Below are 237860 nucleotides of genomic sequence, written 5' to 3'. Positions count from 1 at the left end.
CAATCCCTGGTCAGGGAACTAGATCCCACATGCATGCTGCAACTAAGAGTTCACATGCCACAACTAAGGAGCCCAAGCACTGCAACTAACACCCAGTGCAACCAAATAAATAAATATTTTAAAAAAGAAGAAGAAAAGAATGGGTACAATTCTGATTTAAAAAAAAACAGAGGGGCTTCCCTGGTGGCGCAGTGGTTGAGAGTCCACCTGCCGATGCAGGGGACACGGGTTCGTGCCCCGGTCCGGGAAGATCCCACATGCTGCGGAGCGGCTAGGCCCGTGAGCCATGGCCGCTGAGCCTGCGCGTCCGGAGTCTGTGCTCCGCAGCGGGAGAGGTCACAACAGTGAGAGGCCCGCGTACAAAAAAAAAAAAAAAAAACAGAAATGTCACAGCAATGTCACAAGATGATTAATTTCAGCCTTTTTGTTCTTCCCCTTTTAAAAAAACTCCTAACTCAGGGGCCAAGGTGGAGTGGATTGGAGGCTGGTCTCTCACTCCCTTGCTTGGTGCCCTGCAATAAACGTTGTGCTTTCATTCAACACAACCTGGTGTCAGTAGATTGGCTTTGTTGCATGTAGGGTGAGCTGACCCAAGTTCAGTTTGGTAACAGTAGGTGCTCAAAATTTTTCCCCGGGTATTCCCCTCCACACTTTGCTGCAGATGTAGGTGTCTCTCCACACCATCGCCGTCATTCACTGCTGTGATGTTTCTCAGGGAATTTCAGGGCCCTTCTCTGGACCACACCTCCCTTGATGAGCTGATACAGATCCCTCAGTCCCTGTGAATGTGACCTCATTTGGACAAAGGGTCTTTGCAGAAGTAATTAAGTTAAAGATCTTGAAATGAGACTGTTCTGGATTTACACTGGGCCCTAAATACAGTAAGTCCCCTACATATGAACCTTCAAGTTGCAAACTTTCAAAGATGCGAACATACATTCCATCAACGTGGGGCGTGAGTGAAACTGCAGCTTGCCCTCCGTCTCCTATTGTTGAGGATCCTTCAGCTCTACCATCTCCCACCTCCTCTCCCATCACCAGTCAGTCACTCTTCTTGCCTGTTCACTCGATGCCAGCCCCTGTATGCCAGCTGTGGTACTGTACTACTGTCCTTTTCAAGGGACTGTACTGTAAGATTTTAAATGTTTTCTTTATTTTTTTGTGTTTGTTTGTTTTGTATGTATTATTTGTGTGAAAAGTATTATAAACCTATTACAGTACAGTACTATATAGCCGATTGTGTTAGTTGGTACCCATGAAGTACCATGAAGGCCATGGGAAATCAGAGGCAGAGACTGAAGTGATGCAGCCACAAGCCAAGGAACACCTGGGGCCACCAGAAGCTGGAAGAGGCAAGGAAGCCTCCTCCCCTAGAGCCTTTGGAGGGAGCACGGCCCTGCCAACCTATGATTTCAAAGTTCTGGCTTCCAGAACTGTGACAGAATAAGTTTCTGTTGTTTTAAACTACCCAGTTTGTGGCAATTTACTATGGCAGCCACAGGAAACTAACATAATGATACTGGGACTTGGTCCCAGAAAGCTCTGGTCTGACAGGGCACAGAGCCAGACTCAGACCCTCCAGCCTTGTGTGGTCAGGATGAGGCCAGAGGGAGGCCCCTCAGCCTGAGGGAACCCGGGCAGAGAACAAGGAAGTCTTACTGGAAGATGGGGCATCAAACTGGGGTTTAAGAGGTAAATAGGAGTTTGCCAGTGGGGGCCATTCTTTCTAAGTAAGCTTGCCCAGACCTATCTGAGCTCAACGCCAGCTGAAGCTGAGACATTATTGGCCAATTACCCATAATACCAATAGTTATTAGTTCTTGGGAGTGTAGCTCCAATCCAACTTCATCTACTCAGTGCTGCCCTATAAGAGGGTAATACTGAGAAACAGGCTGCACTGAGAAACAGGTTTGGAGAGATTAGTAATGCTTCCCAAATCTGCTTGGCATCTCAAGGACTAAGCCATGATTTGAACCCAGGCTGCCTGTGGACCCCCATCGATGACACAGGCAACATGTTGGCCTGGAGGGACGTTCACAGCTACAGGACAGCAGTTCTCCTTGTCCGTTGAACTCAAGAGATTTTTTAAAAACCTGCTTTTTCACCTCTTCTGAATCTCGTGTCATGACTGTGTTTGCCTCACATAATGAGAAACCAACAACTGGGTTTGGGTTGTTTCTTGTGTGTCGCGTGTGTCTGATGAGGGTGCCTATGGCCAACAGAAGGAAGTGAGAAAAAATTCTAGGAGGTTGGGAGCTAAGCCAAGTGGAGGGAAAAGCCTGACCCCCGGCCTCTGTGCTCTGTTTACCTCTGCCGTGGCGTGGCCTCTGGGGCTCGTGGAAGCTGCCAGTGAGGAATGCAGGGTCCCGGCCGACTGAGCTCATTGCTGGCTGGCTGCCTGCGGCCTGCCCCACTGTTCCTCCCAGCTTGGCCATGGGACTGGCCATGAGGTCATCGGCTAACAATGCTGTGAAGGGGAGCCAGATCGGCCTGGCTGCCAGCATTCCAGAATTTGGTGAAGTGGAAACCACCATGGAGCTAATGTCATCCTTTCCTGTTTCCTGTCCCTAGGGACCACCCACGGGCTGTGTCCCCTTGTGAAGTTCCAGGAATAAAGGGAACTAATTACTGGTCCTGCTCGTAAAGTGACAGACACCCACTCATGAGTCAGCAGCTCCACTCCTGGACATGCACGGTGGAATACTATACAGCAAGGAAAAAGAACAAGGCACACAATAGGTGAAGAACACAGCCATTCACAGCCATGGTGTTGAGTGGAAGTCACCAGACAGAAAAGAGAATGCACTGGCTGGTTCTGTTTACATCAAGTTAGGAAACAGGCAAACTCATCCATGGTAACAGAGGTGGGCACAGCTGTTATCTGAAGGTAGGGAGAGTGATGGAGCTGGGAATGTTCTGGAACCTCATTTCGGGAGGTGGTTATGTGAAATGTCATCGAACTCAACACCTAAGATTAGGCCTTTTTGCTTTCTGTAAGTCATATCTTGATAAAAATTTAAAAATAAAAAGGCAGGGCTTCCCTGGTGGCACAGTGGTTGAGAGTCCGCCTGCCGATGCCGGGGACACGGGTTCGTGCCCCGGTCCGGGAAGATCCCACATGCCGTGGAGCGGCTGGGCCCGTGAGCCATGGCCGCTGGGCCTGCGCATCCAGAGCCTGTGCTCCGCAACGGGAGGGGCCGCAGCAGTGAGAGGCCCGCGTACCGCAAAAAAAAAAAAATAATAAAATAAAATAAAATAATAAATAAAAAGGCAGAGGGCTGTAGAAAACATTTTTGTGATGCCTCAAAAAGTTACACATAGAATGATCATATGATCCAGCAGTTCCCTTTCTGGGTACAACCTCACAAGAATTGAAAACAGGTCCTCAAATCTTCATGTATGTGTTCGAGAAAACACTACTCACAATAGTTGAAAAGGTGGAAACAACCCAATGACCATCAACGGATGAATGGATGAATGAAGTGTGGTGTCTTCATATGCTGGAATACTATTCAGTCATAAAAAAGAGAAAAGCACTGATACACACGCCAACATAGATGAGCCCTGAAAACATTCTGAGTGAAAGAAGCCAGATCTAAAAGGCCACATGCTGCACGATTCCGTTTATATATGTGATATTGTGACTTATAATAAGAAATATACATTTGGTCTTCCACCCCATTTCTGGCATAGAGCTCCTAAAACCCTTGAGATTTCCTGTGAAGAGAGAGATAAAGGTGTCTTTCGTTATGTTATAGAGGTGACTTTTGAAAAACAACTCAAGGATAGAGGCTGGTTGCTAGGAGCACAAACCATGCAATTAGAGGGTTGGAACATTCAGCCCCAACCTCCCCATACCCCCCAATGCCGGGGATGGAATAGGAGTTGGAGCTAGAGTTCAATCACCAATGGCCAGTGACTTAATCAACTGTGTCTATGTAATGAAGCTTCCATAAAACCCCAAAGGATGGGCTTTGGAGAGCTTCTGGGTTGATGAACATGCAGAGGTGCTGGGAGGGTGGTGCGCTGGAAGAGGACATGGAAAATCCATGCCCTTTTCACATACCTTGCCCTATGCATCTCTTCCATCTGGCTGTTGATCCGTTTCCTTTATTTTTTTTAATATAAATTTATTTATTTATTTATTTTTGGTTGCGTTGGGTCTTCGTTGCTGCACACGGGCTTTCTCTAGTTGCGGCGAGCGGGGGCTGCTCTTTGTTGTGGTTCACGGACTTTGCATTGCGGTGGCTTCTCTTGTTGCGGAGCATGGACTCTAGGTGCGTGGGCTTCAGTAGCTGTGGCACGCGGGCTCAGCAGTTGTGGCTCGTGGGCTCTAGAGTGCAGGCTCAGTAGTTGCGGCACAGGGCTTAGTTGCTCCACGGCATGTGGGATCCTCCCGGACCAGGGGTCGAACCATGTCCCCTGCCGTGGCCGGCGGATTCTCAACCGCTGCGCCACCAGGGAAGTCCCTCCCTTTCCTTTAATATCCTTTGTAATAAACCTGTAATCTAGTGAGTGAATGGATTTCCTGAGTTCTCTCACTGGCTCTAGCAAATTAATCAAACCCAAGGAAGGGATTATGGAAACCCCTGATTTACAGCCATTGGTCAAAAGTACAGGTGACCACCTGGACTTGTGACTGGCATCTAAAGAGGGGTGGTGGAGGGCAGTCTTGTGGTACTGAGCCCTTAAGCCGTGGGGTCTGATGCTATCTCTGGGCAGACAGTGTCATAACTGAGTTGAATTATAGGACACCCAGCTGGTGTCAGAGAATTGTTCATGTGGGGAAAGAATGTTTAATATGAAATGTCCAGAACAGGCAAATCCATAGAGATAGAAGGCAGATTAGTGGCTGCCAGGGGCTGGGGGAGGGGGGGTGGGGAGTGACTGCTAATGGGGACGGGGTCTCCTTTTGGGGTGATGAAAATATTCTGGAACTAGACACAGGTGGTGGTTTCACAACACTGTGAATGTACTAAATGCCACTCAATTGCTCACTTTATTTATTTATTTTTAAATTTTATTTATTTATTTATTTTGGCTGCATTGGGTCTTCGTTGCTGCGCGCGGGCTTTCTGTAGTTGCGGCGAGCGGGGGCTGCTCTTCGTTGCGGTGCGCGGGCTTCTCATTGCGGTGGCTTCTCTTGTTGCGGAGCATGGGCTCTAGGCGCGCGGGCTTCAGTAGTTGTGGCGCATGGGCTTAGTTGTTCCGTGGCATGTGGGATCTTCCTGGACCAGGGCTCGAACCCATGTTCCCTGCATTGGCAGGCAGATTCTTAACCACTGCGCCACCAGGGAAGTCCTGTTCACTTTAAAAGTTGAATTTTCTGTGAATTTCCTGGGGAGGCTCATACCTGGGAGGCATGAGAAGCTGTCCCATGACAGCTTTCCAGGAGAGGTAAGGAGGTGAGTGGTGATGGCTTCCGAGAAACTCCCCCCAGGCCTCCAAACTCTGGGTTCCCAGGGCACCCAGGCATTCTGACAAGACTCAGATGAGGTCTGCGTGGCCTGTGTGGACACGTGCAAGATCCTATGGTGAGATCGTCCCCTACAACTCTACCCACTGTACTTGCCCCTCAAAGTCTTTGTTTCCTTATCCCTAGAAAGGAAATGAGTCCCATGGAAAGAAGAGGACTGGTCCAGCCTCCCAACCAGCTGCAGTCAGTTGGACATGATGGTGACGTGAGCAGAGAGACGTCTCTACTAAGCACCTGCTGAATGCCCGGGGCATCACATCGAGAGCCTCAGCCCTCCACCCCCATAGCTGGGCGATAATCCCACTGACAGAAGCTGAGGCTGAGACCCAGTGGAGCCAGAGGCTTGGTGGGACTCACACAGCTGGAGGTGGGGAAGGCCTGGACTCCATTTCTCCAGTAGGAGCCTTGCTGTGTGACACCCCTCCTTGTATCTGTTGCCTGCACACACCCCGTCACACTTTACACACCCCCACGATCTGCCTTGCACAGTGGCCCATCCTGAGGCCAGGAAGCTGGGAGTAGGCACAGGGATGGATGCCTGGGGCCAGGAGTCCTGAGCAGTAGGGCAAGGGCGGGGTACCCTAGGAGAAAGGATGTTCCTGGGGCACCCTCTACCCCTCTATCCTCTGGTGGCTGGACTTGATACCAGCCTTCACTGCCCCAGGCCCCAGCACCCCAATTCTCTGCCACCTCTTCTTCAGGCCCAGCCAAAGGATGGGGGCCCAGAGTAGCTTCATCCCTGCCCAAGCCTTCAAGAAGCCCCCAGTCTGGGGCAGACAGAGACAAGCAAGCACACACACTCCCAGCGCTGTGGGGTCAGGGCTGGGCTGGAGGAAGGCATGGGGTTGGAAGCACCCTGCTGAGCCTGGAAAGGAAATGTCAGAGAAGGGTTCCTGGAGGAGGGGCTTTCTGAGTAGGGTTTTGAGGAATGGATAGGAGTTCCCCAGCTGAAGATGAGTAACTGCAAAAACACCCAGTTTATCAAGCACCTGCTATGTGCCTGGTCTGTCCTTTACACCTCATTTGACCTTCTCTCCAGTGAAAGTCTCAATCCTTCCTTATTTTCCAGATGAAGAAATAGAGGTGTGATGGAGAGGAATGGTTTGCCCCAGGTTGCACTTTCTGGACGTTTTATTTTTCCTCTGCTTCCTTTGTTTTTCACTATCTTCAGCCTTTGACCCTAAGCAAAGAGGGGAGAGCAGGAATCTCATCAGGGAAGAAAGCCACCTCATCCCTTAAGCTCCTGTTGTGGAGTTTAGCACATAGTAATAAATCTTTTTTGAGAAAATTATTCTTCCCTCCAGTCCACCAAGCTGGGATGATGTCCCCATTTCACAGAAGAGGATACTGAGGCTCAGAGAGGCTCCTGAGGGGGATTTCCCAGCATACCGAGGAGCTCCTACCCATCAGGAAGCACTGCCCCCCGAAAAGCAGCCGAAGACCCCGCCCAGTTGTGGTCCCTGGAGTGTTTACTCTGCACCCACGGTGGGCGGGACCAGGCAGGCGGGGGCGGACAAAGTCCGGGGACTATAAAGGCTAGTCCAGCAGCGTCCGGTCAGTCCCAGCTTAGAGCTTAACTAACACAGCCATGCCAGGGCAGAGACCGACACCACCACACTGCTCTCCGATGCTGCTGATGCTGTTCATGTTCTCCTGGCTGCCGTCGCGAGGCGCCCTATCTCTGGCCCAGGAGCACCTCCCCACTTTCCCGGGACCCTCAAACGTGCACTCCAGTCCTGATGTCTCCAGATTCCGGGAGTTGCGGAAACGCTACGAAGATTTGCTGACCCGGCTTCGAGCGAACCAGACCCGGGAAGACTCGAACCCGGACCTCATTCCCCTTCCTCAAGTCCTGGTAGTCACTCCAAAGCGTGAGTAAAATCTCGGAGACCCCACCCTGGGCAGCTCCCATCATTTAACCAGTGGTTCTTAGACATAGAGGCCTAGACCTGCCGCCGAGCCTCAGTTTTCCCATCCGTGAACCCGGCAAGAAAGTCACCCCTCGAGGCTGATGGGGGAACTAAAGGCTGGGTTTGCATCAGGACCAGGCGAGGCTTAGCCAACCTGAGATGTTACAACACCTCCCCGGGTGGCAGATGGGGAAACTAAGGCCAGAGAATCCAGAGACTCTACTGAAGACTCAAAGAGTCCGGAGAACCCAGAGACAAGGTTGGGCGAGGGCACGTGGTCCCTGCTCTTGGATGTGAGGAAAGGGTTGGAGGGGGATTTCCAGTGGGAAGGATCCAGGGGTCCGGCGGAAGGGCGGGACGGGGAAAGGGACAGAGAGGTGCACAGAGATGCGCAGAACCTGCTTGGGCTGGTTCCGAATCTGATGCAATCGCGCGCCAAGGCACTGCTAAAGTTGCATGTGACTGGTGCCTTAGGGAGGGAGTGGAGTATTTTCACGCCCTCCACCGAGCCTCCAGCGGATGGAGGGGGTGCAAGGAGATGTGGGCTGCGCTAGGAACTGGGAGTTGAGGGGAGGATGTCAGGCCAGAAGGAAGAGCTCTTATCCCACCCTAATCCCACTTGTGCTGTGGGACTCCAGGAAAACTTCCCTCTCTCTGAGCCTAGTGACTGGGTGGTGAGCCCTCAAACCTCAGTCTCCCCAGTCTCCCCAACATCTGTACCAGCCTGGAGGTCTGAGAATCCTGGGGAGCCAGACACCCTTCATTTCTCAGATATGGAGGCAACCAGAGAGTTGAAAACACAGTAGCTCGTTAACTAAGCACCTACTATGTGTCAGACACAGTGGTGACCAAGCAGACAGAAATCCCCGCTGAGATTCTGGTGGGGGAGGCAAATAATAGACAACCAAATAAAATAGGTCGGTGCCAATTTTAGGCAGGCTGGAGTGGTATGTAACCAGCCATGCTGAGATTCAGGGGAGGAGTGTGGCCGGTAGAGGAAGTAGCTTGTGCAAAGGCCGTGAGGTAAGATCTAGCTTGGGGTGTTGGAGGAAATGGGCACACACACACACCACCACCACCCCGCGCCCGGCACACAGTAAGCCCGTGAATGACTGGTTTCCCTCTCTCCCATAGTGCGACTTGGACCAGGCGGCCACCTGCACCTGCGCATCCCCCGGGTCGACTTAACTGAGGGGCTCCCGGCAGCCTCCCGCCTGCATAGGGCCCTTCTCCGGCTGTCCCCGAAGGCGCGGAGCTCGTGGGACGTGACGCGGCCACTACAGCGTCAGCTCAGCCTCGGAAGCTCCCGGGCTCCCGCAATACGCCTGCGACCGTTGTGGCGACCGGACCAGTTGCTGGAGGCATTGTCTTCTGCACAGCCCCAGCTTGAGCTGCACTGGCCGACAAGCGCCACCAGGAGGCGACGCCACGCGCATGCTCGCACCCGGGACGGTTGCCCGCTAGGGGAGGGGCGCTGCTGTCGCCTGCAGAGCCTGCGCGCGTCGCTCGAGGACCTGGGCTGGGCTGACTGGGTGTTGGCGCCGCGCGAGCTGGACGTGCGCATGTGCACCGGCGCGTGCCCGAGCCACTTCCGATCGGCTAACACGCACGCGCAGATGCAAGCGCGCCTGCATGGCCTGAACCCTGATGCTGCGCCTGCCCCATGCTGCGTGCCAGCCAGCTACGATCCGGTGGTGCTCATGCACCAAGACAGCGACGGCCGCGTGTCACTCACGCCCTTCGACGACCTCGTGGCCAAGGACTGCCACTGCGTGTGAGCAGCCCTGGTCCTTCACTTATGGCACAAATGCAATGGAAATGACTTCAGTTGTCCTTGTCTGTCTAATGGGCTCGTGGAACCTGAAATACCCGATTCCTAACCATTGCTCTCTGCTCCCTCCTGGCCCAAACCTATGTATTTATGTTTGTATTTATTATTAATTTATTGGGGTGATCCGCCTCGGGACTGGAGGACTGGGGAGGCGTGGTCTGACAGGGTGTGCGTTTATGGAAAACTCTGGTAATAAAAATGAAGCTGTCTGACCTGACCCCTGTGGTGTCCAGGATGGAGCTGGTGACCTTGGGAAGAGCCCACCCCCGCTGGCCTCAGTTCCCTCAGGGGAGCTGATATGAGATGATTGGAACAGTCCGGGGAATGGGTGGCAGGACGTTCTTGGGGATGCCAAGAGATTGGACGGTGGTCACGATGCCAATGGTCCTCAAGCGCAGCCGGGGACATCCCTCTCTCTGTTTCTGTGCTTCTCTACCTCCCTATTCCTCTGCTTTTGTTTCTGAGACCCTTTTGGGTCTCAGCCTCCCTCCATCTCTTCTGATCTCTCAGTACTCCTGTTTCCGTAATTATCTGGCCCTGTCTCTATCACCATCCTGCTCTCTCTCCCTCCATGGGGGTCACCTTTCCAAACACAGGCAGTCCAGAGTCACGTGCATTGTGTGTGAATCTGCCCCCGACCTGGAAGAGTCGCATTACCTCTCCTGTTTGTGGCACCTCCCTTCATGTTAATCATGCCTTTATCCTTTCATATAAAAAGAGCAGGGAGAGGGACTTCCCTGGTGGCACAGTGGTTAAGAATCCACCTGCTAAAGCAGGGGACATGGGTTCGAGCCCTGGTCCGGGAAGATCCCACGTGCCATGGAGCAACTAAGCCCGTGTGCCACAACTACTGAAGCCCGCATGCCTAGAGCCCATGCTCTGCAACAAAGGAATCCACTGCAATGAGAAGCCTGAGCACCGCAATGAAGAGTAGCCCCCGCTCGCCACAACTAGAGAAAAGCCCGTGCACAGCAATGAAGACCCAATGCAGCCAAAAATAAATTAATTAACTAACTAATTTTTAAAAAAGAGCAGGGAGAAGTAAGTTGTGAAGAACGTTTTCATGCACACCACATCTCCCAGGTTATAGCTTTTCCTACTTAGGATCTTAGAATTGCTGAGCTGTACCAAGCCCAGCCCCTTCCCACACCCACTTGCCTGTTCACCCTGAGGAACTGTCATAGGAGTCTGGAGGACAGAGCACCCAGCTTCAGCAGTGAGTGAGATGTGTCCCCTGCGAACCCCACCATCCAGAGGCAGATCTGAATGACTGCAGGTGCCCCGAATGTATTCAGTGAGTACCCACTTTGTGCCAGGCCATGGCTGGGCACTGAGGACACGAAGGAGCACCGTAGGCAAAATTCTACCACTCCGTTCAAGCTCAGCTGAGTGCAGGGACAAATGAGTATAAGATAAATCATAAGTGGCTGATTGTAGTAAGAATCGTGCAAAGAGGTCAACCCAGGCAATGCATTAGTGAGCAGAGGAAGACAGATTTTTGGCAGCAGGAGTGGGGGCTCGAGTAGTGTCCAGGGCAGGGATGCAGGGGTGCAAGGAAGCTGAAGACCCCCATAGGTTGCCTCTCCCACCCTGGGTCACTCCCAGGTGTTGGGGAAGCCAAGGGAACCTCAAAATTAAACTCAGTGTCAGGATCACCCAAAGGTAGCAGCTGCTATACTGAGTCTCTCCCCAAACATCAACTGTTGCCTTTGCCGGACACTGCTGCCCATGTGCCTCTTCACACCTCCAGGCGGGTCCCCCTGCCCAGTGTGCCTTGTCCTTTCTACTTCTCGAACACCTATGCATCCTTCAAAACACACTTCAGATTCCCCTCTTACGTACAGCCCTTTTTAAACTCCTTCATTCATCTCCCTCTGGGGACCGTCGTTCCATCTCTCCTTCTGGCCCAGGCTTGACCTCCCAGGACTGGGGGTGTCTGTGTCCAGCTCTGTCTCCCCTAGTTTGGGGGCTTGGCAGGAGTCGGGCTGGGAGCAGCTGACAGGAAACCCAGCTGAGGCATGAGCTTGAACAAACTCTTGAAATACACTGAGCTCTGGGAGTGATGAACTCTGCCTGAGGAGGAACCAGGGAAGGGTTCTCAGAGTGGCATTGGCATTGCACCTGGGCCTTGAAGGATGAGTTAAGGTATCTCAGCATATTAGAGCTAAAACAGCCTTAGAGGCCAATTTTAATCACCTTGTTTTACAGATGGGGGAACTGAAGCCCAGAGGGTTAATGGCAGAGTCAGGAAGTGGACCCATGCCTCCTGATGCCCAGACCAGAGTTCTGCATCTGTATTTAGATGCTTAAGAGTGAGAAAACGTGGAAGGGGATGGCAATCTGGGCAAAAGGAAAGGCATGGGTAAATGACATGAGAAAATGAAAGCTTCAGGAGGGAGGTGAGCTTGATGGAGAGGAGGCCCAGACCAGAAGGGCAGAGGAATGGGAGAGGGCAGTGGGTTGGGCAGGGCTGGGTCACGCAGGTCTCAACCACCAGGCTGAGAATCTGGGGGCAGTGGGGAGCCATAGAGTGTGCGTGAGCGGGGGAGGGGCGCAGTCCCATTCATGAGTTATAAGGATCCCTTTGAGGCTAGTGTGGGCTGCCCTGGGGGGCCAAGTCTGGATACCAGGCACCTGAGAAGGGGGCCTGAGAGTGACCGAGGGGAGAGACTGGAGGTTGGGAGCAATTTGGGAGTCCCAGACCTCTCGTCTTGGAAGCCCAGCAGCCTCATCTGTCCCGCAGAATTTATTGGGCAATACTTGCACACCAACGGGAGGGTGACGACAGAGTTCACACGTTGACCCTCCCATCTCTGTGTTGGGGTCTCTCCTCCACTTCTAGCAGCCGAGTGGCCTGAGGAGCAGAGTGGTCTAGGCAGGGGGCCGCAGAGCCTCCCTGGGGCCTCAAGGATGATCCTTCCCTGGCCCCATTCCTCAGATGGGAAGACTGAGGCCAGGGAAGATCCAGGGTGCCCCAAGTCACCTGGAAGGGGGTAGGCTGGAGTTTGAGATGTTGAAGGCTCAGCGCCCAGAGATCACATACTCTTCTTCATCCGATGGGGCCTGGCCCAGCGACTGCAAGTTGCAGTAGACAGGCTGGGAATCATGGTGGCGGCTCTCATAGTTCATGTAGAAGTCGTTGTCCTCTGAAGGGTGAGGCCTGTAGGGACAGACAGATGGGAGGGCAGGTAGGATTCAGGGAGCGGGCACATCAGCTTTGAGAGGCAACGTAGTTCAGGGCGATTGAGTCCACTCCTAATTATTACATATGAGAAAAGCGAGTCATGGGGCAGTGTTCTCCCAGCCTGGCCCAACTTTCTGTGAGGAAAGCAAGTAAGGGGCAGTGATTCAGGGAAGATTCTGTGGATTCAGCGTTGTAACGCTGTGGTCCAAGGACCTTGAGTCATTGTAGGGTTTTTTTCTTCCTTAAAGTTGAGATGGTTGCCCATTTTTTTACATTAAATTCTAGATTTTGTTTTCCTCTTGAAAAACTGGAAGCTCTAGTCACACCAGCCACATGAACACAAGTAGCTGGAGCTGAACCAGTGCCCCTTCAGATGGGAAATGTTTTCACCAGGTCCCCAGAAGCAGCTGAATTTGTGGTCTTGATACAAAAATAAATCTCTGAGCCTCAGTTTCCCCCTCCACAAAATGGATCAGGGAGGAGGTAGCTTCTTAGGAATGTCTTGCTATGGTGGGCAAGACACCCAGAGAAGAACTTTCCTGCCTCCAGAACATCCTAACACCCCCACCCCCGCTCCTCTTGTTAAAAAGGCCACTTTGGGTAAATGGTGTCTATCAGTCATTTGTACTTTAGTATAATTTACTCCAAATACATAAATGGTTGTATGGGGATGGAACTCAGGGTTTGTTTCTTGCTTCTGCTTCTGACCTTGGGCATGTCATTCCCCTGCCTTCCAGAACCTCCATTTCTTTCTTTCTTTCTTTCTTTCTTTTTCTTTTTTCAGCCACACCGCACGACTCGTAGGACCTTAGTTCCCCGACCAGGGATTGAACCCGCACCCTCACCAGTGAAAGCACAGCGTCCTAACCACTGAACCACCAGGGAATTTCCAGAACCTCCATCTCTGCAACTTTAGAATGTAGGTTGGGATTGACACATCCAATTCTTAATAGTGTTTTTAGAGGAGACTGGTCCTGAGGTCTTGGTGACAGCGAGGCAGAGGCAAGCATCAGAACACAAGCTGCCTTAGGGAGTGTGGTGCCTTCAACTCCTTACCTCAGCCCACTTCTGCATTTGAGCTCTATTTGCATCTGCTTTGCATATTCTCTTATTTCTCACCAATAGTCTCTCACAGGCCTCCCCACCTTTTGGATTCTGCGGCCGCAAAACCCAGCCACGACCCTCTTCCCTTCCTGCTTGGATCCTCCCAGCCCCCTCCAACTTCAGCCCTGATGTCTTGCCTTCTCAAAACACATCCACAGCAGATTCTCTGTTCTCTCCCACTGCCAGGCTTTTGCCCTTCCTTGTGCCTGCCCCCCTGAAATCCCCTCCACTCCCTCATCCAACCTGGAAAAGTTGAACCCATCTATCTAAGCCCAGGCAACTTTGGAGGCAGGACTTTGTGGGGTAGAGAGAGACACAGATGGCTCTCTTAGCATCTCCTGTGTGTCAGAAGGAGACCGGAGTGCTGTCCCATTTTACAGAGACCGAAACAGAAGTTCAGAGACGGCCCTGGGTCACACGACATCTGAGCCCAGGCCGCTGACTGCTACCGCAGAACCCCGACTCTGCCTTGAACACCTGCCTCCTCTCTCCCAATCCTTGGCAGCCAGAAGCTGGGTTTGCAGGTCATGAGAGGAACACTTGTCTCCTACACAAGAACTCAATTCTTATCCCAACTCCATGAGGCGGAGGGCTGTTATTGTCCCCATTTTATCGGTGAAGAAACGGTGACCCAGAGAGGTGGAAATGACTTGCCCAAGATCACACAGCCTGTAAGAGGCAGAGCTGGGAATTGAACCCTGGCCATCTGGCTCCAGAGTCTTGCAAGCAGATGTGTGTGGGTCACTCACCTGTGTTCAGCCCACTGGTGCCTGGCAGCTGGTTGGCCCACAAACATGTTCTCATAGTCAGAAGTGGAAGATCCAGGCAGGGTGGCTGCTGGGAGCTTAGGGCTGAGGCCCCGGCTACTATACCGTGGCTGCTGGCCCGAACCAGACCTGGGACCATTCTGAGCAGCCCACGTTTTGCTCATGCCCCCGCTACTGCCTACCCGACGTCTACAGAGTCTCCACGCCAGCACTGGGCCAGCAATGGCAAGCATGAGGAGCAGGATTCCACTGGCCACCAGAGCTCCTGTGGTTATCATGGTCAGGGGAAGGCCACAGCGCACTTCCAAGAAGGCAGAGACGTTGCGCCAGGCACCGGTGGACACATCCAGGCACAGCAGAGGCTGTGGGCCAGAGCAGTTGTCCCGCCGGACCTCGTGCCAGGGTGATAGGCCACAGCTGCAGTCAGCCCTCAGGTCAAGGTCACAGTGTTCGGCCAGTGCCCTGTCCACGAGGTCCAGGGGGTTGTTGGTCACATCCAGGACCTGCAGCTTTCCCAGGTGAGCAAAAAAAAGCGGTGGGAGCTTTCGAAGGCCATTCCCAGACAGGTCGAGATGAAGCACACTGCTGGCCTGCAGAGACTGGTTCTGAGGCAGCAGGCTCAGGTTTCGGCCACTGAAGTTCAGGCATTTGTCCGTGAACTCCCGGGTCCAGTCCACGTCCCCCGAGGACACGTGGCACGACAATTCCTGGCTGCCTGGATGGAGCAGTAACAGCAGCGGCAACGACAGCACCCACACCGGGGCGCCCCCCATGCAAGCAACCTAAGCGGAGACACCGGAATCCAAGCCCCAACCTCAGTCTAGGGTCACCCTCCCCCTCGCCACCTGTGTTTGTTATATACATTTTTAATAGCCGAGAGCAGCTCAGGCCACTTCTGAAGTGTTCAAACTTAGCCCTTCCGCTGGTGGCTCCTCTTTGATTGGCTCTGGCCCCCTGCCTCAGTCTCCCCTTCCGGGGAATGGGTACCTAACCGGGATGCCTCAGGGGCATGGAAGGCGAGGAGGAGACCTGACCCAGACAATCCCTTCCTCTTCTCTCAGATCAGCCCCTTTGGGCTAAGTTGCCCAATTTCCCCCAACATTTCAGGAGCCCTCTCTGGCGAAGTCGGGACTACATGCAAATGAGCCGTTGCCCCGGAAACGACCCCGCCCCTCTGCCTTTCTTTTCCGAACTGCAGGCTGTTGGGAGTCTTGGGCTGGCGGTGGGGGTGGGCGTGGGGGTGCTGCTGACGGGGTCCCACCAGCTGTGGTTTGCACAGACCCAGGTTCTAGTGCCTCCGTCCTACCTTTCTGGTCCCCCTGCCACGCCTTGGCCTCGGTCGTGCTAGAAGTCTCCGGTGCCGAGGGGCTGCGTCGTGGCTCACCTGGACGCGGGGGTCAGAGGGTCTGACCCTCCGCGGATCCGGATCCACTGCGGTGCCTGGCGCTTCTCAGGCTCTGTACCCAGCGACTCAGGGGAAGAGGAACTGGTGTCGGCTGAAGTGCAGAGGGGAAGAATGAAGAAGATACAGAGACCCGCCCCCACCCCCTCCCCGCTGAAAGGCCTCAAGGACCAGGATGCTTACGGGAAGGGCAGGGGCAGCCTGCTTCCTTCTTGCTGGAACCCAATGACTACATGTACCCCAGTAACACCCCAACTAACTGCTACCTCATCAGCTCACTTCCTGGTCTCAGTTCAGTTGAATCCCAACCCATGCATTCATTTATTCGTTCAACAAACATCATCCATGCTGACCCCCCAAGAGACTTCAGTCCTGTCCAGTTGCTTCAGGAGCAACCAGTGTCGGAAAAAGACAGAACCGGACACAGGCACCCCAAGTCTGATGGAGTCAGGCCAAGGCCAGAGTGAGGGACAGGGTACTGGAAGTTTTCCTGGAGAGGAGACATTAGAATTGGGGTTTCAACACATGAGTAGGAGTTTGCCAAGGATTCCTTGGCAAACGGCCTTTGACTTTCCAAGCTCCTAGCCTCTCCCACAAGATCAGAGCTCTCCTCATGTACAAATCATGCCTCCATGCTGCAGGGGGGATGTGAGGAGGGCTCCCTGGGGGAGGGGATGTTGAGTCTGGGGCTTGGAGGATGAGTTGCAGTGGAAGGCAGAAATGAATGCACTGCAGATTCCAGGCAGAAGGCACAGCAGGAGTAAAGGTCCTGCAGCTTGAGAAAGCATGGCCGGCTGGGACAGCGTGGTTAGGAGTGGCTGGAAGGGACTGACTAAATGGAGGAACTGGTGACATGGGCAGGTTGGGGAGGCAGCACAGGCCTCCAAAGCCAGGCGGAGGAGTGGGGCTTTATTCCCAGGGCCAAGCAGGTATGTGAGCAGGGGAGGGGCACTGTGTCGAAAGATTCTTCTGGAGTGGGTCTGGGGTCTGGAGGTGGCAAACCTTTTGAGGAGCCTGGAGTCCCAGAGGGAGAGGGGGAGCTGAGTCAGACCTGAGGGATAGTGACACAAGAGAGATTGAGGAGGGAATGGGTACAGGTAGGCTGGCAGAGAGTCTCAACCTCACTGGGGTCCGGGCTTCAGGCAGACCAGGTTCAAATCCTTTCCAGCCCCTGACTCACTGCTTGACCTTAACTGTTCTGTACCTCAGTTTCCACATCTGTAAAATGATACCTCAGTTTCCACATCTGTAAAATGGTACCTCAGTTTCCACATCTGTAAAATGGGATAAATGTCAAGAGTCTTTCCTGGACTCTGGGAGGCTGGAGTCTACTCCCCCACGCTTTCCCCTCTCCTCAGACTCTGCCCCTTTTCCATCTCCAAACTCAGACGAATGGTCAAAGGTCTTGAACTGAGACTTTGGGGAAGGGCTACAACTTGTTCTTCAACAACCCAAAGATACTCACTCCTAGTAAAACACAGCAGATCACAGCAACTCTGAGATACTGTTTGATTCCATCTATCAGATGGGCAAAAATTCAAAAGTGTGATGACACCCTGTGCTGGCCAGGCTGTGGGGAAACAGGCAACCCCACACATTGCTGGGGGAGCATCTGTAGTGCAGCCCGATGTAAGGCATCCTGTCACAGGAATGATGAAGGCACATGCCCACTGATCCAGCATCCCACTCCTGGGACTCCTGAATATTTTCATGTTTACAACATGACAGGGGCAGGAACTGATGAGTGGATAAACTAAATGTGGTCCATCCATACAGTGAACATTATTTGGCCATAAAAAGGAAGGAAGCTCTGATACACACTACACGCGGATGAACCTCAAAAACATTACGCTGAGTGAACAAAGCCAGACACAAAAGACTACATAGTGTATGATTTCATTAATAAAGTGTCCAGAACAGGCAAATCCACAGAGACAGGTAGTAGATTAGTGATTGTCAGGGGCTGGGGAGTGGGATACGGTGAGTGACTGCTAATGGGGGCGGGGTTTCCTTTTGAGGTAATAACAATGTTCTGGAACTAAATAGGGATGATGGTTGCACACACTGTGAATGTATTAAAAATCACTGAATTGTTCACTTTAAAGTGGCTAACGTGGTACATTTTTTGTTAAGTGTACTTTGCACAATTTAAAAAAAAAGTCACCTGAAACTTACAAGATATCATAAATCAACTATACTTGAATAAAAAAAATTTTTTTAAGGCAAAAAGATGACAGAGCTACAGGATGATTCATTGCAGCATTGCTTGTTTTATGAAAACAAAAATTGGAAACCACCTAAGGGATTGGTTAGATCAATAACAGCTCATCTATCCTGGGAGGTGCTACAGAGTCATGAAAATGAAATTATAGATCTCTATGAAACAATAAGGAAAGACTCATTCATTTCCTCCACAAACAATTATTAAGCTCCTACTGTGTGCCAGGCACTGGTCTAGGAGCTGCAGATACAGCCATGAACAAAACAGACAAACTCCCAATCCCCGTGGAGTTCTTGTAGTAGTCGGGGAGGCTGGAAACATGCGGAATCTGTCAAGAAAATATGGAACTTCCCTGGTGACGCAGTGGTTAAGAACCCGCCTGCCAATGCAGGGGACACAGGTTCGAGCCCTGGTCCGCGAAGATCCCACATGCCACGGAGCAACTAAGCCCACGCACCACAACTACTGAGCCTGTGCTCAAGAGCCCGCAAGCCGCAACTACTGAGCCCGCATGCCACAGCTACTGAAGCCTGTGCACCTAGAGCCCCTGCTCTGCAACAAGAGAAGCCACCGCAGTGAGAAGCCCATGCGCCGTAATGAAGAGTAGCCCCCTCTCGCCACAACTAGAGAAAGCCCGCGCACGGCAACAAAGACCCAGCGCAGCCAAAAATTAATTAATTAATTAATTAAAAAATATGTAACAGGTGGCAGAGAAAGTAAAGTTGGGAAGCAAGCAGGGAGGGTGGCAACTTTTTAATGGGATGATCAAGGGAGGGTTTATTGCGAAGGATAAGGGGGCTTATTGAGTAAGGAGGTGGGGGAAGGGCATGCAGGGAGTAGAACAGCCTGTGTAAAGGCCCTGGGGCGAGAGTGGGCCTGGGTGAGAGCAGATGTCTTCAAATGAATATGTTAACTGGGGTGGGGGGGGAAAGCAGCTTCCTACAGAAACTTTTTTTTAAAATCTATTTATTTTTGACTGAGCTGGGTCTTCATTGCTGCGTACTGGCTTTCTCAAGTTGCAGTGAGTGGGGGCTACTTCTCACTGCGGTGTGCAGACTTCTCTTGTTGCAGAGCACTGGCTCTAGGTGCACGGGCTTCAGTAGTTGTGGCACACGGACTTACTTGCTCCGTGGTATGTGGGATCTTCCCGGACCAGGGCTCGAACCCATGTCCCCTGCGTTGGCAGGTGGATTCTTAACCACTGCGCCACCAGAGAAGCCCCCCTATAGAAACTTTTGATGAAACAGGAAAAACAAATACCCTGGGGTTACCTCTTAGTGGCAGATGGATGGGAGGGAGAAGCTCCCCATGTATGTTTTTATCTTTTTTCCTTTAGAATCCTATCATGTCATGTGAATACAAATCAGTCAACACGTTCAATCCAAACATTGAAATCAGCCAACAAGCACACACAAGAAATCAGGCTTTTAGGATGAGAGGGACAGAGGGGCGCCAGCTGGCGGGCCTGGGTGTGGGTGGATTCCAACACTGAGGCCTCTTAGAATAGGAGGAAATGAGGAAATGAAGTGAAGGAAATGAGGAACTAAAGGGCCAGACACTCAGGCTTGGGGTGGACTATGTGGGCGTGGGACAGGCCGGCTTGGGGCCTGAGACAGTGGGTTCTGGAGGTGGGTCTGGGGGAGCCTGGGGCCTGGGTCTTCCTGCTCTAGCCCTGGCAGGCCATGGCTAGGCTGTGGGAAGAGGGGCTACACTGGCCCTCAACCTGGCTGAGAGGAACCAGAAACTTCCAGAGGGCTCACCTTCATACTCCCCCTCCTGCCCATATGAGTCCCAGGCAGGGCCAACCTGTCAGCACAGAGACCTCTGTAGAGCCTCAGAGACACCTACAGACCTTCAGAAACCACAGAGAAACCCAGAAAAATGCAGACATCCCCAAGACCCCAGAGATACCTAGAAGAAATTCAGAGACCACTCCCAAAGACAAAGACAGAGATGCGGGGCGTACCCTGGGGTAACCCAGCCTCAGGGCCACCAACTTGTGGTCCCACAGTTTTGCCACATTTGCCCAACACCCTCCGATCCCCAGTACACACCCTGTGCTGAGTGAGGCCTCGGTGTGTCCCCAGGAGCCCCTCGTCTGGGGAGCTGGAGAGGGGCCAAGGGTTTCCCCTCCCCACATCCACCTCCAGTTCCGTCCCGAGGCTCTCACACTTATCTGGAATCAACCCCTCTCCACCTCCGAGCTTCCCCAGGGTGAGGTCTCTAAACCTCTGGCCTCAGACCCTTCCTGCCATCTCCATTCTCCCTGTGACAGCCTTTGAACTACCGACACCCCCATCCCCTGCCTCTGGTCTGGCTACTCTTAGAATCCAGTCTCACCCCAGGGAGGGTCTAGGGCAGGTTGCTAGGCAGCCCAGGCCACAGTAGAAGCCCTTTACAGGGCCTGGGGATCTTGAAGCCTCTGAGGAGCTCTGGAGCTGGCTGGTCAGGACCACAGGCAGTTATGATGCCCAAGGGCTGGGCTAAGGTGGCCAAGCAACTTAGGGGCAAACCTGGAACGTGAGCAGACTCCAGCAACTGCAGACCTCCATGCGTTAATTCAGCAAACAGTGCCCTGAGCCACTTCATTGCTGTGTGACCTGGGGCCAGTACCTTAAACTCTCTGTTCCTCCACGTCTTCCTTTGTAATTTTAAAAATAAATTTATTTATTTATGTATTTATTTTTGGCTGCGATTGGTCTTTGTTGCTGCACACGGGTTTTCTCTAGTTGTGGCGAGCAGGGGCTACTCTTCCTTGCGGTGCGTGTGCTTCTCATTGTGGTGGCTCCTCTTGTTGCCGAGCATGGGCTCTAGGTGCCCAGGCTTCAGTAATTGTGGTCCGCAGGCTCCATAGTTGTGGCTCGCAGACTCTAGAGCGCAAGCTCAGCAGTTGTGGCGCACGGGCTTAGTTGCTCCGCGGCATGTGGGATCTTCCTGGACCAGGGCTCAAACCTGTGTCCCCTGCATTGGCAGATGGATTCGTAACCACTGTGCCACCAGGGAAGGCCCAATTTTTTTTTTAAGTTTTTTTTTTTTTTGATGTGGACAATTTTTAAAGTCTTTATTGAATGTGTTACAATATTGCTTCTGTCTTCTGTTTTGGTTTTTTGGCTGGGAGGCATGTGGGATCTTGGCTCTCCCACCAGGGATCAAACCCTCACCCCCTGCATTGGAAGACGAAGTCTTAACCACTGGACCACCAGGGACGTCCCTCTGCTTCCTCCTTTGTAAAATGAGGACAGTGAAAACCACCGTGCAAGGTGGCCGTGAAGGGCTGGGAGACGGACGTGAATGTTAGCATGTGCCTGGTACCAGGCCGTGTGTGACTAATACACAGCTGAGTGTCCTAAGGGTGGGGGAGGTGTAAATGGTCCATCATGCACAAAAATCGAATGCAGAAGGTAAAGCTTGATTTTTAATGTAATGGAAAGACCTTACTTGAGGTCACATGGCTTCGTTGGTTACAGTAACATTTTAGAAGCCAAAGAATGCCTTTAGGAGAGGGGTGGGCAAACAAAATGTGGCACCAGGGCAGCTGCGGTCAGCAAGCACCCTCCACCTGCCAGACCGGCATTTCTTTGCTGAGGCTGCTCTGGTCACAGGATGCCACATTGTTGGCCCACACGGCTCTCCTGGGAGCTGCCCTGACCACAGACGGAAGGAGAGTTGATTAGAAACGCCTCGGCTTCCTCCTCCCTCCTCCCTTGGGTAGGACGTCTCAGAGGCACTTGCTCTTGGCGGGCTTCTTGAGGGCCCGCTGGGAACCCAGCCTTGTGGAGTCTGCTCGTTGGCGCCCCCTGCAGGTCCCCGTCTCTCTTCTCACCCGGACCAGGGCTTCCTCCCAAATAATTACTGTCTTGAATTCCGATCTCCGGTCAACTTCCAGGGGGCCCCAAATTAAGATAGGTGGAGGAATATAAAGAAACATTATAAGCCGTCAGATTTTTAAAACATTTTAAGTAATTATAACTAGCGGCAGCCAAGCACTGGCTATTAAGCGATGTCATCTTCACTATAGCTTCTTGAGGTAGGAACTGTCATTACCCCCCCCATTTCACAGACGGGGAAACTGAGCCACAGTGTGTTTGAGTAGCTTGCCCAAGGCTCTACAGCAACCGAGGGTGAGCCCTCAAACCGTGTGGTTAACCATTAGGCTACACTGTGCTCAGACAAGATTCATTTGTCTGCATCTACGTAGAAGCGTGTGCAGAGCCATCGCGCGGCACACGATGACAATCTGCCGCTCCTGGATGCCCAGGTTTAGACTTGACTTCATGGTAGTGGCTGCCTGGGGGTGGCGGGGCTAAGAAGGTTATTTAGCTTATTTGCTAGGTTTTATTTAATTTATTTTTTACTTTTGGTAAGATTTCCTTCCTTCCAGAAATATTTACTGAGCACCTACCAGATGCAGCAAAACTCTCACCCTTAGAAAGGTGAATTGGGGGAGGGGTGGGAGGTTGGGAGAGATCCGATGAACCGTAAATTAGCAAATTTAAAGGAGGTTAGGAAATAATAGGGCTGGGGAGAGGAAAAGTTAAAAAGAATTTGGGGGATTTGGAGAGAAAGACAGGGCGGTTTGCAGTTTTGAAGAGGGTTCGTCAAAGAAAACCTCTCGAGGGGGAAAAAAAAAAGAAAACAGACAAAAAAGGAAAAAAACATGTGCAGGTAAGAGCTCAAAATGAGAACACTTTGGGGGGGATGGGAGAACTGGGTGATTTTTTCTGTATTTTTCTTCTTTTTTGCCATGAAATAATTCAGTACATAAATATGTAAATATACATTTGGAAGTCTACTTGGGGGCATGGGCAAGGTCAACAGAGGTGTACCAGATTCCAAGCCTGAAACTCGGGGTCTCAAGAGCCACTCCAAAGGCGCGCTAAGGCGGGGCCCGCTGGGACCCTCCGGAGTTGTACTTGCGAATCTCTGCTGCCCTCGAGTGGCCAGACTCGGGATTGCAGGTTCTGGTGGCTTTGGCAGAGGCAGAGAATTGGTCCCTCCCACTTCTCTGACTCCCAAACTCCATCCCGACCAACACGGGGAGGATGGGGGGAGTTCAAGACGGTCTGTGTCGCTCTCAGGCTGAGACCCCCTGAAGGAGGGTACTGGAGGCCTCAGACCCCAGAACAGAGGGGACATTGGTAATTTTTAACTCATTCGGTCGGCAACAGGTATTTATTAAGCGCCTGTGTGCCAAGACTTGTGCGTGCTAGGGACACAGCACTGAACAAAATGATAGAATTCCCTGCCCTCACAGAACTCATGGGTTACTGGGGACATTGGCAATCAACGTGCAAAAATAAGATTTGCGGGAAAACCCAACAGGGCAATGTGATCCAGATGGTTGGAGGGCCTCTCTGAGGCCTGAAGGACAAAGAGAGGCGGGCTATGGGGAAGGGCTGGGGAAGGGTGTCCAAGGCCGGGAGGACAGCCTGTGCAGAGGCTTTGGGGTGGGAATGAGCTGGGTGCAGACGACAGGATCATGGACAAAACTGACCAGTTTCTGGTCCTTGGTGAGCATCCACTCCCCAGTGCTGTTATTCAGCAGAGGAAGCCCCCCCACCCAAAGGGAAGAAAACACCCCTCCCCCTGTACCGCCCGGGGATCTTAGGACTTCAGGTTGCCATGGAAAATCCACCACAGGAAGAGAGGCGGAGCTCCAGAGAGAGGCGGTGAGGGAGGGGCGTTGCCAGGGCACCCCAAAGTGGGACCCGGTGCCTCCACTCCCTAATGTGCGTCCCCGGGCGAGTGGCTCCCCGGCTTTGAGCCTCAGATTCATCTGCAGAACTTTCTCTGTAGCTGCGATAGGTTTCTCCCTCCCCCATTTCTCCCTTCCCTGCTCTTGAGGTTTCCACAAAATGCCTCCAATCTCCCAGAGTATCCCAGACCCAGACAGGGAGCTGGGGGCACTCCGGTGAGTGGGGTGCTGCCTCTGGGTCGCCCATGTATCTCCCTTCATGCTTCTCTGGGCCTCAGTTTCCCCATTCTGTAACATGGGGAGAAAAAAGTGCTGCCTCTCTCAGGAGGCTGCTGGGAGGATTTTAAGGGATGATCAGAGCTGGGCGTACCAATTCCAACGGATCAGTTTGACTCTGGAAAGTGCAGGGCGGAGGGGCGGAGTCTTGATTTGTGAGCTGTGGAGCCATGGAAGGTGCTGGAAGCCTGGCAGTGTACTGGCTCAGGCTGAGCTTCACGGAGGATGAACGGGGGAGTGAGCTGTGGGTTCGACTGAGGCTCCTCCACTCAGTCCTCCTGTGTCCCTTCTCTCGCCTGAGTTCCTCAAGACCCTGAGAGCCTGGGGGCTGAGGTTCAAGGCCACACAGCCCCAGGGTTCAAACCCAGGTCCAGATCTTCCAAGCGGGGAGTTCTGCCTCCAGGTGATCGGCCTTGGGGTATAACCCCCATTTCGCAAACCCGAGACTACGAGGGTTTGCTGGCTGTCCAAAGAGTCCAGCCTGTCTTAACGACCCTCCGCCCTGTGTCCCTTCACAACCTCCTCCCCCACTACTCGCTCCTCCCACCAGGTCTAGGCTGGAACCCGCAGCCCAGCCTGCGCCGGTGCTCACCAGCTGCTGTGGCTTCTTCCCTCCCGGTGTTGTTTGGGTTTTAATTTTTCTGTTGCAGTTAGAAAATTACCCATAATTACAGCTTCTGAAAGGAAACGTCTCACGGCGCAGACCCTGCTCCCAGCTGTGGCCGCCTCCCACGCACGGCTGAGGAGGGGCTGCAGGGGTCTCCAGCCTGGAATCTGGCCCCTCCCCGAATCCCTCCCTTCCCCCGTCCCCCCCTCCCCATTAACGGGGCTGCTTCCACCTCCTGTGGAGAGGAAAAACCATCATCGGGAAAAACCAAACTAGCCTTCCCAACGACTCAAGCAACATATTCATGGACCCCTACCGCTGTGTCTGCAGGGAGAGCAGATCCAGAGGGAGGCGGAGGCTGCCAACAGATGACTTAGGCATTATTTTATCACAACAGTGACAAGTCCAACCAAGGCTAGTGCAGAACCAGTAATCTGGAGGAGATGGCCACGGAAGGCAAGGAGTTGGGGGAGGGAGAGATGGAGGAGGAGGAGAAGAAGGGGAGGAGGAGGGAGGAGAAGGGAAAAGAGGGAGAGGAGGAGAAAGAGAAGGGCGAGTGGGGGAGAAGAAGGAATAATGCGGCCAAAAGTCGAAGGAGGCCAGAACAGGCCAGGCCAAGAGCCAGAGAAAAGAGCGCTCCAGGAGGCAGGAACGGCCAGTGCAAAGGCCGAGAGGTGGGTCTGAAGAATGGAAGGGTTGGAAGGGAGTGAGGGGAGGGGTGGCTCCTCCTGCAGGCAATCCCCCTACCCTACAAGCAGAGCCGACTTCGGACTCTCCCAGGCACCGACCCCGACGTTAAGGAGCTGGGGTTTGGGGGCGTCGGTGGTCCCAAGAGTCAGAGACCCAGCTCAGGGCTGCAGTCCCCGGCAGCCACACGGGGGCGACCGGGAGCCGGCAAAGGAGCCGCAGGTCTGGGGCCCAGCCTTAACCCTTAGCGCTCCTTGCTTACCGTCCCCCGCCCCCACACCGGCTCCTAAATCAATTCCCGGGCCTGTCAGGTCCTCCAGGGCCTCTTACCGGGTCAACCTCCCTGCCTCCTCCACGCCATCCCGATCTACCTGGCAGCCCCAAGGAGCTTCTTAAAATCCTGACGTAGATCCCGCCCCTCGCGGCTACACACCTTCCTGTGGCTCCCTATTCCTTTTAAAACAAAGCCCAACCCGTCCCCACCAGGAATGGCCCGACCCGTTTCTTCCTTTCCCCCCGCCCTCCTCGCTCTGCTTCCAACACTTTAACCGTGTGCCCACCTCAGGACCATTGCACTTGCCGTTACTACAATCTGAACATTCTTCTTCCAGATCTTTCGGATCCACCCCCTCCCCTTATTAAATATATATATATATGTTTTTGCAAGGCGTGCGTTCTGGTTGGTTGTGCACGCGGCTCAGCTCCCCGGACGCCGCATGGGGGCTAGAGCTTGCTCTTCTCCGACTTTTCCGCCGGCGCCGAGGCAGTGTTTTGGAGATCCGTGCCTGTTGCCATGAGAACCGCGCTAGTCTCTCCCGCCGGCCGCGCTTCCCCCTCCGCAGCTAGCCCCGCCACGGGCGCCTCCGCCTCCCAGCCTCCCTCCCTCCGCCTTCCGCCCCTGCGGTCGCCCCGTCCTCTTCACCGGGGTCCCCTCCCTCTGCCCATCACGTGGAACTCCCTGAAATTATCCTACTGTTCGCCAGCTTTTGACTGTCCGCCTTTCCCATCAGACCCTCTGCTCCACAAGCAGTAGCAACGTGTCCCGACTGGGTCCACAGAGCCCGGCACACAGAAGGCACTCAATAAATATTTGTCGGGAGGATGAAGACTCACATCGACTCAAGGAACCGGAGCTCAGAGAGGGCCATGGACCCGCCCAGGGCACACAGAATTCTGGGGAGCAACAGAGCATTAGGAGATAAATGGGGGCGCCTGGGTGGTGGTGGGAGCGTCCGTGGGAATCACAGCTGTCACCAATACACTGTGTGGCTTGGGTGAGTCACACCCTCTCTGTGCCTGGCCGGGAGTAGTTGTTGGAGAGCGGTGATGGGAACGGGTATTACGATGAGGGTGTCCTTGACGCCCACGTTCACCGGTAGCCCCCGGGTCATTGGGCAGTCCCCATCTCGACGTCCGACTGAAGCTGGCCTGCCGCGCCCCCATTAGTGCTCAGCGCGGGCCCCTCCTCCGCGCCGGCCCGGGGCCCGGGAGGTCCGCGGGAGAGGAAGTTGGGGGAGGGGACGACCTGCTGGACAGGAAGTGGGAAGGGTTGGCGTGTCCCCCCCCTCCCCCCCGGCCGTGGCCCCTCGGGATGGAGGCGGGGCTGGGGCCGGCCTGGCCCTTCCCTTCCTCTTCGCCTGTCTGGAACAGCAGCGGTTCAAGACTTCCCGCCCGGCAGAAGACCTGGGTGGGGAGGAGGCCGTTGGAGGCATAATGGGGGGTCTGCCGGCAGCGGGAGGGGCGCTCCGATCATCACATAACACACGACACAGGAAATGTGAGCGCACAGCCACACCACACACGTCCCAGGGTGCCAGCAATCCACCCATTCGGGGACGCACACACACTAGTGCACAAAACCTGACGCAGCGTCACTCGGCCCCGCACGGCCGCCGCGGACACATAACCACTGTCGCAGAGCCAGGGATAGTTGCCCAGACAGCGACTGGGTGCCTGCCACCCCCCCCACGCACAACGACGCACACGTGCACTCACACAGGAACCGCGTGTTTACACACACACTTGTGGTCGTAAAAAGAAAGAAAAACAAAAAAACCTATGGCAAACGTTCACAGAAGCATCTAGACCTAGAGTCACAACTGGACCGCCTCCCGCCACCTAGCCCACGCACGTCCGGCGCACACTGCCCACAGGTACCTTGGCACACAGGCCTCCGCGCCCACCCGACACCCCTGCCCTGCGGGTGTCCTTGCCTCGGTGTCGGCCTCCACCTCTGCACACCTCCTGGGGGGAGAAGAAGGGCCCTAGGAGGGAGAATGGGGTGCCCACTGCCTGCACCCCTGACTCCTGCAAAGGTGCTATTAAAGTTGGAATATTTACAGCTGGCAGCACAGGCTGAGAGGCGGAGCCAGCGGGAATGACCCAGTCAGTCAAGTCACGCAGCACCTACAATTGACACGGAAGTGTGACTGTGGGGCAGTGCAGGGTAGCTCCCAGGGTGTGGCCTGGGTACCCCAGGAGCTTCTTGTCTGTGTGGTGTCTTTGTGCTGCATGTATCTGTGTTGTGTGACTGTGTGTTGCGTGTGACTGAGCCATCTGTGGTTCGGTGAGACCCCAGGTCCCTGTGTGGAGCCCTCGGGAGGCTGCGACGGTGTGCCCCAGGGTGACAGCAAGTAGCTGCGTGGGCTCTTTCCACAGCTGTTGGAAGCTATGGCATAGCGGTGCCGATGCTTGTCTCTGTGCGGCTGTGTGCGTGTGTGAACGTCGAGTGTGTTTCAACGTTCTGTAACAGCCACTATTTGAGCTGTGTATACCTACGTGTGTGACAGTGTATCCCTGGGCAGACTGTGTGTGTGGCGGTTCCCACCCGTGCTGGGCGTGGGTAGCTCTGCGGGACGATACACCCAGTATAACTGCCTGTAGCTTTACGGGGCTATCAGTAGTTGTTCCAGTAGCTATAGAGACTTACGTGTGCAGTCCTGTGTCGGAGAATGTAGCCGCAACTAAGTGTGTGGCTGTGTTCTTGGGTGTACAATTTGGGTGTATCTGGAAAGTGTGTGTGTAGCCGTGATCAGCTGTGTCCCGCTGTGTGTCCCCGGGTGGCTGTCCCCAGTCGCACCGAGTATGTGTATCCCCGCGCCCCCTCCCCCCGCGGCGGGCACTGCGCGTGCGCGCCCGGCCCACGGTCCCGGCGGCGGGACCCACCCGCGCTCACGCCATCGCCCCTTTAAGAGCGGCGCCCGCGGGCGACGGGGAGGCGGCGGGCGGGGGCGCGCGCGGCGGGAGGAGGGGGCGCGCGCTTCCCGGAACAGCCCGCGCTGAGGGAAGAGAGGAAGAAAATAAAACCCGCGGCCGGAGCCAAAGCTGGAGCTGCCGCCGCCGCCGTCTCAGCCGTCTGGAGCTCCCCCGCGCGGACGATGCCCGCGATGCCCGCGCGGGGCTCGGGGCGGTGAGGCCCGGGGCGCGGGGTAGCTATGGCGACCGGGAGCGCGGCCCGCGGCGCCGCCTGACAGGTGTGGGGCCCCGGCGGCGGCGGCGGCGGCACGGAGCAGCATGTACGCCAAGGGGGGCAAGGGCTCGGCCGTGCCCTCCGACAGCCAGGCACGAGAGAAGTGAGTCGGTGGTCCGGGACCGTGGAAGACGGGGGCGGGGCTCGGTGGCCGCGCCGCTTCCGTGGCTCTAACGCCGGCGGGCACCGCGTGGGGCACGTGGGTGCGGGGCAGGAGCGAGATTTAAGGGGCGCGCGAGACCGGAGGGGCTGGAGGGTCGCAAGCTACTGGGGAGCTCGCTAGACCCAAGGGGCGTGAGGGGCTTAAGGGGTCGCGAGATTTGAGGGGACGCGCGAGATTCGAGAGGTCGTGAGAGTAGAAGGGACCCCGGAGACCCGAGGGGGGTGAGATTGCGGGGGCGCGCGAGATTCGAGCGGGACTAGAGGGTCGCGAGACCTTCCCGACGGTTAAGCCTTGGGTGTGGGAGGTTGCGAACGCGTGTGCGCGCGGAGTCGCCATTCGTGCCGCTTCCCCCATCCTCTGGGGAAGTTTCCCGGACAGGCGAGACTGGCCGCTCTGGGCGCCTCCCCCCTCCCCCGCTGCTTACCGAAAGCTTGAGAGACGCGAGAAGGGCTTGAGGGGCGCCGGCCCCACCCCTGAAAGGCCACCTGTCCAGCCGGGCCTGGGGCAGCTGGGTGGGGCCCTTGGGGAAGCCGCAGGATCACAGTCCTGGGGCCCCCACTTGTTCTGGGCATGGCGCTGGGCCGTGGGTAGCAGATGGTCTTAGGCTGGTAGAGGGGCAGGTTCCTAACTCCCAGACTCTGCAGTGAGGGGCGGAGGGCGCTCAGAGCTTCTTGGGGTGGGGAGGAAGCTGAGCTGTTGTGCTTGTCTCCTGGCCCTGCCACTTACCTGCCCTGTGGCTTTGGGTGAGGGAGCACTCCCTCTTAGGCTTATTTTCCTATCCTGAGAAATGCAGACATAATAACAGTGCTGTCTCTTAGGTTTGGGGAGTGTTTGAAAGGTGCTAGGACGTGTGACTGTCTCACAGCAAGGGCACCCAACAGTTTGCGATATTGTTAAAATGCCAGGGAAAAGAGAAGGCTTCTGATGTCTGATGGCCAATGGCTGATTTGCAGGATCCTAGAAGTCAAGCCACCTAGGGCGGGAAACCAGCTGCTGGAGCAGTTAGGAGGCTGAGTTATTGGGGAGAGGTCCCATGATGACTCTCTTTGAGGGCCAGAGCGGGAGTGAGGACTTGAATGTCTGGGCAGTGAAAAGGAGCCCTGAATATGGGCTGTCTCCTGTCTTTTCTTCCTGGACTGACACTGGGGCACCACCTCTCCCCCCAACCCAAGGATGAGTGTCCATTCTCTACCCAGCCTCGGGGTCATTTTGGAGAAGAGATTCTTCTGGCCAGGAGATGCTAGACAGATGATTGCCCTTCCAGACCTCTCTTGTCTGCACAGTTATGAGGTTGGGGTCCATTTCCAAGCACCATTAAGCAGGAAGACTTTTTGAAACTGGCACCTGGCTCCTGCCCAGGTTGGAAGCAGGGGGGTGTAGCCACCCCACTCCTGGGGATCTTGGCACATCTCCAGCCATCCTTGTACCCTGGCTTCTGGGCTCTGGGGGCTACCACTCCCCCAGTGGGAATCGTTCACTTGTTCAGACATGTGCTGGGCTGGGTCTTGGGGTGTAGTGGTTGGGAAGCCAGGCCCTGGCCCTGAAGAAGCCCACATCCTAGCTAGGAGGCAAGTGAGTTACTCAGCAAGCCGATGGAAGGATCTGGAGCTATGCTCTGAGAAAAGCAAAATGGGAAAGTGGGCGGTAGTGAACTGTGAGGAGGTGAGTCAGGTGTGCAGAGACCTGGAGGAAGAGCCGATGGCTGAGGGCACAGCAAGTGCAAAGGCCCTAGGGCAAGGCCAGGCCAAAGAGCTGGGGCTGGTGCCCAGGGTGGGGATGTGCTGTGTGGGCCAGAGAGGCTTGTGTTCCAAAGTGCACTCCAGCTCCTTTGTGGAGTGGGGCTTACTGGGGGTCGCGTGAGGGTAGAGGGCCAGGAGACCTGGGGGAGGCAGGCACAGTTATCTGGGAGAGAGCTAATGGTGGCAGCTTAGGGGGTGGCTGTGGAGATAAGCGAAGGGAGGGAATAGGTTTGAGCTGGGGTCATGGTGTTTGGAGTGCGCTTCAATCCCACTGGACAGTCCAGGGGAGATTTTGACTCTTTGAACCGGGCCTCGGCTCTTGGCTAGGGGTAGAAGAGGGGGTTATCTGACCTCTTGGCCAGAGCCATCCTGCACTCATCCATTTCTTGTCGAGAGGGTCCTGTAGCAGTGTTGGCTTGGAGACGAGGTTCTGCCGCTAAAGAAAGTTTGGAAAACACCAGATGGTGGCATCCACTTCACTGACGGGGATGCCAGGCCCTGGAGAGGAAGGACCCTGCTGAAGACTCAGGTTCTGGGGCACAGGAGAGCTCTCAGATGCTTGGGGCTGATACACTAGAGAGGCAGACTGGTTGCTCTGAGCCTCAGTTTCCCCTCTGAAACACGGACAGCCGGCCTTGCAGGATTCTCACGAGGACTGGGGGAGAGGCTGCAGATAGAGCACCCCTCACAGGCATTCACCAATCATGCCACTTCCTGTCTCTGGGCCTTGGTTTCCTCCTCCGTGAAATGGGGTGAAGGGGGTTCCACTGCTCGACTCTCCAGGACTGTTTTTTCCTCCCTGATCTCACCCTCCTGACTCCTCCTGCCCTTCCTCTTTTCCCTTCTTGGGCCCCTGTCCTGAGCCCCCTCTGGCTCCCCATCTCAGCACTAGGTCTGGGCTAGCCTGTCCCAGAAATGGACTTAGTGCCTGCTTGGTGCACAGATGGTGGGTCCCTGCTCTTGGGGGCTCACAGCAAACCGTGGTGACTGCTGGGTCCAGGGAATACAAGGAAGGGATGGCAGGGTGGGCAAGAGGGAGGCTGGGGTCTGAGTGGGCTGCCTGCAGGAAGACACAGCCTCTCCTTGTGTGAGTGATGAACACTCCAACCTACAGGGAAACCCCGAGATCACTTCCTACCCAGAACTAACTAGCGCTTGCATTCGGTCACTGGTTTCAGGTCTCTTTAAATAAGATGAAGGTGACAGGGACAGTTGAAGGCCCCTGTGTCCCCTTTGCATCCGTTCCCCCTTCCAGCCCCAGAGGCTGTGCTGTCCTAAGTTGAGGGGAGAGATCTAAATGTTTGCATCGTGTGTGTACATCCTTGAACACTTTAAGTGCTGCCACGTGGGTTTAGAATAGTTCCGTAAGTGATGGTCACTGTCAGTGTCACTGGGTGTCTTGTGTTTTTCTCCCAGGATTAGTTTTGTTTTTGTTTTTTTTTAAGATTTATTTAGTACTTATTTATTTTTGACTGCGTCGGGTCTTAGTTGTGGCACACGGGATCTTCGTTGAGGCATGCAGATTATTTTGTTGCGGCACGCGGGCTTCTCTTTAGTTGTGGCAGCGGGTTTTCTCTCTGTAATTGTGGCGCGTGGGCTCCAGGGCGTGTGGGCTCTGTAGGTTGCAGCACGCGGGCTCTCGTTGAGGCGCGTGAGCTCAGTAGTTGTGGCACACATGCCTAGTTGCCCAGCAGCATGTGGGATCTTAGTTCCCTGACCAAGGACGGAACCCGCGTCCCCTGCATTGGAAGGCGTATTCTCTATCACTGGACCACCAGGGAAGTCCCCAGGGTTAGTTCTGATATGGGCACATCACCTCAGGTAGTTTGTTCATTATCCCAAAAGGCAAGGGACTCACCATGTGTCTGTCCCATCCCTAGCTGGGCTTCCAGGTGCCCATGCCCGTGGGCATCCTTGTTGGAGGGGGGTGCATGGGTAAGAGGTTCTTGAGAAAGGAGCCCCCGAACTGAGTCCTGGAGGCTGAGCAGAGCCCGTGGACACAGGGGAGCTTTCTGGGAAGGTCTTGAGGCAGTATCTGGGGGACAAATGCTGGGATGGAATTTGTTAGTGGGGGCGGTTACTTGGACTGCTGGGTAGGAGAAAGGCTGTAAGGGGCAAATGTGGAGGCTGCCAGGAGGCCAGTGAGGAGGGTGGCCACCACCCTGGCTCTTAAGAGCTGAAGGCCTGGCCATGAGGGTAGCAGAGGGGAGGGAGGAAATGTGTAGGCTGGAGAGTCCCTTAGGGGCATCGGTGGGACCTGGTGATGGATTAGATGGGGGTGAGGGGGTGACACAAGGCCTTGAGTAGAGAGGGCTTCTCCCAGCCCCCAGCAGTATGTGCCTCCAGGGGCTTTAAAGGGGAGGGGGAGCCTGGCAGGGAGCACCTCTTACCTTAATTCTTGGTTATTATGGTAATTCTTGATGATGAAGGTAGTACTGCTGCGTTTTAGTCCGGGAGGCTCCAGTACCCCATTCTGTCACCACTTCCCTGTGCAGCTGCAGCTTCTCCCCATGAGCACTCCAGGTCCGGGCACCCTGTATCCTCCAGGTCACCGTTTCTTCTGGAGGGAGGGCCCCCGGTGCACCCCACACTCCCTCCCATCTCCTGCCCTCTTGCGTCGGGAGCCCCTCTGATGGGTGGGCTCTTCATTCTGCAGGTCATTTGCTGACCAGGGCTGGGGTGGGGCCAGGATTTGGATCCAGAGCCCAGGCCCTTTCCCACAACCCATCTCAGGGCCTAGACAGCGACCTGCAAGCCATAAGCCCTCCCTGAGTGGCGGGCCCTGGAGGTCCCGAAGCAACCTGACCAGATGTCCAGGCTTCAAAAGTTATCACTGAAAACAAACAAAGAAAGCTGCTCACAGTTCTCTGAGACTTGATAAAAATTAAAGTACCAGCATATAAGAGAAATCAAGCAAAACTGAAAACCTTCTCTGGCTTCTCTTTGCTCTTGGGATAAAACCCCAAATTCTTAACATCAGAATAGTAAGTAAGTGCTGAAATTCATAAGTGCCTACTGGACATCCCGGGAGCGAGGGGGCTCAGGGTTGGTTGGTTCATTCATTGGGGTGGCTGGGGGCCCAGGATGCCCAGCGCTGTGTAAGCTCAGGAGTGAGACGAGGTCCCCGCCCTCCCAAAGCTACATCCAGTGGGGGCTGCAGGCAGTAAGCAGAAGGCCTTGTGTCAAATGGAGATAAATATGATGGGGGGCAGGTGGAGAATGGAGCAGGGCTGCCGTTAGAAGTGATAGGGAAGCCTCTGCCCCGTGACTTTGGAGCCATGAGGGTCTCTAGCAGAAGTGTCTCAGGCAGGGAAATGGCCTGTGCAAAGGCCCTGGGGTGGAGAGGTAGAGAGTGGCCAACGTGTGTGGGAGGCACTGAAGGGTCTGAGTGAGGAGTGCTGGTGGGGAGGGGAGGAAGCAGCCCCTAGAGGGGCCCTGTTGAGATCCAGGTAAGTGATAGTGGTGGCCTGGACCAAGTGTGTGCTGAGGAAGGCAGGGAGAAGGCTCAGAATCAGGAGCGAGAGTGCTTTTTCCTTAAGTTTTTCCCCTAAATTCAATAAATGTAGTGATCTCTGGGGGACAGCTAGGTGGATCTTCACACTTGCGCCACACCTATGTGAGTCAGGACCACCCGGGTCAGGGAACAGGAGGGGAAGGAGAGGAAGAAGCTGGGGTGGGGCTGGGCCTTTAAGATGTCAAGTGGACGGCAGACCCTGAGTTCACAGGGGAGGCCAGGCTGGAGGAACCCTGTGGGCAGCTGCACCACGTCAGTCATCAACATCAAAGCAGGAGGGGAGGCCACCCAGGGAGAAGGGAGGAGAGCTGGGGCAGGGCCGGAGGAGGGAGGAGAGCGGGCAGTGGTGGGCTCCGGGACCTGCATCCTGGGTCCGATGCCACCCCTGGCCAGTGGAGGGTGAGAGGTGATGGAGAGGGACCCGATGGGCTGGCAGCATAGAGCCCTTGGTGGCCTTAGTGGGAGCCAACATGTTCTTCAGGAGGCTCCCTGAACCCTGAGGAGAGGCTTCTGCTCTTGGTGGGGGTGGGGCCAGACTGCAGCCCCCCATGTGCTCCCCTGCCCTGCTGCACTTCTCTTCTGGGCAGCCTACTTGGATCCCCCCACTCTGTCTTGCTCCCTGTCTCTGGGTACCTCATTCCCTGCACCGTTCGTTCCCCAAGGTGGCAGGGGGCCAGCTGGATCTCTTCAAACCTCTCTATTTGCCTGGAGGGTCGGTTGGTGAGCAGGCTGGGGCTGCTCAGGTCTCCTCCGGCCCGGTTGACTTTTCATGTTCATTTCTTCACTGATGGACTCAGGCCTGGTAGATGCAGTCCACTCGTGAAGGCTCAGGAAACCTCTAGAAAGGGAGGGGGGGTCCCAGGAGTGAGTTGGACAGGTGAGCCTGGAGGCTGGGGGGTGAGGAAGACCACTGGGCTGGAGAAGGGTGGATGCTGCCAGGGTGCGATGTTGGAACCTGGGGGCGCCCGGGCTGGAGGCGCTGCTGAGAGGGGTGTGATGATGAGGCAGGAACCTTGGCCAGTCTTGGGGGAGACCCATGCTCAGAACTATGTGAGCCCCACAAATCCTACCCCTCTGTGACCTGTTTCTGTCCCTCCGGTGGCTGTCACAGCTCGCGTGGTGTAATGTGAGCTGTGGACATACCTTGCCCTGGTTCAGCTGCCCACCCAGACTCCCTAATGTCCCCCCTCGTACTTCTGTAGCACACACTACCTTCCACCCCACCAGATGACTTACCTCCTCCTTTGTATTTTTGCTCCTCCGTCTCTCCCCGTGAGCAGGTAGCCTCCAGGGAGACAGGGGTCTGTTGTGTTCACTGCTCAAGGAGGTGAATGTTTGTTGAATGAATGACTGAAAGGACGGATGGATGGATGAAGGAAGGAAAAGAGGGTCCAGGGCAAGGGCAGAAGGCGTGGGGTGGGGCCTGGGACAGAAGGGCTAGAACTGCCTTGGTGAGGTCTGAGCTGGAACTGGGGGCGGGGGTGCTCTGCAGAGGGGGCTGGGCTGTGAGGATTGAGCAGCCTGGCTGGGAAGGGTGAGAGAAAGCAGGAGCATGAGCCAAAGCAAGGTTATTTCAGGATGGGGCCGTCAGCCAGGGGAGGGAGGCCAGCTGAGCGGGAGGCGTCTGGAAGGGCCTACAGCTTTCACCGAGCAGCCTCAGGCTGGCCCCTGGGGAGACCCCGGTCTTAGATCCAGACTCCCCTCGGTCCACCTGGGGCCTGGCTGGGTAGTAGGAAGACCCTGGAGGTGCCCGGAGGGGCCGGTACTGGTAGAGTGGGGGCTGGGGAATGGGTGGCCCTAGCGGGTGGGGAATTGTCCCTCTGCTGGCGGGTGTGGAAGACAGATTGGGGTGTGGTGGAGGCCAATGGATGGTGTTGCTGGTTGGAGCGTGGCCTGTGCTCTTGGGGTGGGCAGTGGCCGATTGGTGTGTGCAGGGGTACTGGGCACTGTGGGCATTTGGACAGGGCGGTGCCGTGGCAGCTGAGTGGCACTGCTGGCCCTACCTCCCGTTTCCCCAGACTCCCCCTTGGGGGACTGGTGTGGATGTGTCATAGCCACCACTGGCGGATGGGAACTGATCCTGAGGGAAAGGATGGGGTCTAGGGAAACCTGGAGGAGGAAGACCTCAGGTCAGAGAGCCCCTTTTCTTCCTTGGCAGGTGAGGCTGGGAGTGAGTTAGGCCCTGGGCCCTGGCCACATGGCCCGGGGTGCCTGCCGGGAGACCCCACCCAGAGCACAAACTAGAGTGAAGCCCAGGAGCCATTTCTCCAAGGAGAGGAACTCCCTGGGGCCAAGGCTGCTATAAGGTCTCAGCATTGGCAGGATGGGGCCAGGACTTGGTCCATCAGGGGGGTGTTGAACTGAGAATTTGGCCTGGAGGTGGGGGGCTGGGGACTGCTAGGAGTGCTGCCTAGCGGAGGGGCCTGCAGGCTGTGTGTTGATGGATGTGTAGGAGTTGGCCAGGCTGAGCAACTGGTGAGGAGGCCATCTCTTCTCAGGGGTGGGGGAGGTGGGGCGAGGGGGAGACCAGCAGAGGGAAGTGAGTGAGGCTGGCAGTAGGTGGTAGGTACAATGAGGGGCTCACTGTGGGCCCCTGCCCCTCTCCACCTTCCCACCAGAGGGCAGGTGCCGCACCTTAAAACCCCTCCCAGGGACCCTCGGGGCAGAGCTTTGGGTCTGCCTGGACCTCCTGAGAGCCTGAGCCGGCCCCCACCCCTCCCGCCTGCAGGTTGGCGCTGTACGTGTATGAGTACCTGCTGCACGTTGGTGCCCAGAAGTCAGCCCAGACCTTTCTGTCCGAGGTAAGCTGGCCTGGCCAGGCAGGGCCCCACAGCCAGCCCCTTCCTTGGCACCCACATCCTGGGGTCCTCCCTAACCCATTTTTATCAGGTCTCCATGGTGGGGTTGGGTTGTGCCCTGGGAACTGAGGGCTGCGGAGCGGCAGGGCTGGCATCCTGGTATCTGCCCATCCATCTGAGGATCTGCCTCCCGCTCCTCTGTTCCTGTCCTCACCAAGCTGTCCCCCTCCTGGCTCCCTTGCTCTGATCTGCTGGTTTCCTGACCCGGTGTTTCCTGGGCCCCGGGCTTGGGTTGGGGCTGCCTCTTGGGAGGGGAAGGGGTCAGACAGGGCCAGGCCGTTAGCCCTCACCTTCCTTCCCTCTCCCCTGCAGATCCGATGGGAGAAGAACATTACGCTGGGGGAGCCCCCGGGCTTCCTGCATTCCTGGTGGTGGTGCGCGCAAGGCTGGTGTGGGTGGGACATGGGGGGGGCTGGGGGGGGCGCGTGGGGAAACCATCGTCCCCCCCTGCCGCCCACAGCGTGTTCTGGGACTTGTACTGTGCAGCGCCCGACCGCAGAGAGGCGTGCGAGCACTCGAGTGAAGCCAAGGCCTTCCAGGACTACGTGAGTCCCCGCCCCAGGGGCTGGGACCAGGGCTCACGGGTGTGGGCAGGGTCCTGTGGCCTTGGGGGGCTGCATGGCCGGAAGCTGGCTCAGGTGGGCTAGTGGGCCAGGCTGTGGGGTTTGACCTGAGATCATGGCTTCTGTGGGGTCCCTCTGCCCCCCACTGCACCCAACTCCTGACGGTCCCCATGAGCCCCACACCCTCCCAAGGCCAGCTCCTCCTTTGCTCCCCATCACGTGAACCCTATGTGGAACCAGGTAGACAGTACCACAGCTCCTGCCTCCCTAGCTCCGTGTATGCAGGGCCGGACGGGTGGCCACCACTGCTTGTCCCCTCCCACCCCAGCCTTTCCAAGCCTTCTGGGGTGGGGGCCCAGGCAGGGGTGCTGGGGGACGGCTAACTGCCTGTGCACCCTGGAGCAGGAGAGGCCGAGCACTTGGCAGATCTCCCAACCTTGCTCTGCGACTGGGGCTGCTGACTTCACGTCTTTGGCCTCAGTTTCATACAAGTTGAGTGGGAGTCAGAGGCCTGTCCCGAGAGGTGGGTGGGTAACGTGAGGGGGCGGGCGGCACCTTGTTGTCATGGGGAGATGGCAGCCCCCTGCCTTTAACTTCTTCACCCTGGCCCGTGGGGATTGGCCACCTGGCCCCTGAGAGAGGTTCCCCCTGCCCTCCCCCCTCCCTTGCAACCACTCTTCCTGCAGTGGGCGCCTTCACATCCTGAGCCCTGTGCTCTGCTGCGCCCTCTGCTCTGCTGTGCCCCTCAGGGCCTGGCTGTTCCCCACCCTCTGCGGTTAGTCTGGGTCCCACACCACGCACGGCCTCGCCAACAGAGAGGCCCCCCTGTGGAGGCGTGCAGGCCTCTGCAGGGCCAGGGTGCAGCCCGAGAAGGCTGGGGTTCACCATATCCCTGAAGACGCCCCATGCACGCTGTATGCGCATTTATGGGAGCCGAGGTCGCTGCTGTTCACCCCCATCAGGTCCCACTATTCATGTTGTGGTCCCGCCAGAACTGGGGTAACAGAAGTGTGTGTAGCTGTGTGCGTGCGTGACTCCGCGTGGGCCCAGCTCTCTCTCCCCAATGTAGTCCCCAGCTCCTCCCTTTGCCTCTCCTGGGCCCCTTGAGCTCTGTTTCCCCTCCCGGGCTGCGCAGCCCTTCCCTCTCCGCGCCTGCCTTCGTCCCCGCCCCGAGCCTGGCGCCTCCGGGGAGGGGAGAGCGCGGTCTCCCAGCGGAATGAGCGCGCTTCCTGGGGCGCGCTGCTGGTTACCATGGCAGCAGGGCGCGTCAAGGGAGGGGGGTGGCGCCCCGTCCCTGGGGTGACAGGGTCCCTGTGTCAGCAGACTGAAGCCAGCTACACGTTCTGCCCCACCTCCGCACTTACTGGGGGTGGGGTGAAGGGGCGTCCTGCCGCCTCTCCCTCGCAGTCGGGGCTCCCTCCTCCCGCCCTCCGCCCCCTGAGGGGGCTCAGTCAGAGCCTCCCGGCTGGGGGCCAACCTCGGCGTCTCCAGGAAACGCGAGCGCGCCCAGCCTGTTGTTATGGCAACGCAGGCCAGGCTGGCGCCTCTGGGGGTGGTTGATTGACTTGGGGGGTCCAGCTCAGGTCACCCGACCGGGAGGGTGGGCCCTACCCCCCACCCCCCAACCCTGGATTAACCCTTCAAGGCCTAGAGTTGGGGAGCCCCATCTTCTCCCCGCCCCCACACCTCACGGTCTGGAGCGGCAGCCACCCGCACCACCACCCTCCCCAACCAGGAAATGCTCTGGCGCCTGCTGCGGCTCAAAAGGGGGGCTGCGCTCCTGCCCTCCGTAAGGGTTGGGGAGGGGTGGACAGACCCAGGGCTCAGAGCTGTTTCCCTCCAGCCACTGAGGCCGGCGCCAGCGAGAGTAGCTGCTCTAAGCCATCGTGTTGTGTTTGTGGGAGAGGGTGAGGTGGAGGGCAGGGGTGACCCAGCATTTTGGAGAGGGGCTGAGAGCTTCGTCCCCCTCCACCCCCGGGGTCACTTGGGTTTTCAAAGATTTGTGCTGGGCCCTGCGAGTGCTCGCACTGGTACCCTCCCAACTTGGGCCTGGGTAGAAATCCATTAGAGGCTGACCTTGAGAAGGAGCAAGAAGGGGGCAGGTGTCAGTCCACAAAGGGAAGGGTGTGACTCCAGGGGCCCTGCTCCGACCCAGACGAGGGGCCCCTTTCCCCACTTCTGTAGGGCAGGATGCACTGTGTGACCATGGGCTAAGTGCTTAACTCTTCGGAACCCAAGTGGCTGCAGTTCCACAAATTCCTGAGTGCCCCTGTGTGCTGGCTTGTGCCAGCTGCAGGGACAGCAGTGACCCAGACAGATCAGCCTCTTCCTTTTGGGGCCTGGAGGCGGAGGGGGGAAGATGATGCAGCCACAAGAGTCAAGGGGCCTTAAGAGAAGTGCTCTCTACTCAATGCCTGCAGTGTCTTCCCCCTTCCCTATCCTTTTGATGTGTCTCCTCTGCCCTAAAGACTAGGCCTCTATCTCCCCCTTTCCCCCTGCTCTGTGGGCCCCAAAGGCAGACAAGCCTGGGACTTGGAACCGACCAGAGGAAGTGGCCTGTCAGCCTGTCCCCCTGCCAACTCTGGGCCTGCCACCAGCATCTCCACCCTTGGCAGACATGGGAACTCCCCTCTCAGGCACCCGGTCTTCTCCCCTCCTCCATCTGAAGAGAGGTTGGGGGCCTGGAGACCCCACTGCAGAGTTCTGCTCTTCCTTCCCCTCCTTCCTGGAGGAGGAGGAGGGGCAGTGGTCTGTACAGTAGCTCCAAGGAGGAGCCCTCTGGGAGGGAGGTTCATCTTGAAGCTGTCTATTGATTTTTTTGTCTGTTGATTTGAGGTGTCTTGGGGGCCCAGCTAAGCTGCATTGCCAGGCAGGAGGAATCAGGGCTGGTTGGCTTGGGCTGGGAGTGGGGGACTGTGCCCCCACCCATCTGAAGTTAGATTCAGACCAAAAGAACAAGCCTGTGCTAGAAGGATGCGGCACGCACTGGAGTCCTGGGTGGATGGCATTTTCAGACCCCCGGAATCCTCAGGGTGGGGACATAGGGGGCTGAGGTCCCTGATCACCTGGGCTGTGGGCTCAGCCAGGCTGGGCCCTGATCACCTCCAGGGTCACGGGTTCAGCAAGGAGGCAGAGCCCTTGCCGAGGGCCACCCAGCACATCTGGTTGCTAAGCCAGGGTGGGGACAGGGGCCGCAGCTCTTCCCTCACCTAGAGCCGCCTCCCCCCTCCCCCCTCCCCCTCCCCCTCCCCTCCCCCCTCCACTGCCCCCCCCCCCCCCCCCCCCCGCAAATCCTCCCGTGCCTGAGTAGTTGGATGGCTTGGGTTCCTTGTTCCGTGGGGCTAGCTGCTTGAGGAGAGAAGGAAACACTTGGACAGGAAGTGACCTGACTTGGCTCTTGCCATCTCCCCCACCCCTGCAGAGCGCTGCAGCGGCCCCCAGCCCGGTGATGGGGAGCATGGCTCCCAATGATGCAATGGCATCAGGCCCCATGGCACCCGGCTTCTTCCAGGTATAGCCGGGGCTGGGGCTCCCTGTCTCCTGACCCTGGGTGGGCTTGTGTGGGAGGGTGACAGGCAGGGGCAATGATGGGGTGGGTATGCCCCTGCGGGCCTCGATAGTGCTGGTGAGGGAGGGGCCATCTGGCCTGGGCCCCGCTGCGGGAGGGGGCGGGGTCTCTGCACTAGGCCTGCGCCTGTGTGTGTCGGGGCGCCTGGGGCCGCACAGCTTGGCTCGCTGAACCACGGGACCTGCCCATGACCTCCCACTTTGGGGCCACCCCACCCCCGCCACGTCCCGCAGATGGGGCTAGTTGGCCCACTCCTGCCTCCACGGTGTCCCCTCCCCTCCCTGGCCAGGCTCAGCAGAGCCACAGGAAACCGTGGAACTTCGGGTGACCTCGCTCCTCCCAACCCACCTGGTTCTGTCCTCCTAGGGCCCCCCCCCGGCTCCCAGCCTCCCCCCGACAACCCCAACGCCCCCATGATGGGGCCTCAGGTTCCGGTAAGGACCTGTGGTGCCCCGCCCCCTCGAGCACGCACACCCCTCCCCCTGGCTCTTGGGCCCGTCCCACTGCGCTCTCACGGCCCCGGCGCGGCTGGCTGAGGTCTGCCGGCTGGTCTTGGAGGAGGGGGAGTATCCAGGCTGGGGGCCCGGGTGCGGCCGGAAGCGGGTAGCTTTGGGGGCTGAGTAGGTGGGGGGAGGTGCTGATCCCCGGCCCACCTCTTCCAGCCCTTCATGTCACCGCGGTTCCCAGGGGGCCCTCGGCCCACCCTGCGGATGCCGAGTCAGGTGAGAGAGGGATGAGGGGAGGGGGGTCAGGAATTGGGCCGGGGTGGGGGCACCCACACTCAGTGCTGCCACTCCCCCTCCGCAGCCTCCCGTGGGCCTACCCGGTTCCCAGCCCCTCCTCCCTGGCGCCATGGACCCTTCCCCACGTGCTCAGGGTGAGTAGGGAAGCTCCCGCTGCTGTCCCCCGCCTCCCGTCAGGATCCCAGAGCCAGTTCCCCGCCGCCCACCGTGCAGGAATACCCCCAACCCCCAGCACAGCGCCTGTCCACACCGGGGAACGGCCGCGGCCTGAGCCCTCTTCCTTCTGCCCCCAGGTCATTCGAGCATGGGCCCGATGCAGAGGGTGACGCCTCCACGGGGCATGACCAGCGTTGGGCCCCAGGTAAGGGCTGGGCCCAGGCGACAGGGCAGCTTCAGGGGCTGCCCTCTCTCGGCTTGCCCTCTCACGGCCCCTTTACCTTCACAGAGCTACGGAAGTGGCATGCGGCCCCCACCCAACTCTCTTGCTGGCCCGGGTTTGCCCACCATGAACATGTAAGGCCCTCAGGAACCCCCGAGAGTGTGCCCATGCGGGTCACCACCCAGCTTCATGGGCTGGGTATGCTGGGGCAGACCCCGAAGCCGCACAACAGTCCCGATACTGTTTACGCCACTGCTGGGTGGGGAAACTCAGGCTCAAAGACCAGTGAGTGATGGATGGGGTTGGGATTTGACGGCCGGCCTGGCATCTGTGCTTGGTTACTTCTCGGCCAACATCTGCTGCTCTGAGGGCACGTGGGGCAGGCTGGGGGTGTCAGGGAGCGTGTGCTGGGGGCTGTGTACCGCCTGGCTTAGACCCAGGGTCCACCACTGTCTGTTCTAGGGGACCCGGAGTGCGTGGCCCATGGGCCAGCCCCAGTGGCAACTCGGTGAGTGTCGGGATGGCGTTGGTGTGTGTGGGGGGGGGATTAGGAGTGTGCGAGTTGGTAGAGTGGGCGGACTGCTCACAGCTGCCCATCTCCCCAGATCCCCTACTCCTCTTCCTCCCCTGGCAGCTACACGGTGAGTGATGCCGAAGCTGGGACACCCGACCTGGGGGCAGCGGTTGTGGGGTGGCAGTTGGAGGGCTTTTCTCACCTTCTGTGTCTCCCTCTGTGTGCAGGGACCCCCAGGAGGAGGTGGGCCCCCTGGAACACCCATCATGCCCAGCCCTGGAGGTACTACAGCCTGGGCGGGGCATAGGGAGGGGTGTGTTTGGGTGAGGCCCTCTCACACCCCACCCCCTCACGTGCTGCCTCAGACTCCACCAACTCCAGTGAGAACATGTACACCATCATGAACCCCATCGGGCCAGGCGCCGGCAGGGCTAATGTGAGCTGGGGCTTGCGGGGGTCGGGGTGGGGGCGGAGAGGTGGTGGCCCGAGGCCCAAGCTGCTCCTCTGCCTGCAGTTCCCGCTTGGCCCTGGTCCGGAGGCCCCCATGGCCGCCATGAGTGCGATGGAGCCTCACCATGTAAACGGATCCCTGGGTGAGTGGGCGGAGTCCCGGGACACACAGACACCCACACACACGCCCCCACCCAGCTGCTTCGCGAGCCTCGTGCGCCCCCTGGCGGCCCCCTTCAGCCCCTCCGCCTCTGTGCTTAGCCGGCGTTGGGGGCGCGCCCCGAGCTTCTCTGGGCTCAGTGACTGGGGCTGGCAGCGCTGCGGGGAGGGTCCAGTAACTAAACCGGGGGGACGCCCGGCCGCCGGCACTGACCCACCACCCCAGATCTGGGCCCTCGGCCCGGGACCCCCGGCGGTGCCCCAGTGGGCTGGGCCGAGGGAGGGGGCGCGGCCGCCGGGGAAGTTCGGGAAGGGGTCGGTGGAGCCGGCTTGGCGCGTCTGAGCCGTGTCACCGCCGTCTGTCGGTCCACAGGCTCGGGCGATCTGGACGGGTTGCCGAAGGTGAGGGGGCCGCGCTCCTGCGGGGGGCGGGGGGCGGGGCTGCGGGGTCGGCCCGCGTGGAGAGGCCTAGTCCTGGTTGGGCCGCGCGGCGGTCGGGGCCTGGCCCGCGGGGCGGGGTGTTCCGCTCTGACCGCGGCCGCCCCCAGAGCTCCCCCGGCGCCGTGGCCGGCCTGAGCAACACCCCGGGCACCCCGCGGGACGACGGCGAGATGGCGGCCGCCGGGACCTTCCTGCACCCGTTCCCGAGCGAAAGCGTAAGCGACTGCGTCGACTCCCCCCCCGCGGCGGCGTCGGGCCGGAGGGGCCTGGCGGGCAGACCCCGGCGGGGCGGCCGGGGGGCCAGAGCAAGACCGTGACCGCGGCGGGCCAGGTGGGGGGGCGGCCGCGGCATCCTTCCCTTCCTCCCGCCTTCCCCTCCCCAGGCCCGCCCTATCGCCCCGCCCCGCCCACATCCCACCCCAACCCTGGGACCCGCGGCCCAGGGCGGCCTCCCCACGCATCAACACCTGGTCCCTTTCCATCCCACGTCCACCCCGCCCTGTTCCCCCTTCCCCCCGGGGGCGGGTCCCAGCCTAGGCCGGAACTGAGCCGGCCCCCGCGCGCCACCCCCTCGTCTTTCCGCAGTACTCCCCCGGGATGACCATGAGCGTGTGATGGGGCCGCAGCCCCTTGCCCACTGCCGACCTCGGCTTCTGCCCAGCGCCCCTGCCCGGGGCCAAGGTCCAGGGGCTCGGGTGGTCTGCAGGGTGAGGGTCTGAGGTCACACCGCGGGCAACTGGACTCCCGGTCAAGGCTTGGATGGCTGGGAGGCCCCGCGCGAAGGACTCATTCATTTTATAAAAAAACGCAAGGACCTCAGAGACGTTCTTTCCTGTATGGGCCCTTCCCGCCATTTGTTTTGTCCAGGGGGCTCCTTGGGGGATTTCCTTTCCCCTGGAGCGCAGGGGTGGGCCCCAACAATAAACATAACTCGATTTTGGTTTTTGGCATCTGTTCTCGGGTTTCTTTGCTTTGGCTTATAGCCACAGCCTGCTTAGCCTAACCTTCAAGGGTTGTGGTTAGGCAGAGCCCCCCTCCCCCCCGGGGGTTCTGGAAAGCCCCTGAGAGTTGGGACAGCAGAGTTTGGAAGGGTAGGTAGAAGTCCAGCTGGTGGAAAAGGGAGATGTGGCTGGTATTGGGGGCCGTTAGGGTTAGGTCGCAGGCACCAAGAATCCACAGGTGTCGCTCATAGTGGCACTGGCTTTATTGTCTGTCTGAAGGGAGCCTGGAAGGGTCGCCTGCTGAGGAGCAATGGGGGCAGGAGCTACAGGGGAGCTGTATGGCCATGGCCTTAGGTGGTGGGCATCCGGGGTGCCTCAGCCTGTGAGTGCCCATAGGCGTCACCAGTACAGCCATTGGGGGCAGTTGGCGCTGATCCTTTCTTGCAAGGCACGGGGCAGGCGGTGGCCACATGCCCAACTTGCTTGAGGCCAGGGCGCTCCATCTTGTGCTCCAGAAGCATGTGGTTCTGCGGCGGGAGCCCCACGCAGGCCCTGAGAGATGGTCACGGCTCAGCGGGGCCAGATCCCAAGACTGCCCTGCAGTCCCTAGGCTCTGTGCACAGCCCCGCCAGTGGACATCTGGGCCATAGGTGGGGATCCCCAAGGTCGGGGCACACCTGAGGATATTCTCGATGCAGCTGCGCTGGCGGAAGAGCGCGTTGACCACTGGGCTGCCCGGTGGTGCAAGCGGTGCCTTGAACAGGAAGCCAAGCAGCGACAGCACCGGGTGGAAGCTCTGCGGCTCCGGGTCGATGTCGGTGCAGAAGCTCACACGCTGGCACAGTTCAGTCAGCAGGGCCAGGTCCAGCATGATGGGCGCGGCCAGGAGTGAGTCCTGTGGGGCCAGCGGGTCAGGAGGTGGGCCGGGCTGGTGGGCAGCCCCACTCCTGCCCCCTCTTGCCCCACACCTCGCACGTGTTGTGCAGCACCAGCGTGTTGGTACCGCCCAGCATCAGCTCCGATGTGTACTCATCCAGGGCACGCTTGCTGTCACCCACGTATGGCACGTACTTGATGACCACCTGGGGGGCGGCACGAGGTCACACGGGTCCCTGCCCTTCTCTGTGGGGAGCACCGCCCCATCCCACCCCACCACACCCCCGCCCCTTGCCGTGTCTGCGCCCCACGCACGCAGTGGTCGGGCTCTTCGCCCGGCGAGTAGAGCACTGGGTTGCTGTGCACCATGTCGTCTACCACGCTGCTCTTCGACACCTCCTTGGAGCGGAACTGTGGCGGCGCCGACAGGTTCTGCCCGTCGTTGTTGCCCAGGTGGTTGTAGCTCACGATGGACATGGTCTGCGGGGGCAAGGAGACCCGTGGCAGCTGCAGGCCCCGCAGCACACAAGCCCACCCCTCGGGGTCCACGCCCCCCCATACTGAGCTGAGCAGCCCCCCAGGCCCACACACCTTGAGGCCAGAGCCAATAAGGAAGTCCACGAGCACGGACTTGACCTTGGTCTGCCCCGACTTGAAGTCGTCTCCACCCACAAAGACACGGCGCTGCCATGCAAGCTCGAGGGCACCAGGCACCAGCGTGTTCTGTGGGGACCCATTGAGGAAGGCGCAGCCCTCCAAGATGCTGGCCACGGCAAAGAGGGTGGAGGGCGACACTTCCAGGCCCAGCTGCGGGCAGAAGCGAGCAGTCAGCACAGAGAAGTCCTTGGGGGCTGGCCCCGAGCCTACCCCACCCCTTGGGCGCGCCCACCTGGATGGTGCGCAGCAGGTTCTCAGCGGTGTCATTGAGGCCCGGGACCACTTCGCAGAAGCGCTCCGTGTTCGCTGTCCACAGCACGATGACTTTGTCCAGCCCGGCGCTGGACCGGAAGTCGCGGATGTCCCTACGGATCTGCTCCAGCTGGGGGAGGGGGGGGATGGAGGGGCAGGAGGTTGTACAGGCTCCCCCGACCTCTGGAGGCCTGGGCCACTCAGTTCCCCAAGTGCAAAGTGGGACCTGGACCCTCGGGATGGAAGCATGGGGACAAAAGAGGGGTAACAGGTGGTGGGGAGGGAGGACAAGTGGCAGGGGTAATGGACGCGGGGTGGGGCTGCACCTGCTGCGCGCGCGTGCCCGGGATTACGTTGTCGGCGCGCGCGCTCTGGTTAGCTGCGATGAACTCGGGGATGTAGACGGAGGGCCGCGGGCGCAGGGCCTCCATGTGCGGCCACAGTTGCTCCTGCAGCCCCCAATCCAGTACCTGCGCGCGCCGCATCGCCTCCGCCAGGTTCAGCGACGATATGTCCCAGCCTGGGGGGGACCCTCAAGCTCGGCCCGGCCCCAATCCTGGGCCCCTCTAGGCCTCGCCTCCCACACCACCCCCGACCCAGGGCCCCGCCCACCGTCGAACACGATGTCGTCGGGTGCCACCATGGGCAGCAGCGAGCTGAAGGGCACGAACACCTCCTGGCCCTCGGCGTCCAGACCCAGGCTAACAGTGCCCGCCTGCGTCAGCGAGCCGTAGTAGTTGGCCTCCTGGGTTGGGGGGGTGGGCAGAGGGGGCTGAGTGAAGGGTGGGCGTGGCGTGGGCCACGAGCTGGCCAGGACCCCTATCGGCACCCTCAAGCCCCGCCCTACTTTGGGGCACCTCCCCATGGCGCTCCAAGCCGGGGCGGAAGCCGCTCCGCTCCTGAGGTCCCACCCCGAAGCCCTCCCACACCTTAGGCTCCGCCCCCGCAAGACCCCTGAGGAGTTCCCCCCGCCCACCCGCGGAAGCCCCTCCCCGGAGTCAGCCCACAGCCAGAAACCCTGCCCACTGCGGGCCCACTCCTCCGTCGAGCCCCTCCCCCTCCGCATGGATTCCTGCGAAGCTTTCTCTCCGACCGAGCCTCGCCCGACCCCCCACCTTGCGGCCGGTGCGCGTGGGCCAGGACAGGCGCAGTCGGTTGGCCAGCACGGCAGCGGTCAGCGTGGAGCCGTTGTTCCCGCCCCAGCCGACGAGCATGACCCCGAGCCGGGGCACCTGCCGGGCGGTCCGGAAGGTGAAGCGCGTGGACGTGGGGTGCACCTGAGGGCGGGCAGCTCGGTGAGCCGCGGGGCCGCAGGCCCCTCCCGCCTCACTGCACGGCGGGAGTCGCAGAAGTTGGGCAGTTCCCGCTCCCTCCCGGCTCCCTGGTTCCCCCAGTCCCATGGCCCGCCCGGTCGGTCCCTCGCTTACCTTGAGGACGCCGCCCTCGCGGCTGACGCACGTCGTCCGGTACTCATACTGCGCCTCGATGGCCTCGGGGCTGTAGACCACGTCGGGGCTCTCGACCACGAACTCACTTGCGGCCTCCATCGCGACGAGCTGGGGGCACGGGGTTGCCAGGAGGTCAGAGGGGACCCGAGAACCGGCCGGGCCAAGCCGACTTCGGTCCCCGGGGAGCCTGCACCCCTCCTGGGGCGGCACTCACCGGCGCGGAGTCGGCTGGCACAGCAGGGGACAGCTAGGGCTCCGGACGCGCGAACTCCAGAGAAAAGAGCCGCGGCCCCACCCCCGCCCCGCCCCTCGCTCCGCCCGCGCAGGGGAGGAGGGGCGCTCGCGAGGGGGAGGGCGCGCACCGGCTGTGGGGCTTGGGTTCGAGGCCCTTTTGCCCGGAGCTTCCGCGGCTATCTGGTCCCCGGCCCGGCAATCACGTGGGCCGCAGCCACCCCCCACCCCCATCTCCCGCCGCCCCGGCCCTAGCTCGGCGCGCGTGATTAACTTAGGGCCCGCGGCCGCTTATTCCCATTTTACAAAAGAGGACTTTAAGGCTGTAAGTGAGCGCCAGGCCCCAACCACAAGGCAGGAGGTGGGGCTAGGCTAGGAAGCTCATTCTTTGCGTGAGGGGGACCAGGGGGCGCGTCTCTGGAGAAACTGAGGCACGGGACACTGAGGCAGAAGACTAAGTCAGGATTCGAATTTCAACGCGAGACGCTCCTCCAGCCCAGGCTGCCTCCTCCTCCCACTTCCTGAGCAGCAGCACCCACCAGGCACTCCACCCCCACAGGGCTCGCATGGAGCGGGGGTGGCTGCGAGTCCTCGAGTTCTCGGTGTCCTCACCTATAGCAGGAGGGCTTGATAGGGCCGGGCTGGAGTGGGGGCAGGGGGAGAGACTGTTCTGTGGGGAAGGGAGGGAAGCGGATGGGCAGGGCAGAGGTGGCCAGCTGGGAGGAGCTAGGCCTGCAAAGCACTGAGCCCCTCTAAGCGCCCAGTGATAAAGGAGCGTGGGAACTCGGCAGGCGGGCGGGGGCGGCTCACCCAGGAACTTTCCAAAACAAGCGGCCTCCTCCGGCTGGAAAGTTTCCACCACTGGAGCTGGCCCAAAAGGTGGATCGTTGGGAACGTTTGCAGGAAACTTGGTCAGAGCCTGGCCTTGGGGAGTGGGGGCTCGAAGACTCTGGTCCAGGCTTTGCCCTCAAGGGGCCCCAGTGTAGGGGATTCAGAAGTGGACTTGGGGCACTCCCAGCCAGAGGGACCTAAGAGGCAGGGGTGGGCAGGGCAGACTGCTTGGAGGAGGTGGCTGCTGGAAGGGGTCTTGAGATAACCAGACATCTCCTATCAACGATTTGAAGAGCAGCTGCCCGGACAAAAACCTGGGGGACTGGTTTCAGGGGCAGATGAAACGGGGCTGGGTGTGAGGGAGAGGGAGGCAGTCTGGGGACCAGGGCAGACCCTCAGGGCTGGGGACAGAGAAGTCTTTATAATAAATATTTGGCTTTTGTCCCCAGTTCCTGGCTGGAGATTGAGTTCAGTCACCAATGGCCAGGGGCTTCCCTGGTGGTCCAGTGGTTAGGACTCCGCCCTTCCACTGCAGGGGACGAGGGTTAGATCCCTGGTCGCGGAACTAAAATCCCGCGTGCTGTGTGGTGCGGCCAAAAATTAGAAAAAAAAATCACCGACGGCCAGCGATTTACTCAATCATGCCTATGTAATGGAACCTCTGTAAAAAGAACCCCTAAACAACAGGATTCGGGGGAACACATGGAGGTGCTGGGAGGGTGGCCCACCTGGAGGAGTCATGGCAGCCCTGCACCATTCCCCACACCCTGCTCTTGGCTTCTCCTCCATTCGGCTGTTGAAGTGTTTTCCTCAGCACTGTGAGCCATTCTAGCAACTCACCAAACCTCTGAGGGGGCGGGAGGGAACCCCTGATTTATAGCGGGTTGGTCAGAAGTCTGGGTGGCCAGGGACTTGTGGCAGGTGTCTGAAGTGGGGGCCTGAGCCCCTTCACCTGTGGGGTCTGATGCCAGACCTGATAATGGAACTGTTGGACCTCCAGTTGGTGTCGGAGAATCTACGGGAGGCTGTGCCTTCAGGCTGTGTGTGATGTCACAGGAATGGGTACAGAAAGGTCCCCAAAGACCCAGCCCTGGGAAACCCCAGCACTCACAGGACAACCTGTGGGAGGTGCTGGCAGGAGGGTGGTGGGGGCAGAGTGGACCCGGGCAGGATCCCTGGAGGGTCAGTGTTGGGGCAGCTGGGAGGGACGTGGCTGCTTTGATTCCAAGCCGTCAGTTGGTGCTGTAAGGCCATTGTGGGGACCGCCTGGGTGTGTGACACGGGCTGAGTGTGCTGCCTGGCGGTGAGCAGTGAGCGACTGGAGACCCCCGATCCCACCAGACCGCAGGCTTCCGAGGGCAAGGGCAGAGCTGTTGAGGTCACTGCTGGGTGCCAGCGCCCAGATGGAGCCCGGTGCACAGGAGGGGCCACAGGATCTGGGTGCAGGATGTTCTTGTCTGGCAAGTGGCAGGGGCCGGTGGGTGACCCCAAGCCCCTTGGCCACAGTGCAGGTCGTGAGGGTGGGAAGACCCTGCTGGGCCCCTGAGGGACTGGACTCAGGTGCCGTCGGCTCGGGAAAGGATGGTCAGGGAACCGCCTGCGGCCATGGTGCCACGGGGCAGCGTGGGGGCCGTGGGGGAGGCGGGTAGGCAACGCAAGGCTGAGGCGCGGGAGGCCGAAGGAGGCAGGTGTCGGCCCTGGGCCCGGGGCTGTGGCGGCAGGGACATTGTTACCCCTTAGAACAGCACGGACAGGCCGCCTGGGGAGCAGGGTACATTCTGCCCCACAGGGCCTGCCTGACCTCCCCTCCCGCGCCCCTCAGATTCCTGGGCCGCCTCAGAACTCAGGCCAAGGCCACTGGCCAGCAGGGCCACCAGAGAGGCTAAGGCCCACAGTCCCTGACCCCTGGACCCCTTTAATCCTGGTCTTATTCTTTGTTTTTCCTTCCTAAAATAAACATTCGCCCCCACTGTGTCCTTGGAGGGTAGAACCTGCCCCCTGCCTTCTCCTCACCTAGAACAAGGGGCAAGGATGGCCATCCGGCTGGTGTCCTGAGCCAGTGGGGCTCCACTGGGCCTTGGTGTCCGTGTCCCCATGGGGGGGAGGCAAGGGGACCCCCCCACCCCAGCGTGTGGCCCGGGAGGAATAATCAAGCAGTGCCGTTACTCATTGCCGTTTCATCAGTCAGTCACAGCTTGTTACCCCAAATAAGGGCACTCCCTTTGCCCCATGTGGCCCCCCTACTGGGGGCTTTGGCCCTGTGGGAGCCCCGGGGACCCCCTGCTTGGCCCAGCCCACCCTGCACACTCCACGGGGGCACTGCCCTTCTCATACACCGGCCATGGCTCCCCGCTGCTTCCACCTCCCATCTCTTGACATTTCTCACCCATGACCAGGCTGTCTGGCCTCCTGCTCTGGCACCTACCTGCAGGGCCCTCCACCTCAGCTCAGCCCTCCACCTGCCCGCCTCATTCCTGGGCAGTGGCTCTGGCAGTACTAGCCTGTGCCCTGCCCATCACCATGCCTCCTCACCCCAGCCCACCCCAACACAGAACCAGCCGCCTGCCCCCAGGGAATGACACATACACTTCCAGCTTGGGCCGACAGGTTCAGTTCAGTGAAATTTATTATAGGTTGAAAAAAATCAGCATTCACCTGTTTAGTGTACAAAAAGGACACTAGTTCTTTTAAGAAAATATTAGGAAACTAAAGATGCAGATGCCTTTCAATTGTAACATTTTGGCAAAAGTGAAAAGTTCTTGTAAACACCAACTCCATGGCTCAAAAGTTTTTCTCCACAGTACAATATTAAAAGGAAAAAAAAAAAAAAACAGTATCAATAAGTTAGACCATATTTAATCAGCTAGAACTTTTGTCCATCAACCCCCAAAGCACAAAACTTTTCTTAGCTTCATGATTCCTTAAAAGGAGAAAATAAACAACAACAATAAAAAACAATGAGGAGGAGGAAATTGAACTGAGAGTCCCTTGAACTGGATCCCAGGGCAGAGGGCCGCTCGGCCCTCCGGGGTGGGGCCTCCTGGAGTGCTCCCATTTCACCTGAGTCTGCACGTCCAGGCTGAGCACAAGATGGCTCTCGGGGGAACCTGGGGTCCCAGGGTCTGCTCAGCCCTTCCCCCTCTCCATCCCAAATGAGAAACAAAACAACAGCTGTTGAAACAGAAAGGATCAGCATCCTCGGCACTCCAGGGGTCCCACAGAGACTCTGGGGCGGGGTGGGCACAATGCAGGCGTGCCTGCTCTTTGGGAAGCCATTAGGAGACACCGCCACAGCTCAGAAAACTAGACGTGTCTACGTGAGCATTTCCGCTCTCCCTTGCTACGGCTCCCGGCAGCACCTCCGCCCCCCGTGACCTCTGGGCTGTGGGCTGCAACCACCCCCATGACCTTCCCCAGTTGTGGCTTCGCTGAACACGGCTTTGAATTCATGTGAACGCTCGCTTTAGACCCCACCGCGCCCGGGGGTCCCTCACACACAAACACGCACGCCCCCTGACGCCCTGGGGGACATTAGACTAGGCACAGTGACTAAGCAGCAATTGGGGTGTCCTCGGACCAGCACCCCCAAAATGGGTGGATCCGGCGCCTTTTCCGAGCTCACTCTTCCCCCCGACCCCCCCGCCCCCGGCTCTATCGACCCCCCAGCCCCTCCCTGAGTGCAAACCCCGTGGCAGCTCTGCAAAGACGACCCCAGGACCCACAAGTGGGCTGAGGGGCGGGGCGAGATCAACAGCATGGAGACCACTTGGTCTCAACAGTGCGAAACGAAGAGCAGCAGCAAAGGGGAGAATTGAGAAGACAGTAAAATAAAATCCGACACTGCTGCCGCAGAGCGCGGGCTACAAGCACAGAAACTCCCAGTGACCCCTGACAGCTGAGGGCCTGGAATAGCAGGGCGGGCCTGGTGGCTCCCAGCAGCTGCTCCTGGACCAGCTGGAGTTTTCCAAATAGAGCTGCGGGGGTCGCATTGCCCTGCCCACCCTCTTAGAGCCAGGGAGAGGCTGTGTGTGAGGGAGACCAGCGTGGGAGAGGAACCCCTGCCCGCCCACCACGGGTTCTCTCCTGGGAGCCCTGGAGCTCGCAGAAACAACGCCGAACTTCCCGAGCATCTGTAATACTGTAGAAAGGACACAGGGCAGCGCCTAGACCCTGGGCGTCCAAGGAGGGGAGGCACAGGTTTAGAAAAAAGATGCTTTCTCTTTCGTATAAAAATAGACTCAAGTCTCATAAGCAGTAGCTAAAAGTGGCTGTCTTTGTATAAAACTAGAAAAGGCAGGCAGGCAGGCCGGCCTTGGAGTCTTTCACTGATAGGAAGCTGAAGCCCCTGGGGGGCGGGGGGGGGGCTGGCGAGGAGGTGGGCTTCTTGGGGAGCCCATCTGGGTGGGGAGGCTGCTCAGGAGGTGTGTGGGGCCCCGGGGGAGGTGGACACCCCACCTGGGTCTGTGTGACCTGTGGGCGCCAGGGCTGCAGGGACTCCCCTGAAAGCCGGCGTTCCTGGCTCAGATGAATGCGTCTTCCTCACGTTTATTTTTCCAAATAAATCTCTTGTTTCCTCATCTTCAGCTCCCCCTCGCCCCCAGCTCCCCCACCATCCAGAACGGTCAGCCCGGTGAGGTGAGCTGGCCTGGCTGGCTGGGTGGGGCCTCCTGCCCTGTGGCCTTGAGCTAAGGCCAGGCCTGCAGCTGCCGCTGGTCGTACTCAGCGATGAGCCTCTTGATGTGGGCCAGCTTGCTGTGCAGGTACTCGCAGCGGTGCTTCTCCTGGCTGTAGTTGGTGTTGGTCTGTAAGAGAGCGGCCGGGCTGACACTCGCCCACACGGCCAAGGCTGAGAGCCCAACCCGAACTCGAGCTGCCCCGCTTGGCTGCCCCAGGTTCCCACTCGCCCTGCTTGCGGCCTGAACTCTCCATGCCGTGACGGGGACCCCTGCTCTGCCCCTCGGCTCCACCCTGGGAAACCGTCACAGCCAGGGTGAGAGGCTGAGGCAAGATAGGTCATGAAGCTTCCACGCTGGGCTGGGGCCTGGCTGGCAGGGAGCCGCCCTGGCACATGTGGCCCTCAGGAACGTGAGCTGCTGTTGTGGAACCACATCGCAGGAGACTCTCAGGGAGCCCAAGGCTGGGAGGCGGAAAGGACCTGGGGCTGTGCCCATCAAACACTGGGAGAGCGGGGGTGGGGGCTGCACCCAAGCTCATACGACAGGCTCAGCTCCTCAGCTGTGACCAGGGGCGGGGGCTACTCCGAGGGCCTGAGACCAGCCCAGTGAGGCCCTTCCTCCCTCCCTCCTCTCCCAGACTTTGGCGCCACTCATCTTGAAACAGCTTCTGACCCCACCCCACCTACCCCAACAAAGGGATGGAGACTCACCTTCTTGATTTTTCGATATTCCTGTAAAATCTGCCCACGAGTAGTCTGGAGGAAAAACAAAAGAGAAAGCGAACAATGCATTACCTGCAGGACACCCCAACTGAATGTCCCCTTCTCCCTGATAACCTGCGACCTGCAAGGTCACCGCATGCTGGGGGACAGTGGCCTCAGCATGGCGTGATGGCGTGAGGAAGCACAGAGGAGGGGCAGGGGGCAGGCTGGGGGATGAGCAGGGCAGGAGGTGGGGGAGGAAGCTGGGCCAGGGGAGCGAGGGGCAGGCGCCCAGCCTCAGGGACAAGCATGAGGCCACGCGGTAGGAGGGGCGGGCTGGTCAGAGCCTCTGGAGGAGGCAAAGAGCAGATGGGACGGCCCCCTTCCCTCGCACCCAGCTGGCCTGTGCACCGCTCAAGGCCAAGCGCAGAGGCCCCCTGACCACCTGGGGAGTGTCCCTGTGGGGCCTGCAGGGAGGAGGGAGGACAGAGATGCCCTGGGGATTTTCTGTCCTACACCCTCAGAGGCCCCATTTCTCTGCCCCAATCACGAGCCATCTCCTCTGGAAACCCAAGTGGCCTCCACCAGGGGTGATGGACCCCAACACCACGATTAATCAGGGCTGGCCCTGCAGTCAGGTAACCAGCGCTGAAAGGTGGCACAAGGGGGAGGGCTGGCGTCCCAGGGCTGGTGACCAAGCCCCCTGCAGTGAGCTCCCATATGGGATGGCTTGGGGAACCCAGGTGCCCTTGGCCAGAGGAAGAGGGTTGGGGCGGGGGAACCCCAAGGACCCTCTATCCCCTCCCACCCCCCACTGTGTCTGTGACAGCTCTGATGGGCCGTGGGGTGTGGCCTGGCCAGCCCCTCCTGGCTGGGGGACTGAGAATTCTCGTGTGACGTGGGTAGCGGGCTGCAGAGGGGACCCCAGGCGCTCTCAGAGGTGGGGACACAGGCACCCCAGCCCGCTGCTCCCCGCTGTCTCCACTGCTCGGAACACCGCCCCCGCCCCCGTGGGTCGTCTCCCACCTGCGGAGTCGGTCACAACCGGCCCCACTGCTGAGGACGCTGAGCTCCAGGGACAGGCCTAAACCACTTGGGGAGTGGGAAGGAGGGGCGAGCAGGGCCCTCGGCCCAGAACATGCCCGAGGATGCCAGCTCCGGACAGAGCCGTTGGACGTGCGTGGGCAGGGCTCTACCTCGTACTCCTCGGAGCCCTGGGAGAGCTGCCGGAGCTGGGCATCGAGCTGCGTGAAGCGCCGTGTGATCTGCTCGATGCGGGCGTGCAGGTCTCGGTACTCGCTATACTCAGCATTGAAGTCGTTTTTGTAGCTCTGGCGCTGCTCCGAGGAGGAGATAGTGGCGTATTTTCTGGAGAGACCAGAGAGAGGGGCAGGAGGGGCTCAGGGGGCGGCAGGAGAGAGCCTGGAAGTGCCCACAGCCTTGCGGCCGGCCCCACCCAGGAAGCAGCCCTGACCTCGCGCAGACTGGGCCAGGAATTCACACACATGGCCTGGGGTCAGCTCTGCCTCTGCTAACGTGCAGGGCAGGGGCCGGGAGGGGAGAGGCACAGCCGGCAAGGGAAGTACTCACAGCAAGTAGTCGGGAGTCTCCGAGGTCGACGTGGGAACACTTGAGCTGCTGCAGGTCCCATTTAAACCTACAAAGAGCAAACGCATAACTCCTGAGTCCACAGCTCGTGTGTCCACGGTGAGATCCTCAGAAGGTTGATGCCTTGTTGTCTGAAGGCCCTGGAGGGGACGCTGCGTGCAGAGGATTGCTGAGGCCACGTAGCGGGAGCCAGGACCGGCAAAGGAGGCATGAGCACTGGGCAAGTGCTGTCTGGCTACCTCGGGGGTCCAGCTGCAGCCAGGAGTGCCCTCAGCCCGTGGGAGAAGTGGCGAGGCAGCATGGTGTGTGTCCCCAAAGCACAGCCGTGCAGAGATGGCATCGTGGGTACGTTTTCAGCAAGCACCCCAAAGGATGGATTCATTGCAGGGCAAAGCCTGGGCAACTCGTCCAGAGCCTCTGCCGCCTCCGCTGACCTCGTGTAAAAGAGCACTAAGCTGAAAACCGGTGACCCCTGGATAATCGAGTCCCAGGGGTATCCCGGGCTCCAGCCCTACAGGACAAAGACAGACGGCCACCAGGGACAGCCCTGGCTCCTGTCCACACCTCTCCCCGTGGATGGAGCTGCAGGCTCTGCAGGCGCCGGTCCCGGGTCTGAGCCACCCCCTCTCCCCATCCTCCCGTTCCTCACACCAGAGATGGGACTTCAGGATCAGAGGGGCAGCCCCGGAACAGGGCTGGGCTGGTGGCTTGCGAGGCCAGGGACTGTGACACAAGACTGTCCACAGGGCTCGAGGCCTGCCCGGGCTGCAGTCGACCAAAGCTACAGTCCGGTCCTCTTCCCCTGGGAAACTGTTCCAGCTGGCCTCCCCCTCCCCACAACTGAGAAGCAATTTGATCGCTTTGAAGCACATCCTCAGTGCTTATTTCTGTGCCTCTCTCAGAGGAAAGCAGCCCCCCCAGTGGATCAGCAGTTTGCTGAGCCCTCCTGTGGTTTTATACTCCAGCGCGAGGTGCAATTCCCACCAATGGATGGAGCCCACCCCCACCTGGTGTCACCTTTGAAGAGGCTGTGGCCTCCCCAGAATGCAGCCCAACAGGCACATACATGAGGGTTTAGTCTACACTCCCACCACCCACACCCCACACACGACAGGCCTCCTGGGGTGTTCCGCCTTGAGGCTTAGGGTCAGGCTGACCTGGCACCCAAGACACTGTTGGGGTCCAGCCTGTGGCAAACCTTTGTGGTCCCCACTCCTGCTCCGGCACTGGCTGCGTGAGGCTGTCGCTTGGCTGCCCCTGCACCAGCCGAGCTGGTTCCCACACCCATGTGTCCCCTCTACTAGCTTCTCCTGTGCCTCCCCAGGGCAGGGGGTGCAGGGACATGTCTGCGAGTTCACCCTGCAGGACCCAGGTCTGGGTGCCAATGAGAGAGGGTGCCCCCAATTCCACACAGGGGTCAGTGGGCCTGAGCTTGGCCTGGCTGAGCCCAAGCCCTCCACCCAGCACGCCAGCCTGCCCAGGAAGGCACCCTCTGGCCACAGGAGGGATCCACAGCCTGAGCAAGAGTCGGGGGCAGGCACGAGGGTGGGCGTAGGACCCAGGAGTGGGCCTACGACATAGGGGGATGAAGATGGCCAGAGGGGGGCCTCAAGAGTGGGGGCCACAGGGAGGCTGAGCTGAGCCACCTGCCTGACAGGTGGAGGCCGCCACACCTGTCAGGGTCAGAGGCGATCACAGGGCAGGGCTGGGACTGTGTCAGGCAGGGCCAGACTAGGGGGACAGTGTCACGCAGAAGGGTGGGTTAAACAGATGCCCATCCCTCTGCTCCACAGGACATAAGGGCGAGGAAGCTTCCTCAGGGGCTGACCTGGAGCGCTCCAGCGAGGCTGGGGGAGCATTCAGAGAACAACGCTATTGTTAACAGTGGGTGGGTAGCTCCTGCCTGCACATGCCCCCAACCCAGGAAGGAGTCACAACACATGTTACAGCAGGGGGGGTGTGTGGTGTGGTGTGGTGTGGTGTGGTGTGGTGTGGTGTGTGTGTGTGTGTGTGTGTGTGTGTGTGTGTGTGTGTTGGGAGCTTGGGGACAACATGTTACAGCAGGGGTGTGTGTGGTGTGTGTGTGGTGTGTGTTGTGTGTGTTGGGAGCTTGGGGGGGGCTTTGCACCCACCTATTACCACTATCATTTGAGCCGCCTGAGAGACGGCTTACGGTGGATCACTTGGCGCCAGACCCGGCTTCTGGTGCCTCAGTTACCCTTTTCCTTTTCCTTGGGGCCTCTACTCCCTGCGTTGCCTGACCCCAAATGTCACTTTCTTACCTCGGCTTGGGGAGGAGCTGCCTGGAGCTGACGCACACCGGGCAGGACCCAAAGCCATCTGAGCCCTGCGTGTGGGCCGGCCTGGGCAGCATCTTCCTGGCCCCATCTGATGCCCGGCCCCACAGTGCTCCTGCCCAGGGCCCTGCCAGAAGCACACGGCATCCGCTTCTGCCATCAGGGGCAGAATGCGCTGCCCGGCTGCTCAGCAGTTTGCTGAGTGATGTCTCTGTGACCCTGTGTGATGTCTCCTCCCGTGAGCCTGTCTCCCTGAGGAGGAGCCGGATCAGATGGCGTGTGCTCAGGAAACCGGGTCGCCTTCTCCCCTGCGGCCCACCCACAGGTGCTAGGAAGCCTAGCGTGCAACAGGGTTGAGGAATACCAGGGGACTTGACGGAACTGCGAAGTCCGACTTCACCGGACCAACCCTGCTCTTCCAGGACCTGCCCTCCAGCCACAGAGGGAGGGGCTGGCAAGCCCGTGAAGGATAGGTGAGGACAAATTTAAAAGCCTTAAGGAGAAGTGGCTCCACCCCATCCAGGAATGCCCCCTGCTGGGAACCCTCCTGAGGAAATCGTCAGAAAGCTGCAGCAGGTGACGAGGCCCCGTGGCTGCGCCTGTTGCCAGGACATGCTAATAAGGTTAAATTACATGAAAGGAAATTCACAATGGAGTCCGTATTGCTAAGAGAGCGCTCTAAAAATGGAACCAAGAGGCCATTAAGGAAGTGTGACTTGTGCACGTCTCAGCCTAGATGGAATCTGACCTTCTGACCCGATGAAGTCATCTGCCAGAAACTTGTGACAGCCTATCTACTCATCAGACCCCCTACCCTAAAAACACTCGTGACACTGTCTACTTTACTGGACCCCTAACCTAAAACAAATATTTTCTGACTTGCGTCAGAGCTACACCATCCTCACCAGGCAAGCGTGGCTTTTGTCTTTATAAGCCCGACTCTTTCTCCTCCTCAGAACACTCTTTCGCGCTCACCTGAATCTATGTCTCCCGAACTGTAATTTTTAAGACCTCAAATACACGATTTTCTTATTTGCAGCCTCCTGAATTATTCTTGGGGTTGACAGTAGCCACAAGGGGTGCTCGGCTCAGGTGCCTAGGGCTATAACTGGAGGCGGGGTGGCTCTGGGGGACATGACCCCAGCCCCACCGCCATCCTAGCCCATCCATGCGCCTCCGCAGTGCCTCGGGCCTGAGAAAGTTTCCCTGCTCAGCACATGGCCCTGGGCAGCCTTGCACCCGTCATCCTGCTGAGGGTCTCTCCACTGCCAGCTTCCCCACAGGCTGCAACTGCAAGACCGTGTTCTGGCTCTTACCTTCTGTTGTTCTATGGACAGTCTCCCACCTCCTTCTGGGCCCACCTCCCAAACCCTTTCTCCACAGGCTGAAATGTTCGCCTAGCAGGCCACACCAGGTCCCTGGTGATCCAGGGGCTGCCCACCTCCCTCTCCACCAGGCCCTGCCCCCCACTGCCTTCCCTGAGCCCCAGTCCCGCCCCGTTCTCTCTCTGTGTCTGGGGCCTCCCCGCAGCCAGAGCTGGGCCCTGGAACTGTTGCTCTCCCTGTGTGATGTCTCCTCCCGTGAGCCTCAGCTCCATCAGGCTCCAAGCCCCTGGTCCCCAGAGCTGGCCTGGCACACACAGGACTGCAAGAGGCTCTCAGCATAACAATGCCAGGGCAGTCACAGACGAGCTGGTGCGAGGACACAGGAGGCAAAGAGGCCTCATGTGCAGGCTGAGCCGAAGTGGGGGCTCGTGGGCAGCCCTCTCGGCACTCTGTGGAGTGAGGGTGGTGGGCATGGGGCCGGTGCTCAGGCTCCTGGCGACACCCTCCTGCAGAGCCCCTGCCCCTAGGCCTGCCTCTTGGCACCTACCCGGGGCGACTGGTGGGGCTCCAAGGGGGCCCGACATCTGGTCTGGCGGCCGGGGCCGGTGCCTGTCCTCAGCCGCCCTCTCCTTGTCTTTGTGCTTCTTGGATTTCTTCTTGGACTTGCCGTGCAAGGAGGCGCCGTGGGGCCTGCTGGGCTGGGCACAGTCCGTCAGCAGGGGCAGGCTGAGGCACTCAGTAGGTGCCGGGGCGGCCACTTCCCCACGCTCGCAATCCCGGCCGCTGTGGCCCAGGTCGTTGCTGACGTCGGCCAGGGGGTCGTGGGCCCGTGGTGGCTCCAGCCGCAGGGGCAGGTGGGCGTCTGTACCAGCCAGTGGGCCCGGGGTGGGAAGCAGGGCCTCACGGCCGTGGGGCACACTCAGTTTCCCGTTGACTGCAGGCTGACCTCTCTGAGCGAAGTGCGATATCCTGGGTTTCTTGTTGGCCAGAGGGTCGATGAAATCAGGAGGCTGTGGCCGTTTCTGGGAAGGAAAGGAGACAATTTCAGAGGGGAGTCTGTGCCTAGAGTTACTGGGGAGAGGCTGGGCACCGCAGGCCCGGAGGAAACCCAGTGCCCACACGTGAGGCCCACGTTGACCACATGGGGGCGCGCGAACACTAGCGAGGCCCAGGATGCCCAGGGTCTCAGCTCTCAGCTGGGCCCAGAGGCCACCAGAGCGGAGGAAGGGCGCTGGGTCATTAGTGGACCTGGTTGCAGACCAGAAGGGCCACCTCTGGGAACTGGTCTAAAACACCACTGTGCTCAGCATCTTCCCTGGACGATGGGAAGAGTGACAGAGCCAAATCTGAGTGACACAGGGCAGCCCCACAGGACAGGACCAACACCTCCAGGCCCCTGACTACTTGGATCCCCATGGCAACCCTGTGACATGGTGCAGGCTTCATCCCCATTTCACAGACAAGAACACTGAGGCCTGTGAGGCAAGGCCAGACCCCAGGAATGGAGCCAGGATCAGACCAGGTGGCCCAGGACCAGGGAAGCAGCGGTAGGGAGAAAGAAGGCAGATGGGCAACCCGGGATCAGAGGGAAGCAGTGGGGACGCAAGTGAAATGAGGCCCTCTGTTCTCCACAACGGCCCTACAGCCACGGGGAGGCTGTAAGGGTCATGGGCCTAGGCTGGGTGCCTCCAGGGCAGAGGAGGAAGAGGGAGAAGAGGGGCTGGCCTCTCCCAAGCAGGGATGGAGACGTGGGACTCATAAGTCAGAGCATGCAGGTGGGTGGGGAGAGCTTTCACCAAACAGCTCAAGCAACGGTGAGGCGGGTATTGCTGAAGATCAAGCCCCCAACAGCAAGGCCCCCCCAAATGCCCTTCCCAACTACTGACTAACATGGCCGTGGCCACTGCTCATAGGACCCCACTGCGCCCTGGCTGGTTTTCCAACAGCCCTAGGAGGCAGGAGCTCCCACCACACACAGAAAGCAGGAGGCTCAGTGTGGTTCAGCAGCCTGCCCTCCCTCGGCCACATACCCACAGGTAAACCAAGGAACCATAACCAAGTCCCAGGCCCAGGACACCCAACCCCCAGCCAGCTGTTCACTCATTCAAGAAAGCTTGCCAGCCCTGAGCCGAAAGCCCAACAGGCTCCGTGGGAACCAAGGCCAGGTCAGGCCCACTGGCTCTGGTGAGACCCACCCTCCCTCCCCACCACGCTCCTACCTGAGGGGGTGAGGCTGAGCTCCCATGCTCGCCCGGAGGACTGTTGGCCGCAAGGTCCCCAGGGAGGCCGCCTGAGCTCTGTGGCTGGCACAACTTCCTGCAAAGGAGAAGCAGGGTGGGTTGGAGGGATCCTCAGCAGTGCCCTGTGGGGCGCACACACGCCCACCTGTCCCTGCACTGACACCACGCTGTCCCATTCACGCCCAGGGATTTGGGGAGGGCCTGACTCCAGAGCAGAGCCAGAGCAGGGCCGAGTGTGATGGGTACACCAGGGCCCGGCAGGCAGAGAGCAGCCTGAGCACATTCCACCCTGGGTTTATCCACAGCTGCCCTGTGGCCAAGGTCACAGCCTCACTGCCAGGAGGACTGTCCCGTTGGGTGTTCTGCGCCCAGAGAAGGGTCAGATGACCTCCCACTCATCTAGACTCCCATTACCATGGAGACCAAGGACCCATATAAAACTGACCAGACACTCAAGATCCATGCTGTGTCCCCAGGGGAGCTGCTGTCACTGGGGTGCTGGTCCTCACTTTTAAAAACAACTGTCATCCTAATAAACAACACTCACTGCAGAAACAGAGAACACAGAAGAGGACTGAGATGCCCTGGTCTGTGGTGGGAGGGCCTTCCAGATTCAGCGCCCATCGTCCTGGGAGCCCAGGCACAGCACCTCCAGGGATGGCAGGGGTGGCCACCAGTCCGGCGGGACGCGAGCACAACAATGTAGCCAAGGAAGAGAGAAGAAACACCCCAATGCCTGACACACAAATGGAGGCCCCCGACAGTCACCCCGGCTCGGCGGGGGGGGAGGGGGCTCTCCGCTTAGCCTCCTGCACTCCCGGAGACTGTGCGCTTCATGGGAGCCCAGGCAGCTGGCCAGGTGTTGGGAGTGGTGCCGAGGGCCCTCCACGCCCTGCAGGGAAGCTGAGCTGAGGTCCAGGGCCATGTCTGCGCTGCTCTAACCAGTGACAAGCAGAGCCCAGCCCCTGACCAACAGCCACACTCTAGACAACTGCTGCTGTCCCCTCCACGGTGGCCTGAAATGCAAGCAGAGCCACAGGAAAAGGGCCCGAAACATGCAGGCACTTGGGGCAACACAATCCATGAGGCTGAGGGCAACTCTGCTGCTCCAGCCACGTGGAAGCAACCAGAGCTTTCGGTTAAAGACAGAGAACCAGGTATTTACATCCACTCTCTTTCAAGCCCCCACTAAAAAGGCATAAAAGAGAAAGGGAAGAAGAGAGCAATGAGGGGGCTTCCCTGGTGGCGCCGTGGTTAAGAATCCCGCCTGCTAATGCAGGGGACACGGGTTCCAGCCCTGGTCCGGGAGGATCCCACATGCCGCAGAGCAACTAGGCCCGTGCGCCACAGCTACTGAGCCCACGTGTCACAACTACTGAAGCCCACATGCCTAGAGCCCATGCTCTGCAACAAGAGAAGCCACCGCAGTGAGAAGCCTGCGCACCGCAACGAAGAGTAGCCCCCGCTCGCCACAACTAAAGAAAGCCCACATGCAGCAACGAAGACCCAACGCAGCCAAAAATAAATAAAATACATTTATTTAAAAAAAGAGAGAGAGAGAAATGAGAGAAATGAGAGAAATGATATTCAATGCAGAAGTACAAGTGGTGACTGTCCTATAGGATCCAAGAAAACAGAGTCCCAGGCCACAGAACCCCACAGGCCCAGGATGGGTGCCTCAGGAACCTCAGCAGAGGGGCCCCTGCCAGGCTGTCCCCCCAGAGCCCTGCTCTGGGTCCCGGCCTGCTGTGGGGCAGCAGGGAAGGGAGCCCACAGCATGTTCAGGAGTGAAGGAGCCCAGGCCTTCTCCAGGATGCTCGGGCCACACAGGGTGGACAGAGACGTGGCCTCGGGAGAAGAGGAAACAGAGGGGCCTATGGGGGATTCAGAAACGCCTCAGCAGTGCTCCTGAGGAGGCTGCGTTGCCTATGGGAAAGTCCTGAAGAGGCTGCGCACCCGGGCTTCCAGGCAACAAATGTCAGACCCCAAAATAGACAGGAAAATGCATTTGAAAAGAAAGAGAGACTCTGTAAGGGGATGAAAACTTTAAATCCACGAGAAAAACACCATCCTTAATAGCCTTAGAAAGACACAGAACTTAAATACACATTTCTCCAAAGAAGACATACGAATGGCCAATAAGCACATGAAAAGATGCTCAACATCATTATTCATCCAGGGAAACACAAATCAAAACCATGATAAGATACCACTTCACACCTGCCAGGATGGCTAGAATCAAAAAAATGGAAAATAACAAGTGTTGGTGAGGATGTAGAAAAACTGGAACTGAGTACTGCTGGTGGGAATGTAAAATGCCGTGGCCACTGAGAAAAAGTTTGGCAGTTCTTCAGAAAGTTAAACACAGGATTACCATATGGCCCAGCAATTCCACTCCTCAGTGTATATTTGAGAGAACTGAAAATCGATGTCAGCTATATTCATGTCCTGGTACAGGAATGCTCATGGCAGCACTACTCGTAATCATGAAGAGGTAGAAACAATCCAAGTGTCCATGGACAGACAAATGAATAAACAAAATGCCCACACAATAGGATACTACCTGGCCATAAAAAAGAGTGAGGCTCTGACACGTGCTACAGTGTGGACGAAACTCGAAAACCTAATCCAAGTGAAAGAAGCCAGACACAAAAGGCTGGAGTACATAATCCCATTTGTATGGAACATCCAGAACAGGCACATCCACCAAGACAAGAGGCAGCTTAGTGAGGCTGGGAGAGGGGGAACGGGGAGTGGCTGTTAACGTGGGGTTTCATTTTGGGGTGACTGCTTTGGAACTAGAGAGAAGTGGGAGCTGCACCTTGGGAACTAGCAACAATGGCAAAAAAAGAGACAGAGGGAGAAGGTGAAGAAATCTTCCAAAAGTAGAAGAAATTAAAAGAAACAACAGGGAAGACAACGGTGAACGGTACAGCACAGCCCCCAGTGGCAGAATGAGAGGAAGGGCGAGGGAGGACAGTGAGGCCTCTCACAACCACGCCCAGGACGGGAAGAAGGACGAGGCAAGTTTTCAGACTGCAAGGGCTGGGGCGCCGGTCCCAGAGCACCCGCCAGGCCAACCTGTGACCATGCAGATGGATACAGGGCCAGGAAGGGAACCTCCGTGGCTTTCCGGGGGCCAGGTCTTCAACATAGAGGGAAAGTTCCTTCCAATCTGGAAGACTAGACTTCGCCAACTGCCAATCCAGTGTGACGGCCACCCAGGCGTGAAGATATGACAGATGGAGCTCCCAAAGCCCTCTCCTCTGAGAGATGCTCCAAGAGCTGTGTCCCTTCAACCCCAGGGCAGAATCACAGACCCAGGAACAGAAGGACCCGCAAGGGACAGGGGCAGCTCCCGGTGGAACCCCTGATCCCCTGATAGTGATAAAAGGCCACGGCACAACCACGGGGAGCTTGGGGTTGGACATGAAGGACACAGAACGCTGAGCAGAGAAAGTAACAACTCGGCCAAGCAGGTTACCAACTCCAGGGAAAGCATGATGCGTACGAGACGGACTGAGGCTCGGGTTGTCTAGGCTGTGCCCTGGGGGAGGTGAGGCCAGGACACGGGCAGGCCGGGGTGACTGATTTCAGGGCCAGGTGGAGTTGAGGCCTCATCCTGCACTGCGACGTCCACAGACTCCTCCTGGGACAGGCCAGGCCCAAGCAGCTACACACGTGGGGACTAAAAGCACAGGGGCAGCATCCAAGTCAACAGCCGAGATGCTGGGAGTGCACGTCTGTGCAGAGCAAAGCCACGGGGGCCCAGGCAGACCCTGGAAGCGTGAGCATGTTTCAGTCAGGTACGAGTTCAGAACAAGCTGTAGGAAAAGGAGGTGTTATAGCCCCTGGGGTGACACAAGTCCCCACACCCTGCCTGTAACAACAGAAACACCCCAAGATCCTGTTTTTTTCCTTCTTGCCGTGAGACCACAGCATCAAGACCTGCTATAACTGGGGCTTTCTTCAGGAAGGGAGCAACCTAAAGAAAAACAAGTTGTGCAGAGGGGCGCCTGGAGAAACCTTCTGTGTGGCTGCGGGCATCAGGGTTGTTGACCCTGCCCTCTGCGCGCCAATCAGTTCACGCTTCCAAGGGCAGTAGGAGCTGTCGGCTTCCCAAGAGGCTTCTGGTGGCGAGGCTGCTCTCCCAGCGGCCCACGCAGACGGAGAGAAGAGCATCCAGACAGCCCAGAGCGAAAACAAGGGAGGAAGCGTGAGCTTGGCATTATACTGAGCTCCAGAGTCCGCATCCCTAGGAACCTCCCACCTAACACCCCTCAAGATGCAGCCCAGGCGCTGTTTGCTACAAACCACACCCATTCACACACAGACAGGCTGCTTGCTCTCGGCCACAGCCCTTGCCGGGAGCTCTGGGAGGACAAGACGCTTGGGGTCTGAGATCAGCGAGGCACCCCGTGAGAGGCTCTGAAGGAAGGAAGAGTGGAAGCAGCCTCAAGGTGCCCCCCCCATGTGCCCCTGGACACCTCAAAGCACTAGGGTGGGTGTAAGTGACTATTTCAACCCTTTGCCAAAAAACGTGATAGATGTGAACACCTGTAGGAGGTGACTGCCTACCCAGGATGTGCTTTGCTGGGGCAACAGAGGACCCCCAGAGAGGGCAGTGGGGGCCGGGGGGGCACCTTCTGCTGAGACCGTCTCCTCTCAGCCTCCCTGAGCACCCAGAGACCTCCAGACAGCCAGAGCAGTGACCCCGGGACAGCAGGTGAGTGTCCCGCAGGGCCAAGGAGGAACTCAGGGTTCACCTAGACTGGCCCCGACTCAGCTCTGCTTTCCAGACGCAATTACTGCTTTAAACAGCTAAACTTAAAAAAAAAAAAAAATCAAAAAAACAAAAAAAACCCAAAACCCTTCATAAATAGCTCCAAGTCCCTGAGAAATCACTTAAGGACTAATTAGCATATCAGGCTGTTCTGAACAGCACTGCACTTCACAGCCCGGCTCCGGAGCCAGGCATCAATTGGGAAGGAAATCATTAATTGCTTGCCTCAGATGGGGGCCTACTTACCCACTTCTCCCTAGAGCTACCGTGGCCACTCCTGACTTTGGGTCCCAATTAACCAGAGAGGGGATGCATTTAATTAATGCTGCTTAATCTTGTCTGTGGGGAGTTTTGTTTTGCTTCTCTCTGCTTCTTGTCCTTGAGAGGCTCTTTTTAAGAAAGAGGGCCCGCAGCAGACGCCTGTGGGGATGTGCAGGTTTTGGAAGCAACCTTGACAGGAAGGGCAAGAGGGGGCAGAAGGAACGGTCTGGGGCCTTCTGTCCGGGCATTCTGGTGTTCAAGATGGTGACTCACACCCTCCACCCCACTCGGTAAGGGCTGGCCTTTACCCTACAGGAGGACACGGTGGGCCACCCAGGCAGTCTCCACAGACCCCTCCATCCTGCTTGCGGGCCCTGCAGCCTTTGGGGCCAGATGAGGCCCCCCCAGCATCCTTGGGATGAGATCTGCCCCAGGTCCAGGGGCTGGGAACTCGCTCAGGGATAGGGAGGCAGTTACCGGATGAGCATCCGCTTCAGCAACTTCTGGTCCCCCTCTGAGTAGCCGGGCCAGTCCTTCTGCACATCCTTGTACACACAGTCCTTCAGCGTGCACGTGCCATCCTTGGCATTCACGTTGGCTACCTGCAAGACAGAGCTGGTGTCACCTTGTGTGATGCCCGAGAGAGACAGATGTTCCTGAAAGCATCTGCGAGGGGGCAGGGAGAGGCGGAGACAGACGTGAAAGGGGAAAGAGGACAGCACACTCCCTCCCCGAGCCAACACCTCACCCCACAGCTCCCCTGCGTGCCAGCGCAGCAACCCTCGGGGTGCAGAAGGGTCAGGGCAGCAGGTCCATATATACACGTCTTACAGCTGCTGGAGGCTAGGTTGGCTCCAAAAAGGGGAGGCTGCCATCTATCCTCCCAAGACTCCATCACCAGCCCATCCCCCTGCTATGGACTGAACCATTTTTGTCCTCCCAAAGTCCACGTTAAATCTTAACCCCCTTAATCTAAGGTGATGCTATTCGGAGGTGGGGCCTTTGGGAGGTGATTAGGTCATGAGGGTGGAGCCCTCATGATGGGGTTAGTGTCTTTATATAAAGGAGAACCCAGAGAGCTCCTTCACCCCTTCCCCCCTGTGATGACAGTAAGAAGGCAGCTGTCTATAAACCAGGGCACATGCCCTCACCAGACACCCAATCTGCCAGCACCTTGATCTTGGACTTCCCAGACTCCAAAGCTGTGAGAAGTAAATGTCTGTGGTGTATAAGCCATCCAGTCTACGGTATCCTGTTACAGCAGCCCGATGGACTAACATACCCGCTCTCGGATTCAGACCTCCTGTGGCAGAGTCGGCCGAGACTGGGGTGCTGGGTGAGTGGTGCCTCCAGGGGCCATGCTGAGCCTACCTTCCCTGCAACCAGCCAGCCCTGCTGCTGCTGGTTAACAAAAGCTGAGCTTGTCTCCAAGACTCTTTGCGAAGATGGATTTAAAACGTTTGCCGTAAGATGTTTGACGGAATTCAGGCCCCTGACCTGAAGCGGGCACTTCCCTGAGTGTCTCGCTTGGGCACCATGGTCTCCAGAACACGCGTGTGTAGCCGTGTGGCTGGCGCGCTGTTTTTCGCTATCACTGAGACTACAAGTTCTCCACATCACAGCAGTTTTCACAAGGAGTATTTTTAATGGTTGAGTAATATTCCACCAAGTGGCTACACTGTGATGTACTCAAACGTTTCTCCTTTGTTGGATGCTGACTCCGTTTCCAGTTTCTCTGTAGCATAAACAGACGTCACTTGTGCAGGTTTTTCCATGCTGGTGATGGTTTTCTTCAGCCAGCTTCCCGGAAGTGGGATTAGTGGGTCAAAGGCTCTGAACATTTTTATGGTTCTTGATACGTTTTGCTAAAATGCTCTCCAGAAGAGCCACCCACCCGTCAACACTCCCACCAGGAAGATGGAACGCCTTAGATGTTTTCTGTTTTCACAGAAGGAATAGAGAAGGCGCCTTTGAGCAGTGTGGTTTTGTTAGTGCTGTTCATCAGAGTCCCTGGTCACTTGCGGGGGCTGGAAATGAGCATCCTGGGTAAGGCACAGCCCCCGACACCTTCCCATCCCCAAGCTGGCGGGGGTCCTCTTTCCCCCCACACCGCTGCGGAGAACAAGTTGGGTAGTAAACACAGAAGCACAAGGCAGCTGGGGCAGTTTAGGAGAAATCAGAGCGGGCGCGAGGAGGATGCTCTACCCCAAGACACTGGCTGGGCCACCCCCTAGGAGCTGCCAAACCCAAGTCCACTGGAGAAGCTGGAGCCCAGTACGGTGCCTCTCTGGTCCCAGGAAAGGACCAGGAGCAATGAGAATGTCACAGGGGTTAAAAATGGAGCAGTGCCCCAGGCAGACCTAAGTCAGAACCACCAGACCCCTCTCTCTCCAGAGAACTGAGCCTGGCATCCCTGCCGCATCTGAGGGCTGCTCAGTGGGTAAATCTCAGGTGTAATCAAGTGCTCGGTCAGCTAAGGGTCACATTCTGCATTGTGCTTTTTTATTCTGGGCACAAACAGAACAAGATTAGAGAGCGGGAGCAAGGGCATTTCTAAGAACGCTATACCAGGGGCTGAGGGCCTGGCTGGATGGCAATGCAAGCTACGGGCACAGCCAGGGGTGGGCGTGGCTGCCGCACTTGTCTCCAGTCTTGGCTCATGTCTGATGCCTCTGTCCAGCTCCCTTCAGCCCTGCTGCGGTCACCCCGTGCTGCAGGAGGCAGCTCTGTGTGGCCCCCAGCCCAGGGAAAGGGCCTCCCACATACTTCCCCCAATTTCCCAGGGGCAAGGCCAGCACACGACTTTCCAAGGAAACGAGCGCCCTGGGAATGTTGTTCCTGGTTCTAGAGCTTTCTGGGTGCTTTGGCAAGCCCCTTTGCCAAAGAAAACTTCTGGGCTCCAGAGCCATGCATCTATCTTCTAATAGGCCCCGAGCCAACTCCTAAGCTTGCAGGGAGAAACAGTGCTGCTCAGTCCTTGCCAGCATGACCTCCACGTGGGGGACAGCGGCTCAGGAGGCCAAATCTGCACAAAAGCACCCAGTGAGTGGACATGGGCGCTCCTGACAGTAACGTGAGTCTCTGGTGAGCACCTCAGCCCTCAGGACACAAGAGGATTCTCCTCGGGTGAAGGATGGGGGAGGCACCCTTCACCTGCTCTGTGGATGGGGCCCAGCCCCTGCCCAGGCCTGCATCTGCGCCTCGGAATGCAGGGGAATGTCACAGAGGCCTCTCTTCCCTCTTCACCCGTTCCCTTTGCCCTGAACTCTCGGGGGGTAATGGGTAACACAGGGACCCCAGCCAGAGCACGGGGGGATGAGAGCCATGCCGACATCCTCCCAACAAACGTGCTGTGTGGTCACAGCAGCCTTGGACTGCACTGGGGATGGGGAAGAGAAGTGCCCAGAGGCCTGCTGAAGAACTCGGTAAATCTGAAACTCATCCTCAGACATAGCTACTGATGGTCACGGCGTGTACTTTCTGCTATAGGAGGCACCATCCAAGTGCCCAGAGTATCTGAGGCAGGGCCACGTCTCCTCCTCAGGATGCTGGCGTGACTGCTGCTGGCTGTGCCATCCTCACAGCGCTCTGAGGTGGCCCATCCCCACTTCATGGCAAAGTGGTATCCACATGGCCCAGCTGATGTGGTGAAGCCGGAGTGAGCCACTCACCTTCTCAGGGGTCCTCAAGTTGCCTCCTCTAGGGTAGGGCCTCAGGAAGGTGCTGGGGCCACCGCCCTTGCTCCAAAGCCCCGGTTGCTTAACAGCAGGCTCCACCTGCTGGCACCACGCTCCTGCCCGCTTAGCTCTTGACCCCAAGAGAGGTGCTGTGGTCATGCCCCAGCCGCGGATGGAAGCCTGAGGGTCCAGACATGAAGCCCCTTGCCTGGAGCCACAACTGATGAGCAACAAGGAGGCCCTTGCTGTCTGACTGTGAAGCCCGAGCTCTTGCTAACTCATGCTTGCGGGTTCCTCAGACTTCGTTCAATTCTAAAAACCTTGTGCGACTGAAGTCTCGGATCCCCTGTGCTACGCGCACTGCCTGTGTGTCCGCGGCTGGTAAGGAGGAGGGCCCTGGACAGTGAGTGCCACATGCGCAGCCCAGGCCAGCCCAGGGCAAGCACGCACCTGCTGGAGGAGGCCGTCCAGCGCGTCCTTGTCCGCCTGGGCCAGGCCGTCCTTCTGCAGCCTCAGCAGCAGCTCGGCCTTCCGGTAGGGCCTCAGCGCCAGGAGGTGCAGCACCCGGTCACGGAAGGGCCGCTGAGACACCCCGCTGCCCCCGCTAACGCTGCCAGCGCTGGTCTTCTTGATGGCGCTTGCCAGGTTGATGGGGGTCGCCCGCTTCCGGGAGGGCACAGCATCCACTGCCCCTGGGGCCGGTTTCCGAAACTGAACCTTTTTGCCTGCAATAAGAGCCAGGCATTAGGGACTGGAAGGGGTGAGGGAGTGGCCACCGTGTCCCACTGCCTGGGGCCGACGCCAAGTTCCTGAGCGAGCTCGTGGGCACCCGTGGATGGCCGATGGCCGACAGCCCCAAGCTCTCACTAAGCCCAAGAGAAGGCAATTCAAGCCTCGTCCAGCCCCATCTGCTCAGTGGGGCCCTTGGGCGGCCGAGACTGCCACCTGCTGACCACAAACAGCTCAGTGGGCACTTGCAGGGCCCCACAGTCTCAGAAGCGGGAGCTACAGGAAAGAGAAGCGGGCTTAGAGCCTTAACTGACTCCATCATGGGCAGCCTACATCCTGGGGACCCAAAACACCTGACCCATATGGGGAGAGGGGGGCTGATGTTAACAAGGGAGCCCCATAACTGCCAGAGGCAGGAACCCAGAGACTGAACTCCACAGCACTATGCTGGTCCCACAAGATCCGTCATTCTTTTTTATGAAAAAGGAGAAGGAAAATAAAGGCGTCAGGGCCACTTGGGCAGCTGCTCTAGAGACCCCAGGGTGTGAGCAGCTCCCCAGCTGTGGCCCTGGCAAGTGCTCCTTGGGCAGACCTGGCTGTGCTTGGAGGCCTGGGGGCAGCAGGCCGATCCCCCACCCTCTTGCTGCAAACAGAGACGTACAAGGGGATCCTCCATGGAGCCTCCAGCACTGCTCTCGAGGGAGGGTGCTTCCACTCCTAAGTCATTAACTCCACCTTGGACGGCGCTCCCGCCACTGCAGGAACGAGGACTGCTGAGCAAAGTCAGCGCACACCTTGAATCCTTGGGCCAGAAACCTCTCCACAACGACTTCCTTTTGCATGTATCCCTCAAATCTGATTTGTCAAATAAACACAGGGAAGAAGTGCTTTTAGAATCCTCAGGGCCAGACTTCGTCCCCAGAGGACCCATCTGACGGGCCGACGTGGGGTGGGGGGAGAGGCCTGACACACCCAGGACGTGCACGTCGGTGGCTTAAGAGGCCAGGACACGAACGTTTCCACCAGGACGTAAACTACTGCAAAAACCTTCATTGTACCCGAAATGGCACCGTAACACGAATTTTGGACCAAGTTTTTGGCTGAAAGACCCACCCAAAATGTATTCAAATGTGTACAAATGTCCACATTTGCATCCTGAAGCAAAAGCAGGCTCTGAAGCCCTTTTAGATTCTGGCTGGCACCCCTTGGGCAGCTTACTGCCCAGGGCTCAGGCTCCCCGGTCACTTATAGCCACATCCACTGGGGCCCAGCGCTGACAGGCAGGACAGATTCCTGCACCGTCTGGGGTTTCATTCAGAGCCAACCCCACTGCCAAGCAAGGAAAATCGCATGCTCTTTGGAGCAATGTGAAACGCTCTTGCTTTTCCTTAAAGAAGAAAAAAACCCCAAAAGCCATCAAGTTCTCCCTTGCTGTAAGCCGTTTCACACCTCTCTCAGGGCTTTCTTGCCTGGCAACGCATTCCAATGACTCCTTAACTCCATCTGCATCCAGGAGGCGGGAAGACTACAGCAAGATGACGGGGCTTTCTAAATGGATAAATAGATAGTACTCTTCTCCCTATACTTTTAATGTTGTCAGTGTCTCGACTTCACTGAAATTGTTTCCAAGCAGATGCTGAGGGGCCAGAGCCTTCCCAGTGAACAGGGATCAATGCGTTTCCTTCCTGGTCTCCACCTTATGGCCCCTCGCTGGCCCCAACACAGCAGCAGGCCGCCCGCCACAGGGTGCATCTCGTCATCTGCACCTTGCCCCGGCCACGTCGGTCTTGGGAAGGAGACATCTGGGCAGGTGAGGGCAGGGGTGGCAGCTGGAGGACAGACCGAAGCTCTAGCTTCATGTAGGGTGAGTCTCCATGATGGGCAGAGGTCCCTGAGGCTACAGCCTGGGAGAGGAGCCCTGAGATTCAGAATGCCTGGAATTCTCGGGTCCCTTAGTCCATCTTGGGTTCAGAAGGCAGCAGATGCCACCCAGGAAGGACCTTCCGTCCTGACCCAACACTGACCCAGCTCATCCTACCTCTGTCAACCCGTCACTCCCGCTCCTGGTCTGGATGGGCCCTGAGTCTCTCCTGCTCCCCCGACAGCTGCCCAGCAGGTGCAAGGCCCCCACAGGTGGAGCCCCAGGCCCCTGATCCTCACCCAGGTAACGGCCTCCGGGCTTGATGACAATGGCGCCTCGACTCCGCGTCTCCTCCTCAGCCTGTGCCAGGCTCTGCCGCGCTTTCTGGTAGGAGTCGTCGGTGGCACACACTGTGATTTTGTCCTGGATGCTGCCCAGGCAGTCCAGGTGGACATCCCCATGGCTGCAAGACAAGGGACCAGAAGCTGGGATGAGCACCTGGGATGACCAGGAGAGATGGTCACCACTCCCATGTCCAAGAAATGGGGCTTGGTGCTGACTTGGGCAACAGGGTTTCTTCAAGGCACATCTTGACCCGAAAGAAACAAGGGAACCCAGGTCCCTGGGCCACAGGTGGCACGCCAGGACCTAGACCTGTGCCCTGAACACACTGTAAGGAGCCAGGGTAGCTCACTTGAGAAGGGGAAGAAGGGGCGCTGGGGCTGGAGGTGGTGGGTAAACATCTGCACAGCAGGCTGGGGCAGGGGACGCCACAGTGGAAGTCGGGGGAGGTGGGTCTGCCCACTGGGAGACCTGGGGCAGCCTGGGCAAGGCTCACCTGGAGACGTACTGCTGGATGCAGTCAAAGCTGCCCTGGGGGCTGTCACGGCCGATGTTGGAGAGGTAGAAGGAGAACGTCCGCGGCTCCGTGGGGCAGTCAGGCTGGGGGATGGAGATGTGCTGCGTGGAGAGGGGGGGACATCACCGGTAGGTCCACAGCACAGAGGGGACCACAGGATGGGCCAGCACAGGACCCAGGCCCATCCCTGAAGCATGCCCCTTACAGCGGGAATGTGCAACCACATTCCTTTGAAACGCACCTTTGTTTTCCCGACAGTGACAGGACCAGCGTGTCACCATGGACAGGCTGCTGGTGGGTCCTGGGTTCTCATGCAGTGGCAGGCGGGTGGGGTCCTGTGTCTGGTTTCTAAGCAGCAATGGCAACTCAGTCTGAGGAGCACAGAGCACTCAGCACACAACCAGAGGCAGGGACCCCACCCCAAGCTGGGCCATGACTCAGTTTCCCCACCAAACAGGGCTGATCTGGTTCAGGACAACCGTAAAGATGAGATGAGACAAGATGGGTGGGCGTCAGCAGCGGGCAGGGCATGCTGAGAGGTCGAGATACCCTGACCCGCACTCCTACTTAGCAACGCCCTCTCCACCTCCTCCAGGCCAAACACTGACTCCACCTGGGTGTCCGTGAGTAAGGCAGGCACGGGCCCCGAGGGGCTCACAGAGGGGCAGCACTTGCCCCCAATCAACCAGGACAGGGGATGCGTGTGCCGTGGTTTATGTAACCCCAACTTCAGAGAGCACCACTGTAGCCTAGCGAGGCAAAGCCACAGCCGCCAGAGGGAAGAGACAGACGACCTGGCTGACAGACAGACAGACAGCACTAGTCCTGGCCAAAGTGCAGGGCTCAGCATAGGCAGGACATCCAGAGGCCACTTTATTCCAGGCCGACCCTCTGGCCCCCTGCCCACACTGAGTGAAGGCCAGCAGCTGCTGAAAAACACAGACAGGAAAACCTGACATTCCGGCTGCCAGCTCCTGTGCAGGCAGTGGAAGGGCCTCCAGAACCCTGTCACCAGAGGTGACCAGCCTTAAAGTAATCCCTGGGCTTGAGCACAGGAGCTCATCACAGCTAGGCAGACACACAAGGTGGGGTCACAGGTGGTCAACAAGAAGGGGCAGCACTGGGGGTTAGGGGGCAGCAGGCCTCGTTCCTGGGCTGTCGCACCAGCCCAGCAGGCCAGGGCGAGCACGTCTCCTCTTTGGTTGTGTGAGGACGCTAACACGCCTCATCAGCACTGGACAGAATGCGGCTCAGGGCTGAATCCCCCCTGCCCTGTGCGCAGCTGTCACGTGTGACTGCAGGCAGCTCAGCCTGTCTGAGCCTTGTCCGTGAGAGCAAGGACACGGCAGCTTGGGCCACAGGGAGGGATGCGGCTCCCCTGCCCCAGCCCTCAGGGTGGTGTGTAGACCCATGAGGGAAGCTGGGAGGTCACACAACCCAGGGCTGGCTCAAAATGCTGCAGGAACCCCTCAATGCACAGCCAGTCCCTGCTCCAAAGAGAGGCCCCCGCCGTGCACATTGAGAGCCAAGGCGTCACAGAGTGGCTCCCAGGCACAGCCGCTCAGGGCAGGAAGAGCCTGGCCTGGGGGAGAGGGACAGTCTGCACCAGCCGTCCAAGGACTGCAAATGACCTTGGGCCAATGATCATCCCTGTCCCCCACATCCCCGCCCCAGGATGAATGCTGCCCAGGAGAAAGGCTGCCCCGTTGGCCCAGCTCCACCCAGCCACCCAGCTGGGGTCTGTCCAGCACTCTCTCCTGGCCCTCCAGCATTATCCTGTCAATGCAGTTCGGGGGCAGGGCCCCCCCCCCCAGGACACACACCCAGTGGCAGGTGAGGCCAAAGTCCATGGAGGAGACCAGCAGGGTGGCAATGCCAGGTCGGCCCTGGCCAGCCACGCAGGCCCTAATCTCAACACAGACACCTGTTTCTTTATGAGGGTCAAAAAGAGATGGAGCAGCTCACACTCAGCATCTATAAAAAATTCAAACCCAGACTGCCTGCTATCACTCACCTCGGGCAGGAAAACACACATGTATACACACACACACACACACACACACACACACACACACACACTCCAGTGCGTGTGCAGCATCTCGTCCAGCACTAGTAGCCACCCTGTGTTGTCTGCTCGTTCCTTTGCAGATGTGACTTTTGTTCACCATTATAGAAGTAACTGAAAACCCAGCACTCAGATGCTTCTGAGGGTCACTGTAGGAGATGCACCCGCAGCCAGGTACACACTGATGCAGTCGCCCAGAATGCGGCAGGAAGACTGTGCACCACAAAGTCAGAAAAATCAAAAGGCACTTCCGATGGAGCCTGAACCCCAACACGGGTGGCTCTTCCTCCATCCTGACCTTGATCCTCTCCCCTCGCCACATCCCGGCTCTGGCAGAGACCAGGCCTCCCCAGGTGGCATTTTTCCATCTCAGTCTGCTCAAAGGGCAGTGGCTGCCATGACTGCCACAGTCCCCATCAGGCTATCGCCCCTACAAGGAAAGGAGAGGGTACGTACAGCATGAGCTCTGATGCAACCGTGCTTCGCTCTGGGCAGGGGTGTGGTGGAACCTTCACTGTGATCCTTTTACCCTGTGAGAACCTTTTCCACATGGGTATGTATGGCCACTTCCAAAATCCTGGAGGCGGGGGCACAGCACAGAGCCCAGAGGAGGGTCTGTGCAGCTACTGGGGCTGCAGGACGGTGGGAAGGGGAGCTTGCTTGGAGCCTGGCACTGGAGGCTCTTGAAGCCCCAGGCCCTTCCCAGCTCTGTGGCACCACCCCCTATGGAATCCTCTGGTTAACAGGCTGTTTTGCTGCTGGTTAACGATGCTGGTTAATGGCTACCAGTCGCTGGAAACCAGCAGGGAAACCAGCCAGCTGGGCACGAATGGCTCAGGAATGCGCGGCTTTCTCTGTGACAGGGGAGAGCTCGACACATTTTCCGAAACTTGGGCCCCGCTTAGCAGTACGTGTGCCTTCTGGACCAGGTCTCAGCTGCCACGTGGCCCTCAGCTGGCCCGAGCATGGCAGGTTTGGGTGCATCTGATGTTAGCCCCAACTCCTGGTTATGGGGAGGCAGAGGGAGTTGTCATGTGTCTGTGTGCACAGACGAACAGATGGACCTGGAGCAACAAACAGCCTTGTCCCATCCCAAATGGTCCTGGGCACCTGAGGGACTGACATCCGCCTCTGAGGCCTAAGGTCCAAGAGGGGGTGTTGGTTCCACTGCGAGTAGGTCGAGTCCCTGCCAGAGCCCTTAAATCAACCCCCTTTGAAATCTGTCCCAAGTCAGGCTGGCAGCCCTCCCCCAGACCTGCGGGGCCTGGTCTGTCTGTGGTGCAGGTGGGAGCTTCGAGGAGACAAATCAGGTCCCGAGCTGGGTGGGGGATAAACGGTGGGGAGCACTTGGTATTCCAGTCAGGTAAGAACAAGACAAAACAGGCACACACAGGAACCAAACTGATGAGCCAGGCTCTCTCCAGCCAGAGGGGTTTTCAGAGAACGTTTGTTTTCATTATCTTTCTTTTCCAGGGAACCCTCAGAATAAAACATATTTTGGGTAAAGAGTTACTACTGCGCAGCTAAATACAACTCCTAAGAGTTGTAGTGGCCTCTTCCGCCCACTGGGAGGCTAGCTTCCTCAACCCCAGACCCAGGGCGCTTTCTAAGCACCTATTTCCTTCTGGAGAGCCGCTCCCACACACTGTGGGCCCTGGGAAGCGGGAGTGCACAACGCCCGCCCACCTGCCCGCCCCTTCCCGGGCTTTCCAAGTTATCCCCGTGACACAGCAACAAGCACCCCTGTGGCTCAATCTTGCGCACATCCCTAATGATTCCCGCAGAGTTGGCTCCTAGATCACAGAGACACCAGTCAAAGGCCCTTGACAAGTGCCACCAAACCTCATTCTGTAAACGGCCGTTTGGGTTCCTGCTGCAGCACATGCAAATGCCTTCAACAGCCCTGGATGCCAACCCTACTTCCCTTTCTTTCTTTTTTCATCAACTGAAGAGTGCTGGGCTGCAGCCGGCCAAGTGGGGTTTTCTTTTCCCCTCTGCAGCCTGACGCTTCACCAGCTGTCAGGGGCTGACAACTTAGAAGTGACCCCTGATGGCAGAGGGGCCCAGGTCAGCCAGCTCAGTGTCTGTGAGAGGGCAGAGAACACACATGTACACGGCAAATGAAACAAAGGTGAGCATTTTGCTCTGAAGACGATGCCCTAGATGATGGATGTGCTACAGGTGGGGCCAGGCTCTCCGGGGAACCTGGCAATGCCATACAGTTGCCCCAAGGAACCAGCCAACACCGGGGCCCAGCCGCACAGCACCCAGCCCTTGTGGCGCTCACAGCACAGGCGGGGAGGTGGCTGGACTGGATGTGACTCCCAACCCAGGAGCTGAGTGACACCGAGACCCTACGCCAGCTGTACTGCATTCACATCAGGTGGGGATTAGCACCAGGAACTGAGTGAGCGGGTTCTGGACTGCAGGGAGGACTCTGGTTCTCCTAAGGCCAAGTTAACCTGCATACAACCCTTGAGGTGGGTGGCCCATCTCCTGGGCAGGGAGGCCAAGGGACAGAGGGAGAAGATCTGGCCAAGGTCCCTGAGCTAAGGAGCAAATAGGGTCTCAATCTTCAGTCTGCCAGCTTCATGGGCCTCTGGGAAGTGGGCCCTGTCGGCCTACACGGGGTCCAGAACATCGAGTCAGCCCAAGCATCAGGAACGCTGAATGAGCCTGCCCAACTCCACCCGCCAGCCTCCTACTCTATTTCCAACCTCACAGGTGGAGTGTACGGAGCGACCAGGAGAAGTGGGAGCGGAGAGCGAGGCACCCTGCCTCCTCCCCTCCTCTGCTCTGGGTGACCATGCAGGTATGGCCTGGTCAGGACAGAGTCCGCCGTGTGCCTGGCACCAGGCCAGGCCTCTCACACCTGGCAGGGAGGAATGGTCACATTCCATCAATGCCCAGGAGGAGAAGGACAAGGTCCAGAGGTCATAAGGGGCAGACTTAGCACCTGATCCTTCACAGCAAGCTGGGAAAGCACCCCCCTTGTCACACAGCCCCCTCCAGCCCTCACATGGTCTCAGACAGGGAATAGCCTCTTAGTGGAGACTCATGGCCTGGCTTGCCCCGAGCTGCAGCGCAGGGCCTCCACACCCTCAGAACCTTCTAGGAACTCCATTACACATGAGAATGCCCAGAAGGAAGGAAATGTGGGCAAAGCATAAGTCTAAAACTAAGATGTTGGGACCCCTAACTTGAATGGATGTGGCTCTTAGGTTTTGCACAGGAATTTGGGCGACACGGGGTACAACCCAGGAGAACCTCACAGCGCTTCTATGAGCAGCCACGTGGTGCCTTGCTGACTAGAAAGCATCGCTCACTGGATAAATGAACACCAATCCGTGCACTGGCTTCCTCATCTTCCCACGGCTGCTGAGGGCACAGAGTGATCATGGGCCACAAGAGGGCGCCACTGGGCCAGTCTGGCAGCAAGCCCAGCATTGACCTCCAACCCCTGGGGAAATGTCTCAGGGAAGATAAAGTGGAGACTGCAAAAGGGTGACTGGCAGAAGACTGATGGGGCCAATGAAGGTGTGGAGAAAGCCCCAGAGGAGGCACGGGGAGGCGGGGGGGTGGTGGTGGTGGTGTCGGGGGGAGGGCCCTGGGGCCTTTAAGGGCCTCACCGACCTTGACTGGTCTTGGGGTGATGGTCAGTTCGTGTGTCCCCCTGGCCAGGCCACAGCCCCCAAAGACTCTATGAATGGTAATCTGGGTGTGCCGTGGAGGTACTCCGTAGATGCAGTGACATCCACGACCAGCGGACTTTAAGGAGATGACCCTCCATGCTCTGGGTGGGCCTCATCCAATCAGCTGAAGGCCTTAAGAAGGAAACTAAGGCCTCCCTGAGGAGGAAGAAGCTCACCTATGAACCCCAGTGCCAGCTCCTACCTGCCCCATGGAATTCAGACTCATCAGCCCCACTACCACATGAGTCAATGTCTTGCAATAAATCTCTTGGTATCAATGTATCTGCACATGCAGACACATATCTCCTCAAGGCTCCATCTCTCTGGAGCATGCTGGCTGGGGCAAAACCCACAGAACCCCTGGTTCTGTAAGAAGCCAGCAGGCTGTCAGGTGGAAACTGACTTAGACACATATGGCAACTCTTCAGATTAAAAAAAAAAAGACTTGCAATGAAGACTAGAAGAAAAACTAAAGTGTTCTAAAGCACCTTTGGTAGGTGGACGATATGGGGGTCCTAAGACCTGGGGTGTAAGGATTATAGACAACCCACCCTTTCTTCCATTCCCCAATTTTTCTGTAAGATGGTTATTTAGAATCAAATACCTTTCACGAAAAAATGGGAATGTTGAGTTTCTATAACCCCCCTGCCCAGTACCAAAAGCCAGACAAACACCCATGGTCCCAGGTCCACCAACAGAGACAAGCGTCCCACCCTGGGGGGGCACAGTTCCAGGCTTGCTTGGGCTCTGGGGCCATAGTTTTAAATCAGCACAGAGATCAAGTCAGAACAGGGGTTTGGCGGCTACAGGAAGGAAGTGGGAGAGACTGAAGAGCCACTGGACAGGAGAGCTGCCTTCAGGCCACAGATGGCCTGTTGGTGTGGCCCCAGCCACAGGACCAGCCTGGAGGCAACCAGAGGCAGACCTTGACTCAGCATAGGGCCCAGCCTGGCACAAAGGTGGATGGGGCCAAAACACTGCTCCCAGCCAGCTGCTGTGCCCAGCAAGCCCTAACAGGGCAGGGAGCACACCAGTTCCATAATTCTAAATATGATTAAGACCAAAAAAAGACTCACCCCCTGACTTCCTTGAAATCGGATCGAAGGTCTCAGTGAAACAGAGTCCTGCAAAAAAGCAAGATGGAAAAATGTCAATAAAGAATCTGGAAATCCAAAGACTCACTTCGCAGTCATACAAGGAGCCAGATAAGGACAGTGTTTTCAGGAGGGGTGAAATAAAACCCACACATGTTGAAAATTACAGGAAAGGTTACTGGAGCAGGGTTTTGAAGGATCAATAGGAGTTCCTCAGATGGCACAGGGGCCAGGGCTGAAGGTACACATGAGAGGCAAGAGTGAAGATACAGGCAATGGGCAGCCCCCTTTCACCATTCGCCCAAAACCAACAACAGCCCAGGTCATCCTGCCTCAGAAACACCCCACTGGAAAGGAATCGGGGTGGGTGAGCACCACCAGCCAGGAGGCAGGCCGATGAGGTGACGCCCTGCCCCCCAACACCCTGGCAGGACAGAGCCCAACGCCTGCCCAGCTCCCACGTCACAGCTTCAGAGCAGCTTGTCACTGCACTTGGAGTGGCGGAATTTCCAAATGTCACAAGAAAAAATACACCAAAAAACTCAAAATAATTTAAGCTTTAGCTATTCAGAGATCAGCCTTCTGGTGGAATTTTAGAAAGAACACGGATCCAGCTGGAGGGTCGCACCTCTTTTTCTCATCTATCTTGGGGCTCTCAGCACCCACCTTCTGTGTAGCAGACATCACCCGAGAGGGTGGTGCTGGTTTGTCACCACAACCCCTTCCCTCTACCCCCAAACCCACAGGGCCCAAATTGGCCTCTGTGCCCATTGTCCTCCCCAGTTCCTCCACAGGGTGCCAAAGTCTTGGGCTCTCCCACCTCCTTCAGAGCCCACCTCTCAGGTCTCCACCCTAGCGCCCCCTAGAGGGAGGGGAGGCTCTCCCACCTGGGCCCCCCCACGCCTCTCTCAGAGCGTCTGGAGTGGCTACCTGTCTGCTCCCCACTCAGAATGTCAGGCCCACCGCAAGCCCTGGGTGGGTAGAGGAGCTACATACACGTGGGGAGAACCAACCAATGGGCAGACTGGCATCTTGGTGCCCGTGACCCCGTCACCAACTGGGCCAAGGGCTATAGGCATGTGAGGGAGACAGGGCTCAGCCAGCTTGGACCCTGTGGGCCACACACTCACCCCACTTTGCTTACCAGGAGCCTCCCCTTTTGCCAAGGATCTCCAAGGACTCTGCCATTTGGAGCAGACCTGAGAGGTCACACGGAGCTCCAGCACTTACCTCCATGGGATCTGACCCCCCAGAAACCACCCCACACTTCTAAAGCACAACACTCCTCACCGCCAGGCTGGCAGATATGGGAGGTCCTCCAGCCCCTTGTGCTGCTCCAGCCCCTGCAGGCACAAGGGCCACCGTGCTGCTGAGACAAGGGCCAGGCTCCCTTCAAAGCAGGCTCAGAACCAGATGACCCGTCCCGCAAATCACAACCAGACCACTGCCTGGGCTGCTGTTCAGAGTACTAGAGGAGCAGCACCGGTGGGGGCCCCGCCTAGCTGGGCCCCTGCAGATGCAACATTTAAGTGGCCTCTGCTTGGAAATGGGTTAAAGACAGAGATCAAAAAGAAGACCTGCAGGTGGCCAATAAGCACGGCAGAAGCCCTTACTCATCAGTGAGGAAGAGACGGCGCAGGCACCTACTGGGCTAGCTAAAAGAAAAAAGACAACACCCCAGAACCCTCGTCCCTTACTGGTGGGAACATACAAGGTGCTGTAGAAAAGTCTGGCAGTTTCTTAAAAGGCTAAACACAGAGTTACCACATGACCCAGCAATTCCATTCCTAGGGATATACCCAAGAGAAATGAAAATATATGTCTGCACAAAAAACATACATAGCAGAATACTCTTACTATTCAAAAAATAGCCAACAACCCAAATGTCCATCAGTTGGTGGACAGAGAAACAACAGAATACTACCCAGAAATAAAAAGAAACGAACTCCTGATGGACACAACGTGGACAAACCTCAAAGCCACCAGCTAAGTGAGAGTAGCCCAACATATAACACCACACGATGGATGATTCCATCTATATAAAGTTCCAGAAAAGGCAAAACTAAAGATCAGTGAGTGCCTGGAAGTGGGGAGTGGCTGCAGAAGGGCTGGGGGGAACTTCTTGGGTAGAACATTAACACTCACTGACTATTCACCTAAAATGGGGAAGTTCTATGGATTACAAATGATGCCTCCATAATGCTGTGACCTGCCCTAGGGCATACAGAGGGTCTTTCTCTGAGGACTCGTGTGGGCTTTGAGGAACACCACCTGAACATGGGGAGAGACTCCCGTCTGTTAACCATTTTCATTGCAAGAGTGATGTAAAGTGGGTGGAAGGGAAACAGCAGAACACACAAGAACACAGCAAAGACAGCGTCAAGGTAAAGCCACCCTGTCGGTCGTCATTACGGAGCTCTCTACTGACATCACCTGATCATGAAAGCTAGGAAGTCAGGGTGTTCTTGACCAGGGAACAGCAAGTGCAAAGCCCGGAGCAGAGACGTGGGACACCATGGTAGTAAAGAGCATGCAGGACTTGGTTCTCATGCCCCCAGGTCTCTCGGTCCAGACCTCCATGCAAGACTCAGCTCGGGGCTAACCATAGCACCATGTGTGTCTGTCATCCACACACAGCAAAGCCTCTGTGTTCCAGGGGCTTGGGGGACAGAGGCCATGACGTCAGCAATGACGCGAGCCTGGATTTAGGTAGCGAAGGAGAGGAACTAAGAAGGGTGCACCTTCCCAGGAGAGACTCCATCAGGGCAGCCCCCCTGGTGCCTGGCTGACTCGATGGTGTGGTGGGCCATCCTCCCCCTGGATCACACGCTCCCTGTGGGCCATCTAGTGAAGCATTTAACTGGCCGAGTTGTCAAGCAAGTTATTTGGGAGACTCTTTTCTCACAAACTCATTCAATCCCCAAGGGCACTGAGAATAAGACTTTATACTGTAGAGCAGTTAGCCAAGAGGTCTAAAATCCCAAGCTTCCTCCACTATGCCAGGAGGGCTGGCTTCAAGCGTGTGTCCCCATGCCGCCTGACTTTCATCATAGAACCAGCGTCCGGGCCACATGGGTTCTTGTGGTGTCTCCTCCCTCCAGTAGGAGGATCAGGCCAGGTCCTTCTCATCAACAACAGAGCACTTCACTCATACCACCGTGCGCGCGTGCATATGCACACGCGCGCGCGCACACACACATGTAGGTGATGGGCCACCTGTCTATCGTTATTAGCAAAAAAGACACCAAGCCAAGACCTGTCTAAATTCCACCAGCCCCTGTGCCGGCAGAGGGGACAAGAGCCCCCATTTGGAAGACTCTGGAACAAAAAGAGGAGTCAATGACACTTGGTCAATGACTGAGGTGTATTCTTTTTTCTTCTTTTCCATATTTTTGGGTCACGCTCCACGGCTTATGGGATCTTAGTTCCCTGACCAAAGATGGAACCCGCACCCTCGGCAGTGAAAGCAGAGAGTCCTAATCACTGGACCACCAGGGACTTCCCCTGAGGTACGTTCGTTTGTTTGTTTTATAAATTTACTTATTTATTTTATTTATTTATTTTTGGCTGCGTTGGATCTTTGTTGCTGTGCGCGGGCTTTCTCTAGTTGCGGCAAGCGGGGGCTACTCTTCGTTGTGGTGCACGGGCTTCTCATTGCAGTGGCTTCTCTTGTTGCAGAGCATGGGCTCCAGGCATGCAGGCTTCAGTAGTGTGGCACGTGGGCTCAATAGCTGTAGCTCACGGGCTCTAGAGCACAGGATCAGTAGCTGTGGCGCACGGGCTTAGTTGCTCCGTGGCTGTCTGTTTACTGACTGACTGACTGGCTGCACCTTGCAGCTTGTGGGATCTTAGTTCCCTGACCAGGGATTGACCCCGGGCCCTCAGCAGTGAAAGCACAGAGTCCAAACCGTTGGACGGCCAGGGAAGTCCCTCCCCTGAGGTGTATTCTAATGGCACTCAGCCCATGCTGCCGAACAGCTGGCGACCAAGAGCAGTCAAAAGCACATCTGCTGGCACCAGAGGGCCCACCCTCAGTGATCTGGGTTAATGCAGCTGCCTAAGCTGGCTGTGGCTCTCGCCCATCAGTTTTCCTCTGTCCTGGGGGCAACAGCCTTGATCCTTTCTGCAGACCTTTCCACATGGGATGCCGGTAGGTAAGCTGCCTGCTCACCACTGTGTCCCCCGCATCCGGTTTCCAGGAGGAAACACAGGCACTGGCCAGGGCACCTCTCCAAGGGCTGCAGGAGTCTCTGATTTTGGAGTGTCCTGCACACTGGCATGTGACCATCCCACCTGTCACAGACTCCCAGCTTGGAGGCCCAATAACATTTTAATGAAGCACAACAAAATTAAAATTTTTACAAGAAGGTTTAAGAAAAGAGAATTTTCTAAAGCGTTCTAAAATGTACTTAAAAACTACTTGTGCGTCTTCAACATCCACCAAAGTGGCCTTTGGCACCTACTGTTTTGTTGTGGCGCAGGGGCTACTTGAAATGGAGATCTGTTTTAGATCAAAACAGATGTTCTTAAACAGAAGTTTTCAGGTGCTTACTGTGAAGCAAATACACTTTATTTGAATTACTCAAAGTGCATCCAGCCCTGTCACCTCCAAGAAACTATCGGAAGGAAGCTGGTCACGTGATACACTCATCGGCTCTCTCCCTTCCTTCTGAGTCAGGTTCAAAGTGGGGCAGGTAGTCTGAGGGTAACCCCAAGTGCCGTGGACCCCTCTGGAAACCCTGCCATATGGGTCACTCACAATGACAGAGGTGCCTCCCAGCACCTGGGGCCATGGCCCCACTTCCACCCTCTGCTGTTAAACAAGGCAGGACAGGACCATCTGGGCTAATTCCCGCTCCAACCAGCAAGCTGCAGTGGACGCCAATGGGGACCCTCACTTGGAGGTTGCTGGGTGTCCACTGGGTGCGCTCAGGACACAAGCCCCACCCATCAAAGGCCTGTGCCTGACTCCAGTGGGTGGCCACTGGGCTGGTGGGAGTAGGAGTGGCTGTGGTCTACCAGCAGCGCTGCACACTGTGCAGGTCTGATGCTGGCTGTTCCTGAAGGCTCCGGGGAAACCTGGGCAGAGCAGCCTCAAGGCCCCAGGCCGGCAACTTCCAACCTCCTGTAGGCAGGCCACACTGAAAGCCAAAGATCCAGGATCCCTGAGGAATAGCCCGCCTGCACTTCCCTTGTCTTAACAGCCTGGTGAAGGCTCGGGACCCAGAGCCATCCTGAGCAGGGGGGGGCACCACGGGACCAGGGCACATGGCACCCAGGAACACATCCTGCAGGCTAAGAGCTGAATTTAGGCTTGTTATTGCTAAACTCCACCACAAACCTCAAGCATCAGAGGAGGTCAAATGACTCGCCCAAACCCACACAGGGCCAGGATCCAACTCCACCTGCCACCTCCAAGGTTCTCTGTGCTGGGTGGTACACACATTTGCAGCCGCCCGTTCTCTGAGCCCTTCAGGGACTTGTAGGCTGACCCCAGGAGGACACAGCCACGTCTGCTGCAGTCACCTCCAACCTTTTGTCTGGGGATTTTGGTGATTAGGCCGGTGACTCATGCCCTGCACTCCACTTAGAGGGGGCAGGCCTTTCCACCACTGGAAGGCCATGGTGGGCCACCCGAGCCCAGGAAATATTCACTGGATGGATGGAGGGGTGAATGGACAGATAGCTGGCCCGTTGAATCTTCTCAGTTTCTTCACAAGCAGGCCCCCATGTCAGGGCCAGACAGACCACCTGGGACCAGACAAGCCATCCACTGGTGACAACTAGGGTGCTGGACAAAACACACAACAATGCTTTCAAAGTGAATGCAGGCAGCACTGGCCAGAGATGTGAAAGAAGGGAAACGGCCAAGGGAGCCTCTGAACTGCTCAGCTCACTGCCTCCAGGAACCTCTGGACCACGGGCCAAGGAGGCCGAAGGAACTGCATGTGCGGGCAGAGGCCCATGAAGGTAGGGACAGTGCAGAGGGACAGCTCCTGGCACCTGCAGGGGGCCTTGAGCTGCTGCCCAGGAAGGCTTCGGGTCTCTCCCTGGGCTGGGGCCCCAAGCCCAGGAATATGGGCCAGGAGACGCCATAGACAGCCAGCCCAGAGGAGTCCTCACTGCACCACTCAGCAGTGGAGCTAAACCAGCCCTCATTTAAGGGGTTCTCTTATTCCCCTTACTAAGAAATTTCAAAAACAAGCTTCCCCAAGATCAGCTGATCCACTGCTAACCAAACTGCCTGCCAGCAGCCAGCCGAACTGACACGCTTTAAGACAATAAAATCCAGCAGACAATCCCATGGAATCTACAACACACAGTATCCAAAACCCAAAACTCTCCAGACATGTGAAGCTGCAGAAAAATGTGAACCTTAACCCAGGAGAAAAATCAGTCAATGGAAACAGACCCAGAAAGGACAGAGAAGATGGAATTATCAGACAAGGGTTTCACTTTAGAGCAACTATTCTAAATTTAAAATGCTCAAGGGCTTAAAGGGAACCTTGAACTGGTGAGAAGAGGAATATGAAGTACCACAGGAGAGTCACATGGAACTTCTTGAGCTGAGAAATGCACTATCTTGATGAAATACTTACTGGGTGGGATTAACGTTAAACACTGTGGAAGAAAAGGTTAGTGAATCTGATGACAAAGTAATGTCAATTTACCCAAAATGAATCACACACAAAAAAATCTACAGGAAAATGAACAAAGCCCTGGTGAGTCCGGCTGCGTGTCTGAAGACTGTGGGAGGTGAGGAAGGCCAGCCCGTGGCCCTAGACGGTGGGAAATCCAGGCGTGGGAAGCATGAGGGGAGGAGTATTACCACGGGCGCCCAAGGCCAGTGTGTGTGAGTAGGAACACGGAAAAGCCGAAGTAGTGCCCGGACATGAGGAAGACGTCCAGATGTCTCACCGCGGCAATGAGCGCCGTGAGGCTGCGTGGGACGTTCTGGAACCTTGCCATGGAGTGCTGCGTAGATAGTGGTGCGGGGCCATGGCCCAGAAACGTATGTTAGGTGAAAACTGTTTTCCCACGCCGCTTGCACACTCCGACAAGAACTCTGTAGATATGCGTGTGTGCAAGCATATGGGAAAATAAAAATATTACCAAAAAAAAAGCCGTGGTGAACTGTGGGACAGTACTAAGAAGTCCATTATACATGTAACTGGAATCCCAAGGGCATGATATCCAAAGGAATAATGGTCTCAAACCCCCAAATGTGACAAATACTATAAATCCACTGACCTAAGAAGCTCCAGCAGAAAACAAGGAGCCACGTGGCAACACACCATAAGCAAACAAGTGCAGCGGGCTGACTGACGCACCACAAACGGAGACGCGCTCACGAGGCCATGTCAGAAACAAGCTCAGAGACCACAGAAGGACATCTTCAAAACACTGAGGAAAGAACACTGCCAACCCAGAATTCCATATACAGTGAAAAGAGAAGGTGACATAAAGACTTGTTCAGACAGAGGCTGACAGTCTGTTTGTAGCAGATCTGCATTACAAGGAAGGTTCTGGAAGTTCTTTAGGAGGAAGGGAGAGTGACATCAGATGGACATGCACATCTGCACAGAGGATGAAGACTGTCAGGTTACGGTGAACATTTATGAACATGAAAGACCTTTTTCTCATTATGTTTCTGTAAAAGATAATTGATAGTTGAAGGCATAAATAACAATAATGAAGTGCGGGATTTGGATGTGCAACACTAAATGGGTGGCAACCAGGGGCAAGGAGGAGGAGGGGGAGATGGGAGCAGACTGTCCCAGGGTCCTGACACCATCTGACCCACTGCAGGAGATTAACTGGGAGGGCGTGGTCTCCCGGTGCCAGAGCTGACCCGGACCTCCTGCACCTCAGCTCTGGGGACGTGGAGCAGGTGGACTCGCATATTTGCCGCTGGACATGCTGAACGTGCACCTCTGGCCTGGTCGGACCATTTACCCGTTCTTGCCCTCAAGGGGTACTTCCCGAGCCTCGAAGGTCCCAGGCCATGCCTCACAGAGTGGGACAGCTGGACACAGAGAGGACACCACATGGCCGTAACTGCACATGGAAGGAACAAGTAAGGGGCACAGTGCACATGGCGTAAGGAGATGAAGCGGAGATGCTAAGCTGGACTGCAGGCAGCAAGGGTGGCAGAGACAGCAGCCGTGGGTGAGAAGGCAAGGTTTTTGTTTTTTTGTTTTATTGATTGATTGATTGATTGGCTGTGTTGGGTCTTCGTTGCTGCGTGCGAGCTTCCTCTAGTTGCGGTAAGCGGGGGCTACCCTTCGTTGTGGTGCATGGGCTTCTCATTGTCGTGGCTTCTCTTGTTGCAGAACACGGGCTCTAGGCGCGAAGGCTTCAGTAGCTGTGGCATGTGGGCTCAGTAGTTGTGGCTTACGGGCCTTAGAGCTCAGGCTCAGTAGTTGTGGCACATGGGCTTAGTTGCTCCACCGCGTGTGGGATCTTCATGGACCAGGGCTCGAACCCGCGTCCCCTGCATTGGTAGGCCGATTCTTAACCACTGTGCCACCAGGGAAGCCCGAGAAGGCAAGGTTTGAGGGCAGCCGTGGTATGAGCGAGACAGGGGTCCCCCTGGGTTCGTGGGCCCTTTCAGAAAGTAGATGTGGTACCAACAGTGTCTTCTGAGCAAACAGGCAGAGGTGTCTTTATAGTAGGACCAGCGTCACCCTCCAGACCCACCCAGCCTGCCCTGGACCCCAGCAGCTAGGACGCCCCTGGTGGTGCATGGGCTGAATGTACAAACATGGTCTTTCCTTGAGTTCTGGCTGGCTGTTCCCTGCAGGGGCTGACAGCTCATAGGATCAGGGACGCACCGCTTGTTAGGGGTACCTGCCACCCTGTTACCTCCTCTACATTTTAGGGACCAAGAGGGACTGACAGACTAGCCCGGGCAATGCCCACTTCCCTGTCTCCTCAGCAGCTTTTGGGTCAGCCCTCAGACGGTGATTAACAAGCCACCAGGTAATGTAACTTCCCATGACACACCCCCCCAGGCACAACACCACCCATCTCCATGCCTGTCACACTTGGTACATGCACGGGCTACGCCTCAGGCTGGCAGCATTACACACGACACGCTTAGTCTCTTCAGACCCTCTGAGGGCTTGTGTCGCTCACATCACAGGCTCACAGGTCACGCCCTCCCCCGGGGCCAAGCTGCCCAGTGTGGCACCTCCTGAGCAGCAGGCACCGACCCCCACACCGGCCCTGTCAGCACCCCAAGTAGCAGAACACCATCCCCCATTAGCAGTGCAGCGAGGATGAAATCAGGAGCTGCTCGGGACAAGTGTCACTGCTAGTGCCATGCTTTGACTGAGAGCCCAGGGCTGAGATGGGAGGCCTGGCAGTGGTGGGCAGTGGGGAGGCCTCAACACAGCAGGGCAGGGGCGTCCGCGCCCTGAGGTCACTCAGCCCCCAGGCAGCTCCCCAGTGCGGGGGGCGCAACTTGGGTGAAGAAACCTGTTTAATAAAGATGTTGATGCATGTAAGAAAAAACAGGGTGGGCACAGGGCAGTTACGGTCAGGGGAACAGGCAGGCCCGTGGGAGAAGGTGTGACTCCTGGCCCGAAACTCCTCTTCCCTAAGATGGGGCGAGGGCGAGAAGGAAGCTTACGGCCGGGATCCTCTTCTCTCTCCCCATGGAGAAGAACACTTACGAGGGTGAAGCAACAGGAAGTGGCTTACGAAATCCACCTCCAGGTCTAGCAACCAGTTTGTAGGAAGTGCAGTGGGTAAGGCAACGAGTCACACTTGCAGTTCTCCACTGGGTGACTCTGCCCCAGGGGACACTGGCGACGCGCAGAGACATTTTAAGATGTCGTGACTTGGTTGTGGGGGGCTGCTCCTGGCATCTGATGGATGGAGGCCAGAGACTCTGCCCAACAGACTACGGTGTACAGGATGGTCCCACCACAGAGTAACCCAGCCCCAGATGTCAGTGAAGCCAAGGCCGAGAAGTCCTGAGCTAGCTGCTGCCACGTGGAAAGTAACGAGGACAGTGACTGCCAGGGCAGAACATGGGAAATTCCTTGGGACCGATGAACTGGTTTCTTCAACAGATGAATGGCTCGAGGGGAAGAATGGAGTGCTATAAATTACCACAGACTTAACACGAATGTCGCGTGTGGCTCTGTGTGGACCCTACTTGAACTAGCCTCAGTGAAGAGCCTGTGGAGAGCCAGCAAGGGTGCTCTCAGGGAGCTGCACGGAGGCGATGTCTAAAAAACACAAGTCTGTATCTGTTAACATTCAACACAGCGATTAAAATAGCCATGGATGAAATGAAAAGATACCTGGGATCGTTTTAAAGATGCTCTAGCAAACCAAACAAACCAAAACTGGGGAACTGAGGAGGGCACAGGGAAAAGCTGAGACAAGATGGGTAAAAGCTCAGAGGGTGAGACTGGCAGCCAGGGGGCGCTCGCCATTCTCATCTCTGTCCCACAGCCCACGCACACACCCATGTGGAAAGATTCAAAATAAAAAGTGGAACAAGATAGAAAGCCCAGAGGTAAACCCACGCACCTATCGTCACCTAATCTATGACAAAGGAGGCAAGGATATACAATGGAGAAAAGACAGTCTCTTCAACAAGTGGTGCTGGGAAAACTGGACAGCTACATGTAAAAGAATGAAATTAGAACACTCCCTAACACCATGCACAAAAATAAACTCCAAATGGATTAGAGACCTAAATGTAAGGCCAGAAACTATAAAGCTCTTAGAGGAAAACATAGGAAGAACACTCTTTGACATAAATCACAGCAAGATCTTTTTTGATCCACCTCCTAGAGTAATGGAAATAAAAACAAAAATAAACAAGTGGGACCTAATGAAACTTAAAAGCTTTTGCACAGCAAAGGAAACCATAAACAAGACCAAAAGACAACCCTCAGAATGGGAGAAAATATTTGCAAACGAATCAACGGACAAAGGATTAATCTCCAAAATATATAAACAGCTCATGCAGCTCAATATTAAAAAAACAAACAACTCAATCCAAAAATGGGCAGAAGTCCTAAATAGACATTTCTCCAAAGAAGACATACAGATGGCCAAGAAGCACATGAAAAGCTGCTCAACATTACTAATTATTAGAGAAATGCAAATCAAAACTGCGAGGTACCACCTCACACCAGTTAGAATGGGCTTCATCAGAAAATCTACAAACAACAAATGCTGGAGAGGGTGTGGAGAAAAGGGAACCCTCTTGCACTGTTGGTGGGAATGTAAACTGATACAGCCACTATGGAGAACAGTATGGAGGTTCCTTAAAAAACTAAAAATAGAATTACCATATGATCCAGCAATCCCACTACTGGGCATATACCCAGAGAAAACCACAATTCAAAAAGACACATGCACCCCGATGTTCACTGCAGCACTATTTACAATAGCTAGGTCATGGAAGCAACCTAAATGCCCATCGACAGACGAATGGATAAAGAAGATGTGGTACATATATACAATGGAATATTACTCAGCCATAAAAAGGAACGAAATTGGGTCATTTGTTGAGATGTGGATGGATCTGGAGACTATCATACAGGGTGAAGTAAGTCAGAAAGAGAAAAACAAATATCATATATTAACTCATATATGTGGAACCTAGAAAAATAGTACAGATGAACCGGTTTTCAGGGCAGAAATTGAGACACAGATGTAGAGAACAATTGTATGGACACCAAGGGGGGAAAGCCACAGCGGGGGTGTGTGTGTGTGTGTGATGAACTGGGCGATTGGGATTGACATGTATACACTGATGTGTATAAAACTGATGACTAATAAGAACCTGCTGTATAAAATAATTTTTAAAAATTTAAAAGTGCAGGACTTCCCTGGTGGCACAGTGGTTAGGAATCCGCCTGCCAATGCAGGGGACATGGGTTCAAGCCCTGGTCCAGGAAGATCCCACATGCTGCGGAGCAACTAAGCCCGTGAGCCACAACTACTGAGCCCGCATGCCACAACTACTGAAGCCCGTGAGCCTAGAGCCCGTGCTCTGCAACAAGAGAAGCCATCGCAATGAGAAGCCCGCGCACCGCATCAATGAGTAGCCCCCGCTCACCACAACTAGAGAAAGCCCGTGTGCAACAACGAAGACCCAACGCAGCCATAAATAAATAAATATATATATATTTTTAACATCTTTATTGGAGTATAATTGCTTTACAATGGTGTGTTAGTTTCTGCTTTATAACAAAGTGAATCAGTTATACATATACATATGTTCCCATATCTCTTCCCTCTTGCGTCTCCCTCCCTCCCACCCTCCCTATCCCACAATAATTTTTTTTTTAAGTGTACATGCACAAGACCCTCCACCCAAGGCACACTGAATGGACGGTGTGGGAGGGTGTGAGGCTGGTGAGCACAGAGCTGGTGTTTCACATGGGAGAAAGGGCTGGAGCCAGTGGAGGTGGAAGGACCATCAAGGACGGGGCAGATCTGGACACAGTCCCAGGATGCCCACCACTGGCTGAACGTGGGGAGCATCAGTACCCAACACTGCCCCGCTCGGTCCTGAAGTGCCCACGGGGGGCAGTGGAAACTGTGCCCAGGCAGCATGCTCCCTGTGGCCTGAAGCCCCCGTAACTCAGAGGTGCCTGTGGAAAGTGATGGGAGGGAAGGCTTCTGTTCCTCCTTAAAGAGTCTGTTTTTCTGATTCTACAAAGCACAAACATAGCCCTTGAGCTGATTCTGCAGAGCTGGGATCCAACCTCTCCTGAGCAGTGCGTGGCCAGCAAAGGGGGAGGTTAGGTCCTGAGAAAAGGCCTGTCAGCCAACCTCCTGGCAACTGTCCCCCAATTTCCAGTAAAGCAGAGACGATTGGGAAACGCCTTTCAGGAATCCTCCCTGCGACTTCCTGGCAGGTTCCGAGTGGGATGCTGAGACCACAGAGAGTTTAGACAGTGTCTGGGACCAAGAGGGGCCATTTGTGTGAACCACAGGCGGGTGGAAAGGCCTGGGATGCATCTCCAGATCAGTCCTGTGGGCGTGGCCAGCTCAGGGCCAAGCTGGGAAACCTGGGTGGACACACTGATAAGATTCTACCCTTACTTGATGAGGTCACAGCAGAGCAAGGGCATGGCAGGCCAGCACAGGGGCCCACAGCAGCTCCTCCCCTTGGCCGGGAGGATGGCACAACATTCATCATTATGTGAAGGGACATGTAAAGAAAGGCAAGAAAAGGGATTCCAAGTGGCCATAAGCCAGGTGTAAATCAGGACCCACATGGTGGCCAGCACAGCAAATATTTCTATCTAAAGTCACAGAAGTGCACAGAAAGTTTAGGGAAAAAATTTTAAGACATCCTGAGGATTAGAAAAACAAATGTAAATCACCTGCAACTGGCCCTGACACCTTCCCATGCATTTCTGTTTGCTCTTCTTGGGTCAGCAAATAAACATGGTCAGCACCAGACGGGCCACCTTCCTTTCTGCTGCAATTCCCACATGCCCACCTGTACTCCAACTCGCCCCTCATCCCCAGCGACCTCCAATCTGTGTTCTGTCCCTATGGTTGCATCTTTTCTAGAAGGTCATATAAATGAAATCATACTGTATTAGTTTCCTGTGGCTATGTAACAAGTCACCACTAACTTGGTGGCATAAAACAACAGAAGTTTATTCTCTCAGTCCTGGAGGCCAGAAATCAGTATCCTTGGGCTGAAATCAAAGCGTCACTGGCAGGGCTGACTTCCCTCCGAAGGTTCTAGGGGAGGATCCTTCCTAGCTTCTTCCAGCTTCTGGAGGCTCCAGGCATTCCATGGCTTATGGCCGCATCACTCCAACCTCTGCCTCTGTAGTCACATCACCTTCTCTTCCTCTGCATCAAATCTCTCTCTGCTCTCTCTTAAAAGGTCACTTGTGATCACATTTAGGGCCCATAAACCCAGGATAATCCCATCTCAGAATCCTTAACTCTTTAAAATAATTTTTTCTTGGCTTTTTTTTTTATCTAAACATAGATTTACATTTATCATATTTTACTCTTTTTTTAAAACTTTTAAAAACTTTTTTTATTGAATGAAAAATTCTTTAAATTCTACAGTGCTTTACAATTTTCAGAAGTTTCACCCACATGATTTCAAATAATCCCATAATAACCCTTTTAAAAAAAATCTCCTACTCCTATACTGTCCCTCCCTGCTTCCTTCTCCCCACTGGTAACCACTAGTTTGTTCTCTGTATCTGTGAGTCTGCTTCAGAATCCTTAACTTACTCCCACCTGCAAAGTCGTTTTTTTCACATAAGGTCACATTCACAGCTTCCAGAGGTTAAGACCTGGACATCAATAGATAAGGGGGCCCTTATCCTGCTGACCACACAATACTTAGCATAATGCCTTGGAGATTCAACCACGCTGCTGTCACCAGAAGTTCATTCCTTTTTACTGCTTAGTATTAACCCACCATATTATACTACAGTCTGTTCATCCATCTGCAGACTAAGTTAGGACACTGGGGTCATTTCCAGTTTGGGGAAATGAATCAACTGCTATACACATTCACATGCAGGTTTTTGTGCAGACACGAATTTTCATTTCACCTGATGAACAGCCAGAAGCATGACGGCTGGGTCCGAATGGTAAGTGTATGTTTAACTTCATGAGAAATGGCCACACTGGCTTCCAGGGTGGCTGTACATTCTGCAGTCCCATCAGCAAGGAAGGAGAGTTCCACTTGCTCCCCACCCATGTCAGGATTTAATGTTGTCAGGTTTTCTATTTTAGCCATTCTCGTAGGTGTGAAGTGGTATCTCGTGGTTTCAACTTGCACTTCCCTAATGACGTGGAATGTTCTCATGGACTAATCTGCCATTCTTGAATCTTTATGGTGAAGCTATACAAATCTCCAATGCATTTTTTAAAACTGGGTCATCTTATTATTGCGTTTTGAGAGTTCTTCTTATATCCTAGATACCAGAGCTTTAGCAGATGAGTTTTACAAAGATTTTTCTCCCAGTCTGTGGCTTGTCTTTTTATTCTCTTAACAATGTCCTTCAAAAAGCAGTCCTTAATTCTATTTTTTTAATTTATTTATTTATTTATTTATTTATGGCTGTGTCGGGTCCTCGTTGCTGTGCGCAGGCTTTCTCTGGTTGCGGCGAGCGGGGGCTACTCATCATTGTGGTGTGCAGACTTCTCATCGCGGTGGCTTCTCTTGCTGCAGAGCACGGGCTCTAGGCGCGTGGGCTTCAGTAGTTGTGGCGTGCGAGGTCAGTAGTTGTGGCTTGCTGGCTCTAGAGCACAGGCTCAGTAGTTGTGCGGCACGGGCTTAGTTGCTCCGCGGCATGTGGGATCTTCCTGGACCAGGGATCAAACCTGTGTCCCCTGCATTGGCAGGTGGATTCTTAACCACTGCACTACCAGGGAAGTCCTGCTCCTTTCTTTTTTTTTAAATGGCTCCATTTTATTAAAATCTTCTAAATTCTTACCAATTTCCCTCTCCTCTCCACAAAAAGAAGTTCCAGAGAACTGCTGAGTCCAACACCACCCCCACCCCAGATCCCACTGCAGGGTCTCTTTCAGATTCCCATGTCTGCATGCTCTGCATCATGACCCGACACTCCCTGGGTGCTGACCAGCCAGATGGTGCAGGGTTTGAGTACATCATCTGGTTTCAGCCTCACAACACCCGTGGGGTGGGGTGGGGTAGATGGTGTCCTGCCTGCCCCTGACACCCCTGCCTCACCCTGAGCGGCAGCACATGCTGCTCCACTGCTCACACACCCATAAAGCCAACAAGTCGGGCCTAGGCCATGTGGAACCAAGACCACTCCCCTGCTGGGTCCTGTGTCCCTCGTGTGCCAGCTGACACGACTGCCCCAGGTGTCCAAAGCAGTGACTCTACAGAGGGTCACTGGACAAGTCAGAGCACAGGGGATGTTGGTACACAGGAAGGGCAAAAGGACCCGCAGGGCAGGGTCTGGTGTGTGTTCTACTTAAATGTCGGTGGGTGGGCAGCATCTGAGCCCTGACTGGAGGGGAGCTGCACGGACTTGCTGGGCACAGGCTCTCCATGGAAATCACAGCCAAACTGAACATGATGACTTGTGGTATCAAGGACAGCAGGCATCCGTCAAGAAACTCACTCCCATCTTCGACTACTCAGATATCAGGGTTCCTGCTGTTACGACTGAGGAAAATAAGGTACAGAGGCGGGGCAGGGCTGCTGGAGGTCACAGGGCAGGGCTGGGGGCCCCACTCCACCAGCAGAGCTGATCCCAACCTCACAGGAAGGCCAGTCCTGGGGCCCTCACACTGCTCATGCTTGGTCACTGACCCATTAGACTGTATCCCAATTTCACAATTTATCCAAACTCTTTGTGAAATGCACGTGACCCTGTCATAATGGGATGAGACAAACATTTGCTAAACAATTCTTCACATTAAAGTGCTCCTATTCCGCTGAGCCCTGTTCCATCCACAGCTGCCCGCAGCACATCCCAGGCCTGCCTCCAGGGGAGTGCGCTCTCATGAGCCACCAACCCTGCCACCTCTCTGAGCTCTGCAACCCACGCCTGCGCCAGGCCCTCTTTTCAACACCTTTGCCTCGTTATTATTTCATCTTTCCCATCTGCCTTTCCTCAAATAGAAAAATTAAGAAGCCGCCCCACGTCAGTACCTGCTGCACGCCCCCGGCACATGCAGCCTGCAGCACTGAGCACAGCCTGCGGAGGAGCCAGGTCCACACGCCGGACTCAGCTCCCTGTCCCCAGATGGCCGAACCTTGGATCTCATCTTGTCTGTGTTACCGCTGCCCTGTGGGAACAGAGCAAGCTTGCGCAAAGAACCACAGCACCGTGTCTTGGAGTTTGCAGCCCAGGCCCCTTGCTCTGCTCCGGGGACCTGAGGCCCCCTCCCTCTGAGCAGGAGCCCACCTCAGGGAGCTGTGTCCTTGGCCTCATCTTACTCTCTTTCAGGGAGCCCTTGACAAGGCTGATGGAAGCACTCCGGAAATGCAGACAAAAAGGCAGAAAGATACCTGGGGCACTCTGCACCATTGCGCTTCTGACATGCCTCGCCAGGAGCCTGAATGTTGAGTGGGCTTGTTTTTCCTTTTTATTTTTTATTTATTTTTTTAATATTCAAAAAAGAATTTTTTTTTTGATGTGGACCGCTTCTAAAGTCTTTATTGAGTTTGTTACAATACTGCTTATGTTTTATGTTGTATGTTTTGGTTTTTTGGCTGCAAGGCATATGGGATCTTAGCTCCCTGGCCAGGGATCGAACCCGCAAACCCCCTGCATTGGAAGGCGACGTCTTAACCACTGGACTGCCAGGGAAGACCCTGTTTTTCCTTTTTAAATGCCCACTAAAACTCATCAACAGGCACTGAACTCAGCATCAAACTTCACTGTGCCCAAACCTGTCCTCTGCCCATGGCCTGGGGGCAACACGACCACACACACACACACACACACACACACACATACACACACTCTCTCTCTCTCTCTCTGTCTCTGTCTCTGTCTCTCTCTGTCTCGCTCTCGCTCGCTCTCTCTCTCTCTCTCTCTCTCTCTCTCCCCCCCCCAGACAGCAGTGACGAGGATGGAATCTTACAGCAGAGGAAGCTGAGGGCTTGACCTAGATGGCCCAGGTACTCTGGGGCACAGCCCAGGATGCTGGTCTGCATCTCGGCATGGGGCTCAGCTCGAGTTGCTCCCTTCTCATCACCTGCAAAGCACCCCAAACCTGTCCCAGGAGATGCAGGCACAAATTACAGACAAATAAATGCCATGGCTGAGAACTCGGCCTCTCTCCCCTTTGGGATGTGATCCCCCACCCCACCCCATGGCCTCCAGCTAGTGCCCACAGCAGGGTCACTCTCCTGTATCTCCTTCTCACACACACAAATGACCTGCAATCTGGATCTGGAAGCTGCCAGGTCAGGGACCCACCCTCCCAGCCTAGGAGCTCACTCAGCATTGGTCCCACCGTGTCACCTCGGACACATGCTCCCAGTCCATGTTACCTCTCCACCCCACCAGCCTCTGACCAGCTTCAGGCATCAGCTCAAGGCCATGTTCAACACCCTCCGCCACTTCTACCACTGCAAAGGAGTAAATCCTAATTGCTCAGAACCACAGAAAAGGCCTCACCATGCAGACCCTGCCTTGAACACACCACCACTCACCAGCTGGGGACCCCGGGAAGGGAGACTGCCTCTGAGCAGAGCCGATTCTCGATCAGCTGGGCAGTAAAGGCTGCCTCCACCACAAGGTTGGGTCAGAGACATGGCCTTGGAGCACAGGCTGGGATACTGTTCCTGAGGGCTCCAGAGACATCCTAGAGGCTTGGAGAAACGTCTGGACAAGCCAACCTCCCCAGAGAGCTGGGTAACCTCTCTCTTTCTAGCAACTCTGATATATATATATTTTTTAAAGATTAATTTTATTTTATTTATTTATTTATGGCTGCGTTGGGTCTTCGTTGCTGCGCACGGGCTTTCTCTAGTTGCGGCGAGCAGGGGCTACGCTTCGTTGTGGTGCGCGGGCTTCTCATTGTGGTGGCTTCTCTTGTTGCGGAGCACAGGCTCTAGGCATGCGGGTTTCAGTAGCTGTGGCACACGGGCTCAGTAGTTGTGGCTCGCAGGCTCTAGAGCGCAGGCTCAGTAGTTGTGGTGCACGGGCTTAGTTGCTCCGCGGCATGTGGGATCTTCCCAGACCAGGGCTCGAACCCGTGTCCCCTGCCTCGGCAGGCGGATTCTTAACCACTGCGCCACCAGGGAAGCCCAACTTTGATATTTTGAGCCAGAAAACTCCAAAAGTCTCAAAGAGCCATCAAAATCTGGGAGGAGGGAATTCCCTGGTGGTGCAGTGGTTAGGACTCTGCGTTTTCACTGCCAAAGGTGCAGGTTCAATCCCTGGTCAGGAACTAAGATCCCACAAGCTGCGTGGCAGGGCCAAAAGAAAGAAAACAAGAATTTGTTTAAAAAAAAAAATCCGGGAGAAAAGATGGCCTAGGGCTTGGGACTCGCCTACAGGTCCCTTGGTCATTGGCCTGCTCTTATGGCACCAGGGGGTGGGCACTGACTGGGCCCAGGGCTCGTCCTGGCCTGCCCTCAAATGTGTGGGGCAGGAGAGAGAAGAACAAACGTGACAAACACGTGTGAGGTGTGTGTTCTGGGCAGCAAGGCCTCCGAAAGCCAACATCGCTGAATTCAGCCCACGATCTTCCTTCTCCTGGAGGAACACTAGGGCACCATGCACGGAGCTGGGCTTGGGTGCAGCCTGCAGTTTGGGGATAGGGCTTTGAGCGGCCAGGTGGCTGGCTCAGATATGGGCCCCTAGTTACCAGCTACATATCCCAAGAAAGTCTTCAACTTCACAGGGTCTGACATGGAGCAGACTGTATGAAATCGGCACACTTTTAAACTTGTCTTTGAGAAACAGAACCTAACCTGACCTGGCCGAGGCCAGGCTGTGCTGGACCCTCGGGGAGGCCCTGGGAGCCAACACTGCCCTGAGTCCTGCACCTGCAGAGTATCTCCACAGTGAGGACCCGTGTGGCTGTCGGGCACTCAGGTCTCATCACTATCAGAGCCCAGAATGGATCAGTCCCTTCCGATCCTTGCTTGGCCTCCGACAGACCCAGGTGTCAGACTTTGGGAGCAAGAGGATCCTCTATCACCCTGACAGACAGGACAGGCCTTCCCAGAACAACCTGGACTTTCAGACTCTGGACACTCAGGAGCTGCTGGAGCCCAGGGAAGCGGGGCCCAGCTGCCCATCCAGCTGTCATCCCAGCCATTGGCTTCAGACCAACCCCTCGAAGGGCTCTCTGCCAGCTGCCGCTGCCGGGTGGTGAGTACAGCCCCCTCTGAGCACAGACGGGCTGACTGGGAAGTCTGCGGGGCGGGTTGCCTCCACCACACTCCTTCTGAACTGGAGTTCTGAGAGATGTGCCCACTGGCCCCCGGCAGGTGAGCAGCGAGTGACGCTTGGCCCAGGCCGCCTCTCCAAACACATCAACTGCCACCTGGCTCCCATCAGCAAAAGGATCAGCCCTGTTCCTGGGTTAAGTTGTGCACAGGTGTCCACCAAGGTCCACCAACTGACTGCCCCCCCAGAAACATGACCTGCCCCCAGAGCAAACAGCCCAACGAGAAATGTCACCAAACTGGGCCCATCCTGCAGAGCGGGTGGGGCAGCAATGCTGGTCTCTTCTGGGGTGGGAGCAGCATGTGTTCTGCCAGCAGCTTGCACCCACTGGCCCTCAAGAGCCTAACCGTGGGGACCTCCCGTGGACAAGGTCACGTGTTTCCACAATCAGCTCTGGGTGCATGAGGAAACTGAGGCTCAGGGAAGCCAGCAGCTTTGCTCAAGGTCACCAGCTCAGGAAGCGGCAGAGCACACACTCAAACCCAGGACGGCCCCCCAAACCAGGAGGCGGAGGGCCCTCTACTACTTTAGGACAGATCTTTTCCCCTGACTGCCTTTCCTTCAGCATCAATGGGGCCATGCTGCTTTGGATGCTCCTGTCACCCTCCTCAACTGGCTGACCAGCGTCCTCGCTGGAGCTGCACAGGGCGCTCCTGTTTCTGCAGATCCATTTTCATTCATCAGCCTGCTGGAGGAGAGTCTTGCCCTGAAAGCACAAATGAGCCAGAAGCCTGAAACCGTCAGCCACCTTTTTACAGAACATCTTGTCACCTGCCTAAAAACAAAAGTGACTGATCTCGGCTCAAAGTGACAAGATTAAGCACTGTGTATTTGTGTAAAGCTGACGCGCCCCAGAAGCCAGGAGGCAGCTGGAGTTCTGCTGAGCAAACTGCGGATCTGAGTAGGAACAGAGTGTAGATGTAAATGAGGAGGAGTCCTTCCAGGACTCTTATAAGCATTCGTCAAATCACATTCTGCAGCCCTGGGGGCTCACGGTGACCCCCTTTACGATATTCAAACCCAGCACTTGTGTGACACCCCCCCAAGCCACTGTCCGAGGCATTCTTCCCTGGATCCATCCGGCTGACTCCTCAACTGAGGCTTCCTCAGAAAGGCTCCCAGTGGGGCACGCTCACTCGGACTCCTGCCACCAGGTGAGGACATCTCCCTGACAGACATGCTGGGCTGGTCTGAAGATGAGTCCCAGGACGGAGGATGTCCTATCACTGCTGGTCTCCAGGATGGTGACCATCTCCAGATGGTCTGGCACCAGGTCACCCAAGTCAGGGCTCAGCTGCATGGTAGAGACATGAGCCAGCCCTAACCACACCGTGTGGCAGGTGAGACGCTGCTTCCGGGAGCAGGGAACAAACGTCCCTGCCTGGCTATCTCTCCTAAATATGGTCTGGAAATAATCCCAAGCTCACAGAAAAGCTGCAAGGGCACAAAGAATACCCAAATACCTTTAAACCCCACACTGACCTGCCGCTAACTTTCCCCACCTGCCCACAAGCTCTCTGCCCCTACGCACACATGCACGCCACAACATATAGATTTGGGTGCGCATGCTTGCTTTCCCAAACCAATTGAGAGTAAGCTGCATACACCACTGCGCTTCACCCCTAAACACTCAGTGCGTCTCCTAGGAGTAAACCACATGACAGCCGCCAGTTTCACCATGTTCATTACTGACGGGACACTGTGCACCACTGTCTACCTTCCACGTTGCCACCTGGCTCGGTGGTGTCCTCCCACTGCCCTCCCTCCAGGGAGAAGAACAGCACACAGCACTGAGCCACCCCGGCTCATCAGCCACCTTTAATCTGGAGGTTTCTTGGCTGTTTGTTTGTTTATTTTTGGCTGCATTGGGTCTTTGTTGCTGTGTGTGGGCTTTCTCTAGTTGTGGCGAGCGGGGGCTACTCTTCGTCATGGTGCGCAGGCTTCTCATTGCAGTGTCTTCTGTTGCGGAGCACAGGCTCTAGGCTCACGGGCTTCAGTAGCTGTGGCATGTGGGCTCAGTAGTTGTGCCTCGTGGGCTCTAGAGCGCAGGCTCAGTAGTTGTGGCACACGGGCTTAGTTGCTCCGCGGCACGTGGGATCTTCCTGGACCAGGGATCCAACCCGTGTCCCCTGCACTGGCAGGCGGATTCTTAACCACTGCACCACCAGGGAAGCCCTCTTGGCTGTTCTTTGACGTTTAGGACATTGACATTTTTGGAGGATACAGGAGCCCCTGCCTTTTCTTTACTAGAGCACGCTACACTTTGGGTCTACCTAGTGTGACTGTGATGAACTGCACTGTGCTCCATCCGCATGACGGGAGATGACCATCGTCCTCCACGGCACCCCACCCAGAGGCACTCGCAGAGGGGTCTGTCTGCCCTTCTGGGACAGTTAACTCTGATCACCCAGGCAGGGCTACCCTGTTCGGTCTGCCTTCTCCCCATGCGGGTCACAACAGACGCTTGCTCTCCACCCACAACCCGGGTTCAGCCAGCCCCACCCTCCACAGCTTCACGGTGGTGACTGTAAAACTCAGTCCCTGTCTCTGGCAGCCTCGGCATCCCACCATAAGCAGGAGCCCTCCCTTTTCCCCACTAATTTATTTACATGCTACCATCAGCAGTATGGTGAATTTCATGTGTCAACTTGGCTAGGCCAGGGAACCCAACTGCTTGGTCAAATACCAGCTGCAGTGAAGGCATTTTTTAGATGTGATTAACATTTAAATCAATAGACTCTGAGTAAAGTAGATTACCCTCCACAACCCTCCCAATCAGTTGAAGGCTGTAAGAGAAAAAAGGACCAAGATCCTCTGGAAAAAAGAGGACTTCTGCCCCCGCACAGCCTTTGAGCTCAAGATACAACATCAGCTCTTCCCCGGGTCTCCAGCCTGCCAGCCCGCCCTACAGGTTTTGGACTTGCCAGCCCCCATGACTGCATGACCCAATTCTTTACAAGAAGTCTCTTCTCAAACACAAGGGGCCAATAGACACATGAAAAGATGCTCAACATTGCTAATTATTAAGAGAAACGCAAATCAAAACTACAATGAGGGGCTTCCCTGGTGGCGCAGTGGTTGAGAGTCTGCCTGCCGATGCAGGGGACACGGGTTCGTGCCCTGGTCCAGGAAGATCCCACATGCCACAGACGCGGCTGGGCCCGTGAGCCATGGGCCGCTGAGCCTGCACGTCCGGAGCCTGTGCTCCGCAACGGGAGAGGCCACAACAGGGAGAGGCCCACATACCGCAAAAAAAAAACCAAATAGAAACATATTTTCAAGTTTAAATTAGAAACCATAATAAAACCTAGTCTTTAAAAAAAAAAAAAAAAAAAACTACAATGAGGTATCACCTCACACCGGTCAGAATGGCCATCATTAAAAACTCTACGAGGACTTCCCTGGTGGCACAGTGGCTAAGAGGCTGCCTGCCAATGCAGGGGACACGGGTTCAAGCCGTGGTCCAGGAAGACCCCACATGCCGCAGAGCAACTAAGCCCGTGCGCCACAACTACTGAGCCTGTGCTCTAGAGCCCGTGAGCCACAGCTACTGAGCCTGCGTGCCACAACTACTGAAGCCCGCGCGCCTAGATCCCGCGCTCCGCAAAAAGAGAAGCCACCGCAATGAGAAGCCTGTGCACCGCAACGAAGAGTAGCCCCTGCTCACCACAACTGGAGAAAGCCCACGCACAACAACGAAGACCCAACACAACCAAAAATAAATATAAATAAAATAAATAAATATTTTAAAACTCTATGAATAACAAATGCTGGAGAGGATGTGGGAAAAGGGGAACCCTCCTACACTGCTGGTGGGAATGTAAGTTGGTACAGCCGATATGGAAAACAGTATAGAGGTTCCTCAGAAAACTAAAAATAGAAACAGAATTACCATATGATCCAGCAATCCCACTCCTGGGCATACGTCAGACAAAAACTCTAATTCAAAACGATACATATGGGACTTCCCTGGTGGTCCAGTGCTAAGACTCAGCGCTCCCAATGCAGGGGGCCCAGTTTCGATCCCTGGTCAGGGAACTAGGTCCCACATGTCGCAACTAAGATCCAGAGCAGCCAAATAAATAAATAATTTTTAAAAAGATACATGCATGCCTATGTTCATAGCAGCACTATTCACAATAGCCAAGACATGCAAACAACCTAAATGTCCATGGACAGATGAATGGATAATGAAGATGTGGTACCTATATAAAATGGAAAACTACTCAGCCATAAAAAGGAATGAGATAATGCCATGTGCAGCAACATGGATGCAACTAGAGATTACCACACTAAGTGAAGTAAGTCAAAGAGAAAGACAAATACCATGTGATATTACTTATATGTGGAATCTAAAATATGACACAAATGAACCATCTATGAAACAGAAACAGACCCACAGACATAGAGAACAGACTTGTTTGTGGTTGCCAAGGGGGAGGGGGGTGGGGGAGGGATGGAGTGGGAGGCTGGGGTTAGCAGATGTAAGCTATTATACACAGAATGGATAAACAACAAGGTCCTACCCTATAGCACAGAGAACTATATTCAATATCCTTATGATAAACCATAATAGAAAATATATTTTAAAAAGAATGTATATATATGTATAACTGAATCACTTTGCTGCACAGTAGAAATTAACACAACATTGTAAATCAACTGTACTTCAATAAAAAAAAAATTTTTTTTTAACACACACAAGGGAATTCCCTGTTGGTCCAGTGGTTAGGACTCCGCACTTTCACTGCCGTGGCCTGGATTCAGTCCCTGGTCAGGGAACTAAGATCCCACAAACCGCGAGGCTCAGCCAAACGCACGCGCGCGCACACACACACACACACACACACACACACACACACACACACACGCAAACAAGTCTCTTCTCACTCCTTCACTCCTATTGGTTCTGTTTCTCTGGAGAGCCCTGATATGGACAGACTCATGGACTGCCTTTTGCAATGGTCTCAAGTGCATTCCAGTCCTTACTTATCCTGATACTCAGATTGTCTCAGACTGGCCCTGGGGTCCTTGGTGCTGGCTCCCAACTCATCCCCGCCCTCCTCTGGGACCTCTCTGACGTCCTAGCACCACAAGAGGTTCTGGCCAGAGCCAAGGGGTTGTCCAGCTCTCAAAGGAGCCTCGGTTCCAAGACTGAGACTAGGAAGCTTCCTCATTCCTCACAGCAGATTACAGAGGTCCATGCCCGAGACAGCTGCTGAGGGCCCTACATTGGAAGAAGTGTACAGAACAAGGCTCACATTTGGGGCGTCCTTGAATTTGGGTGGGAAGAAAAAACACATCTATTTCCACTAACTGTAACTTAGCATTTCCTTCAGTTACAAAGGCAGGCAACAAACTACAGCAGTTATGAGCAGTATCAACTCTGATATGCTTTAGCGCATCAAATGATGGTTTGTTGCTGTCTTCAAACACCATTTTTGCTCACCACAATTTCAAAATTACAGCAACTAGATCCACTGCTAGATCTCATCACTTAACACATCAACATAATAAATTTGTTACTAGGTCACACATTCCTTTTTAATACTTTATTCACGCTCTGTGTAGCACATTTCCTTGGTAATTCTACATATTTTAGGCATCTGAGAGGGATCATGCCCAGAAAGGGCCGAGGCCCCTGTCTGTGATTCAGTGACTTACCAGGAGCTGCCCCAAATAGGGTGTGGCCATGACAGCCTGACTGGGAAGGTGCTTATAAAGTAGGCTGTGTTCAAAAAAAATTACCCCCACTAATCCACTGTCTCTAAAACACTATTTACTCCTGGCCTCAGAAAGTTGGGGGTGAGGAATCACCAGATAAGCCACGTAAAGTGCTAACTCGGGCATGGAATGTCAGCACCCCGGCCTCCACACCAGTACTGCTGATGCCCACGGAGCGGGGGGGTCCTCCATGCAGTGGGGAACACATGGCTGAGTCCTAGAACATCTGGTTCCAATTATTTAAAATGCCATTACTACATCATGAACACAGGTGCATGCAGGTACCACAAGATGTCACACAACTGAGAGGACATTTGGAAATGAATGACCCCCCCTCCCCGCCTGTCTGGAGTACCTCCCCCTGAGCAGGCCCCTTCTGCAGGCCCCTTAGCCTCGCCTTCTCACTCAGGTTGCCCTTCTGCAGCGTCAGGCTGCCTACTCCCTGGAGTGGCTGTCCCTCCTGCCCCATCTCCCCAAACCCCCTGGCAGGAAGAGCCTGTGTGCTGGCCTCAGTCGGACCTCCATCAGCTGGGCTGAGATGACACCAGGAAAGGCTAGAATAAGTACATGTTCCCCCCACACCCAGCAATTCCTCCTAAGACCCCCTCCCACCCCCAAAATGAAAAGGGCAGCTCTGAACACCTCACAGAGCAGGCTGGGCCAAACTGCTGCTCCTGATCTGGTGCGGTTTCTAAAGCCACTTGGACAAGCAGAGGCGAGGGCAGGCTGCCTTTGTCTTCTGCACCAAGACCAGACCAGGAGGGTAACTAAGAAGGAAAGCGAGGGATGTACCAAAGACAAACCATTTCTACAAGCCCAGGGATTTGTATGAGAACCTAAAAAGGAAAGAAGGAGACAGTCACAGGCAGCTCAGACCCCAGGGTGGTGAGAAGGGGCCGCTGTCACCAGAGCTGCCCACCAGGCCCTGCTAGGAAGCTCTACCCAGCACCTACCAAAAAACACCCTCTCTGTACTGCAGCACTGCAGAGCTTGCCTGGGCTCTAGGCAGCATAATGACACCTCTGTCCCCTCTGAGGCTGCTAGCCAGGGCAGAAAAGGCTGCGCTCCCCTGAACGCAGGGTCTGGGGCTTCACCTTGGGCAAAAAACAGAGACCATTAAATGGGAGCGAGACGCCCCACTCAGGAGGATGAAATGACAAGAACATGGCATATTTTTCCCTCTCTAACCTACCCAGGTGACCCAACGGGTAGGGCAGGCAGGACGTCCATACCTAGACAGCCCCACAGACAAAGGGAGAGGGCCCACCAGCCACCTGGTCCCTGGGAAACACCGTCCTTTACCCTGCAGCCTGGGAAAGGCCTGCTGGGTCACTGATCACTTTTCCCAGTGTTGTCTGCTCTGGTCCCAGCACACAGGTGCCCTCCAGAGGGGACAGTCCCAGAGGCCCCTAAGAGGTGACCTGTCCTACAAGGGCACAGTAAGGTCTCTCTCACCAGGCAGGTAATCAGAAACAAAAATCAATACTAGAAATCTATCCCAGGGCATGAGGATCCCCAAAGACCAAAGACCCTCCCTGAAATCCCCCCAGGTCTTTCTACTCCCCAGGTCCCTCCTCTCTGCTGCCTGGCACTAAAGACCACAGACGAAAATTTCCAACTCCCTACCTCTGCTCAGCTCGACCCCTCCCACCACCCCACACTCATCTGCCAGCATTCTGGGCACCAGACCAGGTAACTGCATCTCCCAGCATCTTCTTTGCCTTCAGAGCTGCATCGGCTCTGCCCATGCCAGACTGGAATCCTCTCCCTCCACTTCCTGAGCTGGCAACACCTGGACACCTGGCACCTTTGGCAGGTGCAATCTCAGAACCATCTCGCCTAGGACTTAATAGCTGGAGAAGGCAGCAAAAGCACTACAGCAAGCTGGAAGGATGGAGGCAGGAGGCGGGGACCCAGCAGCCAATAAGACAGACGCTGCCCTGTCCACTCAGGGTCCCTTGGCACAGTTTAAGAGTGGACAATAGAGTGACACTGGGAGAGGCTGTTCTGATGGGATGAGAGGGGGCGCTGAGCCAAGACCAGAAGGATGGGAGGTGACAGACCTCAAGGGAGGCCAGACCAGGGAAACGGAGCAGGGAGAGAGGGCCTGAGCACCCAAAGGGGCGTTGCTTGGTCCCACGCGCATGTCAACCACTGCTCTGGGCAGCTGGGGCACAGAACAGGAGCCAGTAAGGAGTAGCAGGAGACCCCAGATGGGAGCTGCTGGCCTCTGCCATTCCTCCTCACTCGTGTCCCCATTAGCTCCCCACTGCAGCTGAGGGAGGAAAGTGGGGGGCGTCCAAACAGAGAGACCAGTCTTAAGGATGCTGAGCCGGGCAGAGTAGAGGGATGGGGAGGGAAGAGGGGCCCCCAGCGCTAGGCAGGGCCGGCAGAAGCCAGGTCCCCTGCACAGCCACTTCCGGGGAGTCTGCACTAGGGTAAGGGATGAGCAGGCTGACCCCAAGTACCTCAGCCTGGGCTGAGGGAAAGATCAGGCAGAGGCCAGTGCTGACCTTCTGACCTGAGCCTGGGGTGACAGGGCTCAGGGAGGAGGGCCGAGCAGAGTCCTCTGCACTCTCCAGAAGGGGCCTCTCCTTGGCACACCTGCTCCCTGCCCTGACGGCGGGGATTTGCACACCCCAAAAGACGATGACCAGGGTTTGGACAGGCGTGGAGGTGTGGCCGAGTGCATCCTCTCCCCAGCGTGACAGCGATGAGCAGAGGACACCCCTTCACGTGGCCCTTCATCTGACACTCCACTCAGTCCCTCGCAACCTCCAGGGAAGGGGCAACTGCTCCCTCCTCACAGAGGGAGAAACGGAGGCTCAGGCCATGCCTGAGCCCCACGACGAGGGAAGGAGGACTCAACCCAGACCGGCCAGGTCCCCACACAGGTGCCTTTAGGCATCACCAAGCCAAACTTCAGATCTTGACAACCTCGAGCTGCGACGGCCGTGCCTGAGTGTGTGCCACGTGGCACTCTGGAGCAAAGGAGAGCCATGCGTGAGCCCAGGGGTCGTGCAGCCCCTGCCTCACACAGGAGGACCTCAAGCGTGGACACTGGCTGAGATTCCAAAAGAGGCAGGAGCCTCCTGCAGTGAGCATTCTGTAGTCTCGGAGACAACGGAGCCAGAGCAACCTCCAGGCTCAGGAAGCAGCAGAGTCTCCCGAGGGGTGACCCAGGAAAGTGCTGCCTCCACCACTCGGCTGCTCAACAGGTCAAACCTGAGGAGACCCAGCCACGTGCCACACCTGTGAGTGACAGAACACGTCTTCCTGAGCTCGAAAATAAATAAAACCAGGTCAGGTGCAAGAAACAACTTTTTTTAAAGTTTCTAGAAGGGTAGCCTGTGTAGGAGACGCAGCGAGGCCAGCCTCAGCGACAGGAGGAGCACAGTGGACTCTCACCGTGGCCGGAATACCGAGTCTTCTAAGCGAGCAAACATCACTCCAGCAACACGAAACCCCTAGAAGGAAAAACTCAAGTCTCCTGCCTTCCTACTCAACAACCTCAGGTCAACAAAACCATTTTATCTCAGGCCTGAAATTAGATTTCGGGAGCAGCTTACAATCTGCGCCATCACAGAAGGAGAACCTGGCAGGACTCCAGGCCAGCCGCCTCAGCGGAAGGAGGACCAGAAGGTCTATTTAGGAAAGGAAGACGGAAGTGTCTCGCTGGCACTGACAGTCGCGTGCATCGGCAGTGAGACTGCACAGTACAGTCCAAACGCTTTCTGGACTTCTAGGCTAGGAACACAGAATCAACACAGAATCAACCAGGATGAGAGGTCAGGTGAACTTGACCTTGACCAGCCCTTGGCTGGTCCAGCCTCACATCACCACCACGCTGCCCCTGGGGCTGGGTTAAGGAGAACGTCACATGAAACTCACAGCCTTATGCAGGGACGATAAGCCAAAAGGTTCTAACCCGCTCCAAGGTCCAGGGTCCCCTCCTCCACACCACTCCAAGCCATTCAAACCCAACCCATAGCTGGGGGGGAAGGGCTGGGCACTGCTTGAAAGCTGAGGCAGCACCTGGAGGTGTCCTGTCCTTTCCTTATAGGAGATCGGAGCAGTGCACCTGCCAGGCTTCCACATCAGTCAACCGGTCCCAGCAGAGACAGGGAACCAAAGGCTTAAGAACAGGAATGATACACTGGGGTTTTCAGCAGCTGCTGGGACTCAAAAGCAAAACTTCTGTCTCAGGGCCCAGAACTACGATCAGAGGATTTGCTTCCACTTCAGGATCTGCCACTTAAGAGCTGTGTGACCTAAGTAAGACACTTAATCTCTCTGGCTTGGCCACACGGGGCTGTGCTGAAACAACGTACAGAACAGCACAAACCGGCTCTGCCACGCACGTGACCTCCGGCTCCTTCCTGCCTCTCAGTTTTTGAACGCTGGAAAATAAAGTATTGCAACACTCTTTAAAACAAAACAAAACAAACAACAACCCTGACGCAAGGAAGAAGGCAAGGCCAAGAGACCTCCGAGGACCTCCAGAGTGAGGGAAACCACCCTCTAACCAGCTGTGTGGTCAGTTTTCTCATCTGAGAAATGGGAATGACCTTGTTCTTGCCTTTTTCGTCCCCACCAGGGACGGCTGACAGGCCAGACCCAGACAAAGGGAGCACCCCACCCCCCAAACCAAGGGAACCATCAGAGCCAGGGAACCTTTCCCAAAACTGTATTGATGACCTCAAATAATATTCAACAAGGTGATAACAAGTCAATAATAATAAAAGTAATAATAATAAGCTCATTTAAGTAAAACATGATTACTAGCCACACTCATGTTTCCACATCTGCCATGTACGTGGTGGGTATCTCCGTAAGGACCCCAGTGCACGTTCAGCATTTGATTGAACCCCTTAGATGGTGCTCACCAAGCACTCACCACGCAGACGTCTGTCATGGAGTCCTTTAACAGCAGCCCCGTCAACCCTCTGGTCATGACATTTGAAATCCTGCAGGTCAAATCCAGTTTTCTCCAAGCAGGACCTGTCAGCAGATCCCTCCTCAAGGAATTGACTCTGTCAAAGGCAGAAATAGGAACCACCCTTGCAGGATGGAGGGATGATGGGGGAATTATGGCTTCCTTCAGGGAAGCAGCTGTGTGTTGGGGCTGATGGATGGCACATCCTCATCCCAGCCAAGGCCAGCATGGCACAGGGGCCCGGACCTCTCAGTGAGCCCTCACTCTGACCCAGGGACAAGCAGTGCCTCCCATGGCCTGGCACAGTGGCCCTAACTGACCACCGCTGCTTCCTGAAGTTGGCGTGGGCTCAAACGCTATACATATATGGAATAACTTTGGGAACCAACAGGGGCTATACAGACTAGTATTTTCCAATCCACAAGCACGTTTTTTCCACTAATATGTCACTGAGGTAAATGGAAGCAAACCCAAGACCCTGGAAAATAGTCTAACAACACAGTCTAAGTGCTTCAAAGTCATTGGCCAGCTGGGTCCACGGTCACACTCAAGCAAGTGACAAATGGCCAGCTGGTTGCCAACTTTACACAGCTGACTTGCCAGAGAAGAGCCCATGAGTAAGTGTCACTCACAGGGACAGCCAAGCCAAAACCGAGGCGATCTTGTTCGGTCAAGAGTGTGGTGGGTCACGGACTTCCCTGGTGGTGTACTGGTCAAGAATCCACCTGCCAATGCAGGGGACATGGGTTTGAGCCCTGGTCTGGGAAGATCCCACATGCCACGGAGCAACTAAGCCCGCGAGCCACAAATACTGAGCCCGTGTGCCACAACTACTGAAGCCCACACACCTAGAGCCCATGCTCCGCAACAAGAGAAGCCACCGCAGTGAGAAGCCGGCGCACGGCAATGAAGAGTAGCCCCCGCTCGCAACTAGAGAAAGCCCACGCGCAGCAATGAAGACCCAACAAAACCAAAAATAAATAAATAAATGAATAAATTTATTTTTTTAAAAAAAGTGTGTGGTGGGTCACACCTGGGAGAAGAAATGACCACGCCGCAATGCCGTTCTGGAGAGCAGACAGCATTCAGGTGGCACCTAGTGAGAGAGCTGAGGGGGTTAACTGGCGCGGGAGTGAACCCCATTCAAAGACACACACACACCAAGAGGAAAAGGCGACGAGTGGCACAGACTGAGAAGACAGTACAAGTGGCTAAAATATATGAGATGCCACCAAGAAAACACAAATGAGAGATACCATTTTTGCCCAGCACTACCACAAAATTAGGAAGAATAAGACAATCTGGTATGCAAAAAGAAGTGGGAAACGTCCTGGGACACGCTCGCAGAGGTGGCACGAAAGGTCAGCTGCTGGGGGCAGTGGGGAACGAGGCACAACCCACAGGACAGCAGAGCCTGGCCCTCCCTCGAGTCTGTGGTCGGGCTGGCCAAGTATCTTGAGCCAGGTGCCAGTTGCTCACGGGAGCAGATGAGGCTGCACTGGAGTCACGGGGCAGGACCTGAGGGGCCTCAGCATTCAGCAGGGTGTGCTCTGTGGGAGTGAGGCACTTCCCACTGGTCTGTCTGACACACCTGGCTGGTGCCTAAGGGCTGGCTGCACCATGTAAGAGCAAAACAAAGTCGGAAACCACTGATCCAGAAAGAGAAGGCCCAATCAAATTCACAGGCTCACAGCAAAGGCCTGGTGTGTGCCAGGCCCTCTCATGCACACTCCGTCCTTGGGGAGCATTCTGGACTCCAGGAGTGTGCTTCTTGGTGGGCAGGAAGGAGGGGAGGCAGCAAGAGCACAGACACCAAAAAGGAGACCTTTTATCTTTTTGGCCGTGCTGCACAGCTTGTGGGATCTTATTTCCCCGACCAGGGATCAAACCCGGATCCTAGGCAGTGAGAGCGAGGAGTCCTAACCACTGGACTGCCAGGGAATTCCCGAGGAGACTTTCAAAGAAAGGCCTTTGGCTGTCAAGGAGAGAATGCTGGGGCCTGGGCAGCGGGGTCCCCGGGAGCCCTGTGAATCGCACATCGCCGCCCACAGGTGGCCCCCAGCAGCAGTGAGTGGCAACACCACCCAGCTGTTACAAATGAGGGGTTTGTAACAGGTGGCAGAAACTCGACGTTAGGCCACCAAATGTCCCAGAGCTCTGTAGGACAGGAGTGGCCCCTATCACTGTGGCTGGATATCCCGTTAAGGACCCACACTCCCAGCCAGAGATGAATGAGGGCTCCAGGAAAGCAGTGGACCCAGAGAAGAGACACGGCGACCCTGGGGTGACGGCACAAGAACACACGGCAGGCCCCATGTCTGTGGGTGCAGGGAGGCTTCCGGGAGCCATGACCACAGAGCTATCTATGCTGACAGAGTGCTTTCCGTGAGTCGTGGGTGTGACAGGAGTGAGTCAGGAGGGGACAGAGGGCATCCCAGGTGAGGGTGGCAAGGGGCACAGACCCGTAGGGAGGGAGGGGTGCAGGCCTGCACCAACTGCTCCAGGTGGAGGCACTGGCGACAGCGGTGCTGCAGACCGCTGGGGCAGCCAGAACCCAGGGTGAGCTGGCCTTTGTCAGTTCTGCAAATGGTGACCACACCACCACAGAAAACCCTCCAACCAGCCAAATTAGGAGGAAACCTTTAGAGTCAAAAGGTCAAATATCCCCACCAAGGACATTCCAGGACCCCAAACAGCGGCTTTTTGGGTTTCCCAAACCCTATCCATGAAGGAAGACAAACAGCAGCAACACCAGCGGCCGCATCCCAGATCTCCAGGACAGAGAAGCAGGAACGTGTGCGTGCAGCGTGGTCAGGGTTCTGCGAGGAAACTCAATGACCTTCCTCTTTCTTTTTGCTTCTGAGCCAACTTAGGGAAGAAGTTCTGGGCCCATAAATGCAGAATCCAAAAGCCCCTACCTGAGGAAAGCATTCAGCAGCCTAGCAAGGTTTGCCAATGCCCAGGAAGGAGCCTGGTCACTGGTAACAATACAGGGCTCCAAGCAAATGCCCCAATGCTGCCATCTGGGGTGCCCCCAACCCAGGCAGGCTGTGGAGGCTTGGAAAGCCCTGGGAGTGGGAGGACACTGCCCAGGATGAGGCCAGAATCTCACCAAGGGTTCCTGGGCAGAGCTGGGGCCCAACCCCCATGGCATGGGCCACCCAGTAGGACTCCCCGGCCCCCACCAGAGTCATCCCTGTCACCTGCTTTATAAAGTGGCATTTTAAGCTGGTTTTACTTGGTAAAAAGGGAACCCTGCTCAAAAAGAAAAACGTTAAAATTAGCATAACACACCAGGCCCAGACCCGCCGCAGAGGAGGTGTTGTGAGCCGCTGGCCCTCTGGCGGCACTGTCCACCCTGGGGCCTGCGCTGCTGCCCCAAGCAACTCCAGAGGGGATTTTATGGTGCTCTGGGAGGGAATACCACCACCCTGGGGTGAGAACTGGGATAAAGCTGCTGAGAAGGAGGTGGCAGAGCTTTTATATTTGGAAAAGGAATCTGGCAGAGCTGGAGAATGAGGAAGGGAGAGAATCAGACACATGTGACTGAGGAGAGTCCCCCCACTGAGAACAGTCACGGCCTCCAGGGCAGGGGTCTGCTGAGGGAGCTGAGCTGACGGCATCCTGAATCTGGAGCAGGATGCTGGCCCTTGGAGTGACAGAACAGACTGGGCAGAGTGAGCTGGACAAGGCAACCACACGGGCCTGCACCCCTCCTGGACACGGTCCCACCACATGTTCATATGGTATGGTTCACCCTGCTGCTACAGAGTGCCGATGTGGCTCCAGACGCTGGGACAGGAGCACTCACACCTCAGGGGACACGCTGAGTGCCGGGGACACACAGAGGAGCCCTCTGAGCAGAGACTACAAAGGTGGGGGAGGGAGAGGCCCATAGAGACCTAGAGGAAAAGTGTTTGAGGCACAGGCACACACGCTGTTTCCTGAAGCTTGTGCCCTGCAGTGCCGTGTGCTGGCCACCCTCCCCAGCACTCTGACCTGTTTGTCTGATCTCGGCACTCTTGGAAGAGGGCCGGGCTTCTTCCTCAGCACAGCCTCCCGGGCCTCCTGGGGTGTAGGCTCTTCCCCACCACCGGCTCTGGCCCCAGGAATTCCACTTTTCCAACAGGTTCCAGCAAATGTTCCTTCTCCAGCAAGCCCTCCTGACCTGTAGGTGGAATTAGAGCCCACGGGACTGTCGCTCTTCACTCAGGACCCACAACGCTCGGCACAGGGCCAGGCACTCCAAAACTGGGATGTCACACCTGGGGCCTGGCTGCAGCCCGGCCTGTCCACCTAAGGACAGGTGCTCTGGGCCAGATGCCTGGGGCCGACCAGGACCCCACATGTCAGCATCCCACTTGCTTACTCCCTGCGGCCAGGGCCTCGCTTGGGCCTCAGAGCCTGGGGAGGACTCACCAGGTGGCTGCAGTGTGCAGAGGACACACACACACTATTTCATTTCAGGCCCTGGGCAATGGGTGTTTGGCCACCATGCAGACAGGCTGGGGCAGTGCAGGGGACTGAAGAGAGGCAGGAGGCCAGCCACCCTGTTGAGGGATCTGCCCGCGTGGGCTGACTGACGCCACTCCTGTTCTGTTTTTCAAATGCAGTCCTGTGACTCTCTGAGTTACCAAAATCTCAATGCACATCCTGAGTGAAAATGATGACGTGGGGATCACTGTTCTAAATTTCCCCTAAATTTTCCGCAGACTTCAGGATTCCTCCTGGACTCCTATGTGAAACTGCTGTGCACATCTGATTTCAGTCACGTTCATCTATGACTGGGCCAGAAGGGGAAGCAACTACAGGCTCCAGAATCCTCAATCCCAGCACCCGGTTTTCAAAGCAACAATGCTCTTCCGTCCAGAATTGGCCAGCTTGCAGAGCTCAGACCCCACCTGCCAGGCCTAAGGCCAGCTCGGTACCACCCACAAGGTTAATCAATGGCTTAATAAGTAACAACAAAGAACACAAGACCCAACTTTAAACAAACAGAGCTCCCCAGCCTGCATCCTGCCTAAGGCCCGGCAGCGTCTGTGCATGAACTGTGTCCCCGCTCACCACCTCTAATGTGCTCTAAGGGCTGTCATGGGAAATGCTATTTACAATGGAACATGCCCACTCTGCTAAGCCCTGTACAGCCACCACCGAGTCCGGCCACCAACCTGTCCAGTCGACAGGCTCTGAGGGCCCGCAAAGACCCTGTAACCTTGAGCAGCAGAGGAGCCAGCTAGCCTGAGGTCTATGATGCCTGCACCCAGGAGATTCCTGGCCTATGGCTCCAACAGAGGAGCAAATGCCTACCTTTCAGAGACACCCCAGGCCTTGACTCTTCTGCTAGACAGCTAGGGCTGCAGCATGGAAGGAAGGCACAGACCCCACAACATGACCCCCATCCCGCGGGGGGGTAAAATGAGGTCCAGAGAGTGGTGCCACTGTCCAGCCAGTCCCCTCTCCCCAACCCGTGTCCTGCGCTGCACTCTGCAGCCACCCAGCCCATGCATGGTCAATACCAGTGAGAGTTTAGAAACAATACGGCCTGCCTCCCTACCCCGGCCCTCAGCTGTCTGAGGTACAGAGCTCAGACATCCAGAACCTCTGTACCTAGGCCTGCTGGGTGCCCATATGAACACGGAGCAGTGGGCAGCCTCCCCAGGTCTGCAGGCTGGCTCAAAACCAGCCCCAGCTCAGCCAATTCGAGGTATCCTGCTTCACTGCCCCAGGCCTGGGCCCTGCATCCTCCAGTGACCTGCTTCAACACCTCCAAGTTCGCCCGCCCCCTGAGCTAAGCAACAGCAGGGGGACACCCACTCTGTGTGCTCGCTCTTGAATGGCTGAGCCCCAGGAACAGCACCAGGAGCTCCAAGAAGAGGGCACGGAGGCAGAAGCCACGTCTGCTCAGACCAGCCACTCACCAAAGCTGAACTGTGCCCAGCAGATCACTCACTTGGCAATTCCTGTCACACGAAAGCATCCAGGCCTCAGTGAATTCTTACATGAGAGACCAAAACCAGGAGGAAGAGAGGCAGGTGGCAGGAGCTGTGTGAAGACCCAGGACAAAGTGCAATCAGAGCCACGGCTCTAGGGCACAGACCCTGGAGAGTCACCTTCAACCCCTGGGGAAAAAGAGGTCCAAAGCTTTGTGCATTTGTAGCATGGCATCAGTCCACCTTCCACTGACAGCCTGTGAGCCGAGCCCCGCATACCCAGGCACTGGCAGGCCCCATTCGCTGGCCCCACTCTCACAGCCCAGGCTCACCTGGGGGGGGTCACTAACCTCACCTGCTCAATAACAAGAAGGGACCCTCCCCACAGAGATGCTAGATGGCAGGGCTAAGACCAGGGAGGGCCAGGGGCCACATACCATTAATCCTACACTGCAGGCCAAACACCACCTCAGAATCCTTCTTAACACAGCTCCGCTTCCTGTCAGGGCAAGCTGGCATGGATCACCATGTCATGTGGCTCTACAAACAAGGCTCTCGACTAGTGGGACACTGTGCACAGGTAAGGGAGCAAGCATGGGCCTGGTGCGCTCCCCAGAGCAGGCTGGAGACAAGCTGGACATAGGCGACTAGGGCTGGTTGTCCTCATCCCACTAGCCAGATCCACTGTGAGCTGAGCATATTTTGCTGGAACCAGCAGACATCTGTGAGCATCCAATACCAAAAATAGTACAACCAGAGGAGGAAGGAACACGTTCTTCTAGCTGTGGCCTGTCCCTGCCCCAGACATCTCCCAGCAGTCTCTCCACCCTGGGATGTCCCCAGTATGATCCCCCTGTGGACCTCCCCCTTGCCTCGAACTTCCCCCTACACCGTCCCCCTGCCCACCCCGCCACAGCTCAACAGTCCCATCTGATTCTACAAAGGGAGAAATGACATCAGATAACAGCAAAATCATGCCATTTCTGCGAACAGAACCCAGAAACTGCGGCCCCTTGGCAGAGGCCTGCCCAAGAAGGCCTTCTCTAGTGTCCAACTCAGAATCATCTACAGATGGCATCTGTCAGAATCTAACTACAGGTAGCACTCGTCCAGAGCTGAGAACGCTCCAAAGGTTCCCCGAACGCCAACCCCCGGGCCCCGCCTGAGGACAGCTCACTCCTGGGGAGCAGGAGAGGTCTGCTGTCCGTCGTCTCCACACAAGGGACCCATCTGAAACCACTGTCATCTGACTGTTCCTCATGTCATGAAACACATTCGAAAACACTGTGGGAACTGACCGCTTACTGGGCACAATCTCCCCTCGGAAGGTGACACCAGCCCCACTGTACACCCATGGAGCCGAGGCTGAGGGACGAGGAGGACTTCAGCCAGAGCCTGACTCGAATCAGAGGCAGACGCCCACCCTCCCAGCTCGGCCAGGGACACACACACAGCCCTTCCCACCCAGGCTGCACAGTTATGTTTCCAGAGTTCACCAGAAGGTCACAAATAAAAAGGCCAGGCCCACTGGAAGCTGTGCCAAGCCTGTCACTGTGCCTGAGAAAAGCTGTTCCCAGGAAACCCAGTGACTCACAAGAGGGGCAGGAAGCACTTGGAGTCTCCATGAAATTGGGAGGGCAGGCAGTCCCAGAGTGGACACCCTTGGGTTTGAGGCTCGATTTATCTATGCTGATGTGACCGTAGGCCAACCACCATTCTCTAGACATCCCATCCATGAAATGAAGAGGCTGGACAAAAAGGACCCTCTGAAGCATCCATCTAGCCCTGAGATGCCATGGCAAGCTGTCTGCCAGGGCTCACAGGGCTGCAGGCAACAGCCCAGGGACCAGGGGTCCGAGGCCTGAGCTTTCCCCCAGGACAGCAACAGTCTGCTAAACACACCCATCCCAACACTCCAGACCAACAACTGCAGGCTTCTTCTGTAAAGAGCCAGAGAGTTAATGTCTCAGGCTTTGAGGGCCAGATAGTCCCTGTTGCAAAAACTCTGCCACTGCTGCAGTGCAAAAGCAGCCATAGACAACACCACTGCGTCCCAATAAAACTTTATTTACAAACACAGGTGGGGGCCAGATTTGGCCCTCATTTTAGATTCTAAGGCTGACACTGAAAAAAGGAACATGCCATAACAGTGCACTTCATCAGCATCCTTATCCGATTCTGTTCACCTAACATGGTGGCAAACTACCGAGGCCTTGGTCTTGGGGGCCAACAGCTACAGCAGCAACACTGGGCCCAAGAGACCTCAGATTCTTCAGGGCCAAAAAGAGGGCCCATCAGTTCCACCACTAATCCCACAGGTAAAGGGAGCAGTCAGAAGGGCGATGTGGCACTGGCTCACTGTCAGGACCTTGAAAATGTGGCAGGGAGGGACCCACCATCAAGGGCGAGGCCAAGCTGAGCTTGCCCCCACTCTAGCCCCTGTGAGCTAGGCTATCCTGACTCAATTCAGTGGGTTTTCCCCTTGTTGGAAGTGTTGCACCGGGACCATTAAATCACTCCCTCCAGATGTGGGGAGAACCACAAGGTCCACAGCAGGAAGCTGAATTTCCCCAAAAAGACTGCACTCCCAATGCAGGGGACCCAGGTTCCATCCCTGGTCAGGGAACTAGATCCCACGTGCCGCAACTAAGAAGCCCACATGCCACAACTAAAAACAAAAAAGATCCTGCATGGGCTTCCCTGGTGGCGCAGTGGTTAAGAATCTGCCTGCCAATGCAGGAGACACGGGTTTGAGCCCTGGTCCGGGAAGATCCCACATGCCACGGAGCAACTAAGCCCATGCGCCACAACTACTGAGCCTTCACTCTAGAGCCCCACGAGCCACAACTACTGAGCCCGGGTGCCACAACTACTGAAGCCTGCACGCCTAGAGCCCGTGTTCCGCAACAAGAGAAGCCACCATAATAAGAAGCCTGCGCACCTCAACGAAGAGTAGCCCCCGCTCACCACAACTGGAGAAAGCCCGTGCACAGTAACGATGACCTAACACAGCCAAAAAAAAAAAAAAAAGATCCTGCATGCCGCAACTAAAACATGCTGCAACTAAGACCTGGTGCAGCCTAAATAAATACATAAATACATAAACACATAAATAAATAAAACTTTAAAAGGAAAAAGGAACCTCCCGGCCCACTTACTCTCTTCAGGGTAGTAAGAGAAGGCAAGGTCACCCTGAGCCCAGGGCAGCATAACAGGGTGGTCACCCCAACCAGGGCCCTCGGGTCCTCTCAGATCAGCCTCCCCTGGATGGAGGGAACCAAAAGCATGGGGGCCAGGGTGCACGCTGTGCACGCGCACGCATGCACACACACCATGCTAGAGAACTGGAGGCAGAAGCAGGACTGCACAGGGAGCCCACCTGCTGAAGTCCCCCCCGAGGGCAAGTGGGCTGCATCTGCCCACTGGGTCCAGAAAAAAACACTGCTCCTCCTCCCCCTCATGCACCTTCACACAGGCCCTGAGGCCAGGTCAAGGGCAGGAGAGGGGTCAACGGTACTGGAGGTCTTGAAGGCTGAAGCTCAGCCTGTACCTGCCCAGTGCCCCACAAAGGGCAGTGCCCGACCTTTGGGGTCTCCAAGCCGCTTCCCACCTGGAAGAAAGCCCATTTTCCGAAACAGTCCCCTTGTGACTCAACATGGGACACAAACTGCTAAACTCACAAAAGTCGAGTAGATTCTGCCACATCGGAGCTCATGACTAGAGTAGGGCCCAGCAGCCTCAGGTGCCCGCAGAGAGGAGCCCAGACCCTCCCTGTCACATGACCTCAGGGCTTCTCTTTGGTTTTAGGGGGAGTGGGGAGCACAGAAGTCTTGCCTTTGGAAGGGCAGGAAGTGGTGAGGGTGGCAGAGAGCTGAGCTACCTGAGCTGACCCCATGTCACACACACTCCCACCCTTCCCTGGCCCTCAGCCCCCACTGCCTGCCCCCCCCACAGGTTCTCCAGACCACCCAAGGTACATACTAACTCTCCCAACTTAGAGACCCGGATCCTGACTGGGCCCAGGCTCCTACACCGTCACTGCAATCTCAACTCATTACTGTTATCCTCCCCTTGTCACTGTCATCTCCAGTTGACCACAGCTTCTCATTCAGGGTGGGGCCACACCTGCTCTCCCTGACCTTCCTGTCATCTGCTCCCAGGGGTGACCCTCTCAAAATCTTCCCTCAGGCAGGACCTGAAGCCAGCCCAAGCCCACCTCAAGTGTGGGTACCAACATGCCTCCATTCTGCTGGGGTCAGGTTCTCTGTCACCTTCACAGGGAACTCCTGAGCCTAACAATGGTCCAACAAGTGCCAGAGGCCCTTCAGACCTTAACTCTCACCAGAGAGTCACAAGCATCTTAGTACATTTTAAAGGCTCCAAGATCACCTCTCACCCGTCAGGATGGTTACTATCAAAAAAGGAGAAAATAGGGCTTCCCTGGTGGCGCAGTGGTTGAGAGTCCGCCTGCCGACGCAGGGGACGCAGGTTCGTGCCCCGGTCCGGGAAGATCCCACATGCCGCAGAGCGGCTGGGCCCGTGAGCCATGGCTGCTGAGCCTGCGTGTCCGGAGCCTGTGCTCCACAATGGGAGAGGGAGAGGCCACAACAGTGAGAGGCCCGCGTATCAAAAAAAAAAAAAAAAAAAAAAAGGAGAAAATAACAAGTGTTGGTGAGGATGTCAAGAAACTGAAACCCTTGTGCACTGTTGGTGGGAATGCAAAATGGTGTAGCCGCTATGGAAAACAGTATGGAAGTTCCTCAAGAAGTTAAACATAGGACTTCCCTGGTGGCGCAGTGGTTCAGAATCCGCCTGCCAATGCAGGGGACATGGGTTCGAGCCCTGGTCTGGGAAGATCCCACATGCCACGGAGCAGCTAAGCCCATGCACCACAACTACTGAGCCCTGGCACCACAACTACTGCAGTCCGTGCACCTAGAGCCCGTGCTCCGCAACAAGAGAAGCCACTGCAATGAGAAGCCCGTGCACTGCAACGAACAGTAGCCCCAGCTGGCCGCAACTAGAGAAAGCCTGCGCACAGCAACGAAGACCCAAAGCAGCCAAAAATAAATAAGTAAATAAATAAATTTATTTTAAAAAAAAGAAAAAAAGAAGTTAAACATAGAATATGATCCACATGATCCAGCAATCCCACTTCTGGGTGTATATCCAAAAGAACTGCAAGCTGGGACTCAGATACTGTTCACCTATGTTCACAGCAGCATCATTCACAGCAGCCAAGACGTGGAAACAACCCAAATGTCCACTGACAGATGGATGGATAAGCAAAAAGTGGTAGATCAAAACAATGGAAAATTATTCAGCCCTAAAATGGAAGAAAATACTGACACATACTACACCATGGACAAACCTTGAGGTCATTATGCTAAGTGAAATAAGCCAGTCACAAAAGGACAAATACTGTACGATTCCACTTTTAAGAGGTCCCTAGAGCCATCAAATTCATAGAGACGGAAAACAGAATTGTGGTTGCCAGAGGCTGGGGGAGGGGAACGGGCAGTTAGATTTAACGGGGACAGAGGTTCAGTTTGGGAAGATGAACAAGTTCTGGAGATGGATGGTGGTAATGGCTGCACAGCAATGTGTATATATATACTTGATGCCACTGAACTGTGCACTTAACAATGGTTAAGATGGCAAATGTATGTTATGTGAATTTTACAATTAAAGATAAAAAATAACAGGACTTCCCTGGTGGTGCAGCGGTTAAGAATCCGCCTGCCAATGCAGGGGACACGAGTTTGAGCCCTGGTCCAGGAAGATCCCACGTGCCGCTGAGCAACTAAGCTCGTGGGCCACAACTACTGAGACTGCGCTCTAGAGCCCTCAAGCCACAACTACTGAGCCCATGTGCCACAACTACTGAAGCCCACGCGCCTGGAGCCCGTGCTCTGCAACAAGAGAAGACACTGCAATGAGAAGCCCGCGCATCACAACAAGAGTAGACCCCGCTCCACGCAACTAGAGAAAGCCCGTGTGCAGCAACAAAGACCCAACACAGATATAAATAAATAGGAGTGGTCTCAGCTATATATGGTTTCACTCTTAAAAAAAAAAAAAAAAGATAAAAAATAACAATAGGGCTTCCCTGGTGGCGCAGTGGTTGAGAGTCCGCCTGCCGATGCAGGGGACACAGGTTCGTGCCCCGGTCCGGGAAGATCCCACATGCCGCAGAGCGGCTGGGCCCGTGAGCCATGGCTGCTGAGCCTGCGCGTCCGGAGCCTGTGCTCCGCAACGGGAGACCCACAACAGTGAGAGGCCTGCGTACCGCATAAAAAATAAAAATAAAAAATAACAATAATGAAAAATTTTTTTAGAAAAGGCTCTGAGAGATCCCAGGTAAAGACTGGGGTTGACTGGTCTTAGCACTCCCAAGGCCTCCCTGACCACAACCCTGCCCCCAGTCCTGCCTGTCACAGGAGGAAGCCCCCAAGGGAAAATGTTCATGCATAGAGTGAAATCAGCCATGGGGTCGAGCCTTCCACAGGGAGCCCCCAGGAAGGGGCTGCAGCCGTCTACACCCACACAAAGCAGAGGAGTCACAGCTACTCACTCAGGGTTTCCCTGGATGACGAAATTAACCCCAACTTCCGGCTCAGGCACTCCTTAGCCCCAACTTCCTCTGGCTGCTCCACCCTCCCAGCCTCCCTACCAGCCTCCCTCCTTCAGCTGCTCTCTCAGATCTCACGCTGACATTCTAGGCCTTTCCTGGATGGTTTCACTTGCCCTGCTTCCCAAGGGCACCTCCCTCCCCATCGCCGCTGCATTTCTCCCGCCTGGCAGCCATCATCACCGTGCCCTCAGCTGGCCTCCCCCATAGGGATGAGGGGACTGCAGGGTGAGACCAAGTCAGTCAGTCTAATCAACAGGACACGAAGGCCACAGGCATACATCCAGATGGGGAGAGAGGTAGGCCAGGGACTCCTCAGGCCTCTCACACCCGTGTCCTGCCACTCCTGTCCAAAAAGAAGCCAAGGGGCCCAGGAAAGGGCAGGGGCGGACAGGGTGGCCCCTCGTTACTCGGCTTTTGCACACCTTTGCCAGGGCCACACTCAGCCAAGCTGGATGATGGAAGGGCCAGGAACCCCTCCTCACATACCTAGGGAACAGCATTCTCGAATGGAGAGGGAGTTTGGCCCCTCGAGACTGCCCTTGTGTGACTCCCCACTACTCACAAGCTTGAGCACAACCTGAAGGCGAAGATGGAGCCACCATATCCCGGGCTCTGGGGCTGATTCTTCACACTCTGCCGGCAGCAGCCACAAACCCAGTGGGCTCAGCAGTCATCCCCAGGCCCAGCCGGACACGTCTCCAGAAACCCCGGCACGACCTCCTGTCCCTCCTCAGCTCCATCTGGCCTCTGCTCACTGCCTGCTCCACCAGTAGTGCCCACTGAGGCCGCTCGAGGGATCAAGAAGCGGGATGCATGACAGGGCCCAGCTCCCTCCGACACAGTGCGGTGGACTTCCAGGCAGGAAAGTGGCTAAAAAAGACTGGGGAAATCCATTTAATCTAGTCATTCTTTACTTTACAAAAAAATCCTTGACGATAGAGGCAAAGAAGTGGATATTTTAAATTCTGAAGGGCTTCACTTTCTCAGATCATTTGTAGAGCATGCGCGCGCGCACACACACACACACACACACACACGGGGGCAGGAGTGGTCAGCATCCATACGTTTCGCCCATCTGACCTGGGAGGCCACTACAACTGCAGGTGTTGCTTCAACCCAGGAAACTGAGGCTTGGGAGGGAGCCAGCAGCCCGGGGCCCCCAGGCTGTCAGCAGGACCTGGCTGGAGCCAGGTTACCTGACCCCAACGTGTAGCATCCTTTGAGGGAGGCACTCCCTTGTTAGGACACCCTCCCTTAGTATCTCAGACAGACACAGGGGCAGCAAGGCAAACAGTGAGGAGCTGACACCCTCCCAGTAGGCCTGGGTTAGGAACCAGGGTAGGTGGAAGGGCACGTACTCGGGAAAGGTGTCCTGTGCCAAGCCGCAGTCTCCCTTTCTGAAGGTCTACCAGGAGAACACCGATGATGGAGCAATGATGTGGAGCATTAACCACAGCCCTTGATCATCGGCGGCTCATTAATTTCTTGAAAGCACAGCAGTCCAAGGCGGGCTGAACTTCTCCAGGACCTCCTGTTATGGAGTGTGCCTGGGAACCCTGGGAAGTGCCAAGCAAGCCTTGGGCCCTCGACCCAATGTTATCTGCACTTGGACGGCGTAGCCCACCTGCTCGCCTGCCCATGAGGCTGACTTGGGGTGACACTGACACCCAAATGCTGTCTCAGGGTGCAGCCCCTATGTCCAGGCCCAGCCTTGGCTCCCCCAGTGTCCAGAAACTGGTCAATGCCAGCACAATAAAGGAAACCTGCTATCCAACTGCCCCTGAGCAACGAGCACAATCCAAGAACCAGCAAAAGAAAGGCTGCTGGCTTCCAAGGCCACCACATCCGCTCTAAGCCGCCTTCAAATTGCACTGCTTAGGACACTGGCAAGAAACTCATGACATCCACACCGAGACAAAGGCAGCAACCCAGAAAGACACGGGCCCTGAAGCAGCATCACCACGGCTGCACACGCACGTCTTCCACCTCGCCCCACATGATGATGCAGGGTGACGATGATGACGATGATGCTGATGCTGTTCACCCACCACAGAGCTGCAGCAGCTCTCTGATCAGCCACAGTCGCCTTTCCTCCAGCCAAGCGTCACTCCAGAGGTGACCCTTAGCGTCTCATCAAGCCCTGCTAACCCGACTCTCACAAACCCAGCTCAGGCATGACAGTAAGCCGAGTGTGCAAAAACACTTCTGCCCTATGGCCAGAATCAGGAAAGGTTAGAAATGTCCACCTCCCCCAACCAGGTACAGGTGGCAGCCCAAATACTTCTACATCTGTCCCCTTGCCCGACCCCAGTGGACCCCAGCTCAGGCCACCAAAGTCTCCACCCCCAGCCTCCCCACCTCTAGGCCTGACCTCCCTGAGCATCCAACACCACAAACCAGACCATATCCCTCCTGGGCCTCAATTTCAACATAACAATAGTTGCACCGTTCAGCACCTGCAACCTCCAGCTCCACTCGCAAATGCACAGGTACACCAGGGATGCCTCTCACTGCAATTCAGCATCTCCGCACAGCCCTCAGTACCGGACAGCAGACTAGGACTAAAGCCACTAAAAAACAAAGTTTAGCACTGCGATAAAAGAGAATCGAGACCTAAGATTATATGAGGACACCACTGTGATGTCCACTTCCTCTGGATGCAAGACAGAGGAAGGCGCTGAGGTGCCAACAACAGCCCATGGAACAGGGAATTGCTAGTGTTCTTCACTGAACTCTACAGCTTTTGTGGTAAAAAGAAAGAAACTTTTGACATGTGTCGCTTTTAAACAGGAGTTCGGTGACCCCACAAACTTCACAGACATGTGAGGCCCCCTCCCCTCTGGAAGGGTTGTGGCGAGTCACCAACGCACCCCTTTGACCTGGTGACTCAGCCAGGAGCCGCATCTCAGTGTGGCCAGGGAGGGACCCAGCTAGGAGGATATAATTAGCGTCAGATTCCAGTGCAGCCACTTAGTGTGGGAGCAGGAGATCTCCCCCTGAATGGTTTACTTGGACACCAGCTTCTTTATTAAAAAGCAAAGTGATAAAACTGCACATGGTGGCTGTCTGTGTCACTTACTGCACTACAGGTCAGAGGCTGTTTGCAGGGATTGTTCTGGAAAGCATCCCTGTGGTCTCTGGGTGACTGCAGAGTGGCCACGTATCGCTAGAGGTGAGATCTCAGACACCTCCAGGCCACGCGAGTCACAGACCAAGGAGAAAGTCATAAAGGCAGAGAGCAAGGGAGCAAGGCCCTACAAGTGAAGGACCTAGGGGAGGCAAACCCAAAGGCACAGGATGGATTTCCAGCCAGGCACGTTGAGCAGGGCTGTTGCCATGAAGAAGCAGATTTCCCAAAACCAGGGTCTGCTCCGGGACAAGAGATGCACGGAACAGGAGAAACAGTCTTGTTTTTCAAGGACTCCCCAGAGATGTCACAATCCGGGTGTGATGTCAAAACTACTTCAAGGGTGATGAACTCTGGCCTTGCCGATGAGTCAACAGAGGGTGGGTTTCCGAGAGCCACCGGCTGTTTACACACAGTCACCATGGTGAATGGCTGCCGGAAGCCTAGTCAAGGGTCACAGTGGCAGATGCGGGGCTTGGCCTCTCACACAACCTCATAGGCCATCTGCAGAAATGACCAGCACTCACCCCATACCCCAGGTTGCTCGCCTTCCCTCAGTACCTATGAGACATGCGCCTCTGTGAGGGACTCACCCCACCCAGACCTACTGAGTGCCCACCTTGAAACACACATGCAAACCGAACCCCTACGTCATGCTCCTGACACCAATGGGCCAGCCCAGTCCACTCGGCCACCACCCTTCAGAGAAGGCAAAGCTCAAGGCCACACATACTGCATTCCAGCCAGATGCCCGGTTCTCAGCCCCATCCCAGCTGGGAGACTCCTTCTGGTGACTCGGCCTCCCAGAGTCCTTACCTGTTTCCTCACCTGAGAATTGAGAACCGCTCCCCACCACAGGGCTGACAGCCAGGGGACAAGATGAAGTAACATGTACAGCTCAGGCCAGCGCTGGCATGCAGGGCACAATCCACAGGCACTGGTTATCACCTGCAAGCTTTCTCAGGGGAGAGGGCACGGTACAGTCAAAGCTGGCGACTTCAGGAATTTGCATGGCCACTCATGTCACCAATGTTCTCAGGACCCTGGGATGCTGGCATGTCATGAGGACTTGAGACCACAGTGGGACTCCCTTTCATAGCTGTGGCTCAAACTCCCGCCCAACTGGAGAGGCAGCCTGGGCCAGTGAGGACAGTCAGCATGGCCTCAGGCAGGCAACGCTGCCCCTCAGAGCCTCAACTGCCCCCAATGAACAGTGGGAACAATAAGCTAGCCTTCCTGCCAAAACTGTCAAGAAGGTGACACGTGCCTGAACAAAGGGCTTACAGGGGCCTGGCCAGAGGCCAGGAGGGGCAGCGAATTTAGCTACTCCTGAAGACAGCTCGGGGACTTCCCTGGTGGCGCAGTGGTTAAGAATCGCCTGCCAGTGCAGGGGACACAGGTTCGAGCCCTGGTCCGGGAAGATCCCACATGCCGCGGAGCAACTAAGCCCATGCGCCACAACTACTGAGCCTGCGCTCTAGAGCCCGTGCTCCACAACAAGAGAAGCCACCGCAATGAGAAGCCCGTGCACCGCCAACGAAGAGCAGGCTCTGCTCACCACAACTAGAGAAAGCCTGTGTGGAGCAACGAAGACCCAACGCAGCCAAAAAAATTTAAAAAATAAAGACAGTTCATATGAAAAACAGAAAGGGCTGGCAAGAAGCGACCTAGTTAGGGCCGAGTGGGGCGGCCCCCCAGGAAGGAGAGACAAACCCACCTCCTGAGGCCTCACAGCGGGAGGGGAGTAGAGGCTAAATTAAGGCTCCTCCTGCCACCGGTGGCCAGGCTGACACCCACGCGGCTAGCCCCTTAGCAGCAGGCAAGCAGCCCCTAGCGTGGGTCAGAACAGTCACAGAGTATTGTTGCAGACCTCCTCTTCCTAAGCCCGTCCCAGGACAGAGCCCTGCAGCTGCCTCCACGTCTTTACCTGGGCCTTGCCCCCTGCCCAAACACCCTCCCCAGCCCCTCATGTCTCAAGGCCTATGCATGTGCCATGCCTGGAACTCACACCCCTTTCCCCCAGGGGACCCCTCGCCCAGCAGACCTCAGCTCTGGCATCTCCTAGGCAGCGCCCTTTCACATCGCCCCATTTTATTTCCTTCCTGACAATGACTGCTGACAAGCTCTTCATGCTGATTTCTGTGCCACCCTGTTCATCATCTGTCTCCTGCCTCTAGAATGCCAGCTCGAATGGGGACTCATTTGGTCACTTATAAATGTCCAGCCCCTGAGCAGTGTCCCTGTACAGACCAGGCGCTCAATCAGATTTGGGAAAATGTAGGAGCCCAGGCTCTCCTATAGTCTCTGCTCAAACCTCCAGGTGGGAACCAGCCCTGAGTACCGACACCAAGTGCTGAGAACCTGGGAGGGGTCAGGGCTGCACTGAGGGCCGCACGTGTGCCAAAGGAATCCCAACAGCCCTGAGAGGAGGAGCCAGAGCTCAGAGAGGGCAGGGCCCTGAGTCCGGAGAGAAGGATCTGGAGCTGGGAGGGGTCAGGTACTGGGACACTAATAATCCTAAAGAGAAGAAGGAACCAGAGCAGCCACTGGGATCCTCATAGCTCTGAGGAGGAGAACCTGGACCGGGAGGGGTCAGGCACTGACCCAAGGCCTCACGCAGGTAGAGCCGAGATTCAGAGATTCAAACCCAGATAGGCTCCAATTCCCAGGTTGTTTGGGCCCCTCCCTGGGCCCTCAATTTTTCCTGAACAACAATATGCTACTCTTCATCAAAGACCTTTTAATCTGGGGAGGGGAGGATCACTCAGCAACAGAGCCCACCAAATCCGATGATGAAATACTCAGGTGGTCGAGGGAGGTGCCCCAGGGAAGGTCACTTCCGTTCAATCACTGTCAGGGACACTTCTCTGAACAGGCGCATGATGCTGTCTTGGAAAGATGGGTTGTGTTTACGCTTCCCCTCTCTTCTCTCCCGGAAGTAACCCATCACAGTGAAAAGGGAGATCCATGGGAGTGCCTTGGGATGCACTCAAGACTGCGTGAAGCCCAAGTCTGGACGGTGGCAGCTGCACATATGACTACATCTTTACCTTCCACCATGTTCCAGGCTGGTCACTAGGTCTGTACAAAGGCAGCTCAGACTCCAGACCTCTCTGCAGAGGGAAGCTGTCAGGGACTTCTCCGGCTACTCCAACAGCTAGGCTCCCAGGAGCCACAAAGAAAGTTTTGAAGGATGCTCCTCTCCAGGCCCCTGCCACATCTGAGTCTGTAAAAACCTCTTTGCAATTACAGTTGCCCCTTGAACAACACAGGGGTTAGGGGCACCAATCCCTGAGCAGTCAAAAATCCCTTATAAACTTTACAGTCGGCCCTCCATATCCTGAGTGCCGAATCTGCAGATTCAACCAACCGTGGATCCCCTAGTATTGTAGTATGTGTTTAGTGAAAAATAATCCACATACAAGTGGACCCGGGCAGTTCAAACCTGTGTTGTTCAAGGGCAACTGTAAAAATTTTGTAAAAGTAAAAACCCTCCCCACAAGTTGCCACTGGCAAACCATATAACCACAGCGCTAGAGAATAGAAAACTCTAGACGCTACCGCCAGTCAAACATACGAGGTTTTGTTAATAACCAATACACTTCACTAGTCACACAAACAAGTTCTTCAAGTCGCCTTCCCCATGCCCACCACCCAAGAACACTGAGTGTGCCCAAGCTGCCCTGATTTTACTTCAGTCCACTACATTGCCCACTGGATAAGATTAAATACAAAACTGCCAAGTAACTTAAATGACAAGTCAGCCTCTGAGAAAAATGAAAGTTTGAGTCACCCCCAAAATTTAGCCCAGCCAGCCAAGTTAACACGAGTAGCTTGAGAAGGAGAAGCTCTTCGAGGGAGCCCTTTCCGGCTGATCAACACAGACATACACAGCTGGGCTCTCCGTGGGACGAACTTGAGTCTACAGTTATACCTTCACCCTCACAGGAGGAAGATCCAGCTTAGGGGATGTAACCAACACCCTAAATTAAAAATAGCAGCGTGACAGCATGAGGTGGACGCACAGGCAGGCCTTCCGGACAACTAGATCAAGGGAGGGCAGCATGGCAGGGAAGGCGGGGCTCCGAACTCACAGTGACCAGGTACCAAGCTCACCTTATTTACATGACGCATAAGCTCTCCCCCAGCTGTTTCTAGGAAATCCTGCCTTCCAGGGGAACAAGTCAGAATTGCCCAGGGAAAAAGACTCACGGCTGGAATTCCACAAGGAAGGGAGGTTCAAGCTGGCCACCGTGCCCCCTCCTCCTCACCTGCATTGGCACCCCAGCCTCACCTTGGGGAATCCCTTTTGACAAGGTGAGAACTCACTTTTCCAGAAAGATGAAATCCCGGTTCTATGAAGGGGAAACTGAGACACGAGGACAGGAAGGAAATTGTCCAAAAAAGTGGGAAGAAGAGCGGGAAGGGTGGGCACTGGGAACAAAACAGGGGAAGAAATTCCCAGCTTAGCTAATGGTGCCGAACAAGTCCAGGGCAGGAAGAAAGCCACATTCCTTCCTAGTTAGTCTCTCTCCTCACCCGCCCGAGGCCCCCCCATCCCCAGTACACACGCGCGCACACACACGCACACGGCAGGGCCTCCCTGAACCTGACGCCAGACCCCTCCCCCTACAGCCACTGACTATGAAGCCCCCACTTTCCAGGAAAGGAGGAAAAGGGCTCCCAAACCACCTCCCCTCAGGACCTGACCACTGGGCACCTGCAACTTCTGTCCCAACACAGGAGGAGGGCGCCATGACACAAACAGAAATGGGAAGAAGCAGTTTCTGACCACGGGCCCCAGATGTGCCCCAAAGTCAGGCCTGAAAGAAGGTAGAAAGAAGCCTCTCCCCATCCCCCCGGACCAGGTGGCAGAACTGAAACGCCTCGAACTTCCCGAGATGGGCCCAAATCGGCCCCTGAGAAGTTTGAGTCAGCAGCCAGGTGCAGTGGCCAGAGCTCCTCCCCAGGTGCCCACAACAGGCTCCCAGCTTGGGAGAGGCACCATGCCAGCAATTCCCTCCCCAAAACACTCCCACTTTCTAAAGGTGTCCAGTGATTCAGGTTCACCTAGGGAGTTGGGGACAAGCTGTCAGGTTCTGCCCAAACTCCCCTTCACAAGAACCAAGAGTGAACCCAACTCCAGAGGCCTCATTGGAAAGCATCAAAGACGGCCCCCAAGTGTAGACACAACCTCCATAAACAAACGGAACAGGACCCCACAGATGCCCCGACAGCGGTGCCCCACTGACCCACACTGCCAGCGTCCTAGACGTTAAAGCTGCTCCCCGGGAGTGCAGTCAGCCATCCCTACCAGACACCCTACAAGGAGCCAGACTGAGAAGTCCCAAACCCCCACCTCCCGTGCTCGGACGGCGCTGCCTCCACCCCCTCCCCTGGTCAGGTGAAAAACCGAGTTCCTGCCCAGGTGCCGGGTAAGTCGGGAAAGGCCCCGGACGCCTCCAGGTGCCGACACAGACGTCCCCCGGACCAGGCGCGCGAGTTCGGGCCCCTCGGCCGCCCTGGGCCGCCCGCCAGGGTCGTCTCCCCGCGCCGAGGCTCCCCGCGCTCCGAGCCGGACAGGCGCCTACCCCGCGCCCCACCGGCCCAGGAACCCGCGATCAGCACCTCAGACGCCGGACCCCGAGCCCCCAGGCAAGGACGCCACGGAGAGGGACGCGCGAGGCCGACCTGCGCTCCGACGTCCCCGACGGCCGCGCCAAGCCCCGTGTCGCTCACCTGGCTGGCGCGGTAGCTCTCGAAGGCCCTCAGGGCACTGTCGGTGAGCTTCACGTGGAACACGGACACCTTGCTGCCGTCGCTCACTCGCCCGCACGACAGCCCGTAGCTCCGAGCCTCCTTCAGCGCCGCCATCTTGCGACCATCGCTCCCCCGCCCCCCCTTCCCGGCTCCAGGGCCGGAGGCGCGCCGGCCACGCCCCACCCCGCCGCCCGCTGACGCGCCGCATTATTCATGAGACGCGACTGGCCACGCCCCCTCCGGATCCAGCGAGAACCACAATCGCCGCCGCACCCCCCGCCGACGTGCTGCATTATTCGTGCGACGCGGCTGGCCACGCCACCCTGCGGGCCTAGTGAGGCCCACAGTCACCGCCTCGACTTCCTGCATATTCATAAGGCGCGGATGGCCCCACCTCTCAGAACTCTAGAGGTGTCCACTTTCGTGCCCGGACTCCGCCCCGACACGCGCCCACCTTCAGGCCCCGCCTCAATGTGTATTATTCATGACCCTGACAACCAGGCCCGTCGAAGCCCCGCCCCACCAGCTGCTGACGTGATGTATTACTTACGCGGTCTCTCCAAGTCTTCCGCCTTTGGCTTCTGTTGAGAGCCCCAACGAGGGCGCGGAGGGGGCCAGGCCGGCGCAAAACACGTGGGGGGGGGGGCGGAACCAGCTGTAGGCTGAGTGGGTGGGCGTGACTATGCAAACCGAGCGCGCGTTGGACGCTGGGTTGGGCTGGTGGGGCTTCCCTAAGGTTGTTGGGGAATTGTGGGGGCTGGTAAACTTTGCTCGCAATAAGACTAGACTTTTTTTTTTTTAATATTTATTTATTTATTTTGGTTGCGCTGGGTCTTAGTTGCGGCATACGTGTGGGATCTAGTTCCCCCACCAGGGATTGAACCCGGGCCCCCTGCATTGGGAGCGCGGAGTCTTACCCACTGGACCACCCTGGAAGTCCCAAGAGTAACTTTTTTTTTTTTTTTTTGCTCACTGCTGTGGCCTCTCCCATTGCGGAGCACAGGCTCCAGACGCACAGGCTCAGCGGCCATGGCTCACGGGCCCAGCCGCTCCGTGGCATGTGGGATCTTCCCAGACCGGGGCACGAACCTGTGTCCCCTGCATCAGCAGGCAGACTCTCAACCACGGCGCCACCAGGGAAGCCCAAGAGTAGACTTTTAATAGAATAAAATCCTACATCCCCACGGGCCCTGAGAGATGGTGGTTGTCCAGTTCTCCTATTAAAAAAAACATTTCACATATAAAATTAACCCATTTAGGGCTTCCCTGGTGGCGCAGTGGTTGAGAGTCCGCCTGCCGATGCGGGGGACACAGGTTCGTGCGCCGGTTTGGGAAGATCCCACATGCCGCGGAGCGGCTGGGCCCGTGAGCCATGGCCGCTGAGCCTGCGCGTCCGGAGCCTGTGCTCCGCAACGGGAGAGGCCACAACAGTGAGAGGCCTGCGTACCGCCAAAAAAAAAAAAAAAAAAAACACACGAGGCTCCGTGCTCAGTGTCTGGCACCCACAACTGCCTTTCGGGGTGGATACAGTGGCTTGGTCCCATCTGCCAGATGAGGAAACTGAGCACTTAGAGAAGTTAAAAGACTTAGGAACACTGCAACAATGGGCTGTAGTGCTTGGTAACAAGTACTGATTTTTCTCCACTTTACACTGAATGCCCCAGTGGCTCCCAACAGGACCCCTGAAATGATAATGGAGGAAATCATCAGGCATTGGCATGCTCTCCAAAAGCCTTTAAGAACTAGGTCACCCAAGAAATTGGAAGCCAGTTGATCACCTTGAGTAGCCTCTCAACATACATTCCACGTAACAAGCCCATTGAAAAAGGTCTAGCTCTGTAATGGGAACAGTGACCCTAGCCTGACCCTCACCCCTTGTAGCCTTGGATGTGTCTCACCCTCTCTGTTCCTCATTTTGCTCATCCATAAAATAGGGATAATAACAGCATTTACCCAAGAGCCTGGCCCTAGACCAAAGGCAAATGGCATCGTCATGGAAATTGTTATTAATGGGTTTACAAGAGTTTATGTACATAACCTCTTTCCGTTGGACATTTATGTTCTTTGCAGTTTGTGGGTTTTTAAACTACACTGGGATGAACACCCACTATTCATTAGTTGGCTATCGCTAATATATGTATTAGTTTGCTATTGCTGCCTATTGCTGTGTAACAAAGTATCTCAAACTTAGTGACTTAATATAAGGAACATTTATTATCTCACAGTTTCTGTGAGTCATAAGTCTAGTATGTTTTAACTGGTTCTCTGCTCAGGGTCTCATGAGGCTGTAATCAAGGTATTGGCTTGACTGTGTCCTCATCCAGAGGCTCAACTGGAGAAGGATCTGTGTTCAAACTCCTTCAGGTTGTTGGCAGAACTCATTTTTTGGTGGTTGTAGGACTGAGGTCCCCACTTCCTTGCTGTCAGCTGGGGGCCACTCTCAGGCGCTGGCCACGTGGCCCCCTCCATCTCAGCAATAGAGACTTCCCTCATGTTGAATCCCTCTGACTTCCTCTTCTACAACCAGCAGGGTCAGGCCCACCCAGGTTATCTTAAGGTAAACTGTGCCCAATAACAACACAATCATGGGAGGTCTACCACATTCCCAGACCTGGGATGACACAGGATGAGAAATCTTAGAAACGCCTTAAAACTTCTGCAACGCACAGCCCTTAGAGACACATCTCTGCACATCTGTCCCAGAACTTCCTGAAACTTGAGATGCTAGGTCAGAGCAAATGGACCTTTGGGATTTTGAAGCAAACAGTTTTGCAGCAAAGGGAACGTGATGATCCATGAGAACACTCAGTTTGGAGCTGGCCCCTTTGCGTGGTAGGGTGGCCAGCAAGCAGCCTGCTCCGGTGCTCCCTTAGCTGGGCACCTCAGAGCCAGCAAGTCTACCTTTTGGGGCCTCAGGACTCATTTGTGCAATGGGTAGGGGGGCGCTCACAGCTCTTCTCGGGATGGGGGTAAAGACATCTGTTGTCAGGGATCCCCAAGACCGCCCTCAGGTTTGATAATTCACTAGGAGAACTCAGAAAAGCTGTTACACTCGTGACTGTGGTTGATCACAGCGAAAGGATAAGGATCAGCAAAGGAAAAGGGTGCATAAGGCAGAAACCAAGAGAAACCAGGCACAGGCTTCTGGTTGCAGACAGCACTGAATTTTCCCAGCAATGACTGTGACAACACACATGGAATACGGCCATCCAGGGAAGCTCACCCGAGCCTTGTCCAGGGATTTTGTTGGGGAGGAGGGGTCAGTCATGCAGATATGGCTGACCACCCATGCGATGAAATTCAGTCTCCAGCCCATCCAGAGGTTGAACTGATATCATGTGGCCAAAAGCCCCCACCCTAAATCATATTGTTAGCATGGACTATCTGGTGTGGCCCACGACCTCAGGTAAACACTTATACCAGTCAGGACATTCCAAGAGTCTAGAGGTGACCTCCCAGGTGCCAGTCAAGGGCCAGTCCTTTAAATGTGCATAGTTTGGACAACCCAGGCCTGATGAGTTATTTCTTTACCACTCTAAAGCAGGTGGGGCTCCAGGTGCCCTCATGGCTCCAGCAGAAGTACCACAGAAGGCTTTAATAGTTCACTGTGTGTCACATGACCACCCAGGAGCCAATCACTGTGGCCAGGGGGCTAGAATGCTCTGATTGGTCAGGCCTGGGTTGCAGATCCACCCCTGAAGGCTGGTGGGGAACCAGCTCCATCTGCATGATGAGGAGTAAAGGTGAGTTCCACCAGGAGGAGAAATAGAGCACAAGCATTCAGAGACACTGATGATTCCACACTGGGTGACCCCAGCCAATACTCCCCACCAGGAAGTTGTCCTTTAAGGATGACATGAGATGGAAGTATGCAAAGGTCATCCCACTGAAGTGCTCGGGAGACATGAGCTCTCACACGCAAAGCTCATTCTACCATGTTCACTTCCAACTCACAGCCCACTGAGAGTCACGCCCCTTGAGGGCAAGTTCAGGCTGAGTCATCGCCCAAGACAGGGTACACAGAAAGCACTGGTATACGTTTTGATGTGAAAGAAAAATCCATCCTAGTTGTCCTCTGAACATACCACGCACCAGCCAGCCAGCACACCTTTGCACATGCTATGCCTGAACCAGGGGCAAGCACCGTTTGCCACCCACCAAAGGCCTCCTTGTGCCTTTAGGGCAACTTCGATGCCCCTCGTCCTGGATGCCCTGGCTCCCCACCCCAACCCTGTTCAGACTACTGAGGATGGAATGACCAAGGGGGTGAACACATTAAAGTCACACATCTGGCCATGGCATTCAAGGCCTTTCTCATCTCCTGGCCTTAACTTGCAGTAAGATGCAGAACCAGAGGGTGGGTGGAGCATGTGCTCTGGAGGCAGGCCGACCTGGGCCAAATCCTGCCTGTTGCTTCCAGGTAGTGGGACCCTGGGCAGGAGCTGTCTCCTCTCTGGGCCTCAGTCTGCTCAGCTAATAATGGGACACAACCAAAGCAACCATGGAGAAAAGGGGCAAAGGTGGAGGGCACACCCAGCCTGACTCCATCATTACTAAAAAGCTACAGTCTTCAGGACAGTGTGGAACCTGCCAAGGGGACACAGAGACCCTCACCATAGAGCAGAGTCCAGAAAAGACACACATGTGTGGTCAGTTGCTTTTGACAAAGCTGCCACAGTAACTCACTAGGGAAAAGTAAGTCTTCCCCACAGATGTTTCTGCAACAACTGGATGGCTACATGGAAAGAAATGGGGACTTCCCCGGTGCTCCAGTGGCTATGGCTCTGCGCTCCCAGTGCAGGGGGCCCAGGTTCGATCCCTGGTCAAGGAACTAGATCCCACATGCCGCAACTAAGAGTTTGTGTGCTGCAACTAAAGGTCCCACATGCGGCAACGAAGATCTCGTGTGCTGCAATTAAGACCCAGCACAGCCAAATTAATTAATTAATATTTTAAAAGAAGAAAAAAATGAACCTCAACCCCAACCTCACACCACATACAAAATTTAACTCAAAGTGGCTCATAGATCTCGATGCAAAAGCTAAAGCCATAGGACTTTTAAAAGAAAACCTAAAAAATCTCTACAAGCTGGGCTCAGCAAATATTGACAAAAAGCACATGGAATGGAAGAAAAAAACCTGACAAATTGGACTGCATCAAATTTTAAATGTCTGCTCTTTGAAAGACATCATTAAGAAAATGAAAAGTGAGCCACAGAGTGGGAACTACATTCACAATATACCTATACGACAAAGGACTTGTCCCCAGAATACATGAAAAATGGGCACAGAACAAGGCTGCTGTGGGTAAACAGTGGACTAACCCCATTGCCAGCACACAATCAGTGCTCAGGAATATCAGCGGTGGCGACTCTCACACCCAGGCCAGGAAGTCACCCCAGCCGGCCCACAGTCCCGCTGGCCAACCTTCAGGCCAGCTTCCCAGCCTGAAGTCAAGGAGACTGAGGAAAGAGGGGGTATCCTGCCTGAGATGCAGGTCTCCCGAGCCTGGCCAACCCATGGTCCCCGCCCCAGCACCTTCCATGGAGCCCCCTTCCTGTCTGAGGACAAGGTAGAAACCTAAGGGGGCTGAATGGTGGAGAGGAGAAGCAGGTCCAAGCCACCCCGATTTATGCCCTGAGAGTAATCCAGGTGGCCCAGCAACGGCCTGGAGCAGGCAGGGCAAAGATCTAGTTTCCAGGCCTGATGGCCACCTTCTGCTGGGTGGCTGTGGCCAGTTGCTTCTACTCCTGGACTGTAAGGGATGGGGGCAGGCCGAACACTTGTGTGGTCTATCTCAGAGACAGCAGCAGTGAGAGGAGCTCAGGTTAATAAAGGCCCAAACACTGGCTCTGGCTGTCCTGGTTGTGACGGTGGGCAACATTTTGGAAAGACGCTCCAAGAGCCCTGGGTTGTAGGGAAAAGGAGATGGGATGGAGCTCCCAACCCCTCCCCATAGCCCCCAAGGCCCTGCAGGGTCCAGCTCTGCTGACCACCCACCTTTATCAACTTTGAACAGACGAGGTTCCATGCTGCTCCAAGGCCTTCGCACTGGCTATGTTGCTGCCCAGACATGGGGTTGTCCTCTTGCTGCACAGCCAGACCCCTGTGGTCACTGAGGGCTCAGCAGAGTCCCCAGTTAGGTCCCATCAAGGTCCCCAATTTCAGATGAGGCAACAGAGTCGAGAGAGGTGGGGTAAGGAGCATAGCTGTGAACCCCCCCGAGTCTGACCAGGGACCCTGAGCATAACGTCCCGCTATTCCAGGTCTCAGTTTCCCCATGGGTAAAGATGGTCTGCTGTGACCTGAGAGCAGACAACCCCCACTCTAGTCCTGGCTTGGCCATATCCACGGTCCTGTGTGACCCTGGACAAGGCACAGGCTGTCTCTGGCTCAGCCCCAAGCGATGGTGGAAGAAGGCTCCAGAGCCAGCAGGGTGCGGGGTGGGAGGCTTTATTTCACTGTGTGTTGGGGGGTGGGGGGTGGGGTACCTGGACAGAGGGCAGCAGGCGGGGCAGGAGGAGTTGGCGCTTGGACAGGGAATGGGTGGGGGAAGGGCTGCCCCCAGGCCTGTTGGGAAGGAGAAACTGAGGCTGGACCCTGTTGGGACCTAACCCAGGGGGTGGGGTCAGGGGTGGGAATTGGGTCTGGAGGAATGAGGGCCCCCTTGCTCCGGGCTGGACATGGGGCCCGGGCCCTGCCTCACTTTCCTCCTATAGGGCTCAGTCCCTCCTGCTCGCTGGGCCACACGACCCCCAAACCTCACTGCCCCCGCCCCAGAGGAGGGGGCTAGGCCAGTTAGGGCAGTGGACAGGGAGCCTGGGGGAGTTAGGGAGCACAGGGTGGGGTCCACGATGAGTGGAGGGGATGGCGGCCACCTGGGTGGTCAGTTCCTGGCAGCGATGACCACAGAGAGTGCCACGCCCCCCAGGGCGACAGCAGTTGCCCCAAACAGCCACTTCCATGGGATGGACTGTGGATAAAGGAGAGGGAAGAGGAGGCTAGACAGCGGTCAAGACGATGTCTTGCACTTCAGCTAGCAACAGGCCCCAAAAAGGCCTCCCAAGAAACCACTGCCTGACAATGCCTTGCCTGCCTGTTGGAAAACTCCTACTCATGCATCAAAACTCAAGCCAAATGTCCCCTCCTCTGGTACACCTCCCCTTCCCCTCTGGATGAGCCCCACCCTGAGCCCTCCAGATTGTGTTTTATCTTCTGCTTCAGTCCTGGTCACACAGCACTGGGCTTCTCTGTGTCCCCAGCATGGTCCACAACACCCCAGTTCATGAAGACATCGATGTTTGCAAAATGAAGAAACTCCCTCTGCATGGCGTACCCTGCCCATAGCCGCTGCCCCTACTCTAGGAGCCTCCCTGTGCCCGCTGGCCCCAGCTCACCCAGGCACCCTTGCCAGGACACTTGGCAGGCAGCCGGCTGGGGTTGCCCAGCATCTTCCGGTACAGGGCGGTCTCAGTGCTCCGCTGGGCCGCGTGCTTCTTCACCAGCTTTGAGAGCTCTGCATGGATCGTCTGTGAGAGGGGGGTGTCTGTGAGAGCAGGTGGCAGCAGAAGCCAACGATCACTGCTAGCAGTCTGCCTTTCTGGGGCCCTGGGGCCCTTCGGGGCTGGAACCACTGGGACATGGGAATTCTGTCAGCTATTCTTTGGCCATCGGCGAAGTGAGGGCTGCTATCTCCATCCTCCTAGGAAGCCAGAAGATGGAGTGGAGCAAGGGTGGCCAGGAGAGAGGAAGGTTCTGGGAAGAAAGCTGAAGACACTGGCATTGGCCAGGCTGGCTAGTGCCCTTGGCCTCTGGGACCCCTGTTGGGGGTGAGTCCAGACTGCCTATGCAAGGGTCAATAAGGGCCTCAGCAGGTGGGCTGGGGCCCTTCAGCTACCTACCCCCTGCCACTTCCCAGGTAGAAACACCATAGGGAGAGCCACAGCAAGAAGGCTAAGGGGCAGGCCACAGGAAAATCTTCCCAGACAGGCCGGCACAGCAAATCTCAGGGTGCCCCCATTCTGCTCACCTTGTTGGAAGGTTCCAGCTTCAGGGCTGCTCTCAAGATGGGGATGGCCTCACTGTACTCGCCTTGCTGGGCCAACACCTGTGGGAGGAAGTGGGGAGTATATCATTCTGGACCCACGGTGGGCCACATTCTCCTTCAAGAGACCCAGCCCTGCCAGGCTCCTGGCCACCTGACTAGTCCCAAATGTATCTCTAGCAAGTGCCCCGGGGGTCCAGTCACCCGTACACTGCTCCCCTGAGCCCTTAGACTACATGAGCAGACCACCAGGCTTGGTGTCACTCCCCTAACCTGCTCCTTCTCCTGGGTGTCTGGCTCATCCTGTGCAGGAGACCCAGGTGCTGGTCTCTCCTCCTCCTTCACCACCTCGGCAGGCTCGAGAAGCCAAATGGATGCTGCCAAAGCTCTGGCCACATCAAATGATTCAGAGCCAGGCATGTGACTCAAGCCAGCCAGTGAGATCCAGCCTGAACTCTGCTGGTACCACTGAGAGACCAGTTGCTAAGTGGAAGGGATGGAAGCCTGGAGCTTTTGGCAGAGCAGGAGGGAGCATCTTGGTCACCCTGAGAGAGGAGCCTGCCTGAGAGAGAAACGCGGCAGACAGACACAGCATCTGCACAACATTTCTAAACACCTGGATCCAGCTGTGCCTGAAGCCAGTTACCCCTGACTTGGCAGTTCCACAAGTTGTTAATTCCTTTGGCTGAATCTATTTGAGTAGTTTTCCATCACCTTCAACCAGCAGCCTCAAACATGTATAAGGCTACATGAGCAGACAGTCTCACTCCCCACAAGAAGGTTCTAAACCCTTGAAAAACAGGGACAACATCTTTTCTCTACTCTCCGTTTCTATGCAGAACTCTACACACAAAAAGTACTTAAAAAATGCTGGCTGGCCTGCTCAGGCCTCTCATTAACACACTAGGTGACCCTGCGTTTGCTTGCACTGCAGTTTCCTTGGTTTACTGCTAAAAAATGCTGAAAGCACCCCCTATCCCAACAGAATGAAGATGAACAGAGATGGGGACAAAAGCAATTAAAGTCAAATCCATTCAAGCCAAATTCACTCCTACATTCCACCAGCACTTACTCAGCACCTACTGTATGCCTGGCTCTGTTTGAAGGGCTAGAGATTTCGCAGTGAATGAGACATACAAAATCCCCACCTTCTGGTAAGGGAGATGGACAAGAGGCGTGACACCTGGCCATGCTGACAGTGACACAAGAAACATGAAGGCAGGGCAGAGGGTCAGGGTGGGTGTTGTAGGGAGGACTTCCTGAGGAGGTGACATCAGAGCAAAGACTTGAAGGAGGTGAGAGAAGGACCCATAGGTGTATCTGGGGTATGAATATCTCAAGCAGAGAACACAGCCTGTGCAAAGGCACGGGGGTAGGAGCAGACCTGGCCCAGGCAACAAGTAGTGCAGAAGCTGAGCAGCATGCAGAAAAGCAAGAGTGCACTGGAAGATGATGGCAGGAGGAAGACCAGACAGCTCAGAGCCTTCAAGGCTGAAATGAGAACCCGGCTTTTACTCTGAGGGAGATGGGAGCCACAAAGGGTTACATGCAAGAACAGTTACCAATGGGCCAAAGGGCAGTGTCGGGGAGTAGAGGGAACCTAAGACCCAGGGTTCAAATCTGACCTCAGTCAGGGGACTTCCCTAGTGGTCCAGTGGTTAAGACTCCACGCTTCCAATGCAGGGGGAACGGGTTTGATCCCTGGTTGGGGAACTAAGATCCCACATGCCATGTAGTGCAGCCCACCAAAAAAAAAAAAAAAAAAAAAAAAAAAAAATCTGGCCTCAGTCAATGAATTGCTGTGACCCAGGCCACACCCCTGCACCTGTCTGAGCCTCAGTTTCCCCATTCATACCCCAGAGAGCTTGGCTGACTGATACCTGTGCCTATCTCAAATCTAGGGTTTGGGACCAGCGCCACTGCTCTGAGGTCAGGGAGCCAGCCTGCCCGCCTGCTGCCTGTGAGCTGCAGCTCACCTTGCCCTTGCGGAAGAGCGCCTTGATGTTGTCGGGCTGGTGCTCGAGCACAAGGCTGCAGGAGCGCAGCGCTGCACGGTAGTGGTCCAGCTTCAGCTGTGAGGCTGCCAGGTTGTTCAGACACTTCACCTTCAGCTGCAGGAGCTGCTCCTCCTCCTCGAATGTCATGTCCACTGTTGGGGGACAGCACTCAACTACAGCCACTGTTACCACACCGCCAGCCGCCCACAACCAGAGGGATTATGTGACCCAGGCCTAGGCCCACCCTGCTGCAGCTGGTACTGGAGGAGACTGGGGGGGAAGGGTCTCTGAGCGTCCCAGTCACAGGAAATGGGGGGTTTTCAAGATGCCAGTGTTGGGGCCTCTACCACCTACTCCCTGGGGGACCTCAGGCCTCTCTGGCCTCAGTTTCCCCATCTCTAACATGGGCCAAGACCAGTGCCGTCCTCAGGGCACTCCCAAGGAGTCGACAAAAATGGAGCCTAAGTGAACGAGGGCCTGATCATGGACTGACAATATCTGCAGTCACCCACGTTCCAACATCTACCTGCACTCCATAACAGTCCACGGACCTGGGATATAAGTCTAGAAATATCTAAAGACTAGGCATAAACATCTATCCATATTCTAGAATTTTCTAGAACATTTTGAATCTGGGGCCCTTTGTGGCTTGAAGTTTCTAGCACTAGTGGGGATGGCTTTGCAGAGGAGGTGCTGGGATTCGATCTGGCGGTCACCTTTGGCACTAGAAGTGATGGCCTTGATGGCGAGGTCGTAGGAGTTGGCGGCCAGCACGAAGTCGGCCCGCTGGTAGTGAGCATTGCCACACTCCCGCTTCCGGTTGGCCAGGGCCACACGTTCCTGCCCCGTGAGCATCTCCAGGTCAGGCCCATCCACGGCAGTCTTCAGGGTCACCTCCAGGCACAGGGCCGCGTGTGGGGGAATGTATGGGCTCCTGCTGGGGGATGGGGTGGGGACAGCACTCAGACCCAGCGGCCACCATGACTGAACCCCAGACACACTAGGTTCAGTGGGAACAGGCGGGAAAGGGCCGTTACCCCCTCCTCAGTGAAACACAAGGGAAGTTAACTCTTGCTACTCTTGAGCTCCGTGACTTGGTGCGGGAGTTCCCCTCCCGGAGCCCGTTTCCTTTTCTATAAAATGTGCACCTAGATGGGGTGAGATGGGGGAGCAACCCGTCCCACCCACTTCCTCACCCTCATAGGGACCCCTGCAGGCAGCAGGTACTCACCTGCCCTGGGGGCCGTAGCAGTACTTGGAATCAGCAGTGACCATAGCCGTCTCTCCCACGTCCATGAGCGGGACACTGAGATCCAGGGCCTGGGGTCGGGGAGGGGAGCGGCATGAGTTGAGTGGGTCCAGGTGCAGTACAGCAGTGCCCACCCACCCGGCCGCCACCACCACCACCACCTCCCCTGCATCTCACCCCAGCCCCTCCCCACCCAAGAACTGCCCAGGCCCTGCACCGTTCCCACCTGGATGACATCACAGTCACCCAGAGTGAACACCAGCTCCGGCTCCTCCTGTACCCGTGTGCCATTCTCCAGCGAAGTCTGCAGCTGCACGGTGACCACCTGGCCCTTGGCCGGGCGGCTTGAGCCTGGTGGGCCTGGAACCAGCATCTTCTTCCTCAACAGCCCATTCCCTGCCATGGAGCAGGGACAAGCAGCCTGTCACTGAGCAGCTCAGATGGGCAGCTGCCCCCTGGGCACTCCCCCCTCCCCAGCCCTGCCTATCCTGGGGGTGGCACAGCACCAGGGCACAAGCTGAGTTTTCAGTGGCCACTCCGCCACTACTGGGCAGGTGACCCCATGCCTCTGGGCCTCGGTGTCCCCGGCTTGGACACTGGGCATGAAAGGATTGATTTGGGGACTGACGATACTGGCTCCAAGGATGGGCTCAGTGAACGCTGGCTGGTCTGGCCTAATGGTTAGCATTCCGGGTCCGGGCTTTCACTACTGTGGCCCGGGTTCAATCCGTGGTCAGGTAACTGAGATCCCGCAAGCCAGGCGGCGTGGCCAAAAGAAGAAAAAAAAAAAGAAAGTCAAGGCTCAGTGAGGGCAAAGGGCTGAGAAAAGCCATCCTGCCTACCACAATCAGGGCAGCAGGGATACCCAGTAATGAGACTCTGGAGCTACCCTCTCCTCCCTCCTCCGGTTCCAATCTCAGCCCTGTGACGTGTGGACCTCGATTTACCCAGCCATGAAATGGGGTGATCAGGGGGTATCCTGGTGACACCTAGTGAGTAGTTTGCTTGGTTAGCAGAGCACCTGTGATGCCAGGACTGTGTCCCGACCAAAGCACCACATCACAGAAGGACCTATAAGCAAAAGTAGCCCCCAACGCCCCCCTCCAGCTGCCGAAGAGACCACTATGTTCCCCTCCATACCCCAAACGATCTTAGGAATGGCCAAATGGCCACAGCCAACACCTACTGAGTACCAGGCATGGGGCCCCGTGCTCTCATGAATCCACTCAAGGAGCCCCCGCAACGATGACACCCACTGTCATGCCATGACAACTGCTGGGGCAATAGAGGGCTTACACCTATGGGGCACGTCAGACTGACATCATCTGCAGTCACCCATGTTCCAACAAGTACCTGTACTCCATAATATTCCACTGGTCTGGAAAATACTACCATGAGTCTGAGTAGACCCTAGTCTAAAGGTTAGGGGCAGAGAGATCTATTAATACTATGGAATATTCTAGAGTGTTCCAAATTTCTGCAGTGCTCCCCAACTTATACATGCCCCTGCATCCAGTTTGAGAACCAATGATCTAGTGGATGCCAAGAGACCCCTGTGTCTTGAGGTTTCTGGGCACTAATAGTGGATATGCTGGTAGGATCTCAACCAGGCACTGCCTCTCACCCAGGTAAACCCAGGGATGTAGAATCACATCCCCTCTCAAGGCTTGTTTCCTTGTCTAGAAGCCTGAATTCTGACTTCAGAAAGCAGCTGGCTCGAATATAAACAAACAGAGCCATCCTCATGCTCAGGCAGGGAGCAGGGCAGCTCTTAATATCATTAGAGAAGAGCTTCCCAAACTTTAATACAGCCAAGGAGGCTGTGCAACCTTGGACAAGTGCCTTCACCTCTCTGAGCCTGTTTCCCTATCTGTAAAACGGGGATATGGTAGGACTTACATCGTGGGGTTGTTGTGAGGATAAAATAAGATGATGCACAGAACCAATGCTCAGTAAATATCACCTGGTGTTATTTTTAGGCGCAGTAAGGTTTATATCTGTAGTGGAGGTGAAATCAGTACCAATTCGCTTTTACCAGTACCAGTATTATTTGATACTACTGTATCATTAGCACTAATGATGGTAGTAATAATGTTTTACTATTATTTGTGTGGTCATTAGCATTATTTAGTGTATTAGATATCAGAACTAGTATCGCTGTGTTTATCTTCTAGAGTTGTTGTGATGGGGTACATGGGGGTGGCACATGTGTGGGTTCTCCTAGTTTCTTTCTTGCAGGACTTTTCTGAACAATTAGCACACTAATGAATACTATCAACCAGACACAGGGATGAACAAAATGGAATGTTCCACAGATCTATTTGACCTCAGGACACATTGTTCTGGGGACAGGCACTTGCCAGACAAATGCCAAGAAAAGTGGGGATTGGGAGCTGCCAGTGCCTGCTGTGCTGGCTGTGCGGCTCTGGGCAAGTGATTCAGCCTCTCTGAGCCCTGTTAACAGCTCTGCGAAAGCAAGTCATGGGGTGGGGAGGCAAGAAAAGGGCATAAACATGAAGTGTCTCGAGCAACTGCCTGTGGCTGGCGATCAACGTGGTTACCACATGTTTTACGTCCAACCTCCTTCACAACAGAGATGGGGAAATGAGGCTCAGGGGGAGAGGGCCTAGGCCAAGGTCACTCCTGAACCTGAGCTGTCCAGGCCCTGTTGGTCAACCCGAGCCACCCCTGCTCCTTACCCAGGATGTCCAGCCACTCGTCCAGGGCCGGGGCGGGCTCAGGCTCTGGCTCCATGGCAGCCAGGAACTCTCGGGCCAGGGCCCCGGGCTGCTCGGCCTCCTCCTGTGAGGGCTGCCCTACATCCTCAAGTGGCGGCAGCTCACTCAGATCCTCCTCCTCCTCCTCCTCCTCCTCCTCCTCGCCCTCTGCGTCTTCCACCCCGTCCAGCACTTCGAAGTCCTCAAGTGGTGGGACCCCAGCAGGTGGCGGGGCAGTGGGCTCAGGGTCCGCAGCAGAGGGCTCAGCACAGGATGCCATGCTGCTGGGGGGATGGGAATTGGCCCTGGTGGGGAGAATGGATGGGGGTAAGAATCCCACCAAGCCCCTCAAATCTCCTCTGCCTCCATTCTCCACACCGCCGATCACTTGCTGTGTGACTCAGGGGCTCCAGGCCTTAGTTTCCTCATCTACAGGGTAGGTAGAGTAACAACCCTGGTTTGTCCAAAGGACTTAACAACCCACTCATCAAGTCCTGGCATCAGGTTCAAACAGTGTTACCTATTATTAACTATTATTTAATCTTTATAAACACCCCGGGGAAGTAGGGAACATTCCCCCTGCAGAAAAGGAAATTGAGGCCCAGAGTGGCAAAGCCATTTGCCCAAGGTCACAGAGCAAGCCAACCACAGGAGGCAGGATTTGAACCTAGGGCTTTATCTGCTTAAATGTCCAGAGCTGGTGCTGGGATTTTTTTCAGGGGGACAACCCCTGAGATCTTGGGGAGACTATTTTTTAGAGCCCAAGGGAAAAATAACTGAATCTTTACCAGAGCTCCCCACCTCCACCTGTCCCTTCTCCTAAGGGGAGCCACCCAGAAACCCCAAGGCTTTCCTTCCATACACTGAACCCAATACCACCGCCCCCAACACCAGGGACCTTGACCCAAGCCATTCCTTGGGAGCCTTTTCTCCTCTCCTCAGGCCTTCTTACCACCTTCTCAAAGTAGCCTCCTTTGAGGAGGAGTGGTCGAGACCCCCACGGCTTCTTCCTTGGACCATCAAGAACTCTCCGCCTCCCCCAGGCCCCAAGCTCTGGCGGTGGTAGAGCCGTCATTCTAACCCACAGCATCCCCTCCCTAACCCTCACCTGCCTGCTCCTTCCGGGCTCGGGTCCCATTTTCTGAGACCCTCCCAGCCCCCATCCTCACAATCTCCTGCGCTCGCATAAATAGCCCTCCCCCCACCCCAAGCACCCACCCCAGCCCGGGCCAGCTTCCCCCACAGCTGGCCCGTCGCCCCTCAACACCTTGATATCCCCAGACGCCCCCCCTCCCCATCCCATAACACCCTACGCTCTCCAGACGCCCCCTGCACCGGCCTGGCCTACCGTCAACCTCCCACCCAAGTTCCCAACGCCCCACGCCTGTTTGACGCCACCAGTCTGGGGCTCCCGACCCCCCGCAACCCTCGGGCGCCCCCGGCCCTGCACGTCTCCGCCGGCAGCGCCCCCAGCCGCTGCCCTTGACCTTCCGTGGCCCCCACCCCCAGCTGCCCTCACCAGGCCGCGCCCTCTCCGGCACTCAGAACCCCCGCGCCCCCCGGCTCGCCTCCCCCGCGGCCCTTCACTCCGCCTAGCAGCCGCAGCCCCCGCCGCGCCGGCCCCCGCACTAGCTCAGGTCCGGGCAGCGCTCCGGGCCAGCGCTACCCCGCCGGCGCCCCGGGACACGTGCCTCCGGCTCCGGGACCCCAGCCTGGGGTCCTGCGCCCCCCTCCCCGCCCCCAGCCGCGGCCGCCGCGCCTCGGGAACCAGGCTCTGGCACCCAGCACCGCCCTCACCGCGCCCATTGGACGCCGCCACGGTGACTGCAGCGTCCATTGGTGCGCGAGCACATCCGTCTCAGGCACAGGCACCGCCCCCTTCCTGCTTGCATCCGTGGGGCGTTCTTAAAGGGGCAGAGGCCGTCGCGCCAACCCCGGACGGGGGCGGGGGGCTGAAGATCCGAGTCAGTTCTCGGGTCAGTGCCGCGCATCTTGGCAAGACATACAACCCCTGTTTGAGCTTCATTCTGCTCATCTGTGAAATGGGGATAAACACCTCTATGCGCGCACTCTCACCTTGGGGGCTGTTGGGAGGACAATACTAAATGGTATTTCCTTAAGGAGCTCAGGCTTGCAGGTCAGGGCAGCCAGACTGCTGGATAACCCACTCTGAACCGCTAGTTACTTCTGTAGACCCGAGACCCCGAGGGGGAGCGACGTGCCCAAGAGCACACAGAACCTCCGCCCGGCTACACCGCCCCTGCACCTGGTCTGTCTAATCCCGGGAGGGTGGCCTGGTGCATACTGGAGGAACTCAATAATGGCTAGGTTAACTGCTGAGAGAGCAGGGCCACTGGGAGGAGTCCCTCCTCCCTGCTCCTTCTGCTAAAGCATGATAAGGTGCCCACGGCCCCAGGAGAAGGTGTCAGCATTGATTAGAAGGGTTTTTTATGGCTCATGTTTTGAAAGAGGGGGCACTTACTCCTTTTCATTCTATTTTATTTTCTTCCCAGCAGTTACCCCCTTCCAGAATGATCTTGTTCATTCTTTTGCTTCCCCCCTTCCCCCCATCTTGCTCCAGCCTGGAAAGAATTTTGTCTGTTTTGTCCTCACCACCTCGATGCTTAAGGCCCTATGGGAGTTCAATAGATGAATGAATAATTGAATGAATTAATGAATAAATGAGCAGGACACTGGCTTTTGGAGGTAGCTAACACTGGAGAAGGTAACTGGCTTTTGGCGGTAACTTGTCAGATAGGTGCTCTGAGGTCACCTCCTACTGGAAGCCATCCCTGACCTCCCCATGGCAAGGCCAGGTGTCCTGATTGGCTGCAGTCTTGGTAAAATGAACCTCCACTTCATAACTGATTCACTTGTGTCTGTGCCATCAGTTGACTTTTGCCTCACCCGGTAGACTGGAAGACCCCCAAAATCTGAGAAGGGTACATTGTTTCTTATTGTTTTAGTCCTGAGGCCTACATACTGCATGGCACAAAACAGGGGGAGGTATTCAGGGAAATCATTGTGGAAAGAAGGAAGGAAGGAAGGCGGGGAGGAAGGAAGGCTGCCCAGTCAGAAGAGGTGGGGGGGGGGGAGGACTTCCCTGGTGACGCAGTGGTTAAGAATCTGCCTGCCAATGCAGGGAACACAGGTTCGATCCCTGGTCCGCGAAGATCACACCTGCTGCGGAGCAACTAAGCCTGTGTGCCACAAATACTGAGCCTACGCTCTAGAGCCCGTGAGCCACAACTACTGACCCCGCGTGCTGCAACTACTGAAGCCTGTGCACCTAGAGCCCATGTTCCGCAACAAGAGAAGCCACAGCAATAAGAAGCCAATGCACCGCAACGAAGAGTAGCCCCCGCTCACTGCAACTAGAGAAAGCCCACGCACAGCAATGAAGACCCAACACAGCCAAAAATCAATCAATCAATCAATAAAATTAAAAAAAAAAAGAATCCGACTGCCAATGCAGGGAACATGGGTTCGAGCCCTGGTCTGGGAAGATTCCACATTCCACGGAGCAACTAAGCCCTGCACCACAACTACTGAGCCTGCGCTCTACAGCCCGCGAGCCACAACTACTGAGCCCATGTGCCACAACTACTGAAGCCCGCACGCCTAGAGCCCGTGGTCAGCAACAAGAGAAACCACCGCAATCAGAAGCCCGCGCCCTGCAACGAAGAGTAGCCCTGGCTCGCCGCAACTAGAGAAAGCCCACGCACAGCAGCAAAGACCCAACACAGCCAAGAAAATAAATAAATAAAATTTAAACAAAACAGAAAAGGAAAACATTTTGGACCAGCCAAGTCCCTTTTGGCTTCAATGTGCAGCCCCCACCCCTTCCAGGACCCTCGTAATTGTTCCCTGGCTTCCAACAGAGCCCAAGAGACCTGTTGAAAAGCTTGGTTTCTCCAGTCTGGGCCTCTTCTGCTACAGCTTGGCAAAGCCATGCAGACAGAGCCACAGTTCTACTTTTCCCAGCAGCCGCCACCCAGGCTCTTCTCAGCACTGGCTGCTGTCTGGCTCATGGAGCTCCACAATTCTTAAAAGATCAAATCCACACTATGTGCTTTCCCACCATCCTGTCTTTGCTCCTGTGATCCCCTCAGTCCTGAATGATTGTCAGCACCTGCAAAACTCCTAATCCTACCTCAAAACTCCATCCAGATGTACCTGCTTCCTGGCCTTCAGAAGTCCTCAAACCCCACTCTGTAGGTTCCTCCAGCCTTGAGTCTCTCCTCCCTCTAACCCAACATTGTTCCCTTCAGGGCTGGGATTGTCTGTGTCAGACTCTCCTTCATCCTCCAAGGCTAGGCAGGGACTGAGTATTTTCTGGATTCTCAGAATATGGGCCAAACCCATATGACTAGAGGGTTTACTGAACCCATATGGCTAGAGGGTTTACTGAACAATTTTTAAAACTGTTGGTTGAACTATAAGAATGTATAAGATTCCTGATCATCGTTTACTTTTCAATGAATGAAGGCAGGAGAGTGTGAGAGTAATAATAGAGTTTACCCTCAGTTTACCAAGGGCTTACAATGGGCCAAACTCTGTTGTAAGGCAGCAGTCCCGAACCTTTTTGGCAGCAGGGACTGGTTTCGTGGAAGACAATTTTTCCACGGATGGGGGTGGGGTGGGGCAATGGTTCAGGCTGTAATGCCAGCAATGGTTCAGGTGCTAATGTGAGTGATGCGGAGTGATGGCGAGTGGCAGATGAAGCTTTGCTTGGTCACCCGTCGCCCACCTCCGGCTGTTCAGCCTGTTTCCTAATAGGCTGAGGACAAGTACTGGTCCACAGCCCGGGGTTGGGGACCCCTCTTGTAAGGAATTAACCTGCATGATTTCTTAAGGTTAAGCCACTTGCTCAAGGCTACCCAGCTAGGATGTGACAGCTGGAATTAGAACTCAGATATGCCAATTCCAGGGCTCTCAAAGAGTCTTCCATGTGCCCAAGGGTATGTGTGTATCTCTCAAGCTCTTAGCAACCTTAAGAGGCAGATGCTAGGTTCACCCAGACTCACAGTTAACAAACTGAGACACAGAAAAATCAGACATATAATATATAACATACATTTCATAAGACCCCAGAAACTAATGATAATTGCTAACACTTATCAAGCAATTACTATTTGTCCCATTTTGTTCATGCATTTAACTTGGGTTATCTCACTTAACGCATCCTCATCTCAGTATGAACTCATGGTTTTCAGTAGAGACACAAGGGAACAGATACAGAACTAAAAATAGATGTGTATGTGTATATGCATGGGTTAGTAGACATACATGTATTTCCTAGCTCTGACTGCTGAGAGGGTCTCTAAGCAATAATTCGTGGGTAGCAGTGAGCACACCCAGCACCCAGATCTTGGTCTCTAAATACCATTCTCCAAGAAGCAGAACCAGGCTCCTTGGAGAAATGGCTGATTCCAGGGATATTCCAAAGCAAGCACAGAACATCTTGTGATGCCAAAAGTAAGGACGTACTCACAGAAACATGGAGACATATTAAAAAGACATAGGAGCTAAATTAAAGGGGCAGTAAAATAAATAATATAGAAATTAATTATAAGGCACAGAATAAAATAAATACTCATGACTCCATAGTGATATAAATACTTGAATACATAATTGAGAAGAATGGACAGCTCTTGTTTACAACAGAATTCCAATTAATAATTAAATTAAAAATCACCATTATGCAAACACATAGTAAGTAATCATTATTGCTGCCAAGAGCCATGAATGGATGCTAAAACTAAAGGGTGAAAAATATGTAAACAACAACAAAAAAAACCCAAGACCAAAACACCAATGGTATTTACATGGTCTCTTAAGTATCCCCCCATAGGATACTTATTAATTGCAAAGGAAAATAGTAACTTGACAGTTGAGAAGCTGGTAGACACTGCCTTAAGCAAGTAATCAAAGTTAACGTCACCAACAATGAGACATATCAACATCCCAGTGTCTCCTGATATGATGCATTGAGAAGGAAACATCATTTTTGTGGGATTCTTTCCCAAGCTGCTCAACTTCAGACTAATCATGAGGAAATATTGAACAAACCCATAATGTTAGGTGTTCTACAAAACCAGTACTCTTCAAAAGTATTAAGGTCATGAAAGATTAAGGAAGACAGGAATTGTCACAGAGTGGAAGAGACCAAGGAGACATGACTAAATGCAATGCAGGATCCTGGCCCAGAAAAAGGTTACCAAAAACGCAGCAGGGTGTTTGAACCCGAGTGAGTCTGATTCCCAGCCTGGAAAGCAGAACATTTGGGTCTGGATCCACCACAGCCCACTCGAGGATTACATGACCCTGTGGGAATGCTTGCCGCTCTCGGACCTCAGTCTTACTATCTATAAAATTGGTTGTTTCATCCTCCCTCCCCATTCCCCTCCCCCCTTCCGAGCTGCCTTGGAGCTCAGGCTTTGGAAACTACGCAGGCGCGAGAGAGACTGCTTGATTGGCTATTTGTTGTGATGCACCCGCAAATAGAAGCTGCATCTAAGCTCCACCCGTTCCTGCCGCGCCTCCACGCACGCAAGTCAGCCCAGGGCACGTCGCCGCCACGCGCGCTCGCACGCATGGTGCGTGGTGACGTCGCGGCGGCGCGGGCGCCATCCCGGAAGCGCGAGCAAGGCCGCCAGATGTGCAGGTGCTGCTGCCACCGACGCCGGGGCCGAGTTCGGGGTGGGGCTGGGGACGCAGGGGCCTCTGGGGAGCCGGGCCGGGTCGGGCGCGGTCCTCGGGTTGTAGCGGGGTGGGGCGCGCCGCTGGCAACATCTGGGCACCCCTCCTGCGCACAGGTCTCAGTTTCCCCGTCTGCGCGGTGGACGCGCGGGCGGCGCCATGGGCCGAGTCTGGATCCGAGGCGCGGGAGTTGGGGCCGCCTGTGTTCAGGCTATGCCGTGTCTCCCGGAATCGGGCGTTGACCTGCTTGGGCCTCAGTTTCCCGCTTCACAGGGGCGGGGCATGAGGGGATTTGTGAACCCCGCCCCGCCTCGCGGGTTTTGCTGAGCTTGGGCAGCCAAATTAAATTCTGTTAAATGACTTGGGTGGAGTTGCGGCGCCTCTCCGAATTGGTGTGTGACCTGAGCCCACCCCTGGGAGCCTTTGGTGCCCTTGGAGATGCCCTTGTAGGGGAGACTGGGGATTAAATGAAGTGCTATATAAGTGTTTGTTCTGTATTTTTGGAAGCACTAGGGAGGCCCTCATTAGAATACTGATTCCCGGGCCCTGTCCTAGGATTTCTTCACACTCCACTTGGAGAAACTGACTGCTCCGAGCCCAGCACCTCTTAGCACTATTGGTTTTAGTCCCCACAGACAGCATTGTGAGATTCAGATTCTTTGTTATACCTATTTTCTGGGTGAGAAAATGGATCTAGGAAGTGAGGTGACTCTCCCAAGGTCACACAGTCTCCCTCTCTGCGTGTGTCCCCCATAAATATATTTGGAGCAGGGATCAGAGCCCATGCTGTGTCATTTCCACTCAGTATGTGGGCCAGATTAGCAGTTAGTCAGGGAAGGCTTCCTGTGAGAGGCAGCTGGTGGGGGAGTGTGCCTTGAATCCCTCAGCCCTCACATCTGGGAGCCAGAGACAGGAAAGAGCCCATCTTTGTAGCAGAACCATTTCCCACAGGTCCAAATCCTGCACCTGCCAGGCTCTAGCTGTGGGCTTCCCGCCACATTCTGTCCTTTGAGAGCCCAAGTGTCCTCTTTATACATGATCTTCTTTGGAAATGTGGAGGGTGTGGGTGTCCATGCCTGGCACATAGAAGGAGCTCAAACATGGTGATTGGGGAGGTGGTGGATTTCGTCAGGTGTGGCAGTTTATCTCCAGAAGGCACGTAATGGCTGCAAACTGATAGCCAGATTCTGGGCATAAATAGATACGTACTCTTGGCCTCTATGGTGTTGGGGTAAGAAAAATATTAGTTGCTAATATTTGTAAATGAGGCGATTTCACAGGAAAAAGAAATCCATATTTCAGGTTTATTTCTGGAAACAATCAGAAGTCTGGCAGGAATCAGGTGCTGCAAGAAGCAGCTGTCCTGTCACAGGTAGCTACTGAACGTCAGAGTCACATATTTGTGGATCCTGTGGTCTGTGGGTGTTTGAGTTGTGACCCATGTTCACTGGCTGTGTGACAACTGCCTAGTTCCTCAGTCTCTGAGCCTCAATTTTCTCATGTATGAATAAGGATGGTAACAATTGCCAGGGTTTGAAATCGGTGTCTTGTTTAGTATACAGTAGGTGCTCAATAAAGAGGAGAGTAGTTAAGTGGGCTCTGAAAGCCCTTCCTGATCCTGTATGTGAACCTTAACCAATTGCAAGTGGGCCTTTCAGTCGGCGATTAAACGTGCAGACCACAGAGCCAAGCTATGTCAGGATTCTGGGTTTTTCCTGAACCTCCTTAGGAGGGTCAGTGCTGAAGCTGTGGTCCCTCCTGCCCTAGCATGGTCCAGGAAGTCCCCACCTGCTGGGATAGCCTCTGTGTGCCAGGGAAGCTGGGAGCCAAGAGCCACAGAGCCATCTGGGTTGCTGGGGCCCACAGCCTGGCTGCCAGTGCCTGAAATTCTTGGCTTTAACTTGCTGATATAAGTCTAGCTTCAGAGCTGAGTTTGAAAGGTTCCGTTTGCCTTCATAAAACTAAATTCAGGCAATCCCTTGCTGTGAACAAGGTTCTGGGCTGGGCTCTGGAGACAGAGCAGCGAGCAAGAAAGAACACACGCCTCTGTTCTATAGGAGCTAATATTGCTGTGGGGGTGACAGGCAAAAGGGTTAACTGGTAACTAAGATAATTTCAGGAAGCGATGAGACAGTGGAGCAATTAAAAAAAGGTGAAGTGATGAGTGACCAGAATAGGGGTAGTCATCAAAGACCTCTTGGGAGAAAAGGCATTGGAGGGGGTGATGATTTGAGGGGGCAGCCAGGAGGAGGGGGGCAGGTCTATGCAGGAGGAAGGTGCCTGTAGCTTTGGGCACATGGAGAGGGGCAGGTGTGGAGGTGGGAGGGGTGATGCGATTGTGATGTGCTTGGGTGCAAGTTATAAATAGGAACTCCTGTGGTTCTCGAAACACCCCCGAGTTCCTGGCATGACAAAGCTGAGGCTCAGGTGGCATGACCCACGTACGGACAGCTGGCCTGTGGGGTTCCCAGACCCTCCTCTCCATCCCACCTCCCCCCACTTCCTGATGCAGACTGAAAACACTTTCTTCCTGCCTGTTTCAGGCAGCGGAGGAGGAGGAAGAGATGGACCCCCCGGACTCGGCCTCGAGGGTCTTCTGTAGCCGCATCCTGAGCATGGTGAATGCGGACGATGTCAACGCCATCATCCTGGCCCAGAAGAACATGTGAGTGGAAGCCAAGGGCCCTGGGCCCCCGGTATGGGAAGGAATCCACTTGCTGGCCAGCATTCTTGCCCTGCCCGCCTCTACCCCGGGCCCACACTGGTGATAAAATGAAGGAAATGAGCAAATCTGCTGGCTGGCTCCAAAGTAAATTCCTTCCTGGTCTGGAGGCGAGGCCTTGGCACAGGAAGCAGGGCTCTGGGACAGTTTCGCAGCTGCGGACAGTTTGGCGGGGACCACAGCAGCTCCTTTCCCGAGGCCTGGGGTGGGGAGACTTGAGGGGGATAAGGAAGGAACTGCTGGGGGATTTAAGGGAGCCAGTCGGCTCACTTCCTGTTGGGAACCTGTTCTCTCAGAGCCTAGGCTGTCTCTGTGGAGCACCCAGGGTCACTTGGAAGGGCTGTGAATGGCCTTTGCCCTCTTTGGGGCTTGGCACTGTGTCCACCATAGCCTCACCCTAATTCCGGCCTGCTCTGTGGGGAAGAAGGGCTGACACAACCTTCCGGGGGAAACATGGTCTCCTGGGGCTTTATTTTTGTGTCTTTAAGCCAAAGGCTCTTCCTTCCATTTACAACACAGCACAGACCTGATACCTTACCTTTCTTGCCCTGTGACAGTGGTGCTGGATATGTCTGGGTCTCAGCATACCCATCTCCCTCCTAGGTCTTTAGTTCAGATTCAGACCTGACCCTGGGGAACTCCCAGGCCGAGGGGAGACAAAATCAGACTTGAACCTTCCTGGTCTCGGGGTGTCAGGGCTGGGCAAGAGAAAGAAGCTGGGGCTAGGGGAGTCAGAGTGTCAAAGAGTCTACTTGAGGGAGAGGGTTAAGGCTACATGAGAAGGGTACACTTGAGTAGGATTTTTGAGTAGGGTTTTGAAAGTTGAATAGGAGTTTGCTAGCTGGCTCAAACACCAGGTAGAGCTCCACAAGACAAGGGAATGGTCTACGCAAAGGTCATGGAGCAGGAAAGGGCCTAGCAGGATCAGTTGGCAGGGACCTGGAGGCTGAGCAGAGGAGTCGGTGCCCTTTTTCCGCCACCAGGCTGGACCGCTTTGAGAAGACAAACGAGATGCTGCTCAACTTCAACAACCTGTCAAGTGCCCGCCTGCAGCAGATGAGCGAGCGCTTTCTGCACCACACAAGGACCCTGGTGGAGATGAAACGGGACCTGGACAGCATCTTCCGCAGGATTAGGTGAGTGCTTGGCTCTCCAGTCTCTGCCTCCTGCTCTGAGCCTCTGAGCCTGAAAAGAGGGTTCCTCCTCTTTTCAATAAGGGCCGTCCTCTCCACATAGCAGGGCGGTGGGGAGATTCAGCTTGTTTTACGAGGCTTCATTGCACACTTAGTATTAGAGAAGATCTGAAAATCTTGGAGTTTCTGAATTTAGATTTTATTCCTTTTTTGAAAATGCAACATAGTGCCAGACCCATAATGCAAAAGGCAGGCAGGAGCAGACAGTGAAAGGCTAGCCTTATGTCCCCCTTGGCCTCCACCCAGGACTTCTCTCAAGAGGAAAATGAGATTGCCAGGTTTTGCGGGTCCTTCTCAAGCTGGTTTCCATGAGGACAGAGAAAGACGATGTCCAAGTCCCCAGCCACATAGAATGCTTGACACGGCCCCTGGAGCTCCTATCACCACTACTGCCGTTAACAACTGCTGCTGGGGCGCCGAGGCCTGGAACAAGCTGGCACTACAGCTGTATTTCTGGCTGACTGTGCCGCTTCTTCTTTTCCGGGGGCAGCCGCATCTGCTGGCAGAGCAGGTGCCACAGATTGAGGGCAACATGTTTCCTTGGAGCATGCTCTGTGCAGAAATCACAAGACAGGCCGGATAAATCCTTTATCAAAGCGTATCTTTTCTGGGGCATCTCACCAGGCTGGTTGCCCACGTGTGGTGTTGCAGGGGTGGGAGTAGAGTAGGAACCACAAGGGTTGACACCTTTTGTGTGTATCTGTGTCACTCAGGAAGGAGATAAGTGTGTCCACCCAGGTAGGGATGCAGCAGCAGTGGTACTTTGGGGGGGACAGTGCTGGCTGGCCATAGTCAAGGGTGAGAGACTGCTCTGAAGAGCCTTTTGTAATTCTTTGTAAACAGAACTGCGTTACTTCAGGTAAAAAGGAAAAACCAGGTTAAAAAGGGAAGCAGGTGCTTCTCTGTGAAGCTCAGTTTAGTGAGTGCCAGTGTTCGGTGTTTGGGGTGTGGATAGTCAACACTCCTGGCCCCCACAGACATCCTCACCCCGGGGATGGAGAGACAGGCTAGGACAAGTCACCCAGAGGAGTGCCTGTTGAGGCAAGGGGAAGGGAAGCTTCCTGGAAGGTTGTCCCGGTAGAAGAGGTTTAGACATGAGGCATTGCAGGTAGAGGGCCCAGCCGGCACGCAGAGCCAGCACCAAGGACACGCAGAAGTTGGGTGACAGCTGGGTAGCTGCCATCCGTCCTGGGGGTGGGAGGTCCACTGGCTGAGCGCCCAGTCCTACCTCCAGCCCTGGAGCAGAGTGTGACAAGCAGTGACGGGGAGGTTCCTGGCCTGCACCGGGCCCAGCCTGCACACTCTGCAGGTTCAGCCCTGTGTGCCTTCCCTTCCCCTGCAGGACACTGAAAGGGAAGCTGGCCAGGCAGCACCCGGAGGCCTTCAGCCGTAAGTGTCACCCAGAGCTCCTACATCCCGCTTCTGGGCTCTGTGCCCTTGGATGCCAGGGCCCTCAGCCCAGGGCTGGCTTCTGGAAGGTCACCTCAAGGGCTGACACCAAGCCCGGGCCCTAGTGGGCAGTGGGTCCAGTAAGACCTGGGGCAGGGGCGGGAGTGCTGGCCTGATCTTCTTGGCAACCGGCGGAGCAGGTGTTGGGACTAGAGCCTCCTCCCTTGGGGGAGGTGACACGAGGGAATGTGGACAAGAATGATGACAGTCCTTAGTCCAGTGAATGTCACGTACCCCTACGAGCCAGGCTGTTACCCACAAACACCTATGAGGTGGGGACTGTGCCCAGAGGGGCAGTGACTTGTCAGAGGAAGCACAGCGTCCTCCATGCTGAGCTTCAGTTTACCCAGTCTGCAGAATGGGCCAACAGCTCCCCACTCCAGGGCCTCTGACAACCACAGGCATAAAGGCAATGCCATCATTCCCAGTTTATAGAGCAGGGAGCTGAGACACGGGCAGGTGAGGGGCCTGGCCCAGGTGACACAGTCAAGAGGGCAGAGCCAGGCTCAGACTTGCCCCCAGGGCCCGCGTAGGCCTAACCCCAGAGAACCTGCGTCTTTACCTTACCTCACCTTAAAGAGAGGCCTCTCACCTGCTTGGACCTCGGTTTCCTCATCTGTAAAATGAACCGAGTTATGTCCCATGGGGTGGGGGTAGCTGTCAGGGGTCCTGGGCCCAGTTAATCCCTCATCACAGTGCCTGGCATGGTGACTAAGCCAACTGCTGGGCCTCCTTCCCCCAGACATCCCGGAGGCGTCCCTCCTGGAAGACGAGGATGAAGACCCCATCCCGCCCAGCACCACAACAACCATTGCCACCTCGGAACAGAGCACAGGCTCATGTGACACCAGCCCCGACACAGTCTCGCCCTCCCTCAGCCCTGGCTTCGAGGACCTGTCCCACGTCCGGCCCGGCTCCCCTGCCATCAATGGCCACAGCCATACAGATGACGAGGAGACGCCGGGCGAGTAGCCCTACTCCCAGGAGCTCGGATGGGTCTCAGGGCAGCAGCGGTGCCACTGCCCAGATGTCTGAGGTGGCAGTGGGTAACCCTGCCTTGAGACAGTCAGCTTTGCCACCCTACTCTGTCATTTGGGGCTCACTGGGCGACAAGGCTCCCTCCCTGGGGTATGGAATTCCTGGGGATCTATCATTCCTCCTCCTTCCTCACTGAGAACATCTCTCTTCTGTAGACCCCTCTGCCAGGCCAGGGGATGACCAGTCCAGCTGGAGTCGGGTTGGGTGCAGAGCCAGGCCTGAGGTCTGCTCTGAGCAACACCTAAAGGTTCCCAGAGACCAGAGCCAGATGTCCTCTGCCCCAGCACCCTGGTCAGGACCTCCTCAAGGTGGCCAAGCACTGTCATGTCTGAGTTCACCCCAGCCCACCCCTGTGCCTACTAATTCTGGTCTCCTTGCCCCTTCCTCCAATGACAGTATTGAATACTTTCTCCAATCATTATCTCAAAGAGGTTTCTGAGACAGTTGTAGAAGCCTCAAGGCAGAGATTAGCCATCCCCTCAGCACCGAGCCTGGTTAGGCCCTGTTTCTCGGACCAGCGGTGTGGACCCTGAGGGCCCAGCAGGCTTCTCCTGGGGCCTCCATGGAGCAAGCCGAGCCACCTTGGAGAACAGAGTTAAGCAGAATATTTTTGTATCCGATGTTTACAGATGCTGTTGGGAAGTTATCAATAAAAAGACTCTGTTACTAAAAAGGGAAGGGTGCACCTAGCAGTGGCTTCCTTCCATCCTTGGGCCCAGCAGTCCAGAATGGGGGCAAGTGCTGGATGTGGGACAGGATGGTTATGGACAGCCAGGCACCATTGAGCTGGAAAGAAGTGGGCTGCTCTGCTTTGAGTGGGAGTCTCCAGTGGTGGCAACCATAATAACCCCACTTCCTGTCACCAACCAGGCCTTCAAATGTGCTATTCCCAGTGCCCACAACATTATTCCTTTACCTCCTTGAGTAACTCCTCCTCCAAATCTCAGCCCTAAGCTGGGCTCCTCAAGGAGCTGGGGGTCTCATTCCCCATCAGACACTCTCACAGAGTCCCCTCATCTTTGGAGCACTTAGAAATTGTGTTATTAAAGGCCTCTTCCCAGACTTCAGAGTGTCTGCTTTTGCCTGGTCCATAGGGGGCGCCGGGAAGTGTTCAAGGAAATAAGGTACGCTGCCAAACCCACAGGTAACTTCTCAGTTCTCACCGCTTTCCCGCGCCCAGCACTTTTTAGCCATCCTTGAGTCTCCTCCGTCTTATATCCTAAACAGACCCTGGGTCCCACCCCATTTCCTTGGGTGAATGCACCAGCTCCACCTGCTCTCCGTGCTCCTGTACGGACCCGCCCTTTAATCCATCTGTGCACAGCGGCCGGCCTCCATTGGCTCCAACACGTTCGGCCCTTACGCCGCCTCCTGCCTCGACCCTTGCGTCTTGGACCTGCAGACCCTCTGCTTAATGCCTCCACTTTAGCACAAAACAGTTTCCCCTACTCTGTTGAAATATTTCCGGAGCACCCGCTACGTGCGGGCAGTCTTCAGGCGGCCTGGAAACAGCGAGCAGAAACACCAGGAAAGGTGCGGCATTTCCTACGTGACCCGACGGGCGGAGCTCGCACCCCGAGGCAGGTGGGCACCGGCCGCTCACAGGCACCGCGGCTTCGTGCGCCCGCACCCAGCATAGGGGCAGGGCGGGGCCGAGGGCGGGGCGCGGCGCGGCGCGGATTGTGACGCAGACGCGCAGCGTGCTCGGTGCGCAGGCGCCCTCGGCGGCGAATCGGCGGTTTCCGGTTCAACCGCTCTCTTTCTCGTCAACGAGACGACGGAGCAGGTCGGTGATGGCCTGGGTAGGGTTGCGCGGTAGCCTGCGGGGACCCAGGCAGCGGAGGGGGCGGCCTGGAATCCGTCTAGGCGAGCTAGGCCCTGTGGGGCGGCTTAGCAAGGCGCACTGGGCCGGGTTCCGAGCCCGAACTGGGCCACGGGAGGGAAGCCGGCCTTTGGAAGAGGAGCCTGCCCGCTCCGCCGGCCCCAGCTATCTGACGAGGCTTTGGGGCGAGGATGTGTCCTTCGGGGCATATCCGATTTAGTGGGGAGGAGTATTAACTGTAACTTTGTCTCGTGGCAGACACTCTGCCAGTCCATTTAAAAATATTAAGCCTTTGAGCTGGGTCTCTGTTTCCTTTTCTAAATCTGTAAGTAGAGTCTGGTAGTAGCAGCCGTTTTCTAGACTTGGAAAGTGAAAAAACGGAAATACCTGTGTAAACGAGTATCAGGCACGTGGTTGGCGGTTGTTACTTATGGATTGGATCAAAGGCAGGAAATGTGGTCTGAGGATTAGGGCGTAACTCAGAAGGAAGCCAAAGTTTTGGGTGTCTGAGCTTGGAATTAGGAGAAGGGACTGTAGGGAGGAAAGCTTGTGTGTTGGGGGGATGCTACTAAGATGGGATTCCCACCCCGGCTGCAGGAAGACTGGGGGCTGGCGGAGGAGAGGAAGGATGGGACCTCCAGACCGTTCTTGGCAAGGTGGTGCCGTAGACCTGAACTTTTCGTTCCATCTTTAAAGACGAAGCTGCCGGCTTGGAGGGTGGAAGGAAACAGGCACTGGGGCGGGCCTGCATTTGAAGTCGATGCCGGCACAGGGCTGTCAGGAACTAAGGCTGGCCAGCCTGTGAGCTCGGGCTGCTCAGACCTTCAGCGCTCACTACTCCATCCGGCCATTCTCCCCCCTGTCTCCCCAGCAGACGCAGAGATGCAGATCTTTGTGAAGACCTTGACGGGCAAGACCATCACTCTAGAGGTCGAGCCCAGTGACACCATTGAGAATGTCAAAGCTAAAATCCAAGACAAGGAGGGTGAGTTGGGTTGGGGCTGGGTGCTCCGCAAAATGGGGGCCCTTCAGCCCTGGGGATCTGCTGCCCCTTGTGGAATGGGTGCTTGGACAGATCTCAGCCATGCCAGTGCTTCCCCTGTGTGATCTTGGGAAGGCAGCTTGTCCTCTCTACCTCATTTTCCCTTTTGACAGTTTGGGGGTAATCCTGGCACAGCCCTGTGGAGGGAGGGGAGATCTGCTGGTAGTATTCTTGTCAGAGCTTTAGTAACTGAAGTGCTCTCTTCTTAGGCATTCCACCTGACCAGCAGCGTCTGATTTTCGCGGGCAAACAGCTGGAGGATGGCCGCACTCTGTCAGACTATAATATCCAGAAAGGTATGAGGGTGGGGTGGCTAGACAGGACCTCAGTGGGGCCTAGGACCCAGGATGGGTAGCTGACAGCCTCTTCAGCACCGGGAGGGGGCTGTAGAGGAGGATTGTTCTTAAGGTGAGGATCAGATAGGGCTAGGGAGTATTGCTTTGTAAGGTACTGTTTCCATCGCTGGAAAGCATCTCAAGATCTCCACCAGGATTTCCAAATGGCGATGGTTTCTCATGTTCTTACTCACTTTTTTTCTTTAATTCTTGTGTTTGTGTTTCTCAGTGTGATTACTGTAAAGAAAATTGGCACCACTTTTTGCAGCAAAAGATTTAAATATCTTACCTAGGAAAATAAAAGGTCCTTGCACCACTTAGAATTGCCTTGCCCTTAGGGAAACCCAGATGGACACCACTGTTGATGTATATATATATTAGTCTCAGACTCCCCGAGGACTGGTGGGAAATGACAAGGTGGAGGTTCTGTGGGCTGGGCTGGGCTGGTGTGTCCATCTACACATAGAACACGCAACGGATTCTGATGTGTCCCTGTCAACACGTGAGAAGCTCTGGTCTGCAGGGCACTGGAGGCTGCCCTGCACCTGTGGGACTGACGTGGTGAGCCTAGGCTCAGTCACTGTCTCTCTCTGCCCTTCGTTTCCTATAGAGTCCACCCTGCACCTGGTGCTTCGTCTGCGAGGTGGCATCATCGAGCCTTCCCTTCGCCAGCTCGCTCAGAAATACAACTGCGACAAGATGATCTGCCGCAAGTATGTACTCTTCAGGTTGGGGGTGTGGGCTGGCCCTGCTGGGGGTCGGGATGTGCCCTCACCACTCGCTCGTGTCCTTGCACAGGTGTTACGCTCGCCTGCACCCCCGTGCTGTCAACTGCCGCAAGAAGAAGTGCGGCCACACCAACAACCTGCGCCCCAAGAAGAAGGTCAAATAAGGCCCCTCCACCGGCTTCTTCTTTGCCCACAGGGTGGCCTCCTGCCTAAGCCCCATGGCCCTGGGGCCTCAGTAAAGTTTCCCTTTCGTTGACTGGAGCAGTAACTGGTGTCCATGTGGTTGGTCTGTCCAGTGGGGAGGTGGCTGAGGTGCGGGCATCTCCCTTAGGGACTTCCTGTCACTCAGTTCTTCATAGCTCTTGGGGGTCCTTTGTCCTGGGTTCCAGTTGTCTTACCTGTAAAGTTGACCATGGTCTCGGCCCTTCATGTCTAAAGTTGTCATAACCACAGCACAGGCAAGTCTCACTCCTGGCCCTCTGCCACATAGCCTAGTGAGCCCAACCATCTGGATTTTGTCATCTGTAATATGGGAATAAAAACCTCAGCCTAGGGACTGGTGGGACCTGGTCAGGCACATTAACAACCCTCACATCTGGGGCCTGGAGGTGTTTGGGTGTAGGTGGATGGCGGGGTAGGAAGGAACACCCCACCTAGCGTAACATACCTGTTCTCAATTTTGACTGACCTTTAGGAGCTCCTGAGTCCCACCCAAGACTGATGCCTGTCAGGTGAGGGCTTGTAGTGCCCTGACAACGCCATGCTTCTATTTGTCTTGGGGTGATTGGGGCTTCCTGTAGGTGACAACCCAGGCCTAGACAGTGATGAGAACAGCTGAGACCTGGAGTACCAGCTAAAGGCTCTCACTTCAGGCCTCAGTTGAGTTTCATTTTTGTCAGTTGCCCCCTCCTCCCTAAGGCCAGGCCACCACCATCTTTCTGGTCTACCCTGTGTCCACTCCTGGAGGAGGAGGCTTCCTGAAGCTCAAACTAGGCAGTGTATGTCCAGCTCCCAGGTCTTCTCTGTACTTAATAGGAACCCCCCCACCCCCCACCCCTGACCTCAGCCCTGCACCAGACTCCCACCTTAGGGCCTTGTTGCACAGGCCCCCCTCTTCAAAGCAGTTCACACAGAACCTGTGGGTGCCAGTGACTTGAATTCTCCAGTGTCAGAACCTGCGTTCAAATCCCACTCTTGTCACAACCTTGTGGCATTAGATGATGGCTGTCACTTCTTGGATTCAATTTTCTTTATATTAGTGGGGATGGGATGTGAGGAAGTGAAGTCGGGTTTTGTTTTTGTTTTTTTTTTCCTCCACGCGGGCCTCGCACTGTTGTGGCCTCTCCCGCTGCGGAGCACAGGCTCCGGACGCGCAGGCTCAGCGGCCATGGCTCACGGGCCCAGCCTCTCTGCGGCATGTGGGATCTTCCCGGACCGGGGCACGAACCCGTGTTCCTTGCATCGTCAGGCGGACTCTCAACCACTGCGCCACCAGGGAAGCCCTGAAGTCGGGTTTTGACATAGCTGCATAGAAACAAGCCGAAGGACAGCTTTGCTGTATACAGAACCGTACATTTAAGGTCGAAAACGTTAAGGCAGGCGCCAGTCGGGAACAAGCACAGGGGTGGAGGTGGATGGAGGGTGTCAGGCCTGAGAAGCCCCCAGTCTTCGCTCCCCATTCTTCCCCCGGGGTCTCCAGGTTAGCTGGCCGCCACAAGCTGGCTCCAGAGGCCTCCGGGCCTGCAGGGGGCGCCAGGCGCAGCGGAGCAACGTGCTCCCGCGTGGGACCAGAGCTGCGCAGTCATGATCATCACTGAGGCCGCGGCAGAGTCCGCTGTCCCCGCGGTGCCCGGTGATGCAGGAGCCACTGGAGCCCCGGAGCGCGAGCAGCTGGTGTGGCCCTGGGTGAGCTCGAGCCCGAGCGGGAACAGGCGCGGGGCGGGCGGTGCAGGCGCGGGGGCGCCGGCTTCATACCCTAGCCGTGCCCCTCGCCCCGTAGAAAGATGCCGCGATACGGGCGCTGGTGCAGCGCATCCACCAGTTGCAGGCTGAGCGCGCGCAGGCCTTCCGCCGGCTGGAGGAGTAAGTGAGGGCATAGGGGAGGGGAGGGGTCAGCCCACAGCCCGCTCCGGGGATGAGCGTGCCTTGGGGGAGGAACTGGGTCCCCACGGGGCCGCGGTGTCAGAGGTGGGGCGGGATTTGCGGGGAGACCAGATCGCTCCCTTCCGCGTGCGCAGGAGTGGGCCCGTTTCGGGTTACCCTGCGGGAGTCAGAACGTCCTCCACACTCTGGGGTTTAGGGGACACTTGGAGGGCTTTCAGGTGGTCGATGCGGGCGCAGGGCCTGAGAGCCGGGGCCGTAGCCTCAGGATCCCCGCCTGCCGCAGAGGCCACCGACAGTACCTGAGCAGCGGCCCGCCCTACGACTTTACGCGCTACCGGAGCACAGTACACGAGGTGACCCAGGCCTTCGCCGCCGCCTCGCGGGAGGTGCTAGCGGTGCAGGCCGAGCTAGCCGGACCCCGAGCGCAGCCGCTGCTCGCGAGCCACGTGCGCAGGCTGCAGCAGCTGGAGGAGACGCGCCTGGCCACGGTTAGGTCCCGCCCCCCTCCATGTATCCCCCTACTCCTCGGCTTGTCTCTCGGGCCTTGGCCCACTGTGCACCCCTTGCGGGAGGGGCCAGATTCCGTCCCCTCGAACCCCGCCCCTGGCGCCCCAGCACCCCCTCTTCCTGCCCCACCTCAGTCATCCACTAAGTTCACTGGAGAGTCTCAGGGTTAGCCCCCTAGTCCGCCCCCACTTTTCATCCAGATCTTTAGTCCCAGGACACGCCCACTCTATCCCAGACCCCGACCCTACAATGCTCCTAACCGCCCCCCCCCCCCCCGGCTTGTCCCAATGCCCCAGGACAGGTACTCAACTCCCTGCTGATTGGGGGCCTTGGACTTCCAGGCCAGGTCCCCTTCCGGGTACACCCTCGATCCCAGCCTAGGTTCTGTTCCTCCCGCTAGGGATCCAAGGCCCAGCCTACTCTGCCTCTACAACCAATCCTGACCAAGATACACCATTCCCAGGCCAACTCCACGCGAAGCCACGCCCACATCACACTCTACGCTGGGATTCCCAGGCCACGCTGCTTTAGAGACCCAATCCCAGTCTAGGGATTGTAACTCCCTGGCTGGTCCCTGAGACTCCGCCTACTTCACAACCCTCACAACCCAACCACCCCACCCCACCCCCGCCCCCGCCCACCTATCCCTGCCTGAGATTTCACCACTGTTCCCCTTCCCCGCCTACATGAGGTCATGCCCATGTTGCGCTCTGCACTGATTCTAGGGCCCGCCCACTCGGCCCCTCTCCTCAGGAGCCCCCCTAAACGTAATCCTAGATTGCTTCTGCGCGAAGTACCGCCCCTTGAGACTCGCGCCTGCTGTGGCCCCACCCTTGTGCTGCCTTTCCCGGTGCTTCAGTGTCTCTTCCTCCCTACTATGTGGGAGGGCAGGGGGTGGCCTCTGCCAGTTGTGACATTCTCCTTGCTGCCTATTCCCCAACCAGGTGGCCCTGCTGCAGCTGATGGGGACACCAGAGCTGACTGGGCAGGACAACCTGCAGATGCACCAGCTGAAGATGAAGTGAGCACCGCCTCCCAGTGGGCTGACCATGCTAGATTTGCACATGCACCCTTGGGCACCCACCCCCAGCCAGGTGCGCCCCAGGGCTGGCAAGGGCAGATCTGCACACGACCCTTAGGGTGTGCACGCCAGAGTACTCACTTGGTGACTCCTAGATGTACTACACACATTCCCCCAGCGCACAGGCTATGCAGTTTCACACCAGACTCGCTGTGCATTCCCAGGACACAGCTGCGCACCTCATACACACCAATCCTGCTCACATGGCTCAACTCCGAGCTTGGACATGGTCGCCCAGGCCCCACCAGGCACACGCCTGCACATTCCTTCCTTTGGCCCCCCAAGCGCACACATGTGCACACCCACTAGACGTGTGCCACAGTCACCCTGCACACCTTCCTGATGGCACACACCCATCCAAGATGGCCTTTTCTCTTGCCACTCGGGACCCGTGGGACCACCCATCCTCCCAGGCACCTAAATGGTCCTTCTGGCTGCTAGCGCTGCCTGGAGGTTTGGCGGCAGGCAAGAGGGCCCGGGGCTGGCTACAGCCCCTTCGGAGCTGCGCAGCGGCGGCTAATTCGCCCCATCTGGGTTTTATTTATAGTTCCCATCCACTCTTGTAGGGTAATTAAAACCATGGAAGCGATCAGTGAGGTTCTCCAGGATCTCAGGTTTGATGCAGAATCTGCCGAGTGATGGTGGCTCTCCAGGGACAAGCCAGAGGAGATGGGAAATGGGGTGTACAGCGCTCTGCCCTGACTGCCAGCTGGCTGGGGTCATGCCCCACCGGACCACTGACCCTCTTCAAGTTCGCCTCACCTCTCATAATAAAGAACCTAAAGAACCTTTCGTCTGCAGCTGCTCCACTGTCTCTCTGTGCTGCGGTGGGATCCCACAAAGCCAGGGATGGCAGGTGCAAGATTCCCCCACTCCATGAGTGTAAAAACTCTGGTGTTTTGAATCACACTCTCCAAGGAGTTTGGAACCAGATATTTCAGATCATGGAGAGAGTCAGATTCTGGGAGGTCAAGATTCCCATCCCAAAGGGTCATCAGGATTCCTCGTCAGCCCCCACCCTAGGCCACTCTAGCCCCAAACTCACCTTCACAGTCAGGGCACCTAAATAGTTTGTTTATTTAAAAAGACTCTTTGGAGTGGTCCTGGGTAGGGAGGAGTAATGACCCTTTTTCACCCCCAGCCCTGGCAGGCGTTCTGGGAAGCTCAGCCCCCCTCACACACATTCCCCGCACTGGGGTGCACCTCACGTGGAGGCCAGAGCTGTTGTGGCCCTCGGAGCTCAGAGTGCTCACCCCAGCTGCTGCCGAGAGGGCTGGGGCACCCTGAGGTGAGGGTACAGAGGTGGCCCCCAGTCTGGGGGTGGCCCCTGGGTCTCCATGCAGCAGGGAGGGCAGCCCCAGCCTCTAGAGCTTATCTGGCAGGACCTGCAGGCAGAGGGGAAGCCAGGCTTAGCAAGGAGCCTGGGAGGGGCCAGGAGCACAGAGCAAATGAGGAGGCCCCATTTCAGGTCCTGGTCCCACCACTTTCAGCTGGGTGACCTTGGGTAGGCTATTGCCCCTCTGTAGGCACCGGTTTTCCCATCTGAAAAGTAATATCTATTCCATGGGGTGTCCTGCAGGTAATGTGCTTGGCACGGGGCCGGTATGCAGTAGGCGCTCATATAATGCTACCGGGTGGCTATGTGCATTCATCCCTGAGGATGACATTCCCCTCTGGACATTTTAAAGGGGTCTGGATGCTCTTACTAGACTAAGGGCTACAGGGGCAGGCACACAGTAGGTGTTAACGTAAATGCTGATAAGAGAGATGGAGGAAGGGATTGCACCTCAGTAACTAGGGCTGAGGGTGGAGGTCCCGTGGCCTACGGCCACCAGGAGGGGCCCTTGTCTCCCTGCCTGCCCACCCACCTGGGCCCCCCTTACCTCTCGCCGCGCCCCGTCTGCCCGAGGACAGGATCCCCTCGTCCTGTGCTTGGAAGGAAGGAGGCAGTGTCTGAGGGCTGAGGACCTACCTCCCCAGCCCGTTTACCCCCCTGGCCCCACCCCTCCACCTCTCGCCCGGGCGACCCTCCTTCCTACCTGGTTGCGGGTCTTATGTGATTTCTGCATCCAGGCTCGCCACTGGTCATAGAGGCGGAAGCTGAGGTTCGAGCAGTACGCGTGCTTCTTGAGCCAGCCCAGAAACTGCTTGAGCTCGCGCCGCACCGGCCCCGAGCTCGGCTCGCCGCCCCGCGGCTCGCACGCCCCGCCGCCCGGGCCCGGGCGCTCTAATGGGGGCGGAGGGGCAGCGTCAGGGCGCGCCCGGCAGAGGGCGCGCGCGGGCAGGAGAGGGATGTTCCCTTAGGGCACCTCCCACCCTGTTTCTACGGGACCCGATCCTCCCCACGGCCCAGCCCTGCACTGCAGCCCAGCTGCGCCCCCAAGGAGATAGGGGGCAGGGGAAGGAAGGGGCTCCTCCTCCACATCCCCTCTAGGAACCCGATTCCCGTGGCCTGAGCCAGGTGTGAGTGGAAGGGGGCGGGGGGAGGAGAGAGAGGCCAGGGCCAAAGGGATGAGAAGCAGACAGAGCAGGGGGCAGAGGAAGGAAGAGCGAGACGCTGATGAGAAAGAGCTGGAGAGAGAGAGACAGAGACTGAGCGATGGAGGCAAGGAGAGACAGATAGAGGGAGAGAGAAAGCAATGAGAGACAGCCAAGGAGATGCAGAGGCTCTAGAGATGGAGAGCCAGAGCAGGGAGGGACAGAGACACTGGGGGTGTAGGGACGCAGAAACCAAGAAAGGCAGAAAGATAGAAACAGGGAAAGAGAGTGAGTGACAGAGAGATGAAGGGAGACAGAGAATTCGAGGTGGCTCTGAGGGGGAGGGGCAAGCCCCCAGGACAGGCCTGAGAGTACAGCCTGTTGGATGGGGAGTGGGCCAGGAGGGCCAGGTGGGAGGCCGGCCTGTCGGTCCAGTCGCTGGCCGCAGCCAGCCCTGAGCAGGCTGGCGGATAAGGACATCGGCCTCACGTCATAAATAACGCTGGGGACCCGCTGACAGGCCCTGGCACAGCCCCGGCCCCCACCGCCCCTGCCGGCTTCCCCTGGCCTCCCCAGCCTCCCCAGCGGACACAGCCGCCTGCTGGCTCACGTGCAAGAATCACAGGTGCTGGGCACGAGCAGGGGCCAAGGCTCAGGCCCCTCCCAGCTGTGCTAGTTCCCGCCCACCGCCGAACCTGGAGGGGCCCGGGATGGGGTCTGGGGAACTGGCTGGAGCCCTGCTCTGCCACTCCCTGACTCTGGGATCCTCTCTGGGCCTTGGTTTCCCCATCACCCCAGGAGCATGAGCCAGACTTCAAGGGAACTGAGTTCAGATCCCTGTGTGACCTGGGGCCCTTGGTGTCCTCATCTCAGAAAAGGGGCTCTCCCTTAGGTGAAACCACTGGGGGAGCAGGGGATGGGAGTCTCAGTAACTATCACTTGCAAACGCTTGGGTGGCACCCACCGTGAGAGCACTTTCCATGGGTTATCTCTCATCTAACCCTCACAGTAGCCTGAGGCAGGCATGATTATCATCCCCACTTTCCAGATAGGGAAGCTGAGGCCAGACGTACCAAATAAGATTCCATACCATTTCACAAAGGAGAGAAGGGAGGTCCATGGGCTTAGATACCACCCCCCCCCCCCCACCGCCGACTGCAAAGGGAATCAGACCCAGCCCCTGATCATCCCATCCCGCTACCTTTAACAGAAGGGGAAATCAAAGCCGGTCATAGGGAGAGTTGGCAGCCCATCGTCTTAGAAGCAGGGGTCTCAAACTTACTTGCCCTTAGGGGCTGGGGAAGGGGTACATGTGGGTGAAACAGGCCAGGTGGGGATGGCGCAACTGAAAGAGTAAGGGCCCTGACTTAAGGGGCAGCCTCTGCTGATGGGGGCTGTGGAGTAACTCTGGCTGTGTCCTATTACATTTTCTAGACAATTTTTCTAGGGAATCTAGGATATTTGTGTTCAAACTTATTGTTTTTAAAAGTCTGCCAGTAGGTCAAACTTTTTTTTTTCCAAATGACAGGCCAAGAAAATAGATCCAAGGGCCACAATTGGCCCCCGGGGCCAAGAGTTTGAGACCTCTGCTCTCTTGAAGGAAACGAGGAAACAGAGGCCCAGACTGGTTTGGGGCTAGTCCCAGGACCACCCAGCCCTGTTGGGGTGCTCACCACTTCGGGGGGTGGAGGCAGCCGTGGGGTGGCTCCATTCGCTCCAGATCCCTGCCTTCTTGGAGCCATAGATGCCAAAGGGGTTGCAGCGCACTTGCACGAAGTAGACGGTGCCTGGCTTAAGGCCCGCCAGGCGGCAGGAGGTCTGGTTGCTCACGTCGTCCACCACCTGGGCAGAAAGGGCAGGGTCAGAGGTCATCCACCACCTGGGCGGCAAGGGCAGGGTCAGAGGCAGGGGCAGCTTGGGGTGGGGAGGGGCGAGAGGAGGAGGGAGGAGCGGAACTGGGGGTGGGTGCGGGCACCTTCCAATCCACGCTGTCCTCCACTCGGTAGCGGATCTGGTACTTGGCTTGGAAGAGGAAGTCCTTGAGGGCAGGCGGTGAAACCCAGCGCACGCTCAGCTGGTCCTCCAGGCCCCCTACGCGGCTCACGTGCACTTCTGGCGGGGGGTCGGTGGTCACTAGGGGGGCGGGGCGGGGCTTAGGCACCGGGCTCTCTTTGGACCTGGCTGGTCCCTGTCTGGGTCCAAATACCAGGGAACGTGGCTTAGATGGCACCTGCCTCCGTTCTCCCCTCTCCCCCCTTCAGGACGGGTGGATTACATTAGATAACATTCAGGAAACACTCAGCACCTAGAAGCACTCAATTAATGTTAGCTGTTATCACCATTATTATCTGTGACAGGAGAAACATAATCCTATCTTCAGGGAACTATGTAAAAAGCAGACACTGCCTGCGTGATGATATTATTATTATTATGCCCAGGAGACCAGGGAGCCCTCGGGCTGCCAGACTCCTGGGAAGCTCCCCCGACCCCCCCACTGCCCACCTCCTGCTCTTTCCAACTTCACAAAGGTCCTCAACGTGACGGCTTTGCTCGGTGCAAAGGGACAACTGAGGCTTAGAACATGCCCACTGCAGCTTCAGGACTTAAGGAAGCAAAGTGGGAAGCAGGAGGACGGAGTCACTGCAACACTTCTGAGGAAGCTTCTGGGAGCCCTTTGGGCAGCAGGGAGGGCTGACCTCTTCCCCTGAGGCCTTGGTGAGGGGCCGAAAGGGTTAAGGCACAGGCCTGCTTGGGGCTGAGAGACACCCTAATTATATTAGGCCCAATTCTGCTCGCAGATCATCCATTTCCTGCCTCCCGCCTGCACGCCCCCCCCACCCCCAGCTACAGGCTGCTGCTTCCTGGGGCGCCTCCAGACCTGGGCGCCCCACTCCCAGCTCCCCGGGGGGCCCCCCTCAGCACACCTGGGCTGTCGAGGGGGAGGCAGCCAGCCCAGGTGTTCTCCACAGAGTAGGGGTATCCTGGCTGCTTCAGGGGGCTGGGGACGGACGGGTGGATGCCTAGCTTCTCCCCAACCCAACCAGCAGCGCAGACCTCAGCTGAGCTGCAGTGTGGCTGGGCTGGTGGGGGCCGAGGGGGAGGGGGTGGATCCCAGGTGGGCCAGGCTGGCCTTGCGGGGGGGTAGGGCTCACCCACATCCAGGATGTCCAGTGTCAGCACATCAGAGCGGGCCGAGCCCAGCCGGTTGGTGGCCTCCACCCAGATCTCATAGGGTGTGAAGAGAGCCAGGTCCTTGGGGATGTGGCAAGAGTGAGGTCCCACCGTGTGGTATTCCTCACATGTGTTGTCCTGCCCATACCACCTGCAGGGGCAGGAGGGGAGGAGGACATGTGAGGGTCCCTTTGGGCCCCCAAACCTCCCCCCAGCAGCCCCGGAGTGCAGAGAGGACACCAGAGCTCCGAGAGGAAAGGCTTGGCCAAGGCCACACAGCCAGGTTGGAACACATGTCACCCGAGGGCCACCACCAACCTCAGCTTGTACTTGAGGGAGTAGTTGGTGTGGAGGAAGGTTTCCCCGTGGGCCCCCGGCGTCCAGCGGCATGTCAGGTCCTTCATGTTCTTGGACCAGCAGCTGATGTTGAAGGGTTTCTCTGGGGGAACTGGGGAAGGGGGGTGCAGGGGCTGAGGGTCTGGATGCGCCGTGGACAGGTGGAAGGGGGAGTTGCTGGCTGCCAGCTGGGGCCCCCACCTTGGAGCGGAAGGAGGATGGACAGAGCAGATGTTGGCAGGACCACCTGCATGGCTCTCTTGAGGATGGTCTTGTGGGGGGGTGGTCTCCAGGTTCTCATTCCCACCCTAGTGGCCTGTACCTCTCAACTTATGCCAGTATACCCATTGTTCAGCCCCAGACCAGAGGACCCATGATTCATGCCCCTCTCCAGAGGGAGATGTTGCCCCCAAGAGCTACCCCTAGGTGTCCTGGGGGCCCACTTACGGCCAACATAGAGGCAGGAGCCGGCAAGGATGCTGCCGTCACGGGCATGGCACACGAGGTTGTCCCCCGACTGTTGCCTGGATCCGTTGAGGTTGGCCAGGGCAAGGGCTAGAGTGGAGGCGTTGAGCATTCGGGACAGCTCAGGGGGCAGGCGGTGCCCGTTGAGGGTCCAGTAGAGGCCCTCGGCGGTGGCCCCTGGTGGGTCCCCGTGCACTGAGCACGTGGCCTGCAGGGAGGAGCCGATGAGGAGCGTGGGGTCCTGGGGACTGATCACAGCCGTGTCTGGGGTCAGAGAGGAGCACCTGTCAGGCCTGGGATGGAGCTGCCCTGAGCATCCCCCACCATCCTAGGTCCTCCAAGACTCACGGTAGTCCTGCAAAGGAGCTTTATATGATTGTCCCCATTTTACAGAGAAGGAAACTGAGGCTCTATTAGGTCAAGTGACAAACCCAAGGTTGGTGGTAAAGCCAAGATTCAGCCTCAGAACTGTCTGATTCCACAACTCAGGTCCTCCCAAAGCACTTCCTCACTGACTTGCTCAGGGCGTTCTGAGTGGTTACAAACCTCACTCAGATCCAAGTACCTCTTGCTTTGCACGTACTTCCGACAACCACCACACTCTGCTTTTTTTTTTTTCATTTTATTTTTGACAATTAGAAGTAACAGATTGTGTGTTCTTTCTCTTCTACCCCCAGAACCTCACACATGTGTCTCTGTGGGGAGGAAGGCACTTCTAAAAAGGGGTGCCCTGACCCCTACTAGAATCCTGCTCATTTCATGGATGAAAAAAAAAACAAGGCTCTGAAAAGATCGAGTCCTTTGCCTAAGGTCACCAAATAGAGGAAGGGCACACTATTTAAACCTATATTTGTCAGTCTCTGCGCTGCCGCTGGAATTGAAAGTGACCGTGGCAAGCTCTAGGCTCCCCACCCCCATCCAAAGGAACTTGCCATCATCATGCTTTCCCTCGATTCAGTTTTCCTAATCTGCAAAATGGGAACAAGAAAACTCACGGTCCTCAGGGCCATTGGGAAGATCAGATGGGAAGTGACTTCCTAAACTGGGTTGTGTGTGAATTGGGTGCTGGGCACAGGGGCCTCTGGGATGCCGTGGTTGATGCCTTTCCTCCCGCCTTCCACTGGAGAAGCCTTCTAGTCCAAAGATTAGAACTTAAGAGAGAGCTGTTTTTATCCGAGGGGAAACCAAGGCACAGAAGAGGGGGAGGGGATGCACAGTTCAAGCCCCTGATGCCCCTCTGAGTCTCAGTCTCCCCACCTGGGAAGTAGGCATCATGGTATCAGCCACATGAGATTGTTTGAGAAGAGTGAAAATATTGTCTTAAGGACAACCTTGTGGGATCTTTAAGCCAGGCTGAGCTGGGTTCAAATGCCCCCAGGTCACTCTGGAGGTTAACCCAGTTCTTTTACTTCTCTGAGACTTTGGGAAGGGGCCTCTCCCTCCACCAGGAGTAGTAGTGAGGACTCATTCACTCATTCGTTCATTCATTCATTCAAGGAGCACCTACAGTGTGCCAGGACCTGAGGGCACAATGGTGACCAAGATACCCAAAATTCACGCCCTTTTGGGCCTTGAATCCAAGGGAGCAGTAGGAAAAAGAACAAATAAATGTCTAGGAGAACAAGTAAGGGAGAAAATAAAGCACGAATCTGGTGGCAGCTAAATGGCCCAAGAGGCCTGTCTGGGGAGGTGGCATTTGAGCTGAGATGTGAATAAAGTGAAAGAAGTAGCCATGAAAATATACAAAAGAGAGTGTCTAGGCAGTGGGAGCGGCAAGTGCAAAGATACTGGGGGGCAGGGGTGGCAGGAAATGAGGTCTGGGAGGTTAGCAGGGGGCCAGACCTGCAGGGAGGAGTTATTCCAGGGTTCTGAGCAAGGGAGGGATTTATATTTTAAAAGGATCACTGGGCAGCTGTAAGAAGGGACTGCAGGGGGGCAGAGAGGCAGGGGCAGCCCAGCTTCCCTGGCAGCCAAGGACAGGGTGATCCTGGTCTCCCCGGGAGGCCCCTAAATGCCAGCGGCTGCCCTGTGCTGGCTCTCACTGCCCCAAATGGGCGAGATGGGGTGGACACAGTTCCCGGGGCCAGCCCTGACGATTTTCCGGGGCAAACTTGGCTTGAGGGCCATGTCTTGCTGGAGCCTGGGATCGCAGTTGCGTTTGGGGCTTGGCCCAGGGCTCGCCGGAGGTCTCGGCGTCCGTGCGAAGGAGCCGGCTGTGCCGGCCAGAGCCGAGGAGGCGGGGGCGGCTGGGGGGCGGGGGGCCAGGGGGCCGCCCCGGAGGTCCCAGGCAGCCAGCCGCCCGCTAATTCGGAATTCCTTCAGCATGAACTCGGGCGTGCCAGCGTCTCTGCCCCGGCCCACCCACCGCTTCCTGCCTGGGCCCCCCCCAGCAGGGTGGGAGGCACGGCTAGGCCTGCCCGGACCCCAGGTCCATTCTCAAACCGCCAGGGGTGGGTCACAGCCCTCCTGTCCCCCACTCACCCCCACGGCCAGGCCAGGAAGGGGGCTCTCAGGGGTGTCCTGGCTGGCTGTGGCACTGCCCCTCTGCCACACCAGCCTGGCCTGGGCTGGTGTGGCCTGCCTGCCAGCAGCTGCAGCTGCCCTCCCAGGGCTGGGCGGGGGACAGGGCAAGAGGGCAAGGCCAGGCGGGCCTGGACAGGCCTGTCCCGCACCCCAAGCTCCAGCAGGAAAGGTCACATGGAGACCTTCTCCTCCTGGGATGTGGGTGCCCATCTCGGCTGGGGCACCTGGGCAATTGGCTTCCCCTCCCCTGTTCTCAGTTTCCTCCTCCGTAAAATGGGAGGAAAATACGTTCTACCTGCTGGGGAGATGAATGAGATGAGCTCACCATGTCCAGAGGGCCCAGCACACTGCAGTGCCTAGCAACTGTTGGAATTAGGGCCCCTCCCAGCTCTGGGGTCCCTGGCTGGCTGGTGCACTCCCTCCAGGCCTCCCCAAACAATGGGCCAAGGCATTTGGGACCAGGATGCACACATTCCAGCCCAGGCAAAGCAGCTGGGGACAGCCCACTGAGGTTGGGAGGGCCCTTGGCCTGGTTTGGGGGGCTTCCTAGAAGGCTCTCTTAAGCAGATCCCTGGGCTAGGCTTTTGGACAGCCCCCCTCCCCTGCTCCCTGCCTCCCCGCCTTTCCCGCAGAGCTGGGGCCTTTAAAAGTTTTTTCTCTCCCCCTTCCCAATCTGGAGCCACCGCCGTTATTAAAAAGGAACACCATGTGTTTTAAAAGGGAAAAGTGTGAGATTCTCTGCAAGCAAGGCAGGAGGGTGGCCTCCACCCGGGGTCCCCACGGGGGTCCCCATCTCCTGTCCCGCTGGTACCTGCAGACGCTTTACGACCCACCCGCCTGCTGGTCAGGTGCTAAGACACACCACACCGTAAGTAGAAACATATTGCCGAGGTGTGAGAATCTTTAATTTCTTCCCCGTTAAAGGAAAAAACACACGCACAACAATCCTTCCACCACCACCACCTTTGCCTGCTGCTCTGCTGGCTGGGAAACGAAGCCTGCCACTAAAGGTGGCATCACAGGTGCTGCCCACTGCCTGGCAGAGCTATCAGGAAGCCCAGAAGGGCCTGGGACAGCCCCTCACCTGCCCAGGAGCCTTGGGCATGTTAGGCTTTCAGCAAGTACCTCCAGGACACCGGACCCTGCTCTTTCTGGAAGAGCACCGCAGGGAGCCTGCAAACAGCTCTGCGCAGCGTAGGCCCACCTGGGGTGCAGTGTTTGCCAACCCGGGTCGACTTGTGTGCCTGGATGGGGTGCGTGGAGTGACTGCGAACATCCAGGGCAGGTTGTGCCTGCGTGCGTGCCCTGTGTTGCCTCTCCCTCGGAAAGAGTGTGACCATGAATGTGTGTGTGTCAGGGATGGAATGTGTGTGTGCGCCCCGATGGTGTGCGAATGTGCATCTGGGATGCAGTGTGTGCACATCTGAGGGCGAGGGTGACGGGCCACAAGCCAGTGTGAGTCTTTGTGTGTCTCTGGGTGTGTCCCAGAGTGGGTCTGGATGTGGAGACCGTGTCCTGGCGGGGGTGTGCATTGGGTGGGGGACCGGAGAGTACCGGAGGCCAGGCGCTCCCAGCAGGGCGGGGGTCTCGGCCTGCGGGGGCTGTGGGCTCCCGGTGGCTGCTCCCCCCCCCACAACGGCTGGGCCTGCGGTGCCCGGACTCGCTGGGTCCCGCTCCCTCTCACTTTCACCCACTCTCTCACAAAGATTTCTCTCGCTAGAGTCTCCTAGCCCGGCGCAGCGTGGCCGGGAACAGTTCTGAGCGCCGCCAGTGGAGAGGACTCCATGGACCCCCGCGCGCGGGGTCCCGCAGGGGGAGGGCGGCGGCGCCGGCCCGCGGAGAGGCGCGTCCCCGGGGACCCCGGGCCGCGCGCCAGGCGGCCAGAACGGCCCCCTCCCGCCCCGCCTTCCTCACGGGGCTCATCCCTCCACCCGGGGGGGGCCCGCTCAGGGCCGGCACCCAGCGCGCCTACCGCGTGCGCCGCCGCCCAAGAGCGGTGACCCGCGGTCCCCGCGTCTCCGAGTCAGCAGACGCTATCGCGTGCGCCCACCGCGTCCTGGAGTGCAGAGGGTCCCAGGCCGCGCGGCCCCTCGACCCCCCTGGGCCGACTCGGGCGTCCTCCAGAGGAGAGCCCAGGTAAAAAGGCCTCGGCAGCGGAAGCCGGACCCTCGGGCCAGGGGACTTCGGCGCCGTGCGCCCCACAGGTGAGGATGCCCCGAGGGCCGCGCCGGGGGCGCCTTCCTTTGTTCCCGGGCCGTCCAGGTGGCGCCCGCGCCCCCTCCCCCCGCGGCTGCCCCCGGGGCGCACGCTCTCGGCCCAGGCGGGAAGAGGGGAGTACGGCGCCGGCTACTCACCGGCTCCTGATCCCGCTTGCGGCGCCCCGAGGACGCAGAGCAGCAGTAGGGGCAGCAGCGGCGGCGGCCGCCGCGCGGATTGGGCGGCGGGGCCCGGGCGGCCGGCGGGCATGGGGCCGGCGCTGCCGGGGGCGCGCGGCGGGCGGCGGCTGCAGCGGCGGCGGCGGCGAGGGACTCGGGGCGCAGGCGGGGCGCGGGCCAAGTAGCCCGCACGTCGCTGAGCGCGGGCGCGGAGGCCAGAGCAAGTCTGAGCAACCGAATTGACAAGGCGCTAATGCGCCGCTGGCCCCGCCCGGCCCCGCCCCCGGCCCGGCCCCCGGGGGGGGGCGAGCGACGGGCCCCGCACCGGCCTCCCCGCCGCCCGCCAGCCCGCGGGCACCGCGGGCCCCACCCGTCCGGCCTCCGCCCCGCCGCGCACCGCACGCGCCCTTTCCCGCGGCCCCAAACCCCCCACTCTACCCTTACCGACCTGGGACCTCCTTTTCCAACCCCGCGAGCTCCAGGCTCCCTACCGCGAATCTGGGACCTGGAGCCCCCAGTCGGGTTTCCATACCCTCGCCCACTTCCCTGCACCCTGCTCTCAGCCATGTGCCCCTTCGGCGTCCCCTGAGGCCCCCAGCCCTCGCCCGCTCCTTCCCCCCGTCCTCTGTCTCGGCCCCCACCCGAACTCTGGCCCCGCCCCCCACTGAGCGGTCCCTGAGCCCCGCCTGCTCCCATCTCCAGCCCCCCTTCCTCCCCAGGGGCCTAAAAGTCGCCCTCCCTCCCGCCCCACGCCATCGGCGCGCGGGTCCCACCGGTTTTGGCCCAGCGCTCCCCCTCCCACTTCATCCCGCCTCTTCTGGTCCTCCAGCGCGCGAAGCCTCGGCCCCAGGCTTTGCTGGAGGAAAGACGGAGAAAAAGCCGCAAGGCACAGCCTCCCTGGACCTTACCCTGGCTCAGCTGTCCCCCTCGAGCGGCACCAAGCTGAGGTTCTTTGGGGGCACCCGGGGGCCTCAGTAGGCAGTTCCCGCGTGGGGAGGCTGGGAGAAATGGGCCCTCGTGGGAAAGGGGACGGGGGCTTGCGCGGGTCCCGTTTGCGGGGCAGGACAGATTCCCAGGAGGAGAGCGGTAAGGAGGCGCCCGTCGACTCGCTGACACCCCCCCCCCACCGAAAAATCCGCTCAGCGGCCCGCGGGTGGGGTGCGCCACGCAGTGACTAATCGCTCGGGCGGCCGCCGCCCGCCGACTCCAGGTAACGCCGGCTGCCCCGAGCGACGCATAGTTTGTCTTCTTTTTTTTTGCGTAGGGATCCTTCTCCGTGTTATTATTTTTGGCCACTGCTTGGGTTTCGGGACCCCTCCAGGCCCGGGCGCCTCACCCCCCTCCTCTTAGTCCCCACCCGATTCGGGCGCCCACGATAAAAGGGCTCCTGACCTCCAAGGCCCCGGTGGAGGGGGAGCCTGAAATGAGAGTTCCGGGGCCGCCTTCAGCCGGGCTGTTAGAGTCGCAGCCCTGCCCCCAGCCGCGTGCCCTCAGAGGGGAAGGGCTCTAACTCCCCTTTCCAGGGGTTCCCTTAGAGATCTGACCCTCCGTCTTGGTCCCTAACGAGCCAAGCGGGTAAAAGTGTCTGAGGAGGGCTCAGGAGTTCCCATCTCGTTTGCTCATGGCTGCCCTCCACCCCTGCTACTTGGGTCCCCAACTCAGACCTCAGACTGTCAGAAAAGAGGATTAAAGGATGGAGTCCGGGGTGCGCCCCTCTAGTCCCCCATTCTGGACGCTGGATGGGTTTGTGAAGGAGAGAGTAAAGCCCTGGCATACTGCACTGTCGTTTACTGGGGCTCACCAGGCCTCTCTGCCTCAGTTTCCTCCTCAGCACAGTGGGTGACTCCTAGCCAGCCTAAGGGTTTCTGTGGGAAGTTGCAACGTAGCAGAAGGCTCCACGGTCTAAACACTTAGCATAGTGTCTGGCACCGGGGGCACATTCTTTGGGAGCCTCAGTTTGTCACCTCTGAAAAATGGGGCCATAGTCCCACCTGCCAGGTGGTCCAGAGAGTTAAGGGGAGGTGGCAGTTCTTGGCTGGAATTGTGTTTCCAGGATATATACCACCCCCTCCCCCACAACCTCTGTCCTGCAACGTTTGACTCCCTTCTGGAGGACTTCAGGCTTCTGGAGCAAAATCTTGATTATTTTCCTCCCCAGTCTCTGCTCCTCCCCAGTCATTCCCCAGTCTCGGGAAAAGGCTCCCCCATCCACCCAGATGCTCGGGCCAGAGACCTGGAGGTGCGCGTGACAACTCTCTCCTTCGTTCATCCCCTACGTCCAATCCATCAGCAAATCCTGTTGGCTGATTCCAAAACACATCCCCATTCTGAGATTCGGACCCCTTTCCTCCACCCCATCCGGCTCCAGGCCCCACCATCTCCGTCTGGGATGCCGCCCAGCCTCCTCCTAGGCTTCCTGGGTAAATCCTCTTGCCCTCGTCTGTACAGCAGGCAGAAGGAGCTTTTTCTTTCTTTCTTTCTTTTTTTTTGCGGTACGCGGGCCTCTCACTGTTGTGGTCTCTCCCGTTGCGGAGCACAGGCTCCGGACGCGCAGGCTCAGCGGCCATGGCTCACGGGCCCAGCGGCTCCGCGGCATGTGGGATCTTCCTGGATTGGGGCATGAACCCGTGTCCCCTGCATCGGCTGGCGGACTCTCAACCACTGCGCCACCAGGGAAGCCCCAGAAGGAGCTTTTAAAAGAAGCAAAGCAGGTCTTTTTTGCCCTGCCACCCTCTCCCCCCTCCTTTTCTCCTCTCTTCTCATCCTCTCTCTTCCTCTCCCTCACTCCACTCCAGCTGCTGCACCCGTTTCTCCCAAACACATAGGCTTGTTTATTATCAGGGCGTCTTTGTACATTTGCTTTTCCCCCTGCAGGAATGCAGTTCCCCCAGATCTTCCCCCAGTTAGCACCTTCTCTTCCATCAGGTCACAGGTCAAGTATTCTCAGAGGGGTCCCCCAACCTTCCCAGGCACCCTCCATCCCCTTCTCCTTTTTAAATTATCTTTGTAGCACAGTTCTTCGAACATCATCTTTCTCTTGAGATATTTTCTTCAGACTGTGAGCACCCTGAGAGCCATTAGGACCTCATGCTGGGCCCAGTGAGGGCCACAGGAGAAGAGCTCAGTGAACATTTGCAAAATGAAAGGATGGAGAATTCTCAGTGCCTCAGAGTAGCAAGAAAGTTCAGTCCCAGTGAATCATGCTGTCTGGGGTCCCAGCCAGGCCCTGGACTTGCTGTGTGACCCAACCTGGTAGCCACCCCTCTCTGATCCTTACTTGTAGAAGGGTATGGGTTGTCACCCAGCCCCTCCTTGGAGCATACCCTCTGCCTTCTGGGTGACCTTTACCTCAAACCTTTGACTTTAAGGAAAGTGATTTGGCCTCTAGGTGCACCCTTCCCTGCCCTTGGTTCTCCAGGTGGCTTAACCCCTTCCTCATCAGTCCCACCACCTCTTTGTGCAGGAAGGGGAATGAGCGTTGATGGAACTTCTGACAAATATTGACCCAAGTCCTTGAAGGTGGCTGGGAATGCACTGAGGTGGCAGATGGAGGGAGGGCCCCACATGGGGGAGGGGCTCCTCAGTCTTTGCACCTAAGGATTACCTTGGGGGAGAGCCTCCAGCCCAGCTCCCTGCATAATTCCAGGGCACTGAGGGGGCCCCAGGGAGAGGCAGTGGTAACAGTCCCTTCAGGGTCCCATTGGGAGTGAGGAGGGCACAGAGCTGCCTCTCCCACGTTGAGACCCCTCAGTATGGGATTAGCTGCCTTGTGTTCCAGCCCAGTGTGCCCAGGAAGCAGGGACAGTGAGGGGCTCGTCTGGACGTGGGCTTGGGACAGCAGAACCTAGGTTCAGGACAAGTGTGCAAGGGAAGGCGGGGCTTTATCATTTCCACCCTGGAGGTTCAGCCTGGGGAGCTGCGTTGCCTGGGTCCCAAGCTTTGTGCAGTCTATACTTAAAAAAATCCAGCCCCCATAGGCATTGGAGGTGAGATCTCAGGAGTGAAGAGCTGCCTGTGTCTAGGTCAGGGCCAGTGTTTACCGGGCCTCGGAGGCCTGGGTTCCCTGCCTCTCCGCACCCTGGAGAACCTCGGACGTCTGGGTTCCAGGAGGCGCCAGCTATGTTGGGGGTGACAGTTGTGCCCCTTCCCCTCCCCCCACCCACTGTCTGCAAGCCGCCGGCGCCAGGGAGCTGTGCCCGCTCCCCAGGCTGTACCCGGCTTGGGGGTGGGGGTCAGCAGGGTCGTGGCGAGGGCGGCAAGGGATAAAGGGCGCTTGTCCGATGCCCGCCCTGACCTCGGCCGCCGCTTCCCGGACTCCCGGCCCGCCTCTGATTCACGCCCAGGCCGGCCGCAGCGCCCTCCCCCCGCCCCCACCGCCCCCCCACCGCCTGCCGCCCCGGGGGGTAGGAAGTGGGGGGGGGGCGAGGGGCGGCGCCGAGTCAACTTTCCCTCTTAAGCCCCGAAGGAATGTCGGCGGATTTCCTGAAACCCGACCCCGGCCGCCCGCCGGCCCGCCTGCCCCTCACCTGGACCTGCTCCCTCGGGAACGGCAGGAGGGGCGCGGGGGCTCACCTGGGGGGCCGGGGTCAAGTCCTCCTTCCGCTCCCGCCCCAGGCGGCCTCTTGCAGCGGAAAAGGGGGTGAGTGGGAGGCAATCAAACCCTCTCACTCCTCTCCAGCGACCTAGGCCAGCGTCCCAACTCCTCCAGCCTCAGTTTCCCCTTCCACTTTTAAAAAGGCGCGGGTCTCCTTCCTTCCTGTTGTGGTTTAAGAGACGCCTCTTAAGCCCGATTCCCCTGACTCCCCACCTCCTAGTCTTGGCAGGGGTCTGCCCACCTCCCTTGGCTTCCCTCGCTTGTCACCCGGGCCGACCCCCTTTGCCACCCTGATCCTCAATTTCCTCAGCTGTAACTTGGACAACGCTGCCAGTTCTTCCGTATAGGTTGTTACAAGAAAATACTTGGGAAGTGTTTTGTTTGGAATGAATGAAGAACAGTAATTGTGGACGGCTTCAGCGCGCTGGGCTCTGTAATTGACATGTGTGGGCTTGAAACCTGGCTCTGCGGAGGGGTCCTGGGGACTAGGTTTCCCAACCTGTGAAACGGGCAACAGTATTGGTCATAACCAATGGCTGTTTCCCAAGGCGCAGGCCTGGCGCGCGGTGGGTTAGATGCGGGGTTCCCTGGCTCTAGCGCAAACTGCAGGCTGGAGGCCCTAGCCGCAGGGTCGCGGCAGCCTAGCCCGGGAGGGGCGGGACGGGGGAGGGCCGCGCGGGGATCCAGATGTTCAGGGTCCGCCAGGCACAGCCGCGCCTGATTAAGCCATGTGGGGGCTGGCCGAGGCGCGGAGATGAAAGGGCGGCGGCCGGCCGGGGGAGGGGGCTTGCCAGCCATCACCCCCACCCCCGGTCCCCTCCTCCTCGGCCGGAACCTACGGCGCCCTCTGACACGCCGACCCCGAGTGGCTGCCGCCCTGTCTGCTGAGGCAGAGGGTGGATGGAAGATGCGCAGGCGGCAGACACCTGCGCGGGGCACGCCAGAGAGAGGGAGGGTGTCATTTTTGCAAGGTCTTAGGCTTAAAGGGGAGCCCTCACTCCCATGCCTGCCGGAGAGGAAGCTAGGGGGACCTCCTAACCCAAGATTCATGGGGCTACACTCTTGTCACCTTGGAGTGCGATGGAAGTCAGAAATGTTCCTGCTTGTCCCAAGTTTTCCCATGAGAATTAGAAATTTTAGCAGCACCCCATCGCCCCTATCAACATCTCTGTGCCGCCTCCCTCTCAGCCCCAGGCCGAGGGGCCCCTAGTCTGGGAGAGCAGGGACCAGATCCCCCAGGTTTGTAGATCAGGGCTGGGTCAGAGGGAGGAGAGGCTGGGGGAGCCCTGGAGGGTCTGGGAGGGCTTCCTAAAGGAGGCAAACTGCACACGTTACCGGATCTCTGACTTGGGTACCAAAGTAGATGATGACACAGACCTTCAGAAGGCCTTCTCTGACACAGCTCTGCGACACTCACGACCCTCCATCTCCACTTTCTGGCTGGGTTCCAGCCACGACCACCGCCCTCCTACTTCCTTTTCCAACAAGCTCATCCCCTCCTCAGGGCCCTCGCTGTTCCTTCGGCCTCCTCGCGTGGCCAGCTCCAACGTTGCCTATCCGGGAGGCCTTCCTTGATTCCCTGGAGAATAGATCTCTTCCCCCATCCTACCACCCTATTTGTTTCCTTTTGGCCCCTAGTGATGGCTGAGATCCCTCGTGCGTGGATACTAGGGAGGTGTCATGGCACCCCCGAGATGGGAAAGACGGCAGGGACCACGATCCACCTGCCTCGCCCTGCCCGCACCCTGACGGTGCCGCAGCGCCGCTCCCCCGCCAGTTCTCCGCATCCCCCACCCCCCTTCCCAGGCTGCCTCGCTCGGGTGACGTCAGCTAACCGGTCCCCGCCGCCGCCGCCGCATCCTCCGCGCCTGCCAGGAGCCGGCGTCCCCCACGCTCCTTGCGCCCGGCCTGGCCATGGCTTCGGTCGCCCTGATGCCGCTCCTGTTGCTGCTGCTGCAGCCTCCGCCCGCCACCCCCGCGCCGCCTGCCCGCGACCCCTTCGCCCTGCAGCTCGGGGACACGCAGAGCTGCCAGCTGCGGTGCCGAGACCGCTACCCTAATCCGCAGCCCGCTCAGGTGAAGCGCATGCGGCGCCAGCGGGAGGACCAGAGATCTCTCCAATGGGGGATGGGTTGAGGATGCGATTCCCCCCATTCGGAGCGGGAGACAAGGGTTCCTCGGAGGGGGAAGGGGTCAGGGAAGGGGGCTCTCCAATGGGGGTGGGTCCCTCTGGTGGGGGAAGGGCTGGCGTTCCTTCGATGGTGGTGAGCGCAGGGGTCGGGGGTCCCTCCGATGAGGATGGGGATGTTCCTCCCGCAGGGGAGGGGCCGTGGGGGGGTCCCTCTGATGGGGGAGGGTTTAGGGATGCGGGTCCTTCCGATGAATTCGGTGTTGCTGGAGTCTCTCCAAGCCTGAGGCAGGGAGGAGACTGGGGCTCCTGATGCTACCTAGAGGGTTCTGGCTCCACACTGCTGCGCAAGGACCCTTGGGGCGTCCAACCCCCACTTTCCTCAGGCCTGACAGTCCCCTTCTCCTCCCCCTCTACCCTAGCAGCTTCCACATCCTCCTCCTCCCCCCCTCAGAGCTACCAGCCCCCACTCCTATCCTCATGCCCCCCCAGTCGGATCCCAATTTTCCCAGGCCTGAAGGGTGACAAAACCTGCTCTGAGCCCCCCCTCCTTCTTCAGGCCTGAGAAGCCCTCCTCCCTGGAGCCTTGGGGGGGACCATTTCCCTCGATCTACCCCAGTTTTCCAGCCATTACCCAAACCCAGCAACCTCCATTGTTTATTCTTTCTCAAGCCCCCTCTCCCTCCCTCCTCATCAGAGCTAAGAGCCCCTGCTAATATGCTTGGCCTCCTCCCCAACTTCATCCCAAACTCCTTAGAAGGTTTGGGGGGGATCAAATCTTCTACCTCCTCACATGAGGGCTTCCAGCGCTGCCCTCCTCCTGCCCCTCCCCTGGCCTGAACCCCACATCTTCGCTTCCAGGAGGAGTTGGAGGAGGACCCCACTGAGTCCCGGAAAGCGAATGCGCATAATAGGGCCGTCCTGATCAGTGCTTGCGAGCGAGGCTGCCGCCTCTTCTCCATCTGCCGATTCGTGGCCAGGAGTTCCAAGCCCAATGCCACACAGGCTGAGTGTGAAGCAGGTAAGGGCTGGATGGGTGGGCCAGGGTGGGGAGAGGTAGCCTGGGAAGGGCTGTGCCCCCAGTCTCCCTCTCCTGCCTCTTGCAGCCTGTGTGGAGGCCTACGTGAAGGAGACAGAGCAGCAGGCCTGCAGCGAGGGCTGCTGGAGCCAGAATCCAGAGCCGGAGCCCGAAGCCGAGCCCGAGCTGGAGCAGAAGGTGGGCGCCCTCCCACCTGTGGCCCCAGGCCCATCCCCCCTCTCCCCTACCCCCCAAATCTGCACTCATATCCAGCGTCTCTGAAGCTCTCCATTCCATTCAGGGCCTACTGGGTGTCCTTGATTAAGCCATTTCACATCCCAAGACTCAATTATCATCTCTGTGACTTCTCCCCCTCCCCTCCCCTGCAGCCGCCAAAACAGCCACCGTTTACATTACTTAGCAAGCGTTTGTCCTGGTCCAGGCCTGACCTCAGCCTGTCCTCAATTCCTTGGGCCACCCGGAGGCACCTGAGACAGTGTCATCCTCATTTCATGCCCACAGAGCAACTGGCCAAGGTCACACAGGGCTGTGCAGAGGTGGGATTTAAAGCCAGTGCCACTAGGGCTTGTGACCACCCCTCACCTCCCTCATCTTCAGTGCCACAAGAGCTGACTACTGACCACCTACATGCCAGCTACTGGTCTAATCACGTTCCTCGTGAGGAACAAGTGGCCACTCTCATCTGGGGTGGCTCAGAATGGAGGTGCAGGGAGCAGCCTCCCAAGCACACAGGTAGTACCCCTCCCCCCACTCCAGGGAGAAATAATAACTGCTCACCTATCGTAGTCTGTGAGAGAGTCTAGAAAACGCTGCATCAGGGGAAGCTGAGACACAGGAAATCCTTCATCACAGCCAGAAACGCATGGGCTGGGATTCCCCAGAAAGCCCTTTCCCTCTTCACTCATTTTCCTCCACCTCTTCCAGGCTTTCACTGTTCATAAAAGCACAGTGCACTATCATTTCTTCCTATTCTGAGTTCTCTCCTGATGCTGTCAAAATAAGAACAATGATGGTGATATTTTTAATAATAGTAGCTACTACATATTAGGCACTTGTACCATTGTCTAGTTGAAATCTCATAGCAACCCCACGAGGGAAGCGAATCATCCCCATTTCAGGGCTCGGAGAGGGCAATCCACTTTCCCAAGGGCACACAGTCAGCCAAATACAGTGCTGAGGTCTGTGTTCATTGTATGAAGCCCTGTTGCCTCAAACCACTTAGTGAATTTTGATCACAATCAATTCTCCCAGCTCCCCTCCCACTGGTTAATGCCCTACATTGGTGACATTTCTGTGCCTTGGGCCTCCCCCTGGCAGAGAAAAGTCCTGGAAGCTCCAAGTGGGGCCCTCTCGCTCCTGGACTTGTTTTCCACCCTCTGCAATGACCTTGTCAACTCGGCGCAGGGCTTCGTCTCCTCCACCTGGACATACTACCTGCAGACTGACAATGGGAAGGTGGTGGTGTTCCAGGTGAGGGCTCTGGCAGGGGCCGCACTAGAGTAGTGGTTGGGTGGTCAGGCTAAGAAGGTGGGATGAGTTGGTTCTTGGCTCATGGGATGCAAAGTCCACAGGAGACAAGCTTCAGGCACAGCTGGATCCAGGGGTTCAGTGTCTCACTCCACTGCTGGACTCTGCTGTCCTTTTTGGTGGCTTTATTCTCAGGCAAGCACATCCCTCCTCACAGCAGGGTGGATGCCTGAGGCTCTAGATGACAACCTCTCTGAGGTTTTAACTGAGCTGATTGGCCCTGGTTCAGTCATGTGATAACCTCTCAGCCAATCCCTGTGATTCTACTGGCATGCCTTGGATCACATCCCTACTTTAGGAGCAAGACAAATCAGGGCCCCCCATTAGCAGGGAATAGAGCATCCCTGGTATCACAGCTCACAGCTCCATAGAGGGTGTCCTCTCTGTCCCCAGGGGAACTAGGTGCCAGCTGGGCTTGGGACAATGTAACCTACAGGGGGCACAGAGAAGTGCCTCCTAGGGCCAAGATGGTGCCTTTCTAAAGGGCTTCTCTGTGCTGTATTGTTCCTGGCCCAGACCCAGCCTGTGGTAGAGAGCCTGGGGCACGAGGGGGCCCGTCTGCAGCGAGTGGAGGTGACCTGGCGGGGATCCCACCCTGAGGCCTTGGAGGTGCATGTTGGTAAGGTCCAAGCCTAGACCCGTGTTCCTTCCACAGGTGGCTCCACTGTCACAAGGGGTTCTCCTGATAAATGAACCCTTGAGGATTGGGATTTCCATCTCTCAACTCCTGGGGTTCCTTGGTCCATCTCCCTGGGCTCCATGGTGCATCTCCCGTTTCCATGGTCCATCTCCCAGGGTTCCATGGTTCATCTCCCAGGGGTCCGTGGTCCATCTTTCAGGGTTCTGATTTATTCCAGGACCCCATGCCCCATTGCCCCAGGTCCTGGCCTCCTTTCTGTTCTCCATGGCTGCTGTCGCCTCTTGGCGAAGGCCTGGAGGCTGCTGAGAGGTGACCTATTCTCTCAGACCCTGTAGGCCCCTTGGACAAGGTAAGGAAGGCCAAGATTCGAGTCAAGACCAGCAGCAAGGCCAAGGTGGAGTCCGATGAGCTGCAGGACAACGACTTCCTCAGTTGCATGTCCCGGTGGGTTGCAGAACCTTGGGGATGGTGGAGGGGGGTGGGACCAGAGGGGAGTGACTATGTGGCCCAACTAGGGCCACTGAGCGTGCCTGCCGGGTGGGGCAGGCGCTCCGGGCTTCCTCGCTGGATCCTGGCCTGCTGCCTCTTTCTTTCCGTGCTGGTGATGCTGTGGCTGAGCTGTTCTACCCTGGTGACCGCACCCGGCCAGCACCTCAAGTTCCAGGTGGGTGGGGCCCACAGGCAGGGGTGGGAGGAGAACTGTTCCCTCGTCTGGATAGGGCTGCCCCCTCTCCCATGGAGGCAGGGACCCCTGACTTGCTGCGTGACATTAGGCAAGTTTCTTCACTCCCTTATGAAATGGGGGAAACAACTCCCACCCTTAGTAGGGGCAACCTCAGGTCAGGGGTGGGAAGGAGCCTTGCCAGGTTGGGGACTCATAGCCCTCGCTCCCTCTTCCTCCCCCTGCAGCCCCTGTCTCTGGAGCAGCACAAGGGCTTTATGGTAGAGCCAGACTGGCCCCTGTACCCTCCCCCGTCGCACGCCTTTGCAGACAATCCCCCGCCCTACAAGCTGAAGCTGGACCTGACCAAGCTGTAGGCCTCCATTGCCAAGTTCAGGAGCTCCTTGGGTCTCACTTGCCCATTGCCTAGGAGTCCGGGTCAGGGTGGGACGGTCCTTGGGCTCCTCCTCTCCCCAAATTCTTCTTCTCTTCCCAGTCCCGCCCCTCCCCCCTCCGCCCCCCCCATCCTGGGGTTGCCCTGCCCCTCCTGGGGGGCGGGATCTGACCTTGGTTCCTCCACACCCCTCTTCCCCAGAGCGTGTTACTTTTGTCTTCTATCGTGTAGCTTCTTGAGTATTTCAACCCCAGTTCTGTGCTGCCTTCGTCCTTCCTCCTTTCTCCCCTCTGGGGGGCTGAGGCCACAGGGGAGCCACTTTGTTCCGGAGCTTCCCCCTTTCTCCCCACCCCACCACCGGAGATGTAGCCTCGTGAGAGGAGGCCCCCCACCCCCAAGAGGGGAGGTGGTGGGTAGCTCCAGGCTGGGAGTTGCAGCATGGTGGTCGGGAGGAATAAACCATGATATAAAACCCATCTTGGATTGAGCCTGCTTCTGTTGGTCTTTCCACCTGTCTCTTGGGGACTGGCCTGAACGTGGCCATGACCCCTGCCCACCAGGCCCTTTCTGAGATGCGGGAGGTGAACTTCGGGAACTCCCCGTGGCTTGAGTGGTGAGAACCAGCTGACACCTGGAAGGACAGCCCCTCTGCTACCCAGCGTACATCACATTCCTAACTAGGGGTGACTCTGGATAAGTGGCTTGTGCCACCTGCCTGGCCCAGGTGGGTCAGTGCCCCTTCCTGGTCCTCCACGTGGCTCCTGTGAAATGACCAGGTCACATCTTGAAGAGGACATTTGTTAATTTTGTCACCACCTGGCTTCCATCCACCTTTCTTTTTGGGATGGAGCTCTGCCCCGTTGGGGGCAGTCTCAGGGTCCTGTCCACAGGTTCTCTCCCCTTCCTTACCCAAGAGGTCCAGACTTGGCGTTCTTTCCTGCACTTTGCATTCAAGAGGAGTCTTGTAGGACAGGAACAGCCCACCCTGATGAGGCCACAGCCATGGCACTCCATCCTTCCTGTCCATTCTGCAGACTCCCCAAGATCCTCCCAGTAAATCTTTTGGTTAAGTAGGCTAGAGTTGTTTCTGTTGCTGGCAACCAGAGATTCTTGGCTGGTGGGGGCCGCATCTCCCGGGAAGAGTTTGGGATGAGGGACATGGTGGTCAATGTGGCACAGATTTCCAAGGTCTGGTGGAGGCCTGTGGGTGATGGGTGACTGGTTGGGGGAAGGTGAGTTAGAGAGAGCTGAGTGGGGCTGATGATCTGCCCCACCACCCTTCACCCCGCCTGGTGTCCTGGGAGGTTGATTCACTTGGGCCCTCAGCCTCTGCTAGAGTCAGCCGGGGGGCCACCAGCAGGAGGTGGAAGGAAGGAGGAGTGAGAAGTTGGAGGTTTCTCTCCCTGTTTCTCTCCCTGCATCCTCCAACCCAATGCCACAACTCCACCAAATGAGCCTTCAGCCTGGGCGTGTTAACAGCTCCCCACTGTTGCCCATCCTGTGTGCTGCACCACCCCATGTCAGTTACCCAACCCTGCTGCACCTTTGTAAATATCCCCTTTATTACTGCTCTCCTGAATCTTCCATTCTGACTGGCTCCTGCTTGCTGCCAGGACCCTGCCTGATATCATGAGCATCAGGATTCAACATAAAGACAATTTAGGCCCCTGACTACATTTCTGGGCCCAGTGTAGGGTTTCAGAGCAGCCCCAGGAAATAAGACCTGGGCAGAGGTGAGAAGTGATGGCAGGCCAGCGCTGCCCAGCAGAACATTGTGTGATGACGGAAACGTTCTGTCTGCGCCACCCGCAGCCACATGGTGTTGCACAGCCCTGGCTAGTGCGACTCAAGGACTGTTTCCTGGTTCTTTAGTTTGAGTTGATGTACATTTAAGGTTTTTCCTCTATTTTTTCGTGGTGGTAAAAGATATGCATCACATAAAATTTGCCATTTTAGCCAGTTTTTAAGAGTACAATTCAGGGGCATTAGGTACATCTGCAATGTTGTGCGATTATCACCATTATCTATTTAAATGATTACCCTAATTCTGGGGTCTAGTGCTGCCATGAGGAGCCCAAATATCCACATGAACCAACAAGGACCCCCATGACTTGGCCCAATTAGCATCTCCAACCGCTTCTACAGAGGCTTTGTCCCTTGCTGACATGGGTTCTTTCTGGATCCCTCGAACCTACCTTGTTCCTTCCAGCCCCAGGGCCTTTACACTTGCATCTCCCTCTGCCAGCAACACCCTCGAAGCCCTGTTCTACCAAAGTTCTCAACAAAAAGGGCTCCTCCTCAACCAAAGACATCCCCACCACCCCAGACTCGGCCAGCATCCCCTGTTACACCCATGTTCAGCTCCCCGTTCGTCTTCCCTGTGCTTACCACATTTACAGTCGATTAATAATTATTTGCTTCAATGTCAGCCTCGTTTAACATAATTTTATGAGCTCCAGGAAGGCAGCTCCCTAGGGTCTCACATGTGAACTGGCATGGAGCAGGTGACCAGTAATTATTTTTGCTTGGGTGTCTCCCTGTTTCCCTCTCAGACCCCAGAAGCAGCCTCACCTAGTCACATCCATTCTCTACACAAGTCTGACCTTGTCCCTCTCCTACAAGCTCCCTGTTGCCCTCGGACACCACCTAATTTCCTCTGCTTACCTTTTCTTTTTTTTTTTTTTTAACTTGTGGCATGCGGGATTTTTTTTGTTTTTGTTGTGGCATGTGAACTCTTAGTTGCGGCATGCACGCGAGAGTCTTACCTACTGGACCACCAGGGAAGTACCTCCTCTGCTTACCTTTTAAGGGCTTTTAATCCTCACCAAGCTGGCAGCCACCACCTCTTATGTTCCTCCAAACTTTTAGTCTGAAGACATAAGGGACATCAATGTTCCAGCCTCCAGACCTTTGCTATAGTTGCTCCCTCTGCTCAGAACACCATCATAGACTTGGTAGGAATCTACCTGTCACCTTGTCACCCTCATCTTGCTCTCTAACAGAACTCTGGTTTGGTTTGATCAAAGCTATGTGGCTCAGGGGAAGTTGAGCAGCATGACCCAAGCTTCCTCTGGTATTGGTGGGATTTATTGGGAGAGAAACATGCCCTGTTAAGTGGGGTTGTTGAGCTGGGAGAATGTCAGTCCGAAGCTAGAGGGATGGAAAGAGACAGTATCTTCATGCCTTTGCTGGAAGTCCTGGATCAGGCTGTGCCTGAAGCCATCCTGTCCTTGATTTTTTGGCTTAAGCCAGTTTGTGTTGGGTTCCTTGGAACTGAAAAGTTGTGACTGATCCCGGTCTCTTTGTCCTCCCTCCCCTCTCTCAAGACTGAGCTGCAAGGGCAGAGAGCTTTGTTTGTATGCTGCTGTGTGTCTAGTGCATTAAATCTTTTTTTTGGCCTTGCTTCATGGCTTACAGGATCTTAGGTCCCGGACCAGGGATTGAACCAGGGTCCCTGGCAGTGAGAGCATGAAGTCCTAACCACAGGATCACTGGGGAATTCCCTAGTGCATTAATTATTTTTTTAAAATTTATTAATTAATTAATTTTTGGCTGCATTGGGTCTTCATTGCTGCGCACGGGCTTTCTCTAGTTGCGGCAAGCGGGGGGCTACTCTTGGTTGCGGTGTGTGGGCTTCTCATTGCGGTGGCTCTAGGCACGTGGGCTTCAGTAGCATGGCACCCAATCTCAGTAGTTGTGGCTCGTGGGCTCCAGAGTGCAGGCTCAGCAGTTGTGGCGCACGGGCATAGCTGCTCTGCGGCATGTGGGATATTCCCGGACCAGGGCTCGAACCTGCGTCCCCTGCATTGGTAGGCAGATTCTTAACCACTGCGCCACTAGGGAAGTCCCTAGTGCATTAGTTCTTGAAACCCCGGTGAACAGCCCAGGGTTGGGCCCAGATTGGATGCCTCATAGTTGTGGAATGCGTAACGCCATTTGGTGCGGGTAGAAACTGTGAGCCCTGTAGATGTGTGGAGGTGAGAGAGGATTCCCTTCCAAGCTGGTGGTGACTGATGGCTGCCTGAAAGAGGTGGCAGCTGAACTGGGCTTTGAAGGATGGGTAGAATCCGGGGAGAAGGGAGGGTGTCCCAGGTGCACGGGTATGCGTGTTGAAGGTGTGTGTGTACATTCAGAGAAAAGTAATACCTACTCACATAACCTGCCGTTCTGAGGGCTTCACTGGAGAAGGGGCCTCAAGTGCCAAGTGAAGACTCTTCTGGAGTCTTAGGAGAGAGGGAGCCCTTCACCTCCATCAGAGGCTCCTCCCAGGGGCAGGTGTCCACAGAGCTTACCCACAGATAAGTCCTGACTTGCTGTAGCTCTCTGAGCCTCAGTTTCCTCGTCTGTCCCCAGCCCTCCCCCCAGCTCCGCAAGGCATCTGGGATGCCACCCTCTCTGCCGCTCCCTCCGCCTTCCTCTTGTACCCCAGTGCAGGCCTGGTGGAAGGTGGGTGGGTGGCTGGTGTCATGGCAACAAGCAGGAGCGCCCATGTGTCTGGGTAGTGAGGGTTGCCATGGCAACCTGCGGTCCTGGTTCCCTGGCGACAGGCCTGAGTTCTGGGCCTAGGGGTGGGAAGGGAGGGAGGGAGGCGTCCCTGGAGACACTCTGCAAGATCTTGGAGGGAAGAATGGGGACTCATGTCTTTCTCTTCTGTGAGGGGGGCAGGTGCAGGCCAGATCCCAGCTGAGGATTGCTTAAGTCAGATCCCAGCTGAGGATTGCTTAAGTCCCTGCTTGGGGCCAAGTGTGAGCCCAACAGGGAAACTGAAGTCTCCAGGGGTCCTGTGTCACGTGATGCTGCCCACCACCCCCTTCACACCCAGTCCCACCAGGTTCCTGTGGCTCCAACAGTCCCCACACAGTCTGTTCCCTCTGGCTGGAAGACTCTGATCTCTTCCTAGCCAACTTTTCAGCCCGAATGTCTCTCCTTGAACTCGTGACTCAGCCCAGCCCCCCTAACTCACTACGCTCCAGCTCAAGCCTCTATCATGTTGACAATTAAGTTATTGCTTCTTTGCTTGTGTGATGATTGGTTTAATAAATGATGCGACACTGTAGCAGTCTTGGTCACAGCTGTGTCCCACACATTGAGGAGGCTGCTCTCAATACATCTTTGTCAACACGCTCCCTCCTAGCTCCAAGCCTTGCCCATGTCAACCCAGCCAATGTGGTCTCACCTCTGTTCCTCAGGCTCTTTCAGGCACCCGGCTTGATCCATACACATTACCTCCACCTGGAATATTCTGGAACATTCTGGGCCCTTCCACAATGTTCTGGAATGTCCCAGAACACCCTAGAACATTCTGTCTCCTGCTTTATTAAAGCTGGGACATCACCTCCTCAAAGAGGCTCTCCCCAACCTCCTGGTTAAAGCAGTCCTTCCCCGCTCGGTCACTCTCAGCCCATTGCCTTCATGGCAATGATCACATCTGGAAAGATCTTGGCCATTGATTGGTTTGTATGTCTCAGGTTTGTCCTTCCCATTAGAATATACATTCCAGAATATTCTGGAACATGAAGGACGGGGATCGGGTCTCGTGTGCTTACGGTTGAATCCCTAGGTGCATAATAAGTGCTTGTTGATTGAATGGAGAGAGGGGGTGATGAGACCAGGAGGTGGTGATGAGCTCCAGGGTAGGCAGCTCTCACACTATCCTGCTGGAACCTTGGGTGAGTTACCTACCTCTCTGAGCCCCAGGTTTTTTCTTTTCAATCCAATGTAACTTACAAACAGCAAGGTGCACCCATTTTTACTGTGCAGCCCAATGAATGGTAACACTCCTGTGACCCAAATACAGAGTACCCACTAGCCCCCAGGGGCTTCCTTGTGCGCGCTTCCAGTCACTTCCCAGAGGCAGCCCCACATCTGACCTCTGTCCCCTTGGCTCCATCCGACCTGCTTTTTTTTTAAAAATTAATTCATTTATTTTTGGCTGCATTGGGTCTTCCTTGCTGCGCACGGGCTTTCTCTAGTTGCGGCGAGCCAGGGCTAGTCTTCGTTGTGGTACACTGACTTCCCATTGCGGTGGCTTTTCTTGTTGCGGAGCATGGGCTCTAGATGCACGGGCTTCAGTAGCTGTGGCACGTGGGCTCAGTAGTTGTGGCTGGTGGGCTCCAGAGCGCAGGCTCAGTAGTTGTGGCACACAGGCTTAGCTGCTCCGCGGCATGTAGGATCTTCCCGGACCAGGGCTCGAACCCATGTCCCCTGCACTGGCAGGCGGATTCCCAACCACTGTGCACCAGGGAAGCCCCGACCTGTTTTTTTGTTTTGTTTTGTTTTTGTTTTTTTGCCACGCCATGCAGCTTGCAGGATCTCTGTTCCCCTACCAAGGATTGAACCTGGGCCACGGCAGTGAACGCACTGGAATCTTAACTACTAGGCCACCAGGGAACTCCCTATTTTTGTTTAATAAATCAGCTTTAATGAGGCAAACTTCACATTTAATAATACAACCATGTTAAGTGCTCAATGAATTTTGACAAATGTAATCCCCCCTGTTGCCCCATAATCAAGATATAGGACATTTCCATCACCCCAAGGCCCCGTGTCCCTTTGTGGTCACTGATTTGCCTCCCTGATGATCCCCACCAGGTGGCCCCCGGCCCAACCTCTGTCACCACAGTTTAGTGTGGCCTGTTTGTGAATTTCAAGTAAATGGAATCACCACACGTGTCCTTTTTGTTTCTTTTGCTAGTGTTGGTGAGATCCCTTGTGGGATACATGTAGCAGTGGGTCATTCTTTTTCCTTGTTGCATAGTATTCCACCACTGAACATGTTGTTGTCTGTTTATCCATCAACCTGTTGATGAACCTTTGGGCTGTTTCCAGTTTGGGGCTGCTATGACCATTTATGTTTACATATTTTGGTGAATCCCTGTCCTCCTTTCTGTTGGAGGGATACCTGTAGTGGGTTGAGTGGTGCCCCAAATCCCCCCCAATTCATGTCTACCTGGAACCTCAGAATGTGACCTTGTTTGGAAATAGGGTCTTTGCAGATGGAATTTAGCTAAGAATCCAGATCAAACTGGATTAAGGTGGGCCCCAAATCCAGTGAGAGTGTCTTGGTTAGGGACAGAAATGAATATGCAGAGAGACACAAGAAGAAGGCCATGTGAAGATAGAGGCAGAGATTGGAGTGGTATAGCTGCAAGTCAAGGGATGACAAAAATGGCAGACCACACCGGAAGCTGGGAGAGAGGCGTGATTCTCCCTCGGAGCCCTCAGAAGGAACCAACCCTGCCAACCTCTTGATTTTGGACTTCTGGCCTCTTGAACTGTGAGAGAGTAAATTTCCGTTTTAAACCATCCGTTTGTGGTCATTTGTTGTGGCAGCCCCAGGACACTCGTAAAATGCCCAAGGCTGGAATTGCTAGGCCACAGAGTGTACAAATACTCCCTTTTAGCAAATATTGCCAAACGGCTGTCCCAAGTGGTTGTACCAGTTGACATTCCCGCCAGATGAGCGTAAGAGCCATCACTTTTCCATCTCTAAAATGGGGGCACTAATAACCGTTCAGAGGTGTGGTGAGAATACACGAGAATGCACAGTTCTGGGCATTGAAAACACTCTGTAAATGGTAACTTAAAAAAAAAAATTGCAGAGAAGGTGCAAACTCGGCTCCATCTGTCTTCAATGTTGGGTTTTTCTGCTCTTCCCTAGAAGAAGTCACACACAGGGAGCTCGGGGGCTGGGGACCCTCTCCCCCTGTAGGAGAAGCCAGTGGGGGCTGGGTTCTGGGGTGATAGTGCGGACACTGGGAGGCCCAAGAGAGCTGCAAGGCTGGAAGCAACGAAGGAAAGCCAGATCAGAGCCAGCACAAGAAAATATTATTCATTCACCGACAGATTTGCTGCCAGTCAGTGCTGGATTCAAGAGGCTGGAAACATGGCAAGGCCCCAATCTGGACACAGGCTAGGCAGCCAGACTAGGCAGAGGGGAAATGGGATCTCTGCTGAGCAGCCAGGAAGGCTTCCTGGAGGAAGAGACCTGTGGTGGGTTTGAAGAACATGGGAGGGTGCACGAGACCACACTGACCAGCCCTTCTGCCGTGCCAGAAGTCTGAAATCAAAGTGTCGGCAGCTGTGCTCCCTCTGGAGGCTCTAGAGGAGGATCCTTCCCTGCCTCGTACAACTTCTGGTGGCTGCAGGCATTCCTTGGCTTGTGGCCACATCCCTCCAATCTCTGCCTCTATCTTCACATGGCCTTCCCTCTGTTTGGATTTACCTCTTCTTCTAGGGACACAAGTCATTGGATTTAGCTCCCTCACCCAATCCAGGATAATCTCATCTCGAGATCCTTACCTTAATTATATCTGCAAAGACCCTTATCCCAAAAAAGGTCATATTTCGAGGTTCCAGGTGGATATGTCTTTGGGGGGACACCATTCAACCCAGTACAGTGAGGGTGTTTGTTCAATTTCTTTTCAGTGAGACTGTTCTCCTGGGGGTAGGGCTGTCTCAGCCTTGTCTGGAGCATGTACTCCGTGCCCATCACAGGGTCTGGGGCATAGGAAGCTGTCAATAAGTGCTCATTGAATGCCTGAAGAAAAGGAGGAGACTGAGTCAGCATGGGGTGCTGGAGAGGGCATAGCCTCGGAGTCGGAGACTGGGGGCTCCATTTCCTGCTCCTGAGCCTTGGCAGGACGCTTCCACTCTCTGAGTCTCACTTTCCCCACTTTGCAAGGTTGTTGTGAGGATGAGGGTCAAAGTCTGGAGGTCACCGAGTACCCAGTATGATCTTAGGAGGTATAGCTATGGTGGTGGGCCGGGAGGGTGACCCAGGCAGGAAACGTTCTAGACGGCAGGTAAAGTTAGAGAAGGTGGACCCGGTGCAGATCTGACTTCAAGGGGGCGCTGCAGTGAGGCCGGCTGGGGTGACAGCGAGAGAGCAAGATAAAGGGCAACTATGTTTATTTGTCACTGAGCCCCGCTCACAATCCTGGAAGGAAGTGGTCTCTATGCCCCTCCCCTTTTTTTCCCCACTGAAGTGAGATTCACATAATGCAAAATTAACCTTTTTTTTGCCTTGCTGCGCAGCTTGAGGGGTATCAGTTCCCCGTCCAGGGATTGAACCCAGGCCCTTGGCAGTGAAGCACCAGATCCTAACCACTAGGCCACCAGGGAACTCCCTAAAATTAACTATTTTAAAGTGAACAATTCAGTGACATTTAGTACATTCACGATATTGTGCAACCATCACCTCTGTTTAGTTCAGAACATTTCCATTTTTCCCGAAAAGAAGCCCTGTTCCCATTAGCAGCCACTCCCCACCCCCCTCCCCCAGCCCCTGGCAACCACCAGTCTGCTTTCTGTCTCTAAGGATTGGCCTGTTTTGGACATTTCATATAAATGGAATCATACAAAAGGTGACCTTTTGTGTCTGGCTTCTTTCACTCGGCATATTTTCTAGGTTCTTTCACGTTATAGCATGTGTCAGAGCTTCATTCCTTCTCATGACTGAGTAATAGTCCATTGTATGAATGGACCACATTTTGCTTATCCATTCGTCACTTGATGGACACTTGGGCTGTTTCCTCCTTTTGGCGGTCGTGACTAATGCTGTTGTGAACATGTGTGCATGTGTATTTGTTTAAACACCCGATTTCACGTCCCTTGGGTGTACGCCAATTTTAAAGATGAGAAAACTGAGGCTGAGAGGGGATGAGTCAGCTGTGAAGAGTGTAGATTTGAAACGAGGTGAGATTTGGATCTGGCTTGAGGCTGGGCTCTGCCGGACACTCACATGTGACTTTGGTCCTGGGGAGCTACCAGGACCCCTGGCTCATAGGAAGAAGCTTCTGGGAGGACATGTCACAACACTTGGCCCATAGTGGCTACTATGTTATTAATAGTAACAACGGAGGAAGCTGGGATTCCTCCCCTCGCCCAGAGCCCACTTCCACTGGGGATCAGTTACTGGGGCCTCCTTTGCCCACCCTGCATGAGGTTCCCTGGGGTTGGCTCACCTCTAAGCAGCAGTCCTGGCCCTGCCTGGCTGTGGACTGGCGTCTGCCCCCAGTGCTCCAACTGAGGTGGGGCTCCCCAGAGCTGTCTCTGTCTCAGCCTCCCAGACAGCCCACTCCTTAAGGCGCAGAGCCCAAAGCCATTGCTTGTGTAACTGCAGGAGCCCCTCCCCATCTCTGCACTTGACCTTCTCTGCTGTTCAGGTTCCGGCCATTGAGCATCTGTGGAGGCAGCAGTGGGAAGAAGAAATGCAGAATTGGTGACTGTTTGCTTGGGGCGAGTTAGCAGCCCATGGTGCTTACACTGTGGGCATCTGAGTGTCAGGCTCACAGCCTTTTTGGAGAAAGGGGGACTAATTCTTTTCCTTCTTTTTTTTTTTAAATTTATTTTATTTTTGGCCGCGTTGGGTCTTCGTTGCTGTGCACAGTCTTTCTTTAGTTGCGGCAAGCAGGGGCTACTCTTTGTTGCAGTGCGTGGGCTTCTCATGGTGGTGGCTTCTCATTGCGGAACACAGGCTCTAGGCATATGGGCTTCAGTAGTTGTGGCGTGTGGGCTCAGTAGTTGTGGTTTGTGGGCTCTAGAGTGCAGGCTCAGTAGTTGTGGCCCATGGGCCTAGCTGCTCCGCGGCATGTGGGATCTTCCTGGACGCGGGCTCGAACCCGTGTCCCCTGCATTGGCAGGTGGATTCTTAACCACTGCTCCACCAGGGAAGCCCAGGACTAATTCTTACCAAGGGAAGGATTGAGTCCATTCGCATTTCACATATATGGAAATTGAGAACCCAGAGAACCTAAGAGTTCTTGTTCAGCCAAGAGTCACATTGATTTGTTCATGCATCGTGTATTTACTTAACATTCTGGGTGCTGCCCAGGGCTCTGTGGAGTGGCCAGGAAGAAAACAGAGTCCCCATCCCTTGAGGAGATGACAGAGGATAAGGAAGAAAAGAAAATGCAGGGAATTCCTGGGTGGTCCAGTGGTTAGGACTCTGCGCTTTCACTGCTGAGGGCCCGGGTTCAATCCCTGATTGGGGAACTAAGATCCTGCAAGCGACGCACGCCATGAGGCCAAAAAACAAGAAAAGAAAAGAAAAGAAAATGCAAGACAGTTCCTCAAAAAATTCCTTATAGAGCTAACCTGTGATCCAGCAATTCCACTCCTAGGTATGTGCCCCCCCAAAAGTGAACACAGGGACTCTGACAGATGCTTGTATACGCATGTTCACAGCAACACTAGTCACAATCGCCAAGAGAGGAACAACCCAAATGTCCATCAGTGGATGAATGAATAAACAAAACGTGGTCCATCCATACCGTGGAATTTTTTTTTTTTTTTTGGCCATGCCGCACAGCATGTGGGATCTTAGTTCCCCGATCAGGGATCGAACCCACACTCCCTGTAGTGGAATTGCAGTGTCTTAACCACTGGACTGCCAGGGAAATCCCCATACTATGGCATATTACCCAGTCATAAAAAGAAATGAAGCCCTGACACATGCTACAATGTGGATGAACCTCAAAAGCATTATGCTGAATAAAATAAAACAAGCCAGACCCAGGAGGACACATGTCATTCCATTTATATGAAATGTTCAGAATAGGTAAATCCATAGGGACAGAAAACAGATTAGTGATCGCCAGGGGCTGAGGGAGTGGGAACAGTGACAGCTAACGGGGATGGGGTTTCCTTCTGGGGTGATGGAAATGTTTTGGAACTAGATAGAGGTGCTGATTGCATGACATCATGAATGCACTGAATGCCATTGAATTGTACACTTTACAATGGTGAATTTTACAGCATGGGAATTATATCTCCATTTTAAAACAAGGAAACCTAAAATGCAGAGTTTGTTAGATAGAAAAATCAAGCAGGGCTGAGGGTCGAAAAGTGAGTGTGGGAGAGGGGAAATGCCCACCGCTGGCATGGAGTTAGGATCTACTACCTGAGTGGCCCTGAGCACTGTACATTGGTTAGGATCTACTACCTGAGTGGCCCTGAGCACTGTACATTGCTTATTTTATCCGGGCTTCTGCTCTGTCCCACAAGGACATTTTGAAGATGGGAAAACTGATGTGTAGAGCTGGAGCAACCCACTCAAGGCCTCGAGGCTCATAAGAAGTTGATGCACAACTAAGGGTAATAGCAAAGATTGTGAGAATTTATTTGATGGTGACCTCTCTAGCTTATAGAGAAGCAGAAGGAGGCGCCCGAGTGTCAGCAGCTTGCTCTGAGGCCACTCAATGGTGAAGGGCAGACAGGGTGGATGAGGCCCCAGGGTGAGGATGTAGGAAAGCAAGGCATATCCTATCCCCCAGGCCTCAATTTCCTCTGTAACACCTGGAGGTTATAAGGAGGCCTCCCAGCTCCAACCTGGGGCCGTGAGTCCCACAGCTGGTCTGGAGCGGGGAGCAGGTGGTGAGGCCTTTGCCTCTGGGAGAGCTGTGCCAGCTGTGGGCCAGATGGTGGCCAGGCCTGCAGACGCTGTCTGCCATGTTCCTGCCTGTGCGCTCTGCCAGACCGTGGGTCATCATTATTGGATGACTGTGTGCAGTAACCTTCCTGGGTCCTCTCTGTCCCCACCTGCCCGTGATGCATTCCAGGTATTGCAGCCCATTGGGCTCAGGCCAAGAACCCTGGGGGGGATCCCTGGCCTCGCTCTGCCTGCCCCCCGACATCCCATCTGCTGTATCACCTGTTGGCTCCACCTGCAAAGTACATCCTGGCAAGGATCGCCTCCCATTCCTCCCTGGCCACCACCATGGGATGAGCACCATCTTTTGGCCAGGAAATCTGGCCTCCTAAGTAATGTCTCTAAGTCAAGATATTGCCTCCAACCGTCAGTGTTGGTTATACTCCCTCTGCTCACTAGCCCCCCCTCCCCCATTTCACACAGGTTAAATGCCTCCACAGTGGTCCACAAGGCCCTCCATGACCTAGATCACCCCTCGTGGCTGCCCACCTCATCTTCTCCTTCCCTCTCCCTCTCCCTCACTTTCCCCCACCAGGCAACACTGCAGGCATGCTACCTCAGGGCCTTTGCACTGGCTGTCCTGTGCTATGTGATCTTGAAGCAACTAGTGTGTCCACAGACCATGCGTCTGCAGTGTGCTACCTGTAAGCACGCAGCCAGGGGCCCAGTGAACCTCTTCTTGCTTATCTTTGACTATGTGTCTGACATGTGGGTCAAATCTGTGTGTTTATGAAGTGTGGGTGCATATGGATGCCATTGCCTACAGCTGTATGTGTCGGGCGTGCGAGCTGAAGGTCTCTGCTGAGCGGGGTTTGATGCCTGCATGTGGTTCATCCGGAACAAAGGCTCAAGTGGCAGGCAGACCACAGGCAGGTGAGGGGATGTGTGCAGAGCTAGCCGGAATGTGAGCTGCTCATGCTCTCACACATTCAATATTTATCGAGCGCTTATTGTGTGCTGGAGGAGTTAGCAGGGCCCTTCAGCACCTGGTATCTATCAACTTCCAGTGTCCTGAGCATTTTACACAAATGATTGAGTACCTGCTGTGCACCCGACCCTCTGCTGGAGATGGATCAGTTGCATCTGGTTCTACCTGAAGGAGCCCACCCAGGGAGGCCCCTTGCTTCCTCCTCTGGGCCCTCCAGCCCACATGTCCACCCCTTTCCCCAGCGCTGACTGCAGGAAGGCTCTGAGCCCCATTCGGACCCATGGACCCTGTCTGAGGCTGCACAGGGGAGGGTTTTCCAACTCAGAGGGTGAAAGAATAAATGGGTTCAAGGCTGGAGAGAAAATCCTGGAAGCTTGGACCCTTCCAGGGTGAAGATTCTAGGCGTTCAGTGGGTTGGGGGTGGGGTGGGGGTGGCATCAAAGGCTCTGGAAACTTTACCTTCTTGGCTCTGGGCTCCATGGGGTCCAGAAGGGAGGAGAGGAAAGGGAGGCAAGAAGGAAGAACAAAGGGAAACAGATGCAGGACTTCGCGCCCTGGCTGAAGACAGGGGTGTTTGCGGCACTGGAGCTGGGATGTCCAAGGGGGTTGGGTCTGGTGGAATGGACTTTGGGGGTGTAAGTGTGGGTTTGAAGGGTCTGTGGGCAAGGATTTGGGGGAGTGGAGTTGGGATTTGAGCAGAGGATGGGGGAGATAACTTGAGGGCAGGGGTTTGGGGGTATGGGAACCACAACTGAGGGTGAAGCAGGAGGTTTGGGGATCTGAGGGCAGATGTTGGAATCTGAAGGTGGAGGTTCTTGGATGGGAGAGAGGAGGCTCTGGGAAGATGGGGGAGGGCTGGGACCCAAAGATGGGTTGGAAGTCTGAGGCCTGGGCACCAGGTGAGTTCCTGAGTTTGAGGGACGTCTTGGCGAGGGAGTGACCCTGGAAGGAGAGAGGGGGGTTTCTCAGATTTCTTCGACCAGTTTCTCCATGTCCTTCCTCTCATCTCAGCTCGGCTCCGCCGCTCCCCTTTCCCACAGCCAACCCCGCTCCTGAAGTGCAGCACTAAACGGTCGGGCTGCCCCTACTCCTAGCTGCGTCTCACCCTCGCCTCATTCCTCGCCCCCCCAGGCCACGCCCCCACACGCACAGGTTTCCTTTGCCCAGTCTCTCCCAGACAGGTCCCTCCCCTTACTCGGGCCACATCTCTCCGTAGACTATGCCCCCCCGCCCCTCGTCCCTGTCCCACCAGTCTCCTGTCCCTCCTCAGACCCACGACCGTGCCTCGTCCCAGACTCCGCCCCTCTCCCCAGGCCCCACCCCCCCTCCTCCCGCAGAACCGGCACTTGCCTTTGCCCTCCCCGCGCATCCGCAGACCCCGCTCCCTCGCGGCCCAGGACCCGCTACTTCCTCAGACCCGGCCCCGCCCCTCGCCTAGGGCCCCGCCCCTCCGCAGAGCAGGCCCCGCCCCACCCCCCGAGACTTAGTCTCCCGGGCCGGCGCGCGCGGTTCCCGTCACTAGCACGCGCGGTGGCGGCGGCGGGAAGATGGCGGCGTCCGGTGGCAGTGGTGGCGCTGGTGGCGGCGGCTTCCGCGCGGGCCCGGGCCCCGAGCGCCCTAACAGGTGAGAACCAGCCCACAGGGTGGGCCTGCACCTGCCCCGGGGCTGGAGTGACCTAAGGGGAGTCCTGGAGGAGTGGCCTGGGCAGGCTCAAGGATTTTTACGGGGGCTGCGGACTTTAGGTGGCCATGGAGTACTGAGGGGACTGAGGGCTGTTCACGGGTCATCCGAAGGCGGATTGGGGGCCCCAGGGCCTCCAGGCGTCTGCATGCGGCCCTAGGGGCCTGAGAGGGCTTTGAGGGGTGTGGAGATCTGAAAGGAAACCCAGGGGCTCCTGACTGTGATGTGGCCATGGGGGAACTGGGGATGCCAAGGGGTCTGGGAGGCAGGGAGGTCCTGAGCAGGGGCTATAGGAAGTCTTGAGGTTGTTGAGGCTGTCTGGGCGACTCTGAGGAGGGGCTGAGGGGAATTTGGAGGGCTGAGGCCCACGGCTTCTTGGAGGGTGCTGAAGGACCCTGAGGTTCCTAAAGGTGGTCCTGAGGACATGCTGAGGGGACCTGGGAGGGGTGAGGACTGTAGAAGGTTGGGAGTAGGAGGCTCAAGTGAACCCAAGGGCCTGAAAGAGGCCTGAGGGACCAGGGAGAACCTGAGAGAGGGAGCTGAGGGGCCCTGGGGGTCCCAGTGAGTCCTGATTGGCAGGGAGAGGTCTTGGGGTCCCAGGGGTCCTGGGGGGCTAGAATGGGTCTTGGGAAGCCTGAAGATGGTGAGAGAGCGCTGAATGTTTAAAAAATACATGAGAAGGGTCCGACCTTGTGGCTCCTCCCTCCAAGCCCCATGGGTTGTAAATCCCATTCACCCCCAGGGAAAAGAACTTGAAGCATGGTCTTGCCCTCAGATCATGGTGGAAGAATTCACCCCTTTTGGTCTGAGAGAGGCCCCCTTTCCCTTTGGACAAGTCCTGAGACTGGTTGTTTGAACCGCAGAATTGGCATAGCAATTGAAGGTATTTTTATGCATTGTTCTGGGTTCTCAGAGGGAAAGGGGGGAATCTTAGGATGTAAGACCTCCCTCCCTCTTCCCATTGCACAAGGCCAGAGTAATCTAGACCTTCTCATCCCAGTCCCCCAGGACAGTCTGCTACCCTCAGTGACCAAGGAGCTTATGGGAGCAAATAATTTCCGTCAGTGTGATAAATGATGAAATGGTTAATACTCGTGTGCCTCAGAAAGGCCTGAGGGTCCGGGTGCATGAGTTGGGCTTTGGAGGCCTGTAGTGGGGAGCAAAGAGAGATCAGGGGATTTGGGAAGACGTGCAGGGGGTAGAGTGGACAGGATTTGGTGACCGGTAGGAGGTGGCATGTAAGGGACAGTGAATCCTAGTCCCTGCTTTGAGCCCTGGCTAGGGATAACCTGGGGCAAGAATGAGGTATAATTCGTTACATGCTATACAATTCACTCATTTTAGCTTAACAGTTCACTGAGTTTTTTGTTTTTTTGGCTGCACCGGGTCTTAGTTGCGGCACACAGGATCTTCGTTGCCGCATGAGGGATCTTTCAGTTGCAGCATGTGGGGTTTTGCGGCATGCAGGATCTAGTTCCCTGACCAGGGATTGCCCCCTGCATTGGGAGCATGGAGTCTTAACCACTGGACCACCAGGGAAGTCTCCTCACTGAGTTTTAATAAATTTATAGAGTTATGTACCCATTAACACAATCCAGGTTTTCAGAATGCGTCCATTACCACAATGAATTCCTTCAAGCCCGTTGCAGTCAACCCTTCTCCCACCCCTGGCCTCAGGCACACTCTGATCTGCTTTTGCTCTCTGTAGTTTCGTCTTTTTAGAAATTTTACATGAATGGAATCATATAATATGTGGCTTCTTGTGTCTGGCTTCTGTCCCTTAACAGAATATTTTTGAAGTTTCATCTGTGTTGTCACAAGTATCAGAAGTTCGTTCTTTTTTCACTGCTGCCTACTATTCCATTAAATGGATGGACACAATTTGTTTATCCATTTACTGGTTGATGGACATTTGGGTTGTTTCCATTTTGACAATTGCAGATAAAGTTGCTGTGAACATCTGGGTATGCATCTTTGTGTGGACATATACTTTCATCCTCGGGTAAATACCTAGGAGTGGAATGACTGGGTCCTATGGTAGGTGTAGGTTTAAGTTTTCTTTCTTTTTTTCAGGGTAAAATGGATCTTTTATTTATTTGTACTTAAACTTATAAACCAGCCAGTCAAACCGGGACTATTATTATCATGATGTGGCAAAATACAAAACACCTTTCTACAAATACTAGAGTGATGAACAACTTAGGGGTTGCAATAAAACAGAGCAAAAGAGGCAGAGGAAATCAATGAAGCACATTGTAGCATAACCCCTCACCTTAGCAATTGAGGTTCTTAACAAGTAGGGCCTCCCCATCCCAGAAAATATAAAAAATTGTTCATTGAATCTTTGTACTTTTGCTTCCTATTTTTTAAAAATAAAGTTATTTACTTATTTATTTATTTTTGGCTGTGGTGGATCTTTGTTGCTGTGCGCGGGCTTTCTCTAGTTCCAGTGAGCGGCGTCTACTCTTCATTCGGTGCACCGGCTTCTCATTGCGGTGGCTTCTCTTTTTGAGGAGCACAGGCTCTAGGCATGTGGGCTTCAGTAGTTGTGGCACGCGGGCTCTAGAGCGCAGGCTCAGTAGTTGTGGCGCACAGGCTTAGTTGCTCCAAGGCATGTGGGATCTTCCCCGATCAGGGCTTGAACCCGTTTCCCCTGCATTGGCAGGCGGATTCTTAACCACTGTGCCACCAGGGAAGCCCCTTGCTTCCTATTTTTTGAGGTTAGATTGAAAAATATGGAACACTTCGCGAACTTGAGTGTCATCCTTGTGCCGGGGCCATGATAAGTTCCAATTTTAGTATATGTGCTACCGAAGCAAGCACCATAGGTTTTTTAAAAAAATATTTATTTATTTATTTTGGCTACGCTGGGTCTTCGTTGTGGCACGCGGGATCTTCGCTGCAGCGTACGGACTTCTTACTCGTGTATGCAGACTCTTAGTTGTGGCATGCATGTGGGATCTAGTTCCCCAACCCGGGATCTAACCCGGGCCCCTTGCATTGGGAGTGCAGTCTTACCCCCTGGACCATCAAGGAAGTCCCTCTGCACTGTAGGTTTTTCAAGAAACTGCTGAGTTGTTTGGAGTGACTGAACCATAACTGCATTTGTACCAGCAATGTGCAACAGTTCCAAGTGCTCCCCATCCTTGCCAACACTTCACGTGGCCAGTCTTTAATTTTAGCCATTCTAAGTGTATGTTGGTATCTTATTTTGGTTGCATTTTACATATCCCTAATAACTAACGATGTTGGACATCTTTTCATGGTCTCACTGGCTATTCAGATCTTTGGTAAAGTGTCTTTTCAAATCTTTTGTCCATTTTTTACTTGGTTTGTCTTTTTTTAAAAAATTAATTCATTTATTTTTGACTGCGTTGAGTCTTCGTTGCTGCACGCAGGCTTTCTCTAGTTGGCGGTGAGCGGGGGCTACTCTTTGTTGCTGTGTGCAGGCTTCTCATTGCGGTGGCTTCTCTTGTTGCAGAGCACTGACTGTAGGCACGTGGGCTTCAGTAGCTGTGACACGCGGCCTCAGTAATTGTGGCTCGCAGGCTCTAGAGCGCAGGCTCAGTAGTTGTGGCGCACGGGCTTAGTTGCTCTGCGGCATGTGGGATCTTCCCAGACCAGGGCTCGAACCCGTGTCCCTTGCATTGGCAGGTGGATTCTTAACCACTGCACCACCAGGCAAGTCCCTACTCATCTACTTTCTGTCTCTATAAATTTACCTTTTTTTTTTTTTGGCCTCACCACGCGACTATGCAAGGTATTAGTTCCCCGACCAGGGATGGAACCCATGCCCCTGCAGTGGAAGCACAGAGTCTTAACCACTGGACCGCCAGGGAATTCCGTAAATTTACCTGTTTTATAAATAGAATCGTACCATATGTGACCTTCAGTGTCTGGCTTCTTTCACTCCATATTAATGTTTGCGAGGTTCATCCACAATGTAATGTGTGTTAGTACTTCATTTCTTTTCATGGCTGCATAACATTCCATTGTGTGGACATAGCACGTTTTGTTTATTCGTTCACCAGCTCAAGGACATTTAGGTTGGTTCTACCTTTTGGCTGTTTTGGGTAATGCTGCTATAAACATGCATGTACAAATTTTTGTCTGAACACCTGGGTTCAGTTCTTAGGGGTATATACCAGGAGCAGAATTGCTGGGTACTATGGCTGTTGTGTGAACATGTTGAACATGCAGTCACCACCCAACACTACTTGGTGTGTTTATTAGTGGAAGTACCTTGAAGGTAGAGAGCATGTCTGTCTCGTGTAGTCTTGGTCTTGTATGCCTGGAGCACGGGCAGCCCAGAGGAAAGAAGTATTCAAGAAATATGGCTGGGGGACTTCCCTGGTGGTCGGTCCAGTGGGTAAGACTCTGCGGTACCAACGCAGGGGCCCGGTTTTGATCCTTGGTTGGGGAACTAGATCCTGCATGCACGCCACAACTAAGAGTCCGCATGCTGCAGCTAAGAAATCCGCATGCCACAACTAAGAAGTCTACAAGCCGCAACTAAGACCTGGAGCAGCCAAAAAAAAAAAAAAAAAAGGAAATATGGCTGGGAGGGAGGGATGGATGAATGGAGTGTGGAAAAGCTCTCTAGGGCTTGTAGTCTGGCTGGTAGGACGTCCCTTCTAGGTGGTCAGGTCTGTCCCTTGCCTTCTCGGGGAGACTTGTGGGCCTGCCAGGGATGGGGGGAGGCTGGCCCTGTCTGTGAGTCTGGTTTTCCAGCCTTCCAGGTGGTGCCTGCATCTGCCTTTTTGTCCCATGAAGGGTTTTGTCATTTGGCCAGGGGTGGGGGCGGTTCCTGTCTTCCCCTTGGCCCTTCCAACGGTCCCACAACTCGAAAAACTGTCCTTAGGAGGGACTGCGTTCCCCCAGCCGCCCCCAACATTACATAACTTGTTTGTTCCAACTTCACTTTTCTGCAACCAAGGGGGAAAAAAGAAAGAGAAAAGCTTATTCTCCTTCCTTCCTATCTCGAGGGATCAACAAAAAACCCGTTGCCTAGTAGAGATGGTCGTTAATGACCAAGCCGAACCTCTGGGATGGACAGAGCATGGCTGCCTTGGCTGGGCGCTTGCTGAGGGGAGGTGGGGTCCTAACTGCAGGCTCACTCACACAAAAGAAACTTGTTCTGCAGTAGGCCCCCTCTCAGCTCCACCTCAGGCCCTTGAGGGGGTCCAGGCTTCTGGAGAGAGAGGAGGTTTACAGTGTGTTGTGAGGGGGTGGAGGAACTCTCCCAGGAGTCACACCTCCCCAGCTAAAATTCCATCGCTGTGAGGTACCTGGCCTGCCTAGTTCTGGAGGAACCTTCTCGCCACGAAGTTTCTTCAGACATTGGGCCTTTGGCATCCTCTCTTCACTGCCCATCTTTCCTAAAGGTGTCTGGATGGCGCCCAGTCTCATTGATTCACACTGCTTCTTGTGGGGCGAGGCAGGAGTATCTGGGTGAGGGCCACGCCGGTCACAGGTGTTTCTCTGAGAAGTCGTGACTGGGACACAGTGTGAGTGGGTTTGGCACAGTTCAGCTGAGGCGTCTGCTCCTGGCTTGGTGGCCTTTGCTTGTTTAAACTTTCTTAACAAGCCCTCTCTGGCTGCACCCTAGATTGTCTCCACTAATCCCTGAGGCTCTGGAAGAGTCTAGCCCCCCAACCCCTGTGTGAAAGACTGGGCAATGATTTGGCCTTCTGAGACGATTCTTGTTCCTTTGGCCTCATCCTCTCTTCAGCTGAGAGGGAGAGACAGGAATTTGACCCTTCAGAGACAGGAACTCAACTCCTCCTAGGAATTCTGGGAGATCTGGTGACATCAGGCACCTCATCAGACCCACATGCTTGTTGCATGCCTTGGGCACATCTGCAACCCTCTGTGTGTTAGTCTTCATCTGGGAAGTGGGACCCCGGACCCACTGGGCAGGGTAGCTGGGAAGAAGCAAACTAGGGTGAAGGTATGCTCAGAGGGCGCCCAGCGTGTTGCACATGTGTGTGTGTGTGTGTGTGTGTGTGTGTGTGTGTGTGTATAAGTGGCAATGTTGCCCTGCGGTCCTGAAGTTGTTAGCATTCTGTCCGCTGTGCCTGCATAGACCAAGAAGGGATCATGGGCTGTTTGGCAGGTCTTGCTAACGAGCCAATGTGGCAGGTTGGGAGGAGAAGTTGGTATCTTAGTCTGTTTGGGCTGCCATAACAGAATACCATACACTGGGTGGCTTATAAATGGCAGAAATTTAGTTCTTGAAGTTCTGGAGGTTGGGAAGTCCAAAGTCAAGGTGCCGACAGATTTGGTGTCTGGAGAGGCCACTTCCTGGTTCATAGACACGGCCTCCTTGCTGAGTCCTCAAATAGTGGTTGGGTCTAGGGAGCTCTCTGGGGTCTCTTTTATAAGGGCACTAATTCCATTCATGAGGGCCCCATCCTCATGACCTAATCACCTCCCGAAGGCCCTGCCCTCTAATACCATCACATTAGGGAATAGGTCTCAATGTTTGAATTTTGGGGGGATACAAGCATTCATTCTGTGGTTGTTGGCTTGAGCAGTTTGGAGGATGGTAGTATCATTACTTGGGGGCCATGAGAGGGACAGTGGCAGGGCCAGTGGGAGAATGGAACATGTCAAGTCTGAGCTGCTTCTGCAGCATTAAGAGGACAGATGCTGCCATGTGAACCTGGCACCTAGGAACAGAGTGTAGAGCATGAGCTGGTGGGTCTTGGCAGAGTATTGGGGTGGGGCAGTTGAGTCTGGGGTAAGCTGGAGAGAGTGCTGGGCAGAGGTGCTCTGGGGGGCTGGGTCACGCAGCCCAACTCCTTCTCTGGGAGTGAGGCGCCCCATTCCTCACCTTCTCACTGGTAGGGTCCCTTGAGCTCAGGATGTGAAATTGCTCTGAAAACTGCACACTTCGCCCTGAATTGTGCAGCCTGATTGTCTCATAGCTGAACCACTTCCATCCGGTAGCTGTGACCCCTCGGGGATGGCCTTCTTGTAGGGGTAGAAAGGCGTTATTAGCCTCTGCTATCATTGCGCCATCTCTAGGGAGTAGACGTAGTGTGTCATCCCACTTTCCTTAACTGGTTATTTTTTATTGCCGATCCTCACGCTAGAGCTCAGAGGGGCCAGGTTGGAGGTTTGCGCCTGCCTCCCCCCCAGACACTTTAAAAGTGGGGCTTCTCTGCACTCCTGCCCTTTGGTCTTGGGGCATGTTTCAGACTTAGGGTTGAAGGCCCTGGAGAAGGGGGAGGAGGGAGGGTGACTTCTCGGCATCCCCAGCTCCTTCCTCTTGTGGATGGGACTCATTTGACACCCTTCTCTTCCCCTGGCGATTGTCGATGGTCACATGCCTCCTGTGTGCCTGCCGCTGTGCTTGGTGTTGGGCATATGGGCCCCCAGACACACAGACAGAGGGGCTGTGCCTGTGTGGGACACTTATGTGCCAGCATGTGAAGCAGTTGGGCTGTCATTTCCCCACGGTTGCCATAAAATGTCCCGAGGCTGAGTCGGAGGTTCCTGCCTTCTCCGGAAGGTTCTGAGAGTCTCCTTACAAATGAGCTTGAGCAGAGCCTAAAGGTTAGTGCCATCATCTTGGGGAAAGGGAGTCTCGGGAGGTGGCCTGTTTTCTGGGTACAGGCAAGTGGCGTGTGCAGGTTCTGGAGGAGGAGGAGCCTGGCTTTTTAGGGGTCCGGAGGGCAGAGAGGAGCTAGAGAGGGTGAGAGGGAGGAGTGGGGAGACTGGGAGCTGGTGCAGGGTTTGGGTGAGGGGGCACCTGGGTCAAATTCGTGTTTTGGAAGGATCCCTCTGGTGGGAGATGAGGGGGCCTGGGCTGAGGGGGGCGCGTGGAGATGGTGAGGTGGGCATGGGTTTGGGGAAGATACAAGGTTGAACTTGTGTGATATGCTGACCCATGGTGGCAGCCAGGTTGGGAGTCACCAGCTCTCAGGTTTCTGCTGTGGACCAAAGAGTGAGTGCTGGTGGAGGACGTGTCAGGCAGGAGGATGAGGCCCCACTTGGCTTGAGAGGCTCTGCTGCCCGAGATCATCCAGTGGGGACAGGGAGCAGACATGGACACCTGGCCTGGAGGGCTTAAAGTCCTCCCTCTGTTCTGGAAAGTCCTCGTGCCTGTCCTTGCTCAAGGGTCCCTGGTCTTCTAACAACCAGGACCTGGTCCTTCCCAGTTCAATTCCTGCCTCTCCTCTCTGACCTCCTTGAGAGCACTCACCACGTGCACACTTATTTGCTCTCTTTTCCTTTAATCTGTTGGCACATTGTGTTGCTTCTACCTTTGAGCCACATCCCCATCCGGCCCCTTCTTCCACTTCCACCTCATCCTGGCTCTGAGCTGCCATCGATTCTTGCCCTCCTGGCTGCTGTCCCCCCACCTCCAGTTGGCGGGACCCTCCCAAGGCAGGTATCAGACCAGGCCGTCCCTTGCCTGACATCTGCCGGGGGCTTCCTCACTCTCAGAACAGTCTCAGAACAAAATTCACTTCTCCACATGATCCCCTTGGCCCCCACGGCGAGGCCCTGCCCGCCTACGGGCCCCCATGCTTCCACAGCCCACATCTCCAACAGCAGGCTGGTGCCCCTCCTGGGCCTCGTGGGCTCACCCTCCCTCGGCTGGGGTGACCTGTCCCAGAGCTTTGCACAACTCCTGTGTTGCCTCCTTGGGGCCTGGCCACTCTGTCCACCATGACTCCCCCCATCTGCCCCTCTTTGTCCTCTGCCCCAGGCTCATGGTCCATTCTGTGTTCTTAAGGATCTGTGTCCCCTAGAATGTGTGCTCCCCGCAGGCAGGGCTTCACTGTGGAGGCTCTGATACAGTCTAGCGGATATTCTACATACAATCTACGATGGATTTGCAGGGGGAGCTGGCCTGACTGGGAGGCTTCTGGAACGGCCCTCCATGGCCAGCCGAGCAAGGGTCACTATTCTTCTGATTTTTGTTAATGGCAGGGTCCGGGTAGAGAAACAGAGACTCACAGGTGTGTTGTCAGTGAATCAGCCCCGTTAGAGAGAAGCCAGTGTGAGCAGCACCCTTTTGCACGAGCTCCATTTAGTTCACGGACAGGATCTTAGCGCCGTGTTGAAGACGGGGAAAGGGCCAGCCGCACTCCCTGTCCAGCTGCCTGCCGGGGGAAGTGGGGGCTGGGGCCCGCTGGGTCCTCACCGGGCCGACCCGCCCTCCTCCTGTGGTAGCCGCTCCGCAGCTGTGCAGACAGGCTCTTAACACTTGTTAACCCCGAGTCTCCAGTCCCTTCCTCCTCCCCGCCCCTTTCCCGTTTCCCTTCAGAGAGGGCTGCTCAGGATTCACAGAACACATCCCCCATGGCTGTGAGAGCGTTTCCCTAACATTCCTTGGCGGAGTGGGTTTTGGGGCGCATCCAGCGTGATTTCAGACCCCTCGCCGAGCAGCCCCGCTGCTGAGCTCTTCCCGCAGACCACCTCGCCGCATACTGAAAATATTGTGATTCGGGAGGAAGTAACCGGCACCTTTGGGGAATCGCAGACCTTTCCTATGAGGGAAGCAGCTTCCGGAATTGAACATGCTCAGCCTGGAGGAAATCTTGAGGGGTGGACCTTTGGGCTTTTAAAGGCCTCAAGAGGGGGTCACCCGAGGATCAAGGATCGAGGCCGAAGACGTTTTCTGACGCCACAACTGCAAAATTCCACAGGGGTCAAAGACAGGATCCTAGCAGGAGCGGGCTGGGCTGGGCTGGGCTGGGCTGGGCTGGGCTGGATATCCGGACAGCTCGCCTCTCAAAGGGATGTTAGAATTTGAAGCAGTCTGCCGGAGGAAGCAGCGGCAGGGAGACGTGATCACCCGGAATCTTCCATGACTGTAGCTGAGAGTGGGACATTCTCCTGAGGGAGGGTTTGGGGGGTGGCGGTGCCAAAATGCCCGTGAAGCAACAGTCATGTAGGGGAGCCCTGCTGCAGACCCCCGAGGCAGCCTCAACTTGGAAAACTTCCAGGACTATAGTTAAAGTCATAACTGTGTGCTGGCTTGGTGAAGTCTGTTCGATCCTAGGAGGGCTTCTCTTGCTCTCTCTCTTTTCTCCCCACCTCAGTTGTGCAAGGGGTAATGGCAGCCCGTGGGCTATAAGGCAGGGAGGCTGGGAACACACAAATGTTTATGCTCCACGTGAGTCACTTGCAGAAACTCTGGGTGGTGTTTTCCTTGCCAAGGCTGATGGCATTGGGCTGCCCTGCGGCTCCAGCCTTAGGCGTGCTTCCAGCATTTTAGCATTTAGAGTTGCTGAACTTTCACAGTAGGGGGCATGGGTAGCTTGCTGACCTTTCACAGGGAGATGGCTGGGCTGTCTGTTTATGGGCGGGCAGGGCTCGGGCTGGGTCTGGTCACCACCCACTCACCTGCAGATCAACCATTCCTTGTCCCCATTCCCAGGGTAGGAAGCCAGTGTGCATTGCAGGGAGAAGAGGAGAAGTATTAACTCCACAGTGGTTTTTCCAGAGGCTCGTCTGGAATTCGAGCCCCAGATCAGAGGCTTCTGACATTGAGGGCCCCTTTTGGTTACGAGAGCTAGAAACTCAACTCAACTCACTGCCTTCAGTTAAAAAATAAAAGTTTATCGTTCACATAAAAAACAAGTTCAGGGAGAATTCCAGTTTTTATATTCATTAAATTCAGAGCTCAGATGATTCCTCTGGAACCTGTGACTCGCGTCTCTTAGCTCTTGGCTGGGCAAGGCAACCTCACCTTGCTCTCCATCATCCCAGCAACCCTAGGGGGAAGGCAAGTTTCCATCCTGGTGGCTCCAGCAAAAGTCCCAGGGAAGGTTTTGGTTGGGCCAGATGGGTCACACTGCCTATCCTGGGCTCAGTCAGCATGGCTGCGGGCCTGGGAGGCTCTGGTTGGCCAGGCTGGGTTATGAATTCTCCCTTTTCAGCCCAGGGGTGCGTCTCCCGATCCTTACCACTGGGGCTGAGAGTGAAGGAGGTTCCCTGAGGAAAACAGGGGGCCCTTAACAGAAGAAGGAAGGGATGTTGGCACCCCCTAAAATGAAGATGTTCGTGAGAGGACCCTCTTGATGCCTGAGTTTGTGCTGCTGTTGGAAGGTCCTTGCTGCGCCATACCCATACTGTGTCTGCCTGCAAATGGCCTGGCACCACTGGGCATGAGCACATGCCGTTTGGTGGAACTGTCCCTTTCAGAGCCTCAATACCTGCCCTGCCAGGGGAGGCAGCTGGGCTGGGTCCTGAAATGCTGGCATTTGCAGTGCTGGATTCTCACAGGGTTTCCGAGTGGTGTTCTGGGGCCATGCAGTCATATGCCTACTTGCCTAATTTGTAGAGTGAAGGGGTTTTGCTCATTCAAGTGGCCCCATCTCCAAGCCCAGTGCAGCAGGGATAATGTGGGGGGATGGGCTCTTACTGGGATCAGCCTCTTGTCAGTGGGTGGGAACAAAACAGGTGAAGCTTCAGCCTGAGACCTGCCTATTAGTAGCCCTTGCTGCCCCTGGCATTGGGGCCCTGGCTGGGCTTTGAGGGGTCACGGAGGCTGTGCGGAACCCTGGCTGGTCCATGAAGGCAAGGGAGGTCATGGGGGAGACCTTCTAGTTCGAGAAGCCTTGGAAGGGAAAGTGATAGAGAAGCGTGGAAGAGCTAGTGGGCTTGAGAGTGCAGCATAGGGAGGAGGGGTGGAGGTGGGGGGCAGAAAGAGTTGGCCCTTCAACACGGGGAATAGCATGAGTACAGTGTGGAGGCCAGACATCCCAGAGAGGAGCCTGCCGAGGGCTTCCTGGTTGAGCCCAGTCAAAGGATAACATACCTAGTCCCAGGACTTGGACCAGGAGGTTCCATGGAGGGGGTAACAGAGCAGATATATGCAGCAGATACCTGCAACAAGCAGAGATAGGAGTCAGGCGCCAGCCACTGCTGCCACCTAGCAGCCAGCCACCTGCCACCTCGCCCATCCTATCCATCCATCCATCCTTCCATCCGTCTATCCATCTACCCATCCTTCTGTCCAACCATCCATCCATCTGTCCCATCTGTCTATTCATCTGTTCATCTACCCTATCACCCATTGTCCATCCATCCATCATCCATCTACCCATCTATCCATCCACTCATCCACCCACCCACTCAGCCATCCAGCCATTTAATCAACAAGTGTGACTGAGCTCTGAGCACATGCTGGGCATGGTGCCAGGTGCCGGAACACAGCAGGAGACAGAACCCACCCTTCCCTGCTTGATGAGTCTCCTGTTGCAGCTTCGAGGAGACAGGTTGGAAACAGATGGATGGTTTACCAGATGGAGCGATGGGCAGGCAAGACAAATAGAGCTGGGTTGGGGTCAGAGAGGTGTGAGGCCTGGGTGGGGCTTTCCCACTGTGCCCTGGCAGAATGGGGTTACCTCCCTCATAACAGCTGGAGGGTTAGTGGGATAGTCCACACCCTTGCCCTGGCTGCCGCTGAGGAGCCACATCCTGCCCTACTTACTGTCCAGCTCCACGTCCACCTCCTGGCTTGGCCTTCCTGGTGAGTGCTCTCAGCTCTCCCAGCCTCAGTCTCCCCGTCTGCATCATGGAGGTGATCGGGGGCCCATCCACCTGGGGCTACAGGGAGACCGACACTGGCCAGGCCTCTTACGTGCTGTGTGGCCTTGGGTGGGTGCCTGAACCTCTCTGTGCCTCAATGTCCCTATCTGTAAGATGGTGATGATAGTGGTATACCCCTCTCCAGGCTGCCCACTGAGAGACGAGCTGGGAACCGGGTTGGCACTGCCCCGGGGCCACAGGCTTGCATGGAGTGGGTGCTCGCTTGCCAGGATGGGGAGGGGTGGGGGTACGTGGAGGCAGAGAGCTTGCTGATGAGGGAAGGAGGGTCTGGGTGTCCGCCTTCCCTCTTCCTAGCTTTGAGAAGTTGCTGGAGTTGGGCAGGTCTGGGACTGGGGAAGTGCTACCTACAGGGTCCTCTCGTCCATCAGCAGTGGCCAGATCCCTACGTCCTGGGCTCCCTGGGGCACCAGTCAGAGGCTGGGGTGAGGGCAGAGAGCCTGGGCAAGAGGTCACAGCTGGGCTTCAGGGGCACTGGGCTCACCGTGGCCCCTGAGGAGCAAGACTGTGGGAGAGCCACAGGGGGCTTAGGCAGGAGAGTGATGGAGTTTGATGTCATTGTTGCCTTCTGCTTGTGGGAGGGTGGGCCATACCTGTAGAGTTCTTGGCTGTAACCCAGTGAGTATTGTGGGAGTGGGGGAATCCAAGCGGTTTGTCCCTGTCTCAGAAGGGCGGGATGACGGAGCTGACCGGGTGGTTCCACTTGCCTTGAGTGGAGCCAGCACTGAGTGAGGCTGTCTGGCGCCAGGCTCAGGATCCCAGCCAGGCTTTGGGGATGGCTGGTGGGGTCTCATTGTGAGGCTGGTGACTTGTGGGGCCAGGCACACCCCTGCCTCTACTCCCAGCCCCTAGGAATTTGCTCCTGTCACCTCTCTGGGTCCTTGGGAGGAGTCATGATGGTTCTTTTGAGGTGGACGTGGGTTCTAGAACCTGTCTGCCTTCCCTACCACCCTCTGGACCCTCAACCTCCCTGGCTGTCGTGTGGGGGTTCTCAGGAGTGACCAGTCCCGGGTGCCGGCAGGTTGCATGGTTCCCTCCTGCCGGTACTCCCCAGCACCCAGCACCGCCTCTCTTCCATCACCCTGTCACTGCACTGCAGTCACAGACAGGCAGGAGCCAAGGACATACGTGTGGGAGGTGGCCCTGCCTGGTGATGCTCTGAAGGTGAGGTGGGCAACCGTGGCCTGGCACCCCTTTGCAGGGCTCAGGGAGAGCGTCTCTGTGGGCGACGTGCTCCCAGGGTGGGCTCGCAGTGGGCCCTAGACATGTCCACGGCCCAGCTCTTGGATGAGGCAGAGCAGGTGGGAAGGAGTGGATGAGGCTCTGTCCCTGCCTGGCGGCCTGGCTCACCTGGCTTCCCATGGGGTGCTCAGATCCACCTTGGCACTGGGCATCCTGATTTAAATTATTGCAGAAGATGTAGGAAGTAACCAGTATGATGACCAGGAGGGAGAAATAAACAATTCAGCTGATGCTGTGGAAAGAGCCCAGGCTCAGGGGCACATGGGATCTGGAGCCCTGGCCAGATGTTCTTCTTTCTCTCTCTCTCTCTGGGTCTCTGTCCCCTCTCTATGGGTCTCTGTGCCCCCCAGTCTCTCTCAGTGGTTTGGCCTCCAGGCCTGCTGGGACACTGCTCTGAGGACCTTCATCTGCTCCTGGGTTCCACACTTGTCCACACTGGAGCCCTGCTCTTTCATCTGCTCCCCAGCGCGCCCGGGGATCAAGCCCTGCGAGAGGACTGCAGGCATCTCAGAAGGAGCTGCCCCTTATCGTGGGGCTGCGGCTGTCTGGGGGTGAGGAGGGCGGAGCTGGCCTGGGGTGAGCAGCCCCAGGGGAGAGCGTGCTGACGTGAGCATGGGGGCTGCTGGCCAGTCGGAGCATTTAAGGGCTACTGCCAGGTGCCAAAACATGGTGACTCCATCCTTTGGGCTGGGAGCATAGTACCCAGAGCTGTGAAATACTGTGGTAACCACAGCAACAGTGGCTTGGGGTGTCTGCCTTTGTGGGACATGTGGGCCCTTGGTTCAGACGCACCTTTGATCCATGGAGCTGCGTGCCTGGAAGGCAGAGCAGTGGCCTTGGCAGTCAGCAGGCTGTAGTAGAGCAGGAAGTGGGAGCCAGTACTGGAGCTGCCTGCAGCCATGGGGGGGGGGCATACTGGGCCTCAGTTTCTTCATCTTTTTTAAAAAATAAATATTTATTTATTTTTGGCTGCCTTGGGTCATCGTTGCTGCGCAGCCTTTCTCTAGTTGGGGTGAGCAGGGGCTACTCTTCATTGTGGCGTGTGGGCTTCTCATTGTGGTGACTTCTCTTGTTGCAGAGCACGGGCTCTAGGCGTGCGGGCTTCAGTAGCTGTGGCATGTGGGCTCAGTGGTTGTGGCTCGCGGGCTCTAGAGCGCAGGCTCAGTAGTTCTGGCACACAGGCTTAGTTGCTCTGCGGCATGTGGGATCTTCCCGGACCAGGGAATCGAACCCATGTCCCCTGCATTGGCAGGCGGATTCTTAACCACTGCACCACCAGGGAAGTCCAGTTTCTCCATCTGGAAAGGGACACTTGCTGCACTGACCTCCTGGGCTGGCCAGGGATTCATGAAGTTCTTTGTGAAGGGCTGTGCCCAGCCTGTGCTCTGTCAGTGAGCCTGCTTTGTGAAGGGTCTGAGGCGGGCAGGAAGGGGAAGCCAGAGAAGCTTCCAGTGTGGCTGGATAGGAGGTCACCAGTGGGCTGCCGGCACTTCTCCATCTGCAGCTAGAGAGCCCCATCCCCATCCCCCAACCTCTGTCTCCCCCCCCCGCCCCCGTCTCTGTCCCCCTCTCTCTGGGTCTCTGTCCCCCTTCTCTGGGTCTCTTTCTCTCTCTCTGGGTCTCTCTCCCCCTCTCTGGGTCTCTATCTCCCTTTGTCACCCCAAGTGCAGCGTCTTCCCTGCTGATGCACCCAGGACCCTAAGGTGGAATGGCCTGGAGCTCCCTGGTACTGCATCAGCTGGGGTGTGAGCCAACCAGCTGCACTGCGCTGCTGTGCTCCATCGAGCCACATGGACAATAAAACCAAAATTGGCTTTGAAAGTGGAAGTGCTCTCTGTTTTGAGGGGAAGTGAGGGAATTTGCATGTAAGAACAGTATGTTAAAGGGGCAATACCGTCAGACTCTGTTCTGGCCTGAGCTTTGGGCTCCATGTGGGGGTGGGAAAGGAGTTTACAAAACCCCAAAGAAATGTTTCCATGAAATTCTTTCTTGGTCTTGCCTTTTCCCATTTTTTTTTTTTTTTTGGACATTCCAGTGAAAAAAACTTTCCGGGGCTTCATATCTCTCCTGTGGGCTTGGGAAACCGACCGTGGAGACCAGGGCCAGCAGCCGGGCGAGGGCAGGAGGAGGGGAGCGCCCTCCCCGCCAAGTGCTGCTCCCAAGGCAGCCCCTACCGCCGTCACGGGGCTCTGTCACTGTTGGTGTGGCTCTGCACCTCCTGTGGCTGTCCCTCACTAGGCCATCCTGCCTTGGGTCCCCCCGAAGCAGGCCCTGAGGCAAGGACTCTAGCCCCTGGTATATTTGGGGGGTGACCCCATGAAGAATGGGGGGCAGGAAGGAGCCCACACAGGGGGCGCCAGCAAGGATCCAGCGACAGCATGGGCAATGGGCTCAGCAGGCTGGGGACGCCTGGAGGTTGTGGGGATCCTGCCACAGGTGGGCATTTACCCCACCTAGTCCCACTGGCTGTCAGCTCCCGTGCAGGGACATCCAGAGGGAGGCAACAGCTGTTTCCCTTGTTCAGCACGGGACTGCACATAGCTGGGGGTGCCTGATGACAGTGGGAGAGACACAGCCCAGGGGTTGGGGTCAGGACAGTGGGGGGCACATGGTCAGAGGCCAGGTCCAGGCTGAGGGTGCAGCTGGGGAGGCAGTGAGTGGCCTCCAGAGACGCCCTGACCCGGCTGCTGACGCATTGGCTCCGATGACTCAGCGCGGGTGACCGTGGCCTGGGTGGCCGTCTGGAGACTCGGACTAGCTCAAGGGCTGCCGCTGCTGCCTTCCTGGGGGCCCGGGGCCCCGCCTCGCCAGCCGCCCCCTGTCTGGGCCGGCCTGAGTAATGGGTCCTTCCCTTAGTCATCGGTCCCAGGCCCTGGCCCTCCCTCTTCCTCCTGCCCACCTCCGCCCAGCCAAGCCTGCTTCTCTGTCCAGGCTGGGGACTCTGGCCCCTGCCGGCTTCCTCCCTCCTTCCCTGAGTTCCCCAGAGGCTGTGAGGTGTGTGTGGGGTAGCGGTGGGGGCTTCAGAGACAGTTGTCCCACCGGTGAGATGGGAGGAGGAAACCAGCCTTGTGAGGTACCATGAGCCTTGCTGGGGGCACGAGGAGGAGCGCCTGGGACAGGATGAGGCGTGCAGAAAGGGGCTGTTTCCTACCTCCTTGGTGCAACTTGGGCTCCACACCCTGTAAGCAGAAGTGCTATGGGCTTTGTAGGGCTTCCTGGGCCGGGGTGTCCTAACTCCAGCAGAGGAGCGTTTTAACGCTCAGAGTATGCACGGCCTCCGTGCTCTGCTGGAGGGCAGCCCTTTGTACCCCCTTAAAGGGTGTTTAGCTTGTTTCCCATCTTCAGCCCCCAGAAATGGTATTTGGTAAATATCCTCACACATCTCTCAACTTGCACATGCGAGTATATCTCAGATAAATCCCAAAAGTAGACTTGCTAGGTCAAGGATGTGAACCTTTAAAATTTTTCTAGGTCTACCAAACTGCCTGCCTGGGAGTTGTCCCTCTTCGCACTCCTGCTGGGAATGGACAAGAGCATCTGCTGCCAGATGGCCCACCCCATGACTCTGCCCACCTGAGGGGTGAAGCCAGTCCTTTGGCAAGCACACTTCCCTTATCGTGAGCGAGGCTGAGTCTTAGGTCTCTCCAGCCAGCTGTGCTTCCTTTCCTAGGAACCGTCAACCCACATCCTTCTGTGACATTGCTGGCTTTGTATTGATTTCTTGGTGCTCTTTATATATGGAGGACCACTGTAAATATATGTCCAGGGACCAAGCAGCCCCAGGATGAAGTTGCCTCTGGTGGGAGATCTTTCTTATGGTGAAAACATGCATAGGCATGCCAGTCCCCAGAGCTCAGAGGAAGCACAGGAAATCCTCCCAGCTCGCCTCACACTTTCAGAGGAACTTCTAAGAAAAAACTGAGGCCAGCTAAAAGCAAAATGTCAAATGCTGGGTGGGGGGAATATACAAAATCTGTGAGGTGAGGTGTCCACAGAGAGGCCAGCCAGGCTCACTTGACACCTGCCGTGGGCCGGCGCTCTGTGGGTGGTTCCAAGCTTCAAGTTCCCAAGCACTTGGCCCCATTCAAAGGCATGCGAGTGGCTTGTATGGTTGGTGGCAGGATGTAGCCCCCCACTTTGCCAGCCCAAAGTGAAGCTGGGGGAAGTAGGGGGTCTGTGGTCCCTCATTTTCCAGGAGGTGATGGGGGCTGGGGAGCCTCATGGCAGCCCTGTGACGTCTGCTCCTCCCTGCCCCTTCCCACCTTTTAAAAAGATTTTGGCCGCGCTGAGCAGCATGCGGGATCTTATTTCCCAACCAGGGATTGAACCCGTGCCCCCTGCAGTGGAAGTGTGGAGTCTTAACCACTGGACCACCAGGGCAGTTCTGCCTGCCCCATTTGAGAGCTGAGAAAATGAAGACCCAGAGGACCGGGGAATGTGCCTTAGTCACACAGCTGGCAGATAGCAGGGCAGCCTCGGAATCCTGCCCTCTGCTCCTCACACCAGGTGCCAGAGCCTGGAGCAGCAAGGGCCGTGGTGCAGCCCGGGCAGTCTTTCCGGAGTGGGTCTGGCCAAGATTCACCTCCCAGGCTTTGGGTCCCGGCCCAACCCTTCAGACACTCTGCTCAGGGACAGGCTCCAGGCTTGGATGACTCTAGGGGATCCTGGTGATGAAAGTGGCACACAGGTGCTGTCTGCGTGTCACCTCCTCACACCCTGTAGCCCCTGCTGTGCTGAGTGACATCTGCAGAGAACAGCACTGCCATCCCCGGGGCTACCCAGACTGGCCAAGTCTACGTCTGTGTCTGCATCTTAACACGGCCCCTGGTTTGAGACACACCTCTTCTCTGCACCCTGTTCCTGGGAGGGAGGTTCCAAGGGGTCACAGCAGCCGTCCCTGATCCCAGGCCACTGTGCTGCACAGGGAAGGTGGAGCACCTGGCCCCAGGCAGGAGGGGGCCCGTCTTGGGAGGGGAGGTGGCTCTGCACAGGGGCAGCCGTTTGTGGAAGTTGGGCCTTAGGGCCAACACCCAGGATGCAGCCAAGCCCTCTGCTCCCAGGGAGAGGCTGGGCGTCACTGTCTAACCTCAGGGGTGGCAGAGCTGGGAGGAGAAGCCGGGGACACCCCCACTTTTTCTGGCCTCTGCACCTCTCTGCTCCCAGCTCCTGTCTCCTCCCCCCGGGACATTCACAGCTTCGATGTGAAGCCAGTTGTGGATGATGTGACCACTTCGGGTCCCCATTTCCGGATTGTGCACCCGACGAGGGCAGGTCTGCTCTGTCTCATTCATGCTGTGTCCTCCCACCCATGAGAAACAGACAAGGGGCTGACAAAAAAGCCCATGAGGAGACGGGGGGAGGGGGGATGGATCTGAGCACCTCAAGGGTCCTTGGGGGCTCATGTGGGATGTGGCTTTGGCTCGGCACTCCAGAGGCCCGTCACAGGGTGTCGCCGAGAGGACACAGCAAGACCCTGTCCCTGGAGATGTCCTGGCAGGACCTGTATGGCTGAGGGCAGCCCTGGCCAGTGGGTGGGTACAGTTGGAGGCCTTCTGAATCCTGAGGGTCCAATGACATTCTCTTCGTGATCTTCAGAACATGGGTCAGGTGGGGTTCTTGGGAAACCAAAAGAGCAGAGACTCGGATCCGAGCAGTGACCCAGTCAGGAAGGATGGGCTGGATGCAGCAGCACTGGCTGCTTCCTGCCTGGGAGAGGAGGGGGGCGTGTGAGGTGGGCGTCCCCTCCACCTCGTGGGGAGCGGCGACTCAGCCAAGCTAGAGACTCAGGGTCCTCCTGGGTCCCTTTCCTTCCCTCCCTCCACGGTCTGCACACCCAGCCTCCAGGACAAACCCAGGATCTGGCTACCGACACCACTGGCATCCCAGTATCACCAGCTCAGATGACCACAGCGCTGGGCTCTGAGTCACATGTGTTCCTGCCTCCCAGAGACATGGTTTTCCGCTAAGCACAGGTGGTGTCCTCCTGCCACGTCCCCTGTCCCCCCGCCACGTCCCCACACCTTCGGAACCCTGAGCACCTCGCAGGCCTGCAGGCAGTGTCCAGGGCCCTGCAGCCCCTCTACCCATTGGATGGTTTACCCCTTTTCCCTAGACTCTGCAGAAGGCCGCTGATGGGGGCGGCCTGTGCGAGCCGGGGACCTCCCGTCAGCAGCGACTGTGTGTCTTGTGCCCGGCGTCAGCTCTTTTACCCCTTGGTTGTGTTTTGGGAGCTGGTGGGCAGTAGGAGTCGAGGAGCCTTCTTTCTCTTCCTGCTTTCTTGGAAAGACCAGTGCCCACATTCCTGGCCCTCATTTGTGGGCAGGGGCAGGCGTCAGTCCCAGGAATGGGAAAGCAAGTTCCAGAGAGCCGGAGGCCATGGGGAGAGAGCAGAGGGCTGGGGAGGATGGCCTTTGCCTGGGGTGGGGTGTGGGGGCTGAGAGAGTCCTGGGAAGGCTCTTGACCCCATGGAGGCTGATGGGCATTGCCCCCTTCTGTTGTGTTTGGAGGAGGAAGTGATATATTAGGGCCTCCTAAACTACTCATTTATCTCTGCATTTCTACAAAAGTTTTCCGAGATGAAACAGCAAAGGGGACAGGGGCTGGGGGGTGGTAGGGGATGAGGGGAAGCGAGTCGGAGTGATAGGGGCTGGGCCACAGAGGACTTTGTATGCTGTGAGGCCCTGGAGGTCATGGCAGGGTTTTGCCCAGGACCTGAGAAGGCTCAGATGTCCTTGAGTTTTGTTTTGTTTTTGAGGTGAAAGTCATATAACATAAAAGTCACCATTTTAAAGTATGTAATTCAGTGACATTTAGTGCTTTTACAATGTCGTGCAACTGTCGTCTCTGTTTAGTTCCAGAACGTTTTCATCACCCCAAAGGGAATCCTGCACCCTCAGGCGGGCACTGCACACCCCCCCTCCCCCAGCCACTAATCTACTTTCTGTCTCTATGGATTTCTGGACGTTTCATATAAATGGAATCATGTAACACGTGGCCTTTCGTGTCTGGCGGCTTTCACTCAGCCTGATGTCTTCAAGTTTCTTCCATGTTGTAGCATGAATCAGTTTCATTCTTTTTTTATGACCGAGTAATATTCCATTGTATTCATATACCACGTTTTGTTTATGCATTCATCCACTGATGGGCATTTGGGTTAGTTCCACCCCTCTCCTTTTCAAAACTTTATTTTTATTCCAAGACAGCCTTTGCCTTGTGCATCCTCATTTTGAGGTGCAGGAATCTGTTCTACTTGTCGCATCCCCAGCTAACTGCCCCCATAGGTAAATCCATCTTAGGGCAGTTATTCTTGGTTTTATGGCTTCCTTACGTTGGTGACAGGAAGATCCCACGCAACCTCCTGTTTCCTGGGCCCGGGTTCAGTCCTCCTGCGTCCTCTTATAGCTCTGGGGCTGCGGACAGACTGTTCAGCATGTCCCTGAAAGGTAGGACTGACAGGCGTTTCCCCTCGACTGGGCATTCACCGAGTGCAGCCAGAGCCAAATTCTTCCGTAAACGGCCAGGGTGACTTGATGGTCGTGTGGCCGCCCTTTCCTGGGGTACAGGGCACAAGAGGCATGCTGGCTGGTGTCAGAGTGGCTGGACCTTGAAGGTCAGCACCCGCTGGAGGTGGCTCTCCCTCTCCCACGGTGAGAAGCTGGCCCGTGGCACCCCCAACCCCGGGGCTTAGTGCCACCTGGGAGGCTGCAGGTTTCGAGTTCCTCCTTCAGACCTGTGCTGGAGCTCTGCGCTGGCAACTAATCCCACCCCGCCTCCTGCAGGGGAGAGAAGAGGGGCTTACTCGTGGGGATGGCTCACTGGGGCACAGGAGACAGTGAGGTGACATGGAGAGTCCTGTTCCTTAAAACGAGCACTCAGTAGGCACAGGTCATTTTATTTGCTATTATTTGTTTATTTATTTATTTTTGGCTGCGTTGGGTCTTTGTGGCTGTGCGCGGGCTTTCTCTAGTTGTGGCTAGAGTACTCTTCGTTGCGGTGCGTGGGCTTCTCATTGCAGTGGCTTCTCTTGTGGAGCACGGGCTCTAGGCGCGTGGGCTTCAGTATTGTGGCTCGTGGGCTCTAGAGCGCGGGCTCAGCAGTTGTGGCACGTGGGCTTAGTTGCTCCTTGGCATGTCGGATCGTCCCGGACCAGGACTCAAACCTGCATCGGCAGGCAGATTCTTAACCACTGCACCACCAGGGAAGCCCCAGCACAGGTCATTTTAGAATGAAAGCTAATGAAATAAATTTTTAAAGAGGAGAAGGTTGGAAGCAACCCAAAGGCTCATAGGTGGGTGAACAGATAAAGGAATTATGGTGTGTCCACACAGGGGAATATTACTCAGCTAGAAAAAGGAATGAAGCGTTGACACACGCTACAACATGGATGAACCTTGAAGACATCAGGCTGAGTGAAAGAAGCCAGATACAAAAGACCGCATGTTGCATGATTCCATTTATATGAAACATCAAAACAGGCAAATCCATAGTTACAGGAGGCAGATTAGTGGTTGCCAGGGACTGGGGGAGGGGGATTGTGGGGGTGACTGGCAATGGGTGTGGGTCTTCTTTCACAGTGCTGAAATGTTCTGGAACTAGATAGAGGTGATGGTTGCATAACATTGTGAGTGGATTTTATGCCACTGAATTGTACACTTTAAAATGATGAATGTTATGTGAATCTCATCTCAAATACAAAAAAAAGGGATGCGGGAGGCTCTGCAGGTCCTGCATCAAACCCCGCCCATTTCACAGGCGGCAAATGGAGGCTGGAGAGGCGCATCCACTGCCACGGCCAGTCAGTGGGCAGGTGGCAGACACCACTGGGACCCAGGCCTGGTTTCCACTTCTCTGGGGCTGGTTCTGGCAATTTTGCCTCCACCCGGGGCAGCTTCAGAGCCCTGCCAAGCCTGCCCAGGGACCAGACGGCCCTGAGGCCGGTGAGCCACCTGCCCACCTCTGCTCTCCCCCAGCATGGCCGACAAGAACGGGGCCCTCAAGTGTACCTTCTCAGCCCCTGGCCACAGCACCAGCCTCCTGCAGGGCCTCGCCGCCCTCCGCGCCCAGGGCCAGCTCCTGGATGTCGTGCTCACCATCAACCAAGAGACCTTTCACGCGCACAAGGTGGTCCTGGCCGCCTGCAGCGACTACTTCAGGTGAGCGTGGGCCCCCAGGGGCAGGGCGGAGGGTGCTGCCCTTCTAAGAGGGAAGATCTCAGGGCTGGGCATCTAGCCGGGGATGGCTCTGAGGGAAAATGGCTGGGGTTAGCCCATCTTTGGGTTTAGAGAGAAGTCCAGTAAGCCTGCAGGTTTTTCCAGGTTTGCTACTTATTCAAACTTGTGGGGGACACTGAGCAGACAAGCAGAGCATGCCTGGGGGACAGAGGTGGGTGCCCGATGAGCAGCTTCTGCCCTGCAAAGGTGGCAGGGCTCCGTCAGGTTTTCATTCTAAGTCTTTATGTGATGCCTGCATGTGCCAGGCGCTGTTCTAGGCCTTGGGGATTTAGCAGGGATAAGACAGGCACGAGCTCTGCCCTCATGGCACCTGTGCTCAGGCTGAGGGATGGGAGGGACACCGGCTCGGCAGCCCTTGTGTGCGCCAGGCTCTGTCCAAGGCCCCACGTGATGAGTGAGGCCTTGCTGGGTGTACAGGTCTCTCTACCCTAAAGGCCCTTTCCTGAAAGCTCCTTCCCTGTGCCTGGCTGGGCAGCGGAGCGAGGGCCCCACGGAGCAGGGCTGGGGGCCATTCTCATCAGCTGGGGGCTGTCACAGGCTGGGGACAGTCTCCCTCATTCCCTTAGTGACCAGCTGGCAAGCTTCCTCCTGACACCAGAGAGAGCTGGGGTGCCGCCCTGGGGGTGGTTCTTCAGCCCCACATTGCCAGGGGTGGCCGAAGCGTTCCCACCTGCCATCCCAGGTGCCCGTCTTGGGCTGCATGTTCCTCGCAGCTGGGGTGCCTTGCCTGGTGCGCCCCCTGGCTGCCCGCCCCACAGGCTCAGAGGGGCCATTCTGGGGAGTTGGAGCAGCCAAGCCATCTGGGGCACCGCTTCTATTTTTATTCTGGATTTGGGGACGGGCGGGCTGGCCCAGCCAGAAATGCCCTTTAAAGGCTCCTCTGCGCTGGCACTGCAGTTGGAGAGGCCTTAAAAGGCAATGCTCCCTCCCGTCACCGTCACCGTGATTGCTTCTGCCTTCGATGGGCTGATGGGACTCGCGGGGACAAGAAGGGGCAGGGTCCAGGGGGCTGGTAGAGCACTGCGGTGGAGGGTTGGGGGGTTGTTAGTCAGTGGCTGCACGGCAGCACCAAGCTCAGCTGTCCCTCCTCTGGGGCCTGAGCTGGGCCCACTGGGTGTGCGACTAGGGGACGGGCATCTGTCGGGCAATGTCGGGAAGTTCTCTCCCCTCAGACGGCTGTCACAGGCGTGTGCTGATGCTAGTTATAATTATGATGAAATGCCAGCTTGCCCCAAGCTGGAGCACACGCCATCTTCTAGAACCTGCCATGAACCCTGAGCAGGCACTGGGGTTCTCACCCCTCTTCCTGGTGGGAGGCCCTCAAAGGCCATGGGGAGCTGTGACCCAGGGCCTACGTCTCTCAGCAGCGCTCACATTAGCACTGCTTCTCAGAGCAGGATAGCACGGCTGACAGAGCTGGGGTTACTTGCTGCTGGGGGGCGGGTCTCACGATGGGCTGGTGTTCCTTTGGGCCATTCTCAGGGGGCTTTCCTGACCACGTAAGCCTCTGGAGATGGCAGGGACCCTAGCACCGCCCCCTGATGGGCACTCTGACCTGGGCACCCTCACCCCTCCCCAACCCATGTGACAGTGACCCAGGCTGGGGAACGTGGAGCCAGCTGCCCACATGAGGGGCTGGGCTCTGTGAACCACAGTGCCTAGTGCCCTTGGGGGTCCCTGCCTTGTCTCCTGAACTTGCCGCCGGCGTGGTCGTCCAGGGCTGGGTGTTAATGTGGGGCTGGAGACCTGTCCCCAGAGCCAAAGCCAAAGCCAAGGTTTGGTCGTCTCTTGCACAGCCGCACCAGCCCTGCAGCGAGCAGCCCCTGGTCCCCGCCCTTTGAGGCAGCTGGGCCCCAGCACCGCACACTTCTGGGTGAGGCCAGGCAGGGCTCCACGTAGGGGGGCAGAGTGGGGAGTTGCTGCTTGTAGGAAGATGCATGGCTAGGGGTGGATTAAAAGCCTTTTCCTTTTTGCCTGTCTTTAATGCGCATCCAGCCTGCTTTTCCCCTGGCCGGCCGTGCCCTGCTCACAGTGTCCTGGGGCCAGGCCATGCTTGGGCAGCCACAGTGCCCCTTGGCTGCCCCGAGCCCACATGCTATGTTTCTGACCTTCAGGGCCATGTTCACGGGCGGCATGAGGGAGACGAGCCAGGACGTTATTGAGCTGAAGGGCGTGTCGGCCCGCGGCCTGCAGCACATCATCGACTTTGCCTACAGTGCCGAGGTGACACTGGACCTGGACTGTGTGCAGGACGTGCTGGGTGCAGCCGTGTTCCTGCAGATGCTGCCCGTGGTGGAGCTGTGTGAGGAGTTCCTCAAGGCCGCCATGAGCGTGGAGACCTGCCTCAACATTGGCCACATGGCCACCACCTTCAGCCTGGCTTCGCTCAAGGAATCGGTGGACACCTTCACCTTCCGGCACTTCCTGCAGATTGCCGAGGAGGAGGACTTCCTGCACCTGCCGCTGGAGCGCCTCGTCTTCTTCCTGAAGAGCAACCGGCTGCAGAGCTGCGCCGAGATTGACCTGTTCCGTGTGGCCGTCCGCTGGCTGCAGCACGACCCCGCCCGGCGGCTGCGCGCCAGCCACGTGCTCTGCCACATCCGCTTCCCGCTCATGCGGTCCTCAGACCTGGTGGACAGCGTGCAGACGCTAGACATCATGGTGGAGGATGTGCTGTGCCGCCAGTACCTGCTGGAGGCCTTCAACTACCAGGTGCTCCCCTTCCGGCAGCATGAGATGCAGTCGCCGCGCACAGCCGTGCGCTCGGATGTGCCCTCGCTGGTTGCCTTCGGTGGCACGCCCTACACCGACAGCGACCGCTCGGTCAGCAGCAAGGTGTACCAGCTGCCCGAGCCGGGGTCCCGTCACTTCCGTGAGCTGACGGAGATGGAGGTGGGCTGCAGCCACACGTGCGTAGCCGTGCTGGACAACTTCGTGTACGTGGCCGGGGGTCAGCACCTGCAGTACCGCAGTGGCGAGGGCGCTGTGGACTCCTGCTACCGCTACGACCCCCACCTGAACCGCTGGCTGCGCCTGCAGGCCATGCAGGAGAGCCGAATCCAGTTCCAGTTGAATGTGCTGTGCGGCATGGTATACGCCACGGGTGGCCGCAACCGGGCCGGCAGCCTGGCCTCAGTTGAGAGGTACTGCCCGCGGCGCAATGAGTGGGGCTACGCCTGTTCACTGAAGCGCCGCACGTGGGGCCACGCGGGTGCCTCGTCTGGGGGCCGCCTCTACATCTCGGGCGGCTACGGCATTTCGGTGGAGGACAAGAAGGCCCTGCACTGCTACGACCCCGAGGCCGACCAGTGGGAGTTCAAGGCTCCCATGAGCGAGCCCCGAGTGCTCCACGCCATGGTGGGCGCCGGCGGCCGCATCTACGCCCTCGGTGGCCGCATGGACCACGTTGACCGCTGCTTCGACGTGCTGGCTGTGGAGTACTACGTGCCCGAGACGGACCAGTGGACCAGTGTGAGCCCCATGCGGGCCGGACAGTCAGAGGCCGGCTGCTGCCTGCTGGACAGGAAGATCTACATCGTTGGGGGCTACAACTGGCGTCTCAACAACGTGACAGGCATTGTGCAGGTGTACAACACCGAGACGGATGAGTGGGAGCGCGACCTGCACTTCCCGGAGTCCTTTGCCGGCATCGCCTGTGCCCCCGTCCTGCTGCCCCGGGCCAGGACCAGGAGGTAGCTCCCCAGACCCCGGTTCCCGGCCTGGCCGCCTGCTGTTTCTGCGAGGGGCTTGGCGGGTGCGTGTCTGGGCGGGGAACTTCAAATCCCCACCCCCGCGGGCTGGTCTCGCATAAGGCACCCTCCTCACCCCCCCCTTCCTTCCTGAAGCAGATTCTGGCTCTGTGCCCAGTGGGGGAGGCTGCCAGCAACAAGGCTGATGTGGCAGCAAACTCACACCCAAGGCGGTTTCCTCGCCCACCTTCAGTTCTCGCTGGCTGGCTGGCGGGCGGGAATCGGGGTCTCCTTTGGGGCGTCGTGGTGTGGCATTGCCCCACTTCTCTCCCCTCCCCCTGCCTGGAGGTCTGAGAAATGCAGATACGAACTCGTTCCCGGTTAATCCCCAAATTCCCCCCAACCCCCATGAGTTGCATGCGTCCTTTTTAAAATAAACATACCCCAAGTGTCTAACATATGGACCTCCAGGAGCAGGAGAAGCGGCTGGCAAGTACCTGGCTCGGGTTGGCCAGAAGGGCACGTTTCCGCCTCCCCAAGAAGCCTGAGCTGCTGGGCAGGAGGGAGCCGGCACTCATTTCTATTCCTGGTCTGGGTCTTAGCACCTTCAGGGTGTTCTGTCATCCGCTTTCAGGAGGAAAAACAACACAGCCAGCTCCCAGAGACCGTCCTTACGGGCATCAGGCCTTCCCATTTGGCCCTGGGTGATGTGTGGGGCCTTAAAAAGAGCGGGCTGACTCTCCTCATCCCTGTCCCGGTCCCATGAATGAAAGGGGACGCCTGCTTCAGAATCTCACAGTGCATCTGCATTCCACAGGCCTGTCCCGTGCTTTTTATTTCTCCCCCTTTTCAGCCCTCTGCTCCCCCCAACCCTGTGTTCAGGTTGACATGCCGCAGGCCTGTGCCCACCCTGCGTGGGAAGTCAGGCGGGCTGTGAGGCCTCTGCCTTCAAGGGCTTTGCGGCATCTCCAGCCACATTTGCTTTGGTGTCTAAACCTCAAAACCATTTTTTTTTGTTGTTGTTCTCTTTTGCTTTTTTTTAAGAGGCCAGCACCACTGTCTTATAAATGGGATTTGTACCCTCGGGGCAACTTAAAGTGTCTCTTCTGCTGCTAATGGACGATTGATGTCGTGTCTCTGTGACCCGCTCTCCATGTAAAGAATTAGCCTCATACCTTAGCAGACGTCGTCTCCTAATACTTTCCTTTTATTTAATAAAAATGTTATGGTAAAAAGATGGAGTGGGCCCAGTGCTGAGTTTGTGGGCTTGATGGGTCGCAGATTCCTCGTGTCCTTGCATGTTTGGGGGCTCCTCTCCCCCCTCGCCCTTTTCCAGCATTGCAGAGGAGCCGGAAGTGGGGCTGGCCTTTGGCTCAGAGGCCTGGGGGCAACAGGAAAGGAGGCTAGGACGTCCTTCCACCCGGCGCCTGGAAGACAGAGGGCAACCAGCCGGGGCAAGGCAGCCTTCCAGAGACTCTTTCCAGGTGGTTCCTTGCGCCTGGTGACCCGGCCCCCTGCCATCAGCCAGCCCCACAGCCCCTGGCAGGTTCTGTCTCCATCTGCTCAGTCCTGGGACTCCAGGTTGGGAAGCTGGGGAGCCCCCCTCCGCAGAGGCTGTGATAGAGGAGGAGCAGGGCAGGTCCTAAAGGAAGCATGAAGTCACTGTGCTTCCCTATGGGGCTTCCGGGATCATCCTCAAAACGTACCCACAGGCCTGGTGCTCCTGTGCAGTGGCCGTCGGGGCCCGGGGTGAGGCTGGGTGTGTGTATGGGGGTGCAGGGTGGAAATAAGAACTTGGTTGGGAACCAGTAAGGAGCCCACACTGCCAGGGGCATAGAAGTGAAAAAACAGCAGCCCTCAGGGACTTACTGGAACGAATTTCTAGCCCCTTCTCATCACCCCCAACCTGAGCTCCCCCAAAGAGAACCCTTGCCTGCTGGAGGCACGGCCCCTTCGGGGTGGGGGGGAAGGGAGAAGCCTTTGCCAGCTGCAAGTCCCCCCAGATCAGCTCACACCTCAGAACATCTTGTCCCCAACGAGCTGGCAGGGGCGCCGGCACGGAGTTGGGGGTGGGGAGGTGCTGCCATATCTAACTGGGTCGATTGTGCATAACTGTCTGGGCTGGTTCATGGAATGTTCTCAGGGGCCCCCTGCCCCTCCCTCTCCACACCCACACCCCCCCGGAAGAAAGGAAAATTATTTTTCGTATTGTAAACTTTAAACACGAAAAAGCTGTTTTTAATTTAGCAGAAACTGGCTTGCATCTTCACTTTGTGCACGTTTGTGTCCTTCAGAGGGAGGCGGAACATGCGTGCACACAGGCACGCAGACGCTTACACGCACACCTGCACTCATGCATCTGACACCCACATCCACGTGGTCACACTCACAGGTAGCCTTGTTCATAGGCCGTGTAACGTGCTCACATGCTCACTCACGCACAATTAAACACACAGCTCACATGTGTACATGCTCCTGGACTAGCCTGGCCCTCCTCTGCACAGCACCCTGAAGGGGTCTGGAGCTCATCACCTCATCACCTCCTTCACCTTTGGCCCAGGGCAGCTTGGGCACGTAGGGACTGAGCTTGTGGAGAGCCCGTCTGCTTCCAGATATCCTGCTTTCCCACCGTGGCCCTGGATGTGGCCGGCAGGAGCCTCCCTCTGCACCTGGGCTTGGGCTGTGGGAAAACGCCATCTCCTGGGACGGTGGGATGGAGGCCCGCGAGAGGGAGGCCAAGTGTGACTTCTGGGGCCTCACAGTGAGCGAGGGCCAAGGGGGCCTCGGGGGAGCCGTGTGAGGTGGGAATCTGCCCCAGACCTGGCCAGCTTGGAAACCCGCCCCTGGCTTCATCTCTGAGAACGCAGCTCCAGCCCCTCTGTTCTCACGGGCCCTGGAGCTTTTGCTTCTCATGGTGGAGCCTCGGCACATCAGTTTTATTAGGGGCACCTGGCCATGTGTCCCAGGAGGCACAGTCTGAATGTTTGCTGCACAAATGACAGCTTTTGGGGTGGGGTGGTGGGAGCAGAGTCTCATCCACTCCAGGATCCGTGGGCACCGTTGGGCTGCAGACCCCCAGGGCAAGAGGGCCACGAAGCCGTGCTCCTGCCCACAACAAAGGGCCCTGCTTAATTCTTGTGGCTGACCCCGCTTGTTGCCATCCCGGCGATCATTTCACCCTCCTCACCAACAGAGCCATGGTTTGGTGCCCAGCATCGGGGGTTAATTTAGGATTTGGCTGAGCCATTCTTGGCAACGTCTTTTGTGGGGGGTTTTCTCGATCTGGGCACATTTCCCAGTTCTGGCCAGCAAGTTTTAAGGGGAGGTCTGGGGTAGGGGTTTCTGGACACAGGAAAGGTTTTATTGCCCCCTTCCCTCCCTTACTGTTTCCTACGAGGACATGATGCCAGGAGCTTCTGTAGCCATCTTGTGGCCATGAGGAGCAAGTTAAGACGGGCACAGAGATGCTGCCTCCCAGAGCCCTGAAACCATGGGGGCACCAGTCCCACCCCGGAACTTCTTACCACCCTGGAACCTCTTACCTCCTTTTTATGAAAAGTCACAATGTCTGTGCCACTTAAGATACTAGTGGTCAGATATTCTGCTAATTGTAACCCAAACAGTTCCAAAATTATAATATAAATGTAACAGATGCTGGGGTTTCCCCATCTTATGTAAGTCAAGGTTTTAATTTGCAAGCAGCGGAAACACCGGCCAAATTAAATAGCAAAAATGTGCATTGGAAGTCTGTTCAGTTCCTCACAAAAGTGGCAGGAAGGCTGGAAAACCAGGCTCAGAAAGTGGTAGAAATCAAGGAGGCGAGGGTGATTAGCTGATATCATGCCAGGGAACTGGTTGGTGAGGTCACTCCTGCCACCACCACAGAATCCAGATGCCTCAACTGGCACTGCCATTGGTACTCCGCCATAGCTGCCCCTGGAAACCACATGCTCTTGCCCCAATGCTGTGTCTTTGCATCACTTGGAAACATCCTGTTGGCCCAGCCCATGTCCTGCTCCAATGCCCTAGGGAGTGGGGAAAGTTAGTACCTCAGTGTATTAGTCAGCTGCTGCTGCTGTGTAACAAGCAACCCCAAGTCTCAATGGCATGCAAAAATAGTTTTCACATGTCTGTGACTCAGCTGGGGTGGGGTATTTGTTCTAGGCTTCCCTTGGCTGAGCAGCTCTGCTTCCAGGTGCAAGACTGTGGAGTAACCAGGAAGTTCAGCTCCACCTACCTTGCATCTTCCTGGGACCAGCAGCTAGTCAACCTATGTTCTCCTCTTACAACGGTGCCAGAGGACAAGTGGGATCACGTGAGGCTTCCTAAGGTCCAGATTCGGTACTCTTGTGCTGCTGCTTCTACCCATATTCCTTTGGCCAAAGCAAATGATGTGCTCAAAATCAGGGCTGGGTAAATATCCCCTACCTTAGGCAGGAAGAATGCACAGCGGTGTGGCAAAGGGTGGGACACAGAAACGAAGGGGAACTGAGGCCCATAATTTGACTGATCACACCATTGGCTTTGGAGCCTCTGTTGTCATTGGGGAGGCTGAATTCCCATTATGGGGATTCCCCAGCCTCCAGATGCTGGGCCACCAAAAAGAAAAGCCAGCTGTATCTCTTCTGCAGCCACTGCCCCCTAGAGGTTGGGGACTCTTTCTCTTTTATTGTGGAGTAGATTGGGGCTGTAAGTGTCCTGGGCTTTCGGACAGCGGGTAGCGGGGGGCTCTGTGAGGCAGTTTAGCTGGAGCTCAGCCATGTCTCAGGGCATTCTGGTGTCACTGGAAGGCCTGCCCCAGATGTCCCTTCAGCGTGGTGGTGGTTGTGGTGGGGACTGGACGGCTGGCTCTGCCCCACCATACCCTAGATCCATCCCCCTGGGTCCCTGCCCCCTCAACTCCAGCCTCCTTGGCAGTCCGGCAGTCCGCCCCGTCCCACCTTCCACCCCACACTCAGCCTGCGGTGGGGGGCTGAGGGGCCTGGGTCCTCATCTAACCTCTTATTCAGTCGTAAGGAGTGAGCTCCATGTCTGGTGTTTCTGGCTCCCATTGGGTTCTTCCCTTTCGCTTCATAATCAAACCTGGTTCTTGCTTTGCCTTTCAAAACTCTGTCTGATGAGGGCCTGGTTTGGAAGTCAAAGATGGGCCCTGGATGGTTTTCCTCTTTGCCTTCCAGCTCCCAATGGCCCGAGTTCACCTTCATGCAATGTGGGTACCCTGGATTGACTAAGATTCCATATAAGGCAGTGCAGAAAAGCAAGCCATGAAAACTAACATCTCGATGTAGGGTTTTGCTTCCCTAACAGTTATTGAGTGCTTGCGAGGAAGCAGGCGCTGAGCTAAGTGCTTTACATGCATTATCTATTTAATCTTCCCAAGAGCTTGCTCTGCGGAGTGCCATTATCTGCATTTCACACGGGAGGACAGTGAGGCTCAGAGACATGTAATCACTTGCCTGTTGTCACACAGCTGGAGAATTGGCAAGGGCTGGGCCACGCAGAAACGCACAGGAATTTAGGTTTTAATTTAGCTTGTATTTAGAAGCTTTACGTTGAGGGGTGCTGTGGCCTGGATGCAGGGGAAAGGGCATTCTAGGCAGGGAGACAGCCTGTGCAAAGGCCCACGCAGGATCAGCAAGGCTGGATGGAGGACATGAGAAAGGGAAGGGTGGGAGAGGATGCTAGGGAAGCTGGCAGAGAAAAAAAGGGAGCCAGCCAGAGTTATGGAGCACAGGAGAGAAAACTATATCATGGAGGCAGCAAGAAGTAGCTTATAGGACTTGCCTCTTAGCTCACACTTGGATGTGCTCTGTAACTCAAGGGAAGCTATTTAAGAATGGGATACTCCTGGGACTTCCCTGGTGGTCCAGTGGTTAAGAATCCACCTTCCGGGACGTCCCTGGTGGCTCAGTGGTTGACTCCATGCTCCCAATGCTGGGGGCTGGGGTTCAGTCCCTGGTCAGGGAACTAGATCCCACGTGCATGCCGCAACTAAGAGTTCGCATGCCACAACTAAGGAGCCTGTGAGCCACAACTAAGGAGCCCACCTGCCACAACTAAGATGCAGCACAACCAAATAAATAAATAAATATTAAAAAAGAAAAAATAAAGGGTCTGCCTTCTAATGCAGGGGACGTGGGTTCGATCCCTGGTCGAGGAACTAAGATTCCCACATGCCGCGGGCAACTA

At 56.2% G+C, this 237860-nt stretch overlaps 12 protein-coding genes across 26 annotated transcripts; 7 read left to right on the top strand and 5 right to left on the bottom strand.

Annotated features, from left to right (window-relative positions):
* Window positions 1–7064: 7064 nt before the first annotated feature.
* GDF15 (growth differentiation factor 15) lies at window positions 7065–9164 on the top strand (the record flags this gene model as incomplete). Its single annotated transcript, XM_082835172.1, has 2 exons — window positions 7065–7347; window positions 8521–9164. The coding sequence occupies 2 exons, from the start codon at window positions 7065–7067 to the stop codon at window positions 9162–9164; spliced, it is 927 nt and encodes a 308-aa protein (XP_082691298.1).
* A 2821-nt stretch (window positions 9165–11985) lies between these two features.
* LRRC25 (leucine rich repeat containing 25) lies at window positions 11986–15045 on the bottom strand (the record flags this gene model as incomplete). 2 transcript variants are annotated; one of them, XM_082837477.1, is made up of 3 exons in its annotated part: window positions 12045–12071; window positions 12201–12377; window positions 14255–15045. In XM_082837477.1, the coding sequence occupies 2 exons, from the start codon at window positions 15043–15045 to the stop codon at window positions 12239–12241; spliced, it is 930 nt and encodes a 309-aa protein (XP_082693603.1). In that variant the 3' UTR covers window positions 12045–12071; window positions 12201–12238. The 2 variants fall into 2 exon arrangements, with proteins under 2 accessions (XP_082693602.1, XP_082693603.1); XM_082837476.1 differs by having other exon boundaries at window positions 11986–12377.
* A 13380-nt stretch (window positions 15046–28425) lies between these two features.
* On the top strand, window positions 28426–44670 carry SSBP4 (single stranded DNA binding protein 4). 6 transcript variants are annotated; one of them, XM_082837450.1, is made up of 17 exons: window positions 28426–28732; window positions 36774–36846; window positions 37216–37277; window positions 37364–37448; window positions 40888–40977; window positions 41697–41756; window positions 41842–41911; window positions 42071–42138; window positions 42223–42290; window positions 42619–42664; window positions 42762–42797; window positions 42898–42952; window positions 43036–43106; window positions 43185–43263; window positions 43653–43681; window positions 43828–43935; window positions 44306–44670. In XM_082837450.1, exons 1-17 carry the CDS (start codon window positions 28674–28676, stop codon window positions 44333–44335), a joined length of 1089 nt encoding a protein of 362 aa, XP_082693576.1. In that variant the 5' UTR covers window positions 28426–28673; the 3' UTR covers window positions 44336–44670. The 6 variants fall into 6 exon arrangements, with proteins under 6 accessions (XP_082693576.1, XP_082693574.1, XP_082693573.1 ...); XM_082837448.1 differs by having other exon boundaries at window positions 43828–44051; window positions 44306–44356; XM_082837447.1 differs by having other exon boundaries at window positions 43036–43263.
* A 309-nt stretch (window positions 44671–44979) lies between these two features.
* Window positions 44980–48002, bottom strand: ISYNA1 (inositol-3-phosphate synthase 1). The gene is made up of 10 exons (XM_082835882.1): window positions 47874–48002; window positions 47562–47723; window positions 47059–47191; window positions 46773–46966; window positions 46427–46576; window positions 46129–46344; window positions 45853–46017; window positions 45630–45743; window positions 45339–45556; window positions 44980–45213 (listed from the first exon to the last, which is right to left on the bottom strand). Exons 1-10 carry the CDS (start codon window positions 47991–47993, stop codon window positions 45012–45014), a joined length of 1674 nt encoding a protein of 557 aa, XP_082692008.1. The 5' UTR covers window positions 47994–48002; the 3' UTR covers window positions 44980–45011.
* A 5352-nt stretch (window positions 48003–53354) lies between these two features.
* On the bottom strand, window positions 53355–132981 carry ELL (elongation factor for RNA polymerase II). The gene is made up of 12 exons (XM_082836978.1): window positions 132822–132981; window positions 80807–80854; window positions 73953–74074; window positions 73414–73577; window positions 70975–71249; window positions 67325–67449; window positions 61783–61879; window positions 60111–60585; window positions 55924–55990; window positions 55530–55701; window positions 54343–54387; window positions 53355–53758 (listed from the first exon to the last, which is right to left on the bottom strand). The coding sequence occupies exons 1-12, from the start codon at window positions 132954–132956 to the stop codon at window positions 53642–53644; spliced, it is 1842 nt and encodes a 613-aa protein (XP_082693104.1). The 5' UTR covers window positions 132957–132981; the 3' UTR covers window positions 53355–53641.
* Window positions 132982–139293: 6312 nt separating this feature from the next.
* FKBP8 (FKBP prolyl isomerase 8) lies at window positions 139294–148615 on the bottom strand. Of its 2 annotated transcripts, none has more exons than XM_082837443.1 (9): window positions 148540–148615; window positions 146831–147153; window positions 144358–144527; window positions 144114–144202; window positions 143599–143819; window positions 142862–143034; window positions 140871–140948; window positions 140239–140370; window positions 139294–139814 (listed from the first exon to the last, which is right to left on the bottom strand). In XM_082837443.1, the coding sequence occupies exons 2-9, from the start codon at window positions 147126–147128 to the stop codon at window positions 139728–139730; spliced, it is 1248 nt and encodes a 415-aa protein (XP_082693569.1). In that variant the 5' UTR covers window positions 147129–147153; window positions 148540–148615; the 3' UTR covers window positions 139294–139727. The 2 variants fall into 2 exon arrangements, with proteins under 2 accessions (XP_082693569.1, XP_082693570.1); XM_082837444.1 differs by having other exon boundaries at window positions 143599–143816.
* A 4849-nt stretch (window positions 148616–153464) lies between these two features.
* On the top strand, window positions 153465–160995 carry KXD1 (KxDL motif containing 1). 2 transcript variants are annotated; one of them, XM_082835621.1, is made up of 5 exons: window positions 153465–153515; window positions 156094–156215; window positions 157256–157408; window positions 158808–158854; window positions 159657–160995. In XM_082835621.1, the coding sequence occupies exons 2-5, from the start codon at window positions 156115–156117 to the stop codon at window positions 159884–159886; spliced, it is 531 nt and encodes a 176-aa protein (XP_082691747.1). In that variant the 5' UTR covers window positions 153465–153515; window positions 156094–156114; the 3' UTR covers window positions 159887–160995. The 2 variants fall into 2 exon arrangements, with proteins under 2 accessions (XP_082691747.1, XP_082691748.1); XM_082835622.1 differs by lacking the exon at window positions 153465–153515 and adding an exon at window positions 154712–154922.
* Window positions 160996–161669: 674 nt separating this feature from the next.
* On the top strand, window positions 161670–164147 carry UBA52 (ubiquitin A-52 residue ribosomal protein fusion product 1). The gene is made up of 5 exons (XM_082835171.1): window positions 161670–161738; window positions 162646–162759; window positions 163026–163112; window positions 163762–163864; window positions 163950–164147. Exons 2-5 carry the CDS (start codon window positions 162657–162659, stop codon window positions 164041–164043), a joined length of 387 nt encoding a protein of 128 aa, XP_082691297.1. The 5' UTR covers window positions 161670–161738; window positions 162646–162656; the 3' UTR covers window positions 164044–164147.
* A 1524-nt stretch (window positions 164148–165671) lies between these two features.
* Window positions 165672–168352, top strand: REX1BD (required for excision 1-B domain containing). Of its 5 annotated transcripts, none has more exons than XR_014326137.1 (5): window positions 165672–165784; window positions 165879–165961; window positions 166242–166470; window positions 167434–167583; window positions 168137–168352. XR_014326137.1 is itself a non-coding variant. In XM_082837474.1 (5 exons), exons 1-5 carry the CDS (start codon window positions 165683–165685, stop codon window positions 168207–168209), a joined length of 528 nt encoding a protein of 175 aa, XP_082693600.1. In that variant the 5' UTR covers window positions 165672–165682; the 3' UTR covers window positions 168210–168352. The 5 variants fall into 5 exon arrangements, 4 of the variants coding, with proteins under 4 accessions (XP_082693600.1, XP_082693598.1, XP_082693599.1 ...); XM_082837474.1 differs by having other exon boundaries at window positions 165672–165772; window positions 166266–166470; window positions 167434–167510; XM_082837472.1 differs by having other exon boundaries at window positions 165672–165772; window positions 167434–167510.
* A 467-nt stretch (window positions 168353–168819) lies between these two features.
* Window positions 168820–179009, bottom strand: CRLF1 (cytokine receptor like factor 1; the record flags this gene model as incomplete). Its single annotated transcript, XM_082836520.1, is given in 10 exon segments — window positions 168820–168955; window positions 169439–169446; window positions 169448–169501; window positions 169610–169797; window positions 171722–171890; window positions 172024–172181; window positions 173201–173370; window positions 173538–173667; window positions 174003–174284; window positions 178898–179009. Coding segments are annotated over 10 exon segments (1407 nt in total).
* Window positions 179010–185426: 6417 nt separating this feature from the next.
* Window positions 185427–189884, top strand: TMEM59L (transmembrane protein 59 like; the record flags this gene model as incomplete). Of its 3 annotated transcripts, none has more annotated exons than XM_082835948.1 (8): window positions 185427–185588; window positions 186517–186661; window positions 186747–186856; window positions 187997–188149; window positions 188723–188825; window positions 189173–189290; window positions 189393–189510; window positions 189756–189884. In XM_082835948.1, the coding sequence occupies 8 exons, from the start codon at window positions 185427–185429 to the stop codon at window positions 189882–189884; spliced, it is 1038 nt and encodes a 345-aa protein (XP_082692074.1). The 3 variants fall into 3 exon arrangements, with proteins under 3 accessions (XP_082692074.1, XP_082692073.1, XP_082692072.1); XM_082835947.1 differs by having other exon boundaries at window positions 186505–186661; XM_082835946.1 differs by having other exon boundaries at window positions 186502–186661.
* Window positions 189885–204806: 14922 nt separating this feature from the next.
* On the top strand, window positions 204807–231678 carry KLHL26 (kelch like family member 26; the record flags this gene model as incomplete). The annotated part of the gene is made up of 3 exons (XM_082835327.1): window positions 204807–204883; window positions 227722–227904; window positions 230097–231678. 3 exons carry the CDS (start codon window positions 204807–204809, stop codon window positions 231676–231678), a joined length of 1842 nt encoding a protein of 613 aa, XP_082691453.1.
* Window positions 231679–237860: the final 6182 nt, after the last annotated feature.

Source organism: Leucopleurus acutus (genome assembly GCF_964270905.1).
Source record: "Leucopleurus acutus genome assembly, chromosome: 3".
Classification (NCBI taxonomy): domain Eukaryota; kingdom Metazoa; phylum Chordata; class Mammalia; order Artiodactyla; family Delphinidae; genus Leucopleurus; species Leucopleurus acutus.
Note: the sequence above shows the minus strand (reverse complement) of the source record. Positions and strands in the feature narration are given on the sequence as shown.

Bases quoted from the DNA above. Each gene is read 5' to 3' on its own strand.
- KXD1 (XM_082835621.1), top strand. From the start codon at position 156,115: ATGGACCCCCCGGACTCGGCCTCGAGGGTCTTCTGTAGCCGCATCCTG. The intron at 156,216-157,255 runs GTGAGTGGAAGC...TTCCGCCACCAG, and splicing joins ATCCTGGCCCAGAAGAACAT to GCTGGACCGCTTTGAGAAGA. The intron at 158,855-159,656 runs GTAAGTGTCACC...TCCTTCCCCCAG, and splicing joins GCACCCGGAGGCCTTCAGCC to ACATCCCGGAGGCGTCCCTC.
- SSBP4 (XM_082837445.1), top strand. From the start codon at position 28,674: ATGTACGCCAAGGGGGGCAAGGGCTCGGCCGTGCCCTCCGACAGCCAG. The intron at 37,278-37,363 runs GTGCGCGCAAGG...TGCCGCCCACAG, and splicing joins TTCCTGCATTCCTGGTGGTG to CGTGTTCTGGGACTTGTACT. The intron at 40,978-41,696 runs GTATAGCCGGGG...CACCTCTTCCAG, and splicing joins TGGCACCCGGCTTCTTCCAG to CCCTTCATGTCACCGCGGTT.
- ISYNA1 (XM_082835882.1), bottom strand. From the start codon at position 47,993: ATGGAGGCCGCAAGTGAGTTCGTGGTCGAGAGCCCCGACGTGGTCTAC. The intron at 46,345-46,426 runs GTGGGCGCGCCC...TTCTGCCCGCAG, and splicing joins ACCTGCTGCGCACCATCCAG to CTGGGCCTGGAAGTGTCGCC. The intron at 45,557-45,629 runs GTGTGGGGCAAG...CTGGCCCCACAG, and splicing joins TGCTGCACAACACGTGCGAG to GACTCACTCCTGGCCGCGCC.
- ELL (XM_082836978.1), bottom strand. From the start codon at position 132,956: ATGGCGGCGCTGAAGGAGGCTCGGAGCTACGGGCTGTCGTGCGGGCGA. The intron at 73,578-73,952 runs GTGAGCCTTGCC...CTTGTCTTGCAG, and splicing joins ATCCAGCAGTACGTCTCCAG to CCATGGGGATGTCCACCTGG. The intron at 55,991-60,110 runs GTAGGTGCCAAG...TGCTCTTTGTAG, and splicing joins AGCCCCACCAGTCGCCCCGG to GTTTAAATGGGACCTGCAGC.
- UBA52 (XM_082835171.1), top strand. From the start codon at position 162,657: ATGCAGATCTTTGTGAAGACCTTGACGGGCAAGACCATCACTCTAGAG. The intron at 163,113-163,761 runs GTATGAGGGTGG...CGTTTCCTATAG, and splicing joins AGACTATAATATCCAGAAAG to AGTCCACCCTGCACCTGGTG. The intron at 163,865-163,949 runs GTATGTACTCTT...GTCCTTGCACAG, and splicing joins GACAAGATGATCTGCCGCAA to GTGTTACGCTCGCCTGCACC.
- FKBP8 (XM_082837443.1), bottom strand. From the start codon at position 147,128: ATGGCATCCTGTGCTGAGCCCTCTGCTGCGGACCCTGAGCCCACTGCC. The intron at 144,528-146,830 runs GTAAGGAGCAGG...GCTCCATGGCAG, and splicing joins CGAGTGGCTGGACATCCTGG to GGAATGGGCTGTTGAGGAAG. The intron at 143,820-144,113 runs GTGAGTACCTGC...CCCATCCCCCAG, and splicing joins TGCTACGGCCCCCAGGGCAG to CAGGAGCCCATACATTCCCC.
- REX1BD (XM_082837471.1), top strand. From the start codon at position 165,683: ATGATCATCACTGAGGCCGCGGCAGAGTCCGCTGTCCCCGCGGTGCCC. The intron at 165,962-166,241 runs GTAAGTGAGGGC...CCGGGGCCGTAG, and splicing joins GCCTTCCGCCGGCTGGAGGA to CCTCAGGATCCCCGCCTGCC. The intron at 166,471-167,433 runs GTTAGGTCCCGC...TTCCCCAACCAG, and splicing joins AGGAGACGCGCCTGGCCACG to GTGGCCCTGCTGCAGCTGAT.